This window comes from Tamandua tetradactyla, chromosome 8 (genome assembly GCF_023851605.1).
Source record: "Tamandua tetradactyla isolate mTamTet1 chromosome 8, mTamTet1.pri, whole genome shotgun sequence".
In the NCBI taxonomy this organism is placed as follows: Eukaryota; Metazoa; Chordata; class Mammalia; order Pilosa; family Myrmecophagidae; genus Tamandua; species Tamandua tetradactyla.
In genome coordinates this window covers 37,258,515-37,546,872 of record NC_135334.1, presented here as the reverse complement: position 1 = coordinate 37,546,872, position 288,358 = coordinate 37,258,515, and the positions used below count along the sequence as shown (strand labels likewise).

The following is a 288,358-nucleotide window of genomic DNA, read 5'->3' as shown; positions in this document are numbered from 1 at the left end:
CTCTCCTAACTGGTTCAAAATTTGGAAAGTGAAGCAATATTACAGAAAATAGTTCTACTATTTTTTTTTAGTCCTATTATTTTAATAAAAATTAGTAAGTTTCAATCATTGGTCATCATCGTACTAGTCTATGTAGAAATGTATCTCATCAAACACATATCCTATGCATATGAAACACTAACCACAGAACATTTATAGTTTATTTATATCATAAATCCTCATTAGTATGCTTTCAAGATTTTCACCAATATCTAAGATGCTCTTTCTCTTGTATAATTATTGTCCAAACAATAATACTTCTTATTTCAATTGGACCAAGTATATTAAACAAACCAGATAAAAATGAATATATTAAAATGAAGCACAAAATTTCCATATAATAGGCATCGAATTCAATACTATGACATTTTACACTTATATGTCACAGTAGTACCAGAACATAAAGTTAAAACCACCAATCCTTTCCCAACTTTAACCCATATGGTATAAAAATTACCTAACCTCACAGCTCAGGCATAGATTTTCAACTTTCACAGTAAATGCATCCAAAGGAAACTTGGATAATTTTTTCCACAAAAATAGAATTTACTTGGTACTAGCTATCCTGTAGGGCTGTTTTGGAAACTCATAAGGATTCAATAAAATTGTAGAAAAGTTTAGTTAAAAACTTCGGTTTTTTGCGTAATGAATGTCAAGATTTAGAAATAAATGTGAAAAAGTTTTTATATGCGGCAGTTATGAAGTTTATGTTCTTGTTTCTCTTGTTGAAAGAAGCATTTATATGCTAATGAATTCTACTTCAATAGAGCTCCATACTTTTTAAATATCCAGTTGTATTACTCAAATGAATGCTTCCTAAGTGGCTCTCACACTAACCAAGGCTCCTGGCTCTACCAAATTCCAAAGCATTGTTTTCAGAAGGATAAATTTGAAGTCTTGCCATAATCTGAAGTAAAACCAGACACTGTTCTAAGCACTGCTCTAAGTGTATATATATATATATATATATATATATATATATATATATATATATATATATATATACATATATATATGTATAAATGTGTGTATATGCATACACACATTATATACAGTTTAAATATATACATATGTAAAAGTATATATGCTTATACTTTATATTCATAGAAACCCCATGCTGAACACTATTATTATTCACATGTTTCAGCTAAGGAAACTGTGACACAGACACATTAAGTAGTTTCCTAATATCACACAACCGTTAAGGATGGGGTTAGGGCTGCCATAAAATACAGGACATCTGGATATATTTGAATTTCATATAGACAACAAATATTTTTCATTTCCTTATATTCTAAATATTTCAGTGGATATAATTATTATAAAAATATTCATTGATTATCTGAAATTCAAATTTACCTGGGCATCTTGTATTTTTATTTGCTATATCTGGAAACTCTAGGTGGAACCAAGATATGTATCCCAGTCTGTCTAGTCCCACACCTTGCTCTTTTTTCCATTACACTGAGCTGTCGCATTCTGTCTAAGACATGAACTTAATATTAAAAATTAGAAAACACTGGAACAAGAATAACGTGAAAACAGAAGATATGACACAAAAGTTTTCTCACCTGCCCACTTATTGTCATCATCATTACACTGTCATAACATCACAATTGTAATCTCTTCTGTTTATTGAGAACTTCCTATGATACAAGCACTATGCTTCTTGCTCTATATACATTAATTCATCTAAATATTACAGCAACCTTTTAGGATATTGTGTTAGTTAGGATCTTCCAGGGAAACAGAACCAACAGGAGATATCTGTAAACATTATGAGATTTTATAAAAGTGTCTCACACAACTGTGGGGATGCACTAGTCCAAATTCTGTAATTTTTGGAGGCTGCAAACTGGCAACTCCAATGAAGGTTTTTAATGAATTCCCCAGGAGAAGCTGGCTGGCTGATGCCGAGTTATAAGCTCTCTTCTGATTGCTAAAGCCATCACACCTTTTTCGAAAGCCTTAAACTGATGGGATGAAAAATCTCTCATTACTGAAGACACTCTCCTTAGCTGATTGTAGATGTAATCAGCCATGATGCAATCATCTTACTGATTGTTTAAGTCCATGATATGTCCTTGTATTAACAAGCCAGTGCTTGGCTGACTAGACAATTGGGCACCATTACCTGGCCAAGTTGATACATGATCCAAACATTGCAGGCAGGTGTTATTATATCCATTTAATAGTGATATTCAGAAAATTGTGTGAGCCTCTTTTCTAAGGTCACACAATTGGGTACTGGTGCCAGGGAATGTGTGAAACCTGCTGAACAATCAGACATGGCCCTTCCTCTCATGGAGATTATGGATTAAACAGAAACACAGATATCAAACAAACCGGATTATCCAGGACAATCTCCCTTTCTTATAGTCAATTTATTATGGACTTTAATTGCATCTGTAATATATTTCACAACACCTAGAAAGCTTAGTGGTTGATTGAATAACTGGGTGCCATAGGCCAGTCAAGTTCATACATAATTGACCATCACACTGGTATTCTGGTAAGAAGCAAAATAAGGATGCAGTCCATAACATTAAATAAAAACTTCTTCAATTAAAATGTGAAGTGATTGGATATTCTCCAAAGTCCTTCCCAGTTCTACAAGATTATGAAAAGCAAGAAATTCCCAAACAGAACTACCAGGATTTATCTTCCACATTACAGGATTATTGACTAGAAAAGAAGATGGTGAATCAGAATTAAGATTTTAAGTTTCAAAGACTCTGGGAATGATATGCTCTTTTGGGCATATTAGCAATTCCTAAGACTGCACTGGTAGAATATCAAAATTTTGAAAAGTAGAAAAACACAAGGAATGTGTGTGAAGTGGATGTTTTCAACTAGATCCATATAAAAAGTGCCTGGATTTGCTCTAGATACTTCTACACAAAACTCTCAATAGTCTGTGAATAAATAAATATCATTGTAGGTGTAAATTTGATCAACTGGAAAACTTGCAGTAGAAAATCAACTTCTCCTTGGAGAAAAATGTTGAGTTGCTCTACATGGTTCCCTCTTTCTGGTTAACAAATTCACTCTTTTTTCTTTTAAGGATTTGGGAGATGGCAAATAGGTTTCAAGAAGAATTCACTGGGCCAGATTATATGTACAAATAGAGAACTGAAAGATTTACCTGGATATTTCAGCAAAATAAACTATTTCTATCCTGAGAATATCCAACCTTCTTTCCCATCTCCTTTTTATTTTTTTGACTAAGCTTGAATCTTTGCATATTGGAGCATGATTATGTATATTAATGTATTGACTGGTAATAGCTGGCTTCTTCATTCTGCCTTCTTACTGAAGAAGTTATGGATATGTTTAATGTTTTAGCAGTAAAAATGTCTTTAGCTAAAATAATTAAAAGATTTTATAAAGATTGCATCATGTTGCTGAAAATGTGATGATATAAGTACTCAGGTATGATAGTTAATCATGTACTTTTGACCATGGAAAATCAGAGAAAAAAATGGGCACATTTCCATTTGCTTTTACCTCTTGACCTTATTGATTGAGCCAAAATTTTTGACTATATACCACTGACAGGGCAATTTCTGAGATTTGGAAGTAAGACAAGATATTGGATGGCATGTATTTTCAAGTCAAACAGAAGTGAAGTCTACCAAGCATTTTCTAAGATAATATACCTTGGTCATCTCACTGTTTATCAATTAAATGTCTCAGGCTTGTTGAAGTTATACATTAACATAATTTTTTTTATGGTAGAGATGCAGATAAAGTATGTGCAGTGGAGCAAAGAACCCTAGAACTTCTGTATTTTGGCCATGGATATTTATTTAGCTTTTTCCAACCCAGCAATTATATCTTAACAGTTCTCTCTTTCTGCTTAGTAGATCCCCTCTTTCCTCTACTAATTTAGGGCCCATAAGATAAGGATACAGAATAAAATGAAGTAGGTGAAAACAACAATGCATTTCTATTGGTGTTATTTTTGGGGGAGAGAGATTTTTTCAGTTATGATAACCATTAAAAATTAAACCTCAAAATAAACAACTTACGACTAGGCCTTCAAATTCACATATAAAGAGTGGTAAAATATTTCAACAATGGTATCTCTTCATATTTTTCTCACAGTGACAGCATATTATCCATAAATTAACTTGAAGATACTTAATATATAATTTGCTTCATCTGTCCCTATTCAGCTGTCCATCAGGTAAAATTTAAATAATCTGTAGAGGAAATGTACATCATGTAGAGCCTCTATAAACTTATATATACCATATCCAGGGATCCTCAGTTCCTGATTAGCGAACAAATGAACAAACACAAAGATGAAAAAAAATCCTTAATAGAATAATACTTACAAGTGGCCCTAAACTTACAGTTATCAGAAATAGATTTTAAAATAACTATGATGCACATGTGTAAAAAAAGACATAAGATGAAGAATTATGCCAGAAAATTGCAATCCATAACTATAGAATCCGTTGAAAATTCCAGAGTAGGAAATAAAATAATTGCAATTTGGAACTAAAAATTTAGGTTAAACAGTAAGACATTGGCTAGAAAATTACTAAAATGGAATATAAATCAATAGAAAATATCAGACTGAAACATGAAAAGGGTAACAGAAAACACATGAAAGATCATAAGAGGTATATGGTATACAAAAGATATAAAATATGTTCAATGAAAATAAAAGATACAGAGGAAAGAGAGAAAGTATCAGAGCAAAATATTTGAAAAGACTATAACTGAGAATTTTTCAAAACTGCAGAAATAAGCTATAGATTCAAAAAACTATAAATACCAAGAAGTACACACTAGGCACACCGTAGTGAATTCTGAAAACCAAAGAAAAAGAAAAATACAAAATCAACAAGAAATGGGAGAGGGCGCACATCACCTTCAAAAAACAGACATGGCATCTTTGGAAACCTAGAAGAAAGTAGCTGCCAACATAGATTTTAAATCTGCTGAAAATATCTTTTCAATATAAATATAAAATAAGGGCATTTTAGGACAAAACTGAATGATCCATTGTAATCAGACCACCAGCAAAAGAAATATGAATGACAATTGTTGAGGGAGAAGAAAATTGATCCTCGGTGGAAAATCAGAAACGCAGAACGGGATAAATAGTTTAGTAAAAATGAATACTTGTGTAAATCCAAATGCCCGTTGGCTACATGAAACAACAATAATAATATTTTCTGGGTTTAAAATAAATGTAAGATTAAATCATGTAAAAGTAATAGCGCAAAAAAAGAGGTGTTTGAAAGGAGGCAAAGCATTAGAATGTTCTTAAACGCTTAGGAAGTGACGAAAATTCTCACTGATAATAACTCTAATAAATCAATGGTACCTGTGGAAATCTGGAGAGAAACTAATCAAATTACAGAAAAGACATATAACTAAAAATCTAATAAAAGAGGAATGAAATGAAATAAAGTATAAAATTAATCACTATTATTATCATCATCCTCATCAACTTGCTTAGCCCAAAAGAAGTCAAGAAAGGATAAACAAAGGAATTAAAGAAACTAGGCCAAATAGCAAAATGGGAAATTAAAGTCCAAAAAAATCATAATTACATTAAATATAAATGAACTACATATTTCTATTAAAACATAAATATTGTCAGAAAAAATTAAAGATATGAAATCCAACCCTATCCTGCTTATGAGGCACATCTTAAGGATAATGACACAGAAAAGCTGAACATAAAAGAATCAGAATATGATTTCCATTGATAATCTCCCAGAAGAATAATCAAGAAGAGCAATGGCAAAAATTACCAATATCAAGTATGCATAAAGGGATACTGCAGATTCTACAGACAATAAAACAAGAGAATATTTTGAACAAATGTTGACCAATATTCTGAGGTTGTAGATAAAACAGGCATATTTCCTCAGAAATAGTCCTTCATTACTGATACAAAAAAACAAATCTAAATTATACTATAAACTATAATCTCAACTAAATAGGTTCTGTAATTCAGAGCCATCCTACAATGCTGAGATTGCTTCATGGGTGAATTCCCAATGTTTAAAAAGAATATATCAATGCTATTATACAGACACAGATAAAATGTATACCAACTAATTCTGTGGAGCAAGCATAACCAAAATTTGTCTTAATTAACACAAAAAAGAAAATTACAAACTAATCCCTCTCATGTATATAGGCACAAAAATCCTGAATAAGGGCGGGCCGCGGTGGCTCAGCGGGCAAAGTGCTTGCCTGCCATGCCGGAGGACCTCGGTTCGATTCCCGGCCCCAGCCCATGTAAAAAACAAACAAACAAACAAAATACAATAAAACAAGAAGATGTTTCCCTTTCTTCCTCCCTTCCATCCTTCCTTCCTTCTCTCTGTCTTTCCTTCCCTTCCTCCCTAAAAAAAAAAAAAAAAAAAAAATCCTGAATAAAGTATAAACAAATCAATTCCAGTTGTCCCAATTATCTATTGCTTCATTAAAAATCACCCCAAATTTGGTAGTTGAAAGCAAAAATCTTTTCTCTCTTAGGTCTATAGGTGGACAGGATTCAGCTGGGAAGTTTTTTCTTGGGGTACTCCATGTACGTGCAGTCAGATGGTAGCTGGGGTCATCCAAATTCTTTTTCAGTCACGCGCCTGATGCCTGTGTGGAGAGGGCTGGAATAGCTGGGGTTTGGATGGGCCTTTCTCCCTCTCTATGGAGCCCTTCCACATGGCTAGGCTGGGCTTCCTCAAGGCCTCAGTGAAATAGGACTTCCTGCAGGAAAGCCGGCTTCCCCCAGAAGGAGCATTTTCTGGGATCACGGAGGAAGCTTAAAGCCTTCTTATGATCTAAACTCAGAATTCGCATGACTTGCCCACGATAGCCATTGGGCAAAAGCAAGTCTCATGACCAACACAGATTCAAGGGAAGGGAATCATATAAGGGCATAAACAGTGGGGGCTGTGATTCATTTGGTGTGGCATATCAGTGATTTTTAAAAAGGATATTACATCCCAAAAGACGTGTTCATTCCAGGTGTGCAAAGTTTTGTATTTTTTAACATTCAAAATTCAGTATAATGTATCATATTAATGGATAAAAGGAGAAAAATATAATCTTTTGAATTGAAATAGAAAAATCATGTAATAAATGTCAATAATCATCTATGACTTTAAAAAACCTCAGGAGAAAAGGAATAAAAGTTTACTTTCACATCAAACATTATATTGAATTGCTAAATATTAAAACTTTTATCCCTTAAATTTGGATAAGAAAGTATGTGCCCTATCACCAGTTATATTTAACAACATACTGGAGATTTTTGCCAACGCAATAAAGCGAGAAACATACGTTCTAATAGAAATGAGGGGTCAGGGGGAAGAAACATTAAAGATAAATTACATGTTTGTGTAAGAAGGAAATCCAATGGACTCACATTTAAATTGTTAGAATTAATAGGTGAATTTAACAAGGTTTCTGGATACAAGGTTCATGTATAAAAATCCATTTATTTCATATACTAGCATCAAAAATGGAAAACAAATTTAAAAGATACCATTTCCAATAGCTTAAAATACATAAAATACCTATGAATATATGCAATAAAAGATACACAAGACTTAAATTTTTAAAACTCTAATACACAATTGAGAAACCAAAAGAAAAATCTAAATCAATGCTAAGCCAATAGTTAGAAAACTCAATTTATATATTTGTCAATTTTCGCCAATCTCTAGATTTAATTCCTTCCTCATAAAATCCAAGGCCTTTTTTTAGTAGATGAAAATGAGCAAGCTAATTCTAAAATATATATGGAAATGCAAAGGAACAAGGATAGCGATGATAACCTTTAAGGTAAAAAAATAAGACTTACAGAAGTTATCCATTACCAGGTAGCAAGGATTATTATAAAACTTGTTACAGTTATTTCAAACAGATGCTATTGAAATAGGAATAAATAGACCAATGGAATAAAGTTGAGGGTCTAGAAATATTTATACATTTATAACTCATGATTTTTGATGAATGGGTCCTTTAAAATAAATAGTGCCAGGCCAACTGGATATCCATATGATGAAAAATACCTTTTACTTGTAATCTCCAAATTTATAACAAATAAAAAAATTAATTTCAAGTGATACTGTAGATTGAAATATAAAGATTAAAATAACAGAGATTCTAAAAAATTATTTAGAAAAATATCTTCATAACCTTGGTGTTAGACAATTATTTCAAAAGTACTAATCACAATGCTTTTGTGATTTTTTTTAAAATTCTTTATAAATTGGAATCCATTAAAAGTAAGAATTTCTGGACATCAAAGGACATCAAGAGACAAAAAAGAGAATTTGCAGAATGGAAGAAAATATTAGCACTACACATACTGACAAATATCTTATATCTCAAATACATGTGTTTGCATATACATGGATATTGCCCCAATCCAATGTAAAAAGATACATAATTTAATAGAAAAATTGGCAAAATCTGAAAAAGACATTTTGTAAAATATGATGTCCAAATGTGAAAAGATGGCAAGTAAGGAAATGTTCTCACTATTATTATTATAACCAGGGAAATACAAATTAAAATGAGGAAGATATATCAACTCTAGAATTAGTAAAATATTAAAAAACGACAAAATCCTGTGTTGGAGATCACACAGAATAATTGATACTCTTATGCACAACTATTAGGAGTGTAATTTGGTACAACCATGTTGGAAAACTATTTGGCAGTATCTAGTAAGCTCTCTCTATACGTCTATATATCTCCTATGCTCAGCATCCCACTTCTAGGTAGTTAATCAACAGTTATGTGTTTTCTTGCTGAGTAAAGTAAAAAATTCGTTATTCAAATCTGGGTCTTTCTAACTACTTAATACAGTCATTTCACTATGCCATTTGTTTAATTTCATTGTGTTTTTAGGACATATGACATTTGTATTCATTTTAACCTCATGAGACACTAAGGGACACTTGGTTCATTTTTATAATTAATTGTCATCTATTAAGAAGTCTAGATATGTTATAGATTTAGAATTTGTCATCTATGTTCTATAATTTAAACTCTAGAAACTCTTGAGAACCTAGGTGCTGTTATGAATTCTGTCTAACGCTTATAATTCAAAGTGACAGGAGAATTCTATACATGACAGAATAAGGCTCTCACTGGTGTCTACATCCTAATCCCCTAAAATCTGTGACTATGTCACCTTACATGGTGAGGGGCTTTGCAGATGTGATTAAGTTGAGATCATAAAATAGAAGATTATCCTGAATTATTCAGTGCTTATCCTATAAGAGGGAGGCAGGAGGGCCAGAGTCAGAAAAGAAGATGTGACCACAGAAGCGGAGGTCAGAGTCACGCTGAAGGGGCCGGGACCGAAGATGTCAGCACTGTAGCAGCTGTGCAAGGCTAGGAAATAGATTCTTCCACTGGAGACTAAGAAGGAAAACAGCTCTGCTGTTCCATTTTAGACTTCTGACCTCCAGAAATATAAGATAATAAATTTGTATTGTTTTAAGCTGCACAGTTTGTGGTAATTTGTTAAAGCAACAATAGAAAACTAATACAAACATGGTAATGTACTTCCGGGAATCACTGAACTTCCGGCAGTCACAAGATTTATGCTCACTGTGGTGTGGCAGTCTCAAAATATTGACCTGTTGGTTCTTTGTATATATATATATATATAATCTTAACGGTAACAGACAACAAATGTGTCAGTATTGCAGCTGAAAGGACTGCTTTCCTTTGCAAATTATGAGACAATGCAAACAACTCAATAGGCCTGGTGATCTGCAGTAATGTGCCCCTATCCCGTCAGCCCATCCCCATTAAATAGAAGCTATCTTGATATTGACATCTCCACAGTCACCATGAAGTTCAATCTACACCCTAACGGGGTCTTCCTGAACTTGCTTTTGCTCTCCTTCAATCTTTTTCCTGCCCGAAATCACAGGGTGACCTAAACTTCACCGTGGGTGGCCTCTGTTAAAAACCCTCCCGGACTTTCTTCATTTGTAGAGAAAGACCACCATTATTAATAAAATAATTAGCATGGATTCCCTGACCTGACAATAATCGGGTTTGCGCCTTTCTCACCAGCCCCTTTACAAGTCACTTCCCTCCCATCACACTGGTAGTTGTCTCTCCCTTTGAGTTTTACACTCGCTACTCATCTGCCTGGTTAGGCTTATTCCACTGCCCTCGCCCTGACCCACCCCATTCACTCATCTTTCTGGGCTGAATTCAAAAGGCACTTCCTCAGGGAAGCCTTTTTAACTTGGTCCCAGATTAGGCCAGGCTTTCCTTTAATAATCTTTCATAACATCCTTTTTCACAGTACTTAGCAAATCATAAATGGCAAATTTATGATTTTTGTTGGTTTGATTCAGTCTTCCCTGCTAGCACACTCTATAGGATTATGTCCTTTCATATATGCACTGCTTCTGTCTCCCTGATATTTAGAACCATTCTTGTACATGGTAGGCAACCTACTCACATTTGTTTAATGACAAAATGTGTGAAAAGGATTTGGGTTGGACAAGCTTACATTCAGGCCCCATTTCTACCCATTTGTAAATGGTTACCATCGACACATTGCATTTCTTCTTTGTGAGTCTCACTCCTTATCGGTAAAATGGGAGCAATAACATCTTTATCTGAGAGGTTTTATGAGGACCAGATGTAATAGAGGCAAACTGTCTGGTAATGATAGGTACTTGGTGTGCGTTAGTGCTTATTAGGGTAAAAATGCACCATTGATTTAATCTCAGCCCACAGGCATCTTACCTTCTACCACTGAAAGTATGGTCGGCAGTCTCTGGCGGCTTGTCAGAAATGCAAGCCCACTACAGGTCTACTAAATTATAATCAGCGTTTGAACGAAATCCCTAGGTGATTTCTTCTCATACTAAAATTTGAGAAGCACCATTCCAGATTATCACTTGTTCCACAATTTAGGGAGATTATTAAAGATATTTTGTTTGTCATCTGATTGTTATGACTAAATGAAAAAGGAAGCTGGATATCCTTCCATTATTAATTAACCTTACTTTGTCTTTGATCTGCTATTGTTTATTAAACAGTAGCTGCTTTTGAAATCAAGCCACTGTGCAATGGCCAGGTAGCTTGCAGTTCTGTGGTTAGCTTCCAGATTGAAGAACATTAACTTTCTAAGAAAGATTTGCACTTACCCTTCTTTGAAAGAAACAGAAGCCTTTTACTGCAATGTGTCTACAAGAGTAACATCAGGTAATGCAGCTCAAAGCAAACAGCATCATTGGCCAAGATCCTCGTGGGATGAATGCCCAAATCAATAGTACAGGTAACACAATTACCGCTTAACAAATTGTACCCAAGTTTCCCTGGGAAAAAATAAGCCGGTTTCGTTGGTTGTCCTATAGTTGTGATAGAAACAATATTGTGAAAAAATGAGACCCGAGTGTCTAGAGATTAAGGGCGATTGTCAGAGAAATTTAGTAGTGTGTGGGGATGCAGAGTATTTGTCTTATTCTACTGTCATTCGGTGATTTGTTTCCCATTTTTATCTCAAAGGCATTGGCCTGCATTTTTTCTTGCTTAACATCCTGCATATCTGGACCAAGAACTACAGTCCCTTAGAGGTTAATGGGAGCTCTGTGCTCAGATTAGCCCTAAATGATTTGGACAGTAAAAGTGAGAAGCAGGCCCCTTATTTATGTTGGTGTTTATGTCATCACAGGAGGGAAATGTGTGTTGCTGGGAAGAATGGCTCTCATAGTGTTGGGAATGTTTGCTGTATCAAGTCTACTTTTGTTTTTTTCCCCTTTTAGTTCTTGCAACATATTTTTAGACTCTGAATTCTACCTTAATTGGAAGAGCAGTGGACAAGCAGCCAAGAGACCTGCATTTGAATCTTAACCCTAGTATTTATTAGCTGTTTGTCCTTGGGGAAATCACTTTACCTCTCTGAGTTTGAAGGGAACTGCATTAGATAATCCCTAAATTCCCTCCCAGAGTAAATTTTTATGGTTCAAAATATTGATTAAAAAGTAATCACTTACATAAGAAGAAAAGATGTCTAAGGAGATTTTGGTATTTTTTTTTTTAAACTGCAATCTGTGGATGGTATTCAGGGGTTCTATGAAACATCTGTATTCATATATAAAATTGACTGTGTATGCTCTGTGCATTCCTTTACATCACGGAGAAAAATCTATGATTTTATCAGATTCGCAAATGTGTCTGTGATCCCAAAATTGCACAAGGAATAAGACAGAAGCACAAATTAAGAGAGCCTATTTGAAAGGAAGCTTAACATGATCTCCATTTTATTTCTTGAATAAAATAATTAAACATATCTTCTAAAATAATAGTAATGTTAACTTTCCACAACACCAAATATATGAATACACACACACACACACACAACTGGGAACATTCTACAACACCAAATACATGAATACACACACACACACACACACACACACAACCAGAATATTGTATCCTCTGCTTGGCTAATCTTGATTTGCTTTCCGTATTTTCAGTCACCACTTACAACCAGTTCATATCATTGTTAAACACGCTACTTCAGAGGTATATCAATAACCATGGATGTTTAAGAAATCTATGAAATACAATCAGTATCCACAGAACTACATGCAATTTTTTTTTAATATAGCCCCGCTATGCTGAAAAAGAATAATTTTAAAGGTGAAACTTTGTGTAACTGAAGAACTAAAGAATCGTGACAACTGATTTAGGTCTACTTCTTTCAGATTATTCCAAAACTGAATTCTATCAAATGCCATATACATATTCTGGAAGAAAATATTATTTGCCACACACACAAAAAATCTCTTAAATTTACTCTATCATTTGAGAGATAATATGTGATGGCAAACATCTCTTTGCAAGTTAATTACCTTTCATATATCTTTCTACATAACAACTATCTGAGATTAGTTTCAGCTATGTGAATAATTTGAGTTTTACACATATTGCAAATAAAAATTTTGCAAATGAAGCCTCACTGGCATTGTGTGAAATCCTATCTTTCTAGGCTTGTTGTTTTAATCTATACTTTACTTGAGTGATAAGTAGGGAGATTTTGTGCTTTCAATAAGCAGTGCCTTGCAGATTTTGTTTTGTTTTGTTTTTTTAACTGCATTTTTAAATCAAGATGGAACAGATGGAAGCTTCATGCTTAAACAAGTAGCTACAATTTTCTTCAGGGCAAAACACCAGAATCATAGACTTGATAAAAAATTTCAGAAGCTTCCAGAAAATCTTAACCTTCTTATTAGCAATCCAATCACAATCACAGAATTGTTTTATAAAATAAAATAGTTTTCTCATATATCTTTCTACACCCCGCCCCACCCGCCATTTCCTCTAATGCCAAGCAAACTTTCACTATCTCTTCAGCTCCGAATGATCATTCTAACTGAGCTTCTGTGTGGTAGGTTGTAAAAGACCACTTACATGTTTGCTAATAATTCAAATTTTTGTCAGTTTGCCAATCAGCTTTACTACATCTGAGCTAGTCTTCTAACCCCTAGAAAGCCCTTAGCATGACCAAGCTCACTGGAAGAAGCAAAGCTGATGAGAGCTGGGAACTCCAGACCCGAACATTTTGGATCCATGATCTGCTCACTCGTATTGAAGCAGGCTTTTCATTTCTCAGAGTTGAGTGTAAATAAGCCCAGGCAGGCTTTGAGCAACAGAAATAGAATTGCACCATTGTCTACTAATGCATATTGGAATAAATTGTATCCCACCCTTTTACTCAGTATCAGCTGACTCAGACTCCAAGCCTGCTCATTTCTTTGGGCACAAAGAAGACAATTGGAATAATTCTTAGCTAGTTTAATTTAGACTTTGCTGATCATTTTTCTTTAGCTGATAATGAAAGTTGCTGGCACATATCCCACCCTGTATAGGTATCTATAAATTAAAGTTGGAAGCTAGTTTAGTCTGAAAGAACATTGATATTACATCCTGTAACAGGAAGTTGAAGTGGCGGCTGGGGGAGGTCTATGCTGCTCAAAGACATAAGAGGGTTTGGAAGCACATCAGGGAGACATGCAGATTTGAGCTAGTAATATGCCCAACTTGAAATACATATAATATACTTTTATATGGAAAGTATATCCTCATCTCATTTCAAGGAATATTCCTCTTTTTAAATATATATTTAATTAGCTGATTGATTTACACTTTTGATAACTATTTCATCAATGGTTTGATTATGATGGATTTAACAAGATTTAACTCCTATTGTTTTGGATGTGTGCTTGTTGCCAGGAATAGAGTGAGATAGCTAGGATCCTGCACTCACAGACCTTATGGGGTTTTTGGGGTGAGGAGGGGTCTATAAAACAGGTATTTCACAGGCAATGAAAATGAAGCATCTTGAAAGCTATGGGATGCAAAGTTTGGAATCTCCTTATGGGTTCCTCCTCTCTTCTGTAATCATTTTCTTCCCCTGTTCTTTTTTTTTTTAATTGAATTTTACTCAACCTTAAGGTCTCAGGGTAAATGAGACTTTCCCAGGAAGACCTTTATCTATTAAATGAATGCCTCTGTCATTGAATTAATGCACTCCGTACCTTTCTTTTATAAGTAGTTCACTCATAGGTATTAATATCATTTTTGTATGATTCTTTTTACCACTCTCTCCCACTATACTATAAATTCCAAAGGATCAGGAATCTTTCCTCTTTTACTCTCTGCAGCATCTGTGTTTGGCAAATAGTAATAATATCAAAAAAGTGAACATACCATATACTCTGTGGTGGACAATGTTGTAAATGCAAAAACATTTATTAAATTCAAAACTTCTATGAAGCAAGTACCACAATATTCCCCATTTCACAGATGGAAAAAGTGAAGTAAAGAGAAGCTAAGTAACTTGCCCAAGCTTGTACAGCCAATAAGGGGCCAAGCCCGGATTTGAACTCAGACACTCTGGCTTTAGAGTTAGTGCTCTTAACCACTTTGTTATACTGCCTTAATAGATGACTATTAAACAAATGAATGATGAATGAGCTAGAGAAACCAATACCAGAGCGCCTAACTTAATTTAGAGCTCATGGATGAGCTTTTGAAGAAGTGAGAGATAAAATGAGACATAAAGGATGAACAGAAGCAAGATTTAACCCAAGAGGACTGAGGTATGCTGTGGAACAAGGAGGGTGGAGGTGCAGGAACATGTATTACAGGTAAGGTAAATCTCATGGATGAAATTCTGGAGATAGTTGAACACAGAATCATCTAGAAATGAGCAGAAATTCACTTTATCTGGCATGCATGCAGAGTGTGATAGGCAGCTTGGTAAATATGAGGCTGTAGTTATAGAAACAGCCAAAATTGTGGAAGGGCTTTACAAATACTTTAAAAGGAGACTATGTGACTTATCTGAAGACCTTGAAAGAGAAGGATGAGCCAATCAGACATGCCATTTGAGAAGATCACAGGCTGTACAGTTGAGAAACATTTCAAGGGAACAAGACTAGAAACAGAACTTGAGATGAAAGATTTGGTGGTTTCGATTAGGATGGTGGCAGTTGGAATGGAGAGAATTGTTTGGATTTAAGCTATATTTAGGATTTAGAGACAATGGGACTGGGGGATTGGATATGGGAGTATAAGAAAGAAGGGAAAGTGCAACTGTTGCCAGTTATCGAGATAGGATCTTAGGGTGAGTGGGGAGGAAAAGATGAGTACAGAGTTTGCAGTGCTGGTGAGTTGTCGATGTGACCATGATCACTAAGAATTGGATATTTTTCTCTTGAGCTTACAAGATAGATCTAGGCTGGATATAAATTTGGGATAGTTTATGTAACATTTGAAGCCATGAGAGCCCAAGACAAGAGCAAAGAATGACCAGGAAAGATGATTTAGGGCTTGTCCAAGTAAACCACAAGTTTCTTAACATTATTTAGCCTCAGATTCCTATGCTGTAAAATGTCAATACGTAGTACACACTCCACAGTGTTGAAGTTACAAAATTAGCATAAAAAACCTCTCACACATGGGGTGCATTCACTAAAGGTTAGTTCCTTTGCTTTGCTTCTATATATTTAATGTGATTTTCTTTGAAAAGTATTCTCAGAGATGAAAAAGAAAATTAAAGAAAAAGTTTCAAGATCTAAAGTACAGATAAAGAATTAGCCTGTCTTATTAAGCTTGCATTCATTTAAATTTTAATTTATCTGCCAATATTTTTAGTTCTAAGATTGCATTGTTTTATTTTCCAGTGGCCCTTATTTGTACAGTGAACAATTTTTTTATCTTTTTTCTTTAATCATCAAATCAAATTTATTGTCAATTATCTATCAGATAGTAGATGCTAAACTTTCAAGGATTATGATAGGAATAGGTAGGAATAACAAAGGATTCTATAGCTCATTCAAACCTAAAAAAGAAACTAACATGTAAAAACAGAAGAGAAGGTAGAAAAGAAGTAAATTCCTTTAGCTCACTCTCAGATTTCTTTTTGACTTGATTTGATTTCTTTCAGATCTAAAATAAATGCATTTTACTGGACCGGTGAAGATATAGGAATCAAAATCCATACACTGCACGATTAAAGAGTAATATATATAATTGGTATAGTCACAGAAATGAACATCTTTTTCTAGATTACAAGGATTGGGAGATGTTATCATGCATGCTAGAAAGGAGAAGGATAGATATTTTTGACTAGGTAATATCTTCAAATCCACTATGAATATGGGGTTTGAAATGAAACTTAGACAACTACGAAATGCAGTTTATTCCAAATCCAGAGCCTGAATATTTAACATGGCTTATCTGTTACTAAGGATCTAATAAGGTCTTTGATCAAATCTTAATTTTATACTATCAGGATTTGGGGCCAGAGAGGGGAAAGAAAATTTACTGCACTAAGGTGTTTTCTATAGACACATACACACATACACGCACACACACACAAACAAGACAAATTGCCACTTCCTATTTCATTCTAAGGATTTCCTTTATGCTAATTCAAACCCAAGAGTCGTATCACAGCTAAAATGAAATTATTGCAGACATTGTAGCTGTAATTCATATGCTCCTGGTTTAGTGAAGGTTTTCATCATTCCAAAGTACCTAACCGTAATGGAAAATAATGGCATAATTTTTCTTTAAAAATTTATCTTCAGCTTGTTGGACACATCTAGCTTCCTCCTTCTATGCCCATTTTGGAGGCGTTCAGAAAAAGCCACAGAAAATCACAAGTGGGAAAATGTCAAGTACATTTAATTTTGACAGTTTATAGACAGAGTTCTTCAGGCAATTTCTTCATTTTATTTCTTTAGATGCAAAGGTTTTTGCTCACATTAATATGCAGCCATCTGTTAAAGGGATCAGCTTTGTAACTCCTTTCTGATAAAGGTACATTTTGGGTGCTAAATTCCCTGTTCTCTTTGGATTGCTAGATGATTATTTCCTTACATTTTGTCCACAAGACAAAAGAAGATACCTCCAGCTGTTCCCACCTGAGGAGGGGTCAGGGATCTTCATGGTGTGTCTCCAAAGATTCTGAATTGGTCCTGTGACCCAACCCCCCGTCCATGATCTCTCCCTTCTTAGAGCTTGGCACTTTCCTATCCTCCAGCAGCTCACACTCTAGTCAAGTAAGACATAAATACAAACATCATCAAATATGCTAACTCTTATGCTAGTGACATAAGAATGTGCTTTGGTGTCACAGAGGAGAAACTGTTTGACTTTCTCTAGGATGTGAGGATATGTTGACAGCACAGATGTCATTTGAGCTGGGCCTCAAGGAATGGGGAGAGGCTTAGGAAAGGGAATTGAAGCAGCACTTCAAGCAGAAGTTGTGAACCAAGCAAAGCCTTAGACCAGGGGATGGAGGAGTGGGTGGTGACAAGTAGTTTGGTATGTTTAGACTTCAAAACATAAAACATAAGGTGAGGGGCAGAGCAGCTGGGAATGGTGCTGGGAAGGGAGGCGGGGCCAGGCTCACAGAGTAATTGAGTAAAATGTGGACGAGTCTGGAAGAAACTAAGAATGTTTTTCAGAAGTGATAAAAGAAGGATTCACATAATCAATATATGCTATAGGACAATAGCAGAAATTGTCAAAGTGAGAAGTTAGCAAACTTGGGTATATTAAAGGGACTTGGGAGACATTAAAATGAAGGTGCTGGATTCTCAATCACCATGTGTAGAGTGGAGTGTAGGGATATATTTTCAGTAAACACTCCAGGTAATTAATTCAACAAGTGCCCCCAGGTGATTGTGGTTTACTCTTTAAGAAACAGTGGATTAATGGATTTTTAGAAAATTAAGTGGGGGCTTCTGAGAGTAGAATCTCCTTTTTCAAGAAGTCGAGGATGACGGAAAGAACAGAGAATGGTTAAGAATATGGGCTTTGGAGCTGGACTTTCCAGTTTTGCATATTGGCTCTATCACTCGTCTTCATGGGATGTGGACAAACCATTCTGTGCTTCAGTCTCTCACATGTAATATGGACAGTTATAGCCTGTAGCTCATAGAATTTTGTGAGGCTTATATGATGGTGAGAAGTGCTTTGACTATGCCCAAAACATGGTAACTGCTTGTGCAAGTTAAGTTCAGGGTCAATTTGGCCAGATGATGGTGCCTAGTTCTGTTGCTGTGGACTTAAACCATTAGCATGTGAAACCCATCTTCAGCTGATTACATCTGCAGTTGGCTAAGGGGAGTGACTTCCTCAATGAGTGATGTTTAATTTAATTAGCTAGAGTCTTCAAAGAGAGCGCTCAAGGCAGTGCAGCCCAAGCAGCTCAGCATACCTTATCTCAGCACTTGCAGCTCGGCACAGGCACTTGGAGATGCAGAAAGGAATTGCCCTGGGGAAAGCTATTGGAACCCAGAAGCCTGAAAAGAAGACCAGCAAACATTGCCATATGCCTTCTTGTATAAGAGAGAACCTCAGATGAACGTTAGCTGCCTTTCCTCTGAAGAATTATGCCTTTTTAACAAAATAAATTCCCTTTTATTAAAAGCCAATCCATTTCTGGTGTGTTACATTCTGGCAGTCTTAGCAGACTGAAACAATGCTCAATATATTTTAGCAATTATTACTTGTTGATGCTGTTATTTGAGGAAGTAGCAAGATAAAGAAAATACTGTTTTCAAATGTGCAAAGTCTCTGCTTAGAGACTAAAGGAGAGATGAACAATGCAAAGAATACATTTTGAATCTGGATCTCAGAGTTGGAGGGATAGACAGAATAAAAGGTTTCCCTTTGCTGAGAAAGAGAGATGGTTACTCTTCATAAACACAAGCAAATAGAGGAGGAAGAATGAGATTTTAAAAACACTCCTGTTCAGCAGGCAGAGTTCTCGCCTGCCATGCTGGAGACCCGGGCTTGATTCCCAGTGCAAAAAAAAAAAAAAAACAATAACAAATAAACAAAAAACACTCCTGTTGCACAGTGTCTGTATACTGGGGCCCTGTTAGCAAATGAGAAGGTGTTCAATAGTATTGCCCTCAGCTTTCTTCATTGTGATCAGAAAATAATATTAAATTGCCACAGCAGTTATTCCAAGTTCATCCTCTTTTATTACCCTAAATCCCTTTATTTCAGCACATGCTTTCTTGCATGTCACTGAGAAGACCAGGATGTATTTTAATTTCATGTACTTCGTCAATTTGTATGCCTCTATTACAATACCTCTGGATTTCTACTCTTACTTTCATCGTGGTGGGACTTTTCTCCCTTCTGTACTAAGCCCACTCCCTTTACCTCGGCCTTGATGTCCTCTCATTTCATGGCCACTGAGACAACTTGCTTCATTATCTTCTCTCATTTTCTTGCATTTTACTTTCTCTATTTTATCTCTTTATCCTCTTTTCAAGCTTTTGCTTATATCATACAAAAATTTTAACCCTAAAATAAGTTCCCTTTCTCAATGACCTATACAAGTTTCTACATTCATTTTCATTCCTTCCACCACAAGCATCTTAAGGATAACTACTTCTGCTGTATCTGATGATTTATCAATTATGTAATCCATATGTCTTTATTGAATCTTCTCTCTCCCTGATATTTCTGTATGATTTCACATTCGTGGCACATTTGTTTTGTTTAAACTCCCCATCCTCTGACTTCTGTGTTCTAGCTATTCTTTGTTTTTTTGGAGGAGGGGAGGTTGTGCATTGTCCAGGAACCAAACTTCTATCTATACCTTTGCTGAGGATTTCCTTTCTCCTCACACTTTATTTAGTGATTGAATATAAACATTCCCTAAAATTTCACCCATTTATATAATTGGAAGTATCACTTTAACTCAGGAGACTTTCAAATCTAGAATTTCCATTGGATATTTCTACTGGGAAATTATGCAGGCATTTTCAGACACACAATATATAAACCAAACATCATCCTCAACTTCAACTTCAGCTCTGAAGTCCTGATTGAGCTCTCCTTTCTGACTTGTGTTTTTGTAAGGATGTTCCCATCATTCTTCAGATTACTTGGACTTAGAATTTGTATATAACTTTGCTTTCCCCAGGTTCAAGTTTTTTATTTCCTAAGAGTTTTCAGCACCTTCAAATGTTATCTTGATAAAATCTCTCATATTGTTTTTTGCCTTTAAATTCCACACCCTATTTCATACTCTGAAATATTGCATACAGTGGGAGAAGTTATGCATTGCCCAGTTTTAAAGCTGTTATTTATGTATAATATAATATAAACAGTGCTCCCTAAGTTTTGCACTGTCAGACCAGTAGAAACGCATGCATCTTCCCTGAATCACTGACACAGATTCACAGCCAGTCTTTTACCTTGGAGTCTTTTATCTGAGCTGCGTCACATTGCTGGATATCCTTCCTAAAGTTCAGCTCCAATTGTACCATTCTACTGTTTGCGAGTCTTCAAGTCTTCAAGTCTTCAGTGACTTTATCATACCTTCCTACAGGAGGCTCAACTCCTTTACACCGTAATGAAGGCTTGTGTTGAAATGCCCCGTCTTACATTTGACCGCACAAATGGATCTCGTGTCCTTTTAGAACACTACTGCCTTTTTAAAAATATTACTGTGAATTAAGGTCAGTTTGGTTGTCATTTTAAATACAAATTGTACAGCAATATCTGCCTTAGAGTAGATTTTCCATAAATAATTATTGTAATGAAATGGATTGAAAGGGTTCTATCTTGAGTTCTTGCACCTCATGTCTTGTCAAACAGTAGAATTAATTTATTCTGGAATTTAAGATCATTCTTTCTTAACCCACTTTGCCACTCTTCTCCTTCCTGACTCTTTCTTACTCTGAATACCTTTTATGAAGTCCTGTGCAAATGCATCAGAAAATAGCCTAGAGACAAAAGGTAGCTCCATTAGGCATCCCTTAACTCATCAGGCTGTTTTGTCCTTACCTTCATCTCCCCATACTTTTAACCCAAAGTAATCCTAAAAGTATGCTCCATATATGTTATTGATATCTAGACCCTGAGATGTAATATTCTGTGAATTAAAATCAGCTACCTAATTATATTGCTTGACACCCGATTATCGAAGATGCTGATTTGTGTTTCTGAGGGACTGATTCTTTTTGGAAGCCCAAGGTGCAATATTTCCACCTACTGTCTCTGTCTTATGGGCAGATTTACATATTTAACTAAATGCTGTTTACCATTTTGATGAGATTTAAGTTAATTATATCTACTAAAGGCCTATTTAAAAATTCCCAGTTACATGGTTTGCTGGAAAAATTCCTGTTTAGTTTTCTAAGTTCAATTTAAGTGAACAAAAAATGATAAATAGAAACAAAGAATGAAAGCTAAGTGTCGTTACACCTTTCGCATTACAATCCAGTAAAATGTGCCATAATTAATAAGGCTTAGGGTGCATGGTAATTATGTAAAAAGATTAAGTTTCTCATGGTATTATAAATAATGTTCTTCTTCTGTAGACAAACTAAATATATTTGAGGTCAGCTTAGGTAAAAGAAAGGAAGTTAGTCTTGCCAAGCATGGTTGTGGTTACTGTCATGTGGTTGTACTCCTAATTTAAGCATAAGGAGAAAAATTCATAGAAAAGAGGGACTGTTGTTTTCCACACAACTAGCTTTTAATATGTCAGTAGTCTGTTCTCATGGGAAAGATGTTTGAAATCTAATCCGACAGCAGACTAGAGCTGCCAAAACAGATTTTAATTGTTTCATTCTTGTGGTAAGAAATGCCCAATAAATGCTTGCTATGCATTAGTGCTCTTGAGTATTTCTTATGTATGGCTAAAATGCAGATGCAAATATTGACTTGGTATACTACACTCTGGTGAGTAGTACACCCTGTATACATAGTACATTTTTTATTAAGTGTCGACATTAAATGAATGCCATCTGTAAAGGTCATGAACCCTAGAGTTACAAGGAAAACAGATGAAGAGAGGTATCTTAGGGGAGCGCCTTCATAATAAAATCTGTATGAATTCCTTCTTAGTTCTTTCTTGCTTTTCCCAGCTTCTTGATCTTAGTTTGTCATTAACGTTCTGGGAATGAAATTTCCAAAGTGCTTTGCAGGGCTTATTTTTCTGTCACTACCCTGGCAATTTACAATTGAGTAAACACCATCAGGCCCCATTCACTTATGCAAGGGCTCATAATTCTAATTCCTGTTCCCTAAGTATTATATATTGTTTGCACAAAATAGCATTGCTTTGCCTTCAGATAATCAGTTCAATGACAGCTGTGATGTGCACTCCTCCTATTATTCAGTGTCAGGTGCATCCTCATAGCTTTCCTGTCTTCCTTTTGTAAGCACTAATTAGCTCAGTCTTCTGAGCTTAATATTTATGTTGAGTAAAATGCAAGAAGGCACCTAGAATTCTTGCGCTAGATTTATATGTCTGTTTTTCTCCCATGTTATCACCTCTCTCCTCCAATATCACCACTGCCAACAGTAAGGTCACGGAGCCATCTTCTGTATATGTTTCAGGGCAATGCTAGTGCAGGAATGATGAACTTCAGAATTTCATTGGCATAATACAAGAAACATTTCTCACCTACATAAAGTCCAGACTTGGACATCCTGATTGTCAAGGAATCTCTCCTCCAAGCCGTGACTCATAAATTCAAGGTATTTCAACCTGTGTCTCTGTCAGCTTTAACTTGTGACTTTCAATTTTGCTTCAGTTGTCTCCAGCTCAGTTAGCCGAAAGGGAAAGTATCTGAAATAGCACACATGGGAGGTTTTCATGTGTCCAGTCCATCTGAACTTCATTGGAAGATCAGTTTTTAAAATCTAATGAATCATTTTATAAGCATGTAGATTTATTGATTGCATTCTAAATACAATAAAACAGTAGAACTTAACTGAATGGGTACAAAAAAGATCAAGGAAGAGAATACTGCCAGGGCAAAGACTTAAACAAAGCAAATAAATTAAATTGAAACTATGCAACAAATGCTCTGAAATCTTTGCAATAAACAAATTGCTTTGCCTGAAATCATTTGCCAATAATTAGTGTACTTGTTATTGAAGCATTTCTATTAGGTTATTTTTTTCTGGAAGCTTGGTTTGAATCAGTAACTAAAACAAATGGAGCAGTGAACTGAGTTTATGAGAGCATAGGGTTAACAAAGCCATAATGATGGTTCAAGTTCTGGATGAGTTTCTAGGAAAAAAAAATGGCAACTTCTGTTTCGTATGCATTGGTTGCTTCACAAAGACCGAATGGAGTCATAAAGGCCAAGGACTTAAGGAAGGAGTGCTGAGAGTTCAATCACACTGGCATAATAACTATGAAAAAATAATAACAGGGTCCAAATGAGACCTTATGTGTGTCAGACACTATAATGGAGGCATTTTAAATTTGTATTTTATTTTATCCTATGTTAGCTCTAAAATATAAGTATCATTAATCTCATTTTGCTTATAGGAAAAAACCGAACCTCAGAGAATCCAAAAAATTTGCCTAAAACCATGTATCTAAACCTAGCCACTGGCCACATGCGACTATTTCACTTCAATAATTAATTAATTAAAATGAAATGAAAATTTAAAAATTCAGGCCCTCAGTCATACTATCCATATTTCAATGGTCATGTGTAGCTAGTGGCTACCATATTAGACCATGCAGATATAGAGCATAGCACAGACACAGAGCATTTCCATCATTCCCAGAAGTCATATTCTGTGTTTAAATTCTAGATTGTAGAAGAGCCTGGATTCAAACCCAACTCATCACAAGCTTGTGCTCTGCCCTCCTTACTAAAGCATGTATAACACATTGATTCAATTTAGAAATTTGATACTCCAATCCATCATCCTATTCAATCATCATGTTTCTGTTCTTTTAGAAAGTAATAAAAAGAAATCTAGCCATTCTGAATATTTCTTTGAGCATTAATCATAGCAGAGTACAAAATTATCATTTTTTTCTATTATCCTCAATAAAGGGTTGGTTAAGTTGTGATTTCTTTTTAACTACTTAAGACCAAAATATTCACAAGTAAAGTGCTTATCAAAATCATTTTGCAGTCATCAAATATTTTATGTGGAGTTACTTTTCTATGTCATAGAGATATAGCAGTCACCAAAACAGACAAACGCCTGGCTTTTAAGAGTTTATATTCCAGTGAGGAGGCAGACAATAAATACAACAAATGAGTAAATTTTAGAATATGTGATATGCTCATGTAGAAATATAATATAAGGAAACAGTTTAGAGGAGGTTATGATTTTAAATCACATTTCAAATGTTGCAGAGAGGAAGACATTTGAGCTTAGATTTAAAAGATGTGGTATGTATTTGGGGGAAAATACACCCAGCCATAGAGATGAGAAAGGACAAAGACCGTGAGGTGAGATGGGAAAAGGCCCAATGACATCTAGAGGCAAACAGGTTGGAGCATGGGTGGAAAGTGACAGGAGTAGGAATACAGTTAGAGAAGTAAGGGGGAGAGGATAAGAACTTTAATTATTATATTGGACTCTGAGGGTCATTCAAAAATTATGTGGCTTTTGACCTGAGTGGAAGAAAATAATTACGAATACAGAAATCTGCTAAGAAACAAACATTTTATCACAGCACATATGTATTTTTTTAATCTGCGAACATTATTTTATTTTATTTTACAAAAGTTGCATGCAACATGGATATCATTATTTATAGGAGAAAATAGTCTTTGAAAATATTCTGGAATTCAGCAAAATCAGCAGTTCTGAAGCAAATCTTACTTTAGTATAGTTGAATGCCATATTAGATTAGGTCTAAAAATGTCCTGAAGGAATACAAGATGTGAGCATTCCATGGATTCGAAGTCTTCCAAGTAAGAGATCTCTTCCAGGGGAACTGAATTGGATTGTCCTATTGATTACTTTCCTCAACTGGATTTCCTCATACTTCAAAGAGCGAGGACATTGCTTAAGTTGTATTTCCAAAATGAAAGCTTTTCTTTTATATCAGTTTTGGGCCTGAAAGTCAGATTTTTAAAGAGCTGATTTTTATATCCTTTGTGTATGTAAATCTATTTTGTCTCACAATAACTCTTAAATTTTTCCTGCTGTTTTTTATTCAAAACTCAACTGGTTCAATTTCTTTTCTAACTAAGAAGCCACGTATCCAACTGTGAACAATCAAAATTGAATTGTGAGCCAGAATTTCATTAATTTTTTTTACAATTTTAAAAAATTTATTTATTAATTAAAAAAATAAGAAACAAAACAAAACAACATACATAATCAGTAATTCACAATATCATCACCTAGTTGCATATTCATCATTTCTTAGAACATTTGCATTAATTCAGAAAAAGAAACAAAAAGACAATAGAAAAAGAAATAAAACAAACAAAGGAAAGAAAAAAAAAGATTGTACCTATCATACCCTTTACCCCTTGCCTTCATTGATCACTAGCATTTCAAACTAAATTTATTTTAACATTTGTTCCCTCTATTATTTTTATTCCATATGTTCTACTCGTCTGTTGACAAGGTAGATAAAAGGAGCATCAGACACAAGGTTTTCACAATCACACAGTCAAATTGTTACAGCTGTATCATTATTCAGTCATCCTCAAGAAACACGGCTACTAGAACACAGCTCTACATTTTCAGGCAGTTGCCTCCAGCCTCTCCATTACATCTTGAATAACAAGATGATATCTACTTGATGCATAAGAATAACCTCCAGGATGACCTCTCGATTCTGTTTGGAATCTCTCAGCCATTGACACTTTGTCTCATTTCCCTCTTCCCCCTTTTGGTGGAGAAGGTTTTCTCAATCCCTTGATGCTAAGTCTCAGTTCATTCTAGGGTTTTTCTCAATCCCTTGATGCTGAGTCTGCTCATTCCAAGATCTCTGTCCCACGTTGCCAGGAAGGTCCACACCCCTGGGAGTCATGTCCCACGTAGAGAGGGGTAGGGTCATGGGACTGCTCGTTGTGTTGGCTGGAGAGAGGGGCCACATCTGAGCAACAAAAGAGGCTCTCTTGGGGGTGACTCTTAGGCCTAAATTTTAAGTAGACTTGACCCATCCTTTGTGGGGTTAAGTTTCATATGAACAAACCCCAAGACTAGGGGCTCTGCCTATAGCTTTGGTTGTCCACACTGTTTGTGAGAATATCAAGAATTCAACTTGGGGAAGTTGAATTTCTCCCGGTTCTCACCACTCCCAGAAGGGGGCTTTGCAGATACTTTTCCACTCACTGATCGAATCACTCTGGGATTCATCGGGGCATCACTCTGGACAAACCAACAAAATCTCATGTCCTACCTGAGATTCCAAGTACTTATGGTGTTCAATAAAACTATCTACATAAATTATATTAGGAAATGCACTAGTCAAAATATTAATTTTGTAACAAATAAACATTTTTTGCTTTAGTCTCACACAGAAGGTAACATTTTAAAATATTAATTACCATCTATTTTCAGTACCCTGCAATAATGACATTCCTTTGTTCTTCCTCATGCAAAAACATTTTTAAAATTGTACCTTGTACATTTCACTATTATTACACTCTAGGTATTTTTCATTAATTTTTGAAGTAACATGTTTAACATTATTCATTTCGTAGATTGATCCCTTTCTGAAAGTAGGGCAGATATTCAAGAAAAGTAGATGGTTACATGTTCTGACTCTTTCAGGAAGATGCCAATTCTGAATTATTTCTTTATCAGAAATCACGTGATGATGCAAAGCCATTCTCATGAATCGCTGTCATGATGATCCAGGGCCATTGTCAGAGCCGTTTAGGTTCCTCAACCCACTCTGAAATTTATTGTCTCATTTACAAAAGTTGCAACTTTTGGAAATCAGCAACCAATTCTGATTTCCATGGAGATCTAGTTTGATTATTTTTAAATAAACTCTGAAGTGGACAAATACCTGTGATAAAACTGTGATGATGCATACTTTAAGAGCAATACATGATTACAAATTTTCCTTAGATTTTAAATGAAGAACATTGAACTTTTTAAGAGCAAAGTCCTCTTGATCTTCTATCATGTTTTCATTATAGTGACTCCATTCTTCATGGCTGGTTCTTTTCTGATTATTCCATGAAACGTCTCAATAAAGTCATTTAAAAAAAATCTATCCCACTCTTCTTTGTGGCAGCACTTCAGGTGCTCTCCACTCTCCTCCAAGAGAAGAAAAATCACAAATGCCCCCACAGAATATGATTTTCAATTTGGTATTGTCCAGTTTGTCTGATATCCCTCTTTAGCCAAGAAGTTGTTTTATTTGTTGTTGTTTTTGCTATGTCTGCTACTGTTGTTTTTCAAATAGTTAATTCATTTCTTCTTTGCCTATCTCCCTGTGAGGTCAACAGGGCTGCAATGCCTTCTGAGTTGGGAACAAGTGACCCGGACCTGGTATGGTTCTACATATTGCTAGGTGGCTGCCTATCTGCTATTGAGACCATTTCTAGGGAAATGGGGAGAGCTGCTGGGCTCACTCCATGGCTTCTTCCCTGGGCAAAACAGCATATATTTTGACAAATACCTGAAGTCCTCCTAAGTGAATCTTTAGCATCTCCATGTAGCCATATATTAAATTATTAGTCGTTAGTAATCCATTGTTTAAAAACACACCATGGTGACTTGACTTCAATTAATAAGAATCAACCAAGAGCAGTAATGATCCCCATTTGGCAAAAGGCCTTCTAAGTATTTCTAAACCAGATTTTATTTATTTATTTATTTATTTTTTGAATGCTGTATGATGACGGGGTCACATTTGTTTTCCCATGTGAGTATCCTGTTACTGTAACACCATTTGTTGAATTTTTGTTTGTTTTGCTTTTTTGTTTGTTTTTGGGGAAGTGCATGGACTGGAAATTGAACTGGGGTCTCCTGCATGGCAGGTGAGAATTCCACTGCTAAACTACCCTTGCACACCCCCTAAACCAGATTTATTAGATGCTTCCCAGGAACTTTAGTCACATGCAGGATGACTCAGTTCTTTCTCCCTTGTTTTATTTCTTTCACTTATCTGTAAGGACTGTTTGATTCATGCCATGAATTCACATGCTTATTTATTTATCTATGAATTTTTTTCATTCACTTGGCCAAAAATATTTATTACATGACTATCATATCACCTCCATTGAAAAAAGTGTTCTGTCAGGTGTGTTTCTGCTACTCCAAAATTTTACAATCTAGTAGGGAAAAAAGACAAAAACAAATACAAACAAAATAGTACTTCTTCACCATCTAATGGATACATATATGGCACACTGTACTAGTTACATTCACACCTTTTCTTAGATAGTTCAATGAAAGATAATGACTTTCTTCATACTCTTTTCTTATTCTTTTCTTTAAGATGTAAAAACATATGGAATAATTATGTATTTTGAGTGGAATTTGCTTTATTTACCACTTTCCCACCTTTACGCCAAAGTAATACTTCCAGACCGCTAAAAGATCCACACCTTACCATATTACTAATATTTAAGAAGAGAACAGAGAAAAGGTACTGTTCTCTAAAGCCATTTTTATATCTTGAGGCAGACATTTTGAAAGTTATTGAAAATCACTGCATATTAGGGCGGTGTGCCCAGTCCTGCAAATTAACCTGCTATATCCTTGCAGATACATTTTAGCATTTTGGCTTTTGAAGCCTTTGCAGTTTATATGATACTGCTTCCATTTTCAAGATATTGGATTGTGCCCTTGAGATCTTTTTGTTGGCTCATACATTTATTTTAACTCCTGTGGTCTTTTGTTGCCCATTCTGATGCTTTGTAAGAAGTACTCACATGCACATGAAAAAACTGAAAATCTGTAGTGATTTTGTTTAAACCAGTACAGCTTAATACTCTGCATATTAGTATATGTTTAACTATTTATCAGACTGGACTTTGTATTATTTAGAATAATCTATAAATTTTTAAATGAATCTAGGGACTATCCTCTATGCCATTTCAAAATAGACCTAATGTTGGATTAAATTCAATGGCTTGGCTATTACAGGAATTGCTGAGGTGAAGCCAATTCAATTAACTAATTGTAAAATGGGATATCTGCTTTCCATATAAAGTGGAGGTGTCATGTTCAGATTCATGGGTCAACTTGCCCAAGTGGTGGTACCTGTTTGTCTGGTTGGCCAAGTGCTAGCTTGTCTGTTGTAATGAGAACATTTCATAGAATTAAATCATGATCAGGTCAGCTGCATCCACAGCTGATTCCATTTGTAACCAGCCAAGGGGAGCGCCTTCTGCAATGAGTGATGCTTCATCTAAACACAGGAAGTGTTTTAAGGAAAATTCGGAAGGGACAGGTTCTCTTCCTGTTTCGGCCAGCAACCCTCTCCTGTGGAGTTCTTCCAGGCCCTCCATCAGAATGGTCAGCTTCACTGCCTACCCTGTAGATTTTGAACTCTGCATTCCCATGGTTATGTGAGACACTTTCATGAATTTTATATTTGCGAGTGTTTCCTGTCGATTCTGTTTCTCTAGAGAACCCTAACTAATACAACTTGGTACCAGGAGTGGTTCTTAAGAAAAAGCATCTTAAAAGTGTTTTTTTATGAATGATTTTCTACTCTGACTGGACTCAAAGACACTAAGGACACTGATTCCCACAATCAGAATGACACTCACAATCCATGGAGTGAGTTGGCAAAAGAGAAAGTCAAATTATCACCATTCAATTCTCCTAATACTTCATTTGTATGAAGCCGGGCTTTGGAGGATAATGTTTTTGACACCTTTATAGCGTTTTGTGGAAATGAGAGGTATAGAGATGTTGGCTGGTTGTTGTTAGATACACTGGATACATTAAGGAATGAAAGGGATGGGCTTAAGTCTTTAAACCAGAAGCTAAGCACCGTCTGACAGATGTAGATGTTTCTATGAGTATCCTGAAGGAAAAACTTGTTTCCTGTAGCTATAGACTTGAGATCTCTGAAAATCAGGCTCAAAATCTTATTGCTAGAGTTGCAACTTTATGACATAAACTGAAATATCAATGTTGCATGGTGTCTTCCATTAAAGTGAGGACACAGTCGCCTCACCTCCAGCCTGCCTTGAGGAGTTGGCCACCCAACCTTCTCCTGAAGGGATTAGCCCTAGAGTGATTAATCCTGTTTCACCAGATGAAACTGCAAATGAATGCTCTGAAGCAAATGGCTTGGAAGACATTTCTAATTCTATTCATGACCCACCCCCACCACCCTTCATTTCTTCCAGACCTATAACTAAAGTCCCAACAGGTCCCTAAAGGTGAGGTACAAAGTATCACACATGAAGACGTACATTATACTTCAAAAGAACTGTGTGAGTTTTCCAATTTATATAGGCAGAAATCAGGGAAATATGAGTCACAATGGATTTTAAAGGTGGAGGATAATGGTGGGAGGAATATAAGGCTGGATCAGGCTGAATTTATTGATATAGGTCCACTAAGCAGAGATTCTGCACTCAGTGTTATAGCACAAGGGGTTAGAAAAGGTATTAACAGTTTGTTTGGATGGTTGGTTGAAACGTGGATCAAAAGGTGGCCAACATTACCTGAGGTTGAAATGCCAGAACTGCCCTGATATAATGTAGATGAGGGGATTCAGAGGCTTAGAGAGATTGGAATGTTAGAGTGGATTTATCATGCAAAGCTTGCTCTTACACCGCAGGAGTGTCTGAAGGATGTACCTTTTACCAGAACAGCGAGAAATAAATTTGTGAGACTAGCGCCATCATCCCTGAAGAGCTCTGTAATTACGCTTCTCTGTGGGTCAGTTATTACTGTGGGAACTGCTGTCACTGAGCTGGAATCCTTAAACACAATGGGGAATGACCAGATCCAGAGCTGGCAAAAGCCAAGTGGCAGCATGTAATCACCAAAGATAGTGTAGACATGGCTATTATAATAGACAGCAAACTCAAAGCAGAAGTCAAAATTATATGACTCGCAGAGATTTGTGGCATTGGCTAGTAAATCATGGGATACCTAGAAATACAATAGAAAGGCAGTCTGCTAAATTCTTGTCTGAGTTGTATAAACAAACCCTGTTACACTGCCACAAATTTATACGGTTACTCTTACTCCAAGCCTTCCCCAAGGAGACTGATGGTCTTTTACCGGGGTAACTGCATTGGGGAAAAAGAAATGATCATATATTTTGAGGATTGTTAGACACTGGTTCAGAAGTGACATTAATTCCAGGGGACCCAAAATGTCACTCTGATCCACCAGTCAGAGTGGGGACTTATGGAGGCCAGGTGATCAATGGAGTTTTACCTCAGGTCCATCTCACAGTGGGTCCAATGGACCCCCAGACCCATTCTGTAGTTATTCCCCCAGTTCCAGAATGTATAATTGGAATAGACATACTGAGCAAATGGCAGAACCCCCATATTGGCTCTCTAACTCGAACAGTGAGGGTATTATGGTGGGAAAGGCCAAGTGGAAGTCACTAATACTGCCCCTACCTAGCAAAATAGTAAATCAGAAACAATACCAGATTCTTATAGGGGTTGCAGAGATTACTACTACTCTTAAGGAGTTGAAGGATGCAGGGGTGGTGATTCCTACCACATCCCCATTCAACTCTCCTATTTGGCCTGTGCAGAAAACAGATGGGTCTTGGAGGATGACAGTGGATTATCATAAGCTCAACCAGGTGGTAACTCCAATGGCAGCTGCTGTTCCAGATGAGGTATCATTGCTTGAGGAAATCAATACATCCCCTGGTACCTGGTATGCAGCTATTGATCTGGCAAATGCTTTTTTCTCAATAACTGTTAGTAAGGACCACCAGAAACAGTTTGCTTTCAGCTGGCAAGGTCAGCATATACTTTCACTGTCATACCTCAGGGGTATATCAACTTCCCAGCCCTATGTCATAATCTTGTCCGCAGGGAACTTGATTGTTTCTCCCTCCTACAAGACATCACACGGGTACATTATATTGATAATATCATGTTGATTGGACCTATTGAGCAAGAAGTAGCAACTACTTTAGACTTACTGGTAAAGCATTTATGTGTCAGAGGATGGGAGATAAATACAGCAAATATACAGGGGCCTTCCACCTCAAGTGAAATTTCTAGGTGTCCAGTGGTGTGGGGCATGTCGAGATATCCCTTCTAAGGTGAAGGATAAGTTGCTGCATCTGGCCCCTCTTATAACCAAAAAAGAGGCACAATGCCTTATTGGTCCCTGTGGTAGTTAGATTCAGTTGTCAACTTGGCCAGGTGAAGGCACCTGGTTCTGTTGCTGTGGGCATGGGCCAATGGTATGTGAACCTCATCTGTTGTTGATTACTTCTGCAGTCAGCTAGGAGGCGTGCCTGCTGCAATGAATGACATTTGACTTAATTGGCTGGTGCTTAAATGAGAGAGCATGACATAGCACAGCCCAAGCACCTCAGCATACCTCATCTCAGCACTTGCAGCTCAGCCCAGGCCTTTGGAGATGCAGAAAGGAATCACCCCAGGGAAAGTTGTTGGAACCCAGAGGCTTGGAGAGAAGGTCAGCAGAGATCACCCTGAGCCTTCCCACATAAGAAAGAACCTCAGATGAAAGTTAGCTGCATTTCCTCTGAAGAACTAATGAAATAAATCCCCTTTTATTAAAAGCCAATCCATCTCTGGTGTATTGCATTCTGGCAGCTAGCAAACTAGAACAGTCTCCTTGGATTTTGGTGACAACATATTCCTCATTTGGGTGTGCTAATCTGGCCCATTTATTGAGTGACCAGAAAAGCTGCTAATTTTGAGTGAGGACCTGAGCAATAGGAGGTTCTGTGACAGGCCCAGGCTGCTGTACAAGCTGCTCTGCCTCTTGGGCCATATGATCCAGTAGATCCAATGGTGCTGGAAGTGCCAGTGGCAAATAGAGATGCTGTTTGGAGCCTCTGGCAGGCCCCTCTAGGAGAATCACAATGCAGACACTTTAGATTTTTGAGCAAAGCCTTACCATCTGCTACAGATAACTACTTTCCTTTTGAGAAACAGCTTTTTGCCTGCTACTGGGCCTTAGTAGAGACTGAACGCTTAACCATGGGCCACCAAGTTACCATGAGACCTGAGTTGCCTATCATGAGCTGGGTGTTGCCTGACCCAACAAGCCATAAATTTGGGCGTGCACAGCAGCACTCTATTGTAAAATGGAAATAGTATATACCAGATAGGGTCAGAGCAGGTCCTGAAGGCACAAGTAAGGTTATATGAGGAAGCAGCCCAAATGCCCATAGTCTCCACTTCAGCCACATTACCTTCTCTTTCCCAGACTAGAGCTATGGCATCTTGGGGAGCTCCTTACAGTGAATTGACTGAGGAAGAGAATACTCAGGACTGGTTTACAGATGGTTCAGCCTGATATGCAGGTACCACCTGAAAGTGGACAGCTGCAGCACTACAACCCTTTCTGGGGTGTCCTTGAAGAACAGTAGTGAGGGGAAATCCTCCCAGTGGGCAGAACTTTGAGCAGTGCACCTGGTTGTTCATTTTGCTTGGAAGGAGAACTGGCCAGAGGTGTGTTTGTATACTGACTCATGGGCTGTTGCTAATGGTTTGGCTGGATGGTCAGGGACTTGGAAAGACCATAATTGGAAAATTGGTGACAAAGAGGTCTGGGGAAGAAGCATGTGGATAGACCTTTCTGAGTGGACTAAAAACATGATATTCATGTCCCATGTAAACGTGCACCTGAAGGTGACTTCAGAATAAGAAAGTTTTAATAATCAAGTGGATAAGATGCCCTGTTCTGTGGATACCAGTCAGCCTCTTTCCCCAGCAACTCCTGTCATTGCCCAATGGGCTCATGAACAAAGTGGTCATAATGGTAGGGATGGAGGTTATGTATGGGCTCAGCAACATGGACTTCCACTCACCAAGGCTGCCTTGGCCACAGCCACTGCTGAGTGCCCAATCTGCCAGCAGCAGAGACCCACACTCAGCCCCTGATATGGCACCATTCCCCGAGGTGACCAGCCAGCTATACGGTGGCTGGTTGATTACACTGGACCACTACATTCGTGGAAGGGTCAGCAATTTGTTCTAACTGGAATAGACACATACTCTGGATATGGGTTTGCTTTCCCTGCACCCAATGCTTCTGCCAAAACTACCATCTGTGGGCTTACAGAATGCCTTATCCATCGTCATGGTATTCCACACAGCATTGCTTCTGATCAAGGAACACATTTCACAGGAAATGAAGTGCAGGAATGGGTACATGCTCATGGAATTCTCTGGTCTTACCATGTTCCCCATCATCCAGAAGCAGGTGTATTGATAGAAAGGTGGAATGGTCTTTTGAAAACTCAATTACAGTGCCAACTAGGTGGCAATACCTTGAAGGGCTGGGGTAATGTTCTCCAGGAAGGTATATATGCTCTGAATCAGCATCCTCTGTATGGTGGTGTTTCTCCCATAGCCAGGATCCATGGGTCCATGAATCAAGGGGTGAAAATGGGAGTGGTACCACTCTCTATTACCCTTAGTTATCCACTAGGAAAATTTTTGCTTCCTTTCCCTGTGACCCTGAGCTCTGCTGGTCTACAGGTCTTAGTTCCAAAAGGGGGAGTGCTTCTACCGGGAGAAACAGCAATGATTTCCATTGAACTGGAATCTAAGACTGCCACCTGGTCACTTTGGGCTACTCATGCCCCTGGATCAACAAGCCAAGAAGGGGATTACATTATTATCTGAGGTGATTAACTCTGACTATCAGGGGGAAATGGGACTGCAACTACACAATGGAGGTAAAGAAGAGTTTTCTTCAAATATAAGAGATCCCTTAAGTTGTCTTTTAGTACTACCATGCCCTGTGATTAAAATTAATGTAAAATTGCAACAACCCAATCCAGGCAGGACAACCAATGGCTCTGAAACTTCAAGAATGAAAGTTTGGGTCACCCCACCAGGCAAAGAACCACGGCCAGCTGAAGTGTTTGCTGAGGGTAAAGGGAACATGGAATGTGTAGTTGAAGAAGGTAGTAATAAATTTGAACTTCAACCACATGATCAGTTACACAAACGATGACTGTAATGCTGTTTTGTTCATGTTTAATTTGCTATGTTTTAATTTGCAATGTTTAATTTGCTATGTTTTTCTAAATTTTCAGCTGTTTAGTTTTTTGTAACCATTTTGCTATTTTAATAATTAAAATAATTTTCAATAATTTAAAAATTACAAGAAAAATTGTTTCTTAGGCACTTTCCACAATATAATCATAGTACTATATGAACTGTAGGTCTCTTTGGTGTCCTTGTCATTGTCCTTATGGAAACAGACTGCATCATAATATCTTGAGAACTTTTGATAGGAACATGACTTTGAAGAAGGGTCCTTCAATCAGTATGATCTATGAGTGATTATCAAATATCTCAGTGGCTTAAAATAACAGAGGCTTGCTTTTTACTCTTTGTATGTATAAGCAAGAGGTCATTGGGGGATTCTGTTTCATGTTTTTCATTAAGGGGAGCTTGAATGAGGGAAGTTCAGTCATCTAGGATGTAGATGTCACTGATATATGGGAAAATAGAGAGAACAGTGCACCGGTTTTTTTTTTTTTTTGTACTTTATTTTTTTATTTATGATACATAACCACATGCAAACACAAACATTCTTATCATATGATCATTCCGTTCTTGTTATATGATCAATAACACACTATCATTACATCGTTGTTTATTCATCATCATGATCATTTCTTAGAACATCTGCATCAATTCAGAAAAAGCAATAACAAGAAAACAGAAAAAAATTCATGCATATCATACCCCTCACCCCTCCCCTTCACAAATCACCAGCATTTCAATCTACTAAATTTATTTTAATATTTGTTCCCATTATTTATTTATTTTTAATCCATATGTTTTACTTGTCCATCAATAAAATAGACAAAAGGAGTATCAGACACAAGGCTCTCACAACCACACAGTCACACTGCAACAGCCATATCGTCATATAATCATCTTCAAGAAACATGGCCACCAGAGCACAGCTCACATGTTCAGGCAGTTCCCTCCAGCCTTTCCATTACATCTTAACTAAACAGGTGATATCTGTTTAATGCATAAGAATAACCTCCAGGATAACCTCTCAACTCTATGTGGAATCGCTCAGCCATTGACACTTTAGTTTGTCTCATTTCACTCTTCCCTCTTTTGGTCAAGAAGATTTTCTCAATCCCTTGATGCTGAGTTCCAGCTCATTCTAGGATTTCTGCCCCACATTGCCAAGAAGGTCCATGCCCCTGGGAGTCATGTCCCAGGTAGAGATGGGGAGGGCAGTGAGTTTGCTTGCTGTATTGGCCAAGAGAGAGAGGGGCCACATCTGAACAACAGAACAGGTTCTCTTAGGGGTGACTCTTAGGCCTAATTTTAAGTAGGTTTAGCCTATCCTTTGCAGAATTAAGTTTCATATAAGCAAACCCCAAGATTGGAGGCTTGGCCTATTGCTTTGGCTGTCCCCACTGCCTGTGAGAATATCAAGAATTCTCCACTTGGGGAAGTTGAATTTTCCCCCTTTCTCACCATTCCCCCTAGGGGACTCTTGTGTACCAGCTCTTAAAGGCATCAGCTTCAAGCAGACTCACTTAACTTGTGTACACCTTTCATTGTACAAAACAATTCACATGTCTTTGTCTAACTTCTAGGGATAGGTGATTAATTGTAGTTTTTTTCAGAAACTCAGAAGGAAAAAGATCAGAAAACTTAGTGGTAGTGAGGTAGTGGGAAATATCTTCCACCAGTTAAGAGAGAGAGCGAGAAGATAGGGAAAGAGAGAGAGAAAAGCACTGACAAATTCCTAACTTGTGCATCTGTGTGTGTGTATTCTTTAATAGCAGTGTGTAAAAATGTCAGTTACCCTCAAAATTCATGAAGTAGGTTAGGAAAGTCTTCTCAAATGAGCTAACATTTGCACCTTAATAACAAATGATATTGAAAAAGTATAGGAATTTATTCAACAAAAGAGGGGCTAAAACAATTGCAGCCAAGAGATTAGCATGACAAAAGACATGGAGTTGACAAAGAAGAGGGTGTTTCATGAAACTGGAGAAGGTTTTTGTTTACTAGTGTTATTTTATTTTTAAATCACTGGATGTGATAGCTTCAATTACTGATTATCAAACATTTACTCCCATCTCCTTCAGCTGTGTGACAAATACATATTTCCTCAGTGGTTTACTTTAAGTTTAGCCCTGTGACTTTCTTGATAATGGACTATAGATGGAATTGACAAATTAGTGAATTATAGGTGAATTGAAAATCTAGTGTGCAAATTCTGAACTTTGACTTTAGGAAATGTCCTATGTTCGTGCACCTTTGGTAGCTTCTGAGCACCTACATGAAAAGAACACGCCCAGGTAGCCTCTGTCACTTCAGTTGGGCCCCAGCAGGAGACAAAGCAAAGCTACAGCAGCCAAACTATAGATCCACAGCAAACTTCCAGACTTGTGAATAGGGTAATAGATGTTTATTGTTGTTTACTCTGTTCCTTGGTGATTGGTTTGCTACAGAGCATTACTGAGTCATCTGTTGATGAATACACTAGAAATCTAATGATTAGTATTTTAAGCTTTTTAAGACAGAATTGAACGAGTGAGTTGATTTCAAGTCAAATAATTTAATAAGAAAACTGGATCTGTGCTATCCTTTTTCACATTTATATTCATATGTATTGTTGAGAGGAGCCCTGTGTTTGGTCCCTTGAAGAAAAAATCTGGGCATGATAGATTTCTGCTTGGTATTGTGCCTAATTTCTGCTGGATGCAGTATCCATGATGTGGAAGAGCCATCCCTTTTCTGTGTTTCTACTTTTTGTGGCCATCTGTCTCCATGGCCTCCCTATTACCTGTGAGTTAGCATGTATCTTAGCAGATCAGTGAAAGGCTCTTCATGCCTTATATCAAATCATATCTGAGTTACATACAGGCATTTTAGTAAATGCAGATTCCGCAGTCTGAGTTTTCAATGTAGATTTTGAAACTACTGCATCATGGTTTCTGAATAAAATAGAATTGAGTTTGGAACTTGACCGTATCACTTATTAGCTGTGTTGCCTTATTTAAGATACTGAATTTATTTAAGCCTCATATAAAAAATTAGGATAATAATGTATTCTAACTCACCTCGTTATTTTAAGCTCAGGTATAAAAATGTCTTTAACATAATGTGTAGTTCAAAAGAAAGAACTCAATATATGCCAATGATGATCTTTGATTGATCATTTTCACGAAAATTTGAAATCAGGAGAGTAAATGCTTGCCTATGTTGTCCTCTCCTCCCCAAACTCTAAACTTTGTAATATTTAATGTTAGTTAATGTAGAAGGGGGAATGTCATCTGAACAGTTGGTTCAGGTGCTTAATATTTCAACACAGCTGTTTTATGACTACATTATTTCAAATATACAATTGCCCTTTTGAAAAAATACAGAATTAGTACCTATTCTGAATTACAAAATATGATGTTAGGGTAATTATCAACTTCATGGTAGCTACTCTTACTTCTAAAGATAATATTAATATGTTATATTTTCCTGGTATACCTAAATTTGAATCAGGTGGAGAGAATTTTTTTATTCATTAGTCATGCAATCCTTAATCGTTCTCTGTTCTTTATTCCCATAAATACCTCATCAGATATTTCACTCGACAGACAAATAGATTATGGAAACTGTTGTCATATTTTTGCCTGGGTTGGTACAGGAATAAACATATGTTTTGCCAAATAGACCATTATTTGGAAAATTACCTGAGAGATGCATTTGAAAAAAAATATCTAAAATTGTTCAATTAGCTTTAGAAATGAGGATTATCTGAGTATAAATGGCTACATTTTGGCATTATATATATATATATATCTTTTTTTTTTTTGCATGGGCAGGCACTGGGAATTGAACTCCGGTCTCCAGGCTGGTGAGAACTCTGCCTGCTGAGCCACTGGCAGAATATATATATTTTTTAAATCCCTTGACCAGGGACCAAGATGCATTAACCAAGTGCCTGGGTTCATACAGTTTCTTCAGTGCCACTAATTTGGGGGACTGTCCTTCCTTTCTCCTTTGGGCCCCTTTTCCTTCAGCTTTGGTCATAACTCATTTGACCAAGTCTAATAACGTGGGTCTTTGCTGTGTGTGTGTGAGTGTGTAAGTACTTACCATATTACCAACAAGGTGCAGGGTGCTGCTCTGGATGGCATGAAGGCCACACTTAAGGAGAAAACAAGGGTTCCTAAAAATGCTTTAAATAAAATGCAAAAGGAAAAATAATATTTATTAGCAAGTTTCTTGATCGCAAGTACAACCTGCTCCTTACTAGTTTATACAAAAAAGGGTATTTTTAGACTCTGGAAAATGAACAGTCTCAAAAAATAATGAATGGGAGATTCAACTGGTTAGTGGGTCAACAATAGGACCTTCGTGGCTTCTCTCTGTCTCACATGGGCTTCATTCCAATGGACTCTCTCCGCACTATGGTTCCTGGCAGCTCCGAGCCATCATTCCTTCAGTAAGCAATCTCAAAAGCAATTTTTGTCTGTACATGTTATTTATATTTTTAATATTCCTTTATGACTATAAATGCTGTTCCTGGCTCCAATGTTCAACTTATCAATTACTAATACTTATCAAGAGTTTATTCAGGTTTCCCCACTTCCGAGAGCCTTCTCTTTTCATCAGAGTCTGGAATCTCTTATGTACTAATTACACCATCTGTTTCAGACTCTTCTAGCATTTATTACATCATATTGTACATGGCTGGCTATATTTCTATATCTCCAGCATTAAACATGGTATCTGTCAGAGAATAGATGCTCCAAAGAGAAATATTTTATGAAATTTCTCTATTCCTGTCTTCAAGGAAGAAAATTTCTTCCTATTAAAGGTAATTACTAGAAAAACAACAAAATGCTATTGATTATCTTGACATTACATTTCTGATTAAGTATGAAATCAAAACGCTTTATTTTTTAGTATTTATAAAATTCCTCTCCTACCTTTCTCCTCTTTCTGAGCCTCTTACCCCGTTCCTATTTATATTAGCATGTAAACATTTTGCTTGCACAAAATGAACAAGTCTGTGTAAAAACATTAATTTATTTAAACAAATTACATACGTCTGGAAAAAAATAGTTATGCTCCTAGAAATTGCATACATCATCAGATCAGATTTCTTAGACCACTATTCAACAATGAAAAACTATATTCCAATAGGTGCTAACTGTTATTTACATTATTAAAAATAACAACTAATTCTGCTCATCTTGCCCCTTCTCCCTCTTCCTTCTTCTTTATTTCCCTTTGCTCTCCTTTTCCATTTTTCCTTCATATGCCTTCTTTCCCATCTCTTCCTATTCCTTCAATTATCTCTCCTCCTCCATCATTTTTTATCCTCATCCTCCTCATCTACTTTTGGATAACCATTGGTTGCAAATCAAGTGCCTCATGGTCCAAGCTGGGAATATGAATCCATGGAGTCAACAGGCATAAGTTTATGGGTCCTAAATTTCTTGGTGAGGTACCAGGCATAATGCCTATTTAGTCATATTTTCCTTATTGGGAAGACTAAAACCAAGAAAAAATTTTAATTAGGGACAAAAACAAACAAATCAGGTATCTGCTGCCCTTTGGTTCCTAGTTTGCTCTCTCTGCTTTACAGTCTACTATGGCTTTCTGGTACGGCTGAAGAAAACAGCACATGCCATGACAGAAATTTGAAGAGCTGCCTAGTCTTCCATTGCCTGCTGTCTCAACAGAAGCAACAGAGCATAGCAGTTGAAAGCACAGCCACTAATGCCAGGTATCATCTGTATCTTCCCTGTGCACAACTGTGTGACTTTGGTTAAGTCACATAAACCCACTATACCCATTTCCTCATAGGGTCATGGTGAGAACTCCAGAAGCTACTAAATATAAAAATGCTAGTACCCTTTTAGACACATAACAATATATGAGTCCACATTAGGCTTCAATTTCTTAGCAAATAGTAGAACAATGGACCTAAGTGGTTTAAAACATATTTTTCATCCCTGGTCCACGATGACGAAGAATTTTCACTCCAGTCCACGTTGACTCCAGTGATCCTTACAAACATATTGTGAGAAAAACATAAAGATATTAGTAGTAATACTTACAGAGAAGGATATTGAGACCCAGAAAGGTTAAAATTATTTATCAGAAGCCATTTGGGTAATATGAAGTTGGATTCATCTATTTGCATAATGGATGCTTTAGGACACAATTACGATAACTTGTCTTCAGGACCACGTCATCATTTCCCCCATATTTAGGAACGCTGTGGCCAATATGTCTCAACTGAGTCCTCGGGAATTGCCCTCTGCTGATTAGAGTCACCTCACCCAAGGCTCTCCCCTCTTCCAGGGGCAGCACACATCAATACCTGAACAAAGTGGAAGTAGAAAGGCCCATTTCTCTTGCCCAAACTCGGAAGGACTCTGTAAAGCCTTCTTAGCACCAGAGTTTTCCGTAATAGTCTGCTAAGGCCTTTGTTCTCATAGCATCTTAATCTCTTTCTGTCTCATAAAGCTTTCTTTACCACCCCACGTGTGTTGGTATCAGTAAGCTGCCAGCACACTAATTTCCATTTCAGAGATTGTTTTTCAGGGAATCCAATCTCTAACACTTTGGAATACTGTTACTTTTCTCTTTATAAGAATGAAAATGAGAAAGCAGGGACATAAACATGAAAAAAGCGGAGAGAAGCTTACATTTAATACTTTTATGTTCCCATCAAAGCAAGTCCCAATTTGGGATAATAATTGTAAATTTATATTTACATGCATAACAACTGAAGGAAATTTACAATCACAAAGAGTAATAATAATTTTTTTAAGAATTGAGAAGATGTACAATGGATTTTAATAATTTAATTTAAAATTACTACATGTTGGTGTCTCCACGTGTTATACATTCTGAGAATGAGGTAATTTGAATGGCTGAAATATTTTGCGTCTGCTTAAATTAGTCTCTACACTTGGAGTGTTTATACAAATTCTCAGAGCAGAAGTTGTATCCTTGAGAAGAAAAAAATCTATGTACATTTTCTAATTTACATGACTAGGAAAATCCATGGGAAATCACTCTTCATTTCAGTAGGAAAGTGAACCATCACTCAAACAATTTTATTCTGTCTGGTCTAGATTTTGAATGAAACTGGGAAAAGGGTATTACATTTTTACTAAGCGTTTGTGGCAGGTTAGGAGCATTAATATATAAAATCAGTTTTATTTTTCAAACTTACAGGAATATAAAAAATTGATATAAATTACTCCTTGCTTCTAAGGGGAAAAGAATCATACATAAAACCAAGCAAAATTTAGTGAGGTGAATACAGGTGGTGAATAAGTCTCCATTTCAGTTTCAATGTTGATTTTCAGTGTCATAATTGGGATGCAAGGTTTATCCTTTTAGAATCACTTAATAGTCTTTAAAAATCATAATGTTTGCACACCAAATTAGATGTTATTTGCTTATCTTCAAGATTTGGTCAACAAAAAATATCTTGTCATATTGACATTCACCTTTATTTATATTAACACTTGAGTGGATTGTAATAGATAAGAAAACTTTTCATAGACACTCACAGAAATAAACATCAAATTGTAAATAATTATGCAAGTAAAATATATTTCGATAGCAAATTAATTTACTGAGCATATTTAATGTGTGGGTTCTAAGGAATGACAATAGAACATGCTTGGTTTGAACCACCACTCTGACTTTTACCAATCGTTGCGTAAGGGAAGTGAGAACTCTTCAGCCTTTCTACCCTAATGGGTAGAAGATAAATGGAAGACTTACACCATGAATAATACATCATTTAAAGAAAAGGAAATTTAGTGAAGTCTGTTAAGAGTAAGTGAATCCTTCTGGAGGAAATGAGACATCAGCTGAGGAGCAAAAATGTGTAAAATATGAATAGATTAAGAGGAAAGAAAAGGTCATTTCAGGAGAGGGAAGTGATGCAACCAATGGCATATATATGGACAAAGAGTGTGGTATGATGAAGAAAAAGTGAATAAATCAGTCTGGCAGAGAGGAAGGTCACTAAAGGATTTCTGCAGTGGAAAACTATATTAAGAAGATTAAACTGGTGACTGTACAAAAAAAGATTGTAGAAGGAGAGACTGGACACCAATTAGAATGTTAATGCAATATCTCAGACAAAGTGATATTGAACTTAGATGATGGTGTTGAAACTTAGAGGACGGTAAAGATGCAAGAGTTATTATGAAGGAAGTGGTGAGGCAGCAACTGATTCAGTATAAGGATTGAAAAAGAGCCCTCAGAATATTCTAAGATGACTGATGCAGCAGTCACAAGCTTAAATGGAGAATTTTGAAATGAAGTTTCTTTTTTGGAGAAGGGAGATGGTGAGTTCGATTTTAGACATGTCAAAGGGAAATAGGTAATCTGAGTGGAAATGTCCACATGCAGTTAGAAAATGGAAATGAAGAAAGCAGAAGGGAATATGAAAGTTGGGATACATATGCATCAGCAAAGTGGTCCGTATTTTAAGAGTTGAGTGCATATGAGGTTGTGGGAGAGATGAATGGTAACGGGATTGTGGTACTAAAGATTGACAACAGAGGCAGGCCACAGTGGCTCAGCAGGCAGTTACTCGCCTGCCATGCTGGAGACCTGGGTTCGATTCCGGGTGCCTGCCCATGCAAAAAATAATAATAATAATAATAAAGATTGACAACAAATTTAAGGCCTTGAAAGTAGCATAATACAATTGGATGATGAGGTCCTGGTCGTAATCCTACAGATAGAAGTATGAAGGCATGTGGATAGTTAGTGGGATGAAGGAAGTCAAGGCGTGCAAAGTATCATTGAAATAAATATTTAAACTATCAAGACAATGTTTGGAAGTCTTAGAACCAAACCCTAAGTTCAACGTAGAGAATGGAGACAAGTCCTCATAAGATGGGAGATAAAAACAGCAATATTTTCAAAGAGAAATCCTAGCTAATAGTGATTTCTAGTCACGAGATATGAATGTGCTACTGTTCAATGGCCATTTTTACTCTGCATTTCTTCATGGTTCTAGGTAGTGACAATAATGAATTTTGACAATATACTCTTTTAAGTAGTTGTTCTAGTTTTCTGGCTGCCAAAATGTGATATACTAGAAACAGAATGGCTTTTAAAAAGGGAAATTTATTAAGTTGCAAGTTTACAGTTCTAAGGCCATGAAAATGTCTCAATTACAGCAAGGTTATAGAAATGTCTAAATTAAGACACCAACAAGCGGTTACCTTCACTCAAGAAAGACCAATGAAGTTCAGGGCTTCTCTCTCAACTGGAAAGGCACATGGCAAACATGATGACACCTGCTAGCTTTCTCTCCAGGCTTCTTGTTTCATGAAGCTCCCTCAGAGGTGTTTTCCTTCTTCATCTCCAAAGGTCTCTGGCTGCATGGGCTTTCATGGTTCTCTGGATCTCTCCAAAATATTTCCTCTTTTAAAGGATTCCAGTACACTAATCAAGATCCACCTAGATGGGTAGAGTCCCATCTCCCTCTAATCAAAGGTTAATACGCACCATTGGGAGTGTCACATCTCCGATCAATCTCCTGGCCTACAGCCTTAAAAGAAGTGGCTGCCTCCACAAGATGGATCAGGCTTAGAACATGGCTTTTCCAGGGCACACAATCCTTTCAAACCGGCACACTCATTAACTACAAGTGCATCCTATCTAGATAAACTTCCCGTCTAGATTGTAAACCTCTTTAGAGGAAGGACCACATTATATTTCTCTAAAGAAATTAGTACAATTTTTGGCACATAGTAGTGCTAAGCATAAATGGTTTTAAATTTTAAATATTTGTGAACTGACAACTAAATGAACTGATGCCTAATTTAAGGTGACGTGCAAGAATGAATATACATAATAGAGCATTGGATATGGGAGTTAACAAAGCAGTTATTTAAATGGCTCACTTATTTTTCATATAATTTAACTAAGTCATAGAAATTTTATATATGTGTGTGTGTATGTTTACATGTAGAGATACATACATATGGCTTAATAAAATAAATGCCTTACAATAGTGGCACATAAGAAATGCCCAGGAAATATTGGCAATAGCCAATATTTTAATTACTATTACATTCATATTCCTTATACATAAAAAGGCACGTGAGAAATGTGTGGAAAAGTTAATGACTGATCCCTCAAATAAATATTTCTCTAAAATAGTATATTTCCAAGACCATTGTTATCATCATTATTATTAGAGTCATTGTGAGTAGTATTATTTTGATGGAAGCTTGGGAGAAATACAACTTCGAAGAGTTTCCACTTTATGATAGCACATTCTCTATACCTTTTCTACCACCAAAACCAATGATATCTTCTGTGATGTCCAAGAGAGCATGGGCTTATGAGTAAGCTTGCACACACTTAAGAGTCTTCTTACATAAAGATCTGATTATACTGTTGTGGTAGTTTGAAGCTGTTATGTACCCCAGAAAAGGCCAGGTTCTTTTAATCCATTCTTGTGGTCACAGCCCTATTGTGGGTGGGATTTTTTATTGGTTATTTCAATTGAGATGTGACCTGCCCAATTCAAATTGGGTCTTAATCTTCTTAGGGGAGTCCTTTATAAGAGGATAAAACACATGCAGAAGCTAATAGAAGACATTAAGAGGAAGTCATGGAGAAAAACTCCAGAGAAACTAAGGGAGGGTCCACAGAAGCTAAGAAAGGAAGCCACTGGAGCCAGAAGCTGAAAGCACTACGTGGACCCTGCAGAGACGGACCAGTAGACACCAGCCACATGCCTTCCCATGTGACAGAGGTGCTCTGGATGCCAACAGCCTGTCTTCAGAATCCAGCGTATCATTCTATTGATGTCTTAAGTTGGGACATTAATATAACCTAAGAGGTGTACATTTTAAGTAAATAAATCCCCATTGTAAAAGCCAACTCATTTCTAGTACATTACATTCCAGCAGGTTTGGCAAACCAAAACAACAGCGTTAGGAGCCAGGGCCCTGACATATTCTATTCAGTCCTAGCTGTGAAGAACAACTGACTGCAGACAGATTCATGCATTTCTCGCCAGCCAGACAAGCAGCTTTACAACCCCGGGCTGCTGTTTTTCAGTTTTTTACTCACTGTGCTCAGAGTATTCCCAAATATGTGGAAAGATAATAAGAATATTGCTTAAGGTGGTACTTATTGTACTTTGTTGGTCATGCCACTTAGTATAGCACTAGAGATTTATAGCCCCAAATCCACAATTTTAAATTGTGAATATGGCAAATGAATAAGTGACTGTATGAATGAGCCACGTAAGCCCAATATTCAATGGTATCATGAATGTTTATATTATTCAAATTCAGGTTTCAACAGGCAGATTATTTAGAATTTTATAAATTTAAATAATTTAATATTTTCTCTAGGGGTTGGTATCTCTAGATAACATTATATACCTTAGATCTGGCTATGAGTAAAACAAGTTGGACTGCTTGATAACATGCTAGATGCCCTGTCTGACCTTTGGTCAATTTCCAAAGGAATGAAACATGCTAAAAAGTTTTGGTTCTTTCAACCTTTCTTATGTTGCCCTGCTTAAGGAGAGAACAGTTTGTGAAGAACAACTTGGCTGTGCTTTCTAGATTCAGTCCGTAAACAACAGCATATGTATGAAGTCACCTGTTGCAAGCTGCTGCTTGATCCTGATGCACAAATACAAGATGACACATTTAGCAGAGCACAGGTTGGGTGCCCGCTGGCTTCAGAGAAACCTTCCATAGTCAAACTTCACCTTTTGTGGTTGGGGCAATCAACATTCCTGCTTAATGTATCATAGAAAAGAAATGGGGAAGTTCTTTTAAAGCACCTTGGGTACACAATGTGGATGTCCACTTTCAAGTAATCTGTCCAGGAAGAGGGGACAGATGCCCACCATATCTGACTCACCATATACCAGGTGTTTCCTTCTCCCAAACCAAACAAATCAGACCCACTGACCATTAGAGTTTAAGTACCTTAAGTCACAGGGACTATAGATTTTTTGGGGGGGGAGTGGGGGGCGGTATACAGATATCTCCTTACCCCTAAACAGGATATGCTTTGTTTTTCTTTCATTTTAGGAAGAATCACCTAGAAGGAAGAAGGAAGTATGCAGGGATAGGGAGTAAGCAGTGGCAATTTTTACAGTTTTCTAAGCATGAGACTTAGTCCTGCATCTTATGAAGTTTCTTCTTTAAACTGATCTAACAATAATTAGATGTCACTGCTAAAACAAGATTAACAAAAATGAGAACTCAGGCAGCCATTTGACTGGCCCTGATGTGATGGATCTTAAGAACAACCTCATATTTGCTTTCACAGGCTTTCCCAATGCATTTTCAAAAGTATGATTGTTTTTTGCTTTCCTAGCAACTCTGAGCACTGCCTATTCCCGATAGCACAAAGGAGAACTGAGGCTTAGAAAGGTCACACAAACATAGCAGGTGGCAAAGCCCAGGCAGGAAATCGGCATGTACCACACCCCAGCAGCTTCTTACGCCTTTCTTATAAGGCTGTTGTGGGTTGGATGTGAATGAGAAGATATGATGGCAAAAGATGAAATCAGTAGGTGGTTAGGGGAACATGAAGCTGGTCAAGAGAGTGAATTCTATAAGAAATGTTGGAAAAACGTCAATCATTAATAGTAAGAGAACTAAAGATCTGAATTAGCTTGAAAGAAAACACCAGAATGGCACTGACTAGAGAGTCAATGTAAATGAGAGAACAATTATTTCAATAATACTAATTCCAAGACTCATATATGTGTGTGTATAAGTATATTTGTATGTATGTATTTTTTTTAAGATTTAATTTCTGAGGAATTTATTAGGCCAAAGACATTCAGTCAAATGAATTTTCTTAAATTGGTTTGTTGTCAGTGCATGATGGAAAAGATTCTAAACAAAAACAGTTTTAGATGCAAATGAACATTTTTTGTGAGTGGATCTTCTAGTGCTAAAATTATTTGCTCTAGACCCCAAGTCTTAGTGTTCTTAAATGTAGCAAATAGAATCAGTAGACAAAGCATAGCATTCATAGTGAGCAATTGCATTTATTTTCTCATCAAATCATGTAAAAAAAAAAAGTTACCTGGTGGAATTTTGCATGATTTCACTGTGAGGAAGTTTCATTTTCTACCTAGTTCTGAGGCAGCATATTTTGAAGCTAAGGCTGAAGAAAGAAAAGGTAAAATTAAAGCCAGATTTTTTTTGACTCGAAATGGTTCAATTTAATTTAAAAGTAATTTTTATTTAACAGACATTCTTCTGTTTGTTGTTTCTAGAGGTGAAAATAGGGCTCCTTACTCAAATAGTTAACTTCTAATTATTATCTTCAAATTTCTGGTGTTGGAGCTTATAGAACAAGCAACTGAAGACCTTCCTGAGGCTCTGAGGGTCGAGAGGGGACTTAATCTGATTGTCTTTGGCTCCCAACCATCCAGTACTGTGCCCAGCACATTACTGACACTCTATGACTATCGTTGAATGAAATTCCTCAAAGAAACTACCCTTTCTTTCCCCAAATCGAAGCATCAGAACAAAATTCTGTGCAGCCTCCCTTTCCTTTCTTGCCCCAGAAGCCTGGTTGAGTTTGAAAGTTGGAAGCAGTGCACGGCATTAACATGCAAAATTCTGATACTGTTCTTGCTTGTCTTGTACATTATAAATTTTCCAGAAAATTCCATTTTAAATATTATCTTCCCTCAAAGTATTTTTGGTATGATATCCACACCAGAAAAGGCTGCAGAGATTGTTCAGTCTAGTGGAGTCATGACAAGCACAGTAAAAATACAGCTTTTGGTAATTTTCTCTTTATATTTTGTGTTTCGCAACTTAGAAAGGATTTGAAAAAAAAGAACTTTGGCTTTCAAGCAAGATAGCATTCTTGTGTCTATAAACTAAGCTCTTGAGGTGGTTTCTGAGGAATGAAAACATCTATCTGGCAGCCAGTATAACTAATCATTCAGCTCACTTGAAAAAACTAAAAAGCTTGACATTTAAAAGAATTGCTTGAAATTCATATTTTACAGATTGCATATTTCTTTAGACAAACTGGTGAGGTTTTCTAAATCTGCAAAACATAATTATCTGATTATGTTTAGTTAGCAGTGTGATTATTTCTGGCAATTGTGACCCCCCCAAAAAAAAACAAAACAAAACTTAGGCATGCAAGAGCAATTACATTTCTTTTTAGGAGTTTGGCTACAAATGCTATTTACAGTTCAATCTTAAATTCTTTCTGCAGCATTCAGCCTAGATCAGAGGTAAAGCATCATTCTATTTTTATGTTCAGGAAAGTCAAAGTACAAGCCCATTTTTATTTATATTATTTAATATATCAATATTATTTAATATATTTATAATATTTTCTATAATAGTACAATGAAATCATCAATCTGATATGCTGTAGCACATGGTAAGATTTATTGGGAATGCTTAAATGAATCTGAAGTGCTGGAACACTACGAAATGCTGATATATTGCATTTATTATGGTGATTAAATTACCTAATAACAGATAATCAGATATAGGCAAGAGATTAAGTTTTGCTAAACTCATTCTGCGTTTGGTAGAATAGAAAAATGAACTCATGAGTCAGTGATAGGAAGCATTCTTGTTCCTTTTAAAATACTGCTCCTCTTCAATAGATATAACCACTGCAACTACTGTTGAAAGCCCTTGAGGAAATCCTTCAACAATTGTAGCATGCCAGTTTGCAGAGTCAGCGTTGAGTATGAATTGTTAGCCTAAATAAGATTGTTGATTCTGTTTTGAAGTGCCTTCCACATGTGTTCATCCTTTCACTTTAACTAAACTACATTGGTTCAGGACTGTTATTACAAAGAAACCATCAGGGGTGCCTGGATGGTTCAGTGGTTAGAATGCCCGTCTTCCATGTGAGAGACCTGGGTTCAATTCCTGGACCATGCACCCAAAAAAGAAACCATCTGCTTCCTGCCCATGTTCAGTCTGAATAATATGCCTTCCTAGAGCTACCAGACTGGTCTTGCAAAAAAATTACTATGATCAAAAATCAGAACTCATTCCCCAGTGGTAAGAATTTAACATCTAAACTGCATGGCAAAAATGAAATTATATCTTCTTTATCACAGTCTATTTACTGATATTTCTCATGAAAATTTACACTCCTACTTATTTTGTTTGGCTATCCACTGTAAAAATGATCAAGTCAAATAATGAATTGTTTTTTATATAATTCGATGGTAATTGCAACCAAATTGCATTCAAAACTCTCCCCTGAGTCACTCTTAACTACCCCACCCAGTGCTACAAGGTTTCCCCAAGTTGCTAGCTGAATATATGCTGTCACCACCAAACTTAATTATCCCATCTACTTATAAACAAATCCCTTCTCCTTAGATTAACTAGAGCAAGTCTGATGATTTTAAAAGAACTTTATTAGAAAACTTAAGAATAAATAAATTAAAAAGCATAAAACTAAATTTTCTTAGTTTGCTAAAGTTGCCAGAATGCAATATACCAGAATAGCATTAGCTTTTAAAATGGGGATTTAACAGTAAAAAAATGTACACTTCTAAGGCCATGAAAATGTCCCTATTAAGGCATCAGCAGGATGTACCTTCTCTGAAGATAGGTTGCTGGCATCTGGGGTTCCTCTGTCAGATAGCAAAGCACATGGCCAGTGTCTGCTCATCCTTTTCTCCCAGGTTTTATTGCTTCCAGTGCTTGATTCCAGTGGCCTCCTCTCTGAATTTCTGTGAGTCCCCTCTTAGCATCTCTAGGGCTTTATTCTCTCTGAGCTCTCTCCAAACTACTCTGGGTTTCTCTCTCAGCTCTCTGAACTTTTTCCTCCAGTAAAGGAATAAAACCCACTTGAATTAGGTGGGGCGCATCTCAATTGAAACAACCTAATCAAAAGGTCCCACAGGCAATAGGTCTTTACCCATAGAAATGGATTAAAAGAACATGGCATTTGCTGGGGTACATAACAGCTTTAAATCAACACATAAATCGTATATATTTTTTCACATTAGAATAAATACCACACCTTCCTGAGCTCAAAGTCCCTTTTTCTTAACAATGTATCATCTGATTTGAATTCAATACTCAGGTCCTCAAACAAGATGAGACAGCTTTAAGTTATCACAATTCCTGGAATCAGTGAGAGACACAACATCTCCCAGATCCCACTCTCTGTTCTTCTCTGCATGTGTAGACTCTCCCTAGCTATGAGTTGCCTTATGCTTCCATTTCCTTGGCCCTATCCGTCTGCCAAGATCTAGGACCTTTTGAGAAGGCAAATTTTTGTGGCATGCTTTCAAAACACATTTTTAGTGATAGGTAGCAGAAGTAGCCCCCAATTGTTTGTTCCTTCCTGTACCCGTGTTCTTTGATATGTCACTTTGAAATTCCCACTTCTAACTCAAGTTATGGGCTCAGCCCTTAGAATTGCTTTGGCCATTGGCATGTTAGCAAATGTGATGCAAGAAGGAGAGTGAAAAGTGTTTGTGCCACTGAGCTTGTGCTCATTCTGCTGCACTTCTGCAATTTCTCTGAGAGCTTGTTTGGGGCATGGTTCTGGAAGATGGAAGACACACAGAGTAGATATCAGTCACCCCATTTATCCTGGCCGACCCTCAGATATTTGACCAAGCTCATCCAAGTTCAGCAGAGTTGCCTGTTGACCAGCCTAGAAGTGAGCCAGAAGCACTAATGTTACATGTTACTGACAGTTTGTCATGTTTTTTAAGCAGCATCATTATTTTAAGAGTTAACTCATGTGCTGCAAATCAGTCAGGAGTGATTCTCTAGACTTCTATGTTCAAAATGTATAGAATAAGTCAATTCAGATTTTTTTATTGTAAATACCAAAGGGTACTCTTATGTCTTTTAATATACAGGACGATAAAAGGAAAAAAATACATTTGTCCAGGAGTTAAAAATTTTAGTGACTAATTTTGCTCCAAAGATTGGGAGAAACTAAAAGGAGATTCCACTCAATGCAAGAATTGTCTTGAGTGATCAATATGCAAAGCACTAGATATTATGGTGGAAAAGGCTAAAATTAAATTAGTCAGCCCTTACCTTCTAAGAACTAATAATTTAATGGATGGTATCAGATGTATACAGAATTCTTTATTCTCAAGATCTTCAACTCACTATGCTTCTTTCAGTCCTTACTTCCACTAATTTGGCTTAGGACACCATCATTTCATAAGTTGAAAGTGTAAATAGCTTCTGTTTTATGGTCTCCTATTCTAGTCTTGCCCTTCTCCAATCCATTCTTTGCTATGCCAGCATGATCTTTTTAAATGATAAATCGTATAATCCAGGTTTTGGGCCTCACCTGGAAGTGGATGGGTGCAGTATTATAGTCCCAGTCGGCAGCATTCCCAAAAGGCAGAGATGAAGAGAAACCCTCTCTAGGGAACAGCTAGTTAGAGGTCTTCAGAAAAGTAAATCTCCACTGGTTTAAGGGCAGAGGCAAATGGTCTGGCTAGTTGGTCAGCTACCTGGAAAGAACAGAATGGAAGGCTGATAACAAAGAGCTGTGAGGAAGAGGTGTATAGATGATTTTTTGGAATGTGCACAAAGCATGAAGGTATTTATTTATTTATTTTTTACCTATTGAGGCCCCCTTAAAGAGGATTAATTGCAAGGAGGCTCTGAATAATCAAGTGGACAAAATGAGAGGTTATGTGGATATCAGTCTCTTTCCCAGGTACCCTGATGAAAGTGGCCATGTTGGCAAAATATGAAAGCTATACATGATTTCAATAACAAGGAATCTTCTCACTAAGGCTGCCATTGTCAAGTGCCTGATCAAAATTCATGTTACGACCCCTAAATGGTATGGTACCATATGCTCATAATGCAATACCTGAAGAAGGTAGTAATTTACCCTAATTGGAAAAGATATTTATTTTGTCTTTGCTTTTTTCCACCCTGCCTGGAATGTCCCTGCCAACACTGACATTTGTGGACTTTTTGCCACAATTTCTCATTGCCACTCAGAATATAGCTTCCAACTGAAGATCAATAATAAAAGTTAATGGAAAAAAACATAACAATCAAAGAAAGTTAGGGTTGCAAAGAATTCAGTCCACTGAGGAATGAGTTTGGTCACCACATTGTGTAAAGAAATTGACCAACTGCGAGTTGGTTAAGGTGAAAGGAAATATGGGATGGATAATGGAAGGAGTTGTTATTAAGTATAAACTGTGACTTGTGGTTGATATATAGAAATGAGTACAGTAGCAATTACATAGTTTCATTGCTTGTTAGCATATTTCTATACATATTAGTTCATTTACATTCCCTCCTTTCCCTTATTATTTTATATAACTATTTATGTTGGTGGTTAACTAATAATTTATTCTTAGGTTAGAGACCATTCTGGGAATATTGTGACAGAATTAGAGGAAAAGTTAACATCAACTAAATATGGGTACCATGATTGTTAGGACTTTAAGTCTCTCCACCTTGCATCCTGGTAGGTAGAAGCTTAATGTTTTTATGGAAATTCAAACTGGTGTAGAAGGATGGTATGGAGGCAGTATGGCCAAAGCAACAGACTATACTATTAAGCTATTGTCTCTCAGCTTCAAATCCACCATTCTACAACTCAGCATTATGCTGTTGAAGTTTGGCCTCTGCAAACTGCATATCTGCTTTGCCAGCTGGCAATCTATTACCAGTTGTTCAACTAACAGGGTTGGTAGTCAGAGACTAGAAAGTAAGAATTTGCTGTTGTTCTTTCCAAAACCTTCTCAGTCACAGTACTTTCCCCTAACAGCAGCAATCTATTTTTTCCAGCCTCATTCCAGCTTCTTTCAGCCTCATTCCAGCTTTATTCCAATCTTAGTGTCAGGAGCATTAATCCCATTCAAAGCTACAGGAGCAGCCAGGCTGTGCCCCATCTTTTAAATTCTGAGTCCCAAATTCACTGCCCTCCCCACCATTTTGAACTTTAGAGTCTAACAAATTCTACTTATTCTCAAAGCTTTAGAGATGATTCTTTCTCCAGTTATCTCTGGGTTACATTATTATTTCTGAATTAATGACTTTTGCATTTCCATTAGCTCATTCAGTCATCCAACGCCTGTGAAACCAATTCCCTATATTCAATTCTCTGTACTGAAATACGAGTGTGGCTTCTGTTTATTCTGATGGAACCCAGACTAATACAGTCTTCTGTATTATAATTTCCTATTGCCCTTATGATAAAGTCCAAAATTCTCTCACGTGGCCTTCAAGATTATTCATAATTTTGTCCTGCCTCACCTTCTTTCCTCTTGTGCTAGATGAAATTTAAAACCTAATTTAAACGTTATTAATTTTAATCTGCATTCATGTGGGTTTGAACCCATTGCAAATATGATCTCTTGTTTTGTTTGTTTGTCTTTTAGTTAAATTATAGCCCAACTGAATGAAATTGGACACTAATTTGAGTTACTGGAGTCCTTTACAAACAACAGAAACTCAGACACAGATAAAGCCGGAAGTTTCCTCAGCAGACAGGATGGGGCGGAGCCAAAAGCCGGAAGTGGCGGGAACCTGGCAGAGAAAGTTGAGGACGTCGCTGTGTGAAGAGAGGTAGAGATACAAGCCAGGGAACCCCGAGATTTCTGGCAGTCCTCAAAAGAATGTTACTGACTTTTGGGAGAGAGCTTTGCCTTCCTGAAACCTTGATTTTGGATTTCTCCTAACCTCAGAACCGTGAGTCAATAAATTCCCATTGTTTAAGCCATCCCATTGTAAAGTATCTGTGATAGTATTTCAGGAAAATTGAGACGGCTCCCTCTTTCCACTACCCAGGTCATTCCAGTCAAATTGAACTACTTGTAATTCAAAAAATGCCTCTTTCTAATCCTTTTCAAGTTACCTTTTCCTCAGTTACCTTGTATAATAACCTTACATAGGTAAATAAGGAAAATTCCAAAACACAAAACTTGGAAAATATTCTCTTGAATGAAAAAAAGCTTGGAAGACTTTATGAAAAATAAAGGTCTATCGATCACTGTGTTAATTTTCCTTTATTGTTAAATGAAATAGCATGAATTTAGTGGCTCAAAGCAACTCAGATCTTTTATATTATGCTTCTGCAGGTTAGAAGTCTAACACATAACCCATTGGGCTAAAATCAAAGTATTGCCAGGCATAACTTTCTGTAGGTTCTAGGGGAGGATCCATTTCCTTGATTTTTCCAGCTTCTAGAAGCTGTCTTCAATTCTTTGGCTTGTGGCCTCATTCCTCCATCTTCAGAGTCAGCAATGGTAGGTCAAGTTCTCACATTGTCTTCCTCTTCTACCTTTGAGGATCCTTGTGATTGCATTGGACCCACCTGGAGAATCCAGGTTATTTTTCAATTTTAAGGTCATGTGATTAGCTACCCTAATTCCATATACAACTTTAATTATCATTAGCCGTATAATAATGTTCTATATTCACATTGGCATCTTGAGGCACCATTATTCTCCCTCTTGTAATTACTATTGGAAAATTTAGAAAGATCTTGTGAATTAGATTATTATAAATGACCCTTATGCCATTCTACTTTTTTACACTTTTCATCATCGTCTGATTGATTAAAAGAGATTTTCTTTATCCAAGATGAGAATAGCCCGATGTGAACAGATGTGGTATTTGGATTGTTATAGTATATATTCATTTCTGTGTACTTATTGATGAATGGAAATGGAGTTTAGAAACAATAAAAAATCAGGTGAGTGTACAACATGATTTCCAGTCAAAAACTCTCAGATAACCTATCTCCGGTAACCTTCCCCTGTTTCTCCTCTTCCCTAGCCCCAAGGTGTACAGAGAGAAGAATATTTAATGGAACAGAGAGGCTGCAATAACCATATTTAACCCCACACATTTATGAAATCTGAGATTTCAGAAAATGAAGAGAAAACTGAGAAATAAGTCGAATTGATTTCGTGGTGCATTCAGTGTTTGTTTTAACTCTTGTAAATGACAGGCTTAAGTGTAGGAAAATATTTCAGATGGAGCTTATTAAGCTTAATGCAAGCCATCAGTTTTTAAATAGTATATGTAAAAGCAAAGAGGTTTTCCATTTAAACTACTGTTAATAATTAGCTGTTTCTCAGAGTTATTTTCATTTGTATTTAAACAAGTTCAGTAGAGAGCTGGTTATAATTATGGCATCATGCCAGAAGAACAATTAGTTACTTTGTGTAATAAAATTGAATTCTGTGTCACTTAGAAAATGCCAAGATATCTCTTTTATATCAGTAGGTAAGTGGAAAGGCCATATTCTTATCATTATTTAAACATAAAATGTGTTTCGTATAATGTGATGCTTATTTTCTTTCCTGAAACTCAAGAGTATTTCTCTTTTGAAAGAAATTGTTTGCTGTCTATACTTAGAGACCTCTTTTCCTTTTTCATGGACAAACAAAACATATGCATTAGTGAGGAATAAGAAAAAATTATGAAATTCTAAATCATACAGCTGAATTTCTGGATATTTAACACCAGCCATGAGTTTGAATTAGTGGAATTTTCAGTTTAACTTGGAAATTCCTCCCTTGTTCAGTGTCTCTCCATCCACATCCTTATCTCAATAAGTGTGGGCTGAACTATGACTTATTAGGCAGCCTTCCACAGCCCTTTGCAGGTCAACCTTGACAGACCTGTGCTTACTCATACCTAAATTACCTAAAACCCTCAATTCCCTATGGAGGCCTATAATGTGCTGAAAGCTCATTGCTAATAATTAACTCTCTTTGTACACCTCCTGTTCATTTCTGTTGCATTCGGCTGAGTTGTTTATAGCCAGTTGCTATCAGTGGGCAGGTGTTTGTAAGAAAACTATAAAACACTAATGAAAAGAGTGTTATTTAGATGAACCAACAAGGCTGCTTTAGAATGGCTTGATAAAGACAAGATGCTAAAAAAATTGCTGCTAAATCACATGTGAGTGAGACAGTTGTTAAAGTGTGCGATAAAAATGCCAATAATTGTGTAATAGTCTTCATCCAGATTACTTAGGTTTGGAAATTGTAAATGGTGTATTATAATTGGGTTAATGAGGTCTGATTACTAACCAAAGAACATATTGCTTGTGAAAGGGCCATATCTCTGTACTAAGAGTTTAGTACATTTTTAAATGTTTAAATGTTGTATGGTTAGTAACATTTATAGCTATATATGTATCATTTGTTAATGATTCCTCTCTTTAAGGAACTTTTTTTGATTAACAGACTAATTATTGGCCCTCATTGTTTCAGATAAGAAAGTGTTTGCTGTAGTGCGGATTTGGTGATCTAGAAGGTTATGTTTATTCTTGAGCTTGGGTTTATGCTAGTCATTAATTTCTCCTTTACAGATGAATCAATAAGAATATTATTCTTCATGTTTGTAACAGAGAGTCTAAAATCACGTACTTTTTAGAGCTGAAACAGATTTTTGGTTCCTCATTATGTTGCCCTAGGCTTCGTAATGTGGTGATTAAAGGCATGGGATTTGATGCCTACCTACCTGCTTTGGGGCTTTGACACAGACTGGCTATATAATCATGGACAAGTTGCTTAAATTATGTTAACCTCAGTTTCTTTACCAAGACAATGAAAATAAAAACAGGATCTACCTTGTTTGTGTGAAATATAAGTAAAGCAATAGAACTACTCTAAAGAGAATGACAATTTGCTCACACTACATGCATGCTTCTTTTTATTGAAGGTAAGGTGACTTTTCTAATGTTTTTCAGGTAATTAGTGGTTGTGTCAGAAATAGAACCCAGATCTCTATGCTATTAAAAATCATAAAATAAGATACTATATGGATCATCAGCACATATCTGGTAATGAATAAATGTAGTTATTATTACTGAGTTGGTTTAAATTTCTTAATTTGTTACAGAATATTCTGGCATTCTAAGAAATACTGGTTGCAGACTAGTAGAAGAGGTAGAGGAGGGAAGTTCTGAGTAGTGTATGAACTAGTCTTATGACCCTGGCAAAATAAAATCCCAAACCTAAGATTTTCTAATTTCTTGCAATGGTTCAAAGTGTGTTGCTTTACAAATGCAGAGGGCCAAATTGATCACCCATAAAATCACAGCTTCTATCCTCAAAGAGCTCATAGGCAGTAAAAATAAATAATCATATGTATATAAAAATATGCATGTTCATACATAATAATATACATGTAATATATATACAGCTATACACATTTATATGTATATAAGCACATATATATGTACATGCACATATATGCACATCCACACACATATATCTACACATACGTACGTGAATAGAGGGACTGTGAATTGCAGAGGCAGAAGTGTTATCTCTTCTTTAGAAATGGTGTTTCTGAAAGATCTTTCTGTTTAAAAAAGAGAGCTTTAAAACTTTTCTATTCCCCTGCAGCTATAAAGTAGATGTAACAAGAGATTTATCCCTCTTTCAGGAATGATCTATGGCTATTCCAATGTAAATTGTATACAACTTCTCCTGAGTCAGGGAAATGTGATTGATAAACAGCTGGATTCAATTTCAAGCATCTCCTAACAAAGAAGTGAAATGTAGGATTTTGCTCAATTAATATTTGTCAAAAAAGTGTACCTTGGAGAGTAGTTAGTGCTATTTTCAGATTTGCCTCTTTACAAGCATGCTTATTTTTGTTAACATAAGCTATAGCTGCATTTAGCAAGACTGCTCATTCACTGATGAAAACAATGGCAAAGACAGGTCACCTGAGGGGCCACTCCGAAAATCTGGGACGTGTTTTCTGGAGTATGTGATTGGATCCTTAGTTAGGATTGGGGAAATTCTAGGAATCTGGACTACACTGAATTGCTTCCCATTCATTTACTTTTTTTGTTTTTTTTTGGCACCCTCTTCCTCAAGCAGAAAGTGGTGAAATTCGACACTTTGGAATGATCACATATACTTGTCTTAACTAACAACCTAAAATTTCTAAATTTTTCCTCATTTTCCCATTAGGAAAATAATTCCTTCTTAATGAATGAATGATCCTCCTTTCCAAAGGCTCTATTTTGAGAGACAAAACTTGTAGAACACTTTAAAGTAAAATTATGTTATTGGTGAAAACATGCTATTTCTCTGGACCTATTGTTGTTTTTACAAAAATACTGTCTACTGGACACACACTCACAAATCTTGAGCTGCTCTGTGTGACTTATAAGAAAACTCTGTCAAATAAACTGTGGACATATTGTAGTCATGTTTTGCAGATAAATGGAAGATGCTAATAACAAAACATTGTTACAATTTGTGAGCTTCAGTTACTGTGCCAGGCAATTGATATTTATAATATTTCATCTTTACCACAGTCTTTAATGTTGATTTTTCTCAGTTTGTTCCCCAGATTACAAACTCCATTTCAGAGAAAGATGTAAAGTTACAGGCCTAAGTTTAGCTAGTAAGTATTTTTGATAGATTTCATTATGTTTTTCCATATTCATGCTTCTCTCTGAGGTGCCTCTCCTTGTTTGAAGGTTATTCACTACCTCCCACCCCACCTTTTAGAAACTGGCATGATTTTGTGTATATGTGTGTGTGTGTTTGTGAATGTGTGTCAGCTTTTTTTTTTTTTTGACTTGTTTAGGCAATGAAATGTGAACAGAAGTGAGGTATGTTACTTTGGAGCTGAATTATGAGACCCGGTGGGTGTCATTCACCATTTCCCTCTGGCATGTGAACTGGCAATGTCCTAAACAGAGCCTGCTCCTTTAGCCAGGGCCCTGGAGTGAAAATTATATAGAATGGAGTTGCAGCCAACCCAATATAGACGTGCAGTGAATACGAGAAATGAATCTTCATTGTTGGCTTCTAACATTTTGGGGTCATATGTTACTGCTGCATAACCTATGCCAGAACATGACTTCAACTCAGTTAACCACAAGGCCCATGCTTGTGCTTATGATTTTCCTTAAAATAAACAAAACTCTCAGCATTAGGGTTTTCCATCAATGTCCTTTCCTTGACAATACTAACCATATTTGTCTATTTAGGCTTTTCTTTGCTTTTTCATTTATTAATCTGTTTTCCATTCTTGCTTCTCTACCCTGTCTTGTCTTTGTACCTCTATTTATGTATTTTCCTAAACAACAAGCAACAAACAGTCACAGCTAATTCTCCTTCCCTTTATTCTGACATTCTTTACAGGCTTAAGACCTGGATTGCATTTCCCTTGTTTTCGAAAATATTTCCTGATTAACTGTGTACTTTGCAATGAGTTAATACAGTGTAAACAATCAGACCTCTGAGTATCTAGACTTAATTACCATGTTTGCCCAACTCATGAGGTCCTAACTTCAATAAAGGGATTTTAGCAGCATTTTGGTTCTTTCTTCATGGGACAGAAAAGCTCACATACAATGGGACCAGAATGTTGTCATTAGCATTTACAAGGTTTAATCTTTATATATAAAAGCCCCAAAGGAAATTATGTTCCAAGGAATGCTGTTCAGCAGCATTTCCGTTATTATCTAAAGGGGGTTAGAATTCCTAACTTCCTCATGTGCAGATGGTGTTAGCATGTTAGCCATTTTTTTGTTTGACAAATTTGGGTGATGTTTCAGGCCGAAAGTGATTCAGAGTCTATTCAAGGACTGGGCAGCCTGGTCCTCATCAATGGCCTAAGTGTGCTAGCATTTCTCTTACAGGGAATATTTTCATTAAAAAATAAATAGCAGGAACATTCCTAAGAATGAAAACAACAGCAGAAAAATATTTGGTTTAGTTTTAAGTCAGCCTGTATATAGCTCCAAAGGCAAAACAAAACAAAAAGGCTCTAAAAAATTCTTATTTCTTTTAGACCTGCTATAAGTTTACTTTAATGTTTTTTGGTTTCTTTGTTTTCTGGACTATATGGCAATATGCTTATCTTTTTCAGAATAGTATTGTTTTAGGTAAGATACTAACAGTAGCATTGCTGGATAGGGTAAGTCTGTTTTTTTATTCATTGTTTTATTGTTTTTATTATTATTGTCTAATAGTCCAGTATTCTTTTTAAAGAGCAAGATAATAAGATTTGTATAAATATTAAGTTCAAGGAAAATTTACCTTAAATAGAGTGCAAATGTCTAGGGAAAAGGCCATTTCATATACAAATGAATCAAAATCCTTATACTTCCTGCTCCTAAAACTACGATTATGTTCTGATGTAGTTCATAATAATTGTTTGGTGGCACCTTTCTTCTTAGAATTTAAGTCAACCTAGTGTGCATGCATACAGAGGCAAAAGAAAGAATGCAGCTCTTAATCCTGCCAATCTTTGCTAATAATTTTATCAGTAGTTATGTTGATGTGCCAATTTCCACAGCATTGGTGTTCTTTCTTTCTACAAGAACACATTCTCAGAGTAAACTGAGAATTCTGCCTTCTTTGAATGTCCCTCAAAGGCAGGCAGATGCCTTTCCAGCGATTTGAATCTTTATCACTCCATCAGTCTAGAAATACAGAATAGCTGTAAGATTTTTATAACAGTTTTACAGCAAAGGTTATTTTAATTCACACGCTCTGTAAGATTTGTAGGAAGAAAGCATAAGAAATGAAGGTGGACCTACTGACAGTCGTGTAATCTTCCACACAGAAGCATTTCTATAGTCAGATTATGCACCTGAGAAAACCATGGTGTTTTGCGGTTAATGTTATCACTTAAACTATTGTAAAATTTCCACTTTATACTTGGTTTAGGAATAGCTGAAAAGAATGAGAAAGTCTATTTTCCTTCTCTCCTGGATCACTATTAAAATAAATAATTCATAGTTATCATGATTGGAGATCAAAATTATATGTAACTTTCTCTACGATTTTCATGCATTTATTTTCGAAGCAGCTAGAGAGCAAGGAAGAGGAAAGTAACAGAATGAAGGGAGAAAAAATTTAGGTGCACTGTATGTTCTATAGTGTCTAAACTGTTCATCCTTTGTGCTGTCCAAGAAAGTTCTAGAAAGTTCTAAGTCAAAGCCCTTTTACATGGATGCTTTCCCATACAATCTTATTCAGAATTAGTAGAAGACATGGATATGTTAACTAAGAAGAGTGTCCCAGATGACCCTAACCTGGTAGCCAGGATTTATACCTATTGCTCTAGGAATTTTATGAGACTTTACTCAATTTTATTTGGTAGTAACAATATCAGTTTGCATAACTTTAGATTAAGTTTTGAACCCTTTCTCTCATATTAACAATGCTACTTTTATTTAAAAAGGAGCAGGCACTTCCACATTTCCACACTTTTGGTGGGAATTTTAAATACCATTAAATGGCCTCTTCACCCAATGTAAGTGAACTGGGAACTGCCTACATTGCTTACTCTCCTTGCATTCCTTCCTGAGAAATACGCTCTAGTGATTATTTCCAGCTGTTCACCATTCCTCAAAAAGAATACCCAGAGGCCAAAAGCAATACTTCATACTGCTACTCCCTGACTTGCCTTATCTGAAGGATTTAGGTTAATCAATGGGGCACTGCCCAGGTTAAATTTTCTGCCATCTATTTGCTTTAGCCAAATTCTCCTCTCACATTCAGGCTGGTCGTTTTTCAATAATCCACAAAAAGGAAACCCTTGTTTAATGTATTGTTCAGTTTATCGTTGCACAAAATAAATAATTGCAAATGTTGCATGACTCTAAATGAACGGTAGCTAAATATTTGCATCCTTAATCAAAATACTATCAGAGAATGCTTAAGCTTCTAGTCTCCCTTTTTCTTGCTGCTAGGCAACTTGGCTATAACAGATCTTCATAATCTGAAAACAGTCCATTGCTAAAACTGATGAAATGAAGTTGCTAATGCTGCAGAATGAACTCTGAAATAGTGTGATATGTTTCAGCTTGTGTGGAAAGAGCTGTTAAATCTAAATCCTATCTAAACTAAACCTTTTTAATTCACTCACCTAAATGTGAACCTCTTAAACTATTGCATTCCTCTGATCCCACTGTGCAATCTTAGGGTTTGGAGGTGTTAACCATTGACTTCTTCTTTGATTTATTGTAATTTGTGGAGCATTGAACAGAAAATGCTGATTAAAACTTAGCTACATGCCAGTTGCCCATTAGACATTTTGACTTCTTAATAACCTGTACAGATGTGCTCTGAGCTGAATGAGAGCTCATAAAAAGTATTTTGATAAAAACGCATTCAAAGTACTTTATGCATCTCTGAGTAAAGCTTCCCATTGTGATCCATTACACTGCTTAATGGTTTAGCCTTTTGCAAAACATAAAAAAAAATATTTTTCTTACAAAATGAGGTGCATTCCTTTTGTGTATGCTATGAGAGTTGAACAGATTCCTGGATTAATTATTTATAAGCCATTTATGAGCTGGGATTTGCAAATTTCAAAGCAAAGACTTAGAAAACATAATTGTATCAATTACTTCATGTAATTTTGGTATTTTCACAAAAGGAATTTTATTCAAGGCATTTTATTTTCTATTTATTATACTCTTCAATTCTGCGAAAATAGATATAAGCTCACTATAAAGAAGTAATTGGAACTTCATTTTTCTCAATGGAAATACAAAATGTTCTTTTTACATCAAAATATTATCTTGTACAATGAACAATAGTTTTGTCTTGAAATACTGATCCTTTGAGAAAGGAATATGGTGTTTGGAATGCTATTGCTCAATATTTTCCAAGTTAAAATATGTTTCTAATTTGGTAAATGCCAAATGATTCAGCTTTATTTAGTGATTATTTCCATTCCAGATGTTGTAAAATATTTGGCATGTTTATTTTTTCCAATTTATGAAAGTGAATCTTGGGATGATTTTTTTTTTGCTTTGGGTGATTAGAAAAATGTTTGTAAACCCTACAGATAAATCATTGATAAAACCTATAAATAAATTAATACAGTCCACTGTAGTTATTAAAAGCAATAGGTTTGAATTCCTTTGGGATTTTGACTGTCTTTTCTTCGTGGATTGAAGCCCTGTTTATAGACATAACCGGTAGTATTTAATGAAAATAATCCTAAATCGTCTTATATCGAGCTCAGTAATTCCCAATTAAGAGGAAGGTGCTAATTGAGCACCCGAATGATTGTGAAGGGGTACTCAGTAGATTGCATTTTTCAGTCAACTCTCATCTTCCATTAAACATGCCTCTGAATTCGGGAAGAGATAAAGACAGCTTCACACAGCCTACATTTTCAAAGATGTTTTTGAAAAAAAAATAAAATGCACACCTTGACTGAAACTCCCTGTATTTCCCCTGCTTTGGAGAGTCATTCCTTCCTTTATAGTATACCTGTTAAATATCTGGTCTGATATTAGATTTCAATTTGTAGACAGAATAGGAGTTAGGTCCTAAGGGATAAAACTCCAGGGGTTCTGATTTTGAATGATTAGAAGTATGACCATTTTTCAGTTGCCGTAGAACCATGTACATTATCTATGCACCTAACGGTAGATTTGGGAGTAGGTACCTGTTCTAGCTTGTAAGATGCCAGAATGTGATATACCAGATACAGTATGGCTTTTTCAAAGGGGAATTTATTAAGTTGCAAGCTTATAGTTCTAAGGCTATGAAAATGTCCACATTAAGGCAACTCTATGAAAATGTCCAATCTAAGGCATCAAAGAAAAGTTGCCTTGGTTCAAGAAGGCCAATGATGTTCAGAGTTTCTCTCTCAGCTGGAAAGGCCCATGGCGAGATCTGCAGGCTTTCTCTTCAAAGGCTTCCCTGGGGGCTCTGCCCAGTTCTGTTGGCTCTGTCCATTCTGGTGGTTTTCGTAGCTCTTGTGGCTCTAAGGCTTTTTCCAAAATGGTTCCCTTTTAAAGGATTCCAGTAAGCAACCCCACTTTGAATGGCTAGAGACGCATCTCTGTGGAAACTATCTGATCATAAGTTACCACCCACAATTGGGTGGGTCATATCTCCATGGAAACAAAAAGATACCACCCAGCAATACTGAATGAGGATTAAAGGACATAGCTTTTCTGGGGTATGAAACAGATTCTAATGGCTCAGAACCCTACTTGTATCTTTTTTTCCTTTTCACTGAACAGGCACTGTCTTTCCAGCTGTTCACAGTTCCTCAAAAAGAATACCCAGAGGCCAAAAGCAATACTTCCATACTGCTATTCCCTGACTTGCCTTATCTGAAGGATTTAGGTTGATCAATGGGGCACTGCCCAGGTTAAATTTTCTGCCATCTATTTGCTCTAGCCAAATTCTCCTCTCACATTCAGGCTGGTCGTTTTTCAATAATCCACAAAAAGGAAACCCTTATTTAATGCATTGTTCAGTTTATCGTTGCACAAAATAAATAATTGCAAATTGCCTACTTTGACGTAACTGTCTCCATATTGTCAGTGGAAAATAGACTCTGCAAAGTTCTATATTTTTATGCACTTTTGTCCTACGTAGAAAATTGTGTAGGTTTTACATATAAATACAGCAATATAGTTATGTAGGTTTTACGTATAAATACAGTAATATAAAGACATTAGTGGTAAATGTATCAGAATTTTCATATATGTTTATAATGTATATGAACATATACATTATAAAAATATGCATATATGTGTGTTTATGAACAGCATATATAAATATTCCATGGAATATTAATAAAATGATCATCTGTCTTCCAGACATGAAGTTAAGAAATCAGAAGTAGAGTTTAAATATTGTTATATTTACTGTACCATAGAGCACTAGAGAATGATCAAGTTGTGTCCATTCATTAAATTAAGCTCTGGATTCTCTCCTATTTACTGGAAATAAATTTTCAGCTCTTACTGTTAATTCATGTGGTAGTTAGGTTCAGCTGTCAACTTAGCCAGGGGAAGATACCTAGTTTTGTTGCTGTGGACATGAGCCAATGGCATGTGAAGCTCATCTGTCGCTGATTACATCTGCAGTTGATTAAGAGGCATGCCTGCTGCAGTGAATGATGTTTGATTTAATTGGCTGGAAGCTTAAATGAGAGAGCTCAGTGTAGCACAGCCCAAGCAGCTTGGCATACCTCATCTCAGCACTCACCGCTCGGCCCAGGCCTTTGGAGATGCAGAAAGGAATCACCCTGGGGAAAGTTGTTGGAACCCAGAGGCCTGGAGAGAAGGACAGCAGAGATCGCCCCATGCCTTCCCATGTAAGAAGGAACCTCAATTGAAAGTTAGCTGCCATTCCTCTGAAGAATTATATGTTAATGTAAATGTAAATCATAAAACTAAATGATAAAAATCCCCTTTTATTGAAAGCCAGTAGTCTCTGCTGTGTTGCATTCTGGCAGCTAGCAGACTAGAACAATTCATATTACCAAATTTAAAAATTGCTCAAATGTTTAGAAAGGCAAAGAGAGAACTTGAAGGTATGCGCCTGGACCAAAGAGAAGAACATTTTCAATTGTTGAAGCAAATGCTTTAGGCAGGTAAGCCCTTATGCCCCTTCCAGTGGTCTTGTAACTACAGTCTGTGGAGTCCCAACTTTGCTTTCTCTTTACCTTCTCCGATTCCAGTCAACTGTCTTTCTTTCTTGTTCTCTTTGATTTGCTTATATCCTAATCTTCACATTTTTTAGACTCTGTTATGGCAACTTGATCCTGATTCCTAACATGCCCTTGTTGGATAAGCTCAGTTTTGATATTTTTGATTTTCAGTTGAATTAGCTAATTTCTGATCCAAAATTACATGAAGGTAAAAAACTGATTAGAATTATGGCAATGACAATGATGACAGTGATGATGATGATGATGGTGAGATAGAAGATACACTTTATGACCCGAACATAATGATATTATGAAATATTTCATTTTCACAATAACTGTGTGAGACTACTATTATTCGCTTCGTTTTCTGGAAGATAAAACAAAACATCAGAAAGATTAAGTAAATCACCCATTACACAATTAATAAATGTTGAAACTGAGATTTGACCTGAAGCCTCAGTCAGAATCCAGTGGTCCTAACTGCAGTGAAATCTTCCTCCCGAAGAAGAATTTATTGAATGTCAACTGTTTTTTGACATATATTATGTGTTTTATATGTTACATCTGCAAATAATAGATTATCAAGACTATATCAGTGGTAAGTGACTTGTTTTCATATCTTTCATCACACTTCTTGTGCCTCCTTGGGACTGAATTGTCTATGTGCAGCATTGTCCATTATAACACAGGCTCAAAGGGCAGGACTTTTCCGTTATTGTTGGACTGACACTTCAGTGATGTCCAACACCCTCCAACTCCTAAGTCGAAATAGTTTCATTATAACATCCTGCTTGTTTATATTTCACTGATACTGAGATTTTAGAATTAGAAGTACAACAATGTATAATAGATTGCATGACAAAAGAGATAAAACAGAAGTATGGTTTGAGGGCTTTAGATTAACACATGCATACATACATACATACGTACATACATACATACATAAGTATATACATACATGAGACACACAGAATCTTTAGCCAAGCATTGCCTGAGCTACTAAAGTTAAAATGCTCCTGACTGTTAGATGTTTATTCACTCAAAAAAATATCTTTCTTGTCTGGCATGTACTATATGTGAATGATTTTTGACAGGCAATTTATCATGATGATAAGTAGCGCTTATAAATCAGTTGCAATATACAAACACTCCTAAAAAATGAAAACTCATATGAGAATTGATTGAAATTTATCAAAATAAAACTTTCATCAACATCTGATTCAAATGAGAATATAATGCAGGGGAAAAGTAATATCAAATTTTTGGTAGGAAGAAATAATGCAAAGAATCTCTGTTTGAGAATCAAGTGTGAAACTTTTGAGTAAGGTCACAAACAGATTCCACTGTAACCACCTACCCAATTTTCTGGAACTATTTTTCCTCTAAATAGGAGCTCACCCCGCTGACTCTATAATGGAGAAAAGAAAGAGAATAGCCAACTGTATTTATTCCGGCAGCTAGATTATAGATTTCCAGCAAACGTGCTTAACAGAGGCCTTTCCCCAGAGGATTCAGCTTCAGTATCTCTAGCTCTATTTCATGCAGTCCCTCTCTTTTTCTCTCTAAGGCACTCTCTCCTTCTCTCCACAACCCCATGAGTGTGTGTGTCCACACAAATATTTGTTGTTTAGTCACATTTGTATGATAATGGTTCTGTATCAGTCTTTGCTGTAAAGAAATTCTTAGTAAAGATAATCTCAACAATCGTTTGCATTCCTAAATTTCTATGTACACATACATACACACTGAAGAATAAAAAGAGAGAGTGACTTAATACAAAGCTTAAGATCAACATGTATGTTATTGATGGATTGTTATATTCTATGCATTGGGTATATCCTTTTCAAATTCAAGACCTAAATTCTTGGCTAAGAGATTATAGCACATGCTGGCAAAATCCTAAATGGCAAATGTTTAATAAAACTATTTATAAGTTCCAGTAGAAAGGCAACTTCAGTAAATGTTTGCTGCACACAGGTCCCATGCAATGAATTTAACCACATCCTTGAATATGTTATGCTCAATTCTCTACTTAGAAAGCTCAAATTAAACACATAACCAAGTTTAAAACTAGAATAAACATAAATACAACTTTCAATTACGGTCTCGGTTGAGAAAAGTGTTTTTGTTGTTGTTGTAAGATGTGTTTTCTTCTAATCCTAAATCTATTCTCAGTGTACTGATCGTGGTCGCCCATTGGCCAGATATGAGAGAGGATACGAATTTGGGCTGCGGAGTCAAGCTGAGCAGAGTTTATAATTTGCCATATGACCTTTAGAAAATATCTTAAGTTCACTAAGCTTCATATACCTTTTTTGCACATTGAAATGTTAAAAGGACTATTATTGCCTAAGTAAGCATTAATTGACTGCACAATTATTATGGGCTGCTCATTTCATCCTTACAGAAAGTTTATGAGTTAAATAGTGTTCTTACCATGCCTATATTGCAAATTTACAATTGAAGCTTAAAGAAATTCTATAAGTTTTCTGAGGCTACCAAACTGATAAGTTTGGATTTGAAATTTATACCCAGGGAGTCTCACCTTGGAGCTGATTCTCTTATGCACTGTGATAACTACCATCATGAGATTCACACATGTATGCACAATGCTTGACATTTGTCGATCAATAAATATTAGCTATAACTCCATGAAGCCCATTGTCCAAAAATTTCAGCCATCTATTATAGTTAGCAAGAACTCTACTTTAAATCCTATTCAATAAATACATATAGACTACCTACTGTATGTTGAGCACTGTCTTTACTACTGGAGATACAGCAGCAAACAAAACAGAGAAAAGTCTCTGCTCCTATATAGGTACATTCTAGTGTGTCGGGCTATACACAAAAAATATGATAAATAAATACTATATAGAGAATATTGGATGATGTTAAGTGATGAGATGAATAATAAAGCAGTGTAGGAAAATAGGACACATCAGAGCATACACCTTTCGGTGAACTAAGAGAGTCTTTTCATCTTTGGTGTGAACTTTTATTATTCATGAGATAGAAAGAGTAAAATGTCCTCACAATCTTTAGAGATTATGTGCAAATTAAATAAACCAATAGATGTGAGCATGCTTTGTAAGTTATATAAAGATTAAAAACATATGAGGTGGGATTGAAGGTAAGTCCAGTTATGAAAGAGGTCTCTCATCAGTTGAAATAAATGTGTCACATTAATGCAAGATATTAATAGTAGGGTGGTATTTGGGAACCCTCTATTTTATGCATGATTTTTCCGTAATCCTATCGCTCCTCTAGTTAAAAAAAATGATGTATCGAATGTTCAATGATTGTTGCATCTGAGATTTAATTTGCAGCAAATTATTCAAAATGAAAGATTCAGAAGAAGGACACTAGGAAAACAAGAGACTAGGAAAAACTGAATGTGATGGACATAAAGAGAAGTTAAGTAAAAATTATATTTTAGGTTAGAAGGTGATATTGTTATCCCAGAGTAATTTTGGGCAGTAAATAAAGAAGTATTTTCAAAATCTCCTTGGGGCAATGGGGAGAAAGAAGGAAATATTCACCTTCCCCATTTGGAGAATTTCTGATATTCTCACAAGCAGTGGAGACAACTAAATCAATAGACTGAGCCCTCGATCTTGGGGTTCTCCCCTATGAAACTTATTCCTGCAAAGGATAGGGTAAGCCTACTTAAAATTAGGCCTAAGAGTCACCCCTAGACAAACATTTTTTGTTGCTCAGATGTGGCCTCTCTCTGTAAGTCAACACTGAACGTGAACTTACTGTCCTCCCCAGTTACGTGGGACATGACTCTCAGGAGTGTAAATCTCCATGGCAACATGGGACAGAAATCTTGGGATGAGCCCAGACCCAGCATCAAGGGATTGAGAAAGTCTCCTTGACCCACAAGGGGGAAGAGAGAAATGAGAAAAAATAAAGTGTCAGTGTCTGAGAGATTTCAAACACAGTTGAAAGGTTATCCTGGAAGTTATTCTTACATAATACATAGAAATCCTTTTTTTGTTTATGGTGTATTGGCATGGCTAGATGAAAGTACCTGAAACTGTTGAGCTGTGTTCTAGTAGCCTTGATTCTTGAAGATGGTTGTATAACAATATACCTATTATAATGTGTCTGTGTTATTGGAAAACCTTGTGTCTGATGCTCCTTTAAATCTAGAGTAGGGACAGAAGAGTAAAAAAGTGGATTAAAAAATAAACAAATAATAGGGGGGCAAAGGTCAAAGTAAATTGAGTAGATTGAAATACTAGTACTCAATAAGAAAGAGGGGCAAGGGGTATGGTATGTGAATGTTTTCTTTTTTGTCTTTTTTTCTGGAGTGATGCACATATTCTAAAAAATGATCACGGTGATGTGTACAACTATGTGATGATACCGTGAACCATGGATTGTATACCATGTATGGAATGTTTGTATGATAAGATTTATCAATTAAAATATTGAAAAAAGAAAACAGTGTAAAGAATGATGGTCCATATTTAAAACTTCAACTTCTCTGTAAGACCAAAGGGAGATATGTTTATTTAGCGCAGAATTCGTATGTTGGGTAGTGCATAATCTAATTTAACTCGTATGATTAGTTTTTTATGAACACAATAATTACATGGAATCTTGAATAAAAATAAAAGAAGGTAATACTCTGCATAGCTTGTATGTTCAGCAAAATTTAACTAACTGATGACTAAATACAACTTCTGGATTTCATGACTTTCTGCATTTTATATTTGCAGTTTTATTAATGCAACTTGGAAAATATTCCCTAGGGATTAGAAATCTCTTAACTCAGGCCATGACTTCTGCAGATAATTCCTTTTAGAGGTAGATGATTTCTTTTTCTCTAAACTCACATGTTAGAAAAGAAGAAGTGAAATTCAGGAGGTCAGTGTGCGAAGCGGAGAGTGAAGTTGAACGTTAGTAATCCAGAGGAGGTTTTAGCTCTAACAACTGACATCCCCAGTATCACACTTCCAATCTGAACTACATCTAGTTTCAGCCTCTGTAATGTTGTTTTCATAGAAAGCAATGAGGGATAGGGCCTGAGAAGGGAACTGGCCTGATAAATGCAGCTCTACTTGGGCAATACCTGCTTGTTAAGATGGAGACCAGGGATAGGTGGGCATGTGGACACAGCTTCTTTTGGTCAGATCAAAGAAGAATGGCAGGATTATAGAGCACAAAAATCCAGAAAACCAAGGCAGTAAGCAACGTATCTGGACATTCATAGAAACTGTCAGAGAAACAGGACAAAGAAGGTGATCAGGAATCCAGATTTATAGCAAAGTGAACTGTATGCTAAGAGTTGAAATTAAGATATAATATTAAATTAAGATGTCTTGACATCTTTGAGTCTCACAGGGCCCGAAAAACATAATCATGAGGTCCTCTGATCTTCCCAGATAGGTCCTGCTCCACAGCAAGAAGGGCTTGCCACCTGGCTGGTTCCCCTGTCAGCCAAACAAGTTGCACTCTACCTGGTTCTCAATGTAATCAATTTCACCTCCCTAACAGCCCATAGAATTATTCAGACCAAGTCAACCATGTCCTCCCATGGGTATTAAGGGTCATCTCATCCTCTGGCCGCTACAAATCCTGCCTCTTACAGTTTCTACTAGGTCATTCGGTTCCTGAGTGTAACCCTCACATGGCATTGCATGGCTTGTGGGGTGTAAATATGTCACTGAATAAACTGCTGCCAGTCTCATCTGTCCATTGTTAGGTGCCATTTCATACTATTTAGGATGCAAGAACCCTCCTTCACCAACTGGGTAAACAGGAGATGTTCAGAACAGGATACTAGCCAGTTGGGATACTTAGGTCCCAACAATCAGGGATTAATTAAGGCAACCGTCAGACAAGTCTGCAAGTTGCTCATTTATTTTCCAAATAGGAGAAGAACAAAACCTATACCTTACAGGGCAGCAACTTAACTACTGAAAGCTGAACTAGCACTGCCATAGCCCCATCTCTTCTTATGCTTAATAAATATTGACACCTGCTCCTTCTAGCAGTCAATGGTGGATAAAATTAGAAGTGAATGAATAGATGCTAGTGATGATATCTCTTTTCCAAAACTGAAAAAAAAAGTCCCTTGGAAAGCACTTTCCAATTTGCTATCTCTTCCTCTTTGCTTTAACCATTGGACAACACTGGGGTTTGAAACCAGATGAAAAATGCTCACATGCGCATGTCTATATAAATATGATAATCTGAATTAAGGAAGAGAGTATGCTCACGTCAGAGAGGAGGCTGAAATAAATACCAACTATAAGACCTCAGGGCTGTAGCTCCAATGTAGACTTTGCATCTGTTCTTCAGAATCATATACCCAATGTTAACCTGATATCAATGGCATGTGCCAAAATCTAACTCTTGTTTTCCCTCTTCTTCTTCTTCCTCCTTTTACTTCTTCCACATCCCTTCTCTTAACTATTAGAACTACTACCTTTCAGTTTAACTCATAGAGGTATTATCTTAGATTATTTACTCAACCAAACAAATAATCAATTTCTGAGCCCAGTCAATTCTGCGTTTTGAAGGCGCTTTTCCATCTATCCCCACCTGTCAATTCTCGCTGTCAGGACTCTCATCCAGGTCCTTATCATCTTTCTTTGGAATATTGCACTTAATAAGAGAACTGCTTTGTAGTATCTTTCATTTCCTAATTCTCTTCTCCTTGTGCTCCTAAAAAGCAAAACATTCAATCGCTGATAAAAAACTATGCAATACCTTATAGTACCTTCAGGATAAAATTCAAACTCATTAACCTGCTTCCAGTCAACTACCTGTAATGTTGTAAATCCAGTTTTGCTTTACTCTTTACAAGCTGCACCTTCTGCATAGAATATCTTCCACTTTTTTAAAATCTGTTTTTGGGGGGAGGGGTGGTGGTGCATGGTCCAGGAATCGAATCTGGGTCTCCCACATCGAAAGTGAGCATTCTACCACTGAACCACCCGTGCATCCTTTATCTTCCACTTTTTTTGTCTGATGATTTCTTATCCTTCAAGACACTTGAGTGTAATCTGTGTAAAATATTTCTTGATTCTCCTACTTCAAAATAAACTTGATTACTGTCTCCATTTGGCAGCGACTATATTTTGTACTTAATTTCTAATTTGGAATGACTTTCCTCAATCATTTGCTCATGTGTCTATTTCCCCATTAGACAGTATATGAATGACTTGATACTGATGCCATGCCTTTAAATAATGAATATTCTTTAGCATCCTCTGAACAGAACTAGGTTCATAGTAGGTTTTCAGTGATTTTAAAAGGCATGTTGAAAGACACAACTCTAGAGTTCTTTGATTATATCATTATATGATGATATCATTTAAGACAACTTCTATTGCCGTCATACCTTATTGACTCTAAAATGTACTCTACCAACTAACCATAGTATATATAAGTTTTGTTTATTTCAAAAAGAATTCTCGGGCTGGCTATGGTGGTTCAGTGGAAGAGTCCTTGCCTGTCATGCCGGAGACCCGGGTTCGATTCCTGGTGCCTGCCCATGCCAAAAAAAAAAAAAAACAAAACAAAAAACAGAATTCTCATTTCTTCTCATATTCAGATATTGAAACCAGCTTTTGAAGGTTCAGATACAGTACTCACTTCATCACATAAGTATGTGTGTATTCTATTAATGAAGATCTTGCGTGTCTTATAGACAAAAATAACAATAATACCCATTTTAAGGCTCAATAGCATATTTTATCTCAAAGATTTTTCTTCAGTTTTAGAAATGTTTCACCTTTGGGGTGCTACAAAAATCTGATGACTCCCAAAGTTTTTTTCTTAATTACTTAATTTTCTTCAGGCACTACTAAGAAGTAACTGAAATCAATATTATGTTTGAATTATGTTGAAACACGCATCCTAGTTTCCATCCACTTCAGTATTATGCAGTATGAGCATGCACATAGGAATATGATTGTCAAAAACTTGCTGCAGGTTTCTTTTAGAATGTCTTATCCTCAAGAAGATATTTAGGAAATATGATTTGAGTTAAAAGATGTGCAGTTTTGGGCGGGCCACGATTTGAGTTAAAAGATGTGCAGTTTTGGGCGGGCCACGGTGGCTCAGCAGGTAAGAATGCTTGCCTGCCAAGCCCGAGGACCCGGGTTCGATTCCAGGTGCCTGCCCATGTTAAAAAAAAAAAAATGTGTGCAGTTTTTAACTTAAAATGACATAAACAAGACTAAAATACACATCTAGCCACCATGTAATAATTTCATTTTTGTGACTAGTTTTAGAAGCTGAAAGTATGAAAACTATATTTAGTAAGGAACTAGCATTTTCTGCTGTTACACATATTTTCAGACAGACAAAATCAGTTTTTAAGGTCTTCCAAAATAAATAACAATGCTGATAAATGCTAATAAAATAAATCAACTCTTATTAGATTGCTAAAACATAAGAAAATATGAAAGTATACCATATTTATTATACATTATTTTCTTCTTACACCTTCCTGTTTAAATGCATATTTATGTTTGAATTCATACACATATACTACACATGCAGATATATATACACAACCATATAAATATAAATACATCTGTATGCATGTGTGTAATACACACACACACATATATATTTAACTTGTCTATTTAAATTAATGGTACTAGAGGCAAATAATATTAAATTTTAAAAATTTCACTCTAGTAAATTATGCTGGAACATTGCTTCAACTTTTTCTGCTGAAGGCTGATCACTGGCTGGCTATAGATCTACAATTTTTACATAATCTGTATTTAATATCCTAATTATAGCTGTCTTAGTCTTTTATATGGAAGTCTATCACAGAGAAAATACAAGAATATTTTTATTAATGGCTTATTCTGAGTTCTTAATATCTTTATGAAATAGGGTCAAACAATCCTATTTTCATCTTAGGAAGCATAAGATATCTTTTCTATAGATATGAGGCATAGTAAGAAAAAAAGGCCTTAAGTAACAAAAAATATATATATAACCACTTAATAAAATTGTGACATTACTATGTCACCCATTATAGATGAAGTGTCTTAGCAAGTTGTGGTTAAGTTTGCCCGCAAAGTTTGCTTAAGGTATTGTGCTGGTCTGAAACTGTTATGTACCCCAGGAAAGCCATGTTTTTGTAATCCAACCTTGTGGGCACATACCTATTGTGGGTGAGATCTTTTGATTAGGTTGTTTCTTTGGAGATGTGACCCCACCCATTCAGGTGCATATTATCCCTTTTTACTGGAGTCCTCTATGAAGAAAATAAAGAGACATAGAGCTCAGAGATGACACAGCAAAGAGATGAAACTAAGTGACACAGACATTTGGAGATGCTAAGAGGTGAAACCCAGAGTTTGCCTGGGGAAAGTTAAATGAGAACCTACAGAAGCTTAAAGAGAAAACCACTGGAATTAGAAGCTGAAAGCAATGAACCAGAAGCAAGGACCAGCAGATGCCAGCTACATGCCTTCCCAGCTGACAGATGTTCCAGATGCTGGTGACCTTTCTTCAAAGTCAAAGTATCTTTCTCTGGATGCCTTAATTTGAATATTTTCATGAGCTTAGAACTGTAAATTTGTAATCTCGTAAATTCCCTTTGTAAAATCCAATCCATTTCTGATATATTGCATTCCAGCAGCATTGGCAAACCGGAACAGGTGTATATTTGGACCATAAGATTTGTTAACTCCCTCAGTACACTGTCTTTGTTTACAAACATACAGATCTACTCATCGTAAAACATATATATCTGTGTTATTTGTCTCTGTCAGTTTTCTTCTTAATTTGGCTTAGAGAAGTTGGGGGTTATTTACTTCTGCATATCTAAATGGACATAAAATAGTAACAATAATAATAACTGCTGTAATATACTCCAGGTGTGGTAGAATAAGTTCTCAAAATTATTTGTTATACCCTCCCATATACGTTATCATTTCCTATGAAATCCCATATCACAATTGCCAATTAATCGTTGGTGTTATTGTATTTTAATAAATACTTTCCGATAGACAAAATGTTATATTTTTATTTAAAAAAATGTCTATCTATGTCACTGTTGTATACTCACAACTAAATGAATCTAATAGGCACAAGTAAATATTTAACAAATAGATAGAGGAATTCTTGCAACAACATTTGCTAAGTAGGGATAAATTATCTCCAGTTTATTGATCAGGAAATCAGCTTATGAGATAGCTGCAATGCTTGCTGTATCACTAATTAGGTTTTTTAGATAATTTATTGTCTTAGATGAGGAAATCTTGTGAATTAAAAGTGGGTACTAAAATAAGTAAAATTATATACCTTTAAAATATTTATTGACTATCAAATATGTTTTTATTGGTGTATCTATAAACTAGCTCTGTTCAAAAATACATTTAAAAATACATTGTTCTAAAAGTAAAAATAGCATATTTCCATATACATTGAAGCAAAGTAGCAACATTTGTGTAATTATCTGATCATTAAAAGTGACACTAGCAGAAAAGTTATTACTGGTTCATATTTGCATATATTAATTTCTTCGCTGAGTCTATTGTATTTATTTTATATGGTCTAGTTATTAGTATGTTTTTCACAAAATTCTCTGAAATCTTCCATCATATTTTGTCATATACTATTTATTCCAATAGAAGACTCTTATCTGTGAGTCACAATTTTTTTTAATTGAGAGAATCTCTTTGCCTGGTATCCAGAGAAAATTGCTGTATAAAAGATTTTCTCAAATCTATGTTTTCTGTGTGAGTTGTGGGAATATTTTAGCCTAATTTATTTCACAGGTAGTATCTGGACAAATAATAAATTATCAATCTTAAGATACTGGATGTAAGATATCATAGAACAGTAATTCCTGAAAGAATGAAAATAAGTGAAGTGAGTCATTCTATGAAGTGGGCTTCTCCTTCAAGAATGATAGAGTGAGGAGGCATTATACCCTCTTCCTCAAAAAACAACCGTTTAGCTGGAGAAAATTTAAAAAAACAATCATTTCAAATTTATGGAAATTCTAAAGGAATATGGTGAGTGGAAACACATTCATTCAAGAAAATCTACTAAATCTCATTAAGAACACTAGAATCTGTGGCATTTGAGATGCAACTGGCTTCTTCCTTTACCCTCCCTCCACTTCCATCTTTTAGGAACTACTCTAGGAAGGTATGACCAAGAAGATGGAGGCTCATTCTTCTCAGCTTCTAATCTAAGACTATAGTTTCACTCTGGGATAGGCAGAACTCTAGGATTTCTCATGTTTTCCAGCCCTGTGTTGCAGAAACTCTGTTCTAATGAGTGACTGGTCTATTTTTCTGCTGCCAGCCCCTACTCATAGGACACTAACTCTACTCCAGGCACTGCAGGCCAAGAATATTAGGCTTTGATTGTCCCTGCCGCAGTTCATTTGTATGGCAAAAGTTCCATGCTAGAAAGGTCAAGATGAGAATACAAGAGTTTATCATTTTCACCCCTACCCCCATCCTGAGAGCCCATTCATAGAGCAAGAATGTCACTCTGGAAGAAGTAATCCTCTCTCCTCTCCAACTAGCTCTTGTGTCACGGCATGGAATATCTTCCCAGGGGCGGAGGCAGGCTGAAAATCTCTACAGAACTGTCTGAGGGGACTGACCTTATTTGGAACAGAGTGGAGAACTACATACCATGTCTGCAGCAGACACATCCTGCAAAAAATGTTAAAAGAAAGTCTTCATAAAGAAAGAAGATGATATAGGTCAGAAACCTGGATCTATATAAAGAAATGAAGAGCATCAGAGAAGGAATAAATGAAGGTAAAATGCAATATTTTATTTTTCTTATTCTTAATTGATCTAGTAGATAACTGTTCATAGTAATAATGTTAATAATGTAGCATTGAAAACATACTACGTTATATAGCATGTGGTAAGCATAGGTTAAGCAGAATGAATGAGAGTGATGTTAAAGTGGATAGGAAGAAAGAATTGGGACTAGTCTATTCTAAGTTACTGTATATTGAAAACTCTAGGGAAACCTCTTAAAAATTTATATATGTAATTGATGTTTTTAAGAGAGGGGTGAAAACAAATCATAAAACAGTGTTCAGTTAAAAAAAAATGCTCAGTTAAACCAGAGAAGGCAGAAATAGAAGGGACAATATAAAAAGGAAACAAATAACATTTGCCATAGAGAAAACAATAACAAGTATGGTAGGTATAGGTATTAATCTCCCCACATAAATAGTCACTCTAAATATGGATGGTCTAAAAATATCAATTAAAAGGTAGAGACTGACAGAGTGGCTTAATTAAAAGCTATATGTTGCTATTAAAACTAACTTGAAATATAATGACACAGGTAAATAAAAAAATAAAAGGATGGAGAGAGACACACCATTCTAACACTAATCAGAAGAAAGCTGGAATATTTATATTAATTTCAGATAAATAGACTTCAGAACAATGAAAATTATCAGGGAGAAAGAGAGGCATTAGATACTGATAAATGGATCCGTTCCCCAAAAAGACATAGTAATCTTTAAGTGTATGAACTGACAACAAAGCATCAAAATACTTGAGGCAAAAACTGATAGAAATGCAAGCGAAACAGACAAGTCCTCTTTCACTAATTGATAGATCCAGTAGGAAGAAAGTCAGGATACAGTTGAACTGAACAGTACCAATAGTCAACTGGATCTAATTGACATTAATAGATAACTTCATCCAAGAACAACAAAACAGAACACATATTTTTGCAAGTTCACATGGAACTATCAAAAAGTTACATTCTGTGCCAAAAAAACCCCAACAAATTTAAAATAATAAAGAAATCATACAAAGTACACTCTCAGACCACAATGAAAATAAACTAACAATCATTAATAGAAAGAGTACCAGAAAATCTCCAACCTTTGGAGGTTAAACACCGTGTTTATAAATAACACATGGGATGAAGAAGTCTCAAGAGAAATTTAAAAATAGGTTTAATTAAATGAAACTGAAAGTACACTTTGAAATTTGTGAAATACAGTGAAAGCAAAGTTGAAAGGGAAATTTAAAGCACTGAATATATATTAGAAATAAAACATCTAAAATTAATATCTAAGATTCCACCGAGCAAGCCGAAAGAAAGAAGAGAAGTTAATCGAAAATCAGGCAAAAAAATTAATAAAAATTGCAGCTGAAATAATAAAATTGAAAGCAAGGAGACAATAGGAAAAAATAGTGAAATCAAAATCTTGTTCTCTGAAACTATAAATAAAATTGATAAAACTCTACCTGGGCTAACTAAAAAGAAAGCAGATAAAATTATTGTCAGACATAAAAGATGGAAAATTATTGATCCTATGGTCATTAAAAGGATTAAGGAATATGATGAACACCTAATGCCCCAAAATTTGCTAACTTAGATGAAATGGTTCAATTACTTGAAATATACAAACTACCAAAACTTCCACAAGGAGATATAAACAGTCTGATTAGCCCTATAACTATTGTACAAATTGAATTACTAATGAATAATCTATTAAAAAAGAAATAGTCCAGATGATGAGTTCACTGGTATACTCTAGTAAACATTTAAGGAAGATTCTTAATTTTTTACAATCTCTTCCAGGAGTTGAAGCAGAGGGAACACTTCCTAACTTGTTCTATAAAGCAAGCATTAACCTGCTATCAAAATCAGATAATTATTAAAGGAAGGGTAAACTTCATTATTTCTTGTGAACACAGCTGAAAAAATCCTCAACAAAATAATTAGCAAATCAAATTCAACATTGTGTAAATAGGCTTTTACACCATGACCAAGTGGGATTTATTCCACATATAAGGTTAGTTCAGCATTTGAAGATCAATTAATGTAATCCATCACAGCAAGAAGCTAGAGAAGATATATCATGTAATCATATAAATTGATGCAATAAAAACATTTGACAAAATCCAAATAACCATTTGTGATAAAATTGAGCAAACTAAGAATATGGGGAATTTCCTCGACTTGGTAAAGTATATCTACAAAAACACCTACAGTTAACCTCATATTTAATAGTGAGAAACTGAAAACTTTTCCTTCAAGAGTGGCAATAAAGCAAGAATGCCATATGTCTCACACAGACACTCAACTCAAAGGTATGCACTCCTATTCAAATAGTACTGGAAGTCCTAATTAGTGAAATAATATCAGAAAAGGATATAAGAAGTATTCAGATCAGAAGGAACAATAAAGTGGCTTTGTTTGCAGATGACATGATTTTCTATGTAGAAAATCCCAAAAAGTCAACAAAAAACTACTGGAACTAATAAATTGTTATAGCAAGTTTTTAGGATAAAATGTAAACATACAGAAGTCAGCTGCTTTCCTTTATACCAGCAATAAACAATTGCTTTTTGAAACCTAAAAAATTCCATTGACATTGGCATGAAAATAATTGTAGTGTTTAGGTATAAATTTACAAAATATGTACAAGCTGTATGTTGAAAACTAGGAAACTGCGATGACAGAAATCAAAGAGCTGAACAAATGAAGAGATATTTCAAGTTCATAGTTTGGAAGATGTCACTTCTTCCCAACTTTGTATATCCAATGCAATGTCGATCTAAATTCCCACAACTTATTTTGTGAATATCTATGTACTGATTGTAAATTTAATAAGGAAAGGCTAAAACATAATAAAACAGAGCAGCAATACAATACTGAAGAAGAAGAAAGTCAGAGGACATTACCCCACTTCAAAACCTACTATAAAGTTACAGTGATAAAGACAGTGTGGAATTGGCAAAATAATAGACACATGTATCAGCAGAATAAAATAAAGAGTCCACAAATAGAACCAATAAATACAGTCAATTGATCTTTGAATAAAAAGCAAAGGCTCAGTGGAGAAATGATTGCTTTTTCATCAAATAGTGCTGGAGCAATTGAACAGACATAAAAAAATGAATATTCATGGACATGAATATAAAAAAAACAACACAAATTTCTAGAAGAGAACAAATAAAAATCTAGGTGATCTTGAGTTTGCCAATAAGATTTTAGATTAAACCCCAAAAGTGTGATCCATAAAATACATATATACATATATATATATATGTTGGACTTCATTAAATTAAAATTTTCTGTTCTAACAAAGACTAGAGCAGAAATCAATGAAATTAAATAGTAAATAAAAAAAACAAAGAATTTATGAAGCCAAAATTTGATTCTGTGCAAAGATCAATAAACTTGACAAACCCTTAGCTAGACCAACATAGAAAAAAAGAGAGAAGATGCAAATAAATGAAATCAGAAATGAGAGGGGGCATTACTAATGACCCCACAGAAATAAAAAGGAGCATAAGAGGATACTATGAATAACTATATGCCAATTAATTAGACACTCTAGATGGAAAAGACAAATTTCCAGAAACACATGAACAACCCATGATGATGTGAGATGACCTTGAAAGACCAGTTACAAAGAAAGAGGTTGAATTGGTCATTAAAAACATCCTAACAAAGAAAAGCCCAGGACTAGATGGCTTCACAGGTAAATTCTATCAATCATTACAAGAAGAATCAGTACTGATCCTGCTCAAACTCTTCCAAAAAAGTGAACAGGAGGGAACACTACCTAACTCATTCTGTGAGGTCAACATCACCCTCATACCAAAGCCAGATATAGATCCCACAAGAAAAGGAATTTAAAGGCCAATTTCTTGTGGTGCAAAGAGAGCTCAGTGGTAGAATTTTGCCAGCAATGCATGAGACCTGGGTTTGAGTCTCCGAGCCTTCACATGCCCCCCCAAAAACAACAGTTTATCTCGTGATCAGAGATGCAAAAATCCTCAACAAAATACTTACAAACTGAATCCAACAGCACATTAAAAGACTTATACATTATGATCAAGTGGGTTTTATCCCAAGAATGCAAGGGTGGTTCAAAAAAAGAAAATTAATTAATGTAATATACCACCAAAGCAAATCAAAGGAGAAAGAACGCATGATCATGTCAATTGACACAGAAAAGGCACTTGATAAAATCCAGCTTCATTTCTTGATAAAAACACATAGAAAATTAAGAATAGATAGAAACTTCCTCAAAATGATAAAAGACATATATGGACAACCTACAGGTAAATGGTGAAAGACTGAAAGCTTTCACTCTAAGATCTGGAAGGAGACAATGATGTTCATTCTCATTCTCACCACTATTATTCAACATTGTACTGGAAGTTCTAGCCAGAGCATTTAGGCAAGGAAAAAAATAAATAAATAAAACACATCCAAATTGAAATGGAAATAGTAAAACTATCACTGTTTGCAGATGATATAATCCTATTTATAGAAAGTCCTGAAAAATGTACTTTCTTACTGGGAACTAATAAACAAATTTAGCAAAATGGTGTGGTACAAGATAAACACCCCCAAATCAGTAGTATTTCTATACCATTATAGGATGATATCAAGGAAAAATTCCATTTACAGTAGCAACTAAATGAATCAAATATCTAGGAAAAGGTTTAACTGTTAAAGTTAAGGATATGTACACAGAAAGCTAAAAGAAGAAACTAAAAGAAATCAAAGAAGACTTAAGTAAATGGAAGGACATTCTGTGTTCATGTATTGGAAAACTATCTTTAAGATATCAGTACTCCCCAAATTGATGTACAAAGATTCAAGGCAGTCCCAATTCAAATTCCAACAACCTACTTTGCAGAAATGGAAGAGCCAATGATCAGATGTATCAGGAAGGGCAATGGACCTGAACAGCCAAAAACATCTTGAAAAAGAGGAAGGAAGTTGGAGGACTCACATTTCTTAACTTTAAAGCATATAACAGCATGATATTGGCACAAGGATAGATGCATTGATCTATGGAATCAAACAGAGTTCAGAAATACACCCTTACATCTATGGCCATTTGATTTTTGACAAGACTGTCAAATCCACTTGTCTGGAACTAGAATAATTTCTTCAGCGAAAGCTGCTGGGAGACCTGGATATCCATATGCAAAAGAATAAAAGAGGAGCCCTACTTGGCACCATATACAAAAATGAACTCAAAATGTGTTAAAGACCTAAGTATAAGAAGCAGTAATACAAATCTCCTAGAAGAAAATTTAGGAAACACATTCAGGATCTTGTATTAGGTAATAGTTTCTTAGACTTCACACCCCAAAGCACGAAAAGTAAAGAAAAAGAAACCATTAAATATGACCTTGTCAAAATTAAAAATATTTGTATCTCAAAGGACATTGTCATGAAAGTGAAAAGCCAGTCTACTCAATGGGAGAAAATATTTGGAAACTATGTATCCAGTAAGGGTTTAATATCCAGAATATATATAGAAATCTTATAACTCAACAATAAAAAAGACAAGCAACCCACTTAAAAATGGGCAAAAGATTTGAATAGACATTTATCCAGAGTGTTTGCAAATGGCTAAATGGCACTTGAAAAGATGTTCAGCATTGCTAGTATTAGGGAAATGTATATCAAAACCCAATATGATTCCATTTCTCATCCACAAGAATGAATACTATTAAAAAAGAAACAAAACAGGAAATTGCAAGTGTTGGAGAGGATGTGGAAAAATAGGAACATTCGTTCATTGCTAGTGAGAATGTAAAATGGTGCAGCCACTGTGGAAGACAGTTTGACAGTTACTCAGAAAGCTAAATATAGAATTAACATATGGTCCAACAATCCCTTTCCTAGGTACATATCCAAAGGAATTGAGAGCAAGGACTTGAACAGGGACTTGTGTTCTGGGTAGAGAATGAGAAATTAATGCTTAATTTGTACAGAATTTCTATTTTGGTTGATTGTAAAGTTTTGGAAATGGATGACAGTGATGGTTGCACAGTGTTATGAATATAATTAACAACACTAAATTATGTAAGTGAATGTGGTTAAAATGCGAAACCTTAAATTATGTGTTTTACTAGAATAAAAATTAAAAGACAAAATATAAAACCATATAACACAATGTTCTAGTTTGCTAGCTGCCGGAATGTGACACACCAGAGACGGATTGGCTTTTAATAAAAGGGGATTTATTTTGTTGGTTCTTCAGAGGAAAGGCAGCTAACTTTCCACTGAGGTTCTTTCTTACGTGGAAGGCACAGGATGATCTCTGCTCTTCTCTCCAGGCCCCTGGGTTCCAACAACTTTCCCTGGGGTGACTTCTTTCTGCATCTCCAAAGGCCTGGGCTGAGCTGCAAGTGCTGAGATGAGGAATGCCCAGCTGCTTAGGCTGTGCTACATTGCGTTCTCTCATTTAAGCACCAGCCAATTAAGTCAAACATCACTCATTGCAGCAGACACACCTCCTAACCGACTGCAGATGTAATTGGCAACAGATGAGGTTCACGTACCGTTGGCTTATGTCTGCAGCAACAAGATTAGGTATGCTCACCTGGCCAAGTTGACAACTGAATCTAACTAACACACACAATGAACCCTATTGTAGATGATGGACTATATTAACAGTACAAGTATAAGAATATTCTTTCCTGAATTATAATGAATTTATGATATTAATGCAAGATGGTAATAATAGGGTGGTTTATCGGAAAAACACACCTAATATAAATTATGGATAGTAGTTAATACTGTGATTTTAATAATGTTTCTTTAATTGCAGCAAAGGTAACTACTGTTATAAAAAATAGTATGATTACAAAAGAGTGGGAAAAATACCAAAAGCGATGGTGGAGTTATATAGAGAAGGTAGGATTTAATAAATGAGTATAATTGCTGAATCATTATATTGACATTTCTTTTAGTCTCCAGTATCTTAGAGCAGCTAGAAGTAAAAACCTAAAATTGTGGAATTTTAACCCATACCAAACTCTGAAATCTGCTCTACAATTAAATGTTGTGCTGTGCTTTGAAATTTATTGCTTTTTTTGAATATGTTATTTTTCACATACACAAAAATAGAAGTCGATTGCGATGATTAAAAAAATATTTATTCCTTCTAGCCTCCCGTGTTCTGGAGCAGGTAGAAGAAAAAATCTGAGATGATGGTATGGTAGCCGCGACAAACTCTGGAATCTTCCCTGTAAACTACTTGTTGAAGAGTGCTTTGAAAACTATTGCTTTTTTCTTTCTTTGCTTTGTGTATATGTTATATTATACAATAAAAAAAGTTTAAAAAAGTACGATTACAAAAAAGTGCTTTCATTAATTGTAACAAATGTTCCACACCAATGCAAGGTATTGGTGATGGAGTGGTCTATGGGAATCGTGTATTTTATGCATGATTGTTTTGTAAGCTCAAAACTTCTCTAAAAGGGTATCTGTTCTGTAAAAAAATACTATTAAGAGAAGGAGAAGAAAATTCATAGACTGGGAGAAAATATTTGCAAAACAGATATATTTGAGAAGGAGCTTGTATCCAAAATATTTACAAAGAACCCTTAAAATTCAAAAGTAAGAAAACAAACAGCCCCATTAAAAAATAGGCATAAAATTAAAAGTATTTTCAAAAGAAAGTGAATCAAAGGCTTTTCAAGACCAAAAAAAAAAAAAAAAAAAATAGCCTGAGGGAATTAATTGCTGACAGATCTACTTAATGAAATATTTAAAGTTCTTCAACTGGAAAGAAATTTAGATCTAACAAAGCAATAAAGATTTTCAAAAATAGTCAAAGGAAAGTGAATACATAAAGCATTTTCCCTATTCTTAAATGCTTTAAAAGACATTAAATTGTTTCAAGTGAAAAATAGTAACAGGTTTTTAATGATGTGAAAATAAATAATGTCATAAAAATAAGTGATGGGAGGGAGAAATAGGAAATATATTGCTGTAAATTTCTACAGTACTCACAGAGAGGTGTAATATTGTTTAAAGATGAACACTGTAAACCATAGGACAGTAACTAAGAAAAAAGAAGTGTTTGTAAAGTGATATAACTGAAAAGTCAATTGTGGAGATAAAACGAAGCATTAGATGAGCCAATTAGTTAAAAATTGGGCAGGAAAAAAGATTATAAAGAACAAATTGGACAAATAGAAAACAACTGTAAAAATGATGAACTTAAATCAAAACATAATTATTACATTTAAAAATAGATTAAACATCAAAGTTGAAAGAGACAGTTGTCAGACTGAGGGGGATGACAAGAAACAACATTTTTCTGTCTAAAAGAAACTCATTTTAAACATAAGGACATAAATAGGTGAAAAGCCAAAATATGGAAAAATACAGCATACAAACACAAAATTAAGAGAATGCTGGAGTGGTTATATTTATATAAGAAAATAGCTTTAAGAACAAGGAATAGGACTACAGCTTTCTTTCTGTGTCAACTAATAGGAGCCAGATTTACCCTCTCACCTGAAACAACCAAACACGCACACATAAACTACATAAAGCAATAGTATTTAAAACAGTGGATGTCAGAAAAGTAAGGAAATTAGGGACAGTGATCTCTGAGGAGCTCAAAAAACGTTCTGAACTCTATCATTGTCCCGCTTACTGCCTAGAGAGTTTCCAAGCAGTGGTGCAGGGAGAGGAATCCCAGGTGGAGTCGTGCAAACTCCCTAAATTTAGAAATGGAACTGAGAGTCTCTGGAGATCTGGGTGGCTAGAGTACATAGAACAAAGTATCAGAGAAGATAGAGCTGCAAAGAGAGAGAACTGTAGAGATCTTCAGAGGATCTTCATGGATTATTCGGCAGAATAGTGATGAGAACACACATTTGAGACAATTACCCATGGAAGAGTAATGGGGAGAGCATGGGGCTATCTAAGGGAAAGCATTCTAGGCACAGAAGAGAGCCAGTACATAGACCGAGTTGGGAGTTTGCCTAGAACAAGCCTGGAGAAGAGTAGGGCCAAAGGAGAGTAGAAGTAGAGGCCACAGATGACTGGAGGCTAGACATTTTTATGGATTTTGTTTTCAACTGCAATAACTAGAGACCTGTTGGGGGTGATTTGAGTAGAGCAGCAATATCAATTATCTCATTAATTTTTCACAGAATGGTTCCTAACTTGGTCACTGATTTGAGAGCAAAACGTGGTAGATGGTGGAGATGGAAGTTGGTAGAGGAGACTTAAAACAGTAATCCTGGAGAAAAGTAATTCTCTTTTGGAGCAGATGTATAGAAATAAAAGAGGCAGGTGGTTCAGTGGTAGAATGCTTGCCTTCCATGTGGAGACCCAGGTTCGATTTCCAGACCATGCACCCCCACCATCTCTCACCACCCACCCCACCCACCCAAAAAAACAGAAAAGAAATAAAGGAGGTAAGAATTGGCCAAATTTTGTGTATATTTTGAAGGCATAACTCACAGATATTACTCATAAATTGATGTAGGGATTGAGACAAATTTTGAGATCAAAGATGATTCCAAGATACCGACCTGAGCAAATGGAAGCATTAAGTTGTTGTTTACTGACAGTGGGGAGACCCTTTATGGACCTTATTTTGGGGGAGGGGTAGCAAGAGCTTGGTTCTGTATGTGATGAGTCTGAGATTTCTATTAGAAATAAAGGTAGATATGGTAAATCAACAGTTGATATACAAAGGCTGGATTAGAAGTATAAATGTGGGCATTAACATGTGTATATACATATGGATATGGATGTGGATATGAATATTATCTAAAGTCATATGATTAGATAAAATAACTAAGAGATTGAATGTGGAAAGAGAAACAAAGGGAAAGTCTGAGGACTGAGCCCTGGGATATCTTAAGATGTAGTAGTTAGGGAAATCAGAAGCAACCAGGAAGGGATAATGAGAAGAAATGGTCAGAGGGCGGCAGAAAAGTCAGGTAATATGAGAGCTAGAATCCATGTGAAGAAAGTGTTTCAAAGAGGAGGAAAAGATCAAATGTGTCAAATGCTGCTGCTGGGCCAAAAAAGATGAGACCTGATAATTCAACAGCGGATTGGGCAAATGTCATTGTTCATGTGGACAAGATAATTTTCGATGGAGTGGTAGGGCAGAGAGCCTGATTAAAGTGGGTCATGAGAGAATGGGAGGAGCGGACAGGTGTTATAATCAATTATTCTATCTATAAAAGGATCCCGATTTGGCATAGAGTCTTGCCAATCATGAATGATCAATTCACTATTGTGAAGATAGAATTTTTAATGAAAATGAAAATATTTTCTATACTGTGAGCTTATCATGGTCAGGGCTGGCCAACATATTTTCATACGTAATGCTTTTTAACTGACCTTGCATTCATTGAATGATCAATTAACATTTGATGGATTAATAATTTTAAAAATATATGAAAGTATAAGGTAAATCATTGATTAATTACTGGGATATGTTTAGCCAAAACTCTTTAAGAATTTTTGCAAACATGCAGAAAATGAGCCTCTAGCTATGGCCACATGCACAACATCATTCGGCAGGGGATTAAATCATTTAATGATATACTCTAGTTATATTTTGCCGGCATACTTTGTTCATCACATTGTCTGTCTAAAAGAGTCAAATTTTCTCTAAAAATGTTATTTTTAAAATAAATTATGATAGAAAAAAGATAATTAAGTTGACTAGTTGATGTGTTTTTATTGTATAAATTATAATTTGTATTAGTTAAAATTAGCTACACTGGGTCTTTTCTGAATGTCAAGAATCAAGGTTCAAATAGGAGTAATTTAAAAATATCTGTGACATTTGTTCCAAATCCCCATGTAATAATCCTCATGTTTTTCAAATAAATGACTTATGCAAGTTTTGCAAGCTTCCTGGGGATAACTAAATACTGCTTGAATGGATACCAAAGCATGGTGTCTTTGATTCTTTTTGACAAGCAACTGACAATGATCAACAGGAAGAAGTCAATAATAGAAACAAAATAAAGTGCCTTTTTTCTTAGGATACATGATGCATCCTATGCAAAATAAAGCATTTAATTTGGGGAATAATACTTAACCTTTTAAAAATTTGCCTTTTTCAATTTAACTAGACATTTGAATCCTTAAGAAAATATTAATATTAAACTCTCTGAATCTAAGTGAAAATATTTAATTTCACATTTGTATTCATTGTTGTGTGGCAAAGTGAGACAATAGATGAACTGCCATCCTTTAAAATACTGCTAAAAATCATATTGACATGAGGACCTTTGTTTTAATCTATTTACTAAATCTGTTTCCATATAGGCTGAGTAAAATGGAAAATTCTCTTAAGAAAATGTGTTTGTTTGAATTAGTCATATTGTGCTAGAAATTGTTTATTTTGTAGGGCAAACACAACCATTCAGACTCCTGAAAGATTACTATTCTCACAAAAGCTTTGCTCTTCCATCTACAGCTATTTCAAACAAAGCAGCAATATTAATCAGAGGTGCATTAAGGAACAACAATCCAAAAAAAAAAAAAAAGCAACTTTCTTTTCATCTTGCTAGGTTGTTTAGAACATCTCCTGAGACGTACACCTTTAGTATTTACAATGTACTTGATCCTTACAGGCTAGAGATTGGGATTAAAAGAGATAATAATATGGGTGAATGTACTTTGTCTATTTGATTAACTCCAAATCATTTCTCAAGATTCACCTCAAATATGACCTCCTCTGTGAAGTTTCCTTTCTGTGTTTCCCTAATAGTCTATTTGTATCAATGACAAAGCAAGGAGCACATATTTTCTTCTGCCCAGTCCTGCCCTCTGTGCTTAGTAGGTGCATAATAAATTTTGAATGTGAAAGCCTGGCATTATAAAACAGAAATGACAACAACAGGGGCTTTATTTGTTCTTCGCTGCTACATCCTCAGCAAAAATAATATTTATTAAGTGGATTAAATGATTGAAAAGTATGAGAATCTGTAATGGGCAATGAATAAATACTATCACCAATTCAAATCCTAATTTATTTACCTTATATTACCTTCAGATTCCTTCTGTCCATCTCTGACTCATTACCTCCAATCCTATATATGTTGATTACCTTCTAAATATATCCCTCTAATATTCTCCTAGCACTACAGAGTCAAGAGGTCCAAAATTGAATTTTCGTCTACATGTCCTGAATTGCCGTTCTGAAAAAGAGACTTCAGTTGACTTGGTTATTCTTTAGTCAATGAATCTTTGCTTCTCTTTCTCACTCCAATCCATCCTAATTTTAGCCAAGCCTGATGGTACTTCCACACAGTCTCTTGCTTCTGACCTTTTCCATTCTTTCTGGGAATGCTTGGTTAAGTTCCTCATAATCTTTTTCTCCCTTGATATCCATGTTAGTTTTCTTTCTGGTTAAGACTTCCTGGACTACTATGTAAATCTTTTACCTGTTTTTTTTTTTTTTTCCAATTCCTGACTATTTTCTCACCATTCAATCTGTTCAATGTATACATATTTATAGATTTAATTTCTTCCTTGTTTACAAATAATTGCTTTCAATTTATCAGTAAGTAGAAACTAAACTTCTTAGTTCGGGGCATGCAAATTTATTAATAATCTGGACCTAGACTACTTTCAAAGTCTTTTCAACTTCTTTTTAAAAATATAATTATGTTCCAGCCAGACTAAATAGATTCCCTCCCTGAACATTTTCTGTGTTTTTCAAATATTTGTTTTATACATTTTGTGCCTTGAATTGCACTTTCACCTCTTTCGTATTAAATCTTATTCATCTATTAAGACACTTCAAATATTACTCTTTAATAAAGTTTCCTCTAATTCCCACAGGTTAAACACACTTTATCAAGGTAATTCCCTAAACTGTGTTCCTTGAACATCACGTCCACAGAAAATTGAAAGTGGTATAGAAAAGGTAAAGAGGTTTATACTTTTATCTCACAAATATATTTTGGACAACTAAAAGCCATACACTGTCATGTACAGAATATGTAATGATATAATGTGAGGCAGAACAGAATCAATACCTACTTTCATGAATGTGGTGGATTGACTTACATACTCAATTTAGACTTGTTATTGGACTTGATCCACATTCTGGTAGCTGTGAACCCATTGTAAATGGAACCTCTTGAAGATGTTATTTTAGTTGTTTAAGGTGTGGCCCAAATGAATGAAGTTGGGTCTTAATCCAGATTACTGGAGTCCTTTATAAGCAGAAGAAATTCAGATACAGAGAGGAAAATCCACTGGGAGGAATTGGAAGCTGGAAGTGAGTAGGATCTGAGAAAAGAAAAGAGAGGACATCACCATGTGATGGGAAGCAGAGATGCAAGCCAAGGAATTCCAATGATTCTTGCATGCTAATGACTCTGGGAGGCAGCAAGCCTTCTACCCTCTGAAACAGTGAACCAATAAATTCCTGTTGTTAAGCCAACCCATTGTGGGGGTATTTGTTTTGGCAGTCTAGCAAACTGAGACAATGGAATTTGCAGTTTAGCGAGGAAAAGGTTGTAAACAAATAGACATACAGATGTATATGTAACTCCACATGGAGAGAATCTTCATGAAGGAAAGGAGCATTATTCCGTGAGACTGTATTGACAGATCCCAATTAAAACTGACAGAGTCTCAAGGCTGAGGAGTGACTCTACAGAAGAAGATGTGTGTGTATATGTATGTGGTGGGGGTTCCCTGGCAAAGTGAACATTATGTGCAATGGTCCCACATCACATAGTTTAGAGAAATGCTGGATTTAAAAGCTTTAATTTAATTTATGGGCAGTGCTTTAGTAAAAACTGCTGAAAAAGAAATCATTCTCTGATTTAAGCCAGAAGAGTTGGTTGGCTGCAAGTCTTGTGCTCATGACTAGGTCTGCGATTAAGAGGTGTCTAAGAGACACTTCTCCCCTTTGGCTCTGCTTGATTTGTCCCTGAACACACTCTTCATTCCATGGACTTGAAAGCAAAAGGATTGATCATTCTTTTCTTAAGTGTATTTACCAGTAAAGCCTCTGGGACTTAGGGAAAAAAAGGATTTAATTTATGGCTCAAAACCTCCATTTGCTTACAGGCACTGTGGATCTCAAAGGGGGTTAAATAGAGTCCAGTTTAAATAATACATTAGGCCAAAAATTCTACCTCTCAAAATCTGACACATTCTTTTGTTCCTTTTTCCTACTTCATATATATTTTTTCTTACTTTTATTGTGTACAGTATACACCAATATTGCATATAGAACTGGTTACAGAAAGCAACTTTAAACCCTCATGGCATTTTATATGAACAATTTTATGTGACATATCCTAATCTGTAGTTTATTTTAGCTGTTTTGTAACTGTTGGCTAGTTGATCTGGAAGGAGGATTAAAGAGAACCACTGCTTACTTCAATTTCAAACTAAGGAGCTCAGTATATTCAAAGATAAAGCAACTCAAGAAAGTTGTATCAACTCTACTTTATAAATTAAAAACTGAAGGTCTTTACTGAACTTTCCCTCTCCCACTCCACCACCTATCCTTCCCTCTGTCCGCTTCTTCCTTCTCCTCTGACATGTTTCTAATCCAGTCAAACAAAATCTGCATCAGTGCTATTGTGTCTTCTTTCTCGTAGTGTTTGTGCGTTCATATCATAGACAAAATCCAGGCTCAGGGTTTCATGTTAATCATGCTCATTATGACATATTCATCATAGCCCACTCTCATCACTGGTCTATATAAGGTCTCTCTTTTGTTTTATTCAATTATTTTTTTCATTTTCACTCCCATTCCCTACTGTCGTGCAGCTTCTCAAAAGTAACAATTCTAAGAGATTTAATATGTATGCTTTTATTTGTATGTGCTCTGCTTAAACCATCATTATATAAATGACATTGTGCTGTGGATCACATTAAGTATTTTCTTTTTCATCCATCACTATGCCTTTTGATGATCTATCCACATATCACCATGTAGACCTAGTCTATTGCTTCTAACAGATGCACCTTATTCCAGCAACACACTATTTACAGTGCAGCCTGAATAATCTTTAAACACACAAATTTGATCATGTTATTTAGCTGCTTAAAATCTTTCAGTGATTTTTCATTTCACTTAGGATCAATTGCAAAATGTTTAACTTGTTAATAAGGCACTGCAAAAATTTAGACTCTTTCTAGCTCTTAAGTCCTATTCTGAGCCCTTCTTCCCTTCGATATTTTCATTCCAGCCACGTTGGCCTTTATTTATTTTTTTAAGTATTTATTTTTTATTGATATATATTTTATATCTACATACCATGTAATCATTCAAAGTGTACAATCAGTGGTTATAATATCATCACAATCAACTTTTTCTTTTTTGTTGAAAATAACAGATACAAAAAAGCAATAAATTTCAAAACACATTGCAACAATTAGTTGTAGGACAGATTTCAGAGTTTGGTATGGGTTACTGTTCCACAATTTTAGTTTTTTACTTCTAGCTGCTCTTAGTGGCCTTCATGTCTTTAAACCTATGACATGTTCCCTTTTATTTCCTGTTATACATACCCTTAAGCTCAGGTGTCAATTTAAATTTCACTTACTCATATAAGTCTCCCACAACCTAGCAAACAAATCAAGACTCCATGTTTTAAATATAAGTTCACGTCATATGCATTTCGTTACGCTTTACAAAATCAATATTTACATTTATCTCTTTTTTAAACTCTTAATATCTGTCTTACTATGACATTAGTTCTATGAAGGCTGGGAACAGGAATATTTATGTGGTGTTAGATTCAGTTGTTAACTTGGCCAAGTGAAGGTATCTAGTTCTGTTACTGTGGACATGAGCCAATGGTACATGAACCTCATCTGTTGCTCATTACATCTGCAGTCAGGTAAAAGGCATGCCTGCTGCAATGAATGATGTTTGATTTAACTGGCTGGTGCTTAGATGAGAGAGTTCAACGTAGCACAGCCCATGCAATTTGGCATACCTCATCTCAGCACTCGCCCCTCAGCCCAGGCCTTTGGAGATGCAGAAAGAAATCACCCCAGGGAAAGTTGTTGAAACCCTGGAGAGAAGGCCAGCAGAGATCACCCTGTGCCTTCCCACATAAGAAAGAGCCTCAGTTGAAAGTTAGCTGCCTTTCCTCTGAAGAACTAATGAAAAAAATCCCCTTTTATTAAAAGCTAATTTGTCTTTGGTGTGTTGCATTCTGGCAGCTAGAAAACTAGAACAATTTGGTACTCAGTCTGTCTTGTTTCTGGCCCATGGAAGCCCCTAACAAAAATGTGTTAGATGAATAAATGACACTGGAGAAGTGATTACCCAACATTAATAAAACTAATTAAAGTCAAGTTTAGAACAAGTTTTTCCCCTTTCTAGACTTGGTATTCCTTGAATATGGTGCCATGTTGTATTCTTATGTGTATTTCCAGCTCAGTGCCCTCATCAAATAGGTGCCCAATAACTTCTGCTGGAATACACAGAGGTAGCAAGGAGTGGAATTGTGAATTCTATGGTTTTATGTTTACACAGAAGGGCCACTACACTAAATCTGCAAATCTTGTATCTTACTGACCAAAAAAAGTAGTTGTCTTTGACATACACTTGAGTTTATAAAGAGATACTGAATTTTATTTATGATTTTACCGGGTTAACAACTACACACTTTCCTGTTATAAGGTCATAACTACATTTTAAAGCTGTCGTGAGGGGACTCTGACTCAGAAAATGTCTATTAAAATGTAGAAGAAGCCAAGCTTCGAAGTGGGACTAGATACAAAGCATCAATTTATGAATGTTCAATTTATGCTCATTTAAATAAAGGAAAAAGGCTAATGACTTCTCTGCTTAAAAGAGGGTAGATTCAGCTTTCTAAGGATATTTCCTTTACTTCAGGAGAACTAGAAAAATAAACTGTGATCCACCTCAGCTCGGTTTCTGCCTGAGCAAGTTTTATCAATGGGCCTGTCACAATGCTGAAACTGGGAGCTCTTGCTGTGTTGTTTCATAAATCTGATTATCTTGAATCCTTATCATATCAGTCAAAAAAAGGTCCAAATAATTCTTTTCTTATTTAATTTTTAGTAGTATCAGTGAAATAGCCATTCTCAGTGAGTGGTATATTAAATCCAAACCTTGAAAACCAGAAATGACTTTTTCCTGTTATCCTCAAAAAGTTAAGTTGCTGGAACAGTTAGTGCTGCTTCAACTTGACAGTGCTTTTAGGTAAGTATAGGAGAAAATATAGCCCCTGTTTAGTATGATTGAGGCTGGAGAGTAAAGTATCCCTTGAGCCCTTAGACGGTCTCAGCACCTGATGTTCCACCATCTGAGACTTATGTTTTTGGATTAAGATATTGTCATATTGGATTAAGGTGAATCTCACAGTCACAGTTTTTTTCCAATTTTCAGAATTTATTGACATATTAATTATTACATCTTTAAACCATACCTATGGAATAGTCAGAGAAGTTATTAATACCCCCCGAAATAGGAAAGAAAACTGATGCTCAACAAGTTTAAATTATTTATCCAATAATTCATAGCAAACATTCTGGCCTTCTGACTTGGGAGCCAGACTCTTTCACCAACATAACAAAGCTCTAGTAATTATTTACTATAAGTGCTTTGACTGGGGTGATTGCAAGTTGGTTACCACTGTTTTAATCTCTGTTGCCTCCTCAACAGTCTGTCAATGGGTAACATCTTCTTATCTTGTTTCAGAAGCCCCCCCAAGTCCCATCAGGGGCTGACTTTTTTTTTTTTTTTAACAAGGTTTATATCTCTCTGGGACCATCACAACTGCTTCTCTCAGAGACCTTGGAAGATCCCATTGTTGATTTATACAGCTCTTGACACTCTAACTCTCAGGGTTTGGTAAAACAAAGAAGTTAAGATAACAGTGAAATTAAGGAAGAAATGAGAAGATGCTGGACCTTTTGCCTTTGATCTCAAGAAGGTTTAAAAGAGGATTCCAGGGATAAAGTTTCAGTGATTTACATGAATCAGGTCTTTATAGAGGCTACTGAAAGGACTTAAGCCAGGAAGAGAATTGGCAGCTTGTATTATTCAGAATACTTTAGTCACAAGTGACATACCCAAATAAAGCAGCGGAAGCTTAAACAGGGAATTTATTGACTTAGGTCACAAAATGGAAGGGTAGACTAGGTTACAGGAGCTGGCATTAGGGATACCTGAAGTCAGGGTCTTGAATTGTTAGGATGGTATCCATTTCTCATTTTTACTCTTCACTGTGCAGTTTCTTACTCCTGCTACTGCAAAAGAATGATGTGGAAGTTGGAGCTCATATTTAACTATATGACCACTTAAGAAATATATATTCTTTGCCCAGGTCATATTTGACCATTTTAGGGGGGGGACTCAAATCCATTTTGGGTTACATGCCAACTCCTTGGGCTAATCAACATGATGGGTTTTATGATGAGCCAGGTTTGGGTCATGTGCCCATATGTGTATACCAGAAGGCAATTTAGTTAGCAGAAGAAATGGAGTGGTAAGTTTATTACCTTTATTACCAGACCTGAATCATGGAAAGCTTGATATGCCATGCCAAATAATTTAGAGTTTATCCTATGAAAGATGTACCTAGGTGCATTGGAAGGATTAAAGTAGAGAATATAATCAATTGCACTTAAAAAAAAAAACCCATAGAACTATACAATAAAGTGTGAACTCTAATTTAAACTATGGACCATATTTAACAATCCATTTATAAAAATATTGTTTTATCAGTTGTAACAAAGTTACCACATGTTCTAGTTTGCTAGCTGTTGGAATGCAACATACCAGAGACAGATTGGCTTTTAATAAAAGGAGATTTATTTCATTAGTTCTTCAGAGGAAAGGCAGCTAACTTTCAACTGAGGTTCTTTCTTATGTGGGAAGGCAAAGGGTGATCTCTGCTGGCCTTCTCTACAGGCCTCTGGGTTCCAACAACTTTCCCTGGGGTGATTTCTTTCTGCATCTCCAAAGGCCTGTACTGAGCTGTGAGTGCCAAGATAAGGTATGCTGAACTGCTTGGGCTGTGCTATGTTCAGCTCTCTCATTTAAGCACCAGCCAGTTAAATCAAACATTCATTGCAGCAGGCATGCCTCTTAGTTCACTGCAGATATAATGAGCAACAGATGAGGTTCATGTACCATTGGCTCATGTTCATAGCAACAGAACTAGGCACCTTCACCTGGCCAGATTGACACCTGTACCTAACTACCACACCACACTAATGCATAATGTTAATAAGAGGACTATTTATGTACATGTGTGTGGAGGGGACAGGGTATGGAAACTCTGTGCTTTCTGTATGATTTTTTTCTGTAAACTACAACTGCTCTAATAAAAAGAAATATTAAAATAGTATGAAAAAGACAATGTAAGAATTGTCTTTAAAATAGAGATTTTTAAAGATAGGAGATAAGTGTCTATTTAGAATATGACACTATTCTACAAATATAAATATGATGCAATGATAATTGTAAGAAAAGGGGGAGCAGTGGGTTTACTGAAAAGTGGTTAGCTTTGACAAATAGTGTGAGGATAGAATTTATATGATTATAAAGTCTTGGAAGAGAGAGTGGAAAATGTATGCAAGGAGCCAAACGCCTTTATTTCTAGGTTGTATGATTGTGCAATGCACAATTTACAATGAAAGGAAAACATGAAGTAAAGCAGATTTGGCAGCAATTTTTTACAAATCCTTATAAGAACTGCCCACTTTGCACCTCTGGGTTACTGGGCAATTGCTAAGAGCTGTCTTGTGCAATAAAAAATAATTATGTCTTATTTTCCTTTGTCTTTCATGTAGTTGAGCTTGTTCAGCAGTTGCTGCCTTGTCACTGAGAAGTCAAAGTCTTTTTCAGAAATTTGTGATCAGAGAGTCATCAAGCAGAATGCTTTTGTTGATACCCCAGTCTCCTCTCTCCCCACTCATTGAACTTCAAATCTGTTATCTCCCCTGGTGACTTCGTGCCTAGAGGGACTAGTGCTTCAAATATACGTCCTTTGTTCTTTTTACTTTTTCATGTGTTTATATGTAGATGCACATGCATGCTGCTCTAGTTTGCTAGCTGCTTGAATGCAACAACCAGAGACGGATTGGTTTTTTTTTTTATTAAAAAAAATTATCTAACACAACATTTAGAAATCATTCCATTCTACATATGCAATCAGTGATTCTTAATATCATCACATAGATGTATGATCATCATTTCTTAGTACATTTTCATCGATTTAGAAAAAGAAATAGCAAGACAACAGAAAAAGAAATAAACTGATAATATAGAGAACAAAATAAAAATAAAAAATACAAAAAAATATATAAAAAAACCAAAAAACGAAAACAAACAAACAGCCCAACATCGGGAGAAGATGGTGGCTTAGTAAGGTGCGCGGGTCTTAGTTCCTCCTCCAGAACAACTAACAAAGAGCTAGAAACAGTACAGAACAGCTCCGGGAGCCACGACAGGGACCAGACACACAGTGTACCCCATTCTGGACCGGCTGGACAGGCTAAGAGACTCCGCTGCGGTGAGTTCCCCGAGAGGCGCGCGCTTCCCCGGGCGACGGCGGCTGTGCAACAGGACTAGATACAAAAACTCAAAAATGGACAGCACAATACTACCTAATTGCAATGTAATTATATTAAAACACTGAATGAAGCTGCATCTGAGCTATAGTTTTTTGTTTGTTTGTTTGTTTGTTCTGTTTTTTTATATATTTTTTGTATTTTGTATTTTTATTTTTTTCTCTGTATTATCATTTTATTTCTTTTTCTGTTGTCTTGCTATTTCTTTTTCTAAATCGATGCAAATGTACTAAGAAATGATGATCATACATCTATGTGATGATATTAAGAATCACTGATTGCATATGTAGAATGGAATGATTTCTAAATGTTGTGTTAGTTAATTTTTTTTTTTTTTTTTTTTTTAAAGGAAAGACAGAGAGAAGGAAGGAAGGATAGAAGGAAGGAAGGAAGGAAGAAAGGGAAACATCTTTAAACATTTTCTTGTTTTATTGTATTTTGTTTTTCCGTTTTTTGTTACATGGGCTGGGGCCGGGAATCGAACCGAGGTCCTCCGGCATAGCAGGCAAGCACTTTGCCCGCTGAGCCACCGCGGCCCGCCCTAGTTAATTTTTTTTAATTAAAACAAACAAACAAACAAAAACTGTAGCTCAGATGCAGCTTCATTCAGTGTTTTAACATAATTACTTTATAATTAGGTAGTATTGTGCTGTCCATTTTGAGCTTTTGTATCCAGTCCTGTTGCACAGTCTGTATCCCTTCAGCTCCAATTACCCATTATCTTACCTTATTTCTAACTCCTGATGGTCTCTGTTACCAATGACATATTCCAAGTTTATTCTCTAATGTTGGTTCACATCAGTGGGACTATACAACATTTGTCCTTTAGTTTTTGGCTAGCCTCACTCAGCATAATGCTCTCTAGGTCCATCCATGTTATTACATGCTTCATAAGTTTATTCTGTCTTAAAGCTGCATAATATTCCATCGTATGTATATACCACAGTTTGTTTAGCCACTCGTCTGTTGATGGACATTTTGGCTGTTTCCATCTCTTTGCAATTGTAAATAATGTTGCTATAAACATTGGTGTGCAAATGTCCGTTTGTGTCTTTGCCCTTAAGTCCTTTGAGTAGATACCTAGCAATGGTATTGCTGGGTTGTATGGCAATTCTATATTCAGCTTTTTGAGGAACCGCCAAACTGCCTTCCACAGTGGTTGCACCATTTGACATTCCCACCAACAGTGGATAAGTGTGCCTCTTTCCCCACATCCTCTCCAGCACTTGTCATTTTTTGTTTTGTTGATAATGGCCATTCTGGTAGGTGTGAGATGATATCTCATTGTGGTTTTGATTTGCATTTCTCTAATGGTCAGGGACATTGAGCATCTCTTCATGTGCCTTTTGGACATTTATATTTCCTCTTCTGATAGGTGTCTGTTCAAGTCTTTTTCCCATTTTGTAATTGGGTTGGCTGTCTTTTTGTTGTTGAGTTAAGCAATCTCTTTATAAATTCTGGATACTAGACCTTTATCTGATATGTCGTTTCCAAATATTGTCTCCCATTGTGTAGGCTGTCTTTCTACTTTCTTGATGAAGTTCTTTGATGCACGAAAGTGTTTAATTTTGAGGAGCTCCCATTTATTTCTCTCTTTCTTCAATGCTCTTGCTTTAGGTTTAAGGTCCATAAAACTGACTCCAATTGTAAGATTTATAAGATATCTCCCTACATTTTCCTCTAACTGTTTTATGGTCTTAGACCTAATGTTTAGATCTTTGATCCATTTTGACTTAACTTTTGTATAGGGTGTGAGATATGGGTCCTCTTTCATTCTTTTGCATATGGATATCCAGTTCTCTAGGCACCATTTATTGAAGAGACTGTTCTGTCCCAGGTGAGTTGGCTTGACTGCCTTATCAAAGATCAAATGTCCATAGATGAGAGGGTCTATATCTGAGCACTCTATTCGATTCCATTGGTTGATATATCTATCTTTATGCCAGTACCACACTGTTTTGACCACTGTGGCTTCATAATATGCCTTAAAGTCCGGCAGCGTGAGAGCTCCCGCTACGTTTTTTTTTTCCTCAAGATACTTTTAGCAATTCGGGGCACCCTGCCCTTCCAGATAAATTTGCTTATTGGTTTTTCTATTTCTGAAAAATAAGTTGTTGGGATTTTGATTGGTATTGCATTGAATCTGTAAATCAATTTAGGTAGAATTGACATCTTAACTATATTTAGTCTTCCAGTCCATGAACACGGTATGCCCTTCCATCTATTTAGGTCTTCTGTGATTTCTTTTAACAGTTTTTTGTAGTTTTCTTTGTATAGGTCTTTTGTCTCTTTAGTTAAATTTATTCCTAAGTATTTTATTCTTTTAGTTGCAATTGTAAATGGAATTCGTTTCTTGATTCCTCCTCAGCTTGTTCATTGCTAGTGTATAGAAACACTACAGATTTTTGAATGTTGATCTTGTAACCTGCTACTTTGCTGTACTCATTTATTAGCTCTAATAGTTTTGTTGTGGATTTTTCCGGGTTTTCGACGTATAGTATCATATCGTCTGCAAACAGTGATAGTTTTACTTCTTCCTTTCCAATTTTGATGCCTTGTATTTCTTTTTCTTGTCTAATTGCTCTGGCTAGAACCTCCAACACGATGTTGAATAACAGTGGTGACAATGGACATCCTTGTTTTGTTCCTGATCTTAGGGAGAAAGTTTTCAATTTTTCCCCATTGAGGATGATATTAGCTGTGAGTTTTTTATATATTCCCGCTATCATTTTAAGGAAGTTCCCTTGTATTCCTATCCTTTGAAGTGTTTTCAACAGGAAAGGATGTTGAATCTTGTCAAATGCCTCTCTGCATCAATTGAGATGATCATGTGATTTTTCTGCTTTGATTTGTTGAAATGGTGTATTACATATTGATATTGATTTTCTTATGTTGAGCCATCCTTGCATACCTGGGATGAATCCTGCTTGGTCATGATGTGTAATTCTTTTAATGTGTTGCTGGATTCGATTTGCTAGAATTTTGTTGAGGATTTTTGCATCTATATTCATTAGAGAGATTGGTCTGTAGTTTTCTTTTTTTGTAATATCTTTGCCTGGTTTTGGTATGAGGGTGATGTTGGTTTCATAGAATGAATTAGGTAGCTTTCCCTCCACTTCGATTTTTTTGAAGAGTTTGAGGAGGGTTGGTACTAATTCTTTCTGGAATATTTGGTAGAATTCACATGTGAAGCCGTCTGGTCCTGGACTTTTCTTTCTGGGAAGCTTTTGAATGACTGATTCAATTTCTTTACTTGTGATTGGTTTGTTGAGGTCATCTATGTCTTCTTGAGTCAAAGTTGGTTGTTCATGTCTTTCCAGGAACCCGTCCATTTCCTCTAAATTGTTGTATTTATTAGCGTAAAGTTGTTCATAGTATCCTGTTATTACCTCCTTTATTTCTGTGAGGTCAGTGGTTATGTCTCCTCTTCCATTTCTGATCTTATTTATTTGTGTCCTCTCTCTTCTTCTTTTTGCCAATCTTGCTAAGGGCCCATCAATCTTGTTATTTTTCCCATAGAACCAACTTCTGGTCTTATTGATTTTCTCTATTGTTTTCATGTTCTCAATTTCATTAATTTCTGCTCTAATCTTTGTTATTTCTTTCCTTTTGCTTACTTTGGGGTTAGTTTGCTGTTCTTTCTCCAGTTCTTCCAAGTGGATGGTTAATTCCTGAATTTTTGCCCTTTCTTCGTTTCTGATATAGGCATTTAGGGCAATAAATTTCCCTCTTAGCATTGCCTTTGCTGCGTCCCGTAAGTTTTGATATGTTGTGTTTTCATTTTCATTCGCCTCGAGATATTTACTAATTTCTCTTGTAATTTCTTCCCTGACCCACTGGTTGTTTAAGAGTGTATTGTTGAGCCTCCATGTATTTGTGAATTTTCTGGCACTCTGCCTATTACTGATTTCCAACTTCATTCCTTTACGATCTGAGAAGTTGTTGTGTAAGATTTCAATCTTTTTAAATTTGCTGAGATTTGCTTTGTGACCCAGCATATGGTCTATCTTTGAGAATGATCCATGAGCACTTGAGAAAAAGGTATATCCTGCTGTTCTGGGGTGTCATGTCCTATAAATGTCTGTTAAGTCTAGCTCATTTATTGTAATATTCAAATTCTCTGTTTCTTTATTGATCCTCTGTCTAGATGTTCTGTCCATTGATGAGAGTGGGGAATTGAAGTCTCCAACTTTTATGGTAGATGTGTCTATTTCCCTTTTCAGTATTTGCAGTGTATTCCTGACGTATTTTGGGGCATTCTGGTTCGGTGCGTAAATATTTATGATTGTTATGTCTTCTTGTTGAATTGTTCCTTTTATTAGTAGATAGTATCCTTCTTTGTCTCTTTTAACTGTTTTACATTTGAAGTCTAATTTGTTGGATATTAGTGTAGCCACTCCTGCTCTTTTCTGGTTGTTATTTGCATGAAATATCTTTACCCAACCTTTCACTTTCAACCTATGTTTATCTTTGGGTCTAAGATGTGTTTCCTGTATATAGCATATAGAAGGATCCTGTTTTTTAATCCATTCTGCCAGTCTATGTCTGGGGAATTCAGTCCATTAACATTTAGTTTTATTACTGTTTGGGTAATGCTTTCCTCTACCATTTTGCCTTTTGTATTATATATATCATATCTGATTTTCCTTCTTTCTACACTCTTCTCCATACCTCTCTCTTCTGTCTTTTCGTATCTGACTCTAGTGCTCCCTTTAGTATTTCTTGCAGAGCTGGTCTCTTGGTCACAAATTCTCTCAGTGATTTTTTGTCTGAAAATGTTTTAATTTCTCCCTCATTTTTGAAGGACAATTTTGCTGGATATAGGAGTCTTGGTTGGCAGTTTTTCTCTTTTAGTAATTTAAATATATCATCCCACTGTCTTCTTGCTTCCATGGTTTCTGCTGAGAAATCTACACATAGCCTTATTGGGTTTCCCTTGTATGTGATGGATTGTTTTTCTCTTGCTGCTTTCAAGATCCTCTCTTTCTCTTTGACCTCTGACATTCTGACTAGTAAGTGTCTTGGAGAATGCCTATTTGGATCTATTCTCTTTGGAGTGTGGTGCACTTCTTGGATCTGTAATTTTAGGTCTTTCATAAGAGTTGGGAAATTTTCAATGATAATTTCTTCCATTAGTTTTTCTCCTCCTTTTCCCTTCTCTTCTCCTTCTGGGACACCCACAACACGTATATTTGTACGCTTCATATTATCATTCAATTCCCTGAGCACCTGCTCAAATTTTTCCATTCTTTTCCCTATAGTTTCTGTTTCTTTTTTGATTTCAGATGTTCCATCCTCCAGTCCACTAATTCTAGCCTCTGTCTCTTGAAATCTACCATTGTAGGTTTCCATTGTTTTTTTCATCTCTTCTACTGTATCTTTCATTCCCATAAGTTCTGTGATTTGTTTTTTCAGACTTTCCATTTCTTCTTTTTGTTCATCCCATGCCTTCTTCATGTCCTCCCTCAATTTATTGATTTGCTTTTTGAAGAGGTTTTACATTTCTATTCGTATATTCAGAATTAGTTGTCTCAGCTCCTGTATCTCATTTGAACTATTGGTTTGTTCCTTTGACTGGGCCATATCTTCAATTTTCCTGGTGTGATTTGTTATTTTTTGCTGGCATCTGGGCATTTAATCAGATTTCCCTGAGTCGGGACCCAGCAGGTTGAAAAACTTTCCTGTGAAGTCTCTGGGCTCTGTTTTTCTTATCCTGCCCAGTATGTGGTGCTTGTCTGTCTGCGGGTCCCACCAGCAAAAGATGTTGTGGCTCCTTTAACTGTGGAAGATTCTCGCTGCTGGGTGTGTGGTGGAGACAGAGGAAAAGTTGTAGGTTGGTTTTAATGACTTCAAATTGTGAAGTCCTGGGATCTGAATTCCTTGAGAGAGGGATTCCACCTGAGTTGCGTTTCCCCCTCCCACGAGAAAGGTTCAGGTGGTAGCGAGCTGTGAAAGCAGCCTGTTTCTGTGTACGGGGAAGTCGCAACCTGTGTAATCCCAGTGCTGAGCCCAGAGGCACCCAAGCCTCCACAGAAACAGCCGCAGAAGGCTCTGTTTCACCCCCTTTCCTCTTTTTCAGTTAGCGCAATCGGCGACTTCCACCTTGATCAGTTTCTCCTGAGCTGAGGGCCTATTTTTAGTAGTCAGAAGTTGTTCATTAATGCCACTATTGGTGTTAGGTTGGACTCAGTCTCTACTACTGTTGGAGACTCTTTCCTTTCCCTCTGGGAAGCCGCGTGTGTGGGAGGGGCTCTGGTTGCCAGTGCTGCGGCCTGGGGAACCACCGATCCCTGGCTCCCAGCCGGCGTGGGAAGACGCGCGTGGGGGAGGTGCGCTGGCTGCCGCGGCTTGGGGAACCTCCGATCCGAAGCTCCCAGCTGGCCCAGGAAGCCGCGTGTGTGGGAGGGGCTCCAGTCGCCGGCTGCCATGGCTTGGAAAACTGCTGATCCGAGTCTCTCAGCCAGACCAGGAAGGAGGGAGGGAGGTGGGCCGGCCTCCAGCTGCTGCAGCCTGGGGAAGTGCGCACCGCTCCGGGACCTCACTGCAGCGGAGTCTCGTAGCCGGTCCAGCCAGTCCAGACTGGGGTACACTGTGTGTTTGTTCTCTGTCGTGGCTCCGGGAGCTGTTCTGTACTGTTTCTAGTTATTTAGTAGTTGTTCTGGAGGAGGAACTAAGACGCGCGCACCTTACTAATCCTCCATCTTCTCCGGAAGTTGCCGCAAAATCGACGGATTGGCTTTTGATAAAAGGAGATTTATTTCTTTAGTTCTTCAGAGGAAAGGCAGCTAACTTTCATCTGAGGTTCTTTCTTACGTGGGAAGGCTCAGGGTAATCTCTACTAGCCTTCTCTCCAGGCCTCTGGGGTCCAACAACTTTCCCTGGGGTGATTCCTTTCTGTATCTCCAAAGGCCTGGGCTAAGCTGCGAGTGCTGAGATGAGGTATGCCGAGCTGCTTGGACTGTGCTATGTTCTGCTCTCTCATTTAAGCACCAGCCAATTAAGTCAAATGTCATTCATTGCAGTAAGCACGCCTCCTAGCCGACTGCAGATGTAATCGGCAACAGATGAGGTTCACATACCATTGGCTCATGTCCACAGCAACAGAATTAGGTGCCTTCACCTGGTCAAGTTGACAACTGAATCTAACTACCACATGTCTACCCCTTGTCAACTTGGTAACTATGTGCATCACCTTAAACAATATTAAGGTGCAAAAAACCCTCTTCCAGCTGCGGACCCATGAATCTCAAAACAAGCTGTCTGGTGCCAATATGCAAAAGACGTTCACAGGATGCAGGTTTTCATTTCCATAGGGAGAAATTGGAAGAACACAGATGTAAAACCTGCAGGGCAACCACCATTGGATTTCAAAGTCTGAAAGTCATTCATCCTTCAGCTTTAGAAAGTGGCAGTCCCACCCATTCTGAGGGCCTATGCAGTGGCCCTCCTCTTTCCAAATCAACCTTGGGGAATATTGAGGAGACCACCTTTTTCTCGGCTCCACTCTCCCCAGGCATCAGGGTCACACCTGGGCTCTCTGCCATTTCCAGGGCACATGCTCAACCCCTCCATGTGGTGGCAGCCAAGCTCTCTTCAATCACCCAAGGAACGGGCTGTACGTTCTCCAAGGCAAGAGGTTGCATGACTTTTCCACTGCAATGAGGTGGGAAACTCATCCTCGCCCTTCAGGGTAAACTCACCCTCTCCGTGTATATGGGTGGGTCCACTCTCCTGGCTAAGGTCTCTTGCCTTCAGACCCGAGCTTGCATGGCTGTCACTCTGCAAACTCCAGTTTTTTCCCTTTTGTGTCCTCCTTTGTCAAGATTGGCAGTGGTTCCATTTATACCAACTGTCTCTTCAAGCACTCCAGGACTTCTCCATCATTCTCTTCACAGTTCCTCCCAAATCTTTCCCTTAGCCATTCAAAAAACCGTTCCAACATATCTGGTATTTGCAAACCACAGCAGGACCCCACTCTCTGGTACCAAAATGTATTAGTTAGGGTTCTCTAGAGAAACAGAATCAGGGGATACTCGCAAATATAAAATTTATAAAAGTGTCTCACATGGCCGTGGGAATGCAGAGTCCAAAATCCGCAGGGCAGGCTGTGAAGCCGACGATTCCAATGGAGGGTCTGAGTGAACCCCATAGGAAAAGCTCACCAGCCAAAGCAGGAAGAGAGCCTGTCTCTTCTGAATCCTCCTGAAAAGGCTTCTGGTGTTTAGATTAAGCATCACTCATTGCAGAAGACACTCCCCTTTGGCTGATTACAAATGAAATCAGCTGTGGATGCAGCTGACATGATCATGTTTTAATTCTATGAAATGTCCTTATCGCAACAGACAGGCTAGCACTTGCCCAACCAGACAAACAGGTACCACCACTTGGCCAAGTTGACACAAGAACTTGACCCTGACACATGCCAAATGATTGCACACCACTTTTAAAAGCTTCCACAAATGGTGGAAATATGTCTGTAAGAACCTTTATGAAAAGCTTAGAGCTTGTCTACTATGGTGATTTGGAACCTAGAAAATCATATTCTTAAAGCTAATTCATTCCTGTGGGTATAAACCTACTAGTAGGACCATATGATAAGGTTACTTCAGTAAAGGCATGGCCCATGATGGATCTTAATCCTTTTTCTGGAGTCCTTTATAAAAGAATGAAATTTAGGCAAAAAGAGAAAGAAGCTGAAAACAATGAAACCCAGAAGAGAAGGGAGAGGCCTGCAGATGCCACCATGTGGCTTCCCATGTGGCAGAGAAGTTGAGGATAGCTGGAAGTCAGCCTTGAGGAAGAAAACATTACTTTGATTTGGATGTCTTCTTGGCCCTGAAACTGTAAGTGAATAAACTTCATTTTCTAAACCCTACCCATTTCATGATATCTACTTTCAGCAGCTTGGAAAACTAAAAGATCCATGATGAGACACTTGAAATGATTCTGAAGTGGTCTCTAATCCAATTGATGTTTTCTTTTCAGCTAAGTTTTCTCATAAAGTTCTTTTCAAACTGCCATAAACTCTCTGGTATTTGCCTAGGTTCACCAGAAATATGATGACATTGTCTTGACTTTGTTAAAGAAATTCTCATTCTTAATTGGACCTCACTACCTCAAGCTGTATAATACATTGTCTTTTTACTCAGTGTCTTTACCCATAAATAATATGAAAAAATGTCAGCACATACTTTCTTAGCAATCATTTTGACAAGCTATTCAGTGTGATCTTTTAAAATATTGTCATTCAGGAATATGCATTTTTTTTGAACAGAAGGATTTGTGTTTCTGATGCTATCTCTTCTAGACTGGAGATTGGCAAATTGTGGCCTTTGGACTGATTGCCTGTTAGTTTTATTGTAATACAGCCCTGCCATTCATTTGTGTATTGTCTGTGGCTGCTTTGGTGCTTCAAGGGCAGAGCTGAAGAGTGATGACAAAGACTGAATACCAGCAGACCTGAAATATATAATATAGCACCCTTTATAGACAAAGTTTGCTGGGCTTTGTTGTAAAGTTTGATTTATTAATAATGGTAGATACTGATCAAAACTAATATGCCCATTAAAATCATGCAGGAATGGAATGGTGAAATTATCTCTGTTTAAATAAAAAATCCCTCCCCCTATCAACTGCTTTTGGTTGAATCTGCTCCACCATACCCACAGTGAAATAGGTTGACTAGCATCAGCAATGCTTCTCCATTTCAGAGGCTAATTTTTATTGTAAAATTTAAAAAGCTTGTGTTGGTTTAGAGCTATGCACTCAAGAAAGCAAAACAAAACGAAACATGTTCTTAAACTTAATCCATTCCTATGGATTAAGAATCTCTTGTAAACTGGAACTTTTGATGAGATTTCTTCAGTTAAGATGTGGCCCAGCTGAATTAGGATGGATTTCTCAGTCCTGTTCTTGAAGCCCTTATAGGAAGTCACAGAAAGAAACAAAGACAAGCCGGCAGCCAGAAGCTGGAAGTCAAGGAATCTGGAAGAGAAAAGAGAAGCCTGGAGAAACTGTCCTGTGCATTACTTTGTGATAGAAAAACCAAGGGCCATAGATTGCAGGCAGCTAGTCCTGGAATGCCAGTCTTCTGGGAGAAAGCATCTCCTTGTTGATGACCTGATTTTGGACTTCTCCTAACCTGAAAACCGTGAGCCAATAAATTCCCATTGTTTAAGCCAGCCCATTGCATGGCACTTGTTTTGGCAGTGAAGAAACCAAATACAAAGGGTATGGGTCAGAATTTTTTTGTTACTATTCTGCTGTTCATTCTATAAAGAATAATTTTTCTTCCAGAATGTTTTTGAGAGGAGCTAAAAATATTCAGACATTTATGTCCCAGAGATAAGTAGGTATTGCTATTTTCTATGCTTTCTAATTGTTATCATTTAGAACTTATTTCTAGGGTAACAGAGATCTCACAATTGTATATGCAGCACTTAGCATATTCTGGCATTTAACAAGTGTTCATTAAGTGTTAGCCCTAATAAAAGTGGTAATAATATTTCCTTGTAATAGTTTCTCATCTATTCTCAAGGAGCAAATTATGTTCTGGGAGACTAGAACAATTCATATATAGACATTAATACAGTGGAAAGCCAATAATTTAATGGTTTATTAGGAATGAATGGGTGCACAAAAGTTTGACAGACCCTGTGAGACCTGGTCTAAAGAGGAAGGGTGAGGAAGTCCTGCTATGCTGAAAGGAGAAATAATCTTAGACGTGTTAAGATACAAAATACTTTTGATCAGATGCATTATTCTCAGTAAGAAAGAACATGTTATTAAGTGGAATTAATTATTTAGAAAATATTTTTAAATGGCCACTATTTTAATTAAAAAAATGTTGATCACTCATATTTTATGAACATTAAATTTAAAACATATTTTATGGGATACATTGATTTTAATAATGAATATGTAAATAAAAGTAGTTTGTATATTCACTGTTTCTAATTAATCAGCATTTCTAATCATCAATAATGACCAAATAATCCCAAAATGTAGAGCTTCTAGAAATCATTAAACAGTTACAAGATATAAAAATAAATAATAATGAAAAATCCCCCAAATCTATGACCTTATATTGTCTCATCTGAGAAAAAGGAGAAAGGCCCTATCTCAGTCTTGGAGACAGGGCCTTCCTCAAGATAAAAGTAAAAATTCTGCCAAACAATATCATATTGAAAGTTGTGTTCTTTGCCTTTAGGTATTTGAGGTTATGGAAAAATTAGCAGATTGATTATTGTTATTGTTTAGGCCTTGATTTCAGAATACAGAGGATACTGATAGTTTCCTGACTCTTAAGTAAAAGTCTCTTTTTCTTCTTATTAAAACATTTCAATAAAAATGCTTAATATACCACAGCTTCAGGGACCTTGACATGATTTTTAGGGTTATTCCCTTTTCCCATCAGTTACAAGCAGAGTCTTTCTTATCCTTTTCAAAATTGCCTTAACATGGTTCTTTTTAAATAGTAGGCATTCAGGCTTTTACTTGGTACCTTTTTTTTTTTTCACCTTCTTGCGATAGAAAAATCAAATTTCAGTAGTTCAATTTCCATTGTTCTTCCTATAACTAACTCATAAATATAATTTTTAAAGAAGTTGTTTTTAGAGTTTCTTATAAAATATGCCCGTAAAGAGCAGAGGAAGGTAATATTCTTTTGTGGTCTGAACTCATTGAAAGGGTGGTCAGGAAAAAGGAAACATTTGCTAAATTTATTTTGACATATAGAAAACCTGTTAGCTGCCCAAGGGACATATGAGGGTGATCTTTGGAGTTTATCAACTCCATTGATAAGACCTCATTGATAAGACAAGGTTTTAATTGGGTTTGGTTGTGATGTTTTCAGTAAGTGCCAGAAGTTTCCTCTTGGGGTGAAAAAAAAAAAAAAGCAAAGCAAAATGTAAATGGAGGGCGGGCCGCGGTGGCTCAGCGGGCAAGAGTGCTTGCCTGCCGTGCCGGAGGACCCCGGTTCGATTCCCGGCCCCAGCCCATGTAAAAAACAAACAAACAAACAAAATATAATAAAACAAGAAAATGTTTAAAAATGTTTCCCTTTCTTCCTCCCTTCCTTCCTTCTCTGTCTTTCCTTCCTTTCCTCCCTCTCTCTTTAAAAAAAAAAAAAAAAATGTAAATGGAGTAAAATTGTGTTACAAGAAAGCTTGTCCTTTTAAGAAAGTGTCTATGCCCTCCATTTTGGGAATTTTTTGGCCATTTTTAACATTGCTGTATTAGAATATCATACAACAATTAGTCGACTCTGCAAACAACAAAAACAAGAAAACAACCACAGCAAATCATACAACTGATTAAGTATAAAATCTATAACTATTTTGGATATTACGTGTTTTGAAAGTAATTTAAGTCACTAAATTTATTATAGTCAGTTGTGCCTGATGTATATAAAGTGCCAAGCCTGTGCTTACTTACTTGTGAAGTCTATAGTCAGATTCTCAACTCTCTGATCTGTCAAGTTTGCTGATGCAGAAGGAATCTGGAAATGTCAGGTCTTATCACTTTTAGGGCATTTTTAATGAGTCCTAGTGAATGAGATAAACTTAAGCTTTCCTTTTTTCTGCACACTGACATAGATGTGGGTAACATGGAATCTGTAAATGGGATTCCTGAATCCTATTCCTAGTTCATCCAAACCCTTCTGTGAATCTGGAAAGTTGGGAGTGATGAAATTTTAAACATTGAAAGGATGTTGAAAAACTGTAGTCCAATACTGTCATATTATAGATTATAATTACATTGGCCCTGAGAAACTGAATGACTTGCCCGAGGCCAAAAGTTAATGGCAAAACAGAAAAGGAGACTAGATTTATTGATTCCTATTTCAAGAATATAGCTCCTATTTTCACTTTAGAAAATACGTTATAAAAGTAAAATAATATTTACAAGATATAACCACAGGGAAGGATTTTGCTTAGAATTTTATATGTATTCACATTATTTTGAATAATTTCCTATCTATATTCATTAATTTCTACTTCAGACAAGAATAATTTGGGAAAATCCACAAAATTACTTTTGGTATATCAACTCCTATCACTACAATCTGTAAATGACTTATTTTATGATTATATAATTAATAAATAGGCACTGTAGAAAACCATATAATTTGTGTCTAAAAACCTTGACAAATGTAAATATAAAAAGTAAAAAATCAGCTGGAATTCCATAATCATTGGACTCCATAGAGCATTGCATTCTGTTTTTTTTCCTGTATGCTGTATGGCAGGGTCACATTTGATTGTTTTTCCATGTGCGTATCCTGTTATTGCAGCACTATTTGTTGGATTTTTGTTTGTTTGTTTTTCTTTTTTGTTTGTTTTTTTTGGGAAGTGCACGGACTGGGAATCGAACCCGGGTCTCCTGCATGGCAGGTGAGGAGCCTACCACTGAGCTACCCTTGCACCCCCTCCATTCTGTTTAATTTTAAATATTTATCCTATTATTTCATTCATTTATTCAGAATATTTTGGCAATCTCTTAAGTATCAGTTTTAGAAGCTAGAAATACACTTAAACATAAGATAAATACAGTTCCTTTTGTATTTTATTTCATTTACTATTAGAAGTTGAAATTAAATAATTAGCAATCAATCAATTACAGCAGTAATTTCAGAGACAAACAAGTGTCACCTGATTATATATAAAAACAGAGAATTTTGATGAAAAAGGTCAGGAGAAATAACTCTAAGAAAATGACATTCAAGTTGATCCTGAATGATTTGTAGGCATTAGCTAGGTAAAGAGACATTTAGAGAAGGGGCTAAGGTATACTCATGGTGTATTACATATACGTATGAGTATACCTTACATATATATATGTATATATATGTTGTACACTTCATTTTTAAAATTTAATTTTTTATTTTGGACATATTTCCATCAAAAATGCTTCAAAATATTTTCTGTTTGCATTCAGTATCATAACATTAATATGATATAAATAGCATTTATTTTTGTATCCTTTCTAATTTTCCCATTTTTTAATGAAGTAAAGATCATTATCAAGATACAACATCATATATACTGTAAGAAAATTACAGCATCTCTCCATTGCCTTTCATTGACACTTCATGTATCTGATATTTCAATTGTATAAATAAACTTGTGCTAACAATTCTTAATCAAAGATACTTTCTTAATTTATGATTATTTCCTAAATATGTATTCAGAAATTTGCAATGATAATATTAAAGACTCAGTTCATATAGATAAAGTTATTTCAAGAAATGTGTCAATATTTCTAGTAGCATTACTGGGGAGTTTCCATCTTACTGTTCCTATGCTACACTTTTGGATATAAACAACAATAACAAGAAAATGTTTGAAAATTTCTTTTTTTTTCTGATTATATGTCACCACAGTAAATTTGTTTCTTGTGTGTTCTGTTCATTAGTGTCATTTTTTTCTTGGTGTCTTTTTTTTTTAAAGGAGCTTTTTATGTATTTAAGATATCAATAAATTAAATATTTGGCAAATATTTTCTCAATTTGCTATTTTAGATATGTAGTTTTAAAATTCTAAAATTATATATAGAGAATATCAATATAGTGCCATTGCAGATTTCCCAATTATTTATATGATATATAATGCAGGATACATATATATATGTTATACTATGTATCATATCATTGATTATATTGTCCATATAAATTAAATAGATAGGAAAAAGAGAACAAACATCACCACAGTCCCCTACAGTTAACCTTGGAAAGCAGTTTCATTTGTATCTGTGCAGTTTTTACTCAATACCTTTTACATACCTATCTACTAATTTATATAAACATGTTTTTTTGCATGGGCAGGCACCAGGAACCGAACTCTGCCTGCTGAACCACTGTGGCTCGCCCTCATATAAGCTTTTATTTTCTACAAAAACACTATTATCCTCTAAAAATTATTATTTTTTTTTGGCATGGGCAGGCACCAGGAATCAAACCCCGGTCTCTGGCATGGCATGCGAGAACAATAAAAATTGTTTTTCAATATATTACTATGTCATAAATTATTTCAGGTCAATAAAAATATCTCTACATCATCCTTGTAAATGTTTGTATAGTATTTTATGTTGAGAAGTGGGAGATAAAATCAGAAATAAAAACATTTGCCAAAATGTTTAACAAACAGCTCAGTGGAAAAAAAATAAAAGCCTTAATTTATTATTTTGCCAACTTATGAAGTGGAAATACTCTTACCATGACCAATTTCAAGCTGCCAACAGTTTAACAACCAACTTGCAAAATTCCTGAAAATTTAACAATTGGATCTTTGCCAATTGTACAAGATTAGTCCTTTGCATCTCTGTTTCCAGAGAGAGATGACCATTGTCTAAAATGTATATCTGAGTATATAAAGGGAATAGTTCTAGGAGAATGCTATACTTCAGGCTAAGGCTAGAAGCCACTGGTCTGCTATGTCATATATCACTACCTACATTCACCAAGCTTAGACCACCACACTTGATCTTATCAGCAGAACTCTCTAATCACTCCTCTAATCATGAATGCAGAGATGGTGAAACAAGGTTGGGAACCAAGCCTCTGCCTCATCATGTAGCTAAATAATAATCAGCTCCTGATTTGGTAATGAAATGCTGCTGTTTCCACCAATTATGCAAGTTATAATCTGACCACCGAACTTCATTTTTTTCCAGGAGTCTGATACCTACTTTGAATCTATTGGATGCATTTTTTCCCAATAAGCTCAGTTGCAGTACAGGGCCATTCTCTTTAACTAATTCTCTATTGATGAGTATTTAGATCATTTTCAGGTTTTTGTGCTTACAATGTTTTCTGAACATTATTCTACATGCAATTATATAAGTAATGATAAAAGATAGAAAACTAGAAGTGGAATTGCTTGGTTAAAACAGATACTTTTACAATTGTGATAAGTAATATCAAAATGTCTTTCTAGAAGGCTATGCCTGTTTGTAACTTCACTTCCAATATCTGTATGCATCTGTTTCACCTCATTATTACTCATACCTTTATTAAAATTTTTTAATATTTCTAAGCTAAAGGAAAATGAGGCATCTTTGTACTGATTTAATTGAAATTGTCCTGACTATTGTTAGTGTAGATCACATTTTCATTTGCTGACTTGTCATCTGTTCTAGTTTGCTAGCTGCTGGAATGCAATATATGAGAAACAGAATGGCTTTTAAAAAGGGGAATTTAATAAGTTGCTAGTTTACAGTTCTAAGGCTGGGAAATGTCCAATCAAAGGCATCCACCCAGGGAAAGATACCTTGGTTCAAGAAGGCCGATGAAGTTCAGGGTTTCTCTCTCAAGTGAGAAGGCACATGGCAAACACAGTCAGGGCTTCTCTCTAAGCTGGAAGGGCACATGGCAAACACGGCATCATTGGCTAGCTTTCCCTCCTGGTTTCCGGTTTCATGAAGCTCCCCGGGAGGCATTTTCCTTCTTCATCTCCAAAGGTTGCTGGCTTGTGGATTCTCTGCTTTGTGATGCTGCAGCATTCTCTGCTCTCTCAGAATCTCCCATTCTCCAAAGTGTTTCCTCTTTTATAGAACTCCAGAAACTTCTCAAGACCCATCCAAATGGGTGGAGACATGTCGTCACCTAATCCAATTTAACAACCACTCTTGACTAAATCACATCATCCAGGGAGATGATCTGATTACAGTTTCAAACATACAGTATTGAATATGGATTATTCTACCATTATGAAATGGGGTTTTGATTGAAACATGGCTTTTCTAGAGGACATACATCATTTAAAACCAGCACATCATCTATATTTCTTCTTGAAAACCCTGTTCATTTATTTAATCCAGTTTCATGAGTATATATTTTAAATAATCTATATATGTATACAGATATAAGTAATGTTTGATGATATATAGGAAATATATATATGCACATTAATTTATCATTTGCCTATTCATTTTAACTATGGTGCTTTTCCACATACAGAAGTTAAATAATTTACAACAATCTATTTTTCTTGCAGCTTTTGATTTTTATGTCAACCTTAGGAGGTCCTTCTCCATTCAAATATTATAAGATTATAGTCAATTTTTAGTCTCTGACTCCAAAACAAGAATTTTTCCTCTGTAACATCTCTAGTCTGGTATATTCATCTTTCTACCCAGATTTCTTGGCTACACCCCATCTGTACTTTTGACACTGGTATCAGCCTGATGCTTCCAGCAGATTTTGCATCTTCCTGGATTCTTGAGCTTCTCCTAGCTCTGCTTGCCCCTTTATCTGTGCTTTGCTCACATATTCTTTTTTAATTAAAAAAATTGTATTTATTTTTATTTTTTAATTTTTTTTACATGGGCAGGCACTGGGAATTGAACCTGGGTCTCCGGCATGACAGACTAGAACTCTGCCTGCTGAACCACAGTGGCCCACCCTGTTTTTATTTTTACAAACACTACTCTGTCCTTTCCTCTCTTTACACCCTGGTAACCTTAAATTTACTTTCTAGTTATTTTTTATAAGTGCATCATACAATAGTTGTCCTTATGTGTCATGCTTATTCCTTCTGTGCCTTGCTATGTCACAAACATAATGTTTTCATGGTTCTTCCATGTTCCATAACCTCATTGTTTCTCATGGCTGAATAATCTTCCATTGTGTGTACATTAGTTTGTTAAAGCTGCCAGAATGCAATATACCAGAACTGGAATGGCTTTTATAAAAGGAATTTATTAAGTTACAAGTTTACAGTTCTAAAGACATAAAAATATCCAAACTAAGGCATCCAGATAAAGATGCCTCCACTCAAGAAAGGGTTGATGATGTCTGGACTTCTGTGTCACCTGGAAAGGTACATGACAATGTCTGTTAGGTTTCTTTCCTGACTTCTCATTTTAAAGGCTTCCTAGGGGGCATTTCTGCATCTCCAAACATCTCTGTCTATGTCAGCTCTGAAGCTTTTTCCAAAATGGTTCCCTCTTAAAGGACTCCAGTAAGTGACCCTCCTTGAATGTGTGGAGACACGTCTCCATGGAAGCCACCTAATCAAATGATCCCACCCACACCGAGGTGGGTCACATATACATGGGTAGAACATAATCACAAAGATATCACCCAACAATTTTGAATCAGGATTAAAGAACATGGCTTTTCTGGGGGTACTCAATAGTTTCAAGCCAGCACAGTGTGTATGCACTACATTTTGTTTATCCATTTATTTGTTGATGGATACTTGGATTGTTTCCACCTTTTGGCTATTATAAATAATGCTGCTATAAACTTTGGTGTACAAATAATTGTTTTTGATCATATTTTTACTTTTTTGGAGTATATACCTAGAAGTAGAATTGGTGGGTCAAACCATAATTCTGTATTTGACTTTCTGAGGAACTACCATATTGCTCTTCACCATGGTAGCACCATTTTACATTTCCACCAGCAATGTGCTAGAGTTCAGTTTGCACCTTCTCCAACATTTGTCATTCATTTCCTTTTTTATTTTAAATTATAACTGTCCTTGTGGATGTGAAAAGGTATCTCATTGTGTTCTGGTTTGCATTCCACTAATGTCTAATGATGCTGAGCATCTTTTCATGTGCTTATTGGCCATTTGTATATCCTCTTTGGAGAAATGTCTATTCAAGTATTTTCCCATTTGCATAGTTGCTTGCCTTTTTGTTGTTGCATTGTAAAAATTCTTTACAGATTCTGCATATTAAGCTCTTAATTGATATATGTTTGTGATTATTTTCTCCTATTCTCCATTGTCTGTTTTTTAAATTTTTTTCATATAGAAATTGTGAGTTTAACAGAATGATCATATAGAAAATATAGAATTCCCATATATCACGTTATTATTAACAACTTGCTTTGGTGTGGTACGTTTTTTACAATTAACGAAAGCACATTTTTATAATTGTTTTAGTCCATGGTTTAACTTAGAGGTCACTATTTGTGCAGTGCAGTTTCATGGATTTCTAAACGTTTTAAAAATTTTATTACCATATAGACAACCTAACATTTCTTCCTCTCTTAATTACATTCAGGTATATATTTCAGTGCTGGCAATTGCATTCACAGTGTTGTGCTCCCAAGTGCTACCATCACCACTGTTCATTACTATAACATTTCCATTGTTCCAAACAGGAACTCTGTACATTTTTAATGCAATTTTATTGAGATATATTCATATACCATATAATCATTCAAAGGACACAGTCATTGACTCGCAGTATCATCATATAGTTGTGCACTCATAACCACAATCAATTTCAGAAAATTTTCATTACGTCAAGGAAGAAAAAAAGAAAACCCAAAATGTTACTTCATCCCCCCCCCATTATTTATTTATTTATTATTGTCCTTATTTTCTTACTCATCTGCGCATACATTGGATAAAGGGAGTGTGAGTCACAGTTTTCACAATCATATGGTCACACTATAAAAGCCACATAGTTATACACTCATCTTCAAGAATCAAGGCTACTAGATTACAGCTCAACAGTTTCAGTATTTCCTTCTAGCTGTTAGAATACACTAGAAACTAAAAAGAAATATCTATGTAATGTATAAGAATAACCTCCAGAATGACCTCTTGGCTCTATTTGAAATCTCTTAGCCACTAAAACGATTTTGTTTTAATTCTTTTCCCTCTTTTGGTTAATAAGGCATTCTCAATCCCGTGATGCAAGGGCCAGGCTCATCCTTGGGAGTCCTGTCCCACAGGTCTAGGGAGAATTATGCCCCTGAAAATGATGGCCTATGCAGAGAGGAGAGTATTGAGTTGGTTTACAGAGTTGGTTAAAGAGACAACAAATGAAGTTCTCTTGGGGCTGACTCTTCTAAGTAAGCTTTGCTTCTCCTTTGCAAGAATAAGTTTTATAATGGCAAGTCCCAAGATTGAAGGCTTGCTTGGCTTATTAAATTTGTAGTCCCTAATGTTTGCAAGAATATCAGGATGTTTAATATTTCTACATTTTCCCAGAGTCCCTAAGGGGACTTTGCAAATACTTTTAAAATTTTCTGCCCAAATTACTCTGGTATGTATCAGGGTATTACATTAACCTGATGTTAGAAAGAACACTGTACCTGAAAATAGTTTATTCATGATCTTGCAAGAATGGGCACCTAATGGAAAAATGGTGGCTGGTGTGCTAAACAATAGAATGCTAAAATGGTTATACCTATGCTTCCCTCGCAGACCTTCCACTGTTTCTCCGCTGATTGGATGTTTCATAGGTTACAGCCTATCTGGATAGTCTAACTAATTTGAACTTCCCACCGAAGGTTCCCCCTTTGATTACATTTTACATTTTAATGACCCTGGCCATTAAGGATTTGGTGCCAGTTCTAAGTTTACGTCAGAGGCCCTCCCATTTCCCTGTCTGCGTCATCTTGTGTGAAAGCTAAACTTAGCTTGATTCTTACACCTTTGAAACTAGCAAGAACTCATTCCCTAATCTAGGTTACATGTAATTATGTTGTTTGAATAAACTGATCATACAGGTTAAATTAGCAAGTGTGCTACAGAAAATATAAGTTTTATACCAAATAAACATCTCTTTCTTTGGTCTCACATAGATGTTGAAGTTTTAAAATACAGTTAATATCATCCCTTACCTTGTATTTTGATTTACTTTAGTCCTAACCAGATCAGCTTCATTCATATCTCTAATTGAAGTCCAATCTCTTTTTTAGCAGTTGCTATATAGGATAATACTGACTTTCAGAGGTACAGAACTCTAACTCTGAGTCTTAGGTGTCACACAGAAACCCAATATTCCAGGGAACGACCAGGTTATATACAAAATGTTCAGCATCTCAGGATTTAGAAAGGACAGTAAAAACTCTGAAAAAGATATTACTGCAGTAAGAGCTTACAATCTAGGAATCTTTTCTATGAGACTTATTGAACATTCTTAATTGCTGATTACCCAATCACTGTCCATGTTTTATTGCCTGATAACCATGTTTTCGAATTCAATTCTTAGAATTTTCGTATTATAATTTGTCTTATGAGTAAGGACTTAGAATATTTGTCTTTTTGTTTCTGGCTTATTTCACTCAACCTAAGATCTTCAAAGTTTATTCATCTAGGTGCATGCCTCACAACTTCAGCCCTTCTTACAGCTTCTCAATATTCCATTGTATGTATACCACATTTTGTCCTTCTGTTCCTAAGTCAATGTACCTTTAGGCCACCCCCTTCCATTGCAAATCATGAATGCTGCCATTAACGCTAGTGTGCAAATGTCCATTCGTTACCCTGCTTTCAGTTTCTCCAAGTATATACCTAATAATGGGGTTGCAGGATCATATGGCAACATTATGTTTAGCCTACTGTGGAATCACCCACTGCCCTCCAGAGAGGCTGCACCATTCTACTTCCCTACCAACAGTGAATAGCTACATCTCTCTCTCCACATTTTCTCCAGCACATTTTTATTCACATCCCATGCATCCATCCTAAGTAAACACTCACTGGCTCCCAGTATAATCATATAGTTGTGCATTTACAACCACAAACTATATGAGAACATTTACATTTCCTCCACAAAGAAAGAAAAGGAAAGAAGAAAAAAATGAAGGGCAAAAAAATAGAAAAATGAAAAGGAGAAACAACATATCCCTCACTTATATCCCCTTTTTACTATCGTTTAGCTTTGGTATATAGCCTTTGTTACAATTAATGGAACCATATGACAATGTTACTTTTAACTATAGACCCTAGTTTGCATTGATTGTAATTTTGCCATAGACCATCCCATTTTCAACACCTTGCAATGTTGACATTCATTTGTTGTCCCTCATGTAAAACTTTTCTTATATTTGTACATTTAATCACCATCATTGTCCCCTCTAGATTTCACTAAGTTATTTAGCTCCCGTTTTTATCCTCTATTTTTACTTCTGGTATCATACATGCCCTTTATTTCCTCATTTAACCAAACTTACACTCAGCCTTATTCGTTATACTTACAATATTGTGCTACTTTTTTTTTTTTACCCTTTATGATAGTCTTCATTTTTACACTATTCTCCAGTCCTCTATTGTCTTTTTCTATCTGCTGTAGAACTCTCTTTAGTATTTCTTAGAGCATGTCTCTTATTCACAATCTTTCTCAGTGTCTATTTGTCTTAAAATATTTTAAACTCTCTAATTTTTGAAAGAACATTTTGCTGGATATAGACTCTTGGTTGGCTTTTTTCTCTTTCAGTATCTTAAATATAGCATACCACTGCCTTTTTGCCTCCATGATTTCTGCTGAGAAATTTGCACAATAGTCTTATTAAGCTTCCCTTTATGTGATGTATCTCCTGCTGCTTTCAGAATTCTCTTTCTGTCTTTGACATTTGACAATCTTATTAGTAAGTATCTTGGAGTAGGTCTGTTTGGATCTACTCTTTTTGGGTTATGTTGTGCTTCTTGGATCAGCAATTTATGTCTTACATAAGAGTTGGGAAATTTTCAGTGATTATTTCCTCCATTATTCTTTCTGTCCTTTTCCCCTTCTTTTCTCCTGCTGAGATTCCAGTAAATGTATATTTGTGTGCTTCATGTTGTCATTTAGTTTCCTGATACCTTGCTCATATTTTTCCGTTCTTTTTCTTACTTGTTCTTTTGTGCATAGGATTTCAGATGTCCCGTCCTTTGGTTCACTGATTATGTCTTTTACCTCTTCAGATCTGCTGTTGTATGTCTCCATTGTGTTTTTCATTTCTTCTATTGTGCCTTTCATTCCCCTAAGTTCTGCATTTATGTTTTCAAGTTTTGAGTTCCTCATTATGGTCACCAATGTCTTCTTTATATCTTTCATCTCTATTGCCATATCTTCCTTCAACTCATTGATTTGATTTTTTGGTTGATTTAGCAAATTTGTTTGAATATTGTTAATTAGTTGTTTCAACTCCTGTATCTCATTTAAGGTGTTAATTTGTTCCTTTGACTGGGTCATATTTTCTTTCTTCCTACTATGACTTGTGACCTTTTTGCTGGTGTCTGGGCATCTGATTTCCTTGATTAGTTTATTCTTGAAGTAATTTTCCCTCTCTTACCTAGGGTTTTGTGTTGGTTGGCTTCATTCTCTATCTGTTCTTTGACATTCAGTTCAACTAATGCTAGACCTCTGACATAGCTTCTGTTTCACTGGTTAGGATTGTTCAGTTCTTGTTTTTCTGGGTCTTGCTCTGCCAAATAGGATTGACCCCAATCAGATTTTCCTGGACAATGTAAGCCCAGGACTCAGAATGAGAGTGCAATCAGTATCAAGATTCCCTGGAAATGAGGCCAACAAGGTGCCAGTCTTACTTGTGAGGCAGCTTGGTTCCATGTTTTTCCTATCCTGCCCAGCAGATGGCACTTATCAGCTTGCATCTCCCCACTAGTGTAAATTGGTGGGATGCCTTTAATTCTCAGCAGATCCTGTCCCTGCCAGGGATGTGGTTGAGATAGAGGCTGAGGTAGAAGGTGGGCCTAAATTGTTTCTGTTTTCCAGGCCCCTGTATCTGAATTCTCTAAATAAGAGCTACCACTTTTGCTGGGACATGTCCCCCCTTTTCTTGGGACAGATATGCCCTTTAGGGAATTATCTCCCTCACCTGACTAATTACATTAGTTCTCAGATATTCCTTAATTCCCTTCTTGCCTGGTTTAGTGCTGAAACCTGAGAATGCCTTCAGCTTAACTTAATGGGCAGCTAGAAAGTGAAAGAAAGAGAAAAAACATTCCTTTCAGAGTCAGGCCCAACCCCCTGGATTTGCCAGTCAAGAGCAGGAATTGGTATCTGGCACTTTGTGCCCTTTTTCTTGGGGCACAGTACTTTACTAACATTTTGGACTCAGCCAAAGCCAAAAGCCTCTGTTTTTCATTTTTATTTTTGTCAGCCTTGCCTCCTCTCTGCTGGGGAGAAAACTCTAAGTTCCTTTTGTTCTGGCTCCAGGTTTATCTGTGCTCAGATCTTGTATTCAGCAGTCCAAATTTGTTAATTCTGCAACTGGAGCTTGGGTGTGTTACTTTCCTTGCTCTTAGTAGAGACTGCTTCTTTTTTCCTCTGGGAAATAACTGCAAACAGCCCCACCCATACCAGTGAGGGAGGGACTCAGCCTCTTCTGCTTCTTGGCTTGGGAAATTAGTTCTGCATTGTGATCTCAGCCCTTCCACCCATGCCAGGCTGGTGTATGATGTGTATCTAGTTGTGAGAGTCCCCCTAACATTTGTTCTAGACAATTCCTGGCTATTTACTAGCTGCCTTGGAGGATGAACTAAATCCTCCACTTCCTTATGTTGCCATCTTGCCCTGCCTCAACTCTACATTGTCTTTTTATCTACAAAGTTCTGAAAGTACATGATGATGTGCATGGAAATGTGTTTTTTTCCTTTCATTGCACTGGATGTTAAATGGGCTTCCAGCTCCCCTGCTCCCCCAACTTTACTCCATCTTCATCTCTCCATAGAATTCTTTTCATTGTTGGCTTCATTCCATTATTTCCCTCTGACTCTTATGACTTACTTATCCCTGGTGTTTTCTTGAGCTCTGATTCTTTTAGTAGTTGTCAAAATTCTTTCTCCTCTTCGAAATAAAGAACTTCCTTATCTGGAAATGTGTTCTCAGCATCTAGACCCATACATTACTATAATCTTATTGAACCTCAGATATCAAGTAAATGTGGATAAAAGAGGCAAGAAGCTGTGATCTGGGTCTTTTCTACATACATAATGTATTTATATTTTTCATATCATGAAAACTAATGTTATGGAGTCTGAGCTAGATCTTGATGCTCTGTCTTAGAAATAATAAAATTCCAACTTTACATAGCCATTCATTTATTGATTAATCTTCTCAATTTTTGAAAGGATTGTTCTTTGGACTGCATCCTACCAGCCCCTAATTAGAGTAAATAGGAGAGAGAGAGAGAGACATGGTCTCTACATTTGGAGAGCTCACAGCATGATAAAGGAGACAAATATACAAAGAATTAGAACAAAATGTGGCAATAAATAAGATGACATAACTGTTCACTTTTGCCAGAATTAGATAAAAGAGCATGAAGTTTTTGAATTCTAAAACTAACTATAACACGGAACTGGTTTTATCCACAAACAAAAATCAATGATATAAGAATCACTTAAAATATTTATTTTAATCATTTAAGATATTTATTTTAATTGAATTCTCACATGAAATGGACATTACATCCAATTTACAGGTGAGAATATGTATTCCATCTCTCAGTCTTTCATCCATTCATTATTTAGCAAATAATGACAAAGTGTCAGGTCCCATGCTCTACACAAGAGAGACCATTGGAAGTAAGAGTCACTGTCCCTGATTCCATGGAGTCCCTGATTCCATGGAGCTTATCCTGTGGTGACAAAAGACACCAGGCAAATAATCACAAAAACAAATAAAATGTGTAAGTATTTAGGAGAAATGTTCTATGCTGCTGTCAGCACATGTAATAGTGGGGTTTGGCCTTGTCGTTCATCAAGAACTATTTTAGACCTTCTCTGTTGCCAGACATTGTTCTAGCTGCTGGAAATATCACAGAGAACAAGACAAGCACCATTACTCTCATGGAAATTGTAAAGCAGCAGATGCTTAGAGAGAATAGGAAATGTGTTAGAGGTTATATGTCTAGGAAGTTGAGAAGCCAAATTTCACAGTTAGATCAATCTAAGTAGATGCCAAAGTCTGTGTTATCCACTGTGGTATGCAACCTTACCAATTTTATCTGTATGTAGTTTAGTGAAAATTTGTCTCTTTTTGTTTTATTTTTTCTGCTTAGCAAATGACAGTTCTTCCCATATTTGGAGCGTTTCCTACATGCTCTCTAGTTCTTGATGACAGACAAAGCTGCCTCCCAGTATTGACACTGAAAAGCCAGGCAGCTATTTTCCCAGTCATATATGTAGAAATGGGTAGAGCATATGACTTTACCAAGGAAGGATTCTTGCCCTGCATTTTAATTAGTATTACATGTCTCAAGGAAGGAGGGAACATCTGTCAGAGCAGTGACAGAGAAAACTCCTGATATTTGGGGTTTGCAACTATGGGAATACTTTAGGTAACTTCCATTATTTAGCAGTGGCTTAACATATTTTCCATAGTTGCAAACCCCAACTTGCCATTTAAATGGACTGATTCTGTGGTGCAATTTTGACTCTTGTTGTCTCTTATTTCTTACTATTTTCTAAACCTGATTCTCTTACTTTTCTGGTTGAAATCATGTAGTTTTTGTTCTTTACTTCTAAGGACCCTGGCTGACTCAATATCAGTTGTTTTATCACAAGCTCTGTACATCCTTGAACAGTTGAACAATAATGGAATAAAGCTGTCGTGTTTATGTAGAGTTCTATAGAATTTCTTCTTCCTCCTTTGTCTTCCTCACGAAGGGGAAAGGTAAATTAACAAGAATTCAAATATTCTATAATGTCTTCAAGACAAGTAAAGTGATGATAACTAAGGCAATTCTTTTAGAAATTTTGAGTCAGATTTACCTTATTGAAAACTATAAATTGATTCAGCCAAATTGGATATATATATATAAACATCTAGATCCTGACTAAAAGTGTCTTCAAAAATATTGAATTCATGTACACTCTGAGCTACTTTTCTTACCTTTAATCTCCTCCTACCAATTGTCACCCTTTTATTCTCATTTTTAAGGACATTTAAAATTGTTGTTTAAGATTTTTTAAACTAAAATGTTAACTGTGTGAAAAATCTATCAAAATCTTTAGTCTCATGATCACCGAGTAACCAAGTGTTTGTGAGTCTTTACTTTTCAACAGGTTACTCTATCAGATACACACAATCTAAATGAACTGTCCATCAAGGAATTTACTATTCTCAAAGCTGTGATTTCAGCCAGGGAAGTTTCTTGTCATCACTGCAGTTACCTTCTGTGACTGGTATGCTTACCAGTTCATGCTATCCTTTTAATCCATGAATGATTTGTGATTTTCTGAATTTTCACTGACATTAATTTACTCAAACTATTTTTATTGTTGGAGTTCATAAGAATGTTATGTTTGCTACTGTAGAAACTTGTTAGATGGGTGCATATCTGGTTAAACATATATTTTCTGTGATATTTACCTGTGATAAAAATTATTGAAGAATGGGTAATTCAATGTGTTTAATTATAAAAATACGTTAACAGTTCTGAAAAAGAAAGTGATTCAGATATGCATATTTTTCATTCTTCTAATCTTTCAAATATTTCACAGACATCAGAAAGCTTGACTGCAGAACATTTGGCTATATCAATTAATATTAATCATAAGTGGTAACCACATATTACTCACCCAGAGGTTAAATTCTGTATTTCAGAATATCTGGAGGTTTGGTAGGTGGATATCCAAGCTTTTTTTTTTTCGAGTTCCAAACAGATCTTTATCTTTGAAGCCAATATTTTAATGAACTAATGCCTTTAATAGTATCCATTTAATATTTCCTTGAGAATAATCAAAAGCATTTGTATATCAACTCAAATAAAAATAAAATACAGAATAAATAAATAAATAAATAAATAAACCAAACTGACCTATTCTAAAATATAATTAAATATCTGTCTAAAAACAAAATGCCAATTTTCTCTAGGTTGATATTACCAGTTGATGTTTCATATCAGCTCTTTTTTTTGCCTTATTTCAGTATTGTCATCATTATATTTCTGATGACTTTAGTGTGAGTTTTTATATTTATTCTTTTTTTTAGGTTTCTTTGGGGATAATATTTTTTAAAGATTCATTTAGTTTAATTTTAGTTATTACTTATTTTCACAATATCCTAGTATAACAAAATATATGTTATATCATATATATTATGTTGTATATGTTATGTGTATGCTTTGTTCTATTCTGTTACTTTATATTGATTATATCATATTAAACCTCAAATTAATATATTAAGCTATGTCTGTGTTACAATTAAAAATTTATAATATATAAGCTATTTATGGTAAATTTGTTGTATATTGCATAAAAAACTTAGCAAAATCTTCCTAATTCAAATTTTGGGTTGAGTACAAAAGATTTCCAGATAGCTGGAATGCCAAGCATTAGTGTTTTCACTGTTGGCCTCCATACAATCCCTTCCCTCATTCTTTCATATAAGATCTGTAAGTGAATGTAAAGTTTCTTGTTTTCATGTATCATTGACAGAGATTTAGTTTCTTCTTCCAAAATGGAAGGAACTGGCAATTTTATCAACACTTGCCTTGCCTTCATGTTCTTTTCCACACATTAATACTGATGTGATTTTATATTTTTGCACATTTTGTTATAGATTGCAAGTATTCACAATACTTTAACATTTTGAATGTGTGATATGGCCCTACCCAGTATTAGTTTTTATCTTCATTTTATATATGAAGACAGTAAGTCAAAGAATTTAAATAACACATGATAGTTAGTTACACAGTTCAGTGGTGGAAGAACTACTTATATGACCTCTGACACCAAGTTGAGTGATCTTGCTAGTACATCACAGCACCTCATTGTTAATAACTAAATTTATAATAAGCATTTTGAGTCATACTGCTCTCCGTAAGACCAAAATACCCACGGTAATTTTTATTACACTAAACTAATCAGGTAATTTGTACTTAACTTTGATTGTGAAGTGTCAAAAATGTTGCTTTTTAGACAGCTGAAATGTGGTAATGGGAAATAGAAACATTTTTTTGCATTCTAAGTAAAACCTATTGATTCACTTCTATGAGGAGAATTAAGTCTTTGAGATCTCGCAGTATGAATGATTGGCTAACCTACCTTTATTATTAGTCACTTACAGCCTTTCCCTGAATTAGCTTCTTATGTATGGGGACAATTTCAGCCTCTATCTCAATCTTTTCAAGAGTAGGGGAATATGGAATAGCCATGTTGAATTGAATTGCATGTTTTAAGTTTTAAACTGTTTGACCCGATAAGAATCCCATAAAATTGGTGGGTCAGAGTTTATAACTTCCAATTTAAAGATGAAAAACTGATTAAAGGACCAGCCTTAGTACATATAGGTCCTGAGCAACGGATTTGAAGATAGGGCTCAGTTTTCTTAGCAGTTAGGTCTGCATTTCTTCTATTTCCCTATTTCTACTGCCCCACTCCTCCCCAACTTTGCTGTTACTTCAGAGCCATCACAATGCTCCTAAAAGTTGGTATTCTTTGATAGTGCAGTAGCAGCAACCGTTTTTTTCCCCAAATTTGTTCAAGTTATACTCTATACACTCTTAGAAGTCTTCTCTCAGTTCTTTACCAGGCATTGCATGATGAAGTAATCAAAATGTTTTACAATAAAAATCCAAATTCTACTTCCAAAGTAATAAAAAAGGAAAAAGGTTTTCTGGGATACAAACGTTTAGACAAGAAAGAGAAATTTTGTACTTCAGGGCACTGGGTGCTGTTTTGTACCTGTACCAGATTTAGCTATCACCTTGTATTGTCACTGGAATGTTCCAGTTAGTGTTGTGAAAAGCACTGTGGTCACAGACGTCCCAATTTAAGACAAGGAAACAGAACGCATATCTTGAAACACGCAAGCAGGGGAGGAAGTGCTGACCCTGGTTGTGTCTGCACTTAAAAATAATTTGCTCTTGAGTCAATTGTGTACATGGGTTTGACCAGAAATAATTCCAGAGTCATTTTCCTATAAGGCAGGTGTGTGATAAACAAAGAAACCCTGTATCTTTAAACAGAGAGAAGAGCAAAATGCATAAGAAAGAGAAAACTGATTAGCTGTGAAGGAGAGCTCATATTGCAATACACTAGTGAGAATAAATAAACATTCTGTTGCTATAGAATCTTCAAAGACAAATGACATCTCCAAAAGGAGAACATAAATTGAATTTGGATACTAAAAAAAGATTCTTGTTGAAGTCCATGTTAGTAAATATCAATCGTATGTTATGTCATAAGCAAAATATTGTCTAAAATAAGACAGGTGATTTGTATGTATTATTATCTCTAAGACTCTAAAAGTTAAAGTGTATGACACACCTTGTAATAGACCAAGCACAATCATGGATAGCACTAAAGTTTTTGAGCTCTCTTTTGTCTGAAATACTTTACCTATGCATGGGCATTTTTCCATTTCTTTAAAAGTTGTATAGCACAGAATGGTCTATTTGGCTGTATTGGGCATCTGAATTTTAAACAAGAATTCTAACCTAAAGAGGGTAACATCCTGTTCAAGATTGCAATATATTCAGCCCTGGGAAAACCCTTGTAGTCATGCTAATTTGTAGAAATTGCAAATTCCTTTTTGGCCATTTTAAATGTTATATTTCAGTGATACCTCACTGCCCAATTAACTTCCTCGATGCTTCTTAGTTTGACTTCCATGGTCCTTGATGACTTTACCCCATCCTACCTTTATTATCTAATTTCCCATTAGTTTTCTTCTTGTATTCCGTGTTTTCTGTTCACAGTGAGAATCTTTCTCTTCAAGTCCTCATTCTTGTTCTTCCCACTGCCTAAAATGTCTGGATGCTGCGCTTGATTCTTCCTTTAAATTCAATCTCAAAACACTTCTTCTTTCTTAATATTTTCTACTTCCAAATAAGCACAAGGTCATTCATTTAACCCTGAAGACATCTGCAGGAGGTTGCAGCTAACGAGGGTCTTTTGCGAGTAATTTTTATTTTCCATATCTTATTAAGAGGCAGAACAGGCAATGGCTATAGATATTGGTGACCCACAGAAGCAAACGTTTTATTGATAAATGGTCATTTTTATCATGCCGAAAACATCTGTCCTGACTACACTTTTTCTATGTTCACTGAGTAATTTCTGAGAGCCCTAGTAGCACTGAAGTAAAGATTTAAAGAGGCAGGTTCTATGTTTATATCTATCTATCTATATATATAGCAATTCATTTCAGGAAGATGCAGTTTTGGCATGTTTTCTCAAACGATTTTCACTGTTGTCCAAGAATATAAAATGATTTGACTATCATCTTTCCATTTTATTAGCAATATTTATCTTAATGATGGCTAAATCTCTAGATGCTTTCTTTAAAATATTTGGAGTTCTTGTGGTTGTTAAGTAAATGACCTTGGTCTGATTGCAGCATTACGAAAGTATGATTCTCAGAGCATATTATTCTGCAGTCATGAGACACACATTCTGATTTTTTCCCTTACTTTGAATTCCAGTGATTACAAGTAAACTTTAAATTGCAATTTCATTAAAATTTAAGCAAACATTTGGTAATTTTACTAGTTTCGAGATACTAGGACATACATCCATTTATACAACAAATATTAATTTAACATCTCCTTTTTTCCTTAATACAGTATTGTGGAAACTTAGGGAAAATTTACTTAACCTGGGGAATCTATGTTTAAAATAATATGTTTAATACAATTCTGGTATCACTTCCATAGAAGGTGATTTAAAATCTTGTTAAGATAAAATTTTTCCAAACCATGTGTTAATATTTGCTCTAGAGAATTTATGTTATTTTTTATTTGCTGGAACAGGTTTACCCACAGAATAAGAGAGTGAAAAGTAATATTGTATATATCATTGCTTTTTTACAACAAGCATTTAGTGAGCACTTCCAAATTCCAAGATTGCTGGCCTCTGAAATACAAAGAAAAGTAATATAAGGCACTGCCTTCAAGAAGTTGACAGTGTATTGGGAAAATCAATAGTTTCCCAAGTCTACATAATCCTTTATTGATTATATCTCTTACTCATTTTTGTTTGTACTATTTTGGATGAAAATACTGAGTTTCCGGAAGGTCACATTATTTACCCCAAGTTGCACAGTGGCAAAAGCTAAATTTAAGCTGAGGTCTTATGACTATGAGTCAGCGTAGCATTCATTAAAATTTTGACCTGAATTCACTTCCCAGAGTGAAAGCCCTGAGGAGATTAAAACCTGTCTTTTCTCTGATTCTTCAATGTAGAAAATCATGCAGCAACAATGACAAGTTCATTCCTGATAAAGATTGTTGTCTTCAATGTCTTGCTTTCTTCATCTTTTAAAATTCATCTCTTGAGTGTTTCCTAACTTTTCAGGTGTGAGTGTGGGGTGTGGAAGCAGAGTCGATGTCAAGTTATCCTAAAAACTGTAAAATAACATGATGCTATGGTAAAGCCCAGAGTGGATTATACAATTATGAAGGTACTCTAAAGCCCAGATAGATAAACTAGATTATTTATTAATTAATCCTGTTTTGTGGAATAGATGCATTTGAGTGTTAAACTTTCCTGTTGATGCAAAAAGTCTATTTTCTAGTGGGTCTAAATACATTCAGGGTCTTGCCATGCCAGTTTCATTCCCTTGACACTCTCAATGACAGTGACTAATGGTTTCACCAAGAAAGTGAAAAATGTTAGTATTAACAATTTATGTCTGAGAGAAAGACAAGTAAAACTAATTTTGACCAATAAAAATTTCCATACACATACCAGAAAATAGATAATAGATATTAACTTGTCAATAGGCCTGTCTAGCATAAGTTTAGAGAATGATGGATTTCAAATCATTATAAAGAATGTTTCCAGTAATTGTTATTTACCATGAACAAACTTACTTGTTAGGAATGAGGTTCTTATGACTGCTGAAATAAAGGTTATATGAAAATGTGTTATATTGTGGGAGAAAGGATCCCCGCATATGATAGAAGTTGGAATAGATGATCTCGAATTTTCCATCCATCCTTCTTTTTCTAAGTATTTTCCTAGGTTGGCTCTTTGCTCTTACTCCTGCTTCAAAATCGGTAAACATGCATCTGGAAAAGGCAGAATAAATAGAAAAAGGAAATAGAGAGAGATAAAAAAAAGAGGAGGAGAGGAGAAAACAATGGAGGAGGAAAGCAGGAAGGCAGTATGAAGATAGAAGGGAAATTAGGAAAGAAGATGCATAATAGGAAATCTAAGAAGACTTCTTTTTTCTACAGTAGGAATAAGATAGGACACAATGACCAACATCTTCTAAATACGCCTTAGATGATTTTTAAGCATCATAAAAACACCCTGTTAGGAACTTCACCATGTGAGGGAATTAGATAGTTCTTTTCAAGATGTCACACTGATCATAGTCACTCACCCTGGCCTCTTACACATTCGCTTCTGCCTCCATGGCCTGTCCAGAATACAATGGAGAAACAGTGCTCCAGTTCAAATTGCCTGTTTGTGGATAAAACTACAAACTTCTGTACACAGCCAGTAGCTTGTTTTTTGTTTCTTTTTCCCTACCCTATTTTTAATTCTCCATGCTCCAACATTGTCTCTTGCTCTCCTGTTCTCTCCTTCCTTTCCTTTCTTTTTTTTTTTTTTTTGGTGCATGGGTGCATGGTGTGGGAATCAAACCCGGGTCTCCTGCATGAAAAGCAGGCATTCTAACCACTAAACTACCCGTGCATCCTGCCTTTTCATTTTTAATACAATGCTTTCCTCCTGGCACTAACTTCATTCCAGGGCAATTCACATTCTCTATTTGGGTATTTTTCCGTAGTGGAAGGCAATTAACTTACACCCCTTTATACTTGACTTGGTGCTTTCTACCTTTTTCTGGGGCTGGACTTGGTCTTCTGACCCATCTGTGCTACTTTCCTAAATTCAGTATGTTATTTTTGTCAAAGGTCTAAAAAAATTTTGCTTATACTACCTAGGTTCATCCAACTCTAATGGGAATGCGTACAAGATTCTGCAAAAACCTTCTTGGGGCAATGGAGGTAAAGAAACTCTTCAATTCACTTTGTTGGAGATTGACTCACACCCACAGAACTTGAACATACCTTGTGTGGGAGACATGATTCAATCTCCAACAAAGATTATTTCCATTGGCAAATATGACCTTTGAAGATGTTATGAATTAAGCTGTACCCAAACTGAATGAAGATAGGCCTTAATCCAACATGGCCGAAGTCCTTATAAGCGAAGAAAATTGAACATGTAAAAAGAAATCACAGGAGAAGCAAGAATCTGGAAGTCAGTGGAACCCCGAAAAGATAGGAGAATATGCCACCATATGCAATGCTATGTGACAGAAGCCAAGAAACCCTAAAGATTGCCAGCCAGCCAAAAGATATTGACCCCAGGAGGAAGCAAACCTTTTATTCTCTGAAACCATGAACCAATAAATTCCTGCTATTAAGCTAATCCATTATATGGTATTTGTTGTAGCAACCAAAAAACTAAGACAATATTTTATTTTTTATTTCTCCTGCAAGAAAAAGTAGTCCATTGATTTGTAAGATACTGAGTCTAAAGAAACTTTGAAAGAAATAAAAGAACCTCCACAATTGTTACTAGAATTTTCAGTCACCTGATTTTGCTCACCCTTTATTTCCAATGGTTAAAAATTGTGTATGTGACATGCCATGCTGAAGGAATGTGTTCCCTGGCTATCCTACACATTACACAGGGTGTAGGAAGGCTGCCTTTTATATCTCAGCTAACATAAGAATTGCTTCAGCAATTTTTTCTAGAATTATTATTTTTCTACCTGTGGCTTTTCCTTTTAACCTTTACTCATAGAGCAATGATAACTCAGCCTCTCTCTTCAGAGGTAATCAAATATGAAAAATTACTCTGATATGTTGCTGCAAACACAAGACAAAATATGGGAACTTTTGGTATGTTTCACAATATCTCTGAATTTTGGCACTTTGATAATAAGCAAAATTAGCAAAGATATCAAGAGCACTAAAATATTTAAATTTGAAAGAAAATGCTATTATAAATGATATCTTCTAAACCAGAATTGAGCATTTGCTTCTGTATATGAGAGAGTAGCATGTAGCAAAGAAATCATCCTGAGGAAAGTAAACAATATTGTTTTCTATAGAAAAGCAAAGGAAAACAAACAAACAAAAATCACTCAGTTGCTTGTAGTCCTTAGAGAACAATAAAGAAGATATTTGGGAGAACTTGACCCAAGAGGAAAGGAAATTCCATCAAAGTGTGTTCCACATTAGTCTTTATGTTTTCTCTCTATAATTTGCTGATTCTCAATGATAGAGACAGAGGCTTAAATAGGGAGCAGTAGCCAAGAGTTTTGGAAATCTCACTGGGCTGGAGATAACAAAACTGGAGTTCAAGGAAAACAAAGCAACCATGAGTTTAGAGGGAAAGATAATGGAGGAAGCTCATTTCAGAGGAAATATCCTCATATTATATGGGCATTTTTTTTTTCCTGGAGCATCTGCCAACTTCTGAAAAGCACAATTTGGCTTGAGACACTGAGAAACCAACTACAAAGCAGAGGCTTTGTTCATTTCAGAGTGCTGGAGAAACAATTGTATTAAATCTGATCCCATTGAGAAGGAGGGGCTCTGGAAAACACATCCAGAGATAAAGAGGAAAAGAAAAGACAACAGAAACAACCCCATAAGAGATTTGGTTAAGGTTTTATGTCTAATATACAATAGTTAACATGTTCAAAGAGACAGAGAAAAATATGGAGAATTTGGCAGGAGAACTAGAATCGCTGAGAAGTAATTACAATTTTAAAAGCAAAAATGAATCATTTTATATCTACAGGACCGGGGGTTGAGACTTGAACATATCTTTGGGGGAAACTTTTGGAGATTCAATCCATAACAACTTCTGAATAATCCATGGATCAAGAAAGAAACGTTATAAACCCATGGGATGTAATTCAACCTGAGCTTAGTGAGGAGTTTACAGGTCTAAATGCTTTTAATTGAAAAGAAGAAAGACTTAAACATCATGCTATATGTCATTTCAAGAAGCTAGAAAAAGAACAGTAAATTAAATAGATAAAATGAAATACATAAAATAATACAGTTAAATCAGTAATGAAAAAATAATGATGCCAAGTTGGCCAGGGCAGTGGCAGACCACATCATAATGATTATTTTAATAAACTGTGGTAATTGATAGGGGAAGTGATTCAAGATACAAGTGAGAAGATGAGGGTTTGAAGCTGGATCATACCCCATCTGTGTGGCAATAAAGGCCCCAACACTTAAGTGGGTGGAGCACAGTTAGGCTTATAATACAGTGGTGGACTGATATTGACATGTTTCAGTGCTGGTAAAGTGGAAGAAGATGTACTGGTTAATCAGAACATTAGTTATTGAGATGTATGGAAGAAATGGTAGTAATAAGGATAGAATGCTTGCCTGGCTTTTGATAAGTGTCGCTGATAGTCCACAGAAAGTTAAAGAACTGAGGGTACAGGACAACTGAAAATCAGGTATGATGACCGCGCTGGAGAAAGAGGTCGAGAAAGCCAAGGAACACACCAAGGACTTAATAACCAGAGAGGTCAGACTTCAAAGATGGTTCAATGCCCACCAAATCTATTCTGTTTGTCAAGGTCAGGGTTCTGGTAGGGAAAGTCATGGACTTTGACATACGGAATAGAGACAACTGAATGGATGCCATGAAACTTTTTGGCTTTTCAGAAACGTGTGACCCTTATGTGATATAGAAATGACACCCCCTTTCCTAATAAGAGCTAGCATGCCCCATTTCCAATTCCCCATGTCAGAGGATAATCCAGGGGCACTTTCTTTCAAGTCAACAAGTGTGTCTGTCAGGATATGCTCCCACCTACCATTATGGCTACTACTTCTGTAGCTGTAGCTCCTTGTTATATTTCTTAACTATTTAATTATACTGCTTAAGAATATAATTATACTCCTTAAGTTGTAGCATAATATAATTACTGTCTATAGCCCAAAGGAGCTGCAAGATCTAGACAGTAAGAACTGAAGAAGTCTGAGTGGGGCTGGATTCTGAGGAAGCTTAATCAAGGGACCAGATATATAATAGGATACATAAGATTTTATTGACTTGGGATACTCTTTTGAGATGGAGGATTTAACACCTAGACAAGGATCCCAGGAGAGGAGGCAGACTTTTTGTGAGGATCCCAAAATCTAACTATAGCATGTAATCTGACTCAGCCTTTCTAGATAGCTCATTTAAGCAACCTAAACACATAAAGCCCTCAATGTGAATGAGGGCTTATAATTCTGCATAGCTTAATGTAATACCCAGATACATCCCAGAGTATGTTGGGCAGATAATTCAAAATTATTGGTAAAGTCCCTTGAGGGACTGGAGAAAAAATATGAAACTATCAAACTTTACCACCGGGAAAACCACTGATACTGTCTCAAACATTAGGGACTCCCAAGTTAATAGGCCAAGCCCTTGATCTTGATGTTTGCTCTTATGAAGCTTTTTTTTTACTATAGCAGAGAAAGTAAGCCTACCTATGGTGATGCCTAAGAGTTACTTCCTGAAAACCTCTTTTGTTGCTCAGATGTGGCCTCTCTCTCTCTCTCTAAGCCCAACTCTGCAAGGGAAATAATTACCCTCCCCCCATGTGGGACATGACATCCAGGGTGTAAGCCTCCCTGGCAATGTGGGACATTATTCCCAGGGGTGCACCTTACCCTGACACTGTGGAGTCAACAGTGCCTTCCTGGCCCAAAGGGGGAAAAGAAGTGTGATAAAATAAGGTATCAGTGGCTAAGAGAGTTCAAATAGAGTCAAGAGGCTTTTCTGGAGTCTACTCTTATGCAAGCTTCATCTAGACATTGCATGGTTTGCCAAACCCCATCCATAACCATTCATGTTAACCCTAAAGAACACCTACAGCTCTATCTGAGATTCTGCAAAAGTTTCATGCACTAAGATTACTTTCCAGAAACCTACAACCTCCAGATGGTTCCTAAGCCAGATAAATTCTGAAACCTAGATGGGCCAGCCTCTTCATGAATGTCAACTAGTTCCATCCCCCATCCCATATTGTTGATACCCTTTCCACAAATAAAAAAATTAGAATGAGCATAGTCAACTACCCCTAATTATTGGAAGAAGGATCAAAGGAGAAGGAAGAGTTATGACAAAGAAGATGGGATTTAACAAATGAGTGTCTTGGAGCAGCTAGAAGGAAAAACCTGAAATTGTGGAACTGTAACCCTTGCTAAACTCTGAAATCTGTTCTATACTTCTTACAATATACTTTGAAATTTATTACTTTTTTGCATTTATGTTATATTTCACAGTAAAAGTGTTGAAAAAAAAAACAATGGTTCATTCTGAATGAAGTTAAAAGGCTAGAATTACCACAGCAGACAGTGAAAGAAAGAATAAAAATGTTCATGGAAGTGGGCATGCTGAGATAAAGACAGCATATGTGGACAGAAATTCTACCAGATGAATTTTTCCATAGGAAAACCTACAGAACATATCATTTGCAAGGGCTATGAGAAACTATCTGGTGAGAGGTTTAAGTGTGGCTTTACCTTGCAAGCCACAGATGTCAGCAGAAGAAATTATTTTAAAATGTAGAGTGCTGATAGAAATAGGTATGATGGATACTGCCCACGGTATGCAAGGCAGGTGGTAGCATTTAACTATTAATGCCAAAAAAGTTGCGATTATCTTAATATCTGACAAGGTTGGAGGGGCAGGCATGGAGTCTGACCCACAGAGGGGAATGGAGATAGTTATGAAGCATGGAATTCCTATGGGCAAAATAGATAACCAGCAAAGGTACTGTATAGCTCTTTCCAGCAAAAGACATGGGTGGATGACCAGGAGTCTGAGGCAAGTGCACCAACAAAAATTCATGATCCCTTGTTCAATTGTACAAATGGAGCCTATTTTTAGATCTAGAACACATTGTCTAAAGAAGAAGGAGTCCCCTAAGAAGGACACTGTGGCATCACAGCAAGTGTATACTGCAATGACTCCCTCAGTCCCCAAAGTAAATATACAGCCAATTATTTGGGTTAAGTAATAATCTTCGAAAAGGAGTTATTCAAGAATTTCAAAGACTATACATATCTGACTTGACATTGATCTATTGACCCAAAGCATCACTATGATTCCTCTGATAGATTTGGGTGTTTTGGGGCTAAGTAGCATATAGAGTCTTGGTGAAATTCTGGCTTATAGTACATCTCCTGGGTCTGTGTACTCATCCAGTAGTCATTTCCTTGGTTCCAAATGTATAACCATAATACTTGGCAGTTGGTCTAACTTGCACATTGATTCTTTGACTTTTGAGGTAAGAGCCATTATCCTAAGGATGACCAAAATGAAGCCTCCACAACTACTTCTTAACTCTCAGTCAAGATAGTAATTCAAAAATATCCTGGGTGATGGTGAAAATTAGTGCCTCTCTTAAGGTGAATTTTCCCTCTTTATTCACTCCACCAGTGTTTGAGGACCTCAAAATAACACATGAAGTCTATTTAACATACTCCTTATAGGGATTTCTGCTGTCAGTCTTGCCTCTCTTCGAACTATAACATGAATGATCTTTCTAATAAATCCTAATAAATCTAATCATTCAATTCCTCTTTCTCAAGATTCATGCCTGGCTTATGTATCAGTTAGGGTTCTCCAGAGAAACAGAAGCAATAGAAAATATGTATGTGTATAAACTGTATATATGTGTGTGCGTGTGTGTGTGTGTGATATTCATGTCCTCTCTATGTATATATTGGCTTGTGAGATTTGGGGGACTGGGAGCTTTGAAATTTGAAGAAGAGGCCACAGGCAGGAAACTCAGGTGGGATATTATGTTGCAGTCTTGAGGAAGAATTTATTCTTCTCTAAGAAAACTCAATTTTTGCTCTTAAAGCCTTCAACTTATTGGATAAGACCATGCACATTTTTGTAGGTAATCTCTTTACTTAAAGTTCACTGATTGTGGATGTTAACCGTACCTACAGAGTGTCTCACAGAAACATCTAGATCAGTGCTCGATTAAATAACAGAGCACTGTCCCCTAAACAAATTGATGTGTATCGTATCTAAATTCTGGATTAAGTAAACATAATCTGACACATTCAGACTTTTAAGAAGCCTCTCCCAACAATATCTCCTATGTGCTGCCATGGTGCCCTCTTTTTGTATTTATAAACTCATATGGTAATATTTTGCTAGCTTGTTCATTCCCTCAATAATTCATACCTGGAGTGAAGTTATCTCTTAATTGCTTTTCCTCCTGGTATCTGACCTAATACCTGATACATTTTAAAGTAATTAGTACACACGTGATTGAATCAATACCTTTAACAGTCCCTCACCCACCTTAGAAATAAAATCTACAAAGACTAATTAAATCTTTTTGTTGAATACCACCCAAAGACATAATTGAGAGAGCTACCAGACCAGTTATATTTGTTTTAAGCTTCAGTAGTTGGCTTTTTTCTTTTGAAGAATTTACTTGCTTTCATAATTATTTTTTAGTATAGGCTAACAGTAAAATTAGGTGTTATTCCTGAGGGTATAAAGAATGCCAGTGAACGATGTCAGGGACAATTTTTTTCAGGGCAGAAAATACAGTACCACAGTTGACAATTCAGATGCAGATAATCCAGAATTGACTGCTATGGCAGTGCTGATCAGTTATAGAAAGGCATGTTGATCTCCTCTGCTCTTTTGTGCAAATGACAGCTGCCAGGAAATTCATGCCAAATCGTTACTCATTGAACATATATATAGATATTGTCTAATTCCTGACCACCTGACCCTGTCATGCAATGGGATTTTCAATGTAGGTAGATAGAGTCACCCATATAATGCTTCAACCATTGAGCTTTATTCAGAAATCCATAGAAGTACTATAAATATTAGAAATGAAGGCACTTTTAGCAGTCATCTCAACATTTTATAGAATAGTGAAGTTGACCAAGATACATTTGGAATATTATCTGAAAGCCCACAATCAAGCAGTATCCAGAGCCCCCCACACCCCCCGAGTAAACTCTTCCCTGCTACCTTCTGCCTTCTTGATCTTGCTCTTCCTCCAGCCCCATACCCCATACTTGTTCCTTCTATGAGTGGTATTGCCTTGAGGGTCCTCATAAGGCCTGATTTATGAAACTCAGAAAGTCACTGTGCTGTAAAGCTGATCATAGAGGGAAACTCAAGGAAGTATGCCAGTTCAATTATGCTATGCCCCTCAAGTCAGCCAGACTTCCTGTAAAGTTGCACAGAATAGATAGTTCCTCTGGGCATTTTTCTCTTTAGTTTTTAAATGTTTTTCATTTCCTTCTGGAAGTAGAATCAGATTCTCCTTTAAAGGCCTTTCTTATAACTGTGCATTCTATTGAGGGTTCAGACAAAAAGGGTTAATTCTTTTAATATGCTTCTGTGAGGAAGTTTTTTTTTTTTTTTTTTTTTTTTTTTTATTTTTAGAGAGAGGGAGGAAGGGAAGGAAAGACAGAGAAGGAAGGAAGGATGGAAGGAAGGGAAACATCTTTTAAACATTTTCTTGTTTTATTATATTTTGTTTGTTTGTTTGTTTTTTACATGGGCTGGGGCCGGGAATCGAACCGGGGTCCTCCGGCATGGCAGGCAAGCACTCCTGCCCGCTGAGCCACCGCGGCCCGCCCTGTGAGGAAGTTTTGAGGAGCAATGAAAATGATTCTATTCTCAAATTATACAGAAATTTCTATACAACGTGTTTGAATTGAGGGAAGAAAAGTAAGTTCAGTTAGAATTATAATAATTATGATAAAACTTCAGCATATTCAGTTGAGTTCCTTCTCAACAAATATTTAAAGGCTTGCTATGTCTTTGAAAATATTTTTAATCTATAAATTAATCCAAAAGAATATTTCAATTTAATACTAGTCAATTTGTTTAAAATTAATATAAATATCAAAGTAAATTTTATTAAAGTTAATATTTGTAAAACAATCATTTTACCTAAGAGGCTTATAACTACTTGATAATCTTAATCCTAAACTGAAATCCTTGAAATTGGTCTCTGTTAGATTCTTTCACTTTCCTAGAATTATTTAAGTACTGATGTTCAGGGATATCTGTTTAAAAATTCTAAGAATACAATGATTCATTAAGAAATTAATTCCTTTCTTCCTTCTGTCTGACACTGTGGTCAGAATGGTCTGTTAGATTTATAGATTCACTTCTAAAGAGACTCTAAGTGTAAAAGAACTAGAGAATGTTTTAGAGGTCATCTACACTGATAATTTCTAATGTTTATGTTTCCCAAGGTTTGTCTTTTAAAAAAATAAAGAATGCAGGCTTTACATGTGATCTTACCCTCCAAACCACTTAAAACTCATCTTTGAATAGTTTCCCTAAGAAGCCACCCAGCCATCTGTGGTCCATGAAATTTCCTGTGAAAACAAATTTGTACATGGTGGACTCATTGGCTATTCAGATTCACTAAATTGCGAGCTACTGTCACTTGTAAAAAATAACTGGAACTTGGCAGTTCTTTTGTGAACTTCATATATTTTCGAGTGGCCCCTCCACTGTGTCTCCCTTCTCATGAATATACCATGAGAGATTTTATAGTCATGTGATTTTGTAGGCTGGGAACTTTGAAGCCACCAGTGAACCATAGGTGCTAATACCCCCACCTTTAAAGCTTTGCATTTGTTTAAGGTTTAGCTTATTAGCCCACATCATGCAGTAGTGCTCTTCCTCAATACAATATGACTGTTTCACAGTGGTGTCATGTTTCTGTAGTGACACAAGACCGAGTTGGCACAGAGCCATCATGTACAGAACCTTCCAGCTTCTTTAAGAATAAATTAGACATGAGAGTGTAAATAGGGTCTGCCACAATCCTGAAAGTAAGGCATATAAATCAGTCTTCACCTCAATCCTTAAAATTCTTTGAGGTGTTGAAGTCATTGTCAATTTACCTGAAATTTTATTCTTTTTATTCAAATTAACTTTTTAAAGGAAATTAAAATCTGGCTCAGTGTGGGACTGTGACCCCTCTGTAGCTGGGGCAGAGGACTCCCACAGTTGCCCCAGTCTGCATTTGTCCCCCAGGCAAGGATTAAGTCACCCAGGGCTGTTTCCCTCAAGGTTGGGGAACAGGCACCAAGGCTCATGGCTAGAATTACAATCTCTGTCCATGTTTTTTCAGACTCTTAGTCCCTCAATAATCTGGAACTTGAAATGTCCTCCCTGTCCTCAAGTCTCCAAATAGTTGGTTCAGACAGTTTCTTCATTACTGCTTGCTGCTTTGGGATAGATATTGTGATTCCTTCCCTTATCTTCCATTTGGAAGTTCTTTTTTCTTGCTCCTTTGTCTTCTTCCTTCCCCAGCAGTTTGAGTCCTGCTGTCGGTCCCTGTAGGCTTGGGTCTCTGTGTCTGGATATAGGCTGGGATCTGTCTCACTGCTGTGAGAGGTTTTATTGTCTGGGTCCCTGTGGGAGACGGGAAGGATCCTGGCTGCTGCCTCCGGATACTTCCCAAGCTTGTGGGACCAAGTGAAGGAGAAGGGATAGGACTGGCTGGTCTGGGGTAAAAGTTGCCTACCTGACATTTTTCATATTCTTTGATTTGTTTGTGGGCTCCTAATCAGTCTTTGCCTTCGTCAAGAGTTCTTAGAAAGTGAGCAAATAAAAGTCCTTTTTTTTTTTTTTTTTGGCTGAAGCTCTTGGGAGAGGTTTTCAGTAGCTATCTAACATTGCCATGATGATGGCATCACCCCTAATTAACTTTTATTAATGAAGATTTCACTTCTACGTGGTACATTCCTAAAAGTTCTCTCATATAGAACACCTATCTTCTTAGGAAGCTTTCATAAAATCCCCAAACTAAATCAGATTATTATATCTTCTAGTACCCTGTAAGTTTTCTTCTTAGCAATTATTATATTTTATAATTACATAGTGGTGTGATTATATGGTTAATATCTGACTTTCATATTAGGCTCTAAGTTGCATTGAGGCAAGCATTTTGTTTAAGTATTGTAGATATCCTTAGCACTTATTATAAGGATGCCCAGCAGACAATCAAGAGATATTTGTAAATAGATATAATAAAGAACAAATTATCTTTCCTGTGACAGCCTTGTTAACTGATAACAAAACACTCACCCAATAGTCAAGACAAGGCTCTAGCATTTCAGCACAACCTTCCTAAGTCACTGTAGGCAGACTGAAACTTGTTTGCCATTCTTGACCCACTGCTCATTTAGAAAAGCACTCCCCAATCTTCCATCACAATAATTGTCACCTTGAGGGAATAACAGAAAAACTTACTCCCAGATTCTGCCCTTTGATCTTCTGATTCAGGGAATCTGGAATGAGACCTTAATTGTTTTTTAAATGAGCACCAAGTAACTCATATCATCAGAGAGATTTGTGAACTGATATAGAAATGCTTTACAAATTTGCCTAATCATAAGTTTCACTTGAGAATTTGATTTAAAGACAAAAAATTCTTACCCATGTCCCAGGATTCCTGATTCTGAATTTCCAGAGGGAAAGATTTGAACATTCGCATGTTTAACAAACATCAGGAGATTCTGTTTGAGCAACACATATCCAGTCTGGGGCAGAGGTGGGGGAGGAAGTAAGCTATTTTTTTCTATATGTAAGCTCTGTTTTATGAAATTAGAGGCAGCATTAAAAAAACTTAAGTGAACCAAATCTAATCTTTAAAATCAGAAAAAAAAGTTCCAGATAAATATAAAAAGTTACAAAGTTTAAAAAAATTAGATTGCCTAATATTTTATCCTTACTTTGAGTTATCTTGTTTTAGAACTGATGGAGAGTTTGGAGATGAATTAGTGAAAGGTTTGTAGAAAACTAAGCAAGTGAAATGACAGTTATTAATTCAGGAGAATTGAAAAATAATATAAGAAAAGAAGTTTTACCAAAATGTAATATGACCCAATAGAGAAGATGAGGTAAGTGGAACTGTGAGACTGAGAGACATGGAAGCAATTGAAATCATAATCTTCTATAGGGGGAAATGAATAAATAATGACTAAAGTTAAAATATCACTAAATAGCAGTATAAATATAATGTTTAGGAACATGAGGAAAATTCCAATTAAAAAAATAAAAACAGCTTGAAGATTTCAGAATGTTTAATTCTTGGGTATAAGAAACGAGGGTGAGGGAAGAAAGAGAAAAGATGGTTTTTTTGGTGCCATAAAATTTGCCAAATTTAGGCAAATGAAAACACCTTTTAAAGGATGATAGACCCCCACGATGGGCATTATTTGTTCAGTCTCCCTTGGGTTGGCACAGGCAGTTCCACAAGATCTGCTTCTCATGGCAGAGCATGCCATCCTGCATTGTGAGAACCTCAGAATCAAGACCAGGGAGAGTTCAGAGTCATGGTGACACAGAGTTTTCTCAGGGAAGTTGTCTGAAAATGTCTTTATTCTTTAGAACCAGTTTGTTCTCTTGTCTCTAACCCTCATTCTTCAAACATTGATTCTTAACTATTTCCACAGAACTTGGGCCTCTTTTATTTTTAGTTCATCTGAAAATAAGTTGGTTAATAGAGCTCTTGGAGGATTAAATTTGTTGCTAATCATGACATGATAAACTTTTCTCATTATAGTCTCTTTCAGATTAGGCTGGTTATTATTTTTTTCTGGATTTTGACTAATCATGTATATGTATTTAATTCATATCCACTAAACGGTAAGCTTTTAGAGGGCTTGGACTATGCTTTTAATATATATTTTTTCCTGATATACTACTTCACTTAATTCATTGCCGAGACTGTAGTACTTTCCCATTAGTCACTGGGGTCCCTTGAGAAGTTGAGAACCCTTACGTGATAGAGTGAATCGCATACCACAATAAAAGGATGCTGTTATTCTTCATCTGCATTTTTGTGGGTGTGAACCCATTTGTAAATAGGACCTTTTGGAGATGTTATTTTTAGTTAAGTTGTGGCCAAATTGAATCTGTGTCCATATTTAAAAATCCATACTATTGGAGGCCTTATAAAAAGTGGAAATTTGGAAACAGTCAGTCAGTAGAAACCAAAAACTAGAAGACAGAGAAGGCAAAGGTTAGAGGAAGTCACAGGACAAGTACATCACCATGTGATAGAGAACGATCATCATCAGAATGCTACTGACTCCAAATGTAAGTATTGCCTTGCTCACTTCCTGATTTTGGATTTCTAGTGTTCAAAACGATGAGCCAATAAATGCTTGTTCTTTAAGCATCTTGTTCTACAATCCACTGTGTAGTATTTTTCATAGAATCCCTAGTAAACTAAGACATCTTAGAAGGGCGTTCTTGTACAGAATTCATGGCTTAGAAAGATCAGTGCAAGTATAAAGCAGCCATCAGAAATGGTCTGTCTTGAAATGGACATCTACTGTGTCTTAGTTATTCTACTCCCTAAAAGACCTATACTCTAAGGAAATCTTCCATCTCTTATCTCTTCATCTTGAGAAATTTCTCAACCCAGCTTTTTAGAGGTTTTATTGATTGTTAAATACAAATCACTGCAAAATATGATGGCTTAAAAAAAGTACTTATTTTACACAAGTCCACAAATCAACTCGTTGGCACTATTAACCTTGGCTAGGCTTTCTCCCATGGTTTGGGTGTCAACTGTCTGTCAATTTGCCTCGGATTCCTTCAACTCTTCTTGAGGTGGTGCCTCATGCTTCAGCAAGCTAGCCCTGGATTGTTCTCTTGGTGTGGAAAGGTTTCAAAAGAGTAAGCAGAAATGAACAAGGTCTCTTGAGACTTAGACTCAAAAGTTGCATATCATTACTTCTGCCATATTCTATTAGCCCAAGAAAGTCAGAAGATCAGTCCATATCAAGCTTCAATCTAATGGGATAAGCTGCAAAGTCACACTGAATAAGAAGTAAATCTAAGAAGGCAAACAATTGAGACATTAAAAAAAAAATGTTACCATTCTCCCAGTACCACCTCCTCTCCTACCACTCACTGCTTGCATTTTTATGATAAGGTATAATTGGCATAAAATAAACTGCTCATATCTCAGTGTATAGCTTTATACATTTAGATGTATTTCTACATTCCTGACGCCATCACCACAATCAGGATATTGAATATATCTGTCACCTGAAAATTTTTCATCACCCTTATAATCTCTACTTCCTATACATCCCATCACACACAGACATCCACAACTTAGTTGATTCAGTTTTTTAGTTGCAAACATTGTAATAGATGTGTAGAGATGTCTCATTGTACATTTAGTTTGCATTGTTCCTAAAGATGAGTAATTTGAGCACCTTCTCCCATGCTTATTTGGCAGCTATACATCTTAGTGAAGTATCTGTTCAAAATCTTTGCCCACATATTATTGTGTTTCTAATTTTGTTCCTTGTTTTGAATTTTGAAAGTTCTTTGATTATTCTAGTTAAGGATCTTTTTCAACTATGTGATTTTCAAGTATTTCTCCCTGGTTTGTGACTTTTCTTTTCATTCTTTTAGCATTGTCTTTTGAAGAGCAGATATATTTAATTTTAATGACAATTTATCAAATTTTTCCTTGGATATGTTAATTTAGTGCATTCTTTATGTAAGAAATCTTCCGTAACTCAATATCACGAAGATTGTCTCCAGTTTTTGTCTAGGAATTTTAGTAGCTTTAGATTTATATTTAAGTCTATAATCCATTTTGAGTTAATTATTGCATATGATGTGAGGTATGGATTGGAGTTCAAATTTTTTCGTATGTGGCTATCCAGTCGTCCCAGCATTATTATTATTATTTTTTTTTTTTTTTTAAAGACAGAGAGAAGGAAGGAAGGATAGAAGGAAGGAAGGAAGGAAGAAAGGGAAACATTTTTAAACATTTTCTTGTTTTATTGTATTCTGTTTCTCCGTTTTTGTTACATGGGCTGGGGCCGGGAATCGAACCGAGGTCCTCCGGCATAGCAGGCAAGCACTTTGCCCGCTGAGCCACCGCGGCCCGCCCCCAGCATTATTTTTTAAAAGACTGTTCTTTCTCCAATGAATTGCCTTTGAATTTGTGAAAAATCAATATTTGCATTCTCTAATATATTCCACAAGTCCATTTGTCTATCTTGATGACAGTATCACACTTTCTTGATCACTGTAGATTCTGTGATACTTACTGAAATCAGGTGGATAAGTCATTGGATGCATTCAGTCTTTTACCATTATGTGTGATGCTGGACATTGTAGATGTCCTTTATCCAGTTCCCTTCTTTCCTTAGTGTGCTCAGAGTTTTTTTTATCAGGAATGGTCTTTATATTTTAACAGATTTTTTTTTTTCTACATCTATTGAGATTTCCTTATGTTGTTCCTTTTATTCATTTGTTCTTATAGTTAATTACATGGATAAATGTTCAAATGGTAAATCAGCATTGAATTCTTATGATAGTCTCTACTCGGTAATGATGCGTTATTCACATTATTTATTTTGTATTGCATTTACTAAGATTTGGTTGTGAATCATTCCATTTAAGCTCATGAGATATTGGTCTCTGTTTTTTTTTTTTTTTTATACTATTTTTACTGGTTTGGATGTCAGCATAATGCTGGCATCTTAAATGATTAGTCAGGCATTCTTTCCTTTTCAGGTTTTTGGATAAAGTTACATAGAATTGTCACAATCCCTTCTATCAATTATTGAAAAAGGGATATCCTAGTTTGACAGAGTTGCTATGACAAATATTATACAGAGTTGACTTAAACAGCAGAAATTTATTGGCTCATAGTTTTCGAGGCTATAAGTCACAAATCACGGTGTCAGCCAGACCATATCTTCTCCAGGAGTCAGTAGCGTAGTTGTGGCAATCCTCCATCACATGCGATGTCCTTAGTCTCCTTCTATGACTTTCTCTGACTTCTAGCTTCTCTGTCTTCTGGCTTCTCTCACTGTGTCCAAATTTCCTCTCTTTATAAGACCTCCAGAAATATGGATTAAGTCCCATCCTGAATAAATTTGGCCGCACCATAACTAATAATAGCATATTCAAAAGGTCTTATATACAAATAAGTTTGTATCATCCGGAATGTGGATTAAGTTAAAAATCATGTCTTTTGTGGAGTAAATGATTCATTCCCCCCAAAAGATGTTGAAAACTCCACCATAGTTGGATTTTTTTCTCCTTCCATTTTGTTTCTTAGTTAATGGATTCTGAATTTCTGTTACTGGTTGTATAAACTTTTAGGATTTTTATGTCTTCTTGATGAATTGACTCTTCTGGGTCAGAAACAGGCAATATCCCTTGTTTCATACGAGCTTCACACATTGTTCCCTCTGAAACTTCTTGGTGTTTCTATCCTCAGTCTCAGATAAAATTCTCATACCCATATGTGCTATTCAGTCGCCTCCTAAAAACTTGATAAATTCTCTATACATATCTCTAGCATTTTCTCTATTTGCAGCTGTCTTCTCCCTGGTATTCTACCCTGAAATCCTAGTTGCTTTAGCCTCTGAAATCTCAGCTGTCTTCTAAACTCATCAAGAATGCAAGGCTCTGCCTGTTTAAACACTTTCTGGTACACTCTCGCTCTTGTGCTCACTCTCACTTTTACTCCCTCTCCACCTTCCTTTGATGCCAGTTGTCTAATAACTTGAAAATATTTGTTTCATACATTTGGTCTAATGCCTAAATTGTAGGTTTTTCAGGTGGAAAGTTAAATCCAGTCCATGTTATTGCATCTTGGTTGGAAATGAAAGTAAGTTTGGGATTATTTCTATCAATCTGCCACAGAAGTACATTGATTGGTCTCAACAGTAATTCTTTATATATTTTTCTATAGATAAAATAGGCAAAAGTTTCATCTATGCCTGATACATAGTAAGGGCTCAAAAATAATTTCCTGTTTTTCTCATTACAATGATTTTGATGAGATTGCTCTGATCTCTTTTAAGGGAAGTAGAGGGATAGTTTACCATCGCTACTGTAAGAAATATAAATATCGCTTTTACAAAATTTCACCCCAAAACACTTCTCCATGAGCCAGATCATGTCTTGTTTCTCACTGAGGTAAATCATCTCTGACACTTGGTCACAGCTGAGATTTCCAGGACCATATACTCCCTGTAATGCCAGTGACTGATCTTGGCGTTCTCAGCTGCTGATCCAAAGGAAAACATGGTACCTGTGAAGCAGTAGAATGGACACCAAGGATAAAGGAACACAGTGGAACAAAGGAAGGGAGAAAAACTCCAATACTATTTCCAAATGATCTACATGGAGTGGTTCACTTTGTTAATTGCTGAAAGATTGTGCCAGGTAACTTTCTTCTATTTTTCTGTTTTCTTCCCATATTCCACTTAATTTCACAAGCATTACTGTGACAACTACTTAATTGAAGGGCTTGTTATATGTGCTGAAGGGATATATGGAATAAATTAGATGTAGTTTCTATTCTTAAAGAGCTTAGAGTTTATTAGGAGACTACAGCAAATGCACATTTGAGTCTACATTTGTTCATTCAAAAAATGTTAATGGCATTCTGTTCTATGACAAACACTGTTATAGGTTACAGAGATATCTAAAGGTGGGAAAAGTTCTTGCCTGTAGAGCTTTCATATTTGATAAAAAATTGACCACTAATTAATGATATCGTTATGTTATTTAGAAGAGGAGCAGACGACATACTATGAGGATATCAAAGTTAACAGCCCCAAATGATTGGATTCAAAATTCCTTCTCTCCTTGGAGTTCACTAATTTTAGAGATCTGTTACAAATATTTTTTTTGTTTCCTACTTTTCTTAAATGTAACCCTATATGTACAGGTAGAGAATGGGACTAATATTTATTAATCATCCATTATGTATTAGATTCTTTTCCAACAACATCTTTTTCAATCACTCAACAATGCCATAAGGGATCCTTTATTGTTCTATTTTATCAGTTAGAAAACCAAGTTAAAGTACCTTCCCAGGGTTACCTAGTAGGTAACAGAAATTGGATTCATGCATGATATTCCAAGCTTTAAAATGTATATAAAGAACCGTTGATTATAATTTGATGTCTAGATGAAAACTCTTGGCATCCAAGGATGATCAATCTGATATAATAGGTATCAGAAATTCAAAAAGGGTTTTGGGTAAATTCATTTAGGCTCATTTGCTAATGTCCAGGAGGGTGGAGAATCATCCTAGCCTTGATACCTTCCATCTTGCTTTTCAGGCTTCGGTGGACTAGATTAACTTCTCCCACTCTTATCTTGGAGATTTAGGTACACCTTCTAGTTACTAGAACCCAGAAAATTAGAACCAGAACAATAGGGTCTGTTCATTTAGTTCAGATTATTCTCAGGGAGAGGAGGATAAACCTCATTGAATGAGGCGAAAAATGTTTGACATTTGTCCACTGTTTTCTTATCAGTGTGATAAGAAAATCACACTTCAGCTGGCTTGCAGATACTGATTTGCTACTCAGTGGTAGTGCTGTCCTGGAGAGCACTGAGCAGTCAGTACTCAATTGACAAAATCCTTCCCTAGCAGAACTTGTGCAAGGATAGTTTATAGTAATTGTAATGACTTTATATTTGATTTTTGTGGGGACAGGCTAGTGAAGAATGTCTTTGTACCACCCTCCTCTATTTCAGTAACATGCATTTGCTGGCCCTTCCATTATCTTCCAGTTTTAGCCTTATAATCATGGGGAAATAAGGTATCACCAGTGTGGAATAATTAGAGATACACTTTATAGGAACCCCTGCCTCAACATTATATAATTCTTCTACTACTCTGTTAAGAATGCCACTATCACAACATCATTTCTTTGAGTGATACATTTGGGGCCTCTCAATTAAAATGTAAAAATATCCTTGGAGGGCTGTGCAATGGTGGCTCAGAGTTCTTTTCTGCCATGCTGGGGACCCGGGTTCCATTCCTGGTGCCTGCCCTTGAAAAAAAAAATCCTTGGAATATAAAGCACACTGTTTCTTGCTATCATGAGGTGAATTGATTATGGGTATGAAAATGCTAATAAATTGTAATTTTTTTTTATTAATTAAAAAAATTAACTAACACAACATTTAGAAATCATTCCATTCTACATATGCAATCAGTAATTCTTAATATCATCACATAGATGCATGATCATCATTTCTTAGTACATATGCATCGATTTAGAAAAAGAAATAGCAAGACAACAGAAAAAGAAATAAAATGATAATATAGAGAAAACATAAAAATAAAAATAAAAAATACAAAAATATATAAGAAAAAAAACAACTACAGCTCAGATGCAGCTTCATTCAGTGTTTTAACATAATTACATTACAATTTGGTAGTATTGTGCTGTCCATTTTTTTTTTTTTTTTTTAGAAATCATACCATTCTACATATGCAATCAGTAATTCTTAACATCATCACATAGATGCATGATCATCGTTTCTTAGTACATTTGCATCGGTTTAGAAGAACTAGCAATATAACCGAAAAAGATATAGAATGTTAATATAGAGAAAAAAAATTAAAGTAATAATAGTAAGAACAAAACAAAACAAAACAAAACAAAACAAAAACCTATAGCTCGGATGCAGCTTCATTCAGTGTTTTAACATGATTACTTTACAATTAGGTATTATTGTGCTGTCCATTTTTGAGTTTTTGTATCTAGTCCTATTGCACAGTCTGTATCCCATCAGCTCCAATTACCCATTATCTTACCCTGTTTCTAACTCCTGCTGAACTCTGTTACCAATGACATATTCCAAGTTTATTCTCGAGTGTCGATTCACATCATTGGGACCATACAGTATTTGTCTTTTAGTTTTTGGCTAGACTCACTCAGCATAATGTTCTCTAGGTCCATCCATGTTATTACATGCTTCATAAGTTTATCCTGCCTTAAAGCTGCATAATATTCCATCGTATGTATATACCACAGTTTGTTTAGCCACTCGTCTGTTGATGGACATTTTGGCTGTTTCCATCTCTTTGCAATTGTAAATCACGCTGCTATAAACATTGGTGTGCAAATGTCCATTTGAGTTTTTGCCCTTAATTCCTTTGAATAGATTCCCAGCAATGGTATTGCTGGGTCGTATGGCAATTCTATATTCAGCTTTTTGAGGAACCGCCAAACTGCCTTCCACAGAGGTTGCACCATTTGACATTCCCACCAACAGTGGATAAGTGTGCCTCTTTCTCCGCATCCTCTCCAGCACTTGTCATTTTCCGTTTTGTTGATAATGGCCATTCTGGTGGGTGTGAGATGATATCTCATTGTGGTTTTGATTTGCATTTCTCTAATGGCCAGGGACATTGAGCATCTCTTCATGTGCCTTTTGGCCATTTGTATTTCCTCCTCTAAGAGGTGTCTATTCAAGTCTTTTTCCCATTTTGCAATTGGGTTGGCTGTCTTTTTGTTGTTGAGTTGAACAATCTCATTATAAATTCTGGATACTATACCTTTATCTGATATGTCGTTTCCAAATATTGTCTCCCATTGTGTAGGCTGTCTTTCTACTTTCTTGATGAAGTTCTTTGATGCACAAAAGTGTTTAATTTTGAGGAGTTCCCATTTATTTATTTCCTTCTTCAGTGCTCTTGCTTTAGGTTTAAGGTCCATAAAACTGCCTCCAATTGTAAGATTCGTAAGATATCTCCCTACATTTTCCTCTAACTGTTTTATGGTCTTAGACCTAATGTTTAGATCTTTGATCCATTTTGAGTTAACTTTTGTGTAGGGTGTGAGATATGGGTCCTCTTTCATTCTTTTGCATATGGATATCCAGTTCTCTAGGCACCATTTGTTGAAGAGACTGTTCTGTCCCAGGTGAGTTGGCTTGACTGCCTTATCAAAGATCAAATGTCCATAGATGAGAGGGTCTATATCTGAGCACTCTATTAGATTCCATTGGTCGATATATCTATCTTTATGCCAATACCATGCTGTTTTGACCACTGTGGCTTCATAATATGCCTTAAAGTCAGGCAGCGCGAGACCTCCAGCTTCGTTTTCTTTCCTCAAGATGCTTTTAGCAATTTGGGGCACCCTGCCCTTCCAGATAAATTTGCTTTTTGGTTTTTCTATTTCTGAAAAATAAGTTGTTGGGATTTTGATTGGTATTGCATTGAATCTGTAAATCAATTTAGGTAAGATTGACATCTTAACTATATTTAGTCTTCCAATCCATGAACACGGTGTCCCTTCCATCTATTTAGGTCTTCTGTGATTTCTTTTAGCAGTTTTTTGTAGTTTTCTTTATATAGGTTTTTTGTCTCTTTAGTTAAATTTATTCCTAGGTATTTTATTCTTTTAGTTGCAATTGTAAATGGGATTCATTTCTTGATTTCCCCCTCCACTTGTTCATTGCTAGTGTATAGAAATGCTACAGATTTTTGAATGTTGATCTTGTAACCTGCTACTTTGCTGTACTCATTTATTAGCTCTAGTAGTTTTGTTGTGGATTTTTCCGGGTTTTCGACATATAGTATCATGTCGTCTGTAAACAGTGATAGATTTACTTCTTCCTTTCCAATTTTGTTGCCTTGTATTTCTTTTTCTTGTCTAATTGCTCTGGCTAGAACCTCCAACACAATGTTGAATAATAGTGGTGATAGTGGACATCCTTGTCTTGTTCCTGATCTTAGGGGGAAAGATTTCAATTTTTCCCCTTTGAGGATGCTATTAGCTGTGGGTTTTTCATATATTCCCTCTATCATTTTAAGGAAGTTCCCTTGTATTCCTATCCTTTGAAGTGTTTACAACAGGAAAGGATGTTGAATCTTGTCAAATGCCTTCTCTGTATCAATTGAGATGATCATGTGATTTTTCTGCTTTGATTTGTTGATATGGTGTATTACATTAATTGATTTTCTTATGTTGAACCATCCTTGCATACCTGGGATGAATCCTACTTGGTCATGATGTATAATTCTTTTAATGTGTTGTTGGATATGATTTGCTAGAATTTTATTGAGGATTTTTGCATCTATATTCATTAGAGAGATTGGCCTGTAGTTTTCTTTTTTTGTAATATCTTTGCCTGGTTTTGGTATGACGGTGATGTTGGCTTCATAGAATGAATTAGGCAGTTTTCCCTCCACTTCGATTTTTTTGAAGAGTTTGAGGAGAATTGGTACTGATTCTTTCTGGAATGTTTGATAGAATTTAGATGTGAAGCCGTCTGGTTCTGGACTTTTCTTTTAGGAAGCTTTTGAATGACTGATTCAATTTCTTTACTTGTGATTGGTTTGCTGAAGTCATCTATGTCTTCTTGAGTCAAAGTTGGTTGTTCATGTCTTTCCAGGAACCTGTCCATTTCATCTAAATTGTTGTATTTATTAGCGTAAAGTTGTTCATAGTATCCTGTTATTACCTCCTTTATTTCTGTGAGGTCAGTAGTTATGTCTCCTCTTCCATTTCTGATCTTATTTATTTGCATCCTCTCTCTTCTTCTTTTTGTCAATCTTGCTAAGGGCCCATCAATCTTATTGATTTTCTCATAGAACCAACTTCTGGCCTTATTGATTTTCTCTATTGTTTTCATGTTTTCAATTTCATTTATTTCTGCTCTAATCTTTGTTATTTCTTTCCTTTTGCTTGCTTTGGGATTAGTTTGCTGTTCTTTCTCCAGTTCTTCCAAATGGATAGTTAATTCCTGAATTTTTGCCTTTTCTTCTTTTCTGATATAGGCATTTAGGGCAATAAATTTCCCTCTTAGCACTGCCTTTGCTGCATCCCATAAGTTTTGATATGTTGTGTTTTCATTTTCATTCGCCTCGAGGTATTTGCTCATTTCTCTAGCAATTTCTTCTTTGACCCACTCGTTGTTTAGGAGTGTGTTGTTGAGCCTCCACGTATTTGTGAATTTTCTGGCACTCTGTCTTTTATTGATTTCCAACTTCATTCCTTTATGATCTGAGAAAGTGTTGTGTATGATTTCAATCTTTTTAAATTTGTTAAGACTTGCTTTGTGACCCAGCATATGGTCTATCTTTGAGAATGATCCATGAGCACTTGAGAAAAAGTTGTATCCTGCTGTTGTGGGATGTAATGTCCTATAAATGTCTGTTAAGTCTAGCTCATTTATAGTAATATTCAGATTCTCTATTTCTTTATTGATCCTCTCTCTAGATGTTCTGTCCATTGATGAGAGTGGTGAATTGAAGTCTCCAACTATTATGGTATATGAGTCTATTTCCCTTTTCAGGGTTTGCAGTGTATTCCTCAAGTATTTTGGGGCATTCTGGTTCGTTGCATAAATATTTATGATTGTTATGTCTTCTTGTTTAATTGTTCCTTTTATTAGTAGATAGTGTCCTTCTTTGTCTCTTTTAACTGTTTTACATTTGAAGTCTAATTTGTTGGATATTAGTATAGCTACTCCTGCTCTTTTCTGGTTGTTATTTGCATGAAATATCTTTTCCCAACCTTTCACTTTCAACCTATGTTTATGTTTGGGTCTAAGATGTGTTTCCTGTAGACAGCATATAGAAGGATCCTGTTTTTTAATCCATTCTGCCAATCTATGTCTTTTGATTGGGGAATTCAGTCCATTGACATTTAGTATTATTATTGTTTGGGTAATGCTTTCCTCTACCATTTTGCCTTTTGTATTATATATATCATATCTGATTCTCCTTCTTTCTACACTCCATACCTCTCTCTTCTGTCTTTTTGTATATGACTCTAGTGCTCCCTTTAGTATTTCTTGCAGAGCTGGTGTCTTGGTCACAAATTCTCTCAGTGACTTTTTGTCTGAAAATGTTTTAATTTCTCCCTCATTTTTGAAGGACAATTTTGCTGGATATAGAAGTCTTGGTTGGCAGTTTTTCTCTTTTAGTAATTTAAATATATCATCCCACTGTCTTCTAGCTTCCATGGTTTCTGCTGAGAAATCTACACATAGTCTTATTGGGTTTCCCTTGTATGTGATGGATTGTTTTTCTCTTGCTGCTTTCAAGATCCTCTCTTTCTCTTTGACCTCTGACATTCTAACTAGTAAGTGTCTTGGAGAACGCCTATTTGGATCTGTTCTCTTTGGGGTGCGCTGCACTTCTTGGATCTGTAATTTTAGGTCTTTCATAAGAGTTTTCCATTAGTTTTTCTCCTCCTTTTCCCTTCTCTTCTCCTCTGGGACACCCACAACACGTATATTTGTGTGGTTCATATTGTCCTTGAGTTCCCTGATACCCTGTTCAAATTTTTCCATTCTTTTCCCGATAGTTTCTGTTTCTTTTTGGAATTCAGATGTTCCATCCTCCAAATCACTAATTCTATCTTCTGTCTCTTTAAATCTATCATTGTAGATATCCATTGTTTTTTCCATCTTTTCTACTTTATCCTTCACTTCCATAAGTTCTGTGATTTGTTTTTTCAGTTTTTCTATTTCTTCTTTTTGTTCAGCCCATGTCCTCTTCATGTCCTCCCTCAATTTATCGATTTCATTTTTGAAGAGGTTTTCCATTTCTGTTTGTATATTCAGCATTAGTTGTCTCAGCTCTTGTATCTCATTTGAACTATTGGTTTGTTCCTTTGACTGGGCCATATTCTCAATCTTCTGAGCGTGGACAGTTATCTTCTGCTGCAGGCGTCTGGGCATTCAGTCAGATTTCCCTGGGTGTCGGACCCAACAAGGTTGTAAGATTTTTCTGTGAAATCTCTGGGTTCTGTTTTTCTTATCCTGCCCAGTAGGTGGCGCTCGTGGCACACGTTTGTCTGTGGGTCCCACCAGTAAAAGGTGCTGTGGGCCCTTTAACTTTTGAAAACTCTCTCCGTCCGGGAGGTTCGCTAGCCGAAGCGGCTTGGAAGAGTGCGAGCCGGCCCGGCGTCCGAACGCGGGGAGGGTCGCTGGCCGCCACAGCCCGGGAAAGCGCCCGTCCGAATTTCCTAGTCGGCCCGGGGCACCAAGCTTGGCGGGAGGGCACCAGCCACAGCGGCCCGCCCGGGAGAGTGCACGTTCCCAGGGAGTCACGGGTTTGGAAGGGTCCCCCTCCCCCCGTCACCATTCTCCGCGGCCTGGGGATTTCCGATCCAATTCTCTCAGTTGGTCCGGGGGGCCACGTGTGGTGTGGGCGCCAGCCGCCGCGGTTTGAGGAGACCGCCTGTCCAATTCTCCCAGCCGGCCTGGGGAGGGGGAAGGGAGTGACTCCGGCCGCTTGCCGCCCCGCCCGGTGAAGCCCGCGTCCCTCAGTGACCTCACCAGAGTGGGTTCTCTCAGCCAGCCAGCCATTCCAGGATGGGGTACGCTGTCTTTTTTATCTCTGTCGTGGCTTTGGGAGCTGTTCTGTATCATTTCTACTCCCCTAGTAGCTGTCCTGGGGGAGAAACTAAGATCCGCGTGTCTTACTAAGCCACCATCTTCTCCGGAAGTCAGAAATTGTAATTTTAATGGAAGAAGATGGGGATAAGGGAATATAAGAAAGGAACTGCCAGCATTTTTAGAAAGTCTCAATGGGTTAGTGAGATAAGGGAAGATAAGTGGACTACAGAGTTTGTGGGTGGGGTGCCCAAAGAGGAAAGTATCAAAGAAGTGCCTTGATTGTTTTCTATTTTTCTCAAATGTATCCCTGTATCTACTAAACTGATGCATATATTGTTGAATAAGGCACGTGCATCCCTCTTGAATACTGGCTTGTTGCTGATGGGCCTGATCCTTCAATGGTATATACAAGACACATATTAAGAATCAGAAGATCATTGACATGGATTTATCTTGAAAAAGGCGATAGGCCATGTAAGGCATATTTTATTCAACATGTCCGTTGAAGGATTAAACTTGAGTTGATAAGTAAATAAAATACGATAAAGCATTGGACTGGGAACCAAAGGTGATTATATGGTTTTCTAACTAAAACCAACCACATTAATTTCAAATAATGTTTGCAATTCCATTCAATCATAATCTTTTACTTTTCATTTAAGAAAATAGGATGTTATAGTACTGTTTTAAACCAAATGAACAAAAATAGGGTAGAAAAAGTAAAAAAGTAAACAATATATGGATCGTATGAAAAATACTCAAATTAATTCATTGTTCTTTTGTCAGGGAAATAAATATTCTACAAGCATTTTTTAAACCTAACTATTCTCATAATTTGGTATAGCGTTACCATGTCATGAAGAGAAGCAAGTATGAATAATCATTTTGTGAAAGACTGTTATAGATGAATATGTTGTAAATAAAACAAGGTTAAAATATATTTAATTCTTGTTACTGCTTCTCAAAAGTTCTGTGGGTCATTGCAGCCAGACAAAACTTCCAATATTCTGACTCCTTATCTAAACTCAAACACATGATGTTCATATGTCTTGGCATCCTGTTGCTGCTCCATCTCGCCATCACTTCTCATCTTCTTATTTCCAGTCTAACCTATCCCTGGCCTCACTTATTTCCTGATATCTGATAGGGCTTGGAACATATGAAGACCACATGTCTGTGTGGGAGTGTTTAGCAGATTTTTCAATTAAAATTCCATGAGATTCTTTTTTCATGGAGTCAGTGAAATCCTTTAGTTTTTCCATTCTTTATGTATCTACTTTCACCCCCCACTTCTCTTGTGACTTTATTGAAGTTTGAAAAATTTGAAAACATCAGTATTTTTCATTTCTACGTAAGACAATGTCAAAATTGTAAACATGTGGATGGACAAAATAGACATTTATTCTAAACTAAATGAATGGTCTTCCTATAGGCAACAAAATTCCTTTAAAAAATTAAATTGTCACAAACATAAACTCTTTTATCCTCAAAGAATAGACACAAGTTTTATACTCAGCGTTTCTTAACCATGATGCCTATGAACCATCAGCACAAGAAATAAATCTTTCTGAGGATCTTAAAGTAGAATATGGACAAACAACCATGGTAGGTTAAATTCATCTCTGCAGCTGTGTGAATTGTTTTTATAGACTTTGAGTCTGTATTAGGAGTTTAATGTTATTCAGTCTTTCTCATGAAAAAATAAATATCTGTTGCAGATATTCAAATTCAACTTTTTTCTTAGAGGTGATAGACTAAGCACAAAATGAGCAGCAGGCAGACCAAAACATCACAACCTTAACTTTTAGCTATGTTAAGGAGACGGAAACAATAATTGTATTTGCAATACCGGATCAAGTCTGGAAATGCTGCTTTTATTCTAGGAAGAATGCAGGTAAACTCAGAGTCAATAAAGTGGGAGAAGATACTGACAGAGTTTCTAAGAGAAGAATACCTTAGCTCTTAACGAAAGAAGTTCTTCTGGAGAATATATTTAAGATCCTGGTTCTGCTACTGTCAAAACACCTGTAGAACATTTTGTGGAATTTTCTGCCAGCACAGACTGTGGTTGCTTAGTTTGGTTTCTGATATCCCATTCTTGGTACTATGTAGATAACTAGCACATCTCAGGACACTGGTAAAGGACAAAGTAGACAATAGAAAAATGAAATGGCATTCCTCAAACTGCATTATGTGAAAAAGAACAGCTGTTTCAAACTATTCACATCCGAGATAAAATAGGCCAAAATAAGAGCACCAAGAAGAATTTCAAGAAAGCCCCGCACACAAAATGATGCACTGTTGCATTTTTATATAAATAGTAAGAATGCCAGGATAGTAATCTGAGATGGGGGAGGAATTGTTATAAATTCACATGTATGAATTGCGTCTCACTCCTACACTGCCCAGTGTTCAGAGCCCACTAGCATCCGTCCTGGAGATCACGCTCTGAGGGAAAGCAGGAGTCCAGCTTCCTTCACTCCGTTCTGTTCTGGCTTTGGAAGTCCGTGTCCCCTGCTGGACCATATCCCGGTGTGTCAGTAGATGGCAGTATGCTTGAATCTAGTCTGTGGGTAAAAGCTTTTTCACGTTCTCCAAGGAAGTTAAGTTTTGAAAGCTCTGAAGCAGCATGGGACCTAGTGAGTGGGCCAGGAGAGGTGATCTTTATTTCTGGCTTTACTTTTGAATAAATGTATTTAAATAAATAGAGACCAGCCACTTCACTTTTGTATTCCTTGGTTTCCTGAACTTGAAATTAAACAAAATAGTCTGCCTTTTCCCATCACTCTCAAAGGGACACTGTGGTTAATCAGTCTTCAGAACCATTCATAAAGAAAAAGACTCCTTATGAATTTTTTATATTGTTTGTAAGAGGGTGGCAAAACTGATCTGGGTTGCTCAAATAGGACTGGTAGTGTATGGACAGAGAGGCAATTGGCAAGAGGGTCTTTTGTACTTCAGTGTCATATAATACTGGTGTATTTTGGTTTTAAGTAGCAGCATTGACTCTCTGAATGCAAAATAACTCCCATTACTTGGAATTAAAATGACTTCCTCCCTGACATGGAATTTGACGATTATGGAATGAAGTCAAAAGGCCCCTGGCAGCTTCCGATTTAAATATTAGCGGTTCACCGCAAGTACAGATTCAGTCACGTTCAATAATTTTCACTTTTGCCTGCTATTCAAGAGGAGAAATTTCATTTTAACTCTTCACTCCAGAGTAGGGACTATGATAAATGTGAAATAAAATTATAAATACAAAAATAGCATTGAATGATGCTACTTCCGCTGTGGCACTGTTGTGCTAGGTTGGGGAAACCACTTCCATTTGAAATTAGAAGCCTCAACCTACATACAATTGCAGATGCATGTCATCAGAATGGATCATAACTAGATAACACTGGGACAAAACAAACTATGGCATCTGACCCATCAACCTGTCTCTGGTCGTATTCACAGTTAACCTTCTCAGCAGGCGCTGAGATGCTGGCAACGTGGAACAAAAAGGAAAAGGAGCAGTGATACTATATGAGAACAGGTGGCTCCTGATGACATGGGGGTACAGCATGTCTAAGACAGGTTCCTCTCTCATTCTGCCTTCCTGGAAGCGGAAAATTGTGTTGTGTGGCATAATCACGAACATAGCAAGCACATGAAATGTAAAATTACAATACTAAATGGATATGATTTCTTGAACAATATCATACTATCATTTCTAGATAGCAGCCATTTAGTATATAGACAAACATTTGAGGTGAATTCTTGATATATAATTACTAGGAAAAGCTGTGTAATATCAGAATCCCCTGTCAAAATGTTAGTCAAGAATTAGGCTTTTGTGGAAATCTCTTGTGCAATAAATATAGATTTTAGACAAGTGAGTTTTGTGGTATGTCATCTTATTTGTTAGACATGCCTCCCTAGTTAGATGGTGGATGGCTTGCTGGCTTGAATGTGATGAGGTTAAGTTTTTAATTTAAATATGTATTAGCATTAAAGTACGTTCAAGAGAATGTCACATCAACCTCAACTTCAAAGTACCAATTATGTTGTTTGGCTTCTACTCTTGACACTGTTCTGACTAAACTGATATCCGCAGCTCAGAATTTCTACAATGCCTCAGACCTCAGTTTCATAATATATTCTATTGAAAGTAGATGTTAGGAAGACCTGAATTGTACGAACATTATTTCATAGTTTCAAGGACATAAAAGCCAAAGTATACTACTTGCAACTAATGAACAATTATAAGTGTATACAATCCAGCTTGTTGTCTATTAGCATTAAGATCAAAGAAGTATACTTGGACAATTCTGTAACCACTCAACAGGATGGATTCAAAACAAAGAAGTTTTTAAGGTTGTAGTTTAATAAGAACAGTATTTGGCTCAGAACAAGTAACTATTTTTAATCCTTAGCCAATAAGCTTCATTTTTCCCTGAAGCTACTCATTGAAGAAAATACGTGATGCAAGAGAAACAAGGGGAATAACTACTAACAAGTAACTAGCATTAATTCATATTTATAGGTAGAATTTAAGTTTGAAAGAGCTAGATTAAAACATAATAAATCCAAATAGGAAGAAAATTTGCTTATCTAATCAACCAGAATTCTCTATTAAAAAGCTCATCTTCAGGGTGCACAGGTTCCTTCCATGTGGGAGACCCGGGTTGGATTCCTGGACAATGCACCCCTCCAAAAAAAGCTCATCTTCAAATTAACAGTAAAATAGTAATTGATGTTTGTTGGTGACTATGAAGTACTTTATGATTTAGAAAAAATAAGAGAACATGCAATATGGTTATGTTTTTTAATATTAGTTAATAATATTTAATTGTGGCAATCCTGCTAATCTTATCATTGTGTAAGTTAGAATACTATTTTATAGATCATTATTTTTAAATAATTTACTGTTTTAGAATAATTTTAAACTCTGGTACAATGTTGTTCAGACAAGCTATGAATCAGTTTAGTAGCCACTTATAGGTGGGGGAATATCAGAATGTGCTTCTGCATATTAGCTATACATCCATAAAATAAATTTAAAATAAAAGTGATAAAAATAGAGTTACATAGGAACTTGAGAACAGGTATCAGAAAGCTATCAGAAGACCCATGACAATGGAAATTGGCCTTTGTGAACCAGATGGAAAAGTGATAAAATGAAGGAAAGAAACAAGAAGCAACAGGCATCAGAAAGCAATGCACTTCAGTTCCCTTGGGGACATGGATCGTGGCTCTTGTTATCAACCTGATTTTGTGACACAGGTGGAGAATTGATAAGAATGGGCTGATTTTCTTTAGACTGATACAATCTCCATAATTGGAAAGTGAAAGATCAGAGTTGGAAAGGTCACAGACAGATATAAATAAGGAGTTGCAATTAGTTGGCAAATTGATAATCAGTAAAGATTCTTTCTGCTTTAGGTGACTGGAAATTCAACCTAAATTGGATTAATAAAACTTGGGAATAAATGGCTACTGTAAGCAAGTAGTCTGGTTTAATTAGAAATTTGAATTCTAATGATTGGAGTTTCTCTTTTACAGCATGTTTCACTTCCTGGGCTAGGTCAAATTTCAGAATGATGCCACTCAGGGATGTAAAATGGCAGTAGTGGCAGTAGCTCTCATGTTCTCCTACCACCCACTGCAGAGAGAGTACTCTTTGTCATGTCTAGCAGTTTTTTATTCTGAGGATCACATTTATAGGATTGGACTAAATTACAGGCCAATGCCTGAAGCAATCATGATGGTCAAGAAAATATAATGTTATTGGCCAAAGTCTGTATTCATCTATTGATTAATTAATGAACTCATCCACTAAGTGCATCAATAGGTTGAAACTCTTCTGTGACCCTCACTGTGACCAGAAAACTAGCTAAGCTAATAAAGCTCTAGGTAATATCTCCAAAATTGCATATCCAAGAATGGTAAAGTGGTGGTTTCCCAAAAACAGATGGGATATTATAATTCAAAGCAAGAAAAATGGATTTTGGGAAGCAAACAATGGCAGAATTCTCAGCTGCTTTCATGATTCAATACATTCCTATATTATAATGTACTAGGTATGCTACAAGGGGGTTGAACATAGAAAGAAAGTTTGTCCAATATTCTCAGTGATGGCTCAGGAAAATAGGCTATATGAGTGAGTTGCGATAAGATGAATTGGTTTACAAACCAAAGTCACCCAAGATTTTCTGAGTCTGTTTACCGTCAGCACACTGGTTTATGTATTTTATAGCATTTTGTGGTTCATTAAACCTCCTCATATAACTGAGGCAATTCTGTGTTTCAGAAATATGCACATATGTTCAGTTATATCTGGAACATTCTATTCATCCTTTAACAGCATGGCAAGGGACACTTTGCTGTGAAGATTTAGCTGACCACCCTCATGCCAAGCACAATTAATTTCTGCTTAAACTAATTCATACACTTTTTACAGTCTGTTGTAATTATTTGTTTGTATTCGTGTCTCTTCTACTTAAATGTTGAGCTATTAGATGACATGATTTATTCGTTATTTTACCTCCAGGGTATGGCACAACAGAAGGTGCTTAACAAATGCATGATTAATGAATAAGCATATAATCTAATTTTTTCATTTATTTATCTATTCATTTATTCAAGTATCAGCAATTTTCTGTTAGAAAAACTCAAGATACAGAACCTAACACATATTATCTGTGGAAATTATAAATAGCCTACATATTTAATACTCATTATATACCAGTACATGCTTTCCATATATTATCTTGTTTAGTTTTCACAGAAAACTTGCTTGATAAATGTTACTATCTCCTTTATAGAAACATGAACCTGAGAGTAATAACTGCCGCAGACTGCAAGTTAATAATTGGTGACGTGTGGATACAGCTCACACCTGTATGATTAAAAACCTATACACTTTACATAGCTTCTATAAACTTCCATAATTTTGAAATGTTTTAAGGAGGTAGAAAATCCCACAGTAAAAACAGTTTTCACTCTGATATCTATGAGAAACGTGAAAAACTCACGTAAATGAAAAAGTAGATGGGATTCTGGAGTTCATCATATATATAAGGGAGCTTAAAAAAATCAACTAGCACAGAAAGGTTGGTTGCAGTTTATTACAGATTTATGTTTTCTTTGTGATTTTACCTGTGTGAGCTGTTAACTACTCAGGTTCACATTGATCACGGCAATGCCTAGGGGAGCTGGCCTATCACTTAAAATATTAAAGACTAGAAGGGCTGTATGAAAACTTCCAGGGAATAAGCAACAAGGGAAATGGTGAAACAATTTTTCTTTTCTGAGGTACTTTACACAGGCTTGATCTCTCTTGTGCACACACACGCTCTCCCCATACAAAAGTGTGTAATACATAGTGTTTGATGGAAATAATACTCTTTAATAGGTCAGAGTGTGGAAACTGAAGCTGCCTACATTTCTTTTCTATCCTAGAGATCATGATAGAGCTGGCTTCTTGGCATTCATTTCAATCAAGAGAGAGTAGATTTCTTGGCATTTATTTCAGTGACTTTTTGAGAAGAGTGCAAAAGGCTTTGTGGGTCTTTTTCAGGACTGTATTTGTACATTGACTGCGGTCAGAAAGGCAATATCTGAACTTTGTGTAAATGACAGCTTTGTGAGGCAGTTATAACAGCATTTGGTCCTTTAGGAAATCTGCCCTCTCCCACAATATCCCCGTGCTTCTTTGTAATTCTCAAAGTGAGGTCTCACTGACTGATTTTTTTATTCCGTGTTCTTGTTCTATGATTTTCCTCTAGGTCTGCTGTATGGAATCCCTTCTCTCTCAGGCTAAGGTGGCCTGGTCCTCAGTTTAACTTCAGATTTTGAAATGTCTAATAATATATTGGTCCTTAATTTGTAACTTTGCAAGATCTGATCTTTATAGTTCCAGTTTTTCTCCCTGAAAGTTGGTGAAATTTATTTAAACTTCTTAGCTGGTTGCTAATATTTTACTCTGTATACTCTGACTAAATAGCTCTCTATTTCTTCAATGTGACTGTAATGGAGCACAATGGAAATGAAAGAGAAAGCCAAATTATTAGGAATTGTTGTTCAAGAAGTTGTTCCTGGTATAAATTTGAGACTTTTTGCCTTATCACATGTCTAATTGCTTTGATAAGAGAGGAAGTAGAAATTAGAGGGTGAAAGGTGGCCTGGCAGACCTTTTCCACTATGACAGAGATTCTATTTGTGCAGATGTGGTGTATCTCCTGATATGGATATAATGCCCCAGATATTTTGTCAATGACATCAAGGTAAGCCTCCACTCAAATTCTTCCCTAACTCATACGCTGTTCCTTAATCTTTATATTACTCCAGGTTGATGCACTCTAGGCAAGACTGCAAGATTGCAACTGCAAAGAAGTCTTGAGGGGTGGGAAGGAAAGAAAGAAATTAAGCAAGAAAAATGAAGGCAAATGAAGCGTGAAAGTATAGCGTGTTTTAGGGATTGTAGAATGATGTGACCAAAAGAAAAGGAGACCTTGAACCTTCTTTATTTTCTCTTACCTCATTATCATCAGCTAGGGTTTCTCACTGTCTTAACTACCAATCAGTCATTCACGTGCCGATTTTGTGAGCTCTGTATTCATACCATGACTGCTTGCTCACCAGCTTGGTTTTATGACAGTAGAATTTTAGGACATTGGAGACTGCCTAAAGGATAAAGAAATTAGAAAGGGGACCAAACAGGGATCTTAAATTTTTAAATGCTCAGAAGGACAAGACAAAAGTCTTTTGGACGATTTGACTTAACTAGATGGAACCAAGGCATGAGCAAAAAGGGTGGAACTTAATGAAGAACAAGGCTAGTAAGCCAATTAGAAAGGAATTCACCCAAAACCTTAGGGTGTCTAGCTTGGATAAGGTTAAGAGGAAATGTCAGTGGGAATTGCAAAGCAAGTAGAGGGATCATCATTTCACTGATGTGAGAGGTGGCAGGTATATCTTTATCTGAGGTAAACAAAATGATAGACATTATGGGAACTTGCTAAGAATGGTTTATTCCAAATGTTAGAGCTCCAGTCAATGAGAATTTTGACGCACAGCGTAATTATATTTCTATGCATGGAGAATTGTATTAGGTTCATTGGGAGAGTAAAACTCTGATAACCTATATATTGCATACATTTAGGTGTGGGAGACATAAGAAACAGAAAGTCTTTTTTTTTTTAATTCTCTGAAGAGGAACTAGGGCAACAAAATATTTCTACATTTCTTTAAATGACAACCTTTCCTGAAGGTGAGAAAGGTTTCCATTTAGCAGTATATTGTTGAAGTTCAGGCTTGGTCTCTCCCTTGGGGATGGTGCCCAACTACTGGACAACTCACAGAAAAAGCACCTTTCATGTAAATATTCTGTTCCTGTCTTATTCATATACCCCAGGACTCCCCCTTGTGCTGGGGCAGGGAGAAGTGGCGGGGGGTCCCAGGGTATGTTCCAAACCTCAGTATCCCCAGGTCCCAGAAAGAGGGGGAAAATAAGAACAAAATGTGGAGGATGAGTGTTCAAAGGCGAGCTAGAGAATTATTCCAACATCTGGTACAGCCAGCAGGACACTGACAGATAGGGAAGAGAAGAGCCTTTGTTGAGAATCATTCAAATATAGCAAATAGAAATAAATTCTGGCTTTCAAAGTGAGCTTCACCATCCGCACCGGATGTTTGTGACTATCTCAAAGACACTATTCATTTCTACTTGGCAGCAGCATGTGGGGAAAAATAAAAAGTTTCCAAAGACTTTTTTTTCTATTGCAATTATAAAAAGTTATTTTCAAAATAAATTGTAAAGAACCATGCTTGTTAAATACTCCTCCTATTATTACCAGAGGCCTAAAATTCAAGGGGAAATGTCTATCTTATATAGCTGTAACGGACACATTCAGCGAATTTTAAAACCATAAAAGGCTTAATATTGTCAGCTCACAAAACTGCCAGGTTGCTCTTGTGCCATTAAATTAGTTTATGTAACTGAAAATTGTTGTTACTATTATTACTATTATTCATACAGAGCCAATGTGGAAATCTCATTTCATCATGGATTTGCTGCTTAGTAGCCTAAGGAAGACAATCTCTTTTTTTTAATGAAATAGGGTCTTCAGTCTTTTATAAGTCTGTGTTATATCCTTTATTGCATTTGTTGTTGGATTATGCAAATGTATGGATCAAGGGGCATAGCAGGGTTGAAGACTGGATCAAGCCTGAGAATAATGTGATCACAAGATGATTTCATACCCAGAGAAAAGTTAATGATGAAAGAACCAAACACCTAAAAGTTTCAGCATGGGAAGTTTTCTGAGTGAATAGTATCAATTAACTAAGTCAATAGAGTTAGCCAGCCAGATTTTCCTCACATAATCAAGTAGCAAATTCTAAGAAGTTACTCTAACTAGTATTACTTCAGAAAGGAAGGGATTTGACACCAGTGTCATCCTGCATAAAAGGCCATAATAATTATCAACCCCATTACTCCCCTATTCAACCTGTCTTATAAATAGCTGCCAAATAAATCTTTCAGAAACACAGTTTTAAGGCTGTCACTTATCTCACCAAGAGCTTCTAATCAGGATTCTCAGCTAAGAGGAAATCCCTCTTAAGAGTTCTTCAAGCAGCCTTTCTCAATATTGCACTAAAATACCTAAAACAACACAGAAATAGAGAATAGTCACAATATTGAGAATCAAGACTAGTGGTCAAAGATTGTCATAGTTTAAAGAAATGTCTACCTGTTCTAAGGATAATGCAATGGAACTGAGACAAAGATTTTGAAGGCCTGCCCATGCTTTACTCTAAGAAATGCATCAACAAACACTGGCCATCTGGATAAAGGTAGAAAAAGAGTCTATTCCTCTGTATCTGCCCAGGACTCAAAGACCTGGGAGGGAACTTAGCTCTTTGCTAGGTTATCAGAAACCTGATGAGCACAGTATTATGGATATAAATGGACAATCAGTCTGGGTGGCCATAAGGTTCTCCCCTATGTTCTCAGTCTTTTGTACTTCCTCCCCCAATCCTTGTTGAAACTGGCTGCAAAGAATACTGGAAAAGAGACAAGGTCCAGTGTGATTGTGAAAACCTTGTGTCTGATGCTCCTTTTATCTACCATTTCAACAGAAGAGTAGAACATATGGAATAAAAATAAATAAATAAATAAAGAGAGACAAGTTCCTTTTTTATTCACTATTACTCACTAGCTGCATGACTTTGAGCCTCTTTCTGATCTTTTTTTTAAATTTAAAATAGGGACAGTAAGAGTGATATTGCTACTTAATGGAGATATTATGAGATATTAACTGAATGAGTTAATTTTATTATTAAGGCAATTTTTAATAATGTATCAACACAAAATATAACAAAGAAGATTTTGTTTTAATGAATTGAAAGATTTTTCTGAGGCCATGCTTAATATCATATCCCTCAACCTGCTCTATTCCAAAGGGCAGAGCAGTTTATATAACCCAAGTTCTCCTATTTCTGCGAAGAGGAATAAATCAATTCCAAGTAGTGTGAAAGGGATTTGGGCAGGGGACATGTGGAAGGAGAGTTAATATTGGTAAATCCTGTTATTACAGTGATTTAAGTGGGGCAGAAGGAGATCTGCCCAAATATATGCAATGATATAAATGCAATACACAAAGATAGCACTTTAAAGTCAGAACCTGAGCAACTGCAGACAGAAAGACCAAAAATGCTTTTTGTTGTTTTGTTTTGTTTTTCAAAAAATGCTTTTTTATATTCACCCCAGTACATGAAGTTGCTAGGTCACAGTGAGATGTGGGTCAGAATGGAACGCAGGACAGGATCAGATGGAGGTCCAGACCAGGATAAAAGGAGCATAGAGATACCGTAATGGATAGAGCAGAATATTTTGCTATGTTATAAAGTGATATTTGTTCATTAAGATGAAATAAAACCTTTAGAAGAATGTGAGTTTCGTATGAGTGACAAATGGATTACCAAAAAGACACTGAACTTCTGAAGTATTTACCTTGTCTGGAGGGAGGTATTCATATGGAAAAAGGAATTAGTTACCACAATAATAATCTTACAAATTGAGTTTAAAGCATGAATAAACTATTTTTTACATATTTATCTCATTCCCACTTGAGCTTTCTGATTTTATATGCAAAATGATAAATTGATATTTAAATACATTGAAAATCACTAAATATTCATAATCCATGCTTAAGATTGAATTTCAAATATTCTGTCATTATTTATGATTCGCTTAGATTCATATAGCAAGAGGACAAGAATAAATTAGTTTGAAAAAATAAAAATTTAGTTGAGACATTAAGCTAAATAGTTTTAATTGACATCTTAAAATTAATAAACTAACACAATTATTTCTCAAAAGTGTCACTATCATTCTAGCCACTTTCACAGAACTGTACCTTTCACTCTTCTGATTCTCCCAAAAGAGAGAGTTCATCTCTTTTTTCCTAAGTCTCCATCAGGTCTCTTCCTCTCCTACTTTCTCTGCTTCCTTAAAAGTTCGTGTTCCATCCTTTGCTCTCCGATCTTCTTACTCCCATGTTCTCTTTAGGAAATCTCATCCACTTTCAAGTTTTTAACTCTTGTCCACATTCTTTATTCCCAAATCCAGCCTTGTTTTTTACCTAAACTTAGACTTCTTATGTCCTACTGGGCATGTCCACCCGGAGGTTCCACGGGTGGCTCAAACTCAACATTTCTAATGGGGAGCAACACATCTTTTTTAGTCAGGCTTTCTCCTCCTACTCTGTTTCTGAATCCAGTTCATGAAACCACCATTTAACCACTTAAATTAAATATAACTATCCTGCATTTACTCCCTGTTATTTGTTAACCCATCTTAATTTTGACTCCCTATTCATAATCTGAATATTTTTCTTCCACCCATGGCCTTTTCAATTTGAATGAAATTGGATTAATTATATAATTTGTCTTTTAGCTCTAAGATGATCTGCTGTCTGTCCAGTTTTTCCAAAGAATGCCTCTGAAGATTTGGTTTTCTAATGCCCTTCTTCAAGGAGCCTAACCAAGAGGTTAGTCATTTTGAAACACACTCTTAAAAGTTCCTTCAATCTCCTTCATCCCCATAGCCTTCAGCCATCCCTATTCTTTGGATCTTCAACTCATTATCAAATCTAGATACCCAAACTAAACTGTGTTAGACAGTTGTAAAAATGTGGTGATTGGAATCATATAAGAATGTTGTTTTCCAACTCAAGTGCGTCTTCGAAGTGCTCTCGATTCATCTTATATCACTCTTTTCTATTTCTCAATAGTAATTGCAAATGTTTCTTAGCTCAAGCCAGCTACCTCCATCACCGGTATGATCTTGACTTTTATTTCCCAGAAGAATGAAAACAATCACATTTCAATTCTCCTGATTTCCTTTTCTTCTTTTTCCAAACCTATATCTTAACTCATCCTTATGTAAGGGGGTATTATGTGCTGGATGAGATTTTCCTGATACCTAAAAATTAATGCTAAGGCCCAAAGCTAAGAACAGATGTCTCTAAGTACCTAGCATTCTAAACTCAGAGATCCATCAGCTGTTGGGCTGGCCGTCTTCCATAGGGCTTATTCTAAGTTGTCATCATAGAACCTATCCCAGTACCATTGCTTCACGAAACTCAGCTGATAAAATAGGAGCAATGAAAGGGAGATGTTTGTTTTTTCCATTGAGTGCAGTGTTCTCAGAGAGAAACTACAGTGCTCTGTTCTCTTCCCTTTGGGGAGGCTAAGAGTTTGTTTTCCCTCACCAGATAAAGACACAGGGAACACATTTTACTAAATGTCACTTACCAAAAGAGAAGACTAACATTTTTGGTGCCAGATAGAAAATTCACGTAACTTCTACCCAAAATGATTGACTCCTTCTTTCTGGCAAAGGGAGCAAGGGCCCTGGAGAGAGAAGCGTGACAAAGAATGAGGGGAGCAAGGGCATTCTCTCCTGGTTTTCAAGAGGTCTAAATATGTGTCCTATAAGTGCCCTTAATCCTGAAGTGGGAAGCCATGGAAGAAAGATGAAATTGTGGACTTAATAGTAACAATACAGATTAAGTTATTCTGGCCAAACAAGGAGACCACAGGTCTGTAGGCTGAAGGATGAGGATATTGTTATATCCTTCAGCCCAGCAGCTGAGATGAAGCTTAGAGAAGGGAGAGGGAACATAGTCAGAACAGACTATCCCCTCTTACAAGCTGTCAGAGTTATTGTGGATCTTTCTGTAGGGAAAGAGAAGGGAAAAAGCTTTAAATGATAATTATATTGACATCTTCAAATAAACCATTATCAAAGTTAAAATTTAATTCTAATAATTGAGAGTAATTGGTAAGTACCAGATTTCGCTGAATATTTTAAGGGACTTACCACCAAGCAGGAAGGGTATAGTTGAAGCAAGGATTCAAAAATTTAAAACTGTCTTGTATTTATCTACGAGTCAGTACCTCAAAATAAACAAACAAAAACACAAATTCTTTTTCTTTTAACAGAGGATGAAAACTCTCCCTTATGTCAAAGACTAATTCCACCATTTGTGATCCTATTTCTAAGGTGTTCTTTCCTGATCTTTCATCCTTTCCATGGGCTCCCTCCCCTTTGCTAAATATGTTCAAGTATCCCTCCTAAAATTGATACAATACAGTACAATACTATTACCCCTTGACACAGCATTCTATTCTGTCATATGATGGTCTTGCTAATGAAATCAGTAAATACTACAATATGAAGTTTCAAGTCACCCTGCCCATAACTGATGGATTTCATGGGCACATTTATTGTATTATGAAAATATACTTTAAACCCTTCTACCTTTTCTTATTTTTTAAGATTTGGGTCTATAGGAGGGGTGTCATTAAGAGATCTCATCTGTTCTATAATTTCCATAAGCACTTTTATGCTGCTATTTTCCAAATCTGCATCTCCAATCTGGACATATTCTCTACATTTGTGTATCTGGTTTTGTAATCATCTTCTCTATTTGGATCTTCCACAGACAACTGACTGAAATTGTTCAAAATTTAACTCCATCTTTCTCAGAAACTTTAAGCCATCACATCTCTTCTTAAGTTCTGTGTTAACAGCAATAGCACCTACTCATTTCTCCTTCTAACTTGTTTCTAGACATTTTCAGGTGCCCAATATATCTTGGTTAAATGAAATTAATAGATGAATGGATTAACATTTATTTAAAAAGATAAGGGTCAGATAGCATGAAGGCCTGTATGTTTACTTTTTAACATTTCTCTCTAAACCTATTATAACATCATTTCCCTGCCTAACAAGTTGAATCATATATTTAAGGAAACAGACAAGACAATTAACTAGTCTGTTGATTAATAGTTTTAATTTCAAATGATGAATTTCATTTATTCCCCCTGAAAATCAATAAAAACCATCATTGCCTATACCCATGATGGTTTCCACACTTCTTTCTCCTTTCTAAATTTTGTATAACTTGTAGGATTTAATTCAGATCCTTAATTTTTCAGGAATACTCAAAACCTCTTGTTGATCATTTAACTTGAAAATTCATGTATTTATTTCAGTGTTAAATTTAATGATTGATTATTATTTTCCACTTCTTTATGTGGGTTTGTTATATAAAGTTAATTCTTTTCTATCTCCGTAATGACAAAACTGAATACATAGTAGCTCCTCAGAAATGCATGGCTAAATCATGTAAAAGCGATGCATCTTACCTTCTAAAATCACTTAGTGTTGCTTTATGCACCCTTTCTTGAAGTTAGGAAATTGCTTTTGAAGTGTTACTAGTCCATGAACCAACAAAATCGTGAGATTTGTTTTAAAATGTAGCTATCACAAGATGATGAATAATGCTGCCCACTTTCATCTGGCTAACCCACTGACTCATTATCTGAGCTGAAGGAAAACTGTTCACACTCTTTACTGCAACATTATCTTCAGTGTCAGAGAGCCGAAAGAAGATGGGGTGATAAAAATATGCCCTGCACTCAGTCAGTCTCAGTCTAAAAGAAGTTGGCTGATGGGGAGCTCCCTCACTCAATTGTACAATTACCTGCCTAATTGAAAATGAATTTAAATATTTTCCTGGGGGAAGAAAATGCCAATTTGGTGCTCTGTTAAAAAAAAAAAGTCTTTGTGCATGTAAGATGAGAAAAGTGTATTGCAGGGTGCATTGATTTAGCATGTGTTAAAATTAAGTATCTAAAATATCTACAGGGCTTGAAAAGGTATATGGAAATGAGCTGTTTTCCAAGTTAATGCTACAGGAAATGACAGCTAAGCTGATCTCTTCTTTCTCACACTCTTTTAATGATGTATTTCTCTCAGGGTTTGAAAGGACGTTTTAGATTTAGCTGCTTTCAACTCTGGATGTAGATAACACAAAGTAAAATTAGTCTTTGGCTCCAATATGTTAATTTGGAAGTAATTGGTAGTTTCATTTGTAGGTGCTCAATTCCATAAGTGATACATAGGGAAGTAGGCAGATTTATTAAATGAGTGATGTTTATCTGTTTCCTCCAGGCTTTCCATTCCTTAGCCCTACTTGATAATTTCTATAACTTTCATATACTTTCCTTTTTTCCAAAGATGTGTTCTGATCCTTCATACTAATCTTTATCTGCCAAATATAGGTTTATTTGTCTTTTAAGTCCCCCTTTGTGGTCATGCCATTTGTGCTTTAGAGAGTGAAGAAGGGAGTCAATTGAACTGGCTTCAGCTGCCTAAACAAACCACATAAAGCAGAAACACATCCGACTAAATCCTGCCTCAACTGCAGGATAATGGCTATAAGTAGTTTTTGTTTTAAAAAAAACGTGAAGTTTTAGGGCATTTTATTACACAATGGATCACTGAACACAGGAGAATTATATTTTTGACAGGATATTGGGTTTGAATGAATATCATTGGGAATGAACTTATATGGAGTGTTGTGAGTATAAAAATTGAGAAATATATACTATTGTAGATTATGAAATAAAGGTGTGATTTTATATCTGAAATTAGCTTTAAAGATATTCTAAATCAACCCGTTTTTTATCCATGAAAGGTTGATTGCAAATGAGGTGAAAAAACTAGCTACATATCTGAAACTAAATCTTGCAACAATTGCTACTTTCTTAAGACCTGAGAATGTCCGAAATGAGAAGAATAAGATTTAAAGGTCTCTTGGTGACAAGCACAGAAATCAATAAAGATTTAAAAGGTAGGGGAGAACTCAAATATGACTTTCTATTATGTCTACTGAAAAGATTTATGAAATAGATTCGATTTTGAAAGGAAGGGGACTGATGAAATAATGTTCTTATGCAGTGTTGTGAAGTATTTTGAGATACATCTTCCATGGAGACATCTGAATCATATATCCATAGTATATCACAGATGGAAAAAGGACAATCTGTGGCTACATAGCCACTTATTTTATATGATTATGTATGTGAATACATATGAACATGCATCCCTGTTTTACAAATGGAGTCAACATAAAAATTGGGAACTTGCAACATCTAGAAGGCAAAAGCAATTTATTGAAGTCAATATGTAGATGTAATCAGCAATATGAAACAGGTGTGAAAGTCCTAGCACATTACTTGTATTTGATTAAGTATTCATTGTAGGAATAGTTTTCACAGTCTCAGTGTCATCAGAATTGTGAATGTAATATGTGGAATAGCATTTGTTACATGCAATTTCAAAAGCTGTCACTTAATATTGATAAAGGTAAATTGCAAAGAGAAATAGCTTAATGTTTGGATTTAGCAATATGAAAAGTAATCCTACTGGAAAGAAATGATCTTAACTGAAAGTTAACAGCTAAAAATGTTGAAAAAAATGATCTTAACTGAAAGTTAACAGTTACAAAAAGTTGAAAGTAACAAACTATACACAGTGCCATTTTTAGAACAACTCTACACATGCTTATGCAAATGAGGACTAATTAAGAAACTGACCTATAAGAAATCTTTCCTTTTCATGTAATCATTCTGAACTTTTCCTTTCTTCAGTGTATGCCATCCCTTCTCCATTGCCAACTCCACACCTGTGGGCAGCACTGAGATCCAGAAAGATAAGTGGAGGTACAATAACTGTGGTGACCATGTGGATTAAACGATGTGAGATTTTGGCATGTCCATGTCCAGGTGGTTTGGTTGCATTGGATGCATATCAATATGTGCTGGGTTGAATAATGCCTCCCAAAAATTCCTGTTCACCCAGAACCTCTGAATGCAATCTTGTTTATAAATAGTGTTTTTGCAGATGTAAACAAGTTTAGATTAGGTCATACAGGATAAGGATGGTCTGGTAGTTAGGTTCAGGTGTCATCTCTGCGAGGTGATGGTGCCTAGTTCTTTTGTTGTGGATTTAAATCATTGGCTTGTGAAACTCATCTATGGCTGATTACATCTGCAGTCTCTAAGGGGAGTGCCTTCCTTAATTAGTGATGTTTAATTTAATTCATGGGAAGCTTAAAAGAGAGAGCTCAGTGCAGCACAGCCCAAACAGCTTAGCATACCTCATCTCAGCACTCATAGCTCAGCCCAGACCTTTGGAGATGCAGAAAGGAATCACCCCAGGGAAAGCTGTTGGAACCCAGAAGCCTGGAGAGAAAGCCACTAGAGATTGCCCTGTGCCTTCCCGTGTAAGAGAGAACCTCAGATGAAAGTTAGCTGTCTTTCCCCTGAAGAACTGTACATTTTTAACTAAATAAATCCCCTTTTATTAAAAGCCAGTCCATCTCTATTGTGTTGCAGTCTGACAGCTTTGGCAGACTAGGACAGGTGGACACTAAATCTGAAATAACTGGTGTCCTTACAAGGAAAGAAAAACTTAGATGCATATAGTCCTTTATTTAGAGGAAAACGTTGGCAGTAAAAGGTTTAATTAATATAATAATCGTGCTTGACACTTAATAAATACTATACATGCCTGCTATTAATAGAGATAATATTGCAAGGACCTTTTGGTACATAGCACTTCAATCCCATCCAAGTGTGTAGATGTAGGAATTATACCAAGAAATGGAAATATATGGTCTTGGAGCTTTGTAGATTTTCAACTTTACTGTATTTTGCCATTCTGCTCTCTACAAGGTTTATATTATTTTACATCCTCAGGGATTATAATGGAGCATCTCAAGGCATAGATTCTGGATTGAGACTCTCAGGAACTAGCTTGTGACCTTGGCACGATACTTCTTTATGACTTAGTTGTCTCATCCATCAAATTAAGATAACAATATTTATGAGTTACAGTGGAAATTAAATAGATAAAGTGAACAAAGCACTGAGAATGCTGTCTGCAACACATCAAATGTACAATAAATATTCAAAATGGTTACCAGTAGTATATGAGAGTTTCTCTTTGTCTAGTAGTAGCTGAAATTTCCTGATTTTGTTATGTCTTTTGGCCAAGTTGCTGGGTGAGAAACAGCACTTCATTTTTGCTTTAGTTTGCTTTACTCTGATGACTATAGAAGTTAGGTCTTTGGGGATGGGGATGATTCCTACCCTTAACCTATTCCTTAAGTGAAGGAGCTCAATTATGCCGTCTGTTTTCCACCTCACATGGAATGATTTTTAATTCTTGAAATGCTCCTGAGACTAATCCCTAGCCAACTCCTCCTGCTTCCAGCAGGCCAGAAGCTTCCTTCTGGTTCTCATCCCACTTTTTGTCTACGTAGATGGTTATCTTCTTTTCTAGTTAAGCCACATCTTTTTAACTTTTTCTCTTATTTTTCATATTTTTATATTAAGTATCTCCATTTTCATGTAAGTGCTTTTCGTTGGGAGCAGAAGACTTGCTTCTAATCATAAATTTATAGACTGTCGTGACTAGTATATATCTTTTTTTTGGTAAATAATTTATAATCCACTGTAGACAACATGGAAATAGATTACAGGCATTACTACAGAAATAAAATCCATTCACAGGACTACCATTCAAGAAACATCTTTTAACATTGTTTTATATGTCCAAAAACAAACTCTAGCTATCATTATATAGACATTAATGGCACTACATATCAAAACATATGAAATGTGGAAGAACATGTTGTCAGAATAAAGTTATTATTCTTAAATACTTTAATTATACAGTAAGAAAATATTAAATCGATTTAGAAAACAAACTTAAACTTTGAAAGCCACAAAACTAACATCAGAAAAGAAATTGCCAAGGATTTTAAAAGATATAATTATTTAATTAAAAAACAAAATGAAATTTTATGTTGTTAAATATAGTCTTGAGTTGGTTCCTTAAGCATAATAAAATATATAAAACAATTGTTACTATAAACAAGAAGAAAGAAAGAATGAGGGAAAAAATAAAGGTGTTTTGTATTGTATGATGCTAAAACAAATAGAATCTGGTAGATATGAATTCTCTGGGAAAATAAAAAAATAAAATGACCCTCAAAAGAGGTAGGAGGTTGAAGAGACAGAGAAGAGAGCCTTGGAAAATTTTTCAGGAAACCCTCAATAACTGCTGAGAGAAATGATGCCCCTAGAAGGCTTCATAATTGAATTTATTCTGCCTTCAAACAAATAATTATTTGGCTACTTAACTTAGAATATAAAGAAACAAAAATGATTTCAATAATTAAAAATGTGTAGCATACAATTTACAACGTTAATAAAATAACATTACAAATATGGTATACAACTTGAAATCATGACTCTCATAAATAAGGATGCAAAACCTCAAATAAAATTTTGATAAATCAAATATAGCAGAATATCAATCAAATGGTAGGCCAGGACCCAGTAGGGAATGGGATAAGGGTAAAGCCCATATTTAGAAAACCCAGTTCTTCATATTAATAAGTCAAAGAAGAAGAAATCTGTGCTCACTTAATAGACAGCAAAAGTGCAAATGATAAATTTCAAATCCATTCAAAATGTTTTTATATTCAAGGATTCTAGTAATAGGTTTGTAAAATATGATAAAAAATAAGTTTCCCTCAGTGCCTGTGTAACTTTGTAATAGATGCGTACATATTTTTCATTAAAATAGAAAAAACACCACACCCAATCCACAGTATTCTTTTCAGTCTTGAGTAGGGCTATATTAAATTTAGAGAAATAGCTGGTATTATGCAACAGTATTGCATTTCCTAAAACTAGGTTCTTTAGAATGCTAATTCTGCCAGATCTTACTAAATAGCCCTTGAATGAAGAAACCTTTGGCCAAATAAATTTAGAGCACATTGGCTTAAAGAGTTAAACATATTCTTTTGGTGCCATATTATTTAAGGAGATAAATTGTATATAATTTCTAAAACTTATTTGACTACTCCCAGTTCATGTCCACATTTTCCTTTCACATTTCTTCAGCACCCAGTAGTGAGAATGGCAAATAACATTAGCTACGAAGAACCAGCTCCTGACTCGTAGACTATTTGTTTGAAGATAAAGTTGAATTTGATTATTACTCCCAAATTGCTTGTATTATTTTCCTAAACCAGGTATTGTAATTCTGTCTGTTTGATAGTTTTAGCCTTAAAGGATGTCTGAACTTGCTTTCAAAATGAAATTTGTACAGTATTGGTTTCATGGATGCATGACTTGACTTTACTGAATGAACTTTTCTGAAAGGCTTACCTAATTCCTGACTCTTCTAAAGAAATATAGTATCTAAAATTGAATAAACTAGACAGATAGAGAACTGGCTTGTGGTCACTGTAGGTGGAGCAAATAATTCAAAACAGTAATTGCTGAATTTACTTAAATATATTCTCTTTCAGTAATTTTTTGATACTGTAACTTTGAAATGTATACATCACCTTATTTATAAAGTCATAGGCATTTACTGTTGTGCATATATACTAAGTGTATTATAAAACTTAGCTTTTCAAAATTTGAAGTTATACAATATTTATTTTGTATGACCAATACTTACAGCATGTATGCGTGTGTGTGTATGTGTTTGTGCATGCACAAATGCTGGGGACCATATTTTCGTGCTCAACATGAGAGAAATATTAGATTTATACTTTGATCCACCACCACCACATTGGTTATCATCATTTACATTTATTGAATACTGAGGAATAGCCTGGACTGGGACAGAAAACTTTCAATTTGAAAATTTCAAATATAATCCTTAGCAGTTACGTAATTAACTTGCACTGAACGTTAAAAAGTAATTTACCTTAAGGGGTGCTAGGGTAGTTCAGTGGTAGAATTCTTGCCTGCCATGTGGGAGACCCGGGTTCAATTTCCGGCCCATGCTTATCCCCCAAAACAGACAAACAAACAAAAACCTCAAACAAACAAAAATTCAACAAACGGTGCTGCAATAATGGGATGCTCACATGGAAAAAGAATGAAATGTGATCCCCACCATACAGCATATAAAAAAAAGTAGTTTACTTCAACAACTCAGTGACATATTATATCCTAGTATCTTTCATGTGAGAAATCTGAGGCACAAAGCATGTACCCCAAAATACAAGCAATAGACCTTTCTGCTTGTCACCCATTTTGCTCATGAAAAAGTATCCAAATACAGTTTTCTTCCAAAGCCAAGTTATATGACTTATACTATTCTTCTATTAAGTTGCTTTGTCATTTCATATCATGGAATAGAAAAATAAACACCGTTAACAAAGCAATGTCAAAAACTTATCTGTTTTGTAATTTTGATACGTACACCACCAGCTATAACTATGTGAGTTGGGGAATCCTAAACTAAAGCAATTAGAGAGAAAAATCTTTCATTAATCACCCCCCCATTTGCAAATGTTCAATAGTCAGGGCTGCCAATTTTACACAAAATGTAATAAAAAGTCATGGAACTTGAAATGAATCAGTCTCATTCATGAGAAAATATGGAGGATAGTTCCCTGAGCAATTGATCACCCTGAGGCAAAACAAGAAGTGAACATTCAGCTCTCCATGGAAGTGAGACAGAACTGCAAAGCCTTCAGCGTGCAGTGCATTAGAGCCTGGCTCCAATTACCATGGCCATTTCTAAACTATCCCTATCCATTTGGAATAGTATATTAAGATATTTCGACTTTTTCAAGTGAATGAAGGTTTGGTTTCTGCAAAGCCTGTAATGAAGCTACTGTGAATTTTCCTCCCTAGCCCTGCCACCACCACCACCACAAAATCAGTTGTCAATTATAGCAATGCATTTTCTTTAAAGGCTGCAAAATTGTGACCTTAAAGAATTCTTATTTTGTGACCATATTTCATGCTCTCTCTATATGTAAAGCCAGGCATAGGAGCAAAAGCCATCAAGAGTGCTTTCTTTGAAATGCATTTGTGGATTGAAAATGATGTTGCCATTTTCTGCCTTGACATTAGAAGGCTAGATGCAGAGTTGAGCAGAGTGAACAATTTGGTGTCTTGGAAACCTCCAAAATAAATTAGGATTCAGCAGCAGCAAGTCAGTTTTCAGCTGCTCTAAGCATTTTGTTATTACTTATTATTATAGTATTTGACCATGTGTAACCCAAGTGGATGGCAAGTGTAGCAAAATTATAAAAGAACACAGAGGCACTAAACCTCCAAATTGGACATTTGGAAGTAGTTCAATTTCAAATGAAAAAAAAAAAAAATAGACCTAATGAATTTGGTACAATGAATAAGAATCTGGGTGCATAAAGAAGAGTTAGTTAAACCCAGACAAAGGACAAAAGACAATGCTTTTGCATTTCAATACTAATGCATTGCTATACACAGTCTCTTTGTGCTTGAAATCAAGATGAGAATACATTCTGTAGCTATTATAAGTTGAATACTTTCTTTACTGAAAGATATCACCTTCTTTCCTATAAATATTTAATTAGCGAGGAAAGAAAAGCTATCGGAGCATTTCTTTCATTTGCAATGGAGTTTAGTTAGTATTTCAGTTTTCACTGAGTATGGCAATTTCCTGCGTTTTACTACCACTAGTTAAAAAGCTCATCCATTTTTAGTTCTTGCTCAGAAAAAAGTGCAGCATATAATTGACAAATCAGGTTGTAAAGATAGAACATGATTTATGTTTTGTTTATCTTCTACTATCACTTAAGCCTTTATTCTTTCATTACCTTATAAGAATGCCTTTTGGAGATGGAGACAAAAAAAATTTCCAATTCATCCTGTTCTTTTCCTCTGCAAAGACCCTTTTATTTGCCTATATTAGAATGAAATGTAATTATGAAATATTTGTTCAGCAAAGCAAGAAAATTGTTTTAGAGGCAAAATATTTGTCTGCTTCTTCCCTAATATCATTTTTATAATTACTTAACTGCACTCTTACAGAATAATGAAATTCAACTTTCCTTTTTCTGTCTTACCCAAACGCTGTTTCATAAGTGAACAGAGAGTTTATCATTGTATCACCTTCTCAGCACATTGATTCCGAGTCCGTTTTATATAATATGGTTCCCTTTGGAAATCTGACTAGGTCAACTATTACTGTATTCATTTCTCTGAATTAGATTGTTTCAGATTCTTTCATCTTCAAAGTATACTAGCTTGAACAATAAAATCAGTTGCTCCCTTGCTTGGATTTGTATGAACTTATTTTCTTTTCATTTAGTCAGACAAATGACATGTTGACAATCCAATCAGAAATTTCTACTCAATCTGGAAAATAGGCTAGAAAAAATTAACACATACAAAAAAATCTGTAACTCTATTGCTACTCTAAACAAGTCAGTAGCTCTGGTTAACCCCTGCCCACCATGACCACTTCTCCCATGGACTCAAAAATGAAAAATGCCATGCAGATCTCACATATCTTAAAGTTAGTTGAGCTCTCTAGCAGGTGGCCTCTGCTATCCTGTCTTTGATTCTTTTGCACATCTGGTCACATGCAGCCCTTTGACTTAACAGCTAATAATGGTGGTAAAACCATAAGGGACTTAAACCATGGATCTCTATCCAACTACAGTTGACTATGCTGCATTTTCTGAGTCATTTACTTCCACTTATTTCTGAATCTCTTCACAACTGGCTTCTCAAAAAATCTAAACACCTCTATCTGTAAATTATATTCCTTCTTTCAAAAGTTGGTTTAAAAGCTTTGAGTAAAAACATGTTTTGATTTATTTAAATTTCCAGGTCCTAAATATTTGCCATCCACATTGTAAGAATATTATGAATGTATCTGAAATTGGTGATTTGTATGTTAGGATGTACTGGTTTGTCCTAACATATTAGTTCTGTCATCCCAGGTATGCCATTAACTCTTTGAGGAAAGAGACTGTGCCTTTTCTTAGTTGAGTTACCTTGCAAGCTGCAAACATTACAACGAATAACAAATTAAGGGAAAAATTACATATAGGAGTTGAGTCTTTTTCTTATTTAATAGTCTGTCTGTCTTGCTGTGTGTGTGAGTGTGTGTGTATGTGAAGGGGAATTGGCTGGTAGCTTTATATACATTATAAACCTTGGCTACCACTCTTAGGTATAAAGAATATCAATACTTCTTTATGTATTTAAAATATTCTAATTAGCAAACACCATTGACTTCATTATGAAAATAATCATAGTTGTCATTCACATTATTTACTCAAAAGGATATTTATTGATCACTGTTTTTATTTGCCAGGCACTGAGCTAGCCACAGTCCCTGGTAGAGGGCTGGTATATAATAAACATCTTCCTATATTAGTTTAATGATTGTTCTTATCTCTTTGTCTGACATCATTCTGACTTTAGTCTTTTATTATATGACATATGGACGTTATGCTACATATCAAAGATGAGAAGATTAGTGCCTAAATTTTCTTGCCTCTTAGTGCCAGCAAATAGCAGTGCAATTGCCTTCATTGTCTCTTTCATCCCACAGGCAATGCATGACATGTAATGCTATTCTCTATTTAGTATGCTTTTTCTAATGAAGGATAATGAGATTCTGTAATGCAACAAGTATAATTTATGAATCGACATCATATAAAGGTTTGCAAGCAAGCTAAAAACAAATCTCACCAAGTTAGCTATTCATAGCCTGCCCCTGGAATTAAATCAAAATCACTGAATACACTAACATCTAAAGACTATCTTCCAACTTTCTTTTATAGTTGACAAGATGCTTGGCACTACTCTGCAAATCAAAACTTATTTTATCATTTGCCATTTGCAGTGGTCTTGCAAGAATATGCAGTGGAGCAAAAAAGGAACACTCATGGACCCTTACAATGGAATATTTTTAAATGGTGAAAGCTTCTTGTCTTGTCAGCTGCTTATCTTGTTTTTAGAAATGTGTAATTCAAACATATAAATAATTAAAATGCATTCTAAACCTGGGATATAAACGGTACTGTCAGATCTTGCATGAAAGTACATGAAGGCTAATAATTCTGTTATCCTAACATTTACTGCAAATGTTTTCTGGATGTCCCATAAATTTCACAAACACAAAATATTCTATTCTGAACCCTTGATTTTCCTCCATCCACAAACCTACTCTTTTTTCCGAATTTTTCAATTTTTTCATTTTCATAGTTTTCCTAGTCTCCTTCCTTGTCCCTCCTCCCTAGCTCAAGATTCCTGATAATTGAGCAATCACTAAGCAAAGTTAACACTACTCCTGACACCACTATATATCATTAAACTGTCCTCTTTTCTCTGTTCATCATGACATTGGTTCTGTTATTGCTGTCTTGCCTCTTACATTGAACAAAGGAGGAGAACACGTATGGGACAGAGAGAGCAGGTCTATGTCAATATAGCTGAAATAAAAGCTATGGATAGAAAACGGGTGCAAGTTCAGGATGGAAATGGAGAACTTCCTGAGAAGAGTCCTGCATGGTAAAACCTAGGATTTGATCCTGAAGTTGATCAGATATTGCTGAAGGATATTAACAGATGAATGAAATGATCAGAAAATAAAGCTTCACTGGTCACAGACTAAAGGATTGTTGAGAAGGTAGTAGACAGAAAAATGCCCCTTTGAACGATGCTCACATTCTAGTCCCTGGAATCTGTGAATACGGTTACGTACATGGCCTAAGTTTAAGGAGCTTGAGTTGGGGAGATTATCCTGGACTATCCCAGTGTAATTACAGGGGCCTTATAAGGAAAGTGGGAGACAGGGGTCAAAGAAAGAGATGTCATTAAAGTCAGAGAGAGAAAGATTTAAAGATGTCACACTTTGGCTTTGAAAATGTAGGAGGGGCCATGAGCCAAGGAATGAAGGCAGCTTCTCCAAACTGGTAAAGTGAAGACATGGATTCTACCCTCAAGGGCCTACAGAAGGATATCTATGTCTTCTAGCCTCCTATATTCTGGAGCAGCTAGAATGAAAAATCTAAGAGGATCATATGGTAGCTCATGACAAACTCTGGGATCTATCCTACAACTACTTGTTGAAGAGTGCTTCGAAAACTATTGCTTTATTCTTTTTTTGTTTTGTATATATGTTATGTTATACAATTAAAAAAAAAAAGAGCCTATAGATGGAACATATCCATGGATGTGTCTTGATTTTAGGATTTCTGATCTCCAGAACTAAAAGACCTCCAGAAAGGATTTAATTTATCATGCCTCTATTTAAGTTTCTTTCAATAATAATTCTATCATAAGGGATAGCTTTATAATTATCTGTAGTGAGAAGTTTACACTGATATAGTCACATGTCTATTTTTGTGTTTCATATGGATGCGTTTCGGACATAGCTAAATGTACTGGTGAATATATTCTGTGAACACTTTAATTTAAATTACCCAAAGTCAACTTATATTTCACTAAATTTGGAGAAATGACTTACGTTACAAAGAGAACTTTCTGTGAGCGTCAAAGAACTTATTAAAATGCCTATCATGTAAGGTCAGAGACTACTCAGTTTAAGGAATTGTTAATAGCTTTAAAAATAGTCTAGTTACAAGTATGTTGGGTTAAGTTTCCATGGCCTCCAGGAGCTAGGTCGACATTGGTCTAAGTCAATTTCTGTTTTCTTGTGAGAAAGGTATACAAAATACCCTTTCCTCTTTTATCCATTTTATTCTTTCTTCCTTCTAGTTTTGCATAAGGCCTAGAGGTTGGCAAAGAATTAATGTGTGAAAAAAAGATACATACTCCTAATTACAATGATTAATGCGTTGTCTCTAATCCTTGCCGTTTTATTTTGCCTTGTCACAGCTTCTGCTTTTCTGTTATTTTATTATTATAAAAGAGAGATAGATTTTAGTCATTAAAAATGGCTTAACTGCCTATTAATTATTGTCTTATTTATACGATAGTCTAAACCGAAATCCTCAATGAATTACATGTAAAAAAAATAGGCTCTGGAAATACAAGACTGAATCATCTTCATGCTTTAGTCATAGCAATCAGATTTATACATTGGCCACCTACTCATTTATTCTTCACTCACTCACTTATTTGTTGATTTATTCATACAAGAAAGACATTGATCAACTTTGATTTGGAAGATACTTTGGGATGTAAAAGTTGATAATGCATATGTTAACTTCCAAGGTAGATGTTTTCTTGATTAAACACTTCTAAATGAATAGAAGGAAACTCTGTCAACATGAAAAGGAAATATATAAGAAAAACCCATAGCTAACATTGTACTCACTGAAAAAGCCTGGTAGCTTTCCTAAGATCAGGAACAAGACAAGGATGCCCCCTGTCACCATTGCTATTCAACATTGCCCTAGAACTTCTATTTCGAGAAGTTAGGCAAGATAAAGAAATAAGGGCATCTAAATTGGAAAGGAAACTCTCACTACTAACAGATGACATGATCTTATATAGAGGAAAGCCCTGAAAATCTGCAACAAACAAGCTAGAGCTAATAAACAAGTTTAGGAAAGTGGCAGGATTAAAAAATCAACAGGCAGATTCAGTAGTGCTTATATACATTTATAATGAGGAATCTGAGGAGGAAATCACCAAAAATAATTCTATTTACAATTACAAATAAAATAATCAAATACCTAGGAATAAATTTAACCAAGGATATAAAGGACATGTATTCAGAAAATTATATAAACATGGATAAAAATCAAAGAGAACGTAAATGAATGGAAAGACATTCAGTGTTCATGGATTAGAAAACTAAATATCATATAAGTTGTCAATTCTACTCAAATTGATTTACAGATTCAATGCCACCCCAATCAAAATTTTAATAGCCTACTTTGCAGATATGGGAAACCAAATTATAAAATTTATTTGGAAGGGAAGGGGTCCTGAATAGCCAAAAGCATCCTGAAAAAGAATAAAGTTGGAAGACTCACACTTCCTGACTGTAAAGAATATTTCAAAGTTGGAGTGGTCAGAACAGCATGGTGCTGACATAACAATAGATATATTGACCTGTTGGATCAAATTGATAGCTCAGAAATAGACCCTTACATCGATGACCAATTGGCATCTGACAAGGTGACCATATCCACTCAATCGGGACAGATGGTCACCTCAACAAATAGTGCAGGAAGAACTGGATATCCCTAGCCAAAGGATGAAATAGGACCCCTATCTCACGCCATATATAAAAATTAATTCAGAATCAATCCTGAAACAAAATGTAGGGAAGCATCTTCAAGTATAATTAACAGCACAAACAGATTATATTTGTGAATGTGGTTGAAAGTGGAAGTTTTGGTTGTATATGTTACTAGAATGAAGATTAGAAGATGAAACATGGGATTGTATAGCAAAGTGAACCCTATTGTGGAAGATGGACTGTGGTTAATAGTACAATTATAAGAATGTTCTTTCATGAATTATAACAAATATACCACACTGTTTATTACAAGGTGTTTTTAAAAAAGTAGTATATGGAGGAACATACACCTGGTATAAACTATGGACTATTGTTCATAGTAATATTTTAATATTCTTTCATCAGTTATTACAAAGGTACCAACTAATGCAAAGCATCAACAATAGAGGGTTATATGGGAATGTTGTATTATTTACCTGACTTTTCTGCAAACCTACAACTTCTTTGATTAAAAATAATAATAATTAAAAAAAAGTATTACGCTAAGTGGAAGAAACCAGACACAAACTACTATATATTGCATGAATTTATATCATTCACATAAAATGTAAATATAAATAAATCTATAGAGACAGAATTAGTTTAGTGATTATGTACTTCTGGGGAAGGGAAGGAGATTGAGAGATGAGGGATATATGGTTTTTCTTTCAGGAGTAATGAAATGTTCTAACACTGATTGTGATGATGAATGCACAGCTTTGTTCTTATATGAAAAAACATTGATTGTATACTTTGGATGGATTGTAGAGCATCTGAATATATCTCAATAAAGCTGATTTAAAAAAGCAAAAACATATAGGCCTCATTGAGTTCAGTTAATTCAGTTGGGGAATAAGAAAATTACTTTAAAACTGGCATGCAAAGTGGAATAAAGTTAGTACATAAAGCTTTCTGTGCTGTTTTATAAGTACAACTTCTGTATTTTTAAATAATGAACACTAAAGGCAAAAATGATATATGATCAAAGGTATGGAGACAGGGATGTGATGGGATATAAAAGGAACAGTTAGTGATTATTTCTGCTTGACTAGAGTACACAATATCTAAAAAAAAAACTTCTGAAATATGGTAGAAAGTGAACCATTGGCCTAGAAATTTGGGTTTTATTAGTTGGCAGTGGGGATCTTTTGAAAATTGCTGAAGTGGGAATAGAATGATCAACGTTTTATTTCTTCAAGGTTAATACGAAATCAGAGTGAAAGACAATATTAATGATATCTATTTTAAAAATATTTTTCATTATTATAAACCATTTATTCATTTAATAAACTTTCACTGAGTTTCTAGTATGTTCCAGAGAGTATTAGATACCAATCTATATAGAGAATTTTGGCAAAAGTTCTTGTCCGCCAGAAACTCGTCATGTTCTAGTGGACAAGACCGCAAGGTAAAACAGCTATTGAAATGCAACGTGTAAAAGTGAAGACAGACATATGCTTGTGGTTCTGGGAATGTAGGGAGCAGAAATTACTTATAAGAATTGGTTCATGAAGGAACAGGCGATCCTTCAACACAAGGGCCTGAAGGAACTGGTTCTAAAAATTATTGGAGGGTAAAAAGAGGAGTTGTTTAAAAAATTGAAATAAAATTGAGTAAGTGCAGAGGGAAGTTTCTGTGCAATAGCACAGAAGATGGTATTTTTGAAAAGCAAGTAGTAGTGAAAGCTAGGGATGGATATGAAGGCATGGTAGAAAATGGAAACAAAGAATGAATGAATAGGTGTAATATCATCAAGCATCTAACATTCCAAGCTAAGTTCAGGTATTTTATTGAAAATAATGGGCAGCTTTTGAAGACTTTTAGGCAAGGAAGTGATATGATCAGGTAGTTATTTAGAAAGATCACTCTAACCACATAGTGTCAGATGGATGGGAAGTGGCGGGGGGTGGGGGGTTGGAATGAAGGAGATCATTTATTTGTTACTACAGTATTTCATGTGAGAAACAATGTGGGTTCACACCAAAGCAAGGGAAAAGGAAATACTGTGGAAGAGCAACTGGTTCTATAGTTCTTGGAAACTAATTGGTTTTAAAAGAAAGAATGTTGAGAGAATGGAAAACTGAAAAGTAAATAAAATATTTTCTGTAACAGAAATAAGTAATTTCTGAGTGGTTCCTGACTGGTACTTAAGATAAAGCTTCAACATGGAGATTGGGGCTGATTTAGTCAGCAGAGTTCATGTACCTTGAACCCAGTTCTCAGTTACCTACATGAAATCTTAACTGAGTGAAAACAGAACTGTGGAATCATCAATATCTGGTCTGGATTATTGGTGGCCATGTTTTCTGGTGGAATTGTATACTGCCTAGGCTTTTTAAAACACTCTCACCCTCAGCAGTCACTTGGGAAATGCCCACTGATGAACTTGATAATGATGAGAATTTGCTAGCTAGGATGCGGGTTCAAGGTAGTAACTCATCAAACTTTTTACCTATTTGCTATCCTTTGCCACCAATTTTCCTTTTTTTCAATACAAAGCATCTTTAATGAAGAGGAAATTTTAACCAAGTTGGAAGAAGTTGAGTAGTTTTATTTCACAATAAATAAAAATTTTCCGATCTTATGATGAAATTATTATTCAAATGTATGACATTCTTCCATTTTTGAGCAGGAAAGGCCGGATGCAGGTGGTTCTGGTTGGCAATAATTTTGTAAACAAATTGTTGCTTATTCTGCCACTTTACTTGTTACTTTGGGTTTATTCATTTGTTCTCTATTAAGTTTAGAAATTATTGTATAATTGTTACAAATTCATCATTACTATCATTGTTCTGGTATTCTGTGGATTCTGATGATAAACTCCATCAGTCCTTTTATTTTCTGTTTAAATTCTTGCTTAGAATGTGGGAAAAGTATGCTCAATCCAGGTCTTTGACCTAACACATGATTGCTGTTGAATAAGTAATGAATACATGTATGGAAGAGATTGATATTCTGATGATGGCTAAACAGTAAAATACTCTTCCTTTTTCACTCTTAAAGAAAAAATGTAAAATGTTTTATGATGAAAACTTTAAGCCTGATGTATAGTAGGGAGCAAAGTGTAATGAAATTTCATATGCCCATTATACAGTTTTAATAATTAATTTATAGCCAGTCTTGTTTCATCTACACCCCACCTACTTCTGCCCTCTTTGCCCAGTGATCCACCTAAAATAAATGTTGCTGTTTTTTGAATATTGCTTATGAACAGTGAAACATTAGTAAAGTATCAAGGAATATATTGTCATTGTTAACACTATGATGAATTTTACTTTAATGCACTGCGCTCTCCATTTCACAGCTTCTGTTTCTCCCCCCATTCTTCATCCAATCTCCTTTAATTTAGCTCTTGTTTTCAAGTTTCAGTCTTCCTCTCTAAATACGTAATTGCCATCTCTCTCTCTATATATACTGCAGCTGCTGTGTCATTCATGGCAGTTCATGTTGCCCGTTTATGCATAGTGGCTCTTGTATTTTTTTCCTTTGAAGCATTTCTACGCTTACTGATACAACATTCACCTAGGAAGTAAATTGCTTGTATTAACCTTGTCAACTGCTATTTCTTCAAACTGATCAACAAGAGTTTTGTCACAGAATGAGGAGGTTAGCCAAGGCCTTTGGTCTCTTTGTTCTTACTTAAAAAAAACTTTTCCTTAGGGATTAGATGTTTATTTTTTTCACATCAAAACAATGAAATAAAATGATGCAGCTTTAGATATGAATACTACAATTACATTAAAATGATTGGGTTTAAAAATTGAAAATACTTAACTACAAAAGTCAACTCTCACATATTCCTACAGTGTCAACAAACATGTCTTAGAAATGTGTGAGGTTAAATGAAAAGAGTACTCATTGCTCAGAATGCTTTTCTGATTTTTCAAATATTTATTAATCTTATTTGTTACTACTTTTCAAAAGGGTTTAAATCAAAATAAATCATCATCACTGATGCTTTATAACTCACTAATTCTGAAGTAAATTTTCCAATTTTCAAAACTTCACCAATTCTCAAATATTCTAAAAGGCATGAACTTTGAATAGTTCAAAATATAACAGCATATATATGCATATCTTATTTTCATAGCAATAAATATTCCTTATTTTTATAGTAGTTTTAGATTTACAGAAATATTGAGAAGATAGTACAGAGAATTCTTATATATTACAGCACATAGTTTCCCCTTTTATAAAAATCTTACACGAATGTAATGCATTCATTAAAAATAATGAAACAATATTGATACATTGTTATTAACCAAAGTTCATGTTCTTTCCAGATTTCCTTAGTTTTCACCTTTTTCTCTGTTCCTAAGTCCCACCCAGGATACCATATTACATGTCGAGTTCATGTCTTTATAGGTGCCTATTGGCTGTGATAATTTCTCGGACATTTCCTTATTTTTTGATGTCTTTGATGGTTCTAAGGAGTAATGGCTAGTTATATTGCAGGGTACCCCTCTATTAGAATTTTTCTTATTTTTTTCTCATCATTATGCTGCTATTATAGGTTGGGGGAAGGAAGATTCCAGTGGTGAAATGCCATTTTCATTATATCGTATCAAAGGTGCATACACTCAACCCAATATGTGACCTTTAATATTGACCTTAGTGACTTGGATGAAGTTGTGTTTATCAGATTTCTCTACTGTAAAGTTATCTTTTATATTTATTCTTTAACTTTTTCCACTGTACTTTCTGAAAGAGGAATCTATGTATAGCACACAATTAAGGAGAGAAGAGTTATGCCCGTTTTTTTAGTGCAGAGTATCAATATAATTTATATGGAATTCTTCTGTATAGATATTTGTCTCTTCTCCCCATTTGTTAATTTATTCAATCATTTATCTGTAAATTTATGAATTGAGGTGTATTTATTTTGTACTTTGTGTTATAGTCCAATATTACTTCATTTATTTTGTTGCTCAGCCTTTTCCAATGTTGGTCATTGGGGCACTCTCATTTGGCTCTTGTGCCCTTTGCCATACTCCATTACAATGTTTTTGTTTTGGTATTGTTCCTTTTGTTTTGTTTTCTGAGACGTTCCTTACTTTCTGACACTACAAGATGCTTCAGGTTCATCTTCTATATTTCCCTCCCACGAAATAGAATTAGTCATTTCTTCAAGGATTCCTGGTTCTGTTTGCTGGAGAATGGTATTAGAGGACAATATCTGGGCACTATTGCTACTGGACCCTATCAACTGAAAAACTAAAGAAATAGATGTGTGTACACTAACACAACAATTGTTCATAAATACAACTGTAAATATTTCTATATGTGACCAAATGTATCTATATTAAGCTAAACATGAAATCTTATTTTATGTCTTCAACCATAATCCACGACTGCATGGTTCATAATCTAGCCTCCTTCTCCTACTGTTCTGTAAACTCCCATTCCAACAGTGAGAAGCCTGGCTTGCACTATCTGCCAAACATTTAATTGCAGAATAATGTATAGAGTATCCCATTATTACCCTTTGCTCTTGTGGGATACAACTTTATCACCTAGAATGTAGTGCTTCTGTGAAGTTTCTTAAGCATTTACGCTTATAGACTCTTTTTTATTTCCTGAATTACCTATATCAGCAATTTTCCCATGAGTCCTTTTGGTAAGATCATTTCACATCAGCATAATAAAGTTAGATTCTTTTGTCACAGACTGCACTGCTTCCTGGGATCCCTTATCCTCCAGATGATTTTGTTTTAATTTGCATAGATGCTCACTCTCTGTGTGGTGAAGTCTATGGGTTTTGACCAAGTGTATAATAATGTCATGTATTTGCCACTATTGTATCAGGAAATATTAGTTTCACTGCCCTAAAAATTTCCTGTACACTACCTGTTCATCTTTCCCATCCTCACTCGAAATCTCTTGTAAACCGCTTATCTTTTAATTCTATGGTTTTGCTTTTTTATAAAATGTCATAAAATTAAAATAATACAGTGTGTATTATTATTTCTAAAGAATTTAGAAATAGGCTTCATTCACACAGCAGTACGGATTTAGGATCCATTTTTATGCATGGCTTGATAACGTATTTCATTTTAGTGCTGAATAATATTCCACTGGATGGATGGATGTCTGTTTATTCACATATTGAAAGATGCCTTGGTTGCTTCCAGTTTGGGGGTACTTGTGAATAAAATTTCTATTAACATTCTCATGCAGGAATTTGTAAGGACATTATTTTCTCAAATGAAATGTGTAAATATGTATCATTTGGTAAAAATATGTTTAGCTTTGCAAGATGCAACTAAATTTTCTTCCAAAGTGACTGAACCATTTTGCATTCCCATAAACATTGAAGGAGAGTTCCCATTCCTCCCAGCCCTTGCCAGCATTTGGTATTATCCGTGTTTTTTTTTTTTTTACTATAAGCCAGTTTATAAATTGTGTATTTCATTGTTTTAATTTGCAATTCTTTAATGACCAATGATTCTAAGTATCTTTTCATATGTTCATTTACCATCTGTGTCTGTTCAGATGGTGTCTGTTCAGATCTTTAGCCCATTTTTTTAATTGCATGGTTTGTTTTCTTGTTATTGAATTTAATGTTCCTTGAAAATTTTGGATTCAAGCACTTCCTCAGATATTTGTTCTGAAAATATTTTTTCCCAGTGTGTGGCATGATTTTTCATTCTCTTTAGAGTGACTTGCAGATCAGTAGTTTTAAATTATGATAAACCTAAACTGATCAATTACTTTTCTTTCATGAATCCTGCTTTTGATGTTATATCTAAAAAGTGATCACCAAAACAAGTGACTTAGGTTTTTTCCTGTGTTTAGTCTAGAAATTTTAGAATACTGCAATTTAACTTTAGGACTGTGATCAACTTTAAGTTGCTTTTTTGTAAAAAAGTGTAAGACCTGATCATAGATTTTTTTTTTGTTAAATATGAGCATCTACATATTTATGTAGGACTATTTTTGAGTTTCTGTTCTGTTCCATTGAGCTATGTGTCTATTCTTTCACCAATACGCACTTTCTTTATATTACTTCCTGAAGTTGGGTAGTATCAGTCCTCCAGCTCTGTTCTTCTTTAGTATTGTGTTAGCTGTTCTAGGTCATTTGCCTTTCCATATACATCTTAGAGTTAGTTTTCTGATATCTACAAAATAGTTGCTGGATTTAGATTGGGAATACTTTGAATCTATAGATAAATTTTGGAAGAATTAACATCTTAGCGATATTGAGTCATCTACACCTTGAACATGAGGACTGTCTCTTCATTTATTTAGAGCTTTGTTTTCTTTCATCAAAGTTTTCTAGTTGTCCCCACTTATACCATGCTAGATTTATATCTGAGTTTATCAATTTATTCATGCTAATGTAAATACTATTTTGTTTTTCATTTCAAATACCAATTATTCGTTGCTCTTATATAGGAAAGCCATTTGCTTTTATGTATTAACCTTATATCCTATGATCTTGCTATCATCACTTATTAGTTCTGGGAGTTTGTTCTGGTGTTGTTGCTGTTATTGTTGATTTTGGGGGGGGGTGTTTCTTCATAGGCAATCATGCCATCTTTGAGGAAAGACTTTATGTCTTCCTTTCCATCTGTATGACTTTCATTTCCTTTCTTGTGTTATTGCATTACTGAAGACTTCCAGTACAATATTAAATACAAGTGGTGATACAAGAGGGGACAAATTATCAGATTTGTCGGCAATAGATGTGTTCAAAATATTCCTTCATCTTTAAAAATTTTTTTATGTATATGCTGATGATATATAGAGGCATAAAACATAATTTGTCAAAATAACATAAATAATTTTATGTGGTACAAATGAAGCATAACATGTACTTCTCCAAGGACTTCAGTGATCATTGAGGAAACCAAATAGATCCTTGTCCATATTTAGAAAAATTATAAGACATTAGACAAGTACTCCATAGGTATTATAGACAAAACTTGCTATAAAAGTTTTGGGAATAAAATCCTTGTAGGCTAGTTTTATCAAAGAAGGCTTAACAAAGGAGAACAGTTTGCAATTATTTACGTAGATTTGATATTTGGGCTGAATTTACCACAAAGGGAATTGTTGTTCAAGAAATTCTGCCTCTTTTTATTTAAAATCTGTCATGAATCTTAACAGATTTACTGGGAACTTATTCCTTTATCTTTTAATGCCCATAAGATCAGTAGTTATGACCACTCTCCCAATATTACTGATTTGTATCTTCTCCTTTTCTAGTCTCTTAATGTCTAAACTTAGATTATTGATTTTATCTCTTTCTCCTTTTTAATATATGTACTGAATGCTATAAATTTCCCTCTAAGCATTACTTTTGCTGCATCACACAGATTTTGATATTTTGTATTTATATTTTCATTTAGTTCACAATATTTTAAAATTTCTCTTGAAACTTCTTAATTGAACCATGTATTATTTAGAAGTATGTTGTTTAATCTCAAAATATTTGGGAATTTTCCAGCTAACTTCTTATTGTTTCCTAATTTAATGCCATTGTGATCTCAGAGCATAGTTTGTTTGATTTCTATTCTTTTATGTAATATATGTTTTCTGAATCAGTATGTGGTCTATGAGAAGAGTTGAACTAAGCTGAAAGAACTAAACTGAACTGGCAGATGTCAAAAGTAGCAAATTAAGATAAGCCAAATGAAAGCAATAGTCAAGCTTATTGTCACCTACTTTCAATATGTTAAACTGGAGAAAGCCAGCTCCCACTCTGTTCTGTTTTCCCATATGGAAGAGTGCCAAGGGAGTTTCAAACAAAAGGCTGCTGCCATTTTATGGACCTAAAGCTAGGAGAAAGAGGAGAGGGGAAAGGCTAAGTGTGGAAAAGTATTGAGCACTGAGTCAGAGATGACAAGTGTCTTTAAGGATTCCCCACCTGCCTCCTAATAAGGCCCCTTTCTGAAGTTCTCAGGTTAGAAATATAAATAAGATTAAGAGCATGACCAGCCAGGGGAGCCTGCGTCCTTGACTGCAGCTCTCTTCAGAAGCTGCAGTGAACTGGCTATGCACCAAGTCTGGTATGAATGGGGTAATTTCCTCCTGAGACTTGTGAAGAAAAACCTTAGTAATTGCTGTGGTCGGACCTGCAAGATCACATATAGGCATTATGGCTAGAAGCCAGACTCCTCAGTCTAGCTTCATGAATATTACATGTGAGTGCAAAAAGAATTTGTCTTCTGTTGTTGTTGGGTGACATGTTCTTGAAATGTCAGTTAAATCAAGTTGATTTACGGTACTCTTCAGTTCAAATATGTCATTACTGATTTTCTTCTGCGGGATCTATCAGTTACCGAAAGAGGAGTGTTGAAATGTCCAAATGTAACAGTGCTGGGGATTGACTCATGTTCCCCACAGAAGGCATGCTCAGGTCTCAACCCTGATACTGTGGGTGTGAACCTATTTAATTAGAATCTTTGAAGATGTTGTTAAGCTGCACCCAAACTAAATAAGAGTGGGCCTTAATCCAATATTTCTGAAGTCTTTATAAGCAAAGCAAATTGAAGATGCCATGAGAAACAGACACAAGCTGAAAATCAGTGGAACCTGAAAGTGAAAGGAGAAGATACTGACTGCCATGTACTTTGTCATGTTACAGAAAAGCCAAAGGTCCAAAGATCACTAGTAGCCAGCCCCAGAATGCAGTCTTTGGGGAAAGAGCATTACTTTGAAGACACCTTGATTTTGCACTTATCCTATCCTCAAAACCATGAATCAGTAAATTCTCATTCTTTAAGCCAACCCACTGTATGATTTTGTATTTTGTTTTGGCTCTCAGGAAACTAATACAAGCACTCTGTTTATTTCTCATTGCAGTACTATCAGTTTTTGCATTTTCTATTTTGATGCTCTATTGTTAGTGCATACCTGGCAAAAACTGCTAAATATTCTTGTAGAATTGACCATTTATCATTATGTAATGCCACTCTTTACAAACTCTGATAATTTTCCTTCTTCTGAAGAATGCTTTGCTTTGTCTGAAGTTAATATCACCACTCTAGCTTTCTTTTTGTGTTATCATGGTATATCTTTCTCCATTCCTTTACTATAGCTGATCAGTCTCTTTATCTTTAAGGGACAAATATATAAAGCCATAATTACATCTAGAGACTTCAACACCTCTCTCTCAATAATTGGTAGACGAACAAACAATCAGCAATAATACAGAAGAACTAAACAACAGCATCAAGCTATAAGATCTGGTCAACACTTATAGACCCATTCACCCAGCAACAGCAGAATACACATTCTCATTAAGAACCCTCAGAACACATATCAAGATATATCCTGATCTATAAAAGAAATCTAACAAATTGAAAATAACTGAAATCACACAGTGTGCACTCTAGCCACAGTGGAATCAAACTAGAAATTATGAATCGACACAGAAATTTAAGGAGAATGTTTGCAAACAGTTGGGCTCTAAATAACCCACTTCTTAATAATCCATTGGGCAAAAGGAAAGTTTAAAGGGAATTTAAAAAAATGCAGTGACTTAAAATGAAAATGCAACATATCAAAATTTGGGGAAACAGATAAAGCAGTGGCAAGAGATAAATTTACCTTATTAAATATTTACATTAAAAAAGAAGAAAAATCCCAATTCAATATTCTGAATAATATAGAAAAAGAAAAGCAAAGTAAACCTAAACCAAGCAAAAGGGAATAAATAATAAATAGAAAAATCGATGAAATTAAGAGCAGGAAAACATCAGAGAAAATAAAAGAAAAAGCTGGCTCTTTACAAAATCAATAAAAACAATGGAGAGTATATCTTTGGATATACTCTGGCAAGTTTGATAGGGGAAAATGGGTTGATACCTTTATCAGTAACAAAAAGGAAGCAAGAGAGATTGTAGATCCTACACATATAAAAAGGATAATAGGAAATATTACGTATAACTTTACATAAATATACTTGATAACCTAGATGAAATGGACTAACTCCTTAAAGAAAACAAACCGCCATTATTCACCCAATATAAAATAGATATTTTAAATAGCCTTGTAACTCTTAAGGAAATTTAATCTATAATTAAAATGCTGAAATATAAAACTTTAGGCCAATTTCACTGGGAGTTTCCACACAATGTTTTAAAAATAATGAACTCTAAATCTATATATCTTTTTCAGAATGTAGAAGGGAGGACATTGCAATTTATGAAGCTAATATTGCTCTGATAGCAAAACTAGACAAAAATAATATATAAAAGAAAGCTACAGATAAGAAATCTCATAAATATCGATTCAGAAGTTTTCCAGAAAATATTAGTCAATTGAACTTAGCAATATATAAAAAGAATTACATACCATGACTAAGCAGGATTTATTCCAGGGATGCAAGCTGGTTTGATATATGAAAAGTAATCAGTATAATCTACCATTTTAACAGACTAAAGAAGAAAAATGACATGATTGTATCAATTGACATATAAAAAGTATTTGTCAAAACTAAGCACTCATCCATCTGACAAAACTTTCTGACAAAATAGGAATAGAGAGGGAATTTTCTAAGCTTGAGAATGAACATTCACACACACACACACAAAAAACCTGCAGCTAAAATCATACCTAGTGGTGAAAGACTGATATTTCCCTAAAGTTTCTGAACAAGGCAAAGATAAACTCTCCATTGTTTTTATTAAACTTAGTATGAGAAGGTCTAGCCAGTGCAATCAAATAATAAAAGGAAACAAAAGGTATACAGATTCGAAAGAAAGAAATAAAGCCACCCTTATGTTCAGGTGGCATTACTACCCTCATGAAATATTCCTAAGAAAAATGAAAAGGAACTTTTTTAAAATTAGTAAGTGAAGTCAGCAGACCATAGAACACAGAAAAGTCAACTGTATTTCTGTATACTATTAATAAAAACATGTACAGCATAACTAAAAATACAATTTACAATCACTAAAAAAAAGGTTGCTGTCTAATAAAACATGTTCAAGATTTATTTGTTGAAAACTACAAAACACTTAAAGAATGAAATAAAAACTTGCCTAAATAAATGGAGACACCTTTACTGATGAATTTGAAAACTCAAGATAATAAATATATTAATCATTTTCAAATTTCATGCAGTTTTATAACAATCTTATCAAAATCACAGCAGAATAATTTGTAGCTATAAACAAGATTATTCTATAAATTATATGTAAATGCAAGGACCTTAGAATATCTAAAACAATCTTCCAAAAGAACAGTGAAGTGGACGGAATAAACCTCCCAATTTCAGTATTTATTATCTAGCTACAATAAACAAAACTGTGTGGTAGTAGTGTAGGGACGGACACTTAGATCAATAACAGGACAGAGAGCCCATAGTCCATAAGTAGACTTAGAGAAATTTGCCCAATTGTTTTTTGTCAAAGGTTCAAAATCAATTTCATACCAGAAGGAAAGTTTTTTCAGTAAGTGGGCTGGAGAAATTGAACAACATTGTGGGAAAAAAAAACGAAAAAAGACCAGACCTAAATCTCAAATGTTATTGAAAAATTAACCCAAAATGTATCACACACTTATAAGTAAAATGCAAAACCATAAAACTGTAGAAAAAATCATAAGAGAAAATCTTCAGATCTAGGGCTAGGCAAAGAAATTTTGGACTTGAAAACAAATGCATAATCCATAAAAAGAAAATACTGTAGATTAGAGTTTGTCAAAGTTAAAAACATTCTCTGTAAATACCCTCTTATGAGGATGATAAAAATAAGCTGCTAAGAGGAGAGACTTGCAAACCACACAACTGACAAAGGACTATTATCTAGAATATGTAAAAACCTTTCAAAACTCAATGGTAAAAAAAGTGTTATCCAGTTTGAAAATGGTCAAAAGACATGAAGAGACATTTCACTGAAGTGGGTATGCATATGGAACATACACACATGAAAATATATTCAACATTATTAGCCGTTAGAGAAATCTAAATTAAAACCACAATGAGACATCACTACACACCTATTAGAATGTCCAAAGTAGAAAATTTTGACAGCAAATACTGATGAGAATGGGGAGAAGCTAGATCATACATTTATTACTAGTATACCGTTCTGGAAGACATTTTTGGAGTTTCATAAAAAATTAAATATGTGACTATTATACAAACCACCAAGTAATTTCTAGGCATTTATCCCAGAGAAAGGAAAAATTATGTTCATGCAAAAACCTGTTCAGAAATTTTTCATAGCAGCTCTATTTGTCTGCAAAACTGGAGACAACTCAGGTATCTATCAAGTAATGAAAGGATAGCCAAATTGTGAATCATCCACACAATGGAATGCTAGTCAGCAATAAAAAGGAAAGCACTATTGATATGCAAAAGAACTTGGATGAATCTCCAGAGAATTATGTTACATGATAAAGGGAGTCAAACCCAAAAGGTTACATAGTATATGACTTTGTTTATGTAACATTCTAAAACTGACAAAATTACAGATATGGAGAACAGATTTTCTCTGTTGATAGTCTGGGGTTGAGGGTTGGTGGTTTAGAGTTTATGGGACTACAAAAGGGGAAAGCACAGCCTGAAGGATCTTGGGGACATGAAACTATTATTTATCTTGACTGCATCAATGTTAATATCCTGGTTGTGATATTATAGTATGCTTTTGGTAGATTTTGTCACTAAAGGGAACCGGATAAATTGTACATGGGATTTTTCTGTATTATTTTTGTAACTGTATGGGGATATAATGTTATCTCAAAATACAATGTTTAATTGAAAAACAAGTATATATGTGTACGCACACAGTCACTATATGGGGGCAATCCTAGGTATTTATCCCAGAAAAATAAAGACACATTTCCACACCAAAACTTGAACAAACTAAAATTTATAGTAGTTTCCTATTGCTGCTGTAGTTAATTATACAAGCTACTGGCTTAAAACAATGCAAACTTATCTCTTACTGTTATGAAGGTTGGAAGTCTGAAATTAAGATGTTGCTATGGTTGTGTTCCTTTTGGAAACTTCAGGGGAAAACCTATTTACTTATCTTTTTCAACTTCTGTAAAGGCCAGCTGCTTTGCTTGGTTCATGATTCGTCCATTCATCAATCCCCAACCTCTTGCTTCCATTATCACCTTCCCTACTAGATCAAAGCAACATCATTCATAATGAGCCAAATTATTTAAAAAATCCAAATACACATCAGCCAGTGAATGAATAAATAACTATGGTATATCCACAATATTACTTAGTAACAGATTTAACAATAATGTGATTGAATATAGAATATGTAGTGCCAAGTAGAGAAGTCAAAGGCAAAAGATTATATAGTCTATAATTTTATTTATATAAAATTCTAGAAAGGAGAAGTATTGTGACAAAAGGAAAATAAATGTTTGCATAGAGTCATGAGTTAAGTGAGGGGGTTGACTATAAATGGGTTGGAGAGAAATTGTTACAATGATAGACATGTTCTATGTCTTGATTATGGTAGTGTTTATTCAATATTATAAAATGTCAAAATTCATCCAACTGAATAATTAAAATGAATGGGTTTGATTTTATGTAAATTATATTTCATTAAAACTGGGCAAAAATGGTAGACTATCTGGATTCTTTTATGATTACGGAAGTTTAGTTTGACAAATCGCCTACGTGCTTAGCTTTCAATTGAGCCTTCAATAGAATTCCAGTCTTCCTATGTGATCTAGGATTTGGTTTGGGAGGGAAGGACATACAAACCAAATCCAAAAGGGGACCTTCAATGCAAACCCAAGTAGATAAAAAAAAACCTTAGATGAGTGAAGGAAATCAACTTGTAAAATAACCTTATCAAGAAAATCAAATGCCCTATTTGCAACAGAAGATCATAAAGTATGTGAAGATGCAGGCAGATATGACCCAGCTACATGATTAAATCACCAGTGGGGACACAGAATTTGTAACAACTAATTAAGGATGTTTATGAAGATTTCAAGGATATCAAGAAGACACTGGAAGAGCATAAAGAAGAATTTGAAATAATAGAAAAATAGCAGATCTCACAGAGAAGAAAGATACTGTAGACTAAAATAAAAGTATACTAGAGACACACAACAGCAGATTTGAAGAGGCAGAAGTAAGAATAAACCAATGAGAAGACAGGACAGTTAAATACACAAAAGAATAAATAGGCAAAAAGATGGAAAGAATGAAACTAGATCTCAGGGAAATGATAGAAAATATGAAGCACACAAATAAAAGAATTATTAATGTCTCAGACCTAGCATAGGAATAGGAAGGCTGGCTGAAGAGATTATGGAGGGAAACTTCCCAACTCTTATAAAAGACATAAATATGCAATTAAACAAGTCTAATGAATCCCAAGTAGAATAAATCCAAACAGCCATACTCCAAGATGCATACTAATCAGAATGCCAAATCTTGAAGAGAAGCAGTAAATCATGAAAAGAAAAGAAAAATGATTGACTACATACAAGGGAAACTACATTGGAGCTGTACTATTCAACAGGCACCATGGAGGCAAGAAGGCAGTGGTATAATATATTTAAGATTCTAAATGAAAAAGACTTCCAGCCTAGAATTCTTTATCCTGTTAAGTTGTCTTACAAAATTGAGGGTGAGATGAAAATATTCACAAACAAATGCTGAGAGAATTTGCCAATGAAAGAACTGCCCTACAAGAAACACTAAAGGGAACTCTGTCAGCAGAAAAAACGAAATTGAGGGAAAAATTGGTAGAATATCCAGAATCTTTTATGATTGCATCTTTATTTTTCACATCTCCATTTTTTAGTAATTGGATTTGCCAACGACACAATCCTTGCCAATTTATATACAAGAATGGTGAGTTCTGTATTTTCTCTGATACAATACATATAGGATCAAGTTAAGTAATTATAAATACACTAATAAAGTTTAAGATGAGCTGCTTTTCCTTTAAGAAACCTGAGATTGAGTTTTTAAAAGATTAGAAGAATGTCACTGAAAGATTTCAAAGCTTTTTGAATCTTTTTTTTTTTCTCAGCAGCCTAAATTCCTAGGAGAGGCAATGATTGCAAACTGGTTCCAGAAGAGAAACACCAAGAGTTTAAAGTGAGAAACACATCATTATTTTCTATAACGCTCATCCTGAGGATGGTACAAATGCATGCACTTACTAATGATGAAATAAATGCCCCAATGAAAGAAATATCAGCAAAGACCATCATTTTTATGGCATCTTTAATTTGTAAAAAAATCCCAAGAAATTGTTTGCTAAGGGGCAGTTAACTTTGTACCGTGTTGTATGCCAGAGCATCAAAATGACTTCTAAAATTATGATTATTATGATAGCCATAAATTGTACATGCATGTCCTGCTTTGCAAAAGTTAATACAAAGTTCAGTTTCCCTCCATTCTACCAAATAAACCACAGGGCAACTGTAATTTAATTCATTCTCTACAGAATTATCTGAACAACAAGGAGCAATTAATTTTTAAGTTATTTACAAATGCTCACTGAAGTACATATATTGCTGATTTATGTGGCAACTAAAGATCTGTGAAGAAGGCATTGCTCACTAATCACAGACACCTGGGACATTATCACCATAAAATAAATGACATCCTCAGTGTCTTAAAACTGTCGTGGCAGGGTTTATGTTCATTAGAGGCAGCTCATACTTAGAATCCTTAGCACTAATGGCTAAAACTATCCATACCATTCAAAAGGAAAACATTACATAAGTATTAAAATCAGTTAAATTACCTTGTGACACCCATGTAAGTATTATCTTCAACTCATCCTTTAATCCCACAATCAGTCAAGCAATGTGATTGCTTGGAATTCTACCTTATGCATGTTTCTCAACCCTATTAACCACCTTCTTCTCTTCTTTTGTGACTCAGCTGTGACCTCCTACCTAATCTTCCTGCCCCTAACATGGCTGTGCTTTACATATTCCACCAGTGTCATCCATCTAAAAGCAAATCTGATCAGACTACCCACCACTTAATATTCTTCCCTCTTCCTGATGCTTCCAGATTGTGCTCAGAATTTTGTGGCCCAGCTGGTAAGAACTCAGATGATCTGGCTTCAGCCTATCTTTTCTTCCTCATTTCCTACAACCTTCACTCTACTGCCATAAGCACACACAGGTGTATTACCATTCAGAAGTCCCCAGTCATTGTTCCTGAACACACCATTCTATTTTATGTCTTGGATAGTTGTTGATCCCCAGCTTTTGCTTTGTCTTCCTGTTTAACTCTTAGAATACTTCTATATGCACCTTAGTATTGCCTTCTCTGATCCAACAAAGAACAATTATTTACTCTCTTTTCTGTGCTTTTCCTATAATTAGTACTGAAAAAAAAGTATTATTTTGTATAAATTATCCAAAAACTATTTATTTGCCTGTGCTTTTCTACTTCTACATTATAATTTTCCTGAGGGTAGATCTGTTTCATTCATCTTTGAAAACCTGGTGATTTGTGCATAGTAGTTGCAAAATTTTTAAATATTTTTATTTACAAAAACAAACAATACACTTAGAACCACCAAAATATGAATACCTTAGTTAGCTTATCCATAGGCATATTTAAATAAAGTACCCAAATTTTACATTGAATTGGGGAGCTGTGGAGAACATTTCTGCATTAAATAAAAGTTAGTGTAGATGGCTTCTAGTGACCTTTCCAAATGAAGAATTTACCTACATCACTTTCCTTTTTGTAAAATAAGTCTGGAGAGCTCCATTCTGACATTTTTACCATTATAGAATACAAATACTTAATCGTGGGACAAACCAAATATAAGATTCTCTTCTATTTGTTAATAGTGTACAAACGTTGCTTAACATTATTCTTACTCAAGACTTCTAGATTCTTAGGGCATTCAATACAAAGACAAATATTAAAAAAATTAATTCACTCAGTTTCCTTGTATTTACTCTTAATCTTATTTATTAAAAAATTCAAAAATTGCAATGAAACACAGAGGATTCACTATTCTATAAATTTATATACTTTGCACTCTATAATTCAGCAATATTCTTTGAGTCAATTACTTTTGAGAAAGGGGTATTTTCAAGATTTTTGACTGAAGGATGAAAAAGTATTCCCTCAAGCTCTGTTTGGAAAGGTTAAACATATGCGCTTACTGTGTGTACATGGATCATTGTGATACATTCTGGAAACACTGATTCATCCAATTTTCTACGTGGATAACAGTCTGAATATCCTTTCCCCATAACAACCATCAAAAAAGGATTAAACTGAAAAAGGTTTCATTACCTCTTCTATTCAGTGAGATAAATGTTTAGAGATATGTTTAAACAAACTGATTTGTCAGGATCCAATCACTCATCAAATCGACACTTTCTGCTATTCACATTGATATTTATTATCTTTCCTAACTTACTCTGTGGTGCATAAATGAAGTTTATAGGTACTGTCAAACATTGGAGGTGGAACTCTTAAAAACAGAATTTTAGTTTTGATAATATAAATCTCAGCCATATCAAGATGTTCTGAAATCAACTGAAAAAAAATATATATATATAAAGACTCTATTTCAAAGTGTCTAAATTCTCACTGTGGGCACCAGATTTATTCCAGTTATTAAATGCTAGATTCAGCCAAATAAATGCCAGCTTTATTTTATCTAAGACCATGTTCTCCACTTGTGCCCTTTTTCCTCTCCTCTGAGAACTTGTTCTATCAATGTTTTGCTTTCTCTTGATCCTTTAAATCTCTCCCTCACGACTAGTTTTTTTTTTCTTTCCCTACATATATGTCCCTCTGTCTTTCCTTGACTTTGTTAAGGAACCATTCTCTTTCTTTCCTTTAATTACTGTGGATCATGAAAAGATAAATTATTCTCACTGCGTTCCCTCTCCTTTTATTTTTTTAAGTTTTTTCAACTTTTTTTTTTTTTTTTTTTTGGCATGGGCAGGTTCTGGGAACCGAACCTGAGTCTCCAGCATGGTAGGCAAGAATTCTGTCACTGAGCCACCATTGCACCGCCCTTCCCTCTCCTTTTACTCCCTCCTTTACCTCCTGCAAAGGGGCTTCATACCCAACTTCTGTGACCCTTCTTAATCTTCACTGTGTTTAAATGCTTTGTTGGATTTGCTATGTTGAAATTCCAAATCCTTTTTTTCTTTCTTTACTTGAAATTCTTCCCCTCTCAAATTGCATGCAGCTGAACTTTTCTGGTTATCTTCTTATGTGATACAAATCATAGACTAAAAAAATATTTTACTCCATCACCACCAACTGCTGTGTGACCTAGCTCAAGTTCCTTACCTTCTGCATGCTTTCGTCTCCTAGGTCTTAGCTTTAGAGCGAATAATCTTTCACTATCACTAAAAAAACAATTTGCATGAATCTAATTTCTCCTCTCAACTCTGGGCAAATTCAAAAGAAAATCCAAGCACAATAAATTCAAATATATAGCTGTTTTTGAAAATCAGTATTGCACAATAGTTTATGTGCTGCTCAAAGGGTTATTGAAAACTAAATAAGATAATGCATGCAAAAACTAAAATACAATAAATAGGAAAAGTTTTCATCCAATATTTAAGTATTCAAATACATAGTAAGTACCAGAAACTGTAGTAGAGGCCTGGATATCCAATAATGAGTAAAATATCATATAAAAGATAGTAACATTAGGCTCATTCTGTAATTTAACTGGCTCCCCTAGAATTTAAGCATTCTAGACATTCACTTAAAGACTGTGAATAAATATACAGTTTGTTAAGGCATGGGATTTCCTGTTGCAATGCATAAGTCCTTTAAAATTCATAATATTTTAAAGTCTGAAATTCACATTGCTTAATATTTTATACCATTTTTTTCATTTCTTTCAGGGTCCCTAAGATGTGTATGAATGTGAAAACAGGGAGATTGGGTTGGAGTAAGGAAGACCACAGTTTGCTAACTTTAAGATGATAACAAGAGACAGGAGAACTAAATCTCCTGTTATGTAAACTAATCCATTATGTAGTTATTATACGTAATAATTTTGACGACAATGTAAAAGTGTATTTTAATATACAGAATGTGCAGTGAGAAATGCGTTGCAATAAATGCTATTGCTTTTGTATCATTACCCCATTCTTTTTACGTAAAGTCATATCCTCTTGTCCCTTACTTTAATATCAGTTCAAAATATTTATTAATCTACTTAAAATTGCCCACTGGATGGCATATTGGGATATTCTGCATGGTTTATGATATAATTTTCCTTTGCCTCTTATTTTTTACATCTTACCCATGGAACTCATTATGTTTTTGCAGGAATTTCATTGTGACCCCTGAAAACTGTGAAGGCTTCAGGTAAATGCCTTCTTTTGTTAATGTGGATGTTTGTCTTATTTTATTTCATTTTATTTATTGCATTATTAATATGCAATACGTTTTTACTGACGAGTGTTGCTATTTTTTACTTGTCTTATTTAATTCAGTATCTACAACTTGTAAGTAGAACAAACCTTCAGATACAATCTTTATGCTTTATGTTTTCTTCTTCTTTCCTCATTCCCTGCCTCTCCTTCCTTAACTCCTCCAGGATGGGAGATGGATTCAAGGGGGGCACATGAATTTAACTAAAATAGAATAATATGGGTGACAAAATGCAATTAGAATGGATAGAGCATATTAATTATATTTCCCCTCTTTCTACCAGATGTGAAGATTTTTATTTTTCATCTAACTATAGAATATGGCTTAAGATTACTAATTTCATTTTCTGTTTCAAAATGCACAAAAAAGCCCCTAACAGATTTTGGATAAAAATAAACCATTGGTCCCCCTGGAAGAAAAGGACCTAGAGCTCCCTATGCCCACAAAATACAAAATCTTCAGCTGTAGAAACCAGGCTTCAGCAATGTTCTTTGAACTTTAGGGTGGAAAAGCAATCACCTGTGTTCATTGTGAAAGATATAAGTTATTCAGAGACACCTTCAGAAACGTTGTGTTAGTGGGTCCAGGTGAATTAAGGAATCAGTATTTTTTAAGTACTCCAGGTGATTCTGTTACAGGTAATTCAAGAACACTGATTTGAGAAATTTTAGCCTGCATCCTGGATTCTTGCAAAACAATAATAATAATAGTAAAGCTCCAGACTACCATTATTCAAATAGTAATGTCAAGGTCTTAATCTTCAAGGTTATGGAATTACTGGAAGAAGTGGCAATTTCCTTGTCAAGTACACCCTAACGATGTGTATGGAACATATGAAACATGCCAGGGGCCTTCTGTCACTGTATACCAATTCAGGACAAATGGAACAAACACAGTAATGGCCTTAAGCATGGTCAAGTATGAGAAACACGATTGGAGCAGATTTTTCACCAGCTTTCACAGAGGTATTTTGCTGGATGTTAGGAAACAGTGTTTTACGAGTATTTTAAAACCCGGATGAAAAATCATGCAATTAGTGTCCCTTAATTCAGTATGCTGGGGGATTATCTTCAAAGTTCAGCCACAGAATTTCTCTGGTTTCCCACAGGCGATTCTGAGGGAAATATATGCGTAAAATAAAACCAGAACCAGTGTTCAAGGCTAGTTGGGTGACCATATTTTTCTGAAATAATTCCTCAATCTTTGATCTAAATAAACATTGTGACTTAAGCACATACACAGTACCATTACTTTTCATCTTTTATAATAAACTGCTAAGACTAAAGTATCAAAGATGTCAGAAAGGGAAGGTAAAGATCTGTATTTCCTCTCTACTCCTACACTTAGGGATAATCTTGGTGAACTAAGGTTAGGAAATTATGGAATATAAAATATATATAAGAAAAAATATGAGAACTATAAGAATATAAGAAAAATATTGGAAGATTAGAAATGAGGAACTATTTTCCTGGTTTTATTTTTTAAACAGTGAACTAAAGCTGACTCTGATATTAACCATATGAAAGAACATGAAGCACAACATGCAATGCTTTTTTTCCTTAGAAAGAGGATCATGATGACCAATAACTATTACGAAATATATATACATATATATATTAGATGAGTTTTGGGTTTACAGGACAATCATTCATAAAACACAGGGGTCAGATACTACATGGTTATTAGTACTTTATATTGATGTGGAATGTTTGTTACAATTGATGATAGCACATTTTTGTAATTATACTATTAACTGTAGTCCATGGTTTAACATAGGATTTATTGTTTGTATAGTGTAGTTCCATGGATTTTATTTTTTAATTTTATTCTGTTACTGTGTATACAATCTAACATTTCCCTCTTTCAGTAACATTCAAATTGCTTCCTTCTTTTTAACAGCAGCATAGTTTTCCATTGCATGCTAGTATAATTATCTATTTGCACACTTTGAAAATAATGGATATTTACATTGTTACCAGTCTTTTGAAAGCATTTTTCTACTTTGATCTTTTTAAAATATGTACTTTAAAGATGCCTTTTTAAAATATATTTTTAATTGGAGAAGTTGTAGGCTTTCAGATCAATGATGTTGAAAATACAGCATTCCCATATGCCCCTTATTATTAATACTTTGCATTATTGTGGTAACTTCGTTACAATTGAAGAAAGAATATTTTAATTGTACCATTAACTATAGTCCATCAATTACATTAGGGTTCACTGTGTTATATAGTCCTATGTTTTATCTTTTAATTTTTACTTTTGTAATATAAGCTGAAAATTTCCCTTTTAACCACATTGACAAATATAACTGATTGCTACCAATTACATTCAAAATTGGTAACCATTTCTAAAATTTTACATTCAACACAAGTAGAAATTCTATTATATTTAAGATGTAACTTCCCTTTCCCTACCCTGACCCCAGTCCCTGGTAACCTATAATCTAGATTCTAACCCTATGAATTTACTTATTCTAATTATTTCATTTCAGTGAGATCATGCAATATTTGTCCTTTTGTGTCTATCTTATTCCAATCAACATAACATCTTCAAGATTCATGCATGTGTCATATGAATCAGAATTTAATTTCTTTATGATGCTGAGTAATATTCTATTATGTATATATAGCACTTTTTATTTATCCATTCATCAGCTGATGGACACTTGGGTTCTTCCATCTTTTGGCAATTGTGAATAAGGTTGGTATGAACAGCGGTGTGCATATATTTGTTCAAGTCCCTACATTATATTCTTTGGAGTATGTATATACCTAGTCATATGGTAATTCTATACTTAGCTCTATGAAGAACCACTAGATTGATTTCCATAGAAGCTGCACCATTAAACAATCCCAGCGGCAATGAATAAGTGTTCTTATTTCTCTATAACCTCCCCAACAGTTTATTTTCCGGTTTAAGAAATATCATACTTATGAAATTGTCACCATTCCAAAGGGTGTGAAATGGTATCTTGTGCTTTGCATTTCCCTAATAGCTAATTCTGGTGTCTGTCTTTTCATGTGGTATTTAGCCATTTGTATAACCTCTAGGAGAAATGTCTGTTCAAGTCATTTGCTCAATTTTTATTTGGATTGTTTGTCTTTTTATTGTTGAATTGTAGGATCTCTTTATATATTCTTGATATTCAGCCCTTATTGGATATGTGGATCCCATATATTTTTCTCCATATATATATTAAGTTATCTTTTCATGATAAAATCCTTTCATGCACAAAGTTTTAAAATTTGATGAGATCCAATTTATCAATTTTTTTCATTGCTTGCCTTGGGTGTAAAGTTTAAGAAACCATTGCTTATCTCAAGACCCTAAAGATGCTTCTCTACATTTTTTTTATGAGTTTTATAACCCTGGTTCTTACATTTAGGACTTTGATCCATTTTGAGTTAATTTTTGCATTTGGCATGAGTTAGTCATCCTCTTTCATTCTTTTGCATTTGGATATCCAATTCTCCCAGCACCATTTGCTGAAGAGACTATTCTTTCCCAATTGAGTGGACTTGGCAGCCTTATCAAAAATCAATGGGCCATAGATATAAGTGGCTATTTTTGAACTCTTAATTCATTTAAATTGTTCTAGGTATTTCAGGGTTCTCTGGAGAAACAGAACTGACAGGGAATATTTGTAAATATTACATGTTTAGAAGATTGTCTCATGTGAGTATGGGTATAGGCAAGTCCATATTTTGCAGGCAGTCTGCAAGCTGGAAACATCAATGAAGGTTTTCAGTGAATTTCCCAGAAGAAACTAGCTGGCTGAAGTAAAGATGAAAATTCTCTCTTCTGACTACTGAAATCATAACTTCTCCTTTTAGAATCTTCAACTAATTGGATTAGACTTCTCTCATTAACAGAGGGCAAACTCCTTATACGAATGTAGATGTAATCAGCCATAAGTGCAATCAACTTCCTAATGATATAAGTGCATGAAATGTCTAAACAGTAACAATCAAGCCAGTGCTTGATTGACCAAACAACCAGACACTAAATCCTGGCCAACATGACACAGAAACTTAATCATTACAGTATATCTATCTATCCTTGTCCCAGTACAATGATGTTTTGACAACTGTAGCTTTGTAATAGACTTTAAAATCAGGAGGCATCGGTTCTCCAACTTCATTTTTTTCAAGAGTAATTTGACTATTCAGATCCCCTTATTATTCCAAATAAATTTGATAATTGGCTTTTCCATTTCTGGAGAGTAAGCTGTTGGAGTTTGATTGGAATTACATTGAATTTGTAAATCATTTTGGGTAGAATTGACAAATTTACAATAATTAGTCTTGCAATCCATGAGCATGGAATGTCCTTCCATTTATTTAGATCTTGTTTGAGTTCCTTTAGCAAAGCTTTGTAGTTTTATATGCATACGTCTTTAATTTATTCCTAGATATTTTACTCTTTTAAGGGTTATTGTAAATGGTATTTTCTTCTTGATTTCCTCCTCAGATTGCTCAATACGAGCATGTAGAAACTACTGATTTTTGCATGTTGGTCTTATACTCTGCCACCTGGCTACATTCATTTATTAGCTCTAGTTTGTTGTAGATTTTTCAGAACTTTCTACATATAAGATTATGTCATCTGAAAATAATGAAAGTTTTCATTCTTCCTTTCTACCTTGTTGCTTTTTCTTGCCTATCAGTTTTACCTAGAACTTCCAGTACACTGTGGTATAACAGTGGTGACAGTTACCCTTGTCTTGTTCCAGATCTTAGAGGGAAAGTTTTCAGTCTTTTGCCTTTGAGTAGGATGCTAGCAGCTAGCTCTGGGTTTTTCATATATGCACTTTATCAGGTTGAGGAATTTTCCTTCTATTTGTATTATTCTACGTGTTTTATCAGTAAAGGATGCTGGATTTTGTCAAATGTCCTTTCTGTATCAGTTGAGATGACCATGTTTCTTTTTCCGTTTGTTCTGTTAATATAATGTATTGCATTAATTGCATCCTGGCATAACAGATAAAACCTACTTGATCATGCTGGATAATTCTTTTAATGTGCTGTTGGATTCAACTTGCTAAGATTTTGTTAAGGATTTTGCATCTATATTCATAAGAGAAGTTGGATTATAATTTTCTTTCCTTATAGTGTTTATATCTGGCTTTGGTATAAACAGTGTTGTTCTCATGAAATGTGTTTGTAGTATTCCCTCCTCTTCAATTTTTGGAAGAGTTGAACAGGAGCAAATTACTCCTTCTTAGGTTGTTCAGTAGAATTCATCACTGAAACCATATGGTCCTGGGCTTTCCTTTGTTGGGAGTTTTTGATGACTATTTCAATCTCTTTACTTGTAATTGTCTCTCAGTATCTTCTCTCTCTTCCAGAGCCAGTGTACGTTGATAGTGTTTCTACGATTTTTTCCATTTCATCTAGGTTGTTTAATTTGTTGGCATACTGATTTGAATAATATCCTTTTATAATCCTTTGTTGTTTCTCCAATGTCAGTAGAAATACTCCCCCTTTCATTTTTGATTTTATTTATTTTCAGCTTCTCTCTTTTTTTCATTGACCATCTCACTAAGGGTTTGTCAATTTTATTGATCTTTTCAATGTTGGTTCTGTTAATGCTCTCTGTTAGTATTATTTTTTAAATTCTCTATTTCATTTATTTGTGCTCTAATCTTTGTTATTTCTTTCCTTTAGTTTGCTGTGGTGGTTTGCTCTTTTTTTTTCTAGTTTCTCCAGGTGTGCATTTAGGTCTTTGATTTCAACTCTTTCTTCTTTTTAATGTAAGCATTTAGGACAATAAATGTCCCTCTCAGCATTGTCTTTGATGCATTCCATAAGTTTTTATATGTAGCATTCTCATTTTCATTCATCACAACATATTTACTCATTTGCCTTGTAATTTTTTCTTTGACTCATTGATTGTTTCAGGGTGGTATTTAACTTCCACATATTTTTTAATTTTCCAGTTCTCTGTCTGTTATTGATTTCCAGTGTCACTTCATTGCATGAGAGTAGATACTTTGTACAATATCAGTCTCTTTTATTTTACTGAGACTTGTTTTTTGATCAAACGTGCTTCATCCTGGAGAATGAACCATGTGCACCTGAGAAGAATATATTTCCTACGGTTTTGGAGTGAAATGTTCTGTATATGTCTGTTAGGTCTAGTTCATTTATCATCCTTTACAAGTTCTCTATCTGTTGATGATTGTGGTATATTGCGGTCTCTAACTGTTATTGTAGGGGTATCTATTCCTCTATGCCATTTTGTCAGTGTTTGCCTAATACATGTATGCACCTTGTGACTAGGTGCATAAATATTTGTCATTGTTATTTTTCTTGGTGAATTGAACCTTTTATTAATATATAGTGTCATTCTTTGTTTCCTGTTAACAGCTTTTGACTTAAAGTCTATTATAGCTACCCCAGCTCTTTTATGATGCAAATAATATATTTGCATGGAATATCTTTATCCATCCTTCGCTTTCAAACTATTTGTGTCTTTGGTCCTAAGGTGACTCCCTTATAAACAAGATAGAGTTGGCTCATGCTTTCTTATCTATTCCACCAATACCTTAAGGAGTTTAATACATTAAATTCTATATTATTTATTATTGCATAAATTCAGTGTTACTACTGTAAAGGCAGTACTTATTTCATACTTACAGTTATGTGATGTTTCTGACTGATCCCTTTCTATATATTTAAAAAATATTTTCTTTGTAGTAGGTGTTCTGTGGTTTTATTACACTACCTATATCTATAATCTGCTAATTTGAAAAGATGCCTAATTAGCTTCAATAGTATCCATGTTCCTTGTATGTTCCTCTGTTTCTCCTCTTTATGTTGTTTTAACCCACAGCACCACTTTATATTTTGCAGGTCTGTTATCAGAAAATGTGCTTTTTCTTGTTTAATTGTATTCTGACTCATATAGGAATTAATGAATAGAGTTGTATATTAGGATATGGTATTATTGGGTTTTACATTAGATCTTCGTTTCATTACACTACTCCCAGTCCATCTGTCCTGTCCTTTCTTTTTAAACTGAAGAATAATGTTTAGTAATTATTTTAGGGCAGGTATTTGGGGACAAACTCAGTTCCATTTTTTCTGTGAATATTTTACATCAATTTTGGAGGACAGTTTTTTTCCAGATAAAGAATTTTCAGCTGGCAGTTTTCTCTTTCAATACCTTAAATATATCATGCACTGCCTTCTCCTCTCCATGGTTTTTGATGAGAAATTATAATTTAGTCTTAACAATTTATAATTTATAAATTATATTATATTTATAATTTAGTGTCACTCCCTTGTGTGTGACAAATTGTTTTTCTCTTGTTGATTTCAGGATTCTTTTTTTCTGTGGCATTGGACATTCTGACTGGTATGTGTCTTAGAACAGGTCTATTAGGATTTATTCTGTTTGGAGTACATTGCCCATTTTGGACATGTATATTTATGTCATTCATAGAAGTTGGGAAATTTTTGAACGTTATTTTCTCATTATCTTTCAGCCCCTTTTCCCTTCTCCTCTCCTTCTGAGACACCCATGACACAGATGTTTGTGCACTTCATGCTGTGTGACTCAAATCCCTGAGACAGTGGTCAATTTATTCTATTTTTCTCTAAACATTCTTCCTTTCGATTATCCTATTTTCTAGTTCACTGATTCTTTCTTTTGCCTGCTTAATCTGCTGCTGAATGCTTCTAGTGTATTTTTAATCTCAATTATTGTGCCTTTCTGCCATCGTTTCTGTGTTATGTTTCTTTTCAAACTTCAAAATTCTTCTTTCTGCTCACACATTGTCTTCTTTTTTTTATTAATTAAAAAAATTAACACAACATTTAGAAATCATTCCATTCTACATATACAATCAGTAATTCTTAATATCACATAGATGTATGATCATCATTTCTTAGTACATTTGCATCGATTTAGAAAAAGAAATAGCAAGACAACAGAAAAAGAAATAAAATGATAATAGAGAGAAAAAAAGAAAAAAATATATAAAAAACAAAAAAAAACAAAAAAAAACTATAGCTCAGATGCAGCTTCATTCAGTGTTTTAACATAATTACATTACAATTAGGTAGTATTGTGCTGTCCATTTTGAGTTTTTGTATCCAGTCCTGTTGCACAGTCTGTATCACTTCAGCTCCAATTACCCATTATCTTACCCTATTTCTAACTCCTGATGGTCTCTGTTACCAGTGACATATTCCATGTTTATTCTCTAATGTCGGTTCACATCAGGGGGACCATACAGTATTTGTCCTTTAGTTTTTGGCTAGTCTCACTCAGCATAATGCTCTCTAGGTCCATCCATGTTATTACATGCTTCATAAGTTTATTCTGTCTTAAAGCTGCATAATATTCCATCATATGTATATACCACAGTTTGTTTAGCCACTCTTCTGTTGATGGACATTTTGGCTGTTTCCATCTCTTTGCAATTGTAAATAATGCTGCTATAAACATTGGTGTGCAAATGTCCGTTTGTGTCTTTGTCCTTAAGTCCTTTGAGTAGATACCTAGCAATGGTATTGCTGGGTCATATGGCAATTCTATATTCAGTTTTTTGAGGAACCGCCAAACTGCCTTCCACAGTGGTTGCACCATTTGACATTCCCACCAACAGTGGATAAGTGTGCCTCTTTCTCCGCATCCTCTCCAGCACTTGTCATTTTTTGTTTGGTTGATAATGGCCATTCTGGTAGGTGTGAGATGGTATCTCATTGTGGTTTTGATTTGCATTTCTCTAATGGCCAGGGACATTGAGTATCTCTTCATGTGCCTTTTGGCCATTTGTATTTCCTCTTCTGAGAGGTGTCTGTTCAAGTCTTTTTCCCATTTTGTAATTGGGTTGGCTGTCTTTTTGTTGTTGAGTTGAACAATCTCTTTATACATTCTGGATACTAGACCTTTATCTGATATGTCATTTCCAAATATTGTCTCCCATTGTGTAGGCTGTCTTTCTACTTTGTTGATGAAGTTCTTTGATGCACAAAAGTGTTTAATTTTGAGGAGCTCCCATTTCTTTCTTTCTTTCTTCAGTGCTCTTGCTTTAGGTTTAAGGTCCATAAAACCGCCTCCAATTGTAAGATTCATAAGATAGCTCCCTACATTTTCCTCTAACTGTTTTATGGTCTTAGACCTAATGTTTAGATCTTTGATCCATTTTGAGTTAACTTTTGTGTAGGGTGTGAGATATGGGTCCTCTTTCCTTCTTTTGCATATGGATATCCAGTTCTCTAGGCACCATTTATTGAAGAGACTGTATTGTCCCAGGTGAATTGGCTTGACAGTCTTATCAAAGATCAAATGTCCATAGATGAGAGGGTCTATATCTGAGCACTCTGTTCCATTCCATTGGTCACTATATCTATCTTTATGCCAGTAACATGCTGTTTTGACCACTGTGGCTTCATAATATGCCTTAAAGTCAGGCAGCGCGAGACCTCCAGCTTCGTTTTTTTTCCTCAAGATACTTTTAGCAATTCGGGGCACCCTGCCCTTCCAGATAAATTGGCTTATTGGTTCTTCTATTTCTGAAAAATAACTTGTTGGGATTTTGATTGGTGTTGCGTTGAATCTGTAAATCAATTTAGGTAGAATTGACATCTTAACTATATTTAGTCTTCCAATCCATGAACATGGTATGCCCTTCCATCTATTTAGGTCTTCTGTGATTTCTTTTAACAGTTTCTTGTAGTTTTCTTTGTATAGGTCTTTTGTCTCTTTAGTTAAATTTATTCCTAAGTATTTTATTCTTTTAGTTGCAATTGTAAATGGAATTCATTTCTTGATTTCCCCCTCAGCTTGTTCATTGCTAGTGTATAGAAACACTACAGATTTTTGAATGTTGATCTTGTAACTTGTTAGTTTGCTGTACTCATTTATTAGCTCTAGTAGTTTTCTTGTGGATTTTTCCAGGTTTTCGACGTATAGTATCATATCATCTGCAAACAGTGATAGTTTTACTTCTTCCTTTCCAATTTTGATGCCTTGTATTTCTTTTTCTTGTCTAATCGCTCTGGCTAGAACCTCCAACACGATGTTGAAAATAGTGGTGATAATGGACATCCTTGTCTTGTTCCTCATCTTAGGGGGAAAGTTTTCAATTTTTCCCCATTGAGGATACTATTAGCTGTGGGTTTTTCATATATTCCCTCTATCATTTTAAGGAAGTTCCCTTGTATTCCTATCCTTTGAAGTGTTTTCAACAGGAAAGGATGTTGAATCTTGTCCAGTGCCTTCTCTGCATCAATTGAGATGATCATGTGATTTTTCTGCTTTGATTTGTTGATATGGTGTATTACATTAATTGATTTTCTTATGTTGAACCATCCTTGCATACCTGGGATGAATCCTACTTGGCCATGATGTGTAATTCTTTTAATGTGTTGCTTGATTCGATTTGCTGCAATTTTGTTGAGAATTTTTGCATCTATATTCATTAGAGAGATTGGTCTGTAGTTTTCTTTTTTTGTAATATCTTTGCCTGGTTTTGTTATGAGGGTGATGTTGGCTTCATAGAATGAATTAGGTAGCTTTCCCTCCACTTCAATTTTTTGAAGAGTTTGAGCAGGGTTCATACTAATTCTTTCTGGAATGTTTGGTAGAATTCAGATGTGAAGCTGTCTGGTCCTGGACTTTTCTTTTTGGGAAGCTTTTGAATGACTGATTCAATTTCTTTACTTGTGATTGGTTTGTTGAGGTCATCTATTTCTTCTTGAGTCAGAGTTGGTTGTTCATGCCTTTCTAGGAACTTGGTCATTTCATCTACATTGTTGTATTTATTAGCGTAAAGTTGTTCATAGTATCCTGTTATTACCTCCTTTATTTCTGTGAGGTCAGTGGTTATGTCTCCTCTTCCATTTCTGATCTTATTTATTTGCGTCCTCTTTCTTCTTCTTTTTGTCAGTCTTGCTAAGGACCCATCAAATCTTGTTGATTTTCTCATAGAACCAACTTCTGGTCTTATTAATTTTCTCTGTTGTTTTCATGTTCTCAATTTCATTTATTTCTGCTCTAATCTTTGTTATTTCTTTCCTTTTGCTTGCTTTGGGGTCAGTTTGCATTTCTTTCTCCAGTTCTTCCAAGTGGACAGTTAATTCCCGAATTTTTGCCCATTCTTCTTTTCTGATGTAGGCATTGAGGGCAATAAATTTCCCTCTTAGCCCTGCCTTTGCTGCGTCCCGTAAGTTTTGATATGCTGTGTTTTCATTTTCATTCGACTCGAGATATTTACTAATTTCTCTTGTAATTTCTTCCTTGACCCACTCGTTGTTTAAGAGTGTGTTGTTGAGCCTCCACGTATTTGTGAATTTTCTGTCACTCTGCCTATTATTGATTTCCAACTTCATTCCTTTATGATCTGAGAAAGTGTTGTGTATGATTTCAATCTTTTTAAATTTGTTGAGACTTGCTTTGTGACCCAGCATATGGTCTATCTTTGAGAATGATCCATGAGCACTTGAGAAAAAGGTGTATCCTGCTATTGTGGGGTGTCATGTCCTATAAATGTCTGTAGATCTAGCTCATTTAGTGTAATATTCAAATTCTCTGTTTCTTTGTTGATCCTCTGTCTAGATGTTCTGTCCATTGATGAGAGTGGCGAATTGAAGTCTCCAACTATTATGGTAGATGTGTCTATTTCCCTTTTCAGTAATCGCAGTGTATTCTGCACATATTTTGGTGCATTCTGATTCGGTGCATAAATATTTATGATTGTTATGTCTTCTTGTTGAATTGTTCCTTTTATTAATAGATAGTATCCTTCTTTGTCTCTTTTAACTGTCTTACATTTGAAGTCTAATTTGTTGGATATTAGTATAGCTACTCCTGCTCTTTTCTGGTTGTTATTTGCATGAAATATCTTTTTCCAACCTTTCACTTTCAACCTATGTTTATCTTTGGGTCTAAGATGTGTTTCCTGTAGACAGCATATAGAAAGATCTTGTTTTTTAATCCATTCTGCCATCTATGGCTTTTGATTGGGGAATTCAGTCCATTAACATTTAGTGTTATTATTGTTTGGGTAATGCTTTCCTCTACCATTTTGCTTTTTGTATTATATATATCATATCTGATTTTCCTTCTTTCTACACTCTTCTCCATACCTCTCTCTTCTGTCTTTTCGTATCTGACTCTAGTGCTCCCTTTAGTATTTCTTGCAGAGCTGGTCTTTTGGTCACAAATTCTCTCAGCGACTTTTTGTCTGAAAATGTTCTAATTTCTCCCTCATTTTTGAAGGACAATTTTGATGGATATAGAAGTCTTGGTTGGCAGTTTTTCTCTTTTAGTAATTTAAATATATCATCCCACTGTCTTCTAGCTTCCATTGTTTCTGCTGAGAAATCTACACATAGTCTTATTGGGTTTCCCTTGTATGTGATGGATTGTTTTTCTCTTGCTGCTTTCAAGATCCTCTCTTTCTCTTTGACCTCTGACATTCTAACTAGTAAGTGTCTTGGAGAACGCCTATTTGGATCTATTCTCTTTGGGGTGCACTGCACTTCTTGGATCTGTAATTTTAGGTCTTTCATAAGAGTTGGAAAATTTTCAGTGATAATTTCTTCCATTAGTTTTTCTCCTCCTTTTCCCTCCTCTTCTCCTTCTGGGACACCCACAACACATATATTTGTGCGCTTCGTATTATCATTCAATTCCCTAAGCCCCTGCTCAAATTTTTCAATTCTTTTCCCCATAGTTTCTGTTTCTTTTTGGATTTCAGATGTTCCATCCTCCAGTTCACTAATTCTAGCCTCTGTCTCTTGAAATCTACCATTGTAGGTTTCCATTGTTTTTTTCATCTCTTCTACTGTATCTTTCATTCCCATAAGTTCTGTGATTTGTTTTTTCAGACTTTCCATTTCTTCTTTTTGTTCATCCCTTGCCTTCTTCATGTCCTCCCTCAATTGATTGATTTGGTTTTTTAAGAGGTTTTCCATTTCTGTTCGTATATTCAGAATTAGTTGTCTCAGCTCCTGTATCACATTTGAGCTATTGGTTTGTTCCTTTGACTGGGCCATATCTTCAATTTTCCTGGTGTGATTTGTTATTTTTTGCTGGTGTCTGGACATTTAATCATATTTCCTTGAGTGTGGGACCCAGCAGGTTGAAAGACTTTCCTGTGAAGTCTCTGGGCTCTGTTTTTCTTATCCTGCCCAGTATGTGGTGCTTGTCTGTCTGCAGGTCCCACCTGCAAAAGATGTTGTGGCACTTTAACTTTGGAAGACTCTTGCTGCTGGGTGTGTGGTGGAGACAGAGGAAAGGTTGTAGGCTCTTTTTAATGGCTTCAAATTGTGAAGTCCTGGGATCTGAATTTCTTGAGAGAGGGATTCCACCTGAGATGCGTTTCACCCCTCCCGCGGGGAAGGTTCAGGTGGTAGAGAGCCCTGAAAGCAGCCTGTTTCTGCGTTCGGGGCAGTTGCAACCTGTGTAATCCCAGCGCTGAGCCCAGAGGCAACCAAGCCTCCTTAGAAACAGCCGCAGAAGGCTCTGTTTCACCCCCTTTCCTCTTTTTCAGTTAGCCCAATAGGCAACTTCTGCCTTGATCAGTTTCACTTGAGCTGAGGGCCTATTTTTAGTAGTCAGAAGTTGTTCATTAATGCCACTATTGGTGTTAGGTTGGACTCAGTCTCTACTACTGTTGGAGACTGTTTCCTTTCCCTCCAGGAAGTCGCCTGTGGGGGAGGGGCGCCGGCTGCTGAGGCTTGGGGAACTGCTGATCCAAGGCTCCCAGCTGGCCCGGGAAGCCACGCATGGGGGAGGGGTGTCGGCCGCCGCGGCTTGGTGATCTGCTAATCCGAAGCTCCCAGCCGGCCTGGGAAGCTGCCTGTGAGGGAGGGGCGCCAGCCGTCAGCTGCCACGGCTTGGGGAACTCGCCTCTCCGAGTCTCTCAGCCGAACTGGGAATGAGGGAGGGAGGGGCACCGGCTGCCAGCCACCGTGGCCCGAGGAAGCGTGCGCCGCTCGGGATCCTCACCGCAGTGGAGTCTCGCAGCCGGTCCAGCTGGTCCAGTCTGGGGTACACTGTGTGTCCGGTCTCTGTTGTGCCTCCGGGAGCTGTTCTGTACTGTTTCTAGTTATTTAGTAGTTGTTCTGGAGGAGAAACTAAGATGCGCGCACCTTACTAAGCCGCCATCTTCTCCGGAAGTCCACATTGTCTTCTTAATGTCTTCTTTTAGCTCTATATCCGTATTTTCTTTCATCTCCTTAATTAATTTAGTTGTTTTATTTGAATTAATTTAATTAGTTTTTCCAAATTCTTTGTCTCCTCTGAAGTTTTAATTTATTCCCTTGACTAAGCCATATCTTCCTGTTTCTTAGTATGGCTTGCAAATTTTTGCTGATGTCTGGTATCTGTATTAGCTAGGGTTCTCTAGAGAAACACAATCAACAGGAAAAATCCATACTTATAAAATTTATAAAAGTGTCTCATGTAACCATGGAAACATAGAGCCCATGGTCTATAGGGCAGGCTGCAAGCTGGCAACTCTGATGTAGTTCCTCAACAAACCCTCAGGAGAGGCTGACTGGACAGTGATAGGAATGGAAGAGTCTGAAATCTGTAGGGCAGACTGTGAAGCTGACATCTCCGATGAAGGGTCTGGATGAATTACACAGGAGAGGCTCACCAGCCAAAATAGGAAGAGAAAGTGTCTCTTCTGAATCCTCCTTAAAAGCCTTCCAGTGATTAGCTTAAGCATCACTCATTATAGAAGATGCTCCCCTTGGCTGATTACAAATGCAATCAGCTGTGGATGCAGCTGACATGATCATGATTTAATTCTATGAAATATCCTCATTAACAACAGACAGACCAACACCTGCCCATCCAAACAAGCAGTCACTACCACCTGACCAAGTTGACACGTGAACCTGACCATGACAGTATCTGATTATTTTGATGTGCCAACTCTGAAGGTCAGTTTCTCCCTCTCTTGCTTTGGGTTTTATTGTTGATTAGCTTTGTTTTAAGGTTCTTCTTTGATGCTTGATCAAACTTAATTTGAACCTTTAGGGTGTCCTATGTTTACCCTTTCAAATTTGCTCAGCTCTTTTTCACCTGATTCTTACCCTGGATATGTAGTACACTTTTTAAGACTGCACTCTTTGGGTAATTGTTTCACCTCCACTAGAAAGTTTTAGTTTCCTTTTTCTTCTCCAGGTGATCTGTTCAATTTGTTTTTATGTTTTTGTGTTTTTTTATGCTGCATGGCAGGGTCACATTTGATTCTTTTTCCATGTAAGTATCCTGTTATTGAAGCATCATTTATTGAATTTTTTGTTTATTTATTAGTTTTTGTTGGTTTCTTTGTTTGGGAAGTGCACTGGCCAGAAATTGAACCTGAGTCTCCTACATGGCAATAGATAATTCTACCACTGAACTATCTTTGTCCCTCATGTTCATGTTTTTTCTGCAGCATTTTCTATCCATCTGCTATGATTTGTTTAAATTTACTTTTCACTCAGTATACCTTTTTCATTATGCTTCTCAGCTCTGGGACCCATCCTATATTACAGAAGTTCAGCTTTCTTTTTATTTTTTCTTTCTGTGAGGTGTTTCTCTTTCTGGTTTACTGCCCATTAGGGTATCCCACCCCATGGAGCCAGATGGATTCAATCCAGAAAGGTCCATTTTGCCTATAGGTGGTCCAGCAAACAGAAACTGGATGTACTTCATGCCAACAGTTCTACCATGGTCCTTCTTATTTTCTCTGCTGGGGACAATTTTGTATGTGGCACTCCTCAACCACTTGTGTTGTGCTCTGCATCTCTGTGGACTTAGGGCCCTATACTTGGTGTTCTAGTTTGCTAGCTGCCAGAATGCAATATACCAGAAACAGAATGGCTTTTTAAAAATTTCTTAATAACAGAAATTTATTAAGTTGCAAGTCCACAATTCTAAGGCCGTGAAAATATCCCAGCTAAAGGAAGGATATAGAAATGTCCAATCTAAGGCATCCTGGAAAATATATCTTGGTTGAAGCATGTCAGTGACGTTCAGGGTTTCTCTCTCAACTGGAAAGGCACAAGGTGAACATGGCGATGTCTGCTAGCTTTCTCTCCTGGTTTCTTGTTTCATGAAGCTCCCCTGGGGGTGTTTTCCTTCTTCATCTCCAAAGGTCTCTGGCTGCACGGTCTCTGTCATGGCTCTAAAAAGGGACTCTCTCCAGAATGTTTTCTCTTTAAAGGATTTCAGTCAAGGTCCACCCAGACTGGTTGGGGTTGCATGGCCCTCTAAATCAAAAGTTAATACTCACAATCACATGAGTCACATCTCCATGGGAACAATCAGAAAACTCCCAGCCGGCAATATTGAATGAGGATTAAAAGACATGGCTTTTCTGGGGTCCACCACAGATTCAGTCTGGCACATTCCACCCTTTGGACCCCAAAAAGACAGTTCTTTCCAAATGCAAAATACATTCATTCCATAACAATATCAGAAAGACTTAAACCATTCATTAACAAAACAAATATTATACAGAGTCAGAAACAGTACAAAATCTCATTAAAGTCAGCTACAGGCATGGTCTGTCCTAAGGCAAAATTCTCCTGTAGCTCTGGACCTGCAGAACTCAGAACAAGCTATTTGCTGCCAACATACAAAGGAGAAACAGTCGTAGAATACATATACCGATTTCCATAGGGAGAAATGAGAAGGGACACAGTGGTCACCAGACACAAGCAGTTTTGAAAGCTTGCAGGGCAAAATCCATTAGATTTCAGAGTCTTTAAGTCATTTATCTTCAGGGCTTCAGAAAGCAGCAGTCCCACTCTTTCCAAGGGCCTAAGCAGTGGCCTGCCTGTCTCAGAATGCAACCTTGGGGGACACTGGGGAGACCACCTTTTATTCAGCTCTGCCTTCTCCAAGCATTGTGGCTGCATCCAGGCTCTCTGTCATTTCTAGGGCACTCGCTCAACCCCTCCATATGGTGGCAGCTAGGCTCTCCCCAATGCCCAGGGAATGTGCTCTACCCTCTCAAGGCCTGAGGTGGCACCACTCTTCTACTACAATAAGGTGGAAGGCTCACCCTCTGCTTTCAGGGCAAACTCACCCTCTCCAGGTACTTGGGTGGGTCTGCTCCCCTGGCCCTACTTTAGACCTTAGCTTCCATAGTTCTGCCTCTGAAGTTATTTTACCTTCATATTGTCCCTTTTCTGAGCCCCCCAGTCCAGACTGGCAGCATCTCCATTTATAAGGTGCTACAGCTCTCTTGTTGGCTTTCTATGTAGTAAGCAGTGATTGTGCTCATCAAACAGCAAGAGTTTCCACACATCCTTCCTGGATAACTCCATGTCCAATCCTGGCTTTCTCTGAAATGGCTGACTGGTTATACATATGACCAAATTCTCATGTGGGACACAATTCTCTGAAGTCTTCCTTCCTGGAAGCCCAGAATTTTCCAGCACATCAATTTTTATTTTCTTTGTACCCAAGAGTTCAGTTCTCAGATTATCTCTTTCCTGTCACATTTCACTATAAGCTGCGAGGCAAAACCAGGCTGCATATTCACATTTAATTTGGAAATCTCTTCTGCTAAATATCCAGGTTCATGGTTTTTAAAATCTGCCTTCCAGACAAATCCACTAGTCAATTTTGCCAGATTATCTGCATTTTAAAACAGAAATTGCCTTCCTTCCAGTTTGTAATAACACATACCTCATTTCTGTCTAAGGCCTTATCAGAAATATCTTTAGAATCCTCATCCCTGCCAACAATCTCTTCAAAGCATTCTAGGCCTTCTCTATCAAGTTCCTCACAACTCTATCAGAATCTTCCCCTTATCCATTTAAAAAGCTGTTCCAGCATGTTTTGTATTTGCAGACTGCAGCAGCACCCTACTTCTCTGGTACTAAAATCAGTTCTAGTTTGCTAGCAGCCAGAATGCAATATACCAGAAACAGAATGGCTTTTAAAAGGGGGAATGTATTAAGTTGCAAGTCCACAATTTTAAGGCCGTGAAAATATCCCAACTAAAGGAAGGCTATAGAAATCTCCAATCTCATGCATCCAGGGAAGGATACCTTGGTTTAAGAAGATCAGTGATGTTCAGGGTTTCTCTCTCAACTGGAAAGGCACATGGTGAACATGGCGATGTCTGCTAGCGTTCTCTCCTGGCTTCTTGTTTCATGATGCTCTCCTAGGGGCATTTTCTTTCTTCATCTCCACAATTTCTGGCTGCACAATCTGTCGTGGCTGTAAAAAGAGACTTTCTCCAAAATGTTTCCTCTTTTAAAAGATTCCAGTCAAGGTCCACCTGGAATGGGTGGAGTTGTAGCTCCCTCTAATCAAAAGTTAATACCCACAATCAGGTGAGTCACATCTCCATGGGAACAATTAAAAAGTTCCCAGCCAGCAATATTGAATGAGGATTAAAGAACATGGCTTTCTTGGGGTTCACCACAGATTCAAACTGGCATGCCTGGATACTCATGGGGTTCTAACTCACTGCTGTGGGTGACTCCAGAATCTTCATCTACAACAGGAGGGATCCAGGCCTGGCTGCCTCTGTGAGACCCCAAATTTTTTGGATTATTTTTCTTTTTCTTTGATTCAGTGTTTGTGGAGTTTTCCAGTCTGTATTGTCCTTCAGAGTTCCAAGCAAGTGGGGTTTTCAGCTGATATGTAATATATATTTTTGTTTCTTTCTTTGATAGTATTCTTAGATTTAGAGTTTGGGAAATACTGTTGCATACATATAGTATTCTATTTCAATATGGCATTAATCTGTGAAAATGTTTGTCTTGTAAATTAGTAATTGATTTAAAAAGTTTGTATTTTAAAAGTACTGATTAATGACCAAGGTCCCCCTGGAGAAACATCACTACTGGTAAAATGTGGGCATTTCATCCTGTTGTTTATTAATCTAGGCCATGTTCCTATAGGGGATTACTTATGAGGGTTGTGCACTGCTGAAATAAATCACAGATTAAGGATGAACTGGATACATACACAACAGATTATTCATGTATTCCAGGTTGAAAAAGAAAGTTGAGATCAGTAACCAAGAAACAACTAGTATCAGAGAAGTGGCTGAACAGATTAGGCATTTGATATGGAGAGAATAAATACAAACAAAAAGAGTAGAAGTTTTACCACCCAAGGACATTGAAAGAATAAGGTAAAATACATATCTGCATGAAAGCATGGTTTAGCATCTAAAGTTGTGTGGGCTCATTGTCCAGGTGTTTGATACATAGGATCAAAAACATTGGGTCAAACATATTGGGCTGCCAATAGGCACAGAGAAGAGTTATCTGTCCTATGACAGATGTCCTATCATCTGCCCTACTACAGAACTTCTCGAGAAACTTGGTGTATTAGTTAGGGTTCTCTAGAGAAACAGACTCAACAGAGAACCATCACAAATATAAAATTTATAGAAGTGTCTCACGTGACTGCAGAAATGCAGAATCCAAAATCCTCAAGGCAGGTTGTGGAGCTGACAATTCCGATGAGGGGTCTGGGCAAACTCCACAGGAGAGTCTTGCCGGCTGAAGCAGGGAGAGAGCCTGTCTCTTCTGAATCCTCCTTAAAAGCCTTCCAGTGATTAGATTGAGCATCACCTATTGCAGAAGACACTCCCCTTGGCTGATTACAAATGGAATCAGCTGTGGATGCAGCTGATATGATCATGATCTAATTCTATGAAATGTCCTCATTGCAACAGACAAGCCAACACTTGCCCAACCAGACAAACAGGTACCACTTGGCCAAGTTCACACATGAAACTGACCAGGACACTTGGGTAGTTGGCCAACCACTGTTGGGTGTCTCTTGACCCTTCAGAGCCTTGGAAATCATTCAGGACTTCACAAACTCACAATTATTTTCATAGCAATGTTCAGACATAGTTTTTGTTTACTGTGCTGAAATTTTCTCTGATAGTACAAAAACAATGGTAGATGCAACTCCTGGCAACTTACCAAAAATCAGTGTAGTTGCAACAAACAAACTGTACTATAATAATTGTATTTCCCACTACTGTGCAGCATAATTTAAAAAAATTACTTAAGAATGTTCTTGTTGAAGCCATGAAACATATAAGTGTCATTATATCTAGGCCTTTAAGTATGTCTTTTAATATTCTGCGTGACAAAATGAGAACTTTTTATAAAACTCTTCTGCTTCATGCAGAAATAAAATGCTTATCTTAAGGTAATTCTTTTTGAATTGTTTTAGTTACTAGCTAAACTAGATCCTGTTTTTGTGACCCTCTATTTACTTGAAATTACAGACTAACAAACTACGATTATTCAGAGGTGGGTAATTTACTGATATTATCTAAACAAAATTAAGCAAACCTGTCACTTTAAGTAAACAACTATTTTTTTTCTGCTAATGGTAAAATTCAAGTAAATTCTATGAAAAATTAGAGTTTTGGATAATTTGTATCTTCCATTGTGTGCCTGAGAGCTTCCCAGCACTTGAACATGTTTCTGTTGAGATTGCTGTTAGTATTAATAAATGATTTTTTATATTTAGTGAAATTTATCGAACTGTAAAAGGCCTTCTTAAGTCAATGAACCAATCTTTTCCAAATGACTTATGCATACTGTTTCAAAATTCCCAAGAATAAAAGATCCATTCAATATGCACAATAGAAAGTAGTTGGTATAATAGATATAAATTCATCTTTTCTGTTGTCATATAAAAATGAAATAAACATGCACCCACATGTACTTACTTATTATGCAACTTGCAAATCACAATACACATTTTCCTTCAGTTTCCCTACAGTTTCCAATGTCCCTATAACACTCATGGTCCATGTTGTGTAGAGAATCTTTGCACATAAGTTATACCTGTAAAGTTTGTTCAACATATTTCACTGATGTGGTCACTCTGCTGGTATTTTATAGCACCTTACTGTGGGGAATGCCACCTCTTACCTCATCTCAGCTGTCCAAATAACCACCATTCAAAATAAATCATATCATTTCATACATTTACTATCCAGCACTGTCCTAGGTAATTATTGCCTCTCAACAAGGATGTTCCCTTCAGATATAAATCTGAGCTTTTCAGTATCCACAAATACAAAATCCATAGGTCACTGTTACAATAAACTGTCAGTTAGCATTTATAATGTTGCAATGTAAACAACTTCAAAAATCTCTAAATTCTCCAGAGAGTTTCCTTGGAGTTATGGAATATATGAGGTGATTTAAACCTGAAGAGCATTGGTCAGTGCATCTTGGCATTTCTGCCATCACTGTTTATAATGACTCATTTATGAAATTATTGGCAAATGAAGTAACCAAACCTTAATCTCCCTTCAACTTTGAAAATACAATATCTGAACCAAATTACCTTTTCTTAAAAATAAATTTTAAATTTAGAAAACCATTGGGCACATTCGTGTGGAGTAGTTGACTGCTCATTTAAGCAATTTTGGAAGGTTTCTAGGCAAGTAATGTTGGTCAAGCATTTTCACTTAATGCACTTGTGAAGGGTAACATGTTTCCCTGGACTTTTCTTTTTTCTTCTTCTTCTTTTTTTTAATTTCATAAGAAACCTCTACTCCACTAACCTTTCTCACAGGAGCTCAATTTTATCCACTTAATAACTTTTGTTGCATGCTGCTAAACACCCTCGAGTTTTGTTTTGTTTTAAATACCATATGAAAATATTAGACAGATTCTGGACTACGCAAAAACCTTGCACCATGCCATTTATGGAAGCCGAATACCAGCCAAACACTTCAGTAGCAGTTACGCCACATTTTTCTGCTATAGAACAACTGGTTCCCATCTACAACATATTTTAAAAATTCCCTTCCTGGAGGACTTTAAGAATGAGGTAAATCAAATCCACATGCTGTGCCTGAATAAGATTAGTGAAGATGATAATTAGGCCATGAATCAAATAGTAATTCTAATATTTATTTATTTTAATTTACCTTTTGGTAGCATGTTTCAAAAGATTACTGAAGACAGATTTTTTTAATCCTGAGAATAACTGATTTGTTCTATGTGGTATTACTCTTAACAAGCAACAATCACATCTTCTAACACCACCTCTCACCCCATCTTGCAAACTATTTAATTTGATTCTGATTGATTGCCTCCAGAGATCCATTTTTATATGTCTATGACGTGGAAAGAATTTCGTTAGCTGTGTTACCTGAAAATCTCACAGTTTATTGGGAGATATAAGTGAAAACAGCTCTAAATATAAGTCAGACACATTGAATAAACCATACTTTGGAACCACTGATGTGAAAATAATTCATTCTATCTAGAAAATTAGGAAATGTTCGTGAAAGAGAAACAGTTGAGTTGGATGTTGAAAAATGAGATGAATACAGGCAGAAAAAGCAAGAGGAATAAATATATGGGGAGTTAAAGCATGTGATACATTTGGGAAAGGGAGAGTAACACAGGGATTAAATGCAGTTTGACTGGAAGTAGCAGAGGCTTGATAGAATCTAGGACCATAACACTGAGTAAAATGTACTATTAACATATATAGTAGTTGCAGAAATCTTATTTTTGCAGAACAGCAAGTATATCTAAAATGAAAGATATATGGGAGAAAAGCAGTGCAACATTTGAAGAGGTCCAAGCCAGACTGCAAAGTTTTCAATGAAATGATTAAGAATTGAGAGACAATCAAAATGTTTGAGGAGGTAAGTGAGATGATTAGATCTGTATTATGTAAAAACTGCAGTGAGGAAAGAAGGAGAAAGAGTGGACTCAAGAACAATGATCATTTTGTTAGAGGTGAGCAGGTGATATATGACAAGAATATGCAGTAGAACCGTAACAAAAGCATGGCTAAAACAGAACAGGTGCTATAGATACATTGTGGTAGAGCAGATATGAATTGATGATCACAGCAGATATTTTCATATCCCACCCATATCCCCTCAGCACTTCCTTTTCCCTGTACTCTGGCACAAGTTTCAGCTGCCTGCATAGCTTGATTCTGTCCTCTTTGATGAGTTGGCCACAAACATCAGGATCAACCGTCCCTTACAAATGACTAATGATAACTTTTAGAAAATTACTCCATCTCTCTTGTTCCATTGGTAAGATAATTCTGAAGTGCTTTTTCTGTTCTGTATTCCGAATTTCTCAAAAAGATTAAACTCCAGGTGACCAAATTGGCAATGCACTTTCTACTGGTGTTCTTCTTTTCCTCATGTCACTTATCTTCTCCCTAAAGTTTTTGCTTTTCCTGAGATAATTTACCAAATACACTACTTGCACTTAAATTATATTGTCAGGAACTGCTTCTAGGCAGTTGTGCTGTAAAGAGCCCTGCAGATTCTCAGTCAGATGCTAACAAAGGATACTGTGGGTTGTGATATCTGATGTGACTTAACATCGGAATGGCAAATACTCTCACCTGAGAAGAATTAGGAAACGATAGGGGTGAAATTCTTTTCTAAGAGGCTGTAAGGAAGAATCAGATCCCTGCCTTTTTGAGCTTCTACAAGTCATCCACATTCTTTGGCTCATGCCCCCTTTCCTCCATCATTAAAACTAGCAATGTTCTCTCTGACCATTGTCCCATGGTCACATTCCCCTCTGATAACATCCAGGAAAGATTCTTTGCTCTCATGGACCCATGTGATTAGATTGGCCCACCTGGATATCTAGGATAGTCTCACCTTAAGGTGTTTGATTTAACCACATCTGCAAAGTCCCTTTTGTCATGTAAGGTAACATATTCACAGTTTCCAGACATTAGGATGTGGACATTTTTGCCTACCACAGAGATACCAGGATGATGGTAATTATAAAGACTGTGTGATTTGATTGTGTTAAGTGTCATCAAAACATTAAAAGAAAAGAATGTCAAACTCAGAGCAGCTGATAAAGAATTCAGTTTAGGATGTAGTAAAAAGCAAACTCATTATAGAGACATTTAGAGACCCTCATTTCCGGCAGCCAGAGGGCAAACTAAACTGAAAATTAGACTGGAATCTTATTGTGTAGGAAAAAAGTTAGATTCACAATTCCAAAAAGTCTCCTACATTAAAGACAAGAACAAAATAGGGAAAGAGTGGGACACTGAGATAAGGGATTGGAACATAATAGTGGATGTCTTTGAAAACATTGAGTATCCAAATTCCCCTGAAACTTCTGGGACTGTAAGAATGAGTAGGCCGTACAGTTATTTGTATGCTTTAGGTAATCAGTAGCTATTGGCCAGAAGCATCTCTTTCTTGTCACAGAAACATCTCCATGGAGAAAAATCAAACATGGCAGTTTGCTTCCTCCAGATAAACTGTGAGATGATGCTCTTTTAAGCTGTTTTGGGTAATTTGTTACACAGCAATAAATAATTAATATAATGTTCAAAAGAAAGAAACCACTGTAGAGAAAGAACTGTATTCAAATGAATGCAATGAATTTTCCAATAGTGGTAAAGGAGACTTTTTCCTTGTCTACCCCACTGCTTCTAAAATAGACCAGTGAATGGGCTAGTTATGGTGAAAGGATTAAAGACTATACAATGGAACAAAAACATGGACTTCCTCTCACCAAGACTGCTAATAGCTATTGCTGCTGTTGAATAAATGAATGGTTTGCGTCAGAGATCAACCTGGGTTTCAAGATGGTGCCATTATTTTGTGACAGTAACCAACTATGAGTGGCAATTGAGTACATCAGATCCTTTTAATCCAAGAGTGAGAAGCAATTTTTATTACTGAGACTGATGTGCTTTCTGGGTATAGGTTTGTCTTCACTGCCTCAGCTAAAATCACTATACAAAGCTCAAAAAATATCTACTTCAAGATCATGGGACTTCTCAAAATCTGGGTTTAGCCTAATAGACCTGTTTTGCAGTGGGCAATAGAGATTATGCATATCAGTTATGGCCTTGGGACAAATTGTTGCAGCAGAGACTGTAATAGCTCAACTAGCCAATCCTGCTTTTAGTTTTTTTGTGTACTTATGACCACTTACCTACCATTATGAATAATTAGTGATAGAATAAATCAAAATAAATATAGGGTCAGAATGGATCTGTGTGTGCAAGCGGTAGAATGTAAGAAATGCTTTTAGTATCCATGTAGGAAATGTTTTTAGTATTCCATCAATATGCCCTTGGCAGATAATATTTCCCTGCTCCCCACATGGCTTCCAATTGCTAAATAAATATGAGTGTTTCCTGGAGGTTTTCTCTGATCTCTATAGTATGTCCTGCTTAAATCTGAGACACTTCTAATCCTAGAAGTGCATGGAACAAATGTTCTTAGGTGTCTACAGTGTAACTTGCTTAAGCATATATCTTTTATTGACTTCCTTGCCTTCCCTGTCTCATTTTCCATTCTCATGGCGATTACTGGCATCAATTTTGAAATACAGTTTGAACAGAATGAAATTGTTGATATTTTATCATTTTTTATGTGTAAAAATGGAAGTTTCATGTAGATCAACCTAATCCTTTCACTCAAATCCTAGTCCCAGAGTCTGTTCCAAAGAACCCAGTCTAAGATAATTTATAGGAGCAGGAGATATGGAAGAATAGGAGAAATAAATTATCACTGGGTGTAGCAAACCACATGGCAAAGCCTACTCCAAAGTGGTATTGAAGTAGCAAATTACAAAGCAAAGTTGAGCATAGAGAGAGGAGGGAGGTATTGGCATCATTTTTTTTGTAATCAATCTAAAACATCAGCAAACAGATGTTTTTTCACTTACAGTTTTAAAATATAAGTATAAAATGTGCAAAAGTCAAGAAGCACCATTTGAGAAAAACATGAAAGACATATCAAAAGCAACCTAACTATCAATAAATTTAGAGAAGGGCTCAGAAAAAGGAAAATAAAATATATTTGATGAAGAGCACACAGCATTGTCTCTGACAAAATTTCAGTCTACATGTCTGTATATGATACAACTGCATATATTGCTTAGATATTACTTACATTTATCTGAAGTTAATCTTTTCTTATTGTGACAATTATTTCTTTGGAGTAAGCTTTGAGTGATTTGGTCACAGTCAGACGGATGTGGATGAAAATGATGTAGACCTGACATTAACAGGATTTCATGTATTCATTCAGCCTCTCCTTCTCTGCCATCATGAAGTTGAAGTTTATATACTTCTGATATCATAGACCAAAAATTGAAGAATTTCCCCCTACTTGCCTCAGATTGAGTCAATAATAGACTATAACTGTGTTAAACCACTAAAATTTCAGAGTTAATTTGTTATCACAGCATAACTTAGCCTAACCTAATAGCCATTTGGAGAAAAAAAGAAAGTAATATATTTCTCAATAGATGGGCTTAGTAGAATGAAAATAGCAGAAAATTAAATGAGGAAGTAGAAAACTGACTTAAACAGTTCTCTCAAAATGAAATGCAAAAGGAGAAAGAGATGTGACATAAGGAGAAAGAGTTAATATATACAGAGAATTGATCCAGAGCGTCCAACACTGTTTCCAGTGTGTTCAGGAAAGAGAATGGAGATTAAAAAAAAATCTACAACAACTAAAGAAAGTAGAAATCTATGTGCTGAAGATTGCCTCAAGGCTTCAAACTGAAAAGTACCACAGAATGCCAAAGCACAAATAGTAGAGTGAAAGGAAAAATCAACAAGCTGGAGGATCTAAAATAAAAGGTTATTTGGATTTCAGGATTGGGAACATGCCATTTCAAGAACATGTCAAAAAATAATGACTATGTAAAAGAAGTCATTATTAAAAGAAGATAATGGAATAAACACAGAGAGAAGCAGAAATGAGACCATGTGTTCACAGAGAAATGAAGAGAGGTTAAGATTCCTGTGGGATTTCCAGGACTTGTGAGTTCTGGCTAAGCTATGCTTTCTGACCTTATATCCCAAGAGATTTCTTTTTATCCTTCTTTTAGTTTGCCTACTTAGAGTTCACTATGCATTGCAACAAAAGAGCGATGTGTAGTATAAGCATATACAACATTTCTTAATTTAATCCATGTTTAACTCTTCAGTTTTCTCTCACAACCTTTAAAATTTATTCCTCTTTAATCATTCCTAATATCAAACCACTTTCCTGGTGGTGAGGTATCCTGCCTTTTCAAACATACTTGCTTTTAAACTTGACATTTCTTCTGCCTGTAGAGACTTTTTCTCCACCTGGCAGATTCATGTTTATTCCTTAATACTCAGTTCCATTATATTCAATCCCTTTGAAACTTTCCCTAACTCACTGAAGCAGATTTAGTGGCTGCTTTTTTCTGTTCCCTGGCCTCGTGATAACATATCTCTAAAATTTCACTAGGCAGCAATGCGTTAATTTTGTTACATATCTGTGTTTCTTATCAGACTGAGTTCTTGAGTGAAATTCCATGCCTATTCACTGATGTATACTCAGTGCTTACCACATGCTTGGCATATGGTTCATGCTCAACAAATGGACAACTAAATAAACAGTCCTGGTTAAATTAAATAGCAAGGCAACTGTTTGCTTTTAATTATTTGATTCTGTGACATGCGATTCATAAAATATTGAATCTGGGAACAGATCAATTATGATTTCATTTCATTATATTACTAAAATGGTAAAATGACTTTAAATTTCATTACATTCATTGATTTATTTAGCCTGATAATATAATCAAACTAAAGAATTTAAGGTCAGGAGATTTGTGAGGACCATTAATTCAACAACCACCAAGGCATATGACAGCCCTCAAGGCAGTTCAAGAGCTGCTAGCCTTACCAACTGCTTCTGGAAATGTCTGCCAAGTAGTCAGGCACTGTGGAAAAAGCAGTTGTACCCCATATGACAATTTCCAGTGGTCTATCGAGTTTCCTTGTGCCAGACTGAGAAGACAGAGAGAAATTTTTACTGTTTTCATAAATATTTCAATAGAAAGCACATGCAGCCACTATTTAAACCTTTAGTTTTTGTCTCCCAGAACAACAGGCCTAGTTCTATTGCCTATACGCAAATAGTAACCAGGAACAAAATTATAGATGGATATTATATCTGTTTTGAGGAGTTTGAGGGCATTGCCTAGTTTTGCATTTCACAGAAAATTTAATCTGTAGTACAGATATTGTCTCAGTCTTTGAAAATATAGTTAATCAAATCCATAAACACCCACACACATAAATACTCTTTTGGCTTGAACTTTACATGATCTTACTGCAATGAAAAAATATTTCAAAAAATTATATGATAGTAACCTTTATTCAAATTCTTTATTTGTCCTAAAATTATGGACTAAATAAAAACTAGCATAGAATTCTTACTCCTTTGTTTTGATAAATAATAGGAAATAGTTTGTTGAGAATACTTCAAGAATATTTTTGCAAATTTAAACAAATAGGCTGAAATCACATTCTAAACCAAAGGAAAAGATCAACTTGTGGTTTTAAATTCAACTTTGCAAGTAGACTCTTTAGCCATTTACCGCTCAGTTTTAAAGAAAAGGAAGCAGCATTATGATGAGAACGGTAACTTTGGTATTTGGTTGACCTCTGAAACAAAAATCATTTTGCCTGCCTGTTTCTTCACTCATCAACCCAGGGACAGCTGCTCAGTTTCTCAAACAGGAGGAGGTTTTAGTATGTTATTTCATTTTTATTAAGGTATGATTTGCATACTTCATGTAAAATTTAAGCATTTTAGTGTACGGCTCTATTGACAAATGTATATATTCATGTAAATAGCAATAAAATAAAAATATATGGTAACTTAGTTTTGTTACCTTAAAATATTTGACCATGTCCCTTTGTAGTCACACCGTAATGACCCCTCACATTCCTTCCCAGACTGTTGAGACCTCTGGTCTGTTTTCTGTCCCTACACTTTTGTATGTTCCCAGAATGTAAGACAAATAAAAGTCATTTAGTATGCAACCTTTCAAGCCTGTCTTTTGGTACTTAGTATTATGAATTTGAGATTTATCCATACTGTTTTATGTATCAGAAGTTTGTTTCTTGTTATTGCTGGCTAATATTTCATTTTAGGACCATTCCTGTCAACCCTAAAAAACACCTAGGATATTATATGAGATTCTACAAAGGTTCCATGCACTAAGATTACTTTCCAGAAGCCTCCAGCCTCCAGATCGGTCCCTGGACCAGATGAGTCCTGAAATGCAGAGAGGCCAGCCTCTCCAGAACATCAACTATTTCCATCCCCCTATCCCACATTATTGACTGCCCCTTCCAACATGAAAAAGTTAGAATGAACATAGCCCAAATACCCCTCAAGAGTGGGAGAAAGATCAAAGGAGATGATGGCATTATACAGAGAAGGTTGGGTTTAACAAATGAGTATCGTTGCTGAATCATTATATTAAGATTTCATTTAGTCTCCAATGTCTTGGAGCAGCTAGTAGTAAAAGCCTAAAATTGATTGTAACCCATGCCAGACTCTGAGATCTGTTCTACAACTCATTGTTGCAATGTGCTTTAAAATTTATTGCTTTTGTTGTATATATGTTATTTTTCACAACAAAGCAGATTGTGATGATAAATGCACAGTTATATGATGATACTGTGAACCATTGATTGCACAATGGTATTAATTACATGGTATGTGAATATATTATATATGTCAATAAAATCGCATTAAAATTTTAAAAACATTTCATTTTATAGTGCCATAAATTGGCTTATCCATTCACTGCTTGATGAATATTTGGGTTGTTTCCAGTTTGGGGCAATTATGAATGAAGCCATATAAACACTCACATATAGGTTTTCATATGAATAAAAGTACTCATTTCTCTTGGGTAAATACTTACAGTGGGATTGTTCAGCTGTATTGTAAGAGTATGTCAGCCTTTCCAGGCCTGAGTCCTTTGCCATGGCCCGGTATTTCTGGTCAATACCCAGTGGAGCGTTGTGGAGAAGGGCCTGAGAAGGTGACTAAAATACCATGTGCTATGACTCCAGGGGTTCTATACTCTCATGCCAGCCTGCACTCCACATCTAGCAATTAGTTTAAAACATAACTGAATAGTTACCAGTTTGTATTGCACCTGGCATCTCTTCCTTCTGTGCTCAGCCACAGGTATCCTGGGATCATGGCCTGCCTTTGCCAGAAGATTTCTATCTTTCTTTAGATTTCAGTATACTGGATTGCCATGCAACCCCAGTTTTCTTATGGGTTTGATAAAAAGTGATTTTGTAGTCTATCCCTTTATTCCTTGTTGTTAGAATGGAAGCAGCTCTCCTTCTGGTTTTTTCCATCCTAGCTGCTGCTGAGCTAAATTGAGATTTTTATGGGACCAGATTATAATTTCTGGTGACACAAAACCTTTAGGTAAGGGAGAGCTGCCCAGTCAGTGAAGGTGAGCCTTGGCAGAAATGCTTTGAAAATTTTAAATGCAAATTCATCTTTTCAGCTTAGTCATCTTGGGAACCTAAGAAGGTAGCCTCTGGGGGTGTTTAAGAGCTTTCCAAAACTAAAAATAAAACCAAAAAGAAAGGAAAATTACTACTGTAATTGTCATGAGGACAGAACTGGGTATAAAGTGGAGACTTTTTCATGTATCTTAGTCAGGGGAACTTGTTTTAAAAAGCTAGTGAGGAAAAGCCACCATTTTACTGGACCCTCTCCTCTTTGTCATGTTAGTTGGGTATGATTACTTATTTTTCCTTTTCATCACATATTGTTTGTCAAAATAAAGACCCAGAATTTAACGTCACCCTATTACTGGCAAAATCCTTCATGTTCCACAAGAAACAAACTAAATATTTTTTTGTTTATTCTTCCTTTCAATGGAAATCCATTCTGTACCTCTATGTTGTAGGGTGGTGGGTATTACTCTCTTTGCTTTCCTTCTTTGATTACAGAACTCCTATTTTATTCACAGTTTTCATTTTCTCCAGATGTTCCCAAACACCCCCTAGACAAAATCCTGTCATTTTAATTGGAATATAAGAGACTTTACAATCTCTTTCCTTTTAAGCTTTCCACCCTCATCTCTGGTCGTTGCCTCTCACAAAGATTGCTCTGCACCAACATCAAATGGCTCCTGGAATCCTTCACATACCATGCTGTCCCTCTTCTCCATATCTTGCCTCAAAATGACTTCTTTACTAAGAAGCCTGAAGGCCCCTCCTCCAAGAAGCCTTACCTGATTCCTGCATGTTTTATATTCAGTGCTGAATATGACCTCTTTAGCACGCTCAACTGAACACACATGGTAAAGTGATCATTTGCTCTTTTTTTCATTTTAATCTGTCCCTTTGTATTCTGGGCTTCTTGAAAGCAGGGGTTGTTTTATTTGACATTATTTTCTTTGGACAATGATGAACACATTCAATGAATATTTCTGACATTTCCCCTATAAGACAGTGGTTTTCTTGAGTAAAGCTCTAATATATATCAATATATAGGTTATTAGGTATTTTCCTCTTGAGAAACATGAAAATGAGCTTGGGAAATGATTTGAAGAAAAGGCCTACAGAAGGGTAGATGGCCTGGGAATGGCTGCAGGGGTGAAATGACAACACTGGAATCAGCCATGGATTGTGAGGTCAAAAGGGATCATACTTAAAATATACTTATTGCCAAGACATTTACCAGCTTTTTATAAAGAAGTGAAATGTATATGTCACCTTTAAAAATAATGGTCAGGGGGCCCAAGATGGTGGCTTAGTGAGGAGTGGGATTTAGTTCCTCCTCCAGAGCAGTTAGTAAATAGCCAGGAACAGCACAGAACAACTTCTGGAGCCACATCAGTGATCAGAAACACAGTATACACCAGTCTGAACCAGGTGGGCTGGCTGTGAGCCCACCCAGAATGGCAAGGTCCCCAAACTGTGGTGGCCAGTGCCCCTCCTCCACAAACTGCCTCCTAGAGGGGAAAGGAAAGACAGTTTACCAGCAGCAGGGGCTGAGCACAATCAAACTCCAATTGTGGAATTAATTAACAAATTCTGACTAAAAATAGGCCACCAGCTCAGCTGAACCTCAAGTAAAAGTGGAGGTCACTGGTTTTTGCCCCAGTGCAGAGGGAGCAAGGCTGATGGAAACAGAAAAAAAAAAAAAAAACCATAGAGGGTTTTTTGGATTTGAAAAGGTTTGGGACCTGAAGGAAAGGAGGGGGCACAGAGGACCTGGAGATGCACAGAGTAATGTACCAACTTAAGCTCTTGATTGGCAAACCTGAGGAACAGGTGTCCTGCTCTGAAAAGGATTTTTCTGTTTCGTTTTGGTGGCTGTATTTCTATGGCTTGACTGCTCTTTGGATACAACTGCAAGGCTTCTAGGGCTCCACTGCCCCAGGCATAGGCAGAATTAAGCTTGTTTGAGTTTTTGTCTGGAGCCTGTGCTTTCCCCTGGAGAGGGGTGGGGTCCAGCTCAGGTGGAATCCCTCCCTCAAGGAGTTCAGACCATAGGGTCTGGAACGTGAAGCAAATAAAACAAGCCTACAACCTCTCCTCTGTCTCCACCATGTCCCCTACAGGGAGAGTCTGCTGAAGTTAAAGGTAACGCATCACCTTATGCTAGTGGGACCTGCAGACAGTCAAGCACCACATACTGGGCAGGATAGGAAAAATGGAGAGCCCAGAGGCTTCATAGGAAAGTCTTTCAATCTTCTGGGTCTCATCCTCAGGGAAAACTGACACAGGTGACTCTTTCCTCCTGACAGGAGGCCAGGTTGGTCTGGGAAAATCTGGCTGGGGTCTATAATACCTAAGTAGAACCTCCTAAGTGTGTGTGTGGGGGGAGGCACCATACAGGCAGGGCAGGAAACAAGAAAACAAGAAGTGAAAAATTCTGATCTGTTAAACAAAACCTAAGCTAGAGGTCCAGAATAAGCTGAACTGAATATCAAAAAACAGGTAGACAACAAAGTCATCCAGCAAGAAAATCCTAGGTGAAAAAAGTGAAAATAATCTAATTAAGGTAATTAAATGCCTAGACACCAGCAAAAAATAATGAATTGTACTAGGAAAATTGAAGATATGGCCCAGACAAAGGAACAAACCAACAATTCAAAGGAGATACAGGAGTTGGAACAATTAATTCAGAATGTTTGAACAGACAAGGAAAACCTCATAAAAAATCAAATCAGTAAATTGAGGGAGGATATAAAGAATGCAAGGAATTAACAAAAAGAAGAAATCAAAATTCTGAAGAACAAATCACAGAACTTATGGGAATGAAAGGCACAGCAGAAGAGATGAAAAAATAATGGAAACCTACAATGTTGGATGTCAAGAAGCAGAAGACAAGATTAGTGAAATGGAGGATGGAACATCTGAAATCCAACAAGCAAAAGAAAATGTAGGGAAAAGAATGGAAAAATATGAGCAGGGTTCAGGGAATTGAATGACAATATGAAGCACATGAATATATGTGTTGTGGGTGTCCCAGAAGGAGAAAAGAAAGGAAAAGGAGGAGAAAGACTAATGGAGGAAATTATCACTGAAAATTTCCCAACTCTTATGAAAGATTTAAAATTACAGATCCAAGAAGTACAGGGTACTCCAAACAGAATAGACCCAAATAGATGTACTCCAAGACACTTACTAATCAGAATGTCAGAAGTCAAAGAGAAAGAGAAAATCTTGAAAGCAGCAAGAGAAAAGCAATCCATTACATACAAGGAAAGCCCAATAAGACCGTGCATAGGTTTCTTAGCAGAAACCATGGAGACAAGAAGACAGTGGCATGATATATTTAAATTACTAAAAGAGAAAAACTGCCAACCAAGAATTTTATATCCAGCAAAATTGTCCTTCAAATATGAGGGAGAAATTAAAATATTTGCAGTTAAAAATCACTGAGAGAATTTGTGACCAAGAGACAAGCTCTGCAAAAAATATCAAAGGGAGCACTAGAGACAGATAGGAAAAGACAGGAGAGAGAGTGTGGAGAAGAGTATAGAAACGAAGACTATCAGTAAAGGTAAAAAGAAGGAAAATTAGATATGACATATAAAATCCAAAAGGCAAAATGGTAGAAGAAAGTACTGCCCTTACAGTAATAACACTAAATGTTAATGGATTAAACTCCTGTCAAAAGACATAGACTGGCAGAATGGATTAAAAAACAGGACCCATCTATATGCTGTCTGCAGGAAATACATCCTAGACCCAAGGATAAACATAGGTTGAAAGTGAAAGGTTGGGGAAAGATATTTCACGCAAACAACAATCAGAAAAGAGCAGGTGTATCCAACAATTTATTGTATCCAACAAATTAGACTTCAAATGTAAAACCGTTAAAAGAGACAAAGAAGAACACTATGTATTAATAAAAGGAACAATTCAACAAGAAAGGCATAACAATCATAAATATTTATGCACCGAGCCAGAATGCTCCAAGATACATGAGGCAAACACTGAAAATAGGAAATAAACACATCTACCATAATAGTTGGACGCTTCAATTCCCCACTCTCATCAATGGACAGAACATCTAGACAGAAGATCAATAAAGAAACAGGGAGCTTGAATAATACAATAAATGAGCTAGACTTAACAGACATTTATAGAACATTATACCCCACAACAGCAAGATATAACTTTTTCTCAAATGCTCATGGTTCATTCTCAAAGACAGACCATATGCTGGGTCACAAAGCATGTCTCAATAAATTTAAAAAGATGGAAATCATACAAAACACTTTCTCAGATCATAAGGGAATGAAGTTGGGAAACAATAATAGGCAGAGTGCCAGAAAATTCACAAATATATGGAGGCTCAACAACACACTTTAAACAACCTTGATGGACTCTTAGCAAGGTTGACAAAAAGAAGAAGAAAGAAGATGCAAATAAAATCAGAAATGGAAGAGGGGACATAACCACTGACTCCACAGAAATAAAGAAAGTAATTAGAGGATACTATGAACAACTTTATGCTAATAAACTCAACAATTGTTATGGTCAGGTTCATGTGTCAACTTGGCCAGGTGGTGGTACTTGTTTATCTGGTTGGGCAAGTGTTGGCCTATCTATTGCTATGAAGACATTTCATAGAATTAAATCATGATCATATTGGATACATTAAAAGTTGATTCCATTTGTAATCAGCCAAAGGGAGTGTTTTCTTTAATGAGTGATGCTTAATCTAATCACTGGAAGCCTTTTAAGGAGGATTCAGAAGAGACAGGCTCTTTTCCTGCTTTGACCGGTGAACCTCTCCTGTGGAGTTCGTCCAGACCCTCCATCAGAATCATCAGCTTCACAGCCTGCCATACAGATTTTGGACTCTATGTTCCCACGGTTATGTGAGATACTTTTATAAATTTTATATTTATGAATATTTCCTGTTGATTCTGTTTCTCTAAAGAACCCTAACTAATACAACAATGTAGATGAAATGTACAACTTCCTAGAAAGTCATGAACAACCAACATTGACTCAAGAAGAAATAGACGACCTCAACAAATGAATCCAAGTAAAGAAATTGAATCAGTCATTAAGAAGCTCCCCAAAAAGAAAAGACCAGGACTAGATAAGTTCACAAGAGAATTCTACCAAACATTCAAGAAAAAATTAGTACCAATTCTGCTCAAACTCTTCAAAAAAATTGAAGAGGGAAAGCTACCTAACTCATTCTATGAAGCCAACATGACCCTTATATCAAAGTCAGACAAAGATATTACAAAAAAAGAAAACTATGGACCAATCTCTCTTATGAATATAGATGCAAAAATCCTCAACAGAATTCTTGCAAATCGAATCCAGCAGCATATTAAAAGAATTATATACCATGACCAAGCAGGATTCATCCCAGGTATGCAAGGATGGTTCAACATAATAAAATCAATTAATGTAATACACCATATCAACAAATCAAAGGAGAAAAACCACATGATCATCTTGATTGATGCAGAAAAGGCATCTGACAAAATTCAACATCCTTTCCTGTTGAAAACACTGCAAAGGATAGGAATAGAAGGGAACTTCCTCAACATGATAAAAGGAATATATGAAAAACCCACAGCTAAAATCATCCTCAGTGGGGAAAAACTGAAAACTTTCCCCCTAAGATCATGAACAAGACAAGGATGTCCACTATCACCATTGTTATTCAACATTGTGTTGGAAGTTCTAGCCAGAGCAATTAGACAAGAAAAAGAAATACAAAGCATCAGAATTGGAAAGGAAGAAGTAAAACTCTCACTGTTTGCAGATGATATGATACTGTATGTCGAAAACCCTGAAAAATCCACAGCAGAAGTATTAGAGCTAATAACTGAGTACACCAAAGTGGCAGATTACAAGATCAAAACACAAAAATCTGTAGTATTTCTATACACTAGTAATGAACAATCTGAGGGGGAAATCAAGAAAAAAATTCATTTACATTTGCAACCAAAAGAATAAAATATTCTAGAATAAATTTAACTAAAGTGACAAATGACTTATACAGGGAAAACTACAATAAATTGTTAAAAGAAATCACTGAAGACACAAATAAATGGAAGGGCATACCATGTTCATGGGTTGGAAGACTAAATATAGTTAAGATGTCAATTCTACCTGAATTGATTTACAGATTCAATGCAATACCAATTAAAATCCCAAAAACTTACTTTTCAGACATAGAAAACCCAATAACCAAATTTATCTGGAAAGGCAGGGTTCCCTGAATAGCTAAAAGTATCCTGAGAAAGGAAAATGAAGTTGGAGGTTTCATGCTACCTGACTTTAAGGTGTATTACAAAGCTACAGTGGTCGAAACAGCATGTTACTGGCATAAACACAGATACACTGACCAATGGAATCAGTAGAATGTTCAGATATAGACCCTTTCACTTATGGACAATTAATCTTTGTTAAGGCAGTCAAGCCAAATCACCTGGGACATGGCAGTCTCTTCAATAAATGGTGCCTAGAGAACTGGATATCCACATGCAAAAGAATGAAAGAGGATCCATATCTCACACCCTATACAAAAACTAACTCAAAATGGATCAAAGACCCAAACATTGGATCTAAGACCATAAAACTGTTAGAAGAAAATGTAGGGAAGTACATTGTAAGTCTTATAATAGGAGGTGGTTTCCTAGACCTTACACCCTAAGCATGAGCATTGAAGAAATAAATAAATAAATAGTAACTCCTCAAAATTAAATGCTTTTGTGCATCAATGAACTTCATCAAGAAAGTGAAAAGAGAGCCTACACAATGGGAGACAATATTTGGAAACGATATAACAGATAAAATTCTAGTATCCAGAATATATAAAGAGATTGTTCAACTCAACAACAAAAAGACAAACCAATTACAAAACGGGTGAAAGATTTGAACAGACACTTCTCAGAAGAGGAAATACAAATGGCTAAAGTGCACATGAAAAGATACTCAACTTCCTGACTATTAGGGAAATGCAAATCAAAACCACAATGAGGTATCATCTCATACCCACCAGAATGGCCATTATCACTAAAACAGAAAACAACAAGTCCTGGAGAGGATATGGAGAAAGAGGCACACTTATCCACTGTTGACAGGAATGTCAAATGGTACAACCACTGTGGAAGACAGTTTGGTGGTTCCTCAGGAAGCTAAGTATAGAATTGCCATATGACCCGGCAGTACCATTGCTAGGTATCTACTAAGAGGACATGAGGGAAAAGACACAAATGGACATTTGCACACCGATGCTTATGGCAGCATTATTTGCAATTGTGAAGAGCTGGAAACAACCCAAATATCCATCAACAGAAGAGTTGCTAAATAAGCTGTGGTATATACATATGATGGAATATTATGCAGCTGTAAGACAGAATAAAGTTATGAAATATATAACAATATGGATGGACCTTAAGGACATTATGCTGAGTGAGATTAGCCAGAAACAAAAGGACAAATACTGTATGGTCTCACTGATATGAGCTACCATTAATGAATTAACTTGGAGAATTTCAGTTAAGAACAGAAGTCATCAGGAGATAGATATATGGTAGATATTGGGTAATTGGAATTGAAGGGATATAGATTGTGCAATGGGACTGATTGTAAAAATTCAGAAATGGATAGCACAATGCCACCTAACTATAATACAATAATGTTAAAACACTGAATGAAGCTGAATGTGAGAATGATAGAGGGAGGAGGCCTGGGGGCACAAATGAAATCAGAAGGAAAGATATAAAGACTGAGATGGTATAATCTAGGAATGCTTAGAATGTATATTGATAGTGACTAAATGTACAAATTTAAAAACGTTTTTGCATGAGGGGGAACAAAGGAATGTTGTTGAAAATAAATGGTAATTAATATTTTAAAACTTTAACTTATGTGTGAGACTAAAGCAAAAAATGCTTATTTGGTACAAAATTTATATTTTGACTAGTGCATTTCATAATATAACTTACATGGACAACTTAATTGAATACCATAAGCACATGGAACCTTGAGTAGGGCATGAGATTTTGTAGGTTTGTCCAGAGTGATGCCCCGATAAATCGCAGAGGTATTTGAACAGTGAATAAGAGTATTTGCAAAGTCCCATTGGGGGAAGGTGAGAAAGGGGTAAATTCAACTTCCCCAACTGGAAAATTCTTGATATTCTTACACGCAGTGGGGACTACCAAAGCAATAGGCCAAGCCCCCAATCTTGGGGTCTGTTCATATGAAACTTAACCCCGCAAAAGATAGGTTAAGCCTACTTAAAATTAGGTCTAAGAGTCACCCCCAAGAAAAACTCTTTTTTTGCTCAGATGTGGTCTCTCTCTTTCTCAGCCAACACGACAAGCAAACTCACTGCCCTCGCCCTCTCTACATGGAACATGACTTCCAGGGTGTGGATTTTCCAGGCAACCTGGGACAGAAATCTTAGAATGAGCTGCAACTGAGCACCAAGGGATTGAGAAAATTTTCTCGATTGAAAGGAAAAAGAGAGAAATGAGACAAAATAAAGTGTCAATGGCTGAGAGATTCCAAACAGAGTCTAGAGGTTATCCTGGAGGTTATTCTTATGCATTAAATAGATATCGCCTTTCTAGTTAAGGTGTAACAGAGAGGCTGGAGGGAACTGCCTGAAAATGTAGAGCTGTGTTCCAGTAATCATGTTTCTTAAAGATGATTGTATAGGGCCACAGGGGCTCAGCAGGCAAGGACACTTGCCTGCCATGCCAGAGGACCCGGGTTCGGTTCCCAGTGCCTGCCCATGTTAAGAAAAAAAAAGAGATGATTGTATAATTATATGGTTTTCACAATGTGACTGTGTGATTGTGAAAACCTTATGTCTGATGCTTTTTTTCTCTACCTTATCAACAGATGAATAAAACATAAAGATTAAAAATAAATAAATAATAGGGGGAACAAATGTTAAAATAAATATAGTAGATTGAAATGCTAGTGATCAATGAAAGGGAGGGGTAAGGGATATGGTATGTATGAATTTTTTTTCTGTTTTCTTTTTATTTCTTTTTCTGAATTGATACAAATATTCTAAGAAATGATCGTGATGATGAGTATGCAACTATGTGATGATGTGAATTACTGATTATATATGTAGAATGAAATACTCATATGGTAAGAATATTTGTGTTTGCATGTTGGTACATTTAATAAATTAATTAATAAAAAAATAATGGTCATGTGCTTTACTGTTTTTTACTGGGTATGATACCAATTTATCTTTCCACATGCATTTTTTTTTATTCAATGTACAGTAAAAGCTCATCTTCTTCCTTTTGTCTTTCTATTTTTGTTATTAATTTATGTAAATCATTCTATTGTACTTTCACATATGTGCTTAACTTAAATATATTCAGAAGTATTTGATCATGTCATTTCTTTGTCCATATTTATTTCCTTTTTAAATATACAAAATTTCATATAATTCCAATATAGAAGAAATTTGAGTCAGAACAAGTAATTCATATTTATGCTAACTCATTTTAGACTAAATATAGGATTCTGACATTTGAAAAACAGTATGGGATTTGACTAAGGCAGATTTTTATGTTTTCAGTGTAGGGGTGTGAAAAAGATGAGGGGAGAGGCCATAAACTAGAAAAAGGTTAACTGGCATTGGTAAAATGACTTCTGAGTAAAGCAGCAGTGTTGAAAATTTCACAAACAAATTGAGATTTCTTCTGGCTCAACCATTTTTTTTCAAATATATCCTCCAGAGAAATTTGAAATTAAGTTCACTTGATAAATGTATCTATACAATACATTCGTAAGGGCAGCTGTGTTAAATTCAAACCACTTATGTACACAAACCATTCATATTTGTAATGTAAGTTTTAATTATAGGTTGAGCTGAACTGTAAGATCTATGCAGAATATAAAATTACACTAATGTGATCACTATTTTTATGTTGACTGTTAAAATTATTTCACACTAGAGATTTGTTATGTTTAACAGGACTGAAGTTAGAGTATATCAATTAAGGATATTACTCAGTAATTAAATGGAATAGATAATTGAATTACTATGTTTATTACTTTAGGGAAATGTGTTGTAAAAACCAAGACGACATTCTGTGTTGAAAGGACAACAGAGCACAACGTGTGGCTTTATTGTGCATGGTCTGGAAAATATACCTCGGGTTACTTGTAGTTTTGCATGTCTCCACGTTTTCCCATAATGGCTCTCTTGTTATTCCATTCTGCGTTAAATTAACTAGTCCACATTTCTATAACATCACAAAAAGAAGGACAATCTAAAGCACAAAACTTAGTTAACTCATACCTCTCGTCCTCTTATTGTAGTTACTCTCCTCCTGCAACCAATGACTTTAGTGCCAAGAAAAGCAGAGGCCCTGAACTCCACACTTAGTCAACCACCAGTCTTAGACTAACATTTAAGAAAAGGTAATCCCCTGGAATGAAATTTCTTCATTATTCATTTTTTTGGCATTTTCATTCATTCAACAGTTATTAACTGAGCACCTACTATGTGTAAGGCACCAATGTGAATCTAAGGGATAGACCAGTAAGCAAAACTGACTGAGTTTCTGCCCTCATGGAGCTTATGCATTAGTTGAAGGAAGATAGAAAGAAACAAGTAAGAAAATAAATTAAAATTATGGCATGAAATAATGCATATATGGAGGAAAATAAATAAGAGGGAGGTTAAGGTTTACAAAGTTGTTCAGGGGGAACATTTCTGATGAGGCGACATTTGGTTAGAGAAGAAAGTATGGAGGAGTGTTATAGAGTTCTTTAGGAAGGGTGCCCAAGACAGAGGCAACCATGTTTGCAAAGATCTTAGAAAGAGAACAATTTATGCTTGTTATGTAGGAGGAACAGCAAGAAAACATGTGGGCTTGTAGAAGAGGGAATGACAGATAGCAGATGATTAGAAGTATAGATGAAATAGTAGACCATTAGGCTAAGGTCAACATTGTAGGATTTGCTAAAAATTTGGGAATCCACTGGAGGGTCTTTCTCATAGATGGAAAAGATGATTTTCTCACTAGAGGTATCTTCTAGGAGTACTCCTGTTTCCTTGAGATAAAAGGGTTTATGACTGACATGGATATGGAAGTTTGGAATGCATAGTGATTACAGATTCAGCCACACAGAATATAGAACACAAAAGTAGAGAAACATTACTCTTCAAAGGAATATGTAAACCAAGAAAGGGTATGGTCTCAGAATACAGGGTTAAAGAAAAATTATGTTTGGGGCATCCATTAAATCTATAGAATTGGATGACTTTGGGGTAGCAATTTTAACTCAGTTTAGTAAATGGAAATACAGTTCTGGAATAGCACAACTGCAGAAGAAGTGCCAAAGAAAGGTAGTTTTATTGATTCATCTTTGTACTTGTCAACCTCAGAGAATGACTATGGTAAAGAGAATGGAATTCTATTTTATCAGGTCCTCTTTAAAATAGACATTCAGTCTAGTTGAAAGATCCCAGAATTAGAGAATTTAATTGGATACTGGAAATCAACTTGTCCTCTGAATTTGGTTTTGGTGGTATATTCAGTTAACCTAAGAATCTTTTTTTTTAAATACTGATGTTCAAGCCCAATCCTCTACTTATTAAATCAGAAACTGGAGGAGGTAGAGCCCTGACATTCATATGCATTAATATATTTTATTAGCTTCATGATGCCATTGTACAGGGAGAATTTTGTGCTAATCCATTTTATACCAATCTCTCTGAGTTCCATATTCTAGGGATAATCATGGAAGTGTCCACTAGAATCTCCTATGAATTTTAAAATATGACCCTTGGTGGCCACTCCAGACTTAACTTGAGTCCCATATACTTGCTTGAGTATCTTTTTGTTGAGACTCAGGTTAGTGTACTTCTTAAAAGTTCCCCAAGTGAATAAAGGATAGGTCAAGCCTACTTAAAATTAGGCCTAAGAGACCCCCAAGAGAACCTCTTTTGTTGCTCAGATGTGGCCTCTCTCTCCAGCCAACACAGCAAGAAAACTCACTGCCCTCCCACTGTCTATGTGGGACATGACTCCCAGGGGTGTGGACCTTCCTGGCAACATGGCACAGAAATCCTAGAATGAGCTGAGACTCAGCATCCAGGGATTGAGAAAACCTTTTTTGACCAAAAGGGGGGAGAGTAAAATGAGACAAAATAAAGTGTCAATGAATGAGAGATTCCAAACAGAGTCGAGAGTTTATCCTGGAGGTTATTCTTATGCATTAAATAGATATTACCTTGTTAGTCAAGATGCAATGGAGAGGCTGGAGGGAACTGCCTGAAAATGTAGAGCTGTATTCCAGTAGCCATGTTTCTTGAAGATGATTGTATAATGATATAGCTTTCACAATGTTACTGTGTGATTGTGAAAACCTTGTGTCTGATGCTCCTTTTATCTATGTTATCAACAGACGAGTAAAACATATGTAATAAAAATAAATAATAGGGGGAACAAATGTTAAAATAAATTTAGATTGAAGTACTAGTGATCAATGAAAGGGAAGGGTAAAGGGAATGGTATGTATGCATTTTTTCCTGTTGTCTTTATTTCTTTTTCTGAATTAATGCAAATGTTCTAAGAAATGATCATAATGAATATGCAACTATGTGATGATGTTGTGAATTACTGATTATATATGTAGAATGGAATGATCATAAGTTAAGAATGTTTGTGTTTGTTGTTATATATTTTTTTAATTTAAAAATTAATTTAAAAAAAGTTCCCTAGGTGATTCTCACACAAACATCTATTGAATCACTGCTACTCTACTAAAATTTGAACATCTGGAACAAGGAGCATTCAGCCTCAGCAAAAACATTTCCAGTGGTATTTCACAAGTTAGCCCATTTTAACTGTATATCTTGAATTCTTGATACTGAGCTAACATTTGCTTCATTGTAAGTTCTATCCTTTGGTCCTTTTTCTTTCCTATGGAGTTATACAGAACAGTCTGCCTTATTGTCCTAATAACTGCCCTTATACATTGAGACTTCCCCAAGCCTCTTCTTCTCTAAATATTATATTCTCAGTTATCACAATCATTCTTCCCAAGGCATTGTTTTTAGACCACTTGCCATCCTCCTATTTAACTCTATCCAACATGTCAATATCTACTTATGACAATATACTTCTGGTAAGGTAACTGAAGCATGCATTGTTGTATTTTAACAGTTTTAAATGTTTTATTTCTTTTGTGTTCAATTTAAACCTCCATCTGTGGTTTTTCCTCATAAGAACTTTTGATAATCCAAGTTTCCCACATATAGATGTCAAGATTCTTCCCTATTTAAATGCAGATAACTTTAAATCAGGGACCATTCTGAAAAACATTTCAAACCCAAATTTATATCTCATGGGAAAAAATACCGCAGGGAGTTCTTACATGGGAGACACATGGGAGATCTGAATTTCAGAACTGGTGAGATAATATCGGGAGACTTGAAGTTCTGCTTCTGCCTAGGATATAGAAATCTGGAAGAGCATTGCTGCCAACAAAACAAAGAGAAAGAATTGGATGAAGTACAGAATCACAAGACCAAGTGTGGGTTGGCCTAATAGTATAAAACTCCTGAGATGTCCAGACATGAGTGAATCTCACACTCACTCCCAGGCTCTTTCTTACGAATTTCCACTGTGTGTATGTGAGAAAGGGTGGGAGATAATGTCCTGGTGCTGATTGGGGGGAGAGTGTGGGGCTATTATCTATCTCCTTGGCCAGATGAATTACATTTCGCTGAGTTATTCTTACTTTAGGTTTCCATAAGACTGGGGCACAAGAGATATTATTGGGAGATTTGGAAGATGGAAAGGTCAGTAGTCCTTTTTGTAGTTCACTCATTGTTAATCATCTGATTCACATTTATGGCATAAAGCTGCTTTATTCTAACTAGGATCCTCCTTCAGCTCCTCTGTCTCCTTATCCAGATGTTTGGTTAGCTTTGTGATGAAGGGCCCAGCTTCTGTATATCACCCATGCCATCAGGGTCAGAGGCAACCAGAACTGACAGGGTTTCAGTCTATCCTACGAGCCTCTTTTTTTTTTTTTTTTGCCTGGACGCTCCAGTTTCTTCTCAATCTCCCCACTTTACATACATCTTTCTTTCCTAACTGCCTGTCCCGTGAATGTCAAGTTCCAGTGGTAGCTTCATAGACAGCAATCTTATTGGGAATTCTTCTAAGCAGGTCCCAAAATTGATTAATGTTGACTTACTATATAACACATTCATGTTATATTCTAGTGGTTCTGCTTCACTGACACAAAGGGAAGAGCTTGCCTCTCCACCCTTGCCCGACCCAGTACAAATTCTATTCTAAGAAGTAAAATGTTTAAACTGCTGGTGAAATGACAGTAAACATGTTACTTGAAAGGGACAGGTATTTATTGTTGTTGGGGGGGAAGGGTAGAAGACAGAATATCCTCTAACCCTGAACAATACAATTAGAGTTCTATTGATGAAGAGACATAAAACCCTCTTGTACAAATTCCACCACAAAAACAAAGCAAATTTTGCATGCCTTGGGAACAAATGGCAGGAATGCTTAGAAATTTACACCTAAATAGCTAAATTCACAAGGCCTATTTAACACTACCTTTGGACAGAAATAACAGGAAATTCCCTTGCGACCAAACCAGCAAACCTTAATTAAGTCATAAATGGAGTCTACTGCTCTTTAAGGGGAATGACCACAGAGAGCATGAACCCTATATGGCATAGTTTTCTGGATTGACTGAAAGCTGAAGATAGAGCACAAACATTGAGAATAACCCTGTAGTATCCCAGTCCCTATACTAAGTACCGGAAAGAGGAATTTGAAGCCTGTCGTGTACTAAAGATAATCATGGAAACCATAAACTCAGACCTAGCTCAAATCTTGACAAGTTTGACTACTTGAGAGTATAGTATTTGCAGATTTTAAAACAGCTTGCCTCAATTTCTGCTTATATGCGTGATGCAGGGCTCTGACAAAAAAATTACAAGATTCACAATAATGCAAGACAAAACAACTTCTTGTTTAGATACAAAGGCATCGAAAGAGCACAGGAAATGCGCAATGGTGGAGATGTCAAACCAGGACTTTAACTTTCTATGGTTATACGTTAGAGGGATTTAGTCAAAAAGTAGACAGCATGCCTGGATAGATTGCAAATTTCATCATGGTGATAGAAACTATGAGAAAGAAGTAAATGGAAGTATAACAAATAATAAAAAATGAAAGAATGAATCACAAAATGAAAAATTCCTTTGATTGGTTCATTAATAGATTTAACACAGCTGAATCAATTCAGAGATAGTCCAACAACCCTAAATGTCAATACACTAAACAATTTGCTCCTCAAAGCACAGGAAGAAAAATTGTTGTAGCTAAAAGGAGAAATATACAAACCCACAATCATAACTGGAAACTTCAACATTCATCTCTTAGTGATTAATAGAACTAGTAAAAAGAAAAACCACCTTATAAAGAATTTAAACAACACTATCAAACAACTTAACCTAACTGGCATTTATTGAATAGTCCATCCCAAAATAGCAGAAAACACATTCTCTTCATTTAGATAGACCATATTCTGGACCATAAAATAACACCTTCACATACTATACAAAATTGCATCATATAAAGTGTTCTCTCTGAGCAAAATGAAGTGGAAATCAGTAACAAGAAACTATAAGGAAACTCCTCAACTATATTTTAATTAAGCACCATATTTTAACATTCTGTCATCAAAGAGGTCAAAAGTTAAAATAGTGATATTTTAGATTCAAAGGAACTGAAAATACAGCACATCAAAATTCGTGAGACATTCAAAACAGTGCCTAGAAGAAAATTTGTAGTATTATTATAAATTAAATATTAGAAAAAAAGAAAGATCTCAATCAATGATCTTCCATTTTAAGAAAGTAGAAAAAGAAATGCAAACTAAATGCAAAACAAGCATAAGAAGAAATATAAGATAATAGCATGAATCATATATTATAAAATAAGCTTAAAGAAAATCAACGAAACCAAATGTTGGTTCTTTGAGAAGAGCAATAAAAGTGGTACATGTCTAGCCAGACTGATGAAGGAAAAAAGGGGGGAAAAAGATAAACATTATCAGGAATTAAAGTGAAATATTGCTACTGACATTAAATTATTACCAAGGGAATATTGTAAAAATGTATTCCAGGAAATTTGACAACTTAGCTGAAGTGGCCAGATAACTTGGAAGATGAAAACTACCAAATCACATTCAAGAAAAAAGAGATAATGTGAAAAACCCTTTATCAATTAAATAAATTGGGTTTGCAGTTGAAAATCATTCCATCAAAACTCCCAGACTGATGGCATCACTATGATTCTATCAAGCAGTTACAGAAGAATTAATACCAATATATGCAAACTCTTCCATAGAAGTAGAAGAGGAAATATACCCTAACTCATTTTCTAAGGTTAGCAGTATGTTTATAACAAAAGCAGAAACAAATATAACTAGAAGAGAAAACTATAGACAAAATGTCTCTCATGAAATATACATATATTTCCTCAACAAAATACTAGCAAATAGAACCCAACATTAAATAAAATTGGTAATAGATGATTACTAAGTGGGTTCACTTCTTAGAAATGTAAGGCTGTTACCAAATTCAAAAACCAATCAATATAATTCATCATATCAAAGCATTATTAAAGTAGATGTGCATATGGTCATTTCGAGAGTTAAAAATGATCTATACCAAGATTAGTCAAGACCTTAGAAACCAACATATATCTCTGATCCAATTTGACTATACTAATTTCTGGAAAAGTAAAAGTCAGAATTTTAAAAGGACTTTTCTGTAATTCTCTTATTAAGATGACTTTCTCTAGGAGTATGGGTAGATCAAGGCTGCCATATTGCACAACTAAAGGGCACCATTAATATTATAGAATATAAATGGTTCCCATGAATTTGAACAGCTGCAAGTAGTGGCTTAGCAAATGACATGGGAGAAGTGGGAATTTTCCCCAAGAGTCATATTAAAATGATGAAGACTATATTCAATAGTATAATAGAAATAAAATTCTAAAATAAAAGATCTTGCCATTGAAGCGTAAGGAATGACCAATCACAAGGCATGGCTTCATAATACTTCTAGATTTTATGAATAAAGTGAGATTTATATGGTCAAACAGGTGGCAAAACTAAGTCATTTACAACAAATACAACCAAATTGTCCTCACATATTTACATAGTCATGTTTAGTACCAGAAGAAAATATCTGCAAATTTCTAAATACAAAATCTGTATCTTATACCCATGTAATTAATTTTAAGTTCAAAGTTAAGAGCAAACTGTTAATATATAAATGGCCTGTTTGTATAATAGGCATGTGTTAATTTTATAAAATGAACAGATTTCCTTTCCTTAAATATTTTAAATAAAAGTATGTGAAAGTAGAAAGGCAGAATTTCTAAGTATAAATATGTTATATATGTTTTAGCAAAACTTGATTTTAGGGTGCAAGAGATTTTACTTTTAATTCTGTAATATTCTATACAATATGAAACTTGATAACATGTTTGTATTTTTATTCTAATGGGAAACTGAAGAAAGGTGTTAACAAAGAGTAATTAATGATGTCTTCTTCCCGTCCCCAGACTTCCAGACTCTTAGAGTCTCCATAAAAGTCTAAACCAGAGCAGAAAGACCACATTTCTTAGAGGGGTAATGCAAAGAACATACAGTATTTTCCTAGCTCTATAGTAATCTACCTGAACAAAATGGTCAAAACACATTTTTAAAACTAAATTGATCAATATCTAATATACTGTCCATTGAAGACAGATAAGAGAATAAATCCCTCAGGAAAAAATGAAATTTTGAATGATGTTAGAACAACTTATCTGACAAACTATATAGAATATCATTTTGGCTCTTGTCAAGCTAAGTTTGACCCCTTGAACACTTCCTTGGTTTCGCAGCTGCTAAAATAAATACCATACAATGGATTGACTTAACAACAAGAATGCATTGGCTCATTTGTTTCACAAGCTAGAAGGCTTGCTTTCTCCTGGGGTTGGTATCTTCTGACTGTCTAGAAATTTTTGTGGTTCTTTGGCTCTTCTGTTACAGGGCAATGTACATGGCAGCATCTTCTCCTTTGATTTTTGGTTCCATTAATTTTAAGCTTCTTGCTTCTCCGGTGGCTTCTCTTTCCATGATCAATTTCTTTTGCTTATAAGGACTGAGCTATATTGAATTAAGGCCCACCTTTATTAATTTGAGCATACCTTAACAGAAACTTCAAAGATCCAATTTATGAATGGGTTCTTGTCCACAGGACCTGGGGTTGGGATATGAACATGCCTTTTATGGGGTACATGTATCAATCCACAGCAGATACTATCTTTCTATCAGCCAATCTTGATCTCTTCCTTCTTTATACCTTGCCCAACCTGAATCTCTCTGATCATAGCTCACACATCTTCTCCGTGTTTGGGCTGACTTCAAAATTTGGTGCCATCTACATTCTCAACTCATGTGTGCCTGAACTTGATTACTGTCTGCATCTTAAACAGGCTTATCTTATGGCAAGAGTTACCATAATGCTTCACTGGACAGATTCTCATTGATCTCCTAATGAATAAATCAATGAAAGGATAATTCAAAATGAGAAAATGGACAAGTAACCAAGAGGTAGATGAATGCATACTGGAAGGATAAAACAATGTATCAGAAAATATTTGTGAAGGCAGCGAGAGAAAAACAATCCGTCACATACAAGGGAAACCCAATAAGACTATGTGTAGATTTCTCAGCAGAAACCATGGAAGCTAGAAGACAGTGGGATGATATATTTAAGTTACTAAAAGAGAAAAACTGCCAGCCAAGACTCCTATATCCAGCAAAATTGTCCTTCAAAAATGAGGGAGAAATTAAAACATTCTCAGACAAAAAGTCACTAAGAGAATTTGTGACCAAGAGACCAGCTTTGCAAGAAATACTAAAGGAAGCACTAGAGTCAGATACAAAAAGACAGAAGAGAGAGACATGGAGAAAAGTGTAGAAAGAAGGAAAGACAGATATGATATATATAATACAAAAGGCAAAATGGTAGAGGAAAATATTATCCAAACAGTAATAACTCTAAATGTCAATGGACTGAATTCCCCAATTAAAAGACATAGACTGGCAGAATGGATTAAAAAACAGGATCCTTCTATATGCTGTCTACAGGAAACACATCTTAGACCCAAAGATAAATATAGGTTGAAAGTGAAAGGTTGGGAAAAGATATTTCATGCAAACAACAACCAGAAAAGAGCAGGAGTGGCTATACTAATATCCAACAAATTAGACTTCAAATGTAAAACAGTTAAAAGAGACAAAGAAGGACACTATATACTAATAAAAGGAACAATTAAACAAGAAGACATAACAATCATAAATATCTACGCACCGAACCAGAATGCCCCAAAATACGTGAGGAATACACTGCAAACACTGAAAAGGGAAATAGACACATATACCATAATAGTTGGAGACTTCAATTCACCACTCTCATCAATGGACAGAACATCTACACAGAGGATCAATAAAGAAATAGAGAACCTGAATATTACTATAAATGAACTTGACTTAACAGACATTTATAGGACATTACATCCCACAACAGCAGGATACACCTTTTTTTCAAGCGCTCATGGATCATTCTCAAAGATAGACCATATGCTGGGTCACAAAGCAAGTCTTAACAAATTTAAAAAGATTGAAATCATACACAACACTTTCTCGGATCATAAAGGAATGAAGTTGGAAATCAATAATAGGCGGAGTGCCAGAAAATTCATAAATACATGGAGGCTCAACAACACACTCTTAAACAACAAGTGGGTCAAAGAAGAAATTGCAAGAGAAATTAGTAAATACCTAGAGGCAAATGAAAATGAAGACACAACATATCAAAACTTATGGGACGCAGCAAAGGCAGTGCTAAGAGGGAAATTTATTGCCCTAAATGCCTTTATCAGAAAAGAAGAAAAGGCAAAAATGCAGGAATTAACTGTCCACTTGGAAGAACTGGAGAAAGAACAGCAAACTAATCCCAAAGCAAGCAAAAGGAAAGAAATAACAAAGATTAGAGCAGAAATAAATGAAATTGAAAACATGAAAACAATAGAGAAAATCAATAAGACCAGAAGTTGGTTCTATGAGAAAATCAACAAGATTGATGGGCCCTTAGCAAGATTGACAAAAAGAAGAAGAGAGAGGATGCAAATAAATAAGATTAGAAATGAAAGAGGAGACATAACTACTGACCTCACAGAAATAAAGGAGGTAATAACAGGATACTATGAACAACTTTACGCTAATAAATACAACAATTTAGAAGAAATGGACAGGTTCCTGGAAAGACAGGAACAACCAACTTTGACTCAAGAAGAAATAGACGACCTCAACAAACCAATCACAAGTAAAGAGATTGAATTAGTTATTCAAAACCTCCCTAAAAAGAAAAGTCCAGGACCAGACGGCTTCACATGTGAATTCTATCAAACATTCCAGAAAGAATTAGTACCTACTCTCCTCAAACTCTTCAACATAATCGAAGTGGAGGGAAAACTACCTAATTCATTCTATGAAGCCAACATCACCCTCATACCAAAACCAGGCAAAGATATTACAAAAAAAGAAAACTACAGACCAATCTCTCTAATGAATACAGATGCAAAAATCCTCAATAAAATTCTAGCAAATCGTATCCAACAACACATTAAAAGAATTATACATCATGACCAAGTAGGATTCATCCCAGGTATGCAAGGATGGTTCAACATAAGAAAATCAATTAATGTAATACACCATATCAACAAATCAAAGCAGAAAAATCACATGATCATCTCAATTGATGCAGAGAAGGCATTTGACAAGATTCAACATCCTTTCCTGCTGAAAACACTTCAAAAGATAGGAATACAAGGGAACTTCCTTAAAATGATAGAGGGAATATATGAAAAACCCACAGCTAATATCATCCTCAATGGGGAAAAATTGAAAACTTTCCCCCTAAGATCAGGAACAAGACAAGGATGTCCACTATCACCACTATTATTCAACATTGTGTTGGAAGTTCTAGCCAGAGCAATTAGGCAAGAAAAAGAAATACAAGGCATCAAAATTGGAAAGGAAGAAGTAAAACTATCACTGTTTGCAGACGATATGATACTATATGTAGAAAACCCAGAAAAATCCACAACAAAATTACTAGAGCTAATAAATGAGTACAGCAAAGTAGCAGGCTACAAGATCAACATTCAAAAATCTGTAGCTTTTCTATACACTAGTAATGAACAAGCTGAGGTAGAAATCAAGAAACGAATCCCATTTACAATCGCAACTAAAAGAATAAAATACCTAGGAATAAATTTAACCAAAGAGACAAAAAACCTATATAAAGAAAACTACAAAAAACTGTTAAAAGAAATCACAGAAGACCTAAATAGATGGAAGGGCGTACCGTGTTCATGGATTGGAAGACTAAATATAGTTAAGATGTCAATCCTACCTAAATTGATTTACAGATTCAATGCAATACCAATCAAAATCCCAACAACATATTTTTCAGAAATAGAAAAACCAATAAGCAAGTTTATCTGGAAGGGCAGGGTACCCCGAATTGCTAAAAACATCTTGAGGAAAAAAAACGAAGCTGGAGGTCTCGCGCTGCCTGACTTTAAGGCATATTATGAAGCCACAGTGGTCAAAACAGCATGGTATTGGCATAAAGATAGATATATCGACCAATGGAATCGAATAGAGTGCTCAGATATAGACCCTCTCATCTATGGACATTTGATCTTTGATAAGGCAGTCAAGCCAACTCACCTGGGACAGAACAGTCTCTTCAATAAATGGTGCCTAGAGAACTGGATATCCATATGCAAAAGAATGAAAGAAGACCCATCTCTCACACCCTATACAAAAGTTAACTCAAAATGGATCAAAGATCTAAACATTAGGTCTAAGACCATAAAACAGTTAGAGGAAAATGTTGGGAGATATCTTATGGATCTTACAACTGGAGGTGGTTTTATGGACCTTAAACCTAAAGCAAGAACACTGAAGAAGGAAATAAATAAATGGGAGCTTCTCAAAATTAAACACTTTTGTGCATCAGAGAACTTCATCAAGAAAGTAGAAAGACAGCCTACACAATGGGAGACAATATTTGGAAATGACATATCAGATAAGGGTCTAGTATCCAGAATTTATAAAGAGATTATTCAACTCAACAACAAAAAGACAGCCAACCCAATTACAAAATGGGAAAAAGACTTAAACAGACACCTACCAGAAGAAGAAATACGGATGGCCAAGAGGCACATGAAGAGATGCTCAATGTCCCTGGCCATTAGAGAAATGCAAATCAAAACCACAATGAGATATCATCTCACACCCACCAGAATGGCCATTATCAACAAAACAGAAAATGACAAGTGCTGGAGAGGATGCGGAGAAAGAGGCACACTTATTCACTGTTGGTGGGAATGTCAAAGGGTGCAACCACTGTGGAAGGCAGTTTGGCGGTTCCTCAAAAAGCTGAATATAGAATTGCCATACGACCCAGCAATACCATTGCTAGGTATCTACTCAAAGGACTTAAGGACAAAGACACAAACGGACATTTGCACACCAATGTTTATAGCAGCGTTATTTACAATTGCAAAGAGATGGAAACAGCCAAAATCTCCATCAACAGAAGAGTGGCTAAACAAACTGTGGTATATACATACGATGGAATATTATGCAGCTTTAAGACAAGATAAACTTATGAACCATGTAATAACATGGATGGACCTAGAGAATATTATGCTGAGTGAATCCAGCCAAAAACTAAAGGACAAATACTGTATGGTCCCACTGTTGTGAACGGACATTCGAGAATAAACTTGAAATATGTCATTGGTAACAGAGTTCAGCAGGAGTTAGAAACAGGGTAAGACAATGGGTAATTGAAGCTGAAGGGATACAGATTGTGCAACAGGCCTAGATACAAAAACTCAAAAATGGACAGCACAATAATACCTAATTGTAAAGTAATCATGTTAAAATACTGAATGAAGCTGCATCTGAGCTATAGGGTTTTTTTTTGTTTTTGTTTGCTTGTTGGTTTGTTTGTTGTTGTTGTTTTTTACTATTACTACTACTTTTATTTCTTTTCTTTATATTAACATTTTATATCTTTTTCTGTTGTGTTGCTAGTTCCTCTAAACTGATGCAAATGTACTAAGAAACAATGATCATGCATCTATGTGATGATGTTAAGAATTACTGAGTGCATATGTAGAATGGTATGATTTCTAAATGTTGTGTTAATTTCTTTTTTTTCTTTCCGTTAATAAAAAAAAAAAAAAAAAAAAAAAAAAAAAAAAAAAAAAAAGAAAATATTTGTGCTGTTGTGGAGGCTGCTGAGTTGGTGAATTATTTCTGAAGATTAGAGAGCATTCAAAGTTTGAGATAGAGATTCAGGGTCACCAATGATAATGTGATAGTTGCAGCAATGTTTCAAAATACGTACAAAATAAAGTATGTATGGAGAGCAAGCCAGCAGAGATTTGGAAGTTTATATGAGGAAGAAGGGCCTGGGAGCCATAAAGTATTTTCCATGTAGAAGTAAATGAACCAAGATAGTGTAGGGAAAGCAAGGGATGCCTACTAAGCATAATTGCTATCTCTATTGAAACTGAAGTGTGGTGAATTTAACATTGTTAAGTACTATAATGTGTGACCACAGTTAATTTAATTCTTAAATTAAATATACTATATAAGGTAGATTCTATTAAATGGTATGGATAAGGAACCTGGCTTAGATTGGTCAATGACCCAAAAAAGCTTTGGAGCTGGAGTTCAGACTCATTTCTTTCTACCTTTCATGTCTAGGTTTGTAAAACACAAATACAGGTTCTTAACAACATCAACTCTTATAGAAATTGAGAAAATCCATTGGCCAACTTCAGGAAAGTATTTTCAGTTCTTACCTGAGAGGTGAAAATAGATTTTCAGCAGTTAAAAGAATATAATGTAGATCATAATGTACTTTTTAAGACAATGGCTCTGGGGTCAGACCCTGTGGTTCAAAATCCACATCATCCACTAATTAGCCACATGACATTGGCCAAATTAGTTAATCTCTCTGAGTCTCTTTATTTCTCCTTTGTAAAAAGAGATTAATAGTAGCATCAATCTCTAAGGTTTATGGTAAGTACTAATGAATTAAACATCCTGGCCCATAGTATTTCTGCTCAATTTATTTTTGAGGATTACAGTGCTGATAGAATAATTGAAAGATACAACATATTTAAGGGAATTTTATATTCACATACATGCGCACACACACAGGCACACACATACACTTAACCATATATGTATACTTATTCCTTTATATATTTATTTATCTATTCTGTCTCTCTCCATGATTTCATACTGCTATATCCAAATCCAATCTAATAACAGTATGCAAATTTGTGGTAGATTGAATCATGTACCCCAACAAAAGACATGTTCTTAATCTTAATTTGTGTTCCAGTGGCTGTGAACCCATTTGAAAATAGGACCCTTTGAAGATGTATTATTAGTTATGATATGGACTCATTTCTGACTAGTTGTATGCATTCAAAACATTATTGGATTATATATTTAAAATTTGAGCATTTCACTGTATACCAATTTTAATTCAAAAACAGAATTGAAAAAAGTATACATTCTAATTAATGCATTTACTTTTAATATTGATAAGCATTAGAAAAGCTAAATATAATGCCTAGGATGATATTTAGATGAGGGGGTAAAACTGAATCAGGGTCAGCTTTAAGCCATTGTATTAGTTTATTAAAGCTGCTGCAATGCAATATACCAGAAATGGAATGGCTTTTATGAAGGGAATTTATTAAGTTACAAGTTACAGTTCTAAAGCCATAAAACTGTCCAAACTAAGGCATCCAGAGAAAGATACCTTGACCAAAGAAAAGCCGATGTCTGTCACAGGGAAGGCACATGACTGGTGTCTGCTGGTCCTTATTCCCAGTTCTGTTGCTTCCATCTTCTGATTCCAGTGGCTTCTTATCTAAGCATATGTGGGCCTTTGCTTGGCTTCTCTGGGACACAACTCAGGTTCTGGTTTGCTTAGACACTCATGGGAATGCGCCTGGCAATGTATGCTGAACTATGCATCTCCAGACATCCATGCCTAGGCATCTGCTCTCTCTGTCAGCACTCCAAGCATCTCCATTTGTCTGCATCTGTGTTGGCTCTGAAGAAACTGTCTAGCTTCTGTCAGCTCTGTCAGCTCCTGGTTTCTGCTAGAACTTCTGTGTTTCCAGACATTTTTGTCTGCAACTGCATGTCTCTGTCATTTCTCCAAGCATCTCCAAATGTCTATACGTCTGTTAGTTCTCTAGCAACTGTTCTCCAAGCATCTAGATCTGAGGTTTCTCCAAAATGTTTCCCATTTTAAAGGATTCTAGTAAACTAATCAAGACCCAACTTGAATGGGTGGAGTCACATCTCCATCTAATCAAAAGATCACACCCACAATTGAGTGGGTCCATTTCCATGGAAACAATTTAATCAAAGGTTTACACCCTATAGTATTGAAGCAGGATTGAAGGACATGGCTTTTTTGGAGGACACAGTTTTTTTTTTTTTTCTAGTTTGCTAGCTGCTGGAATGCAATATACCAGAAACTCAATGGCTTTTATAGAGGGGAATTTAATAAGTTGCTACTTAACAGTTTTTAGGCTGTGGAAATGTCCCAATTAAAGCAAGTCTATAGAAATGTTCAATCTAAGGCATCCAGGGAAAGATACCTTGACTCAAGAAGGCCGAGGAAGTTCAGGGTTTCTCTATCGACAGGAAGTCACATGGCAAATATGGTCAGGGTTTCTCTCTCAGCTGGAAGGGCACATAGTGAACACAGTGTCATCTGATGGCTTTCTCTCCAGTTCCCTGGGAGGCATTTTTCTTCTTCACCTCCAAAAGTCACTGACTGGTAGACTCTCTGCTTCATTGTTCTGCAGCATTCTCTGCTCTCTCCGAATCTCCTACTTTCTCCAAAATGTTTCCTCTTTTATAGGATTCCAGTAAACTAATCAAAACCCACTTGGAATGGGTGGAGACATATCTCCACATAATCCAGTTTAACAATCATTCTTGATTGAGTCACATCTCCAGGGAGATAATCTAATTAAAGTTTCAAACATACAATGCTAAATAGGGATTAGAAGAAACAGCTGCCTTTACAAATTGGGATCAGGATTAAAACTTGGCTTTTCTAAGGTACATACGTCCTTTCAAACCAATACAGGGGTACACAACACTTTCAAACCAGCACAGATGTGTTACTGGAGGCATTACAAAGAGAAGAAATTCACACGCAGTCAGTCAGAGAGAGCCACAGTGAGGAACCAGAGCTCTGCAGAGACCAGTAAACACAAAGGATAGTCAGAGTTGCAAGCCAAGGAACACCAAGGATGGCGACAAGCCATCACCAGAACGGTGTTGACTCTGGGAGAATGCATGGCCTTGATTTGAGACGTCTAGCCCCTAAAATTGTGAGACAACAAATGCTCATTTGAAACCCCATGATGTGGTAGTTTCTATAACAGTTCTGGAAGACTCAGACAATTCTAGTTGTCCCCATCTCCACAATTTTATTGCCCTCAAAACTGAGAAAAGTGGCTTCCATTATTCTCAATATATCTATATATTTTCTCAAGACTGCATAACATAGACATTATTTTTAACTTTTCTAATGCTTATCAATATTGAAAGAAAAATTTTAACTAGAATCTATATTTGTTTTCAATTCTGTTTTTGAGCCAAAATTGATTTGCAGGGGGTGCAAGGGTAGTTCAGTGATAGAATTCTTGACTGCTATGCTAAAGACTCAGGTTCAATTCCCCGTCCATGCATTTCCCAAACAAACAAACAAAGAAACCAACAAAAACAAACAAACAAAACATTCAACAAATGGTGCTGCAATAATGGCATACTCACATGGAAAAAGAATGAAATGTGACCCAACCATACAGCATACAAAAAAACCCCTGATATATAGTGAAATGCCCAAATTTTAAGGGTATAATTCAATGAGTTTTTAAATGAATACATCTCTTTAACTCATGCTGCTATTAAGATATAGAATATTGCCATCATTCACAAAGATCCCTTCTGAGTTTTTGCGAGTCAATCCCCTCCAAAAATGATTGTTTTAATTTTTTCATCATAGATTAGTCTTTCCTCTATTTGAATCATATAGTATGCATTCTTTAGGGTCTACCTTCTTTCATTTAGCATAACTGTGAGATTTGTTGATGCAGTTATGTATATCACTAGTTCAAGTTCTTTATTGCTGAATGTGTTCCGTAGAATGAATATACCAAATATATGTTGAATCATCCTGCTGTTAGTAGGTGTCAGCCAGATTTGCTGGCTATTATAATCTAAACTGCCATGAATATTTTACTTTTTATGAAAAAGTTTTCATTCACTTTTGTAAATACCCAGCAGTATAATTATTGGGCCATATGGCAGGTAATATCCAACTTTATAAGAAACTACCAAAGCCCTTTCTACATGGGGTTATATTATTTTACAATCCCACCAGAAATCATGGGAACTCTGATTTTAATAATTGTATTATATGTGTAGTGGTATCTCATTGTGAACGTTAATTTGCATTTTTCTGAAATCCAGTAATATTGAGCACATTTTCATGTCTGTTTGTTTAATTTTTCTGTCTTCCTTTATGTAGTATGTGTTCAAGTCCTTTGTCCATTTTTTATATAACTATTTTTTCCAAGTCATAGGAATATTTATATTCTGGATTTAATATTTTATGAGGTATAATTTTCTACTATTTCCTCCAAGTCTTTGGCTTGTCTGTTTTATATCTTATTGATGTCTTTTGATGAGAAGTTTTTCATTTTGACTAAGTACTTTTTATCATTTTTCACAGCTATTGGTTCCTATGTCCTCTCTAATAAACATTTGTTAACCCAAAGTAGTAAAAATAGTCTCCTCTATTTTCCTTTAAAATATGTAGTTTTAGCTTTTATTTTTAAATCTCTGACCCATCAAAATTAATTGGTCATATGGTATGCAATGGGAAGTGATCCTGCATCATTTGTTTAAAATAATTTTCTTTCAAACTTAAGTTGATTTAATGCCTTTGTAAAGAATCATAATTCCATATATGTGTAGCCTGTTTCAGGATCATTATTCTGCTTAATTCATTAATTTGATTCTCCTTATGCCACTATCGCATTGGCTTGATTACTGTTGCTTTAAATTAGGTAGTCAAGTCGGGTATGATGAGTCCTGTACCTTTATTATTCCTTTTGTGTTTATTTGCAATTCCACGTAAAATTTTAAAATTTATATGGAATTTATTTTCCATATTAAATTTTTAAGCTTGCTGATGTGTGTTACAAAGTCCTGCTGTGATTATGATTGTTTTTTTATTGAGTTCATAGATCTATTTTGAGAACATTAATATCATAAAATACTGAGTATCCTGACCCAAAACTATGGCATATCTTTCCATTAATTTAGTTCTTCTTTATTTTAGTTTTAAAATGATATGGAGTTTCAGTGTAGAAATCTTGAGCATAACTTGTTAAATTTATTTTATGATTCTTGAAACTTTTAAAAATAGAATTGTATTTTATTTCATTTCTCAATTTTTGTTGGTAATAGTTCTAAATACAATATATTTCTTATGAACTGACTAAATTTATTTATTGACTCAAGTAGTTGTTTTATATATTTTTTAATATATTTTCCAAAGTCAGGCATATCATCTGTGAATAGTGAAGTTTTATTTCTTCTTGTCCAAGTTTTTAACTTGTTATTAGCATTTTTTTCCCAACTGCACTAACTAGAACTTCCAGTGCAGTGTCGAGCAGAATTGCTAAGAAAAATATTTTTATCTTGTTCTGATCATTAGCGAGGGCTTATTTCACCAATAATTACTACTGTTAGCCATAGTTCTTCACTGATTACCTTTATTGAACACAAAATTTCCCTTATATTACTAGTTTCATAAGAGGTTATTTCCCCCCTGCCTTCAACTTTTTAATTAAATTTTAGTCATGAAAGGGTATTAGATTTTGTCAAATGTTTTCTTCTGGATCTATGGAGATGATTTTATATATTTTCTTCTTAATTCTGTTGAAGCAGTGAATTAGATTGGTTTTCAGTGTTAAATCTAGCATTTTTTATATTCTTATAAGCTCTACTTTGTAATGAAGAATTACCTTTTTTATATATTAGTATGTGTTATTTGCCAGTATTATCTTAAGAAAGTTTATATCTATGTTCACTATTAGAAAATATTCTACGATCCAATATTTTATATTCTCCTTATGTCTTGTCAAGTTTTGGTATCAGGTTCATAAGACCAGCTGGAAAGTGTTCCTTTCTCCCATATGTTCTGAAACTTTAGGTACAATATGTAATATTTTTTCCTTCAATGTTAGAATTCACCAATGAAAGCTTTTGGGTCTAGTGTTTTCTTTATGGGATTTTTTAAAAATCTATTTTTTTGGTATTTATAAAATATTCTGATTTTTCTATCTTGTCTTTTTGCTAAGTTGGTTTTAAAATAACTTTGTCTATTTCATTTAAAAAGGACATTGTCCATTTCATCTGAGTGGTCAAATACATTGATAAAAAGGTATTCAGAATATTCTTTCTTTCAAAACCATGGGGACTTTAATAACAGCTCCTTCTGCTGATATTGGTTGTCAAGCAACTAGGTATAAAGGTAGTCAATGAAGAGAATGTACAAAACTGAAAGTAATAATCAGGACAAAAAGTGGCACAGGCTCCCTAGTGTTCCGTTTTTCTTCATGGAACAGCACCAGGTGCGAATCAGGTGAGTTAGCACAGTCATGGCAGAGAGGAGGGAATTGTCTCACTGCCCACTGCAGAGGAACCCCAAACAAGAGGCTCCTGTCTCTTTGGGGACCTGTGAGCTAGGGGAGGAAGAAAGGGAGGGGCTGAGTAACTGAATCAATATGGAGAGAAGTACCTCAGCTGAGGTCCCTAGTAAAGTGGCCACCAAATGGAGGGATCAAGGCTGGCTAGGAATGCAGGTTTACATATAAGAACGTCTGGCAGCAAGAGGAGGGGAGGCCTGAGTTCTTGACCGCAACTCTTTTGAGAACACTGCAAGGTGCTGGCTATACACCAAGTTTCCTTCCGTAAGCCCTCCTGGCAAGGCCTTGTAATTGCCTATGATTGGGCCTGAAAGATAACGTTTAGGATTGTAACCTAGAATTAGATTCCTTGTTGATGTTTTTTTTTTTCATTTTTCTTGTTAACCCTTTCTATTGGTATATGAGTTTTAATACTTTTTTTTCCAAAAATCTACTTTTGTCTTTGATTTGTTTTCTATTTATTGCTTTGTTTCCCTGATTTCTGATCTTCTTTCTATGGGTCTTCTTTTGAAGTAACTGAATTTTTTTTTCATTATTCCATTTTCATTCCTCTTTTGCCTTTTCAGATATATCTTTTTGTATTTTTTTCAAACAGCTGTTCTGGGGATTGAAATATACTTCCTTAGTTCATAATAGATCATTTACATTTAATATTATACCACTTCATGTAAAATATAGGAATCTTGTGAGAGTATACTTCAGTTTAAATCCTATCCTTTATGTTACTTCTGTCATTTATATTACTTCAGTAAGTTTATATCTTCTACTGTCACTCTATGTTATTAAATGTGAAAAGGGCCACAGAATATGGGAATAAAATATTTTAGTTAACAAGGAGAATCTAAACATCCGCTCTCTGTCCTCATTACCTCTCTGATATCTGGAAGGAGAGGAGGATCTCTTTCTCAGATGTAGGAATGATGAAGATCAATAGGGATTTAGGAAACAGACACAATATCAAAGAAAGGAAATCTGTTATAGTGGAAAGAACAGGAAGTGGTATTTTCCTGAGAATCAACAACCTTCTTTCCCTCTCACCCTTCTTCCCTCCCTCTCCATTCTTCCTTCCACCGACATCAATGAACCCCTGATTATTTTAGGCACTAGGGATACAAAAACTTGAACATCAGATTCCTCACCTATAAATTGTACTGAATAGATATCTCGACATGTTCTTGTGGAGATTAAATTAAAGGTAAAAGTCTATGTATCGTGCTAAGTACAGTCCTCACATTTAGTAATTTATCAGTCAGTGTTATTGGCTATAATCATTCAACATACATTATTTTCCTTCCCAGCCCATAACTCCAGTAAATTATGTGGAGCTTTACTTTTCCAAGTAAATTCTCTAGGCAATTTTTCTTTGCACTGTGCTGCCCAGGAGTCAAGAAGTTTTTGTCAGAATAGCCTGGTGAGATCAAAGCTTTGACACTAAAGACCCTGTTCCAGTTTAAACCTTAAAACTCAAGTTGTTTAAAAGCTACAAGTATGGATCTTCCACAAAAAACAGAGCTCCAGATACTTGGTCAACCAGAAAGTTTATTGTTTTATTCCTATAAGGTCTTACACTTTCAGTATCTATTGCTAGTATCTCTTATGTTGGGTTTGGCAATGATTCTTAGAAGGATTTCTATATCTTAAAATTGCAGAACATCAGTATTTGAAGGCATCTAACTATATATACTAAGGCACAGGCAGACAAGTATGACTAGCATAACACTTTCATCAAACCTGCTGCCAGCAACTCTTTTGCCAACCAAAAGTTTCCTTACCATTCTCTACATGATTGGTTTTTACTTCCCACATGAAATCAGAACTATTTTACCCTAATATTTTCCAGAAGGCAGACCAGAAAATCTAAAACAAATGCCTAAATAAATTTGACTATGAAACCCAGACTTTTTTGAAATGGATTTGATTGTGAAACCCAGGCTTTTTCTAGGTTTTAGCAAGGCAGGGCATCAGAGCCCAGACTTTAAATGAGACTGATCAATATACTCATTAGACAAAAATATCAAGTTGATTATTTGCAATTTGGATTTCAATACATTCTTCTTCATGGAAACAAACTGTTTATGCTGTGGGAAAATGAGTTTAAAGAAATTACTCTCAAGACTTGCTTTAATTTAAATGTTTCCCTCTACTATGTCATCTGGGATTATGTTGCAACATGAGCCTGCTGTGAGAGTTTTTTTTTTCTCTAATTCCCAATATCTAATGTATGTACTTAAGAAAGCAACTACCAGAGTATTCTCTTAATAATATAGTATCCTACTTCCTTTCTGCGAGATAGTGCTCAGTTATTCTTTAAATCATCACTGCCTTTGGCAGGTGGTGGTTTTGTCTATTTTACAAATTTAGTTTTCTAGGTAATATTCAATTAGTGTAGAACTCCAATCAAAATCTATAGAAGTATCTCGTCAAAGCACTAATAATTCACACAATGATGCTGTGATTTTTATGGTGAGCTTCATATGTTAATGCTACTTTTCTAATATAGCTTCAATTTAGCGTGAAAATGTAAATATCTAAATGCTGCTTGGACTTACTATTCTCTGGGGCGCAGGTATGCTAAGATCATCAGTATATACATCAAGATTGGCATTTCTGAATTATTAGGAGTAGCATTAAAAGATACAATTTTATTTTAGTAGAGCACAAAAGGAAACAAAACAGCAAAGTAGATTTATTAATGGTTCAGACTTCTCAGTACTCAACAGGATCTGATCAGAAATCTTCAAGTTGAAAAAAATGTTCTCACTCATTTAATATTAGACCCAGATACAGGATGACGATTTTCCTTTCACATACCCTAATCTTACCCATTTAGTAATATATTGCATGTGATACAATTTTTGAACAAATTGAGCCTCAGAGACTTAAGATTTGGGAGAACTGGAGGGAGTCCAAGAAAACACCTAATCCAAACCATTATTCCAAGCCCAGTTTGTTTTTGTTTGTCCTTTAGTTTTTGATGATGAGGTTGATACCAAAATAAAACAAAGGTCACAGAGCAAGCTAATGCAGGGACAAGAATGTAAATCAAGTCATTTGGACTGCACCGACCTGCTTTTTATTTATATAATGCCAAAAATAATACCATTTGTGCCAATTTGAAATTATGTATGTACCCTAGAAAAGCCATGTTTTAATCCTAATCCCATTTTGTAAAGGCAGCCATTTCTCCTAATCCCTATTCAGCATTGTATGTTTGAAACTGTAATTAGATCATCTCCCTGGAGATGTGATTTAATCAAGAGTGGTTGTTAAGCTGGATTAGGTGGAGGTGTGTCTCCACCCATTTGGGTAGGTCTTGATTAGTTTCTGAAATCCTACAAAAGAGGAAACATTTTGGAGAATGGCGGAGATTCTGAGAAAGCAGAATGATATAACCACGAGAACCACCAGCTAGCAACCTTTGGAAATGAAGAAGGAAAATGCCTCCTGGAGAACTTCATGAAACAGGAGGCCAGGAGAGGAAGCTGGTAGATGATGCTGTGTTTGCCATATGCCCCTTCCAGATGAGAGAGAAACCCTGATCGTGTTCACCATGTGAGTTTCCACTTGAGAGAGAAAGCCTTCTTGAACCAAGGTGTCTTTCCCTGGATGCCTTAGATTGGACATGTCTATAGATTTGTTTCAATTGGGACATTTTCTTGACCTTAGAACTGTAAACTAGCAACTTATTAAATTCCCCTTTTTAAATGCCGTTCTAATTCTGGTATATTGCATTCCGGCAGCTAGCAAACTAGAACACCATTTTCCTATTCTCTCCAAATATGCCTAAATTACCTTTAGTAATATCTTTTCCAAACGGAAGTATTTCAGTGCATTTTGGTTGTACTATTCACATTGAAATGTACTCCTGGATGCTAGCTTATTCCTTTCTTTCTTTCTTTCTTTTTGTTTTTGTAGGAATGTGAGGTTTTATTATGTGGTGGCCAATCTCCAAAGAATGTGTCTTTGATGGCAAAATAGTAAATTTTGTCATGCTGGAAATGATGATTCTTGTGGTTTGAGTTATATACATGAAAACTTTTTCAACTGAACCATGCCTAGAACTAAAAACAGTACTATAGATGACACAAATTAAAAACATAGTAAATGTTAAAGTTGCTAAATCCATGCTAGAAAATTGTCATTTTCCTTCTAGATTACCTTCTTATTTTACTTAGTTTGAAAATGCAAAGATGGGAAAAGATCCACATAAATGAATGACCTAATTCATGAAACTCAGCCCAATTATATCTTCAAATTTCCATGCTTAATAAGACCATAACTATTTAGGAGTAATAAGACTCACAGACATGGTAGATACTTTTTTTTTTAGCAAGCTCATGTTGATGCTATTTGACTTAATCCAGATGTATTCATATATCTTCTGGTGAAGTTCTGAAATCACCAACTGTAAAAATAATTTCAAACTGAAAGACTGAAGAAATTGTCCAAATGTCCTTTTCCACCCATCTGTCAGGTGCCTAGACAGTTATAGGAATTTTTATGATCAATTGTGAAGTACAAAGTGAAAAAATATGGGGTTAAGAAAATCAGAGTTTGCATAACTTTGCCAAGTATTTAAGAACAGGATTTTACCAAAGAAAAAGAAGTTTCTTAAAAAGGGCACAATACAGGAAGATAAAGAGATGTAGGGATATACATTTTCCAGAGGTGGGACTATGTTAAAGATGCAGACAGCACTAGAGTACTTAGCATCAGAAAATATGGTTTCAGACTGTTACTCTTTAGTAGTTTTATTACTTGGCTAGACATTTAATCTTTCTGAATCATCCTCCTTAGTCCTTTGCAATAAATCACTCGCAAAGAGGATTGTTTTAGGAATAAAGAAAATGAACATAGACATCCTGGTAAAGGGGTACCATAGAGCACACATTATTTTAAACAGTCATCCCATCACATACCCCATTGAAATGACAGTAAATGGAGGGGACAGTTTGAATTAATATGGATAAAAATTATAGGAGATAAGATGCCAGAGACAAGACACATGGTAATTGCTTTCAAGGTTGAGAAGGCTGAAACTTAAGTATCTGCAGGAGCAAAAATAACAGGTGTAAGCTGATGTGTGCTTCCACAAGTTCAGAAGGATCAGTTAATTGATGGCAGGTAATACCTCTGAAGGTGACTGTTGTAGTTTGCTAGCTGCCGGAATGCAACACACCAGAGATGGATAGGCTTTTAATAAAAGGGAATTTATTTCATTAGTTCTTCAGAGGAAAGGCAGCTAACTTTCAACTGAGGTTCTTTCTTATGTGGGAAGGCACAAGGTGATCTCTGCTGGCCTTCTCTCAAGGCCTCTAGGTTCCAACGACTTTTCCTGGGGTGATTTCTTTCTGCATCTCCAAAGGCCTGTGCTGAGCTGTGAGTGCTAAGATGAGATATGCTGAGCTGCTTTGGTTGTGCTACATTAAACTCTCTCAGCTTAAAGACTTAAACATATAGATATGATAAGCCAGGTACTCAACTACTTTCCATTTCAACAAAACCAAAATATACTTAATGCTTTTACTCAGCTTTTTAGCACCTCACTTTAAAAATGAAGTCAAGATTATAAGATAGTTGAAAAATGACTCTAAATATAAAGTGACATGACAAAAACAAATGAACATATTAAAGAAATTTAGAGAAATGAGACCATAAAGGAACAGGAAAAAAGCTTCAAAATGTATAATGATGCCATCAGAGAGATGAAAGAAGATATCATATTCATAAAACAAGGAGAAAATGATATTATAGAAACGAATGTTCAGAGAATAAAAAGGAAAACAGGGAAATTAAAAACACAACAGCAGAAAGTTAGAAATTCAATATATTTGAAACCCAAATTCACAGTAATTCAGAACAGTGTTTCTCAAGTTTTAATATGGATATCAATCACTCGGGAAATTTATTTGTTAAAATGCAGGTTCTAATTCAGCAATTCTGGGGTCAGGCCTGGGATTGTGCATTTCTAATAAACTCTGAGATGCTGCTGCTGCTGCTCCTTAAAACAACAAGCTTTCTAGAGTTTAGAACAAACAAAGGCATGGGAAATGGAGAAAATGTGAAATTAGAGTATTAATCTAGGGGATTTCATATCTGTCTAAACAAAGCTCTAGAAAAAGAAAGGATAGAGGAATTGGAAAAATTTAAAGATGAAGTAAAATGAAATTTTCCTGAACATAAGCTTTGCAAATGAAAAGGCTACCCAATATCCAGCATAGTAAGTGAAAATGACCTACACCAAACACAGGAAAAAATTTCTGCATATCAGGTAGGGATAGAAAGATCAGAAAAACTTGAAGAAAGCAATCACATACACACATACAGGATACACACACACACACACACACTCACACACACAGACTACTCATACAAACTTCAAGAATCAAACTGCCAAATAGCAGACATTGCAGCCATGTTACTAAATCTAGAAACTACCTGTACCCTAATTCACAATTCAGTATGACAGAAGAATGAATATGCATGATATTTTAGTTTGCTAACCTGTTGAAAACTGATACCAAGATACAGACTGGCTTAACAATGGGAACTTATTACCTTACAGTTTTGAGGATGAGAAAAATGTCCAAATCAAGGCAATGTTTTCTTTCTGAAGACTGGTTGCCCGTAAATTTTGACTCCTCTGACACATGGCGGCAACTGGAGGTCTATCCCTTTTCTTCCAGGTTTTGTTGTTTTCTGCTTCTTGCTTCTGTAGCTTCTCTCTTTCTGTATCCAACTCATTTAAGAAGGACTCCAGTAAGAGAATTAAGGCCCATCCTGAATGAGGGGTATCACACCTTAACTGAATTAGTTCATCAAAATACCCTACTTATAGTGGATCCAAACCCACAGGAATGAATCACTTTAAGAACATGCTTTTCTGGGGTTCCTACAGTTTCAAACCACCACATATGTTATCCAATTATTTTGGAGTAAATAATTTAAATAATCTCTGCATTCTTTCTCAGGTTGTGTATATCCCACTTAAAACAGGACATGAATTTTCTTGGATGTATGAAGTAAGAGATACAACAAAAGAAAGGTAAATGGAATTTCTAGATGGTAATGAAGGTACAGTCAAGGTTGACAGCTGTTTAATAGGTTAGAGAGTAATCAATACAAACTGAAGAAGAGAATACATTGTTTCAGAATGGAAATCTATAAGATTGAAGGGTGTCATCGAGTGAAAGAGGCCACAGAAAGAGTCTCAAACTGGGTTACCAGAAGCTTAGAGAAGGAATGAGTGACCCTTAGTGACTCAATAGAGAAGCTTTGAGTGTTTAAGAATAGATAATGGAATAACTAGTTATAAAATGCCCAAAGATCTTACAGTAAATACAGGAGACTAGACATTCTGTAAGCAAAATAAGATCATCATTGGATCTACATGTAACTGGAATATTTTCTAATGTCCAGGAGATCCCAGAAAAGCTATGAGGTCTGCCCTAGCCCTGAAGAATGGCTTTAACTAATCCGTGGGAGAATATAAAAATTGTTTTCTGATTGCATCTTATAGTTCTCACCTGTTCAATATAAAGGTTACAGTAGAATTTTCATTTGCTAAGTTTAGTAGATTTAGAGGAGTATTGCCAAATGCATGGCATGTTTTTTTGAGGGGGTACATGATCTGGGAATCAAACCCGGGTCTCCTGCATGGAAGGCAAGCATTCTACCACTGAACCACCTGTGCACCCCAAATGCATGGCATTTTGAAGTCATTGGGCAGAACTTAATAGAAGTATGACTGGTCAGAAGAGGTAAGGTGGCATCCCGTTTGATGCTAGAGTTTGGAGGAACTGCTGCCACACTTCTTGAAGAAGCTAAATCCTTGACCTTCTGTACTTAAAAAAATTATTGAAGTCAGGAGAACAGAGTTGTAATAAGATTACATTGTGATAGTCCAAAAAGGGCCTGCATCATCAACCTCTGCCCCACTGAAATGAACACATATCATAACACTTTGTATACATTAAGTAGCCAACTGGAGACTATGGAGACTTAGTCTATTTTAAAGATAATTTTTCTTAGTGATCTAGCCATTTATTGATGATAAAGGTAAGTAGGATTTTCAGAGGATCTCATTAACCTGAAGGTTGATAATTACCCTCTGTGCCAGTTTGAAAGTATTTGTATCCCAGAAAAGCCATGCTTTAATCCTGATCCAATCTTGTGGGGGCAGTTGTTTCTTTTAACCTTAATTCAATATTGTAGGTTGGAAACTTTTGATTAGATTGTCTCTACAGAGGTATGGCACACCCAGTTGTGGTGTGACCTTTGATTAGATGGAGATGTGACTTCACCCATTCCAGGTGGGCCTTGATTGGTTTACTGGAATCCTTTAAAAGATGAAACATTTGGAGACAGCCTACAGAAATGACAGAAGCCTCAAAGCTGACAGTGAGCAGATGTAGATGCTTGGAGAACAGCTGCTTCAGAGAACAGAGACATGAATGTTTGGAGATGCTTGGAGCCCAGCAGACATCATTATGAGATGTTAAGCAAGCCAGAACCTGAGAGAGCCAAGAGAGGCTAAGAGATGAAAGCCAGCTCTGGAGGAACAAAGTGAGGAATCCCTACAGGAACAGAGGCTGAAAACAAGAGAGCCCAGGAGCAAGGAACCAGCAGATACCAGTCACATGACTACTCAGCTGATGGAGGTGTTCCTGCCCCGCTGGTCTTCCTTGAATCAAGTTATCTTTTCCTGGATGCCTTAGTTTGGACAATTTCATAAGCTTAGAACTGTAAACTTGCAACTTATTAAATTCCCTTTTTAAAAAGCTATTCCATGTGGTGCAAGGTAATTCAATGGTAGAATTCTCATCTGCCATGCAGGAGACCCAGGTTCGATTTCTGGTCCACGCACTTCCCAAAACAAACAAACAAACAAACAAAATTCAACAAATGGTGCTGCAAACAAACAAATAAAATTCAACAAATGATAATGCAATAAGGGGGTACTTACATAGGAAAATAATGAAATGTGACCCCCACCTTGCAACATACAAGGAAAAAAAGAGCTGGTCCACTTCTGGTATACTGTATTCTGGCAGCTTGCAAACTAACACACCCTCCCAGATGCACAACTCTTGATGCCATTTTCTACACAAATAGATGAGGGTTCCAAAGTAGGGCTATGTGATTGATGTTTCTATGAGCACACAGAATGAACTAGAATCTATCCAGATGCTACAGAGAAATTAAAAGTATTTGAACAGCTCTTCATTCATTTGTTCGTTCAACAAAAAATACAGTGAGTACTTAGTCAATCAAAATAACCTGTAGCTATTAGAAGGACAAGAAAATATATTTTAAAAAGTTTTATTTTAGAATAAAAATGTTTAAAATAAATGAATAGGAAGTAGGACTGTACAATTCAAACAGGAAACCCTAATGAAACCTTGGGCTATAGTTAATAGTAGGATTATAATAATAATCTTTCAGCAATTACAACTGTCCCACACTAAAGCAATGTGTTAATGAAGTATATGGGAACTCTATATTCTCTGTATGACTTTTCTGTAAACCTACAACTTCTCTAATAAATGAAAAATTTTTATGTATCTTATAGAATTCTTTGATTTTACTGTTTAATATTAAAACTGTCAACATAAGTTGAAATATAGAAGAATATAAAGGACAAATAATTATGTAATTATAAATAAAATGGTAGAAATAAAATAAAATATGACACACAATTACATAAGTGCTACCTATAGATATTTACACTAGGCATATGGGAATGTTTACAGTGAGCTTCTACTTGATAGGTATCCATTCTGTGCCCTGTTCCCATATTTCTATCAATTCCTTTACATATTTATTTATCTTTTAGTGAAAATAAATGTAAAGGCAGATGCCAAGAAGAAACAAAATGCTAAAAATAAATAATGGTTGTGAGGGACTTTATGAAGTTATATATATTTCTGTGCCTTGCTTCCATAGAAGTCCTACTCTTTTCTTATCCAACTTCTCTTCCATACTCAAGAATAAATCAGTAGAATTTTGGAATGTCCTGCAGAGACACCTTGTTTTCTGTGCCTCAGGGACACACAACCCCTTTTCCCTGAGAATGTGACCCCACCATTTTCAACTGTATCACCCTCTGGAATTCAATATTTTTCTTGGTAAGAAAGTTTTGTCCTATAGGGGGATGTAGATGTTCAAAAATTACTGTGGGATTACATAATCTAAATGAAGCCTTATGAAAAACTTCTCAAATATATGTTCAATAGATCCCTGCCAAAAAGATATATAACAATCCTTTCAGTCTTCCTAGAGTCAGAAAGATTTTATTGATGCTTTCTACAGTCATTCTTTACACCTTGATGATTTTTTATTGCTTAAATCCTAACTCACAGTGCTTCCTCATATGGGTCACAACAGTCTCTTAATGTCCTTCCATGGCTTGTCTCTTCATTCTTGAGAAACCTCATTCAGAGAAACTAACTTCTTGAAGAATATCTCTGACCATAGATCCCAAACCCCTTTATTTAACTTGGGTGAGTAGTCTAGCAATGGGGAAAAATGTAAAGAAAGTTATGCCAAAAGTCTGATCAATGCATTCCCTGGTAAAAACAACTGTGTCCTACTGAATTAAACATACGTCCTCAGGCTTGCTTTAAACCTGTAGGCTCTGTATATTCTCCCACCGTTCCCTTAACTTTATCCTGTATTGAAACTAGGAAAAGCTAGTCAGTGTTTACCAAACACACTGAACAGTGCTCACCATTACTCTGAATCTTTTCAGAGTCCTTAAATGTCCTTACCTGTAGTGTGGTCTATTATATTTTCAAAAGATGGCCTTACTGTTCTACATGCTTCTCTGCAATATCATCTTACAACTCTTCCATTAAGAACTGGAATCTAGCAACCTGGTAATCTATTATTTTGTCTAAAGAGAGACTATGTTACTCAATGGGTTTAGGGCTGCATGAAAGGTACATTTGTGTACCTCTAGCACTGTCCAGAGGAAAGGGTCCGGGTCCTTTAGGCCATCAGACAATCCTTCCAAATTTCTACCATTCCCTATAAAACCTGTTTCAAACCATCAACCTTTTCTGGGAGCCCATGTCTTATTTATAGCCATATTCTCAGTCCATAGTACGTATTCTGTAAATATCTATTTAAGAAAAGGTGCTGGGCAGACATATTACCTGACTGCTCCCAACCCCCAGCCTAGGTTAGGTGTTCCTTTTTTTGTATTGCCATAACAGTCCATATTTCCCTTATTAGGTTTATTTCTCTGTTCTAATCACCTGGATACTTGTCCCATTACCCAACAAGACTGTTAGCTCTGTGAGGGCAGGTGCTGCATCTGTTTTGTTCAGCTACTTTACAGAGTTACTGTGATCAAGACTGTCCATGTAAGGAAAGCAGCTAACACATAGTTGTAAACTAGAAGTTAAGATTTAGGGGATGATAAATCTCTGAACTATAATTCAGCTACCTTGATCTCTGATAATGATTATATAGCCTTTATCTTATGAAACTTGTGATTGTAAAAATCTTGTGACTGACCTTTACTTGCACCCATTTTATTTGGTTTTTCAAGTTTAAAAACTTGATCACTAAAGACAGCACCTAGTGTTTATTGATGAAGGGCCTTGAGTCAGCTCAGAAGCAACCCATCCCAATTCCAAGGCTATTTTGATAAAGGAAGCTGGATCTAACCAAAATGGACCTTCCTGATATGCACAGTAGCCCACATTTTAACCTATAAGTGAAAAATCTCACCATCATCAAATTAAGGCAGCCATTTTCTTATATATGTTCTGTGACTGAGCATGTAATCAATCTGCACATGCTCAATAATTAGGTCACCTCTGATTGCATCATCCAGAGCCACTGTGCTCATTATCCTAAAACCTGCCCATATTTTGACACTGAAAAAACTATGAGAATTACTGCAGTTAAGGGAAACAAGTTTTTAGGCCAGTAGGCTGTCTGACCTGCTTGGTGCCTAGCAATAAACTCTCTCTTTAAAAAAAAGGACAAAAATTAATTAAAAAAAAAAAAGCTCTGGAGTCTGTTTCACCACTACCTTGAACTTGGGCAGATTTTTACAGTGTTGACGAATAGAATATGGTGGAGATGACTCTGCCAGTTCTAGGCGTGGCCCTTAACTGTCCACCTTTTGGTATCCAGTCTCCATGTAAGAAGTGGCATCACCCTGGAGAGAGAGAGGCCAAGAACACTGAGGTACCAGATATGTGAGTGAAAACGCCACCTTAGAAGTGAGTCCTCCAGCCCTAGGCACCCTGGCAGATGCCCTGTACGTGGATCAGAGACAACCCCCAGCTGAGCCCTTTCTAAACTCCTGACTCACAAAATCAAGAGAAAAATAAAAGGGTTGACGTAGCTGCTAAGTTTTGATGCTGTTCTTTGTGCAGTAATAGATCATGCAAGCATCTATACGACTTTAGTTTATAGTTTTTATCAAATATGCCTTTACCAAAAATCACCCAGTCTCCAAATCAAAAAAATCCCCAAATCATCTCTGTTTACTACCCTCTAAACTTCTCAGCAGCACTTTTCACTGTTCACTCCCTTTTCTGTAAATATTATTCTGGGATAGTTTGTACTGTTTGTACTCTTGTTGGTCCTCCACTTCTACTCCTCTCCTCACTGTTGGCTTTCCCTCAGAGTTCAGTCCTGATGGTCCACCCATCTTATCTGCATACAACTGTCATGAGCATCTGCATGGCACTAACCATATGAGATCAGTTCATCATATGATACAGTCAGAAAAGGACTCTGGTTGTCTCTGAATTTCTATTTTAAAAATATTCCTGAATGTTAACATTGTGTCTTGTGCCAATTTTCTCATTGACATTTGTACTGGGTAGAATAAAATTTCATGGCCTTCTGGAACCTGTGTACATGACTTTACTTGGAAATAGGTCTTTGCAGATGTAATCAAGTTACAATGAGGTCATTTTGGATTAGGGTCAATCCTAAATACAATATGATTATTTTCCTTATAAGAGGAGGGAAACTTGGACAAGAGAAACAGACACAGGTAGAATACCATGGGACAAGAGAAGCAGAGATTGTAATGATGTGTCTACAAACCAAGAAATATCGAAGTCTGCTGGCAACCACCAGAAGTGAGGAAGAGGTAAGGAAAGATTCTCCCTTAGAGCCTTCGGAGGGAGGAGGCACCTTGATTTCCAACTTCTAGCCTCCAGAACATTGAGAAAATACATTTCTGTTGTTTTAAGCCACCTAGTTTGTGGTATCTAATTATAGCAGCCCTAGAAAACTAATGCAATGTCCTTTTTAAATAAAGTATATAGTTTAAATAACTATAAATATTCCATGTCTTTCTATTCAAGAACATAATTTTCATTATAAATGGAACAACAAAATCCATAAATATTTTTCCCTCTTGATTTGGCCTTTATGCCAAACAAAAAAAAATGTTGTGTGCCATCTATGCATATACTCATGATTTCCATTTCTAATTTCTAAGGAATCAAAGGTCCATGCGTTTTTAATACTTGACTTATCTCCTTAAACCTGAACTTTTTATTCCAGAACATGCTAAAAATAATCTCCAGGGCAAGATTTTTGCTTCCTGCAGGAAGAATAGATGGTCTACCTTCTTCTCTTCCTTCCCCATAAACTCTCTCCGCTGCCATCATAGCTTTCGTTAGGGGTAATTAAAAGTAGGTGCTCTTGAGTCAAGGCCTCCTGGATGCAAATCTTTTCTCTGCTTTTAGGAACTGGATGATATTAGTCAAGTTACTTAAATTTTTTTCCTGGTAGGTCATGAGCTCATAGATGACAGAAAATTAGTCTTATTTATCTGATGCAAAATTGACATTCCATCTGTATCTGTGAAGTGAATGAATTCATTAACCCTTTAAGACCCTGTTCCAGTGCTGTAGTGTTCATAATACCTTCCCGCATCTTCTATAACACCTACCCTCATCTTCTAAAAGGCAACTTCCTTTCTTTTCTAAAACCTAATGTGTCTTTGATAATCCCTCATGTCATAAAGTATAATTACATATATTTGTTTCATTTGCATAATTTAGTGGAAGCTCTTTGAGAACAGACTATGGTATATTCATTTTCCATTCTCCACAAAATTAACAAAATAGCTTGTTTATATTAGGTGTTGAATGAACATTCATTATATAAATTATGAATTTTTGACCCTGTAATATTTTTCTTTATGTTAAAGAATTTGTGCCAATCAGCATACTGAGTTCTTTATATTTTTTATCTCTTTATATTTATATATTTATGAAGAGCTTTTTAAAACTTACCTGGTTAGTTCTCTTTATTTTGTTTTCTTTTTATTTTATGCTATCTTTATCTATCAGTCATTTGAAATGAGATATTTTTCTTATACCTGTGTGCAATGTGAAATAATATCATCTGTTACTAGAATATGACTAATGAATAAAATCAATTTAACTCAAGCAAACAGCTTGGGTTGATTAGACTTCTGTGATACTAAATTCACATACACTGCTAAGTAAATACCAAGTGTAACGACACATACTTCCTTTAAGAATTTCTTCAATTATGTTAAATATATCATCCCATGTTTTCATCTTAGTTTCATTTTTAGCATCAAACTTGTCACGTGGTCTCAGAGCCGTGCTTCTACATTTTCACTCCTTGCTCGGATGCATTTGTAGATCCTGTTCTATGCAGCTGCTGCTTGTTAATTAAAATAGACAGTGGAACTATTTTTTCTTTCCCAAATGGTGGTGTTTTGATCATGCCATGTTCTATAGCATGAAATGAATGAGTACTTATGGACCTATTATGGTTGCTCTTTTTCATGGTAATGCATAATTTAAAGGTCACTTACATTTTCAGGTACACAAAATCAAACCATTTTTGAAAAATATTTTATGAATATCAGTTTATTAATTTACTCAAAGTGCATTTACTAGATACATGTTAAGCATGTATTGAGCTAGAGTAAAGATGCATTGGATATAGAGAGATGGGCTCTTTTAATGCTTATAAAACACCATTTGTGCATTTATTTTTATTATAGTTGTCTATCTATCTATCTATCTATTTAATCTATATCTACCTATCCATCTATCTTTATGAATGTTGAGAAACTACCCAAGATCACACAATTAGGAAGTGACAGAGCCTGTATAAAGCACAGGCACTAAGACCATATTATACTGTGCTTTATTCATGGCCACTGCCTACCTCCCTGAAGGATGACTTTTCGTAGAAACAGGTCTATCAGGGTAGAAGTCATGTTATTGTATGGCATGTTGTTGATTCAGTAACAACACATGAAAGACTACCTCATGACCTTAGAATCTAGGACAAGCTGGGCTATTAGCATAAGCTATGGTTTGCTGACATTATTTTCCCTTTAAAAAAGATATTTATCAGAATTTCAGGCAAAAGTCTTTTTGATATTTTTCCTAGAGATGACTTTGTACAATTGTTAAAAAAAGCATTAATGTTGTAGGTATATTTCAGTCAATTCTCATTTATCTCTGTAGCTATAGTGAGTCCCTTGGATGAACTCTGAGAAGTAAACTCCTGGAATGTTGACATATTTACTGGGTGATAATGCTAGTCTGTACACCTGAAACAGTGGGTCAAGATGAACGAGTGTATCAACATGTATACAGCAAAGATGAAGATTTGTGACGTACACCTGTGGCCTGGTTTGGAGCCTGCAGCATGGCTGCTGATGTAGCAGGTATGTGACCAACTCCCTTAAAGAAGTTTGGCCTCCAAGATTCCAATGGCCTGTCCTGGGCAAGTGCATCTCTCACATATCCATGCAGTTCACAGCCAAAGAGAAAGACATATCTGTGCAATTCATGTAGAGAGAAGATGAGAACCTAAATTTGACCTCTCTAACCTTTGCCTATGTATATACTTTCCTGCTGTTCTCACTCTGTATCTTTTGCTATAAAAAATCTTATCCATGAGTATAACATTATGTTGATCTGTATAATAATTCTAGCAAGTAACAAAACTAGTATATGGGATCACAAAGACAGCAATAAGTTTCTTTTTTTGTAAGTGGATTTTTAATGTTTTATATTTTAATTCCTTGTAACCTCTTGTGACTTGATACTTTCAGCATTTCAAGACATTAAAAATCTAAGCATATCGAAGGTATATTTCTTTTTGCCCTACTATTAACATGTCAGCTTTTATGATTGCTACAATTTTCATCTTTTTAAAATTAAGTTTTACTCTTTCCTCAAGTGAATCAATCTTTCATAATCTATAACAACACTTGTTTATATTGCATGAAAGTACTTTGGTATAGGCACATTTTATCAAATATACTTTGCATTTATTATTATTCATAGAAAAAAGATTCATTAGAACATTAATGGACTTTCTTACTTAACACCTGTTCCCAATGTATGTGTAGTGAAAAGACGATGGACTTAAAGTACCCCAGCCCTTCCTATTTCTAGCAGGGTCATCTAGAAACATAATATAAGAAAAATAGCCCCTACCTCATAAAGTTGTTTTGAACATTAAAGTAGACCATGCATAATAATACACTATGCAAAACACAACATAGATGGAGCCCTTCAAAAATGTCCCTAAACATTATACATTAAAAGATCGTAAATAATTTTTCTGACAATATTGTAAATTGAATTTTTTAAATTTTATTTTCTAAACGTTTGCTGCATTATGCAAATAAACAGTTGATGTTTGAATATTAGACTTGTATATTATGACCTTGCTAAATCCATTTATTAGTTCTAGTATAAGTTTTTAAATGCCTTAGGATTTTTCTTAAACAGGTCTCAAGTATACTGCTGAACAGAAGTGCTGAGAATGGACATCCTTGACTTGTTCCTGATCTTAATGGGAGAGAGTTCAATATTTCATCATTAAGGATGATGTTAACTGTAGTTTTTTCCACAGATGCTCTTTATCAGTTTGAGAAGTTCCCATCTATTCCTAGTTTGTGCAAAGTTCTTTTCATGAATGAGTATTAAATTTTGTCAATGGCTTTTTATGTAACTATTAATATAATCATATAGCTCTTCTATTTTATTCTGTTAATATGGTGAATTATTTTTTTTGGAGGGGTGGGTGCATGGTCTGGGAATCGAACCTGGGTCTCCCACATGGAAAGTGAGCATTCTACCACTGAGCCACCGCTGCACCCCTACTTTGATTTTTGAATACTGAAAAACCTTTTTATTCTTTAGATAAATCTTACTGGGGATGATGTGTTATCCTTTTTATATTTTGCTGCTGAACTCTATTAAGAGTCTTCTTTTTGTAGGATAGAACTATTGTACAAATATTTATTTGCAGACTGGTTATATGTTAATTTTAAATTTCAAGTGGTGTCTATGATTATCTCTTATGTAGTCTCTTAGTAATTTGTTTATTTTCTTATCTCTATTTAAAGCCCACTAACTGTCTTTTTGGCTAGAACATGGGTGATTTTTATCAAGCAACCTAAGAACTTCTTTATAGATATGCCAGAAATTTACTTTGAAATTGTTGGTGTTAACACTAAGAATTTAAATCTGTGAGTAAAGTTACAGGACTATTCCAAGCTTTGAGTTCATAATGATACCTATGGCTGAGTACAAACTCCAGGTAGTGTAGGTCTTTAAAAGTTTGGCTTTTCCATTGAGATTATGGCTTATTTGTGTATTCCATGTTTTATATTAAAAAAAAAAAATCGTTCCTTGTTATGATGACATGAGTATACTTATAGACTTCATATTTAAATTTTAATCCGCTTATTTGACAGGTTTCCTATACTAGCAAGAAAACCAAATATCCATAATTACTTGAGGGAAATTAAAAATACAGCAGCAAAAGAGTACTTTTTATTTTGCATGGCCAGGCCAAAAGAGTACTTCTGCATTAACAATATAAGATTATTCTCTGGTGATCCAAAAATAATGAACTTTTCTTTGGTTCACAATTAACCAAAATAAAATGGCTAAACTTATACTATGTGCAAGGCAAGGAATAATTCCTCTAAAGGAATAAAAAATGGAAAAGACTTGAAGTACAACTAAGGATGTTAACACACCATGCTATTCGAGACTGTTCATAACCCAGAAAAGCCATGTTTTATTTTTTTTAATCCTGGTCCAGTATTGTAGGGTGAGACTTCTTGATTGAGTTGTTTCCATGGAGATGTGATACACCCAGTTGTGGGTGTGAACTTTTGATTCAATGGCGATGTGACTTCATCAAGATAGAAATAGTATGGATGCTAAGCAAAGACTCCCAGAAATAGCCAGAACCTAAAGAGAAGAAACCTCTAGCCCCAGGAGATGCTAAGAAATGAAACCGAGAGTTTTTCCACAGAGCAGCTATTTCAGAACTCTAAAACTCTTGGACAAGAAGTCATTGGATCAGAAAGACAAAGCAACAAACCCAGGGGCAAGGACCTCAAATACCAGCCTCGTGCCTTCCCATGTGACAGACATCAGACCTTCCTTGGAGTCAAGGTATCTTTCTCTGGATGCCTTGGTTTGGACATTCTTAAGCCCTTAGAACTGTAAAGTTGTAACTTAATAAATCCCCTTTATAAAAGCCATTCCATATCTGGTGTTTTGCATTCAAGCAGCTTTAGCAAATTAAAGCAGACACCTGCATTAAATTAGAATTTTCAAAAGGCTAATTCATGAATATAGAAAATCTTTACATCAAAAATTTTATTCTATTCATTAATTAATGGGGAAAGCGGTAAGAGTATTGACTAGTTATGTTAATATCACTGGATTAGAATCAAAACCAATTTATATGCAAAAGGACCTTAACATTTTGTAGTCATCAGTTCCACCAGAGAGACATTATTTGCAACTTCCCAGACAAAAATCTACAAATTAAAATCCAACTTTCTTAAGACTAGGACCTTTGGTAAACACTGGATTTAACCATGAAGTTTCTCATAGATTATGCTTCGCTCTTATATGACATGAAAAAACGTGCTGCTCACATGCTTCCTCATTTCCAGAGTTTAGAAAATTTTTCTGACATCAATAAAAGTAATGCATTTTTATTATACATACAGTGTAATAAATCCTGAAAAAAGTATTTAAAGGCAATTTTATGGAATGTTCAGAAGAGGGAAACATGTTTATACTTGGCCGTTATGTACAATAGAGAGTAGGATAGCAAATGGCGTGGATGGGGATTAGAAAAAGAAGAGTTTAAAAAAAAGGAAATATATAATGAAGGCATGAAAGGCAGGAAACATGGTATGTTTAACAATTATAAGGACTCCTGTTTGCTTACAGCATAGAAAACATGGAAGATAATAGCACGCTGTAAGGCTGAGAAGAAAGCTTTTGCCAGGCTAGGGAATTTTTACATTCTTTGGTTGGTAATGACAATCCCTGAAGGATTTAAAGCCTGGATAAGACAGAATCAGGGTTGTTGTTTAGAAGAATTAACTAGGAATAATGTATTTTCTAGGAATAGGCTGCAGTTAAAATCACTGACTATTCTTTCAATCACAGCCTTATTGCAATAGCATTTATCTATCTACCTAATATGAACTGGGTCTCTCTTAAGCCAGGTACTGTCAGGCATTGGGGATATAACAATAAACATGAACACTTGCCCTTCATATTGTGTGGATACAAACTAGGAAATATATATTATACTACTGTCAAAGACAAAACAGAATCTAAAGCAAAGTTAACACAAGCTATTAATTCATAAATGGGTAGCAAAGGAATCCATCTGCCATCACGTTTGTTTCAGCATGCATTCAAAAGCCTTAGAAAGGAGAGTAGTTTTTATGAAGTAAAAAGAGGAAATACTGAAATAGTCTCTGATCTGTAAGTATTCTATTAAGCTGATATGTGGAAACAGAAGAATCTTTCTCATTGCATGTTTGGCTGCAAGGGGCAAATAAGCAGTTTGTTCAATATTGGTGGCAGCGGGTTTTCTGTGGCCAGTCGTTTCCTGGACCATGTGAGGTCCATGTGGTACTTTTTGCAGTCAAACTGTTATAACAGTCCTAAATGGGTGTAGAGGTGGGAGATTCCCAAAGCTGTCAGTTTCTTACTACCATGTATTAAGTGCTAATTCTCCAGTAGTTTTACATAGAGAAATATGAGTTTACAAATGAGATAAATTTGGTACTGATTGGCATTGCAAAATGACAAAAATGCACCTCTGAAATATCTAAGGACCAGAAATCTGGGGGGACATTAAATACAGTTTATGTGTGTGATTATGAAACATGGGCAGGCCAAAACCAGTTTGGGGGGAGATGTCCTCTCTTCCTGTACCCTTTCCTTCTGAGCTTGTGTAACTACAGGTCATATAACCTAAGCCTGCAAAGAAAACACTGACTCTTGTCCTTTAGGTGATCTTTGAGGCACCAGAAGCAGAGGTTATCTCCCACAGAATCAAAATTACAAGAACAGCGAGACATCAGAAGCAGATCAAATGCAAGAAGTCCTTCAATAGGGAAGATCCAGCCTAAAATCCACTCTACCACATATGGACAGCTATATAATAAGCTAGTTAGACCATTCCAAGTCTAACCTTCCCACTTCTGTTCCCACCTCTCACCTCCCATTCCTATAAAATCTCCCTTGGCACTCAGATAGGAGAGACATATTTGAGCCTTGTTTCCTGTCTCCATGCCAGTTGACCTTGCATTAAAACTCTTTCTTTTCTCAAAATCCCAATATTATAATATTGGCCTCTGGGTGTATATTGGCAGAAGCCCTTGCTTGTAACGATTGTACACATACATGTTAATTCAAGAACACAGAAAAATATATAAAGCAGGGTTGCAAACAGGGAGTCCATGACTTGAAGCTTTGTTTTATTTATTTATACATGCCTTTATCAGAGTCATGCATATCCAGTTTGCCATAGTTGATAAAGCAAGCACAGCTTTTTCCAGTAGAAGGGCCATTCTGGCCCAGTGTTACACAAAAGAAACATGCCTCTCAGGGTGTAGGTGATTTAGTGCTTTGTACAAGCAAGAAATCAAGGAAATCTTCCCCAAACCAGTTTGAAGTGGGGATATATGTTCATGATTTTATAGTTAAAGGAAAGGGGTAAGGGTCAAAAACTAGGTAATGTCCACATTATTCATTTTGCCAGGTAAGCGATAACATTGGATTTTTGTGAGCAGGGCACAAACAGTTTCTCAATCCTGTGTTGTCTCAAGCATGTCTTGTTGTTCCAATTTCAGCTATTAAATTTAGAATTGATGCACAAGCTCTTATGTGCGGGGTCTTCATGACCCTTTTCAAATTTTTGTCTTTTGAGGAAGAATTCACAGATTCATTGTGTGTTCTTGATGCTATTCTGTTTTCTCATTCCTTATAAACAAAGCTGAGAATG

The 288,358-nt window shown here is 35.7% G+C and overlaps 1 long non-coding RNA gene across 5 annotated transcripts; it reads left to right on the top strand.

Moving 5' to 3' along the window:
- Positions 1-54,989: 54,989 nt before the first annotated feature.
- Positions 54,990-283,864, top strand: LOC143643339 (uncharacterized). 5 transcript variants are annotated; one of them, XR_013156229.1, is made up of 7 exons: positions 54,990-55,150; positions 206,694-206,732; positions 225,769-225,912; positions 229,292-229,422; positions 274,009-274,082; positions 282,532-282,734; positions 283,810-283,864. It is a non-coding gene; the product is annotated as an uncharacterized LOC143643339 (long non-coding RNA). The 5 variants fall into 5 exon arrangements; XR_013156228.1 differs by lacking the exon at positions 283,810-283,864 and having other exon boundaries at positions 282,532-283,020; XR_013156230.1 differs by lacking the exons at positions 225,769-225,912; positions 283,810-283,864 and having other exon boundaries at positions 282,532-283,020.
- Positions 283,865-288,358: the final 4,494 nt, after the last annotated feature.